This window comes from Eleginops maclovinus, chromosome 21 (assembly GCF_036324505.1).
Source record: "Eleginops maclovinus isolate JMC-PN-2008 ecotype Puerto Natales chromosome 21, JC_Emac_rtc_rv5, whole genome shotgun sequence".
Lineage (NCBI taxonomy): Eukaryota > Metazoa > Chordata > Actinopteri > Perciformes > Eleginopidae > Eleginops > Eleginops maclovinus.
The window spans coordinates 5871519-6091650 of record NC_086369.1 but is presented as its reverse complement, the minus strand read 5'-3'; the positions used below and the strand labels follow the sequence as shown (position 1 = coordinate 6091650).

At 42.3% G+C, this 220132-nt stretch overlaps 11 protein-coding genes across 21 annotated transcripts; 5 read left to right on the top strand and 6 right to left on the bottom strand.

The window, feature by feature from the left end:
* Positions 1-9885: 9885 nt before the first annotated feature.
* Positions 9886-12625, bottom strand: ccr9b (chemokine (C-C motif) receptor 9b). Its single transcript, XM_063873841.1, has 3 exons — positions 12367-12625; positions 12191-12249; positions 9886-11290 (listed from the first exon to the last, which is right to left on the bottom strand). Exons 2-3 carry the CDS (start codon positions 12242-12244, stop codon positions 10229-10231), a joined length of 1116 nt encoding a protein of 371 aa, XP_063729911.1. The 5' UTR covers positions 12245-12249; positions 12367-12625; the 3' UTR covers positions 9886-10228.
* A 5102-nt stretch (positions 12626-17727) lies between these two features.
* lztfl1 (leucine zipper transcription factor-like 1) lies at positions 17728-23921 on the bottom strand. Of its 2 annotated transcripts, none has more exons than XM_063873919.1 (10): positions 23625-23921; positions 23179-23303; positions 22840-23034; positions 20946-21003; positions 20438-20509; positions 20290-20355; positions 20112-20189; positions 19687-19845; positions 19490-19593; positions 17728-18709 (listed from the first exon to the last, which is right to left on the bottom strand). In XM_063873919.1, exons 1-10 carry the CDS (start codon positions 23625-23627, stop codon positions 18691-18693), a joined length of 879 nt encoding a protein of 292 aa, XP_063729989.1. In that variant the 5' UTR covers positions 23628-23921; the 3' UTR covers positions 17728-18690. The 2 variants fall into 2 exon arrangements, with proteins under 2 accessions (XP_063729989.1, XP_063729988.1); XM_063873918.1 differs by having other exon boundaries at positions 19687-19863; positions 23625-23919.
* Positions 23922-26062: 2141 nt separating this feature from the next.
* On the top strand, positions 26063-54074 carry LOC134884097 (dnaJ homolog subfamily C member 13-like). Its single transcript, XM_063912750.1, is given in 58 exon segments — positions 26063-26232; positions 28732-28812; positions 33710-33785; positions 34740-34889; positions 35293-35334; positions 35443-35643; positions 35729-35935; positions 36501-36596; positions 36837-36928; positions 37138-37304; positions 38098-38177; positions 38256-38425; positions 38530-38562; positions 39245-39344; positions 39455-39562; positions 39652-39807; positions 39911-39967; positions 40049-40170; positions 40386-40461; positions 40578-40673; positions 40777-40917; positions 42231-42248; positions 43043-43125; positions 43357-43510; positions 43632-43735; positions 43834-43993; positions 44086-44148; positions 44237-44338; positions 44536-44640; positions 44988-45190; positions 45373-45457; positions 45547-45701; positions 45985-46030; positions 46118-46272; positions 46412-46613; positions 46729-46844; positions 46964-47042; positions 47129-47197; positions 47199-47265; positions 47356-47540; positions 47635-47709; positions 47806-47925; positions 48322-48717; positions 48800-48913; positions 49024-49140; positions 49406-49583; positions 49741-49832; positions 49910-50009; positions 50113-50187; positions 50273-50385; positions 50479-50648; positions 50746-50788; positions 50881-51054; positions 51146-51325; positions 51670-51810; positions 51899-52042; positions 52146-52245; positions 52951-54074. Coding segments are annotated over 57 exon segments (6819 nt in total). The 5' UTR covers positions 26063-26232; positions 28732-28744; the 3' UTR covers positions 53049-54074.
* Positions 54075-55033: 959 nt separating this feature from the next.
* On the top strand, positions 55034-66654 carry topbp1 (DNA topoisomerase II binding protein 1). Its single transcript, XM_063912140.1, has 28 exons — positions 55034-55449; positions 55596-55688; positions 55780-55914; positions 56014-56157; positions 57521-57702; positions 57865-58058; positions 58241-58417; positions 58549-58715; positions 58820-58983; positions 59253-59497; positions 59597-59931; positions 60097-60269; positions 60399-60610; positions 60870-61186; positions 61280-61465; positions 61595-61710; positions 61874-61997; positions 62843-63001; positions 63141-63237; positions 63358-63553; positions 63636-63856; positions 63932-64074; positions 64178-64265; positions 64695-64858; positions 65082-65210; positions 65320-65409; positions 65521-65682; positions 65934-66654. Exons 2-28 carry the CDS (start codon positions 55602-55604, stop codon positions 66069-66071), a joined length of 4545 nt encoding a protein of 1514 aa, XP_063768210.1. The 5' UTR covers positions 55034-55449; positions 55596-55601; the 3' UTR covers positions 66072-66654.
* Positions 66655-67936: 1282 nt separating this feature from the next.
* On the top strand, positions 67937-105641 carry tmem108 (transmembrane protein 108). The gene is made up of 5 exons (XM_063912878.1): positions 67937-68518; positions 89857-89940; positions 99744-100916; positions 101625-101776; positions 103341-105641. Exons 2-5 carry the CDS (start codon positions 89901-89903, stop codon positions 103455-103457), a joined length of 1482 nt encoding a protein of 493 aa, XP_063768948.1. The 5' UTR covers positions 67937-68518; positions 89857-89900; the 3' UTR covers positions 103458-105641.
* Positions 105642-106826: 1185 nt separating this feature from the next.
* On the top strand, positions 106827-110936 carry cdv3 (carnitine deficiency-associated gene expressed in ventricle 3). Of its 3 annotated transcripts, none has more exons than XM_063912180.1 (5): positions 106827-107258; positions 107947-108020; positions 108332-108468; positions 108796-108958; positions 109050-110936. In XM_063912180.1, the coding sequence occupies exons 1-5, from the start codon at positions 107073-107075 to the stop codon at positions 109177-109179; spliced, it is 690 nt and encodes a 229-aa protein (XP_063768250.1). In that variant the 5' UTR covers positions 106827-107072; the 3' UTR covers positions 109180-110936. The 3 variants fall into 3 exon arrangements, with proteins under 3 accessions (XP_063768250.1, XP_063768249.1, XP_063768251.1); XM_063912179.1 differs by having other exon boundaries at positions 107944-108020; XM_063912181.1 differs by having other exon boundaries at positions 106828-107258; positions 107953-108020.
* A 5816-nt stretch (positions 110937-116752) lies between these two features.
* Positions 116753-123622, top strand: kif9 (kinesin family member 9). The gene is given in 21 exon segments (XM_063912396.1): positions 116753-117036; positions 118710-118881; positions 119022-119128; positions 119221-119451; positions 119794-119877; positions 120010-120102; positions 120275-120422; positions 120535-120599; positions 120698-120775; positions 120930-120998; positions 121238-121342; positions 121436-121491; positions 121622-121709; positions 121849-121949; positions 122122-122191; positions 122193-122302; positions 122402-122610; positions 122832-122996; positions 123110-123189; positions 123314-123391; positions 123486-123622. Coding segments are annotated over 21 exon segments (2301 nt in total). The 5' UTR covers positions 116753-116940; the 3' UTR covers positions 123582-123622.
* A 336-nt stretch (positions 123623-123958) lies between these two features.
* Positions 123959-177521, bottom strand: scrib (scribble planar cell polarity protein). The gene is given in 47 exon segments (XM_063912397.1): positions 123959-125846; positions 126929-126983; positions 128404-128478; positions 128947-128984; positions 129127-129266; positions 129821-129967; positions 130679-130861; positions 130942-131031; positions 131108-131327; positions 131412-131571; positions 131949-132110; positions 132456-132506; positions 132863-132973; positions 133595-133684; positions 133686-133718; positions 134229-134282; positions 134722-134775; positions 134899-134970; positions 138851-138931; positions 139568-139624; positions 140158-140214; positions 141026-141145; positions 141269-141457; positions 141602-141718; positions 141824-142000; positions 142095-142205; positions 142664-142912; positions 144351-144431; positions 145472-145789; positions 145875-145952; positions 146040-146129; positions 148569-148631; positions 150207-150590; positions 150673-150852; positions 151019-151135; positions 151337-151464; positions 151671-151837; positions 152324-152523; positions 152662-152780; positions 153210-153354; positions 153542-153616; positions 154293-154356; positions 154741-154797; positions 155676-155765; positions 156216-156294; positions 157557-157674; positions 176500-177521. Coding segments are annotated over 47 exon segments (5742 nt in total). The 5' UTR covers positions 176659-177521; the 3' UTR covers positions 123959-125709.
* A 1269-nt stretch (positions 177522-178790) lies between these two features.
* On the bottom strand, positions 178791-186360 carry LOC134883935 (poly(U)-binding-splicing factor PUF60-like). 8 transcript variants are annotated; one of them, XM_063912445.1, is made up of 12 exons: positions 186286-186355; positions 185636-185732; positions 185322-185420; positions 184924-185013; positions 184464-184514; positions 183242-183403; positions 183006-183098; positions 181604-181817; positions 181289-181521; positions 180579-180693; positions 179590-179837; positions 178791-179495 (listed from the first exon to the last, which is right to left on the bottom strand). In XM_063912445.1, the coding sequence occupies exons 3-12, from the start codon at positions 185397-185399 to the stop codon at positions 179196-179198; spliced, it is 1584 nt and encodes a 527-aa protein (XP_063768515.1). In that variant the 5' UTR covers positions 185400-185420; positions 185636-185732; positions 186286-186355; the 3' UTR covers positions 178791-179195. The 8 variants fall into 8 exon arrangements, with proteins under 8 accessions (XP_063768515.1, XP_063768516.1, XP_063768514.1 ...); XM_063912446.1 differs by lacking the exon at positions 186286-186355 and adding an exon at positions 186226-186245; XM_063912444.1 differs by lacking the exon at positions 185636-185732 and having other exon boundaries at positions 186286-186360.
* Positions 186361-186791: 431 nt separating this feature from the next.
* nrbp2b (nuclear receptor binding protein 2b) lies at positions 186792-211659 on the bottom strand. The gene is made up of 18 exons (XM_063912783.1): positions 210964-211659; positions 194129-194251; positions 193639-193740; positions 193460-193549; positions 193112-193152; positions 192925-193019; positions 192767-192790; positions 192596-192682; positions 192109-192164; positions 191915-192010; positions 191541-191673; positions 190676-190778; positions 190535-190585; positions 190312-190447; positions 190143-190196; positions 189785-189848; positions 189290-189345; positions 186792-189176 (listed from the first exon to the last, which is right to left on the bottom strand). The coding sequence occupies exons 1-18, from the start codon at positions 211081-211083 to the stop codon at positions 189090-189092; spliced, it is 1518 nt and encodes a 505-aa protein (XP_063768853.1). The 5' UTR covers positions 211084-211659; the 3' UTR covers positions 186792-189089.
* A 3219-nt stretch (positions 211660-214878) lies between these two features.
* LOC134884051 (B-type lectin plumieribetin-like) lies at positions 214879-215921 on the bottom strand. The gene is made up of 3 exons (XM_063912654.1): positions 215691-215921; positions 215358-215451; positions 214879-215243 (listed from the first exon to the last, which is right to left on the bottom strand). The coding sequence occupies exons 2-3, from the start codon at positions 215445-215447 to the stop codon at positions 214983-214985; spliced, it is 351 nt and encodes a 116-aa protein (XP_063768724.1). The 5' UTR covers positions 215448-215451; positions 215691-215921; the 3' UTR covers positions 214879-214982.
* Positions 215922-220132: the final 4211 nt, after the last annotated feature.

Sequence of the window (220132 nt, the reverse complement as noted above, 5' to 3'; positions counted from 1 at the left end):
CACAAAAGGTCAACTGATTTCACCATAGACTCTATAAAGTTATAAAGTATTTTATTTTATTGTTTGTTTTCTATTTGTCTGTTCATGTAACTTAGTTATACGTGTTTGAATGAACCTGTAATGGACCATATCAAGGGTATACCAGGACGCTGCCTTATAAATTATCATTTTACCTTTTTAAACTGCACTGAAACTGTATTGCAACAGAAATTAGTGTTGCAAGTCATTTAAATGGTTGTTTAAATAGCAGCAGTGTTTGTGTTGCCCTGTGTACACTTATATAAACCCCTATAATTCAACTTAAAGGACATATGACATTACATCTATTGTTATCTTAAACATCCACTAAAAATAAATGTATTATTGATTTGTTTTTTACCAGATTTATTAGAAGGGTTAATTAATCTGTTAGGTAAAAGTGAGTTTGTACTGCTTTAATACAGTTTTTTTCACACAGGCCATTTTCTCAAGTATCCACCTTACATGTAGCTCACAACTGTCAACTTATGAGAACTAAAAAAGGCTCCTGGGCTCAGCCTTCACAGTGATACCTAATGCTGTGGAAAGCCCTCCTGTAGGGTTAGGTTATAATCAATATACATAATCAATATACAGGGAAATGATGTGGTAAGAGAGGTCTTTAGGGTGCTGTTTCAATCAATGAAGAGGTGGGAGTTTGGAGAGGAAAATTGCCGGTTAATCGCTTAACCAGGATTTGAATGTGTGTGTGGCCGAGGGGTCAAGCCCATCAAGACACAGTCAGTGTATTTATCCTGATAATGACAGAAAAAATTAGCTGCCGCAGCATATTAAGTTGTCTTTAATTTTAAAGAACTCTCTGTTTTATCAAGTGTGTTTTACAACCACTATTCGGATGCCTATTATGCAAATAAAACTGCATTGACTAATTACTGCCATCATCCATCAGAGCCTTCTGTCACAACTGTCAAAATGTTGATATCGATGAATACTTAAATGTTTGATTTAAATTTTGTCAAACTCGAAGATATATTTTAAAAGAAGCCTTTGAGTTGCTATTTTAAATGTTGCAGTGTCAAGTCAAAAAGTGCCTCTATTCGTCAGTAAATCAACAAATACAGATGTATTATTTTCCTTAAAAGCACAAATGTTTTTTATTTGATCATTTTGAATAGGAAGGTTATGCGTTTAAAAGAAAAAAAATACAGAAATGTTACACACGTACAATGAGAGAATATGTGATATGAATTAGTGTCAATAAAATCAAATGCATGTGTCCATGACGGCAGGAAGTCAGGCCGAGAGGGGAGACAGTCAAAGGTGCTCTATAAGACACGACTAATTCTCCTGTCAGTTTGTCAGGCGGTGCTCATCTGGCCTGGACTACACAGAGATAAAGTCCTTGTTATGAATCTCTCAAAGAGAATCCGAGGAACGTGGAGGTGGGGGAGAACATGAGGGTAAAGGAAGGGGGAGGGGGTGCACATGGGCATCAGTAGGGTTAGCGGCTCCCGAAAGTATTTCATCAAAGAGGGCCAGGATCCTGGGGATTGAGATTCTGCCTGGAGGCAAGTAACCAATGGTCTCCCAAGAACATATTCCAAAGTAAGGCTTGCAGAGCCAAAGCACACATCAAAAGCACCTCTGTAGCCAAAGCGATTCTGGAGGAGAAAAAAAAGGGGTTCGGGTCCCTTCTTGGCCCCCTGTAAGCCCCTGATCTCACCCCAATTAAGAAGGAACTACTGTTTGTTCCAGGCCCTGAGATCTGCAGACAGGGAGGTGTACACACTAAGGTAGGCACTCAGGCATGCTCACAAACACAGACACACTCTCACACACATGATAACCAATCACAAGCATGCACACACTCACATATTGTCACGATTCCAAAAAAATCTTCACTGAAGATCAACGTCTGTGTCTTGTGTCTATTTCTAAAAGAAGATGACTAAATAACAGAGCGTGTTTCAGCTGTGATCTCACCGCAATAATATGTATTGTCCACGTATGTTACACGAGTAACAGTAAATCAATACTTGGCAGAATGTTGTGTAGGCATTTGGATTTTTTTCCTTTTCATTCTTTGCCGCTGGACAGATGTCACTGTTGAAACGGATACGGCAGAATAAGCATATTATATCCACACAGATGTGACTGCTGGAAATGCACTGGCTGCATGAACAGAGCAACGACAGAGGCTGTATCTGGCACAGCAGAAAGGCAGCAGTTTAGGAAAAGGGGATATTTGAAGTGTGTTCAGGTGGTATTGAGGTACTTAGCCTCTTTAAACATGGCAGCACCACAGAAAACACTCCATTGGAAGTAACAGTCTAAAAAAAAAAGGAATTAGCAGGTGTTTCAGATGTAGAGTCATACTGCCACTGTGAGTGTTTATACATATTGTTGGATTGCTATTTTGTTTAATGTAGGCTTTTTAATTTACTGATTTGGCTTGGCTTCTCCAATCCCAAAGAAACATACGTTTTAAATAACCAAATTGACAGTAATAACCACCACAAGTTGTATTACCCAAGTGTCCTTCTTTATCTCTATCTAATCAAGGCCTTATAGGATTACGCAAAGTGTTTGCTTGCTCTTAATTTCAAGACTACAAGGGAGCGTGTGCCGTCCAATAAATGTCTATAGCCACCTGACACTGGGTCTGTTTGCCATGGAGCAGAGTTTAAGGACCAAACAAACAAAGCACAAAGGAAAGCTTCAGTGACCTCTGCTCCACTGTTATCCATCCTTAAGCTGTGTACATAGAGCTGGAAACATCTCCTTCTACCTCTTTTATGTTTTTCTTCCTGTCCTGTAGGAACTGTACCTGCACACACTTGTACATTCAGGAGACTAAACACAGCCCTCCCCTCTTCTCCTCCCATCATCCCTTCTCCCCCCCACCCCCGAACCCCCTGCCGGAGGTATCGGGTGGCTTGAGTGGGCCCATTAGTGTGAATGACTGATAAGACTCTCAGCCCCCTATAACCAGAAAAGGATATTTGCAGTTATTTTGAATCCGTCAGAAATAATAAACGCCAAACTATATCCACTTGGGCTATTTAAGCAATTTCCCGTGATAACATCCCGTGGGGATTTCATGTGGATTCCAAATGACGACATAATAAAACCACAACGCCTGCACCGCCTTATCAGGCTGAATTAAAAGGGAATAATGAAACAGAGAGGGGTTTGGTGCCTTGTGTGGTATGAATATGATTATCTAATGGACTCCAATGGAAAGGCATGTTAATTCCACTTTGACGCGAGACCTTTCCCAGACTATCTGCTGCCCCTGGCTCCTCCTAAGACCCCTCTTTCCTCCCCCCCTCGACCAGCTTCTCTGCCTTTTCTCCTCTTCCTTTAAGTTTAAATAATCGCTATGCTTTTTTTTCCCACAGAAGTCATTATGCCAACCGTCTATCTCTGTGTATGAACGTGAGCATTTGAGAGTGATAAATCCCCCCCTCATATTTCACTCTCTTTTCCGGTCTGATTGGAGTGTGTTGGCCTCTTAACTTTCAGACAAAAGCACTCTGGGCAATTATCAATATTCAGATTTTTTTTTTCTTGCATGGAGATCATTGTTGCTTGAAGAATGTGGGTCACTCATACAAACTCAAATCAAAGTTTCTGAGCTGCAAGTTGAAATCATATTACATGGTGTGATGCTGTGCTTAACAAGGCCTTTATATTCCAATGCTGGGCCAAAAAAGGCGCTTTAAAGGGCATCACATTTTCCAGTGTTTGTTTATAGTCTGTTAAACTAATTAAATTCCTTTTTTTTATATTGTTAAAGATAAATGAGGGAGGCACTCAACATGTATAAACTGTATTACATGTTAAAGTATAGACCACTGAAAGCAGTTGCCCATTTGTTTCAAGGGCAAACAATTACCCATCCAACACCAAATAAAAATTTAAGTCATGTGCAGGCTTTGCTGTCAAACTCACATCACTGGTGTGTGTATTTTGCAATGGATGTTGACTGATTAAAAGTACCTCTTCTTTTGATCAACCAGACACAAAGTCTCTGACTGATACAGGCCCCGACTGGGGGGTCATCATTAGCCCCATTAGGTTCGATAAGACTCCTTGAGCCGCATAGACAAGTCCATTCTCATCTAGCAAAGCACAGAGCAGTATTGTGCATCAGCGCACACATCCTGAGAGCAGACTGAGCTCCCACAGGACACAGTTAAAAAAAAGCATCAATATTTCATCAAACTACTCTCTCTTTCTGGTCCAGATCAAAGCCTCGACTCCCACAGTCCTACAGGTAGAGATGGCTCTTTTGTTTTTGCTCCTCAGGTAGAGCAGCAGTCAGACTTTCCTCGCTTTTGGAAACCTTGCAACACTCAGCCAATCCATCTAACGGCTTACTGCCTCTCTTTTGGAAGTGGAGGTAAAAGGAAGGGTAGAGATCGTGAGGGTGAAAACATGTTCCAGAGATGTCCGGAGATTGAACTTTATGGCCTTGTAGTGCTGTATTGTTTCCTGTTTTCTTTCCCAGGCTGGCCCATAGTGAAACTAATGGTGGAAGCAAACCGTGGTGTTGTAATTTGTCTTTGGAGGACTGAAATAGTGTTGCAAACTTCATTCCTCCAAGTCATGCATCATTGATATGACTACTGTTTTAATATGTTCTGCCTGCTATGATCAGGCCTGTTTGAAGTGTAAAGGTCATGCCAAGGCTTCTCCCATAATTGTTCTGCTTTGGTTTATTGGAAATTGTTAGAAATGTATATGTTTTAAATAGGTTCAATTGTTAAAACTGTAACGGGCAACCAATTCAATGACAGTGACTACGATTCTGAAAAACAATGACATTCCATAAACAAGAAATACTTGGACATAACACTTAGACAAAGATGTGACATAATGAATAATGTTTACCTTGTATATCATCAATATACTATAAATGTTACATATAAACAGTGTACTCTACACGATGTGGAAGAGACATGGAAAGGAGTTACTGTGGCTGATAAGTTATTAGATTGAGCTAATATATAATTGAGTTTTCTTCGTGTATATATTTTTTAGTTTGCTTGTGTACCATTATATAGTGAAACCCTCTGTGGAAGAATGTCAACCTTGTAAACTGCTAATTTAGTGCAAATAAAACGACTCAGGCAAACAAAAAGCAGACACATGAGGGTAAAGTGTATACCTGCTGGCCAAACCATTTTAACAACCTCATTTTAACAACCTCCTTTTCCCAGTTGGTAAAAACATTCCAATAACTACAAATAAATAACTACAAAAAACATACTAACTCAGTATTAACAATGCAACCCCCCCAAAAAAAGGCAAAATGCACTGCAATAAAACTAAAGAAAAGTAATCTGTCCCAAAACCCCCCTCGCTGGGGCAGGCCCAGGTGTTGGCAATTGGGCTGCTGATTGCATCAGTTACACCTTTAGCATGATGGAGGCCAGCCTGTTCCAAGACCACAGCAAGGGAACTCTAAAGAGACAAAATATTAACAATTCTAACTAAACAGATGAGTTCACATGAAGTAGGTATTTGTTTATCCGTTATATAATAGTATATTATTTAGTTATCCATTGATCCAGGTCAGCCAAACATTACAAAAAATGTGAAATTCTGTCTACAAACATTCCATTACACGAAAAAATAAACATTGATCAAATAAGTTCTAACTTTAAATGCACCGTTGGTTCTTAGCAGTTGATTGATAACATTTTACTGGAAATCAATAACTGCACAACACAATTCATTGAAATATATTTATTGCTTTTCCCTATAATTATTACCAATTTACAGTTTTTTTTAAATACTTCCTAGGAAATTTCTAGAATTTACAGAAATGTAGCATTACTGAAAATGGTCCAACAATTGTCAATTCACCATACTAAGTCACTAGCTAGTGACACATTTCAAATGTTACTAAATGGATTAGTTTTCCTTTCGCACAATAAAGATAGCAGATGTCATATGTATTAAGATTTAAGAGATGGTGTGTAATCCCCATATCTCTTGATTGTGTCATTACAAAACCAGAATACCTTTGCTTTAAACCCACTTTGAAGTGTTAGTATGCTTGTACATAGCTTTGTGCTTGTCAAATATATTTCTGTGTGTTAATGTGTTTTCTACCCCTACATCAACAGGGATTTTCAGCTTTTCCTGAACTCACCGCGCTTCTCCTCCTCTCATCTTCGGCGTCAATCTGTGGCTGTCAGTGGGAGCCGGACAGTGACTAACGACACTCCCAGTCAGTCAAACACTTATCACCACACAGGTAACACACAGGCCTGGAAATGACTGACATGAAATGGAAACGTCTCTCATTCTGTGAGCCTGGGAGCTGAAGTGAAATATTAGCTGTGGGAGAGATGGTGGATGATAACTGGCTCCCTGTTTGGGCTGGAATTGTGGAGGTCCAAGTTCTATTACATTTCTTTTCACGCTTAGGAGTGGTATTAAGATCCTGTTTGTGTGATAGCTTTCCACTTCCTTTGACTCTTTACTTCACAATATGCTTCCGACTTACTAATGAGCCCCACTCTAACTGTCATGATGAGCTATTTGTGACTTGTTATAGAAGTAAATGGTGCTCAGCAACTCATTGTTGGTACATTAAGCCATCGTCCCTGAGGCTTTCTGTGGTCCACAGAACCACACAATGGGCCAGTTGAAACCAGACTGCAGCCCGCTCAATGTCAATAGGTCACATATGCTTACGATGTCTCTCCTATTACTCAAAGACTCCACATGTCCTCCCTATATCCCTCCTTTTCCTCATATCACACATCTTCTTCGTGCACAGACAGACACACACACACACACACACACACACACACACACACACACACACACACACACACACACACACACACACACACACACACACACACACACACACACACACACACACACACACACACACACACACACACACACACACACACACACACACACACACACAATTCCCCCTGTGCAGAAAGATGGATGGGATGTTCCCAAACCACAGGTGCTGTTCTACTTGTGAGTCTTTTGCATTCTTCACTTCAGTCCATTGTCGTTTTTCTTACTTTTTGACTGTTTTCCCCAGTGGTGATTACAATGGTACTTCAGTTGTAGGATAATGAGGAACATGGAATATTAGTACTACGGTATCCGATCAATCTGCCTGTCTATTAGCAGCTCTTTGGGAATGAGATACTTTCGCAAGAACAAGACAAACTTCATGAAGTTGAAGGTTAATGCCTAATGCCTGCTTCCCAAGACACGGCCTCACATCTAGACTGCCACTAGATGGGGTTAGGTGTATTTCAAACTTTAGGTTAGGATGGAAACTCACTGAGTCCTGAAACACAGTCTGCTGTGCAAGCTATACCACCTTGTGGTGGATTTTGGTAATAGCCTCAGAAAGGAGTAAAGCTCACACTGTACAGTACGTTCTAACACTGTGTCCTGTATGCTTTCTATCCATAGACTCTATATGCTTGGGGTTTAAAAAATAACATTACAATATGAGGCAGTGATTCCCAAGCACAAAGCAAAGTAACCAGGTTGAATGGTTTGTGGATTGTGGAATAGTGTGGCTTTTATGACTAAATAGAATTAGGATTTGTTCGTCTTTATCCACACATTTGTATTTTATTCTCGTTTATACTTGAAAAGGAATTGAAATGGAACTGTACCTTTTTTTACCTCAATGAGTGTAGTTATTCAAAAGCTGTTGTTGTTTCTTCTTCAGTTTCAGAGTTTAAATTAAACATTAAAGACATTGTCTTGGTACAGACAAGACATGTTTTCAAGCTATCAGTTAAAACTTAAAAACATTGGTTACCAATGTTTTTGATATAGTGAACGCTTATTATAAAAAGTAATCAAACAAGGTTTCTCTGTCGAGCATGTTGTCGTGTTTTAGATTCTATTTGAGTTGCAAGCCGAAGAGACATTGCTTCTCTGATGATTTCACTTAAATAACTATTACCCAAAAACCGTCCATTATCCAAAATAATCCCTTCTCAACCAGCAAAAGCTGAAATGCTGCATTCACACTGTAGCACTCTAATGATGTTCTAATGAAAGTAAAATAGACAACAGGGGACATTTTACTGAGGACCAATTCCTTTATTTTGTTGAAAATACTTTTGTACTTTCATATAAGTAACAGTTTTAATGTATGGCTTTTACTTGGACTAAAATAGTAGTCAATACAAACATGTATTTAGTTTTTCTGTCAGTATTTTAGTAAATGTTCTATCGCAAGCATCTTTCAGTACTATCTTTATTTCAACAGAAGAAGTATTCTGACAAAATATCTGTATCTAGCCATCGAGAAAGCAAAAAGTCAGCCAAACAAAGACTTACAAAGAGTAATGGATTATTGGTTGAGTCATTCAGTTTCTTTCATAATGAGGTTTACATCTTATCCTGATGATTAACCAGGACATTTTGAAAAAATACATAATGCTCACACATCACATCAACAAATGAAGGATCTTTTCATCCTTTATAGATTTATATTGAGGATTCAATACAGTACGCAGTAAGATACTGTCAAAAAATTGAAAAATGAGACTGATACCAAATTGCGCCATATCTCATCCAACTCCAAACACAGTATACTCACTTTCAAGGTTAGTTTTTAAAATAAGAAGATACATTTGATTTTAGAACAGGATGTGTTTATTGAAGCAGTCTCACATTTTTGAAACTGAAGGGGAAGTACTTCTGCCTGATATGCCCAGGATAAGCTGATCTCCCTGATAGAAATCCATTGTGAGGCCTCTACTCTGCAGTTGTGTTCAACTTGACAGATGGTTTCCTGTCGTGAGAGGAACGATACGCAGGAAAATGAAATAATGCGTCTGTGGTCTCACCTGGATTTAGTAGGTAGGCTGCAGTTGTCTGGTGCCAACCTCAGTGACCACAGTAACACACTGGGTTTGTTTTTCTAAAGTCGATGTGTGAAACAGCAGCTATTATGAACCTGGTGATGTTCTTCTCTTTTTTTCTTCCTCAATTTGTCTTCCCCCCTCATCTTTCTATGTGCCAATAGTCACATAGTATCATTTGATAGAGGTTGAAATTAAAATGTTGACCAACTTCACAGCCTTACCGAATAGTACACAGTCGTGAGGATTACTTTGGGGCAAGGGCTTGAAGTTAACATAACAAGCCGAAATTCTAACTTCATATCTCAGCATTGATGATTTTCTTCACCGGTCACATTCATTTCAGATGATACAAGCTGTTTCTGTTTGGAAAAGTGATGAAACACTTATGTTGACATAGACCTTATCAGAGAGGAATGGAAAGTAGCTCATAGTTGAATTAGCTTCAGATGTTCTCAAGATTTTGGTGACAAAGGTCAGACAAGCAATAACTTCTGCTATGCGCATTTAATTGGAAGTATCTTGTGAGGCCCTTTACTATAACTATGTATTCAAGATTCAGTGTGCCTCTTTCCGAAACTGAAATTGCTGAGACGCCAAACATGGAAAGTGTTTCAGGCAGTGAAACCTGTCAGTCTGCCAGCCAGTCTGTCTGTGCTACAACCGTTGTGAGGCGATTGTGGGAAACCTTTCACCAGTTTGAATGGGCATCCGTTGGCAACCACTTTGAAACTGCCAAATCAATGCCAGGCAAGTTTCAGCAGTTAAGCGTGGGCACAGACGATGCCACAGACAGTCATCAGGAGGACATTTAGTCACATCGAAAACCTTGTGGATAGCACTGACCACATTCAAGTGAACGTTACACCAGTGAAAGCCCATAAATACTTGGCCATGAATAGCAGATATGATTTGCTGATGTCATGACTTACTTGCATGTTCAGTTGCAGTATTAAAACTAGTTGCACCTCTTTCCTGCTTGTTGTTGTGCTATGGGGAAAGTAAAGCAATAAAGAAAACTGAAGCATGATATTTTTCTCCTTTTTATTTATTGTTTTTTTAACAAATAATGTTTTTTTTTATTCGCAGCAGCAAGTGAAAAAATGAATTAATGAACAGTTTACAAACACTAATACAAAATAGTATTTACAAGACTTTACAGTTTATACAGTTATTCCTGAAAAATGTTGTTGTTACTGTCAGAATATTAATGTAAGGAATGTAGACTCCAAACTTTTTTTTCTTTTGCTTTCAAAGCTGAACATGTTCTGATTTGTCAGTTAGAAACAAATAATGCATGAGGATATGAGTACAAAAATATCATGTTGAATAGGCTTAGTTCTCAGGTTTCAGGTTTTGGGGAAAATAGGCATTTATATGGAAAGGGCCGGGGTAGTTTCAGTGTCAGACATGATCGAGGGGCGTTTAGGTACTGCCTGTATCTTACTGAGCCCTCCTTTGCTCAGGCCGCCAGCACACATCCTTACCATCCTCAGGAGGTCCTGTCTGAAGCGGACTCCAATGAAGACGTACAGGAATGGGTTCAAGCAGGCGTGAAAAAACGCCAGGCTCTTGGCAATCTCTCCAGCTATATTAAAACGGATTAAAATGTCGCAATCAGTGATTGTAGTATTAGTTGCCTGCGTGGCCTCCATTATAAGCATACCATTGTGAGGTAGCTGAGAGAAAACAAACACAAACACCACAACAAAGATGACACGTAGGGCCTTGTGCTTCTCAAAGCTCTTGGCCTGCAGGAGTGTGCGAATGATGACAGAGTAACACAAGAACATAACTAGGAGTGGAAGGAAGAAGCCCATGCAGATCTGCAGGGACAGAACCAGGATCTTAGTTTGGTTGTTTTCATCTACCGAGTAACGCAGAACACAGAAGGACTGCCCGCTTTGGTCCGTCTTCACCTGGGAAAAGATAAACTCAGGGAGGGTTAGGAGGATGGAAACCAACCAGACAACCAGGCAGGCAAGTTTACTGTAGAACAGCCTCTTCTTTTTTTTCAGGTTGTGGGCCTTGGTGACTTGCACAATAGCAATGTAGCGATCCACACTAATGCAGGTGAGCAGGAGTATGCTGCTGAAGAAGTTGATTTTGTAGACAGCTGACACCATTTTGCAGAGGGGAACACCAAAGTCCCAGCCCTTAACGGCATCGACAGCCCAGAAGGGCAGCATGCACAGGAAGAGGAGGTCAGCGACAGCCAGGTTCAGCAGGTAAACATCGGTCATTGTTTTCAGGCGGTTGCGCACAGTGGTGTAGATCCAAACGACCATCAGATTACCCACAGCACCAAGAATGAAGATTATCCAGAAGAGAGGTGGCTCGTACTGCCCTTGAAACTCCCTTACCAAGCTTCTGTCACAAAAGCCTGGGTTTTCCGTTGGGTCTGAACCATAGTCATCCGGGAAGTCAGAAGACTCCTGAAATCAAAAACAGAAACAATGGTTATCTGATGCGATATGAAAGAGGACTGAGTGCAACCAACACAATGCCTTTTTCTTTTTCATTTCCTGTCAGGCATTTCTTTTCTTGTTATTCCTGTAACCTAACTCTCCAGCTGCTGTCAGGGTTTCACAACATAGTGGGGATACAGTGATGGGACATCAAACGCTGGTGATGATGTACATGCTAACCAGAATGTGCTATAACACTTCTGTCAGGTGCAGGTGTTGTGTCTGTGCAGAAGAAACCACACCACTGCACAGTTTCCTGCTGTTAACCAAGCCTGAGTAAGGTGAATGATCCTCAGGGGCTCCAAAACGGGGTCTACAACAGAACTCAGTACCACAAAAGCGTCAAGTTTAGATTTAGGGCAGAGATAAAATGTTGTGAAGCGAGGCTTAGGTTTCCAGAGACAATGGAAAAATTGATGCTCAGTCTGCTTTAGTTAAATCTACTGTACCTCAAAGAGTCAAAGGGTTTATTGACATATGCACAGTATCTACAGTGTAGGTATGGCTCTTGCAACAATGCAACATGAATATAGATAAGACATTAAACCTGGAGCATGATCTCTAAAAATATTCAAATAACATAAACATCAACAATAGTTAATATATGATATTAATTAATAGCATTGACATGGATTTGTTCTCATATGTTATCTGATTTAATTTATTTAAAAACGTACTTTAAACACTATAGCATAAACAAACACACACATATATTTTCCTATATGTGATGGTAAGTACAGTCAGCACCAACACTGTCATCTTCTTTGTTCTACTCCAGCCTATTTAACCAACACAGGCATACAGACCTAGACATTTTCTATATAACATGTCATGCCATACAGATAATAATAGCAAATTAATACTCACAGTTTCAGCATATTCAGTTGTTGGGGTTGCATACGTTGTAAATAGCTCATCCATGTTATCTACAGAAAACAAGAGGATATTAACACAGCTTACCTTGATCTTATAATTGTAAAAATCTAACAAGGATCAAAATAAATAAACATATTGTGAAATGACCTGTACAACAAATCACTTACCAACTCAGTGATGAGATGTGGAGGACAAACTCTGCTGTTCCTTCGTCTGGATGGTACAAATGGTAACTTCAAAGACCAGACTCATCGTCACCTCTTATATGGTTTTTCTTTAACCACAGGATCACGTGCTGATACATCACTCCATCCCCTACTCAGTCTGCAGAGATACACACAACCCCTTGGTGATGTATGTGTCATTACCCCATATCGTAATATATCAAATTGAAAAGGAACTTGTATGATCTATGATCAGTGTGGAAGTTTCACAGGGAAGTTGTTACTTTTACACTGAACCCACTTTACCACTGTCATCAAACAAAAAACTGATACACCCACAGTCCTTCCACACTCGACTGACTTCATCAAGTCGGAGCCTGTTTTAAAAGAAAAGCTGTAAACAGAGGTGGAGCACTTAAATCTACCGATGAGTGTTATATGAAACTGAAAATAATGAGGTGTGAGGAGAAAGTCAAAACCTTTGCATGTAGCATGTTGAGATATAATGAAAGCCCCATTGTGTTATGCAATACAGCTGTCTAAAGCTCGGGGACTGTGTCCAAGCAAGCATTCTCTTTGCTTTTACATAGGCTTAAATAAATGTCAATAATATAAGTAAAGTCTTTTTAAAAGGTTTCAACTTTCATTGAGTTTGTATTTTAAGTCAGTGGCGAGGAAATATGCCAACATGTTCTATCATAAAGGGAGGTTTAACTTTTTAAACTTTGATTAAAGGTCTAAGTCTAAACTAAGCTAACCAGGCACTGGCGTGGTACACATCTTCTTCAGTGAAAAAGGGAATGTGCATATAAACATTTTTATCCAAGTCAGATTTACTCCGGTTCATGAAGTAGAATAAAAACCATACTGACCAAACCAAAACCTATATTCCAGTGCCAATTAATTCCAAGTTAATAGGCATTAATGTGATATGTCTTATACAAGTGCTTTTTATGAGGAAATGGAACCTCAAAGTTGAATGCTGTTGCCAAGGGAAATGAATATCATGACTAATAGTTAAATAACTGACCAGATAAAAAAAACATGGCAAAATTGAAAGTCCCTGTCATACCAAATGTGTGACTTGAGGTCAAACCAAAGCTTACATTGAAAAACAGGCAAAATCACCTTGAAATCAAGAGTAGGATTTGAATAAGGTGGGAACAAAGTTGGATTTACAAAGCCTACAATAAGACACCATTTTTAAGGAAGGAAGTGCTTTTATTAGTTCTGGTTGTGTTTCCTGTGATTGTATGTCACACTTTTATGGGGTGGTTTTTGGTCCTTGTAAAGACCCTCAGAAGGACAGGAGTGGGGAGCTAATTTTGCAGTTTCACTTCCTGACCAGATCTAACTCCTAGCACGTTGAGAACACCTGATGCAGAGCGTTTCAGCTTTTCAGTTTATGACTAAATGCGGGTTGCGTTTCTCGTTTTTGATCTCAGTAAAGCAGACAGAAACAACTTTATAAGGTTCAACAGATGAGTGTTTTTCTTCTGGGAACAAGATTTTGAACAGAATGGTTGACTGAGAGGTTTCACTTAATTCAATAACTGCAGTAGTGATCTGTGAGAATATAAGACACAGTGTGTGATATTCAGTAGCAAGTCAAACTTTATTCCCTTGCAGACAAATATACAATAGAAGAGAATGCTGCATCAGGTCCCACGTCCAAGATAATAGCTGCATGATAAGGCGGGACAGTGGTTTTGTGAACTAGTGGTTTTAAGTAAAACTGTTAAAGAACCTCAGTTGTATTCCAAAATACAGACTGCTCCTAGTACTAGGATGGGTTAAATGCAGAGGACTAATTTCACTGTGTGTGCTCTGCTGTGTGCATGCATGTGACAAATAAAGAGGGTTTCATCCTCCGATTCTATCTATCTCCTGATCCGCTACGAGAGTTTCAATGGCACATTACATAACAATCATAACTGCCTGTGAAAAGGGCTAGTCCACAACGGCATTACACTCCTTTCAATGTAATATAACTTTAAATTAAAAATGTTCCAGTTTTTCAAATATGGGACCATTTCAGTCAATTTGGATTTTCCTTCATGCTATTAAAAAATACCGTGGCAGAACTTTACAAGCGCGGGTACAAACCATCCCTCCTGTATCCAGCCAAGCTCCGTATCACCCTCCCCAGCGGCGAGAAGAAATGGATCCAGTCTGTTTCGGAGGCTGGCAAGTTTGTCCAGAATTCGAACCAAAATGTGTAAGCCAGTGAACCCATATACAAACCTATGCAAAATAAATGGTATCGTTAATCCCTTAAATATTATTGTTTGATATTCTGTATTCACCCACAACCTCTGCGGCCCTGAGCTGGTCATTTCAATGGAAGCTGAAAAGACATTTGACCGTGTGGAGTGGCCCTACCTGTTTTGCCCCTTGAAACGTTTTGGCTTTGGCAATACATTTATATCATGGATTAAGTTTTTGTATACATCCACTCTTGCTTGTGTCCGCACAAATAATGACTATTCTGATTATTTCTCCATCAAACGTGGTACCCGACAGGGCTGCCCACTCTCTCCATTACTGTTGCCATTGAACCTCTAGCAGTGGCCCTCAGGTCCAGTCACATGCAGGGCATCTCAAGAGGCGGCATAGAAAAGATAAACTGTCTCTTTGATCGTACCTTGTTTTAAAGAATGAATCTTTGTATTAATGCCACTTCATGCATGATGTGTATCTGTTATGCTCAAAATCCCACAAATAAATCATGATAAAAAAATAATAAAAAGTTTCCGAGGTGAAGAATCCATGAATCAATCAGCAGTATGGTTTAAGCGATGACAGATTGCATTTGCAGTGCATGACGAGGGGACACCTCAGTCATACTACACGGTCGCAATTGTGGTTCTACTCTGAGCTGCACTGGCAGCAGTCCTTTCCCTTTGATGGGTTTGAGCAGATGTATTTTATAAATACTGAATAATATTCTCTTGCAGCACCTCCAGTTTGTCCCAACGTTTAGCTGTCAAAATAGAGTAGCTTGCGAAACATACACAATCCAAATTGTACTGTAATACATTGCGACACCAGGAGTTGCTCTGAGAAACAGGAACTTGAGTTTGTTAGCAACAGATCCACCTGAGTAACCTCATGTGATCTATTATTATTTCTAAACATGAGACACAAACATGTGGCTTTATTTCAAGATGTACAAACTCAATGTTACGTATTTCAGTTTAATCTGCATCCCACACAGGAAAAAAACATTAGGCAGCTTGTAATGAGGTATCACATTGTACACATCACTGTTCTGTTTCACAACATGTTTGACAGCTCTCAGAACTGACAAAAAATGTATATCTGATAACTGTTCATCTTGATCTGAGACCACATTTTGTAAGTTTCCGGCTGTTATGACGCCATTGGTAGATGAGAAGTCTCTGAACCTGTTACAACCTTTAGCGCTGCCTCCATACTGATGGCATGGTCCTGTTATGCTGTCACAACCCGAATGGTTATAGCCAAGGCCTGCGGGTCAGGTAAAGCTGAGGAGAAGCTACATCGGCGAAGATTTATAACAACACTGATCCCCGTTATGCCCTAGATTTGGAGGCCAGCCAGCAGACGTAAAGCGGCCTGCACCTTCTGGCTCTTAGTTGGACGTTTGAAATCCAAATTGACCTTTGGTTTAACACCAGAGGATTCCCGTGCTCTCTCATCAAAAAAAACCCCATGTAGTCATAGCTTCACTTCAAAACATTCTAAACTCTCTAAAGGTGCTCCTTGACAAAGAGTACACAGCTTTGGCAATAGAGTATGTCAGTATGCTGATAAAGCTATTAGAATTTAACTGAATTGACTAGGGTTAACCCATATGTTCTATTATGCTCGTCTCTTCTTTCTGTTTAGGTCATTGATACCAAGTCCATGATGTAACTAAAGGTTTCTCCTAACTTTAGCTAACATCAGCCACCAAATGGGAACATTTGACTATGTTTTTCAGAAGTTACATGATCTGCCCCCTAGACTAATAAGTGTCGTTCTGTATACTGTATAGTCTCCCTCTGCTGTCTTTAACTTTGTCATACTAATATTAAGGGAACTTTTAAAACTCAGGATGATAGTAGCATCAGCCACACAATATGCATTTGTAATGTTAGAGTAAAGCTGAGAAAATCCCACCATCACTGTTTTTAAAACCATACAGCCTTTAATTAAGAAATGATTGTTATTGTCACAAGCTAAAAGTCTGCTTTACTGATTGAAAGGGGTTTTGTCATGCTTGTGAAACTGAGAAAACCGCTATGATGCCTTGTCTGTAAGTCAGTAGTCTAGAAGCGACTGTGAATGTGTATCACTCGGTGTTAACAGTCACACCATATTGTGGGAAAGTACTGTCTCTGTCACTGCTGTCAGCAGAGCAGCATATTGAGTTTGGTACCGAGAGGCACTCGTCACCACTTCCTGTATACCTGCTCGCTGTGATTTATTCCATGCACTGATAGACAACTGTTCAGCATTTGCATCCTATCTGAAAATATCAGTAGTTCTCTCTCATGTGCTACTAATAGAAAACAGAAGCATGTACACATGCAAATGTGAATTCACACTTACAAGCAAACAAATGGAACACAATAATCTTCCCCATGATCTTTATTTTGACCAAAAGGATTTTAAAGAATATAGTTTTTTTCAACATGTGTTTTCTCTTTAGTGTGCTTTGCCCCCGCCCCTTTGTTTTGTACCTCTACTAAGGAAGAAAAAGTACACCACATCACATCCAGTACACCACCATCATCAGTTTACACCAGGGACAGACTGTGGCTTGAAGAGTTTCACTGAAAACAACAAGGTGGTTGACAATTGGCTTACTGTTTACCATTTGTGCTTCTCTGCCACAATCTCAATCTACTGTAGTTAAAAGAACCAAGCAAAAACATTGTCACCGCAGTTGTAAAATCAAATCCTTTTATAGATGTTGAAGTTAACAGACTGCTTGAGGGTGCATTTCCAAATCATTTGTAGTCCTTTCTGATTTCCTGATGTTCAATCTGTCCAAACAGCGGGGCGTTTCTTGTTTTATTTGAATAAATTAGTCATTTTGAGCATGAGACTTTACATTACCACATAAGATAACATTATTATATCCCTGCTAACTGATGTAAATGCATGCAGCCTTAACTTTTTTGAAATCAATGCCTTATTGCACTCTGGCGCCACCTTGTTGATCAAGATGTTACAGAGACAGTAAATATAATCACTCTTAAATGTATAATTAGTCATTCATCCATTCTTCCTCCTTCAAAATGGTTAACCAGTGTCACCGCTTATGTCATCAGCCTAATAAAATACACTGTAAACCTAAAGGGAATAAGACCACAGCTGTCTAAAAATGACCACACATTTATTTGTTAACAGCTTTTATTACCCCATACTTTGCACAATACAAACAAATGCACATCTAGCGTAGTATCGGGGAGATGTATTACACTCTACAAGAGCATTACTTCATGAACATCATGTAAATATTCAGTTTTTTTTCTCTTACACTCCATCACCCACAGCAATACGAAAAGTACACAGCTAAAGAGACAAAAATATTCTATGGCCTTTGTGCAGCGGAAGTAGGGAAATCATTCTAGATCACTAACCACATCATTCAATATGCAAGAGCAGAGAAAATAAATGCAGGACATTTTGGTTTATTTCCGATAAGCAGACTTTTCACAGAATGTCAGATCATTGGAAATATTTTTGAGTGAAATGCAATGAAAGTCAAAGCAGTGGTGACCTATAGGGGCGTTACTTTAAAGGTGGTCACTATTAATAAACAGACTGGCTTGGGTTTAACTGAACAATGAATAACTACAAATTGGGCTGCTAAAATTAAGCCTTATCAGCAAATATCAATGACCCTGTGCTAGAAAGCTAAAAATCACCAATAACCATCTGAAAGATAAGACTGCAACGCTTCAGGCAGACAGTGAGCATCTGTCAAAATCAGCAAATGGAAAAGGCCTCTTCAAACAGGGACGTGGCAGAAATTGCATAGAGCACTGAGGGAAGTCTGCTAGCTACTGTAAGTGAGCTCCAAGAACTGAGACGTAGAAAAGAAAGCACAGCCGAAGAATGCTATCATTTCTCAGAACCTTATCAGTGTGAGAAGTTGTGTGTGCTGCCAACCTTTCCGCTCACACTATTCACTAAAGCCAATAACTACTGAAGATGCCAGATTAAGCATGGATAGAACAGTTCCTCGTGGAAATGCTTGTTTCTGTCTCCAGCAGTGGTTTTCTTGTCTGGAACACAGTCAAACACGTTGGTCCTGTCTTATCCTCTGGACCTGTTCAACCAGCTGTGAAGAACTCATTCACTGGGCTCATATCTGAAACACAAAAGCGATAATATTGTCACAAATTTGAATATTATATATTAATATCTAACACAAATCTTTGATGATTATAATAGTCAAAAGTACTGAACAGCACATATTCATCATGAAGGGCCAAACAGTGTTTCTAATGCCGCTTTTCCACCAACTCGGAGCCGGAGCCGGAGCTGGAGCCGATAAAGATCTGGTTTTTCGTTTTACTTGAATCACCATCCGTTCACTGTTATTGATCATTGTGAAGAGCAGGCGACGTTTTCCTAACACTTTCATAACAGCGTTGTGATGCCAAACAGCGTCAATTCAGACTGAAACACATTCACTTGCGGGGAGGGGGGGGGGCGCGTATGCATCAGCTGCTTGTTTGACAGTCAGACAGTGAATATGAATCAGTCATACGAGGGCAGGTAAACGGTTACGTCACGGCGCAAACAATGACGCAATGACGCAGCTCCACTTGACCTCCACTCGGCCTCTGAGTGGTGGAAACACAAGGGGTGCTACAGGCTAGAACCAGGAAAGCAAAAGATCGGATCTTGAACCGGATCCGGTTTGGTGGAAAAGGGGCAAACAAGACTCCCAAATATTTCTACACCAATGGATTGAGTACTAGCTTTTGAAATATGAAATCTTAATGTATTTTGCTTACAGAAAGTTTAAAATCTCAACCATTATCCGTTTGAAATAATGTATTTATTGAATTTATTAGTTTAGATTTCCCAAATGCATTTTTCAAGCAGCTAGGAATGGAATATTCTGGATGATGATTACACTTACCTCTGCAATCGTTTTCTAATTTCTTTGATCTGCTCATTTTTCTTGGTCAGGATCTCCTTCATGTTGCGGTAGGCTGCAGTTTGCTGGAACTTCTTGTCCAACTCCTGCAAATCAAACAAAACCAAAACATCTGGTCTAAGTTCATAGAGTTTATCTAAAGATGCTTGTAGCTGCAGGTAAACACCACAGTGATGTACCTTCTCTGCCAGGGACAGCTGCTCCTGCACTCGCAGCAGGTCGTGTTTAGCAGAGATCAGGTTCTCCTGCAAACTCTTCTGGGACACAGAGTTGGCACTTAGAGACCTTTCATAGTCGTCCCTCAGAGCAGCCACGGTGTCCTCCAGACTGCCGATCTCCTGTGATCGAGCAGCCAACTTAAAAGGGAAAAGACACAACATATAAGCTCAGATAGAGTGAATGGCAGTGATCGCTATTCCTACAGAATCTGTCCCCTATTCCTACATAAGGCAACACTTTGGTGCGCTGGGTACATACCATTCCAGGTCCAAGTTAGCAGTTAAAACCAAATGACAGCAAATATTCAGACGCAACAAATAAAAATGTGGCAAAAAAATAGTTGAATGAAATGCAAAGTCACAAAGATGAGGCTCCTTTACAGTACCTGCTGTTCACCTTGCACCTTCTGAAGATCTTTCAGAGCCCTCTCTGCCTTGCTTCTCTCATCCAGTGCACTCATTGCCTGGGAGAATACATACATAGCAGACAGTTAACGTAAACTAGTGGATCAATTCTAAGAAAAGATGCTCTGTGATAAAAGAAAATATGAACATTTACTACACCTGGGATTCTAAAGTCCGCAGCCTGGCTTTCAGTTTATAATTGTCCTCCTGTAGTCTGGCTATCTCCTGGAGAAATATTTAAGATACGTGTAAAGGGGTGTACAACTTTCTACAATCTATATGTTATCCATTCCATATATTTCTTTACCTTGTTAAGAAGTTCAGACACCCCCCCTTCATTGAGTGGGGCTAGCTTGGGTTTGCTTGTTTCTTGGTTTTTCTGGGAAGTCAGTAAACAATTAAAAGTAAAAATGACAGAACAGTTTTCACCTCTTAATATAAATCATGTTTGATATGCCTTCCTATTATTGTACAAGATGTAAGGGTAAAAGAAAACAATCCAGCTAGATTTTCTTCGAAATGTCAACTTGGCAGTATTTTTATAAAGGTGTGAAATGTGTAAACCAATGAAAGAGTGAAGTATTGCATTACAACTATTTGTTATCATGAAACTACACGTCAACCTCACTGATGTGTGACTTTTAAACCACAGATACGTGTGAAGGGCAGGCCTGACATATGAAACGACGAAAAAGAGAACAGGAACGCTCTTAAGCTACTGCATTCCAGGTGGCTGTGAATGTCCTTTGAACAAATGATTAATGACAACTTTTATATTCATGGTGCTGTGTGTAAGAGCTGCACATTATACTCACCTTATCAGGGGTCTTAAAGTCAGTCTTCTCAAATTCAGCCACTTGTTCTAACAGGTCCCTATAGGGGTAGAGGAAAGAATGGGAATTTTAAAGGAAATGACAGAAAGGAACACAAAAAAGCTTGAAATATCATCTATCGATTTAAGAATAATTATAAAACATTTGTCTATGAAATACAAAGTATCAAGACAAGTTCATGTTGTCAATACTTTGTGAGCAAAACAAAGTAAAAGTGATCTGTGTACTATCCCCGCTCACATCTGTCACCACGCCACTACCGTGTTTTGATACTTTCAAATAATCTACCATATGGCAGTTGTGTATCTTTGGCAAGGATAATAAACCCCTTTGTTTTAGATGACAGTTGGGCACTTTAAGATGTATGTTTGTGGTGAACAGAGCAGTTCTCTGAAAAGCTCAAATGTGGTTTTTAAAAAGCAGGTTGAACACACGTAGACCGTGACACGGGGCGTATTCCCTGCTTTACACACCGTATCAGTCACGTAGGGCTGAGCTTTGAGAAAAACAAAAAACTCATTTATCCACCCATGCGCATGTTACGAACAAAAAACGATTCCATAACATGCTCAGTGTAAAAGGTAAAAGGCTATAAAGGTCAAAAGTTAGGTTAGGTCATCTGAATATCCCAGGAGATTCACTTTTACTGCAGAGCGTTGCAATGACGAACGGCATAAGTGCATATTCTATATTAAACCGATACGGAAAATTAACTGGTGACGGTGATGAACATGGGAAAGCTTCCTCAATTTATTTTTGAAAAAGGGAACATGATGACAAGACTTTAGTTTGACATTAGTTAGATATCAAAGCCAACATTTTGAAAACAGACACTGAAATTATTTAATTTTAGGACGGATTCTTCTATATCTCTTAGTTATCATTCAAAAACCTCAATGTTCTAAGACCTGACTTTATCTGTGACAAAAGCTTAAACACACCAAAGTACATTCTGAAAACAGTTGCCCGTGATTTATCTTTATTACTGGTATCATAGGTACATGCCTGCATTGCTCTATGTTCAGGCTTGTAATATGAAGAGGCCCTTTTGGTGCTTTCTAACAGCAGCAAGAATGATGATAAATTATCCTGGAAAAAAAGCCTATTAGGTTACTGTCGGCTAATAAGCTACTACTAGCAAAAAATAAAACGTTTTTTTATTAAATAAACTTAATCTAAAACATCTGAAACACTAGTACGTTTTTTAATTATTGTGATTTATAATGTGTAACAAAATGTAAATAAAATCCCACATTAAATTGAATTTGAAAGGGAACAGATATAGTCAGTTCTCCCAAATTATAAAAGACAAATATAATTTACCCTTATTGCAAAAACGCCTTTAATTGGAACATTTTTTAAATATGATTTTTTCTACTGGGTTGAACTGCCATTGTGGTTTTCAGGCTAGATGAACATACCTGCAAAAAAGGGAATGGAAAAAAGGGTTAATTTCAGATTGTGTATGCGAGCATGTGGCTTGCCAATGACCTTTTTGTGTGGCATAAACTCTTAACATGCAAGATATCTAACCTCAACAGGAGGAAGTGGTTCAAAGTGAAGTCGTTTTCTCTCATGAACACAAAGGTGTATCTCAAGTTTGGAGGGCCTTGCTTGCTTCTTACCTTGGTGTGGCACTCTGTTTGACCTTGAACTGTCATATCATTCCATACTATCTCAATTTGAACATGTTTTTGCAGGTTATTTAATGTGGAAAATGAGACATTGGATTATTTAAAGGTGCAAAAAAGGGCGAATACGATTTTTCACACTAGGACATCATATACTGCTTTCGGAGCAAATATCACGTTGACCTTTTGACAAATGTTTCCTGTGTGTCTTTGAACCTGAATAGGGTTCCTTCTTCACTGCTCACCTGTTCTCCAGCTCTGAGATATCACTCTGCAGTCGGAGGTAGAACTTCTCGGCCTGTGAGAAGAGCTGCCTGAGCAGCAGCACGTTGGTGTGGGCTGTGTTGATGAGCTCCATCTCCACCTCCCCACGCACCACCGCCTGAAGCCCGTCCAGCATCTCCTTCACCTCGTCCACTGTGAAGGTTTCCTCCACCAGCCTTCAGGGAGAAACACATACATAACAGTTCCAACCCACCTGTTGTAATACATATATTTTCCTTTTATTGAATATGAATTAGAAGTTGGATGTACATACAAATTTACATATGATTTTTTAAAAAAACGTAAGTGTAACAACCCACCTGCTGTCTTTGAGTTCTTCAAAGCAGGAGTCAATAGTCTTTAGTCTCAGGACTCTCTTTGAACGTGCAAATCGCATGTAATTGATGACTTCATTCTGATGCTGTTCATTAAACCCAAATTCAGCCTGCATGGAGACAAGAGTAGAGGAATCCGTGAAGAGATTGTCATCACGGATGTCAAATGGACAGAGAGAAAGAGACAGAAAGAAAGCTAACGGAAACCACAACTAGCTCATGAGCTAACTTGAACAGGATTTCCCCTTGCTAATATGTGTCGGCCTATTCACATGATCTTGCACATAGGCTACTGTGTGCTAACTCTGGGGATGATTGCTGACTCTCTATCCGTCATTTAATAAAACAGAGCGAGACGATTAGCATGCTAACTTCTAAAAGCAAACAGGTGGCCTGGCTACTCTTAAAAACAAATGATCGAAACTACTTACCATGGTGGCTGTGCAGCTAACGTTAACGTTACTAAGTTAGCTAGCTTGTAGACTCTGGTGATAAAAACGAAAATGGGTGTTTCAGCCTCTAATTTAGGCCACGTAACAAACAGACTAGAAGCAAACGGAAATGTGGTGGAGTCGAGGGTTCTACTAAGCTATTTTGTAGAAATAGTTCAACTCAGTGAGGAGGCTAAACGGGGTTAAATCATAGCTATAAGATTATCTGGCAGATCGGCTAGCCTAGCTTTCCAGCTGGTGTTTGCCTTGAGAATGCCTTGGTAACGGAGAAGAGCGTCATTGCCTTGGTTACTAGGGGTGCGTTCAACGGCGCTACGTATTGCGTGCAACATGAATGTTATGGTCGAATGGTTGTTAAATTATAATATATATCAATGAAACGTCATAATAGAAACGTACATACTTATTAATATACAACATGTAGTACAGGCTTTGGCAAATCGTTGTTATAAAATAAATATATATGTTATTTTAAAGCAGTATAAAATCTTGTCTCATTTCTTGTAAAATCCAAAGCATATTTGCCGTCATTCATTAATTTGGAATTACTAAAGTACTCATTTTACAGGTCATAAATGCAAAAAGGTCAATATATACTATATTAAACCATGTTTTTGTGTGTTTGTCTATGTATGGTATTAAGCAGTAGATGGCAGTATTGAGCTAATGTGTGGTTTGGTAATAGACCTCTGCTCCTCATCAATATCTTCAACAAATGCCTTTTTTTTCTGTGGCACTCATGACATGTACAAATCACAGTTTTAGCAGTTGGCCCTAGTTTGATGTAATAGTTTTAAATAAAAGTTTTAGAATAGAAACTACAGTGCAAAACATGATGGCATATTTGACACTTATCGCCACAATTTTGAGTGAATTTCCCCATCATATTAAACCACCGACAGTATGTTTAAAAATATGACCGTTTTTCTTTTGTATCCAAACATTTTATTCTTCTTCAATGCATGTTTCAACTGATCAAGTGATGGGACTCATAATGGCTGCTTTTTCATCATTTTACCTAATTTGACTTCATGTGAGCCAATGGAAAACGTCATCGAAATTGAATGTCTACTTGTGTTTTTGTCACTGAAACCAAAAGGACATCACTATCTATTGTGTTAAAAATGTTTTTCTAAGAAGAAAAAAAAAAGAAACTTTCCTCATGTCTCTCTAGCTGTAATTAAATTAGACTAACAGGCAGCACATGGTTGGTCACCTAATCGGATGCCTCAAAATGTGACCATTCGGTGCTGCCCTGCTTCACTGTGCAACATCAGTCAGACACAGAGACCAAGATGTTTCCCCTTTACCTTCAATCACGGTGAGTCACTTACATTTTGAAACAAGGACTAGACACCTTGAAACCATATTCTGAAGGGTCAGAGATTATGCTACTGTTTTCAGTTTTTGTCTATGGTAGTCCCTGGGGCTGCTTGTCCACAGTGGTCAGTTAGACCACCTTCTAGCCTATGAACTACTCTAGCACACTCTCAAAGATATTGGATTGTATAATACTGAACATCATTGCAAACCAAATGTGTTATAAAAAAAACAATTTATTGAAAAATGTAATGTAAAATAAACAATTAAGCATTTCAATAAAGCATTGTAGGCAACCTACAACCATAAGTTATTAATAGATGCATTTTATGTAAACTGTTGTACTAAGAATGATATGACATGAAAAAACAAACATTAATGTACATGTACTTAAGGTTGTGTATGCAGGTGTTTTTTTCTTCTTCCATTTCATATCAACACAAACGATATGATACTGTAAATGTGTTGCCAGATGATGTTTGTTCTGGTCTTAATTTTCATGTAAGCCTACCTTGTGCTCACTGTTATAATAATAGTATTGCTGCATTGATAGTACTATGTCCCTAGATGGCACACTAATCTTTATTTTTCCAGTTGTCTCTTTGTAGGCTACTTAGCAGGCCACTGAAACTGGAAACCTGCACTTTAAGTTTTTTTTTAAAATAAACTGTACGCTAACAAGAACTGTTAGATGCAGATAAATGTACATGTAGAAATAGGAGAAGGTAAGCAATTCAACAAAAGTAATTTAGACAGTTACTTACTTTTAAGCAAAGTGACTGACAAAATCGAACTATCACTGAATAAGAGTCTATATTTGAGTGTTTGGTGTTTGGTTAATACACTCAGTATAATGTATCTAGTCGCTTATTCACTCTTAAAAATGGAAACTAAAGATTCTCTATTACAACCCTGTCAGCTCCAGCCACGCGCAATTCACTGTTCCAAGGTCAGTTGTCGGCTGTATGTATCAATACAAACAAGGGAGGAAATTGAGAAGAACTGATCTCGGGTCGGCCTCTCGATAATTCCGCGTCGAGACACACCAATCAGCTGACCGCCGCATGACAGGCGGGCCTCACGCGTGCGCAGTAGGACTCTCTTGGTATCAGGAATATGGCAGCGTCCTGAGCCCTGTCGGGGGGAATACGGCGTAACTGAGCACCTTCACCACCAAAGTGGGAAAACTGAGAAGCACCACCCGCACTCAGAGGAGGGTGGGGGGCTGAGGGACGGCTTCGATAATTACCCGCTAGCGAATTTACAGGTAATTGCAACCGTTAGCACCTGCCGCTGTCTTCAAGCCATCTTCTCCATGTTGGCTTGATTGAACCCCGCTGCTAATGCGACTAGCTAGCTCTTCTGCCAAACCCGAGTACAGTGCTAGGTAGTCGCTAGCTTGAGGCTAACCCAACATTAGCCTGCCACAGCCCCGTTTTGCATTTAGCAAACAAACGCTGATAACAGAAGTGTCTGGGTTATCTATTATTCTAGTGAGGAGGAGCAGCATAATCGACATCTATATAATGGGCTGTCGTTCTTGTTTTTAGCCAGTTAACCGTGTAGGCCCGCTGCAATGAAGGATAGTTTGGCTAAGCGCTTGAAAGCCAGGTAACGTTAATTCTGCTTGTCATGGATTTACTTGACAGATCGGGATCCAGCGCACACCATCAAATGGATTTAATAATCGCGGAGAACTTTTTCAACGCATTTTGTGTAACCTTTATGTGTATATCTCTAGTCACGAGTAAAACCATCTGCAAGCAAGTGGTTCATGACATCCCTATAGAGCCATTTAAGATGAAGTAGAGTAAGCGCAAGCTGGAAGGGGGATGATTCACACAATTGGCAAATAAGAGGAGGACATTTCAACACGTCTTCAGTGCAGAAAAAGCTTTTAAGAAGAAAACCAGATTGCAGAAACCAGCATGATATTCGCTTTATGTTTCTTGTTATGTCAATATCCTATAGAATATGGAGACAATGCTCTGCTTTTGTTGAGCTGTCATTTCAGACATGGCTTATCTTCAATTTAGTATTAACTGGAGATGTAAAAAAAAAAAAGTCAGGGCCATACAATGATGTAATCACAGATGATCACTTCACCCTTGTACCCACACTAATGCAGTTTTCATATCATTTTTATTGTGCTTTTCAAAGGAAACAGGTGATTCAACCTCTGTGAGAAAGCAGAATGAAATAGGCAGAGCAAAGGAGATGTGAACACAGTATTAAATGGTTAATTGTCGTGGAACTTAGAGTTTAACCTGCATCTGTTTCTCGTTAACTAACCAATAATAGGCTGATTCAGGTCCCATTTCAAAAGCGGTGTTTGCTAAAGTTTATGAAAAGCTGTGAGTCCTGTCTGGAACAAGTTTTCATGTAAATGCTTTGTGCTTTGCTTTGGGTCTGGTTCCATTTACGTTGTTTTACTTTTTTGTCTTTTTTTTGCTCAACTGTGTCAAGGATAGCCCATCATTACATTGCTATTGATCTGCAGACAGGCAGGAAGAGGTGGGAGGAGTAATCACATGACTCAATCCTGGACTCTGGCAGGACTTTTTAACTCCTCAAAGCACTTTCTACCCAGTAATATATGAGAAACTGCACTGCCCTCTGCAGCAGCAAAGAGCTTTCTGCAAAAATCTCCTATTGTGCATTCCATCAGCCCCCCCTGCTCTGGATTAAATTAATTATGCAGCTCCATGAATGCGTGTCAGAAAAAAACAAAACTGTTGATGCAAAACTTGGCTCTTGACGTTTCCTTGCAGCTTTGTTTCTCCTGCACAGGCATCAATTATTGAGACGCAGACACTCATTTTGAGAGGTCCTTGTCCAGTGTTGGTGGACTTGCTGTCCCTTGCTTTAGCCGCACACAGAAATGGAGAGGAAGGAAAACTGGAGTCAGATTTTTCCAGGATCCTGGCAGAGTGCTGACACAGGTTCCTCTTGTCACAGTGCAGCCGCCAGCAAAATACTGCGCTCAGGAGAGGAGAGGAATTCCATAGATTTGATTAATTCTTGTTTTTTACTGCTTTGTTTGAAACCATATTGAACCAGAAGGGAGCTTTGAGAGCATATACCTGTCTTCAAGTTGAATTGTGAGGATTTTTATTTAATTTATACTTAAGGCCAAAACAGAGACATGGCTTAACCTCTGTTTATCTGAAGTGATCAATAGGCCAAACTGGCATGGCACCAGACTATATTGACACAAGCTCAGCTGGTGCACTGTTGTGTTATTTCTCTATCTATCATAGACTGCAGTGAAAGACCTCTGTTTTGCTGAGTAGATTGTATCTAGTTCCTTATCAGTTTGTCTCTTTTGGAGTCAATCAAAGTATATCAAAGTAGTGGTTTATACTAATTTGTAAGTCATGTGGTACCGGCTGCATTGATCCTGCGGTTCATAGCCAAGCGAATAACAGTGAAGAATCAGTGTGTCATGGAGCGCAGCACTGCACATGGATTACTCAGACGTTGAATAATCACAGTTTTTCTCTGTATAAGTTGTGTAGTTGAGGGAACGTCATGTGGGAGTCTCTCTCTTCAAGCTGCAATATGTTGAATGACTGTGTGAAGTGTGTGTGGCAGTATATTGGAATGCATGTTAGAAAAACTTGATGTAGTAATGATCTGTGAAGGTGCAGGTTATTTGGTGACTTTAACTGTAGGTCACCCTCTTTTGTGGAATGATGTTCTCTTTTTACCTATTTGTGTTTTTTATTTCACCCTAATCTTTATAACTCTGCTGTCTGTTTTGTAGGTCCCGTGAAAAGATGAATGTCGTCAAAGAAAATAAAGACCTGGCCTGCTTCTACACCACCAAACACTCCTGGAGGGGAAAGTAAGACCCAAAACACGTTGTTATAACCCCACTGATTGTATTTCAGAGGTGGAGCCTTTGTCTACACTACCTCTTCTTTGTATTGATTTACAAGGCAACATCTACCTAAATCCTTCCCTACATCACTTTGTTTGTCTTCTTCGCCTAAAATCCTGACGCAGTTCTTCCATCGTGTTGACTTTCCTTATCTTGGACATGGACAGGAGGTGTGCAGACCACTGTCAGCACTCGCTGATCAGCACTAATGGAGTGTGTGTTGCAGAGCTGCACGTCTTATGAAATGTGACCCAAAGACACAGACGCTGACAGTAAACGCAGCAGAGAAAAGTCCTAAGCAAGATGGTTCATGATACAATAACATGAAATACTGCTTTAAACAATGTAGCTCTTATCTTAATACTCCCATAATTGTAACTCCAAGGGGCAACTTCTTTTTTATTGAGAGGAAGTTAAAATAAAACTATAGCTGCAATAGGTGCAAAACCCCTCCTATCACTCCAGTAAATCATCATGCATTTCCTTTTAACACGTGTATTTGTTCTCTTGCTACACAAGTATTTTAAACTTGTAATTACTCATGGTTAACCACTGATTATTATTGCGATAAACACTATTACATTTAAATCAATTGACACCACTTATACAAATACATCACTTGTCCAGGAAGATCATTTCCAGATGTGTCGATTATCAATTTGTTTTAAATGTAGTGCAATAAAGGCAAAGTAGGGGCTACAAACTTTATTTCTGCTGTAAACCAACCCTAATTACCATGATCATCTAGTGCAAAAGGTATCTGATTCCATGTTTATAGATTCTAGTTAAATTACACACTATGTGACTTGATGTAAATACTTGGTGTCCGTGGAAACTAAAGGATGGAGAGGTTTCAGTTTGAGTCGGTGGCATCGCATTACCAATACCTGCTCTCTAAATGTCTTTGTGCCATTAAGGTCTGCCATTGACTTTGGTAACTGAAGCAGGGCTGCAGAGCATTAGCCATCATCAAAGCTTCATCCTACTAATGCTTCCTGAAGGGTCTGACATAGACCAGTGTTGATTTATGTGTGGTGGATACAGGGGGAGGCCGAATCAGAGCGACAGAGTGGCACACTTTAAACCCCCGTTGGTGATTGGTCTGAGTGGAACGACAGATTTCCGTGACCCTCCTAAAGACTTGAAAAAGCGTTTCGTCAAACACGCCTCTCTATCAGGGACGAAAACTGCATTTGAAGGTCATTTAACTGTCATTCCTAAGAGAGAAAGAGACAGATGAGAGGGCACAGACGACTCGTGAGAGGCGGGGAGCATGGAGAAATGAAAATGAAACTTAATTTGTTGCTTCGGGAATGCAATTCAGTGAAGCGTAACTAGAGTTGCAGACATAAATGTACAAATGCTGACATCAGGAGATTAACTTTTGACAGTTGTCTCATGAATCTGTCAAATACATTTCAGAAGAACTGCGTCATATGCCCTTCTGCTGTATGAGAAGGGCGCGAGTCACACAGAGCTTGAGTAGGCCAACAGTTATAAAATGTGTCAGGCAATCCTCTTTCATCTTGCTTTATAACAACCCTCAGATGTTGTGGGCTACTTTGTCTCCTGTGAATCCTGGAAGCCATGATCTGGTTTGAGTTATAACCATTTGTAGTCTAAAAACATAGCAAAATGTCCCTAAGGAAACATACCTGAAGCATACTTAAACGTACTGTATCACAGATGAGAGGTGCACAGCCCTCCACTGTAAATACAGATCATGATCCCAAAGGTAAACTGCAATTAGATGCATCTGTAAGTGCACCCCTTAGCCATAGACAGGATTCAGCCTCACTTACACTATACCAGTATAAAGGACGTCTAACTCTGAATGCAGATATGGAAAAAGTCCCTTTTTACACCAACGTGCATGTATTAAAATGACTTTGGCTTCATCTCCTAGTTGGCAGTTTGACACCAATGATCCAACTTATATTTGTCACATGTTAAATAATTGGACTTCAGGGCAGATTTGTCGGCAGATACAGAGAATTGCTCATCTGTTCTGCAGGGAGTTGAAAAGTTGCTTTGTAATTTCCCCTTATTTATGTCCTTAGTGTTTAGTATAGCTGGGAGATTTATCCTCAAATCATATCAAATACTTTTTCCAAAATAGTTGAAATTATAAAATATCTGAAGTGATTTAAGTGCAGCATTTTTTCCACCCTCCGTCTTTACCCATGATCATGTTTCTTTCTGTCTTGTGACTTGTAGAGCATATTAGATTTGGGTCCTAATGAAAGTCATTTCACGGTTTTTGACACAAATGACTTTTCTCAAAGTTTTCTGTCACTCAAGGGTTTCCAAGCACAGCGGGTCTCTATGCTTTCCCCAAGCATGAATATGCAACAGTCTCTTTTGAATCTTCTTTGAATGCATTCATAAGTCTCTATGTTGTTCCTAGACAATGAGGACGCCCTGCTGCTACAGATGCTATGCAGTTTTACACACCAGTACATAGGATGCGCTGTTACTATAGTTTGTGTATATTAAAGTCCCGTGTCAGTTGTCTCCAATATTATACAGGGTCTGGTTTCTCATTTAGCTCCTCCTCTTTGCCTCTCTAAAACTAATGTTTGTCGAGTCTCATCCGGAGGATTACGTTGCATTTGTCCTAGCTTTCTTTTATGTTGTCCAGTGAATCTTCAGCTCAGTCTTCTCTGTGAGAAATGTTGTTAAAAGAGGAGAGGCTGTGGTTAAGGGGGTTTAGTCGGATACAGGAAGTTGCTTAATGTGATACATTATGAAACCCGTGAGAGGAAGGAAAAGCTCTAAAGACAGTACAACTAAATGAAGAGTAACCTTATTCACAAACTATATCTGTGGTGTACTCTGATTTTCATATCTTTGTATGGATGGAAATCTCAACCACAGCAGCATGAGCTGTCAAATAGTCAGGAGCAAGGTCAAGTCATTTGTTGTAGTGAGAACTTGCATAAAGTTATTTAAATTCCTAGGGTAAAGAGTGTGCTAATGTAGGCATTATTGTAGCTTATGTGTCTGTTATACAGGCTCCAACTCCTCTCCTCTTATCACTGCTTTACCTTGGTTATGGAGTCGGCTTACACTGTAAGGGGCATACTTCAGCCAGACAACCTGTTTGTATTTTTGCAGTCTTTTTGGTCACCGTTCAAAGGAATGTTCCTCATGATCAACTCCATGCGATTATACATGCTTTCCTTATGTTCAAAGTCTTAACTCTGATCACAACTATGTCGCATCTAAAGTCCAAAAATAATATTTTGTATCACAAAAGAAGAGACGTACAGTTTTATCATCAGATAATGCACACGGTAGCCATCGACGGTTGAACATTGCCTTGGTACTGAGACAGTATTAAAGGGGGGGGACAATGAACACACAGAATGAATAATTAAGTAAGTCTGTGCTGACACCCAGTTTAGCCAGCCACTTAGCACCAAGGTCGAGACATGTAGGGAGACAGCACCCTGAGATCAGTCAGGCCTTCAGACTCTGTGGACAAACATGACGGGACCTAGAGTATTGTGAGAGTAGAGGGTTGGGACAGAATTGCAAATGCTTTTTAATGAGGAAGGTACACAAAAAGGATTTGACATTTGTCCAATAGCCAAAAGGGAAGTACACTGACTACGGGATGGGCCTGAAAGTGATCTTCCATGCTGGCCCTGCCCAAGCCCACTGCCTGACCTGTCTGTTTATGTTAGTCATTTACTCTGAGTGCATTATGGGGAAGACACTTCTCAACGTAAGTTCCTTTTGATAGGAGTAGTGGGTTATCCACGCCAGTGAGGATGTGCAGGAAAGAAAGGGAGCAAAATCAGCATGTGCACTGTTCACACGAAAATTGCTATGGAGGTGCTAAGAACATGTTGTCCATACAGTAGTTAAGCAGGCATGTATACTAGATACAATAAACTCCTACTGTTAACACTTAACCAAAACAGTGGGGCAGAATGATATGAATTTGGCAGAAATTCACAACTGATGGTGTTGGCAAACCGCACATCAATCGACCGCACGCAGAAGTGCCTGCCTACACACACACACACACACACACACACACACATAGGAAGCAGAAACATTGTCAACATTGAATTTCATACTTCCTTCCTACTACTTGACAAAAGCCCCACTCTCATAACAATTCTGATAAATTAGTGGGATGTTTCAGAGTCAGTGAGTCATTAACAAACCGTCAACATACGAAAAGTGATGACTCTTTGTTTTAAAGTCACAGCGAGGCCAGATTGATTAAATTACATAGAAGAATATTACATTTCTTGGATAAAAGTTCATTTCTGAAGTTAGTCTTTCAGGCTGTAATCCTCTAGCTCATCCAACTTCTTCCACTGTATTTATTGTTTATTATTTCTCTTATTTTCTTGTAAGGTGTCTTTGAGACTAGGAATAGCGGTATATATAAATGATGTGTTATTATTCTATTCTGATCAGAGTTAAGCCTACATGTTTGAATTATTTGCTATCAAATTGTCACGATAGAAGCTTTTAAAGGGGCAGTTATTGTTCTTCTTCTATTTTCTCCTGCCTGCATCTTATCTCAACAGATAAACCTCAGAAAATGTAAATAATAAGAGCTTTTGATCCCTTTCCTTTTTGCCTCGTCCTGCAGTTGTCGTCCTGATAAAAAATGTATTCAGCACATTGGAAATCCCGAGATCACACGTGTTCTGTTCTTACTGTATCTGTTAGCTCTGCTGCAGCTAACCCCCATCTTTGAAAGACCGTCACGCACCCAGCCTCCTTTCCCACACTCGCTGATGTTATGCGACGGCTGTTGTTCCTGCTGCTGCCATGTGTGGTTGGCGAAGGGAAGGCTTTGTTTCTGACTCATCCTCTCTCTCTCTCTCTGTTCCAGGTACAAGCGAGTCTTCTCAGTGGGGACGCATGGCATTACCACTTACAACCCGACCACGCTAGAAGTAACAAATCAGGTCAGTGTGTATGCAGGCTGGGGACAGGAACTCCGCTGTCATTCTGGAGCGTTTTGTTTGCTGTCGCTATCAGTGCCTCACAGGAGCTTGTGGGATATGCTGATCTTGGTGTCATGTGACTATTGAAAATCAATTTGAAGCACACTGCTCCATTGCAAAAAGCTGAAACAGAATTTTTAACATCTGTTGCTCAGCCTTTAAAAATTCACATCTTTCTTGCACACTTAACAGCAGCATGTCTTGACAATGGTAAGAACTTGAAATGTATCTGGAATCAATACCCATTACACTCTAATCCACAGTCGAGAAAAGGACTGAACGGCAAATCGTGAATCATTCGTTCATGCGTCATGGATGTTTTAAAGCAACGACTACACAAAGTGCTTTTTGTAAATGTGGGGGAAAAGGTACAGGCAGGTTGTTTATATTAAAGAAAAGACCAGTATGAACTAATAATCAAGTGAATTCAAGAGAACACACATCCAGAACTTGAATATTTAGGCAGGCCAAATACAAATCGTTCTTGTAAAGGTCTTAAAATGTGTGAATAGTGTTTATTTTGATTGTGAATGCTTTTTCTTTGTTGATTACCATGACCCAAACAAACGTTACCAAAAAAAATGAACCTGTTTATATTTTAAAAGCAGTATTTGATAAGCGTTTTAATACACACACAAGAGATTGGATTGCACTTAATGAACAGTATTTGTCAGCAAATATCACTGTTTTTTATCAAGTTATTTTATTTGCTATTCTGTTATCCTTTATCTATTCCTATAACAGTTTCCACGTATTGGTGCATGGAGGAGAGGTCATAAATAAATACATTGAAACGTTTGTATACTGCTTATATAAATGCTGGGACTTAAAGTACTATCTTTTTTCATGTTCAATCTGCCTGTGTATGCGTGTCCATAACAACATGTTTATCTCTGTGTTGTTGTTGTTCACCAGTGGCCTTATGGGGACATCTGTGGCATCGGCCCGGTAGGAAAAGGCCAGGGAACAGAGTTCAACCTTACATTCCGCAAAGGCAGCGGCAAGAAGTCTGAAACGCTCAAGTTCTCAACGGAGCACCGGACCGAGCTGCTCACAGAAGCTCTGGTGAGGACAAACACTCATCACTTCACTGCCGTCAGTCACCATCACCAAGCAAACGTCATGCACATATTCATTCAAATGGTCTCAGAAGGGGTGTTTGATGTGGTTGGTCCAGGCTGTTTAGTGTGCGCCACAGCTGCACATTTTGCTGTACTGTCTCAAACTTTTTTTTATTATATACTGTTTTGGAATGCAATGCTTGCACATCACAGGACTCCCTGTTGTCATAAATGTGAATCAGCAGATTAGTTTAGTCGCTGTAAAGAAAAAGGGTTGTAAAAAGGAGGAAGGGATTTTTTTCTGCAGTAGATTCAACATAAGTACAACAGGGAGGATTTGAGAGCATGCTGTGGAAATTGCCACTAAAATCTAATGCCTGCTATTTCTTTGTTTTCCTTACTCACAGAGATTCAGAACAGAGTTTTCAGAGGGAAAAATAACTGGCAGGGTAAGTACTGAAATCCATAAAATAGAAGAATACATTTAAGTATGCTTTTGCCCCTGTGGTGACCCCCAGAATAAACGTTATTTACCGTGTGTGATCAACCCCCCACAGCGGTACAACTGCTACAAGCACCACTGGAGTGACACGCGGAAGCCAGTGAGTTTGGAGGTGACACCGGGTGGCATCGACCAGATCGACACCCAAACCAATCGGGTGGTTTGTTCCTACGACTATCGTAATGTGGAGGGCTTCGTCGAGCTCTCTGACTACCAGGGAGGATTCTGCATCCTTTATGGAGGCTTCAGCAGGCTGGTATGCATTCAGAGTTTGTGTGTGTATGCTTAAGTTTAATGTTACATGTTGTCTTCATATTTCCTTTTCCCTCCTTTCCTTTCAGCATCTGTTTGCCTCCGAGCAGCGGGATGACATCATCCGCTGCGCCATCGAGCATGCCGGGAACTTCATTGGAATGACGCTACGGCTGAGGAAGGAGGCGCTGACGTTCGAGGACTTTGTGACGGACAGGTTGGGGAAGTACAGCTCGGACGACAGCATCACTTCACTGGCCGAGTTCGTGGTGCAGAAGATCACTCCTCGACACCGGGTTAGAACATCCTGGTTCTCATAGTTCCTCATAGTGTTGTGTGTGGTGGTGGTGGTGGGTGGTGGTCAGGTTGACATAAGATCAATGGCTTGCTTATGGGTTCACTTGACAGCTGTTTAAATGGCTGTTTTTACATGAGACCAACTAAAGACAACTTAATATTTACTTGAATCTTATCAACACATTTGCGGATCCTTAACTAAATTCAAAAATATCTAAATATAAGATCTAATTTTAAGTAATACATGTGTAAAATAGAGCTCTAAATGTTTTGAGCCTTGTGCCATTCTCTGGTTTTCTTTCCTCTGCGAATTTGCTTCTTGCATAATGAAACAGAAGCAAATAAGTCACGGTGTGTTTACTTTTAATGTAGTATGAATGTTCCTTTCGTTATCAACTGATGCTATGTCATGCCTCATGCTTTCATGATTTAGATGCAATCAGTGGCATTGATAGTGTCTGTTGTTTCAGGGTCTACTTCTGCTTTGTCTTTATAATATCTTTTTTGAATCGGCATTCAATACGTCTTCTTTCATTTTGTTGACTTGTATTTGTCGTCCATTAGGAGCCAGTGAAGCGTATCCTGGCCCTGACAGAGACTTGTTTAGTGGAGAGGGACCCGGCTTCCTACAACATAGTCACCATCAAACCCTTTGGAGAGGTGAGCACTCACAAACTAAAGCAATCATAAAGATTTCAGGCTGAAATGTTTACACTCACAATTTTGTTCCGTCTCGCTGCACTCCTGTGAAGATGCATGTAAATGGATCTGCTCCCCTTAGATTCATTATGTATGAACTACATCAAGTTAACAGCTGGGATGAAAGCACTTGAGTCTGTGTGAAATGAGCCCTACCTTTTTTTCTCTCTCACTCCTGTCCTCTGTCTCATCTCCCTTCAGGTATTTGCTCTCATCTGTGATGTAGACAACCCTCAGGTGTTTACAGTCGAATTCATCCGAGGTCAGATCAGAAAGTTTTCCTCCACAGAAAGGTACACATACACCTGTCTTTATGTATGTAGTGACGCAGCGGGCCCTGGGGATTTCTTAAAACGTTGTTCTCTCTTTATTTACAAAATGAGTAATATGCTTCTGCTGCATGGCGACTATATCCTGTTACTGTGTGCTCAGTGTCAGTCCTCCATCACACAGAATCATTGCTAATGCATTCAGCTGGGTTTGATTGTGTTTACGTCTGCAGGGACTCCCTCTTAGCCAGCCTGCTGGATGGAGTCCGCGCATCAGGCAACCGGGACGTGTGCGTCAAGATGGCCCCCACGCAGCGAGGGCAAAGATGGGGCCTACTGAGCATGCCCGTGGACGAGGAGGTGGAGAGTTTGCATCTCAAATTCCTGGCAGCACCTCCTAGTGAGTCCAAGCCGTCATTCTCATGAGATTCATATCAAATACAAACCCTTTAGGCTCCTCGTATGTACTTTAGGGTTAGGATATGCCAAACATTAGCACGCTAGCATGGTCATTTCAGAATGTTGGCATGCTAACATTAGCGTGTACATTAAAGCTCTGCTGTGCCTGCCTCAACTATTTCCATAACATTCAAGTCACAGATATATATTTATTTTTTAAAACAAATACCCAGCGACCCTAACCAAACCCAGAAAGTTGTTTACAAATGCCAACTGTTGTTGTGAAGTTATTTCCAGAATCCTTAAAGACTATTGTGACCATCTGTAGTAAAACAAATTCCATCTGTTGTAAGAAATGACATAAATCATGGCTCTTTTTGTAAAGCACAAGCGACATACTGTATTAATTGGTTGTTTTCTATGAATAAATTAGACTTAATTAACATTTATTTAAGCTAATTTAACTCATAACTGTTACATAATCATACTGTGCATGATTTGTCAGTTTGGCTACTAAGGTTGTTTATATTAGAAAAAAAGGCGACTTGGAAATCCTTTTTAATCCAGATGGTTCTAAGAGTTTTGGAGTATTATGGAAATACCACACAACTTGGATCAAATACAGATCTTTATAGTTGTTTATGTCTTGACAAGTGAATAAACTACATGGTTCCTTGAATAAAATGCTACTACATGGGATGCAAAGTGGGTCTACCTTGTGCTTACAGTCTTTCACAGAGGCTCTTAGTCTCTTTATTATTTTTTCATTGTTCTATCCCTCTTTCTCTTTTTAGATGGGAACTTTGCAGATGCAGTGTATAGATTCAACGCCAACATATCCTACAGTGGAGTGCTGCATGCAGTCACCCAAGATGTGAGTGTATTTAATCCAAGTGATTTATGTTTATCCATAAGTAGGATCCACACTAATCTATTTCTTATTTCTCTCCAGGGTCTGTTCTCTGAGAACAAAGAGAAGCTCATCAACAACGCCATCCTGGCTCTTTTATCCCAGGAGCTGGAGCTACCGACGGTGAACGCCGAGCTGGAGAGCCAATTCCAGGCCATTCGCCGCTTGGTGGCCTCCAAGGCTGGCTTCCAGGCCTTCACCCAGCTTCCCAAGTAAGAACGCAGCCGTCGTCACGCTTCACCTTACTGCGGTCATTTACTTTGAAGTGCATTCTTTTGTTGAGCTGCTGGTAACAGGCATGCTCTGTCATTCCAAGGTCTGGTCAAGGGTCTGGAGGCACAGATGCAACGTAAATATGAATCCATACATCTCAGTCTGCCCTTTTACCTGTCTCTGTTTCTTATCCTCCTTGTTCTTTTCCAACGTCTCTCCCAGCTGTCTTGTCGATCAGCCTGTTTTATCTTTGATCTGCTTTCATCTCAGGCACTTCAGACGAGAGGTTGTGTCCCTTCCTTGTGCTCAGTCGAGCAGTCTGCCGCGATTTGTTTTGACCTTCCTCTCTCGACATCTCATACTCCTCTCCGTCCATCTCTTTCCCAGTATCTGCTTTGCCCATTCTACCTTTTAGATTTCCGTACATCCCAATCTAAGAACCCTGACGTCTTTCTGGGTCACTGAGATGTATGAGAGGAACTGTATTTACTGTTTATTATTTGTTCCTGTGACGCAAATGAGAATTGGTTTTCCAGAAAGATTCATTGCTAGGATAGCTTGGTGTTTCCCTAACACAAGACACCAATCACTTAAATACATAAATGGTTTATTTTTGCTTTTAGGGAATCCTCTCTTATATTGCTACTCTTTTAGTGTCACTGAGCAAATTAAGCAACACGCCACTTCTAAAGCAATGAATTCTTTGTGTATCCAACCCCAGACCTCTTTAAATAACACCTTATTTGTATGTTTTTATATTCAGTTGTGTTTTTGAGGCATTATTTTAAGTGCTGTGAATGTGTGTATGTGTGTTCCAGGTTCAGAGAAAAATTGGGAGTAAAAACAGTCAAAGCTTTGAAAAGGAACAACAACGGCGTGACGCATGCTGCCGTAGACATGCTCTGTGCCCTCATGTGTGTAAGTATCACCTGCATATCTAGACATCAGACGACGGCACACACGCATACAACCGCTTGTCTTTCATCTTTCTGTTCGCCTGAGAGCTTCTCATTCATGTCTCTCTGCAGCCGATGCACGATGACTACGACCTGAGGCAGGAGCAGCTGAACAAAGCCTCTCTGCTCTCCTCCAAGAAGTTCCTGGAGAACCTTCTTGAAAAGTTCATCACTAATGTGGTACTGTTCTTTTTACCGTCTGAAAGCTAAGGAATTTAGAAGTGATTGTGAAATATTAACCCTTATTCCCTTTTTTCTTTTGGTTTCAGGACCACGGAACCGGAGCTCTGGTCATCAGCTCCTTATTGGACTTCTTAACATTTGCCCTGTGCGCCCCCTACAGCGAGACCACAGAGGGGCAGCAGTTCGACATGCTGCTGGAGATGGTGGCCTCTGATGGACGCACCTTGTTTAAACTATTTCAGGTAGTTAATTTGTGTGAATAAAAACCCCAACTATAACAGTTATATGACTGATATAAATTGAGTAGATGCCTGTGTGGTAAATTGTGGCTGTCCTTCTCTCTAGCATCCCTCTATGGCGATAGTGAAGGGAGCAGGCCTGGTGATGAAGGCCATCATTGAGGTAAGCCTCTCAAAGTGTGTGAATGTTTGTAAGTGTTAATGCTGTGAGATGACTTACCAACCTGTGTTTTTTAATATGTAGGAGGGAGACAAGGAAATTGCCACCAAGATGCAGGACCTGGCCCTGAGTGAAGGGGCTCTTCCGAGGCATCTTCACACCTCTCTGTTCACTATGAGTGCTGACCAGCGGATGCTAACCAACAGGTATGATTTAGTCTTTTTTTATCTGTTGGTTATAGTAGATAGTTTATTAATCCCTCCATCTACAGTTTCATACTTCACTAATACTATAAAGCATAGAAACCCAAACTGTCTGATAGTCAGACAAAGCTTCAGTTGCTAAAGTAGATAAACAAAAAGATGCCTTCTCTAAAAAACAAAGCCATATAACTATTACTGCTATTTTTTTTCTTCCTCAGGCAGTTGAGTCGTCACCTGGTGGGACTTTGGACGGCTGAAAACCCTGTTGCCATGAACCTGCTGAAAAGAATACTGGTATGCTACAAATAGTGTGATCGAGGCAAAGTACTCCAGAATTTAAGCCAGTAAGTTTCTCTGGCAGCAGGGGCACCCTGTTTAACCCATTTTACTTTTGTCTTGTGTGCTCTCAGCCAACAGGCCTGCTGGCTTACCTGGACAGTCCTGACCCCGTCCCAGAAAAAGATATGGACAGGATGCACATCCGTGACAACCTGAAAATCGCCACGGTAGCTGGATAAACACCTCCCAATCCTATGTGTTTGCAGTGTGAATACACAGCTCACTTATAAAGTATTGGCCTTAATGTTGTTTTTTATTTGTTTCCCACAGGACCAGCTAAATCGCAACAAGGTGCCCGACTGGCAGCGGTTAGCCGGCAAAGCAGCCAAAGAGGTGGAGAAGTTTGCCAAGGAGAAAGCTGACATAGTGTTGATGCACTGGAGAGATAAGATGGGCATCGCTCAGAAGGAGGTGAGGATATATTTTAGTTTGCAAAATCGCTAAGGGCTGACATCCCTGATTTTTAAAGACAAGCTGCTGCTGCTGCTGATGTTTCTGCTCAGGCGTCTCTTAACTGATGCTCAGTGCTGCAGTATCCAGAGGCAACACTAAATAACACACTTTTTAGAGCTGCTGCTGCTGCTGCTGCTGCTGCTGCTGTTATTTTGCATGCAGAGCGGTGCCTGCTCTGATGCTGCCTGACCTTTTGGAAACTGCATTGTCATGATATAATGTGGTCTGATTTGTCTTGCTGTTCAAAATGCTGGTGCACATTTTTCATACATGTTTAACAGACTGTTTTTCTTTGGCTAAGGAGTGTCTGAAAGGTTCCCACAGATCCTCAAAAGTTGTATTGAATAAATTAAAAACACTGATTGTTTCATTGGTATCACACAGTCAGAGTCTTAAGATTAAAAGAAGACAGTTAGTATTATATCAAAATCCAAAGTTCATGCAGATCAGGATAACATAACCAAAAACAGTCATGTTTTGTTTTTGGGCTACTTAGCACTTTCTGCTAACTAGCGACAGCATGGGGACGTGGAAGGTCAATGAAACTTGCTATTTAACAACGGTTCTGCAGCATGGCTGAAACCTTTATGTCGTTTGTTGTCCAGGAAATAAAATAGAATAACTAATACAACTGGCAGTGGAAATCCATGTCCAGTGTTATTTATGAATTGGTTTGAATTTGTGTGGGCATTAAAAACTTGGTAATAACAAACCTGTGTAACCATGTGTTATAAATTCAAAGGTCACGCTTCTTTAAAAAAAATAATTCTTAGGAAGGCTGCAAATACTCGATGTATGGTCATTTTTACAGGAAGTTTGTGGATGGGTTCATGTTTGGGGTGTATTCTCAACAGCTAACTAAACCCTTTGGCCGATACCGCTTGCTAACTTAAGGTTTAACAAAACTGAAACATCTCTTTTACTTTAAAGTAAAGCTATAACCCCTAAACCTGCTTCATCTGAATGTCACCCAGCTTTCTGTTCTTAATGATTGGCTTGCTTTCACTGAATTTTCCCCAATCACAGTTCATGTTTGCATCACATATGTGTTGTTAGCTATTCATAAATCTAGTCTTGAAAAAATGATCTGGCATCATCAGCTAATAAATCTGAATGATTTTATAATGGATTTGTATGTCTATCACTTTGTATGATGCCACCCTTTTGTTACCATTGATCTCTGTTTGATCCGAGGAACAATAACCTCTCTGTGTATCTGCCCCACCCTCCCCTTGTCTTGTGTGGTTTCTCTGCTGTCAATGACAATGCAGCAGGACAGAAATAACCTGGTAAGTAGGACTGACCAATGGGATCCATGCTGTGTTTTTCCATCTTCTTTCTCTTGACCAAACCATTTTTCCATCTTCAAGTGTCACATTGGGTGTGTTTTTATATTCCGCCAGGCGATGACCTATTATCAAGGAATTTGTTCAAGTCTTTAAATAGATGTAAGAAAAAGAAGAAGTTATTACTGATTGTACACTAGACAATAAAAACACTTTCTGAATATGTCTTTTCCTGTCTCATTGTCAATAGAGGACATGTTCAGAGTCTGTTTTAGAGACATGTGTTGCTACTATAAATGCAAGAACTTTGCCAAGCATTCTGTAAAACCTCTGGAACCATACATTACACTGCTCACACCATATTTGATTACGCCGGAAATTGGCCTTATTGCTTTCTGGCACAAAGAATAATGGTGGTAATTAGAAGTTGTAATGCTTTAGAAGTTATCAGCTTTATGAGAAACCTGATCATAATTGTCTCGCCCAGTAAGAACTACAGAACACACCCAATTTTGGGATCCCGCTTTGGTTTGTATGTTTCATAACCTTTTTTTCTATGTTGGTATCAGTGCTTATTTTGGGGTGTATTGTTTCTAATACCTGGCTTTCTCCATTGTCAACAACATCTCTGTTACATTTTTCTCCACATTCATCTCATTTTTGGTATCACTATTTAACCTTTGGCTCATCACTACTCTTTGTGCTACTATTTTAAAGGACACTTTTGGAATGCTTTTAAGATTGATGTACTGACTTAAGTCGGGACCTTAAGCTTGAGTCTTCCTTTTTGATTTCAGAACCCAAACCAAAAGCCTGTCATCCTGAGGAAGAGACGGCAGAGGATAAAGATTGAAGTCAACTGGGAGCTTTTCTACTACAGGTACAACATGTCCCGATAAAGACCTCAAGCCATAATCCAGCTATGTTGACCCCATAACAGTGTTGTGAGTTTTTGCCCGGCCGCATCCTCTATATTTTACATTACACCTGTCATGCTTAGGTAAATCTTCTTTGGCAAACCTTTAACTCTGCAGGAATCCTTAAGTCATATAACAATATGTTAAACCTTTTTTATTTAATTTTCCTAAAATCCAAATGTTGTCTTCTCAAGATTCCAGCTCGACCACGCACGGTCTAACCTCATCTGGAACCTGAGGACGAGAGAGGAGCTGCGGGACGCGCTGGAGGGGGAGATGCGCTCCTTCAGCGTGGACCGGGAGCTCGGCAGTGCCACCGTCATCTCCTGGAACCACCAGGAGTTTGAGGTTTGTGCTCAGATGGACTATTTTCTCCCTCACTAGCCAGTGATACTTGAATCCCACAAAGAAAGACTGTGTTATTTCAAACTGAAACACATTTTCTCACAGTATATGTTTTTATGTGCAGGTGAAATACGAGTGCCTTTCAGATGAGATAAAGATCGGCGATTATTACCTGCGGCTACTGCTTGAGGAGGATGAAAACGAAGAATCCAATGCCATCAAGAGATCGTAAGACTACAAAAACAGTCCAACCTACTGCACTATTGTTCTCAGTCAGTTCTGAATCCAAAAAGATGATTCATGCTTCTCCCTCTCTTTGTTCTCAGATATGAGTTCTTCAATGAACTCTACCACCGCTTTCTGCTCACACCCAAAGTATCGATGAAGTGCCTGTGCCTGCAGGCGCTCGCTATAGTCTACGGGAAGTGCTTTGAGGAGATCGGCCCCTTCACAGACACAAAATACATTGTGGGCATGCTGGACCGAGTGAGTACAAACTGGCACAGCAAGGACTTATTGATTTTGTTAAATGTCTTTTAATTAATCCTGAAATCTAAAATACTCTTTTGATGGTATAGTGTACAGACAAACTGGAAAGAGACAGACTCATCATCTTCCTCAACAAACTCATTCTGAACAAGGTAAGCTATTCAGAGCAACAGTGCCTTTTTGAAATTGCCTTTTTATTCAGCTCACCTTTCAATTTCTCTGTCATTTTTTGTTCTGCAGAAAAATGTGAAGGAGGTGATGGACTCGAATGGAGTGCGAATCTTGGTGGATCTGCTCACCATGGCCCATCTGCATACCAGCAGAGCTACTGTGCCCCTACAGGTAAAAAAAATGGCATCAGACTTGACTTGTGTATATATATGAATATAATTTGTCTTTTGATACGATCAATAACACATGACGCTAGACATTGCACTTCTTGATGAGCCATGGAGGAGATTACATATGTTGACCCCTGTGTGAAATTGGTAATCAATCTGTGCCGCGTGTCTAACAGAGTGTCTTCTTTATTTCTACAGACCAACGTTCTGGAAGCATCACCGGACATGAAGAGGGAGAGTGAGAAAGAGTGGTACTTTGGGAACGCAGACAAAGAAAGAAGGGGACCTTTCAGTTTTGAAGAGGTATGGCATCATTTTAAAATGTCAAGCACAGGGATTACTCGAGTTTCAAATAATGATAAATGTTATACCTGCAACTTGTAAACAAAAACAGAAATGTCCCTCTTAAAAAATGTACTGCTGGTGAGTGATGATGTCTACTTGTGAATTAAAATTTGCATTGATAAACTGATTTCCTTTTTTAATTGTATCTATAATATATCTGTACATTATTTGACCTTATTTTCTGATCTAAAGTATTGCATTCTTCACTTATTGCAGTAGTATTGTCATTTGATTGGTCTTTGGAAGTTACTTTTTTACAGCAACCACCCTATAATCATCTTTATTTTGATTATTTTCTTCTCCAGATGCAGGAGTTCTGGAGCACAGGGGTCCTGACAGCGAAGACGCGCTGCTGGGCTCAAGGGATGGATGGCTGGCGCCCCCTGCAGGCCATCCCCCAACTGAAGTGGTGCCTCCTGGCCACCGGGCAGGCGGTGATGAATGAGTCTGACCTGGCTACACTCATCCTCAACATGCTCATCACCATGTGCTCATACTACCCCAGCAGGTGGGTACAGCAGACAACACTTTTGGGGTTGTATTTATAGGAAAAACCTCTCCTTTTTGGAAATGTCTTTCGTATGGTATCAGAAAAAGCAATAGCGTTCTAATAAGCAATGTCGTTTCTGAATTGATTTTTGGTTTGAACCTTTACCTGTGACTTTAAGTGTTTCTTTTCTTTTCACTCAGGGACCAAGACAATGCCATTATCCGACCTTTACCTAAGATCAAGAGGATGATCAGTGACAACGCGTGCCTCCCTCACATTGTCCAGGTACCTGCAATAATAATCACACCCTTCATGTTTCATCTTGAGTACAACACCATGTTGATTATCTCATCGTTTTTCTTTGTCTACTCCAGCTGCTGCTGACCTTTGACCCCATCCTGGTGGAAAAGGTGGCTAACGTTCTGTACCTGGTGATGCAGGACAACCCCAATCTGCAACGCCTCTATCTTACCGGCATCTTCTTCTTCATCATGATGTACACAGGCTCCAACGTGCTTCCTGTAGCAAGGTGAAAACACACACACACATCAGTGCTAAAAAGCAGTCGTCCTCAGAAATGTTTAAAGGGAATTTTGTCCATATTTAGAACTGTCATGGACTCATAATGACTGACACTTAAATGTGTGTGTTTTCCTTTATTCTTAGTTATTCAATTGGCATTTCAGCCTGGAATTGTCTTGGTCTAGGTGTCTAGAGAACTACTTTTGAGTTATGTGTAATAAAAAATAAGAAAGACATTAGTAACATGCAATGACGATATTGACCTCGAGACATTCCTTTGTTTTTTAAAGGTTCCTTAAGTACACCCATCTGAAACAAGCCTTCAAATCAGAGGAGGTGAAGATGACTCATTTTCAAACATTTTTACATAAATATGTTCTGATTGTATATTTTGAATCTAACCTCTGTCCTTTCTCCCATTAGTCTAAGGGGCAGGACATAGTCCAACGTAGTGTTCTGGGCCCGGTGATGCCCGAGGCCATGGTGTGTTATCTGGAGAACTACGAGGCGGAGCGTTTCTCTGAGATATTCCTGGGAGAATTCGATACCCCTGAGGCCATCTGGAGCAGCGAGATGAGGTAGGGATCTGTCTCTGTTGTGTCGAAATGATGTCTTTTTAAAAACATCAATGCAGGAGATATTTAGAAGTGCAGCCGTTAAAGTCAACTTGTGGTTTAAAGAAATGTTAATAGGTTTTGTTTGAACTCTCTTTTTTAGGCGGTTGATGATTGAGAAGATAGCTGCACACATAGCTGACTTCAGCCCCAGGCTGCAGAGCAACACGCGGGCCCTCTACCAGTACTGCCCCATCCCCGTGGTCAACTTCCCTCAGCTGGACAACGAGCTCTTCTGCAACATCTACTACCTCAGACATCTGTGCGACACTACCCGCTTCCCCAACTGGCCCATTCGAGATGCTGTACGTCCCTCATTTTTCTTATTTATTCAAGGTTGTACTTCCTTATCAAAGTCCTGCTTGCATTGCCTAAAAAAGGCTTCTTTAACATCTTGATCCCGCTTCATTATTCCTTCAGGTGAAGCTGCTCAAAGACACTCTTGAAGCCTGGAAGAGGGAGGTGGAGAAAAAGCCTCCCTCTATGTCTGTAGATGATGCATTTGAAGTCCTCAACCTCCCCAAAGGACAGGGGCCGTGAGTGGACTTTGATTTCTTGCCACATCTTAGTATTTGTCTTTGTATTTTAAATATCAGCAAATGTAAATGCTGTTGTTGAATAGGTGGATTTAAACAGTTGGATTTCTTTTTGTCAGGCAAGAGGAGAGTAAAATCAGGAAAGCTTACTTCCGACTGGCGCAGAAGTACCATCCAGACAAGAACCCCGAGGGCAGAGTATGTACTTCAATCATTACTCACATGATGTGTATGCACAGGTGTACATAGCTACATCTTCATATTCAATTGTTTATATCTTTCAGGACATGTTTGAGAAAGTCAACAAAGCCTACGAGTTCCTTTGCACAAAGTCAGCCCGAATCCTGGACGGCCCCTGACCCAGAGAACATCATCCTCATCCTCAAAGCTCAGAGCATCCTGTTCAACCGGCACAAACAAGGTGTGCAGATAGATCGAAATTTGAGTGAATGTGTGTCGTTGTGGTTATACATTTCTAATGAATACTCCTTGTTTTATTGTCTCTAAACAGAGCTTGAACCTTACAAATATGCGGGTTACCCCATGCTCATCAAAACAATTACCATGGAAACAGAGGATGAGCTGCTCTTCTCCAAAACCTCGCCTCTCCTCCCGGCTGCTGCTGAACTGGCCTTCCACACAGTCAACTGCTCTGCTCTGAATGCAGAGGAGCTGCGCCGAGACAGCGGAATGGAGGTATACTATATATAATCATGAAATATCAGCTAAATGAAACATTGTGAGGAAATGGGATTAAATAAACAATGTGGTGTTTCCTGTTTTCAATCAGGTGTTGCTGGAGGCTCTCTCTCGATGTGTTGCTGTATTAACTGCATCCAGCAAGGCTGATGACATGGCTGTTCTGGTAAGATGACCCTTTATTCACCTGAAGTCACCTTGAATTTCTCCAGGGATGAGAACTCTATTGCTTATAAACATATTTTCCATGGTTGTGCCACAGGTGTGCGGGCACATCTGCAAGTGCTACAGTGTAGCAGCCCAGTTTGAGGAATGCAGGGAAAAGATTGTTGAGATGCCGAACATCATCAGGGACCTCTGTCACATCTTGTTCTATGGAAAGGTGAGGACCTCGCAACCCCGATGTCTATTTGACATTGTACGATTATGTGTGGGGATCCCAAACCATAACAGTATTATATAAGGTTGATGCTACATTGCACAAAGAATGTTGTGACTAACAATAAGAAAACATGCTGAAAGTGCATCATTTGCACAACCAATTCATCTATTCAACATTTACATTTTTATTTCCATAAAGTTTTCTTTTTCATTTTTAAATAATGAGTACAACTAAAAAAGAAGAGCTTTATTTTGCCTCCATAACCTGTTGCAGTCATCCTTATTTCTTGTTTGTTCCCAGTTTTTGCAAGTTATTTAGATATATATTTAAATGCTACATGTGGCGTCTAGAAATGTAGTTTCAGCTCTTAATGTTCTCCCTTTTGTCTCCTCACAGGGTCTCCCCAAAACCGCCGCCCTGGCTGTACAGTGCGTGAGCTCCTTCGCCGTGGATTTCTTCCTGCAGACCCACCTGTACCACGCCGGCGTGCTCTGGCACCTGCTGGTCCACCTCTTCAACTACGACTACACCCTGGAGGAGAGCGGCGTGCAGACCAGCATGGAATCAAACCAGCAGGAGGTCGCGAACAGCCTGGCCAAGCTTAGCCTGGTGGCCCTCAGCCGTCTGGGGGGCTACACCCAGACCCCCCACACCACTGACGGGGACAATCCTGTTTCAGAGACCAATGGCATCGAGGGAACTCCTCCGGAGAACCCCACCATCCGCAAGAGCTTAGCAGCCATGCTGTCACCGTACATCTCAAGGAAGCTGGGGACAGGATCTCCTGCTGAGGTATGTTGCGCAGGTGGAGGTGTCAGTGTTTTTCATTCATAATCCCCAACACCCTGCTGAGCTCCACATGTTGTGCTGTTAGGTGTTGAAGCTGCTGAATAGCAACTCAGAGAACCCGTACCTGATCTGGAACAACGGAACACGAGCCGAGCTGCTGGAGTTCCTGGAGATTCAACAGGAGGGAAACATCAAGAGGGTATGAATAACATATAAAATCATACATTTATATTGGTATATAGATATTATTTATATACTTTATCAGAGATTTTAAAAAATGCAGTTATTCATGTTTTTGTCTGTTCATAGGGAGAGAATGATAAAAGCTTTGGAGCAGAGTTTGCGTTCACTGATCACAGCAAAGAGCTGATAGTCGGGGAGATTTTTGTCCGGGTCTATAATGAGCAACCAACTTATCCTCTTGAGGTGAGTACAACAACAAGATAGTACAACCCAAAACCTTTAAAGTGCTTTTATTTATTGTTTGCCCATTCTCATCAGTTTGATTAAGTTGTGACAGATGGCCCCTTGAAACAGCTATATACAATATTGCTGTGAATATTGATGGCAGCATTCACTAAAAGCTTGTTTGAACAGTTGTTTTATAGTCCATTTGGTTTATTCGTCGTACAAAAATCAACTTTAAAGCTTTTGTAATGATATATTGTGTGACTGTGTCTGTTTTCTTCAGTTCCCTAAAGTATTTGCAGCCAGTCTTCTGGACTACGTGGGCTCTCAGGCTCAGTACCTCCACACTCTGCTGGCCATGAGTCAGAGTAACAAGGTAGAGTCGCAGCAGCACGCTGAGAGGCTGCGCTTCGCCGAGATGGCTTTAGAGGCTCTCCGCAATGTCATCAAGAACAACCCAGGTGAGATATGACACTTCTGTTGTGAACACAAAGACCTGTTATGGGAACAAAACAGCCCAAAATCTTTCAAGCGACTCGTGTATGAAAATAAATGTTTTTGCCTGGGATGTCTCACCCTAGGTTTCTTTTCTAAGCGGTTATGTGTGTATGCTTTCAGGTTCGGAGTCAGAGTGCATCGGCCATTTCAAACTGCTGTTCTCCTTGTTGCGGGTTCATGGAGCTGGCAGAGTACAGCAGCTCGTTTTGGAGGTAGAGGGTCTTAGTCCTGCTGATGTCCAACAACTGTAGTTCCTAGTGCAGTTCACTCATTCTGATTTCTTTTGCAGGTTGTGAATACAGTGACGTCCAACCAAGAATGCGTGAGCAACATTGCTGAGTCGCTGGTGTTGTCCAACCTTTTGTTGCTGCTGCACTCACTTCCCTCCAGTAAGAAGACATTTGAAATCAGAAAGCACGTGTGCTCCTTGTTGCCTCTTTATACTTATTGCTGTGTCTGTGGACTAAAACGCGTTGTTTTTGCATAATTTAGGCCGGCAAATGGTGCTGGAAACCCTGTATGCACTGACTTCCAACACAAAGATAGTCAAAGAGTCTATGGCCAAAGGTCAGTGTAATTATTTGTTTTTCTTTCCCACATTTATATACATTTTATACAAACAGAAGCTCAGGTTAATCTGTTTGCTCCCCAGGTGCTCTGATCTACTTGCTAGACCTCTTCTGTAACTGCACACATCCGCAAGTACGCACACAGACTGCAGAGCTCTTCTCCAAGATGACCTCAGACAAGCTGGTCGGGCCAAAGGTAAGAATACAAATAGAAAGAAATAAAAAGACAAATAAGTGTCCTGTCCTCCTTGCGTTACATTGCATCCTCATATATTCTGTGCTCTGCCAGGTGCGTCTGACGCTGATCCGTTTCCTTCCTGGTGTGTTCATGGACGCCATGCGAGACAACGCCGAGGCAGCAGTGCAAATATTCGAGGGAACGCACGAGAACCCTGAGCTCATCTGGAATGACAACTCAAGGGAGAAAGTGTCGACAACTGTCCGGGAGATGATGCTTGAGTAGGATATTTGCCCAATTCAATACCTTAAGTATCCATCTGAGTAGTGTCCTATCCTATCTGTCCAATATGATGCTAAATATCATCTTTTTTCCCAGGCACTTTAAACAGCAGAAGGATAATCCTGATGTGAACTGGAGAGTAAGTGCTTTAATATTTCCCCAACAGTAAAACCGCTATATGGTGTGTGTGATTTTTCTTCATGATCTTACATTCTTTGTTTGTGTGTCCAGTTGCCTGAGGACTTCACCGTGGCTTATGGAGCAGGACAGGGCGAGCTAGAAGTTGGCGGAGTTTTCCTGCGCATCTTTATTGCCCAGCCCGGCTGGGTGCTGCGCAAGCCTCGAGAGTTCCTGGTGTCCCTCCTGGAGACCCTGACTGAGCTGCTGGAGAAAAACAACCCCAATGTGAGATACTTTACTGAGAAACACAAACCGTATTTGATTATTTACAACTTCTTACACTCGCAATTTCCCTTCTTCCTGTCATCTCTTGCAGGGTGAGGCCCTGGAGACGGTTACCACGGCAGCAGTGTGTCTGTTCAGCGCTCAGAGCCAGCTGGCTGACCAGGTTCCTCCTCTGGGACACCTGCCTCGCATCATAGCAACACTCAGCCACAAGAACAACGCCGTGCCCAAGAGCTCCATCCGCCTCATTCATGCGCTATCAGACAATGAGGTGAGGAGACAAACATCAATATGTTTTAAAAGATTTGCTTTCAGGACTCGCTATATCTTGTTTTACATCTTGCATTCATGAATTCCAGTTGGAAAGATAACAAAAGAGGCTGAGATGCATTTGGGGCTCTGGGGAAAACAAGTCAGGATATAATTCAGCTTTTTTGCTTCCTTTTTCCATGCCCTTCCTTTATCAAAGTACATCAATAAAACCAGCTAAATGAGTGTATTTAGAAAATTCACACTCCACAATATTTACCAACAAACAATATATTGGGTAGTTTGTCTCCTTTCTGTACTATGGCGCACTTCAATTGCTAACCACAGCTGTCTTGTTTCCCGTAGCTGTGTGTACGCTCCATGGCAGCTCTGGAGACGATCGGCCCCCTCATGGCGGGGATGAAATCCCGGGCTGACATGGCTGGATTAGCTTGTGAAGCTCTCAACCGCATGTTCCAGAAGGAGCAGACAGAACTAGTGGCCCAGGTAAAAACCCTCACCATTGATATTTATTTCATTTTGTTTTGGTTTGATGACTTAAAATGAATTAATAATGTATGTTATGAATGAACAGGCTCTCAGAGTGGAGCTGGTCCCATACCTCCTGAGGCTCCTGGAAGGAATCGGCTTGGAGACGTTGGATAACCCCTCCGCTACAAAGGCTCAGATAGTAAAGGCTCTCAAGTCCATGACTCGCAGTCTGCAGTATGGAGAACAGGTAGGATAGGAATATATGAACAGTAGGATTATTAAATGAAATAGTGCTGCTAATTGTTGAAATGACATCATACTGTTGCTTAATCTTATTAACCTCTTGGCAGGTGAATGAGATTCTTGCCAAGTCCTCGGTGTGGAGTGCCTTCAAAGACCAGAAACACGATCTATTCATCTCAGAGTCTCAGACCGCAGGCTACATTACTGGTAAAGTATTTCCATTTACTTTGCCTGATATTAAAACACTCAGCATTACGACACCTGACATTTGATTAACAAGCTTGGCTGTTGAAGTGATTGTTCTGTCAGGGTCTAAAAGGTAAGTCTCTATTACCTTTCTCTGAGCTGATGTTAAGTCTTAATGCTTTGCTATCCCTAAAAACTACCCGTGGCTGCCTCCTCACTTAAACCCAGAGACCCTTTCTGTCTCCACAACCTATAACTTCCTGGCTCTGCCTCCCCTGTCCTCTTTGTCCTCCACGTTTCCTCCTCAGGGGTATCCACTCCTTCTCTCCTGGCCGCCAGTAGCCCACTGCGAGGTGGGCTCTAGACTCCTAAGCTGGGCCTTCACAGCCCTCCTCTCTCTTGCTCTGATGCAGGTAGACTTTGACCTACTGCCATCCCTTTCCTCTTTACCTCCATCTTGACCCACACTTCATTTTCCATTCCCACCGTTCCATATTCATTACTAAATTTAATCTCGTAACACCTTCCCTTCCATCTCCATCCACCAACTCATTATCCATCGACTCAAGTTCCAGGAAATTAACAGAAATGTAATTTAGTCGATGTAGTGATCACTCCATACATAGAGTAGTCTTAGTTTAGAACGTCATTGTAGCTAACCATTAGCGCTCCAGCTATCCTGACCCGGTCACACCTGCACTGAATCTGTCTTCCTGTCACCTGTAGGTCCAGGAGTAGCAGGCTACCTTACAGCAGGAACTGGCAAAACGGTAATGCCCAACGTCCCACCCCCTGTGGACAACGACAGTGGAGACCAAGGCTGATGGACACACTTCAGTCACGCTCAGGCACCCAGACTGCCCTGCAGCTACACGGCCGCAGCTCAGAGAGGGACTGGCCAGCTCCCTGACGAGGGGACGGAGAGAGAGAAAGCCGGAGGAGAGCGGGCCGTCATTGACCGTCACCAAAATCTCTGCAACACCTCCTCCAGAATCACTCTCCTCTCCCCTTGCAAACAGCACCCAAGTCTTCATGAACACTTTGAAATTGTTTTAACGGATGACCACAATTGTTTTTTTTCCATGCTTCTTTTCTTTCTTCCAATGACACGCAGAAGAGTTTACTTTTTGTATGAATATATTTTTTACTCCAGATTTTTTTTTCCCTTGACAAAGACATTGGAAGACTGAGGCATATTCTAGGTTGACTGTCTCCTCTCTATTATCTTAAATCCTCTTTGTCATATCCTGATTGGCTATACTTACCCTAAATTATGATCAAAGGATGCTTGGCCTTGTTTGTGACACATTTGTGCACAGGACCTATCCACCTCTTACATTAACATGGCATTTACTAGTCTGTATAATGGATTCCCAATGGAAGATCTAAAATATGTGTGTATGATTTCTCTGCCTTGAGTGATGCTGACGTCTTGTCTGGTCTGGTCTGGTCAGGTCCAGTTCAATCCACTCTTTCAAAGTTGACACAAATCTACCCTCCAAATGTATAGCCTCTTATTCCTCTAAACTTTATTCATAGTTCATTCTGCTCTCTCTCTGACGGCTACACTTTCTGCCTCACATTTTTAAAGTAATTCTCCTTCCCCGAGAAAGCAAAAAGCACTAGAAATATTTATAAGTGAAAAATAACCACCGGAAATGAGCTTCTGCTAAGACATGACGAATGACAGTGACTGATTATGAATCTATGTGAAAGACTAGTGCAATTTGTGAAATGTTCAATGTAATATTACGTATATAAACTTTCTATATTGAATGTACATTCAAAAAAAAAAAAATCAGTCGCACTTGTACATAAAATTTTAAGAATAAAAGGGAACCCACAGTGTTGTTCTTTCGTGTTGACATTTGTAACTGTCAAAGTAACAGATTTCAACAGATGATGATTTATTGTCTCATGATTGAAAAGCAGGAATCAAAAGACTGAGTTAACTATTTAATTAGTAATTAGATAGTTTTAGAGACTTTTAAGCATAGTGTTTAGTTAAAGAGGAATCCATTACCTCACTATCATGTTTACAGACTGCAACAAGATAAAACAAATAATGCTTATTGAATTAAATGAGAGAATTTAACATTCCATATTTGCAGAGTTTTAAGGATATTTTTCCAGGTGCTTAGTTAAATGTGAATATAATTCAAGGTTCCAGGTAAGTTTTCTTTTTGAGGTTAAGCAATTGCAAAAAAAGATATATTAAAAGTAATATTCACAACACATTATCGAAAATGTGATTTAATATGCTATGCATGTATATGATAAGGAAGCATTTTTTTTGTCAAAGAAACAACTCTGAATGACGTTTTTATTTTAAACGGATATTATTGTTAAACATGGATGACTGAGGACGACTACAACTTGAATTGGCAAACCATTTCCTTAAAAAAAAAAAGAATGTTATATTGTATCATTTATAAAATTATACATTACTAAATTACTATAAGTAGATTTGCCTATGTAGACTATAATTCTATTTTTGTATCCCCCTAGAAGCCTGGGATAATATATTTCCATTATTATTTTTAATCGATATACACCTAATGTGGGATTTGATACAAAATAGTTTAGAGCTTTGCCTTTTTTTGAGTTAAGGTATTACATTTATAATTTGGTTTGATATTATAGGCTTTTATTATTTTGCTAATATTTGTTTTAACTATTGTATCTTTTTTTGTTTGTTTCTTCTACAATATTTGTCAAATGATGAATATTTAGTTGCTTCGGAACTCTTTCACACTAGTCCGACTCCACACGGTTGAATTATAAGGTAACACCGGAAGTTTTGCCGTTGGCGCGAATAACAACAACACAGATTTTGTTTAAAGTTTACCAAGCTGCTATAATTACATTATTACAACGCTCATATACATTTGTCAAATACTGTGGATAATTATAACCGTTCGTTTATGATAATATGAGTAATTGGTCACTTTGTAGCATGTTTTACGTTATCTATGCGTGTTTGAATGTTAGCTAACCAGTTCCCTTCGAGTAGGTTAATGCTTTGTCTTTATACCTCCGTGGTCAGAGCAGGCTATGTCTAAAACGACGTTAGCATTGGATAATCTGTTAGCATTACGTTATATTTCGATGAGTGTCTTGTTGACAAGCCATACTAACGTAAAGCTAGTACTCAAATGACAACACAATAGTCGGTGTCAAAGCAGACACGGGCTCTTTCGTTTTCTGGCAGACCTACAAGAGAAGGTAAGTAAGCTAGCTTGCTAGTATAATAAACACATACCTTTGTACCAATTGACTACCAGTACAGTAATTATACACATTTAGTAAGAGCATTGCTAAATTATTTCATCCAATATTAACGTCAAGTCTTTCCACTGTTTCATATTCAGTTCACCATGTCAAAAGGAGACAAGGAAGGCTTCATTGTGAAGTTTGTGGAGAGCAAAGGACACAAAACAGAGTATGCTGTCAAAGCTTATGAGGTAAACGCCCTTCTCAAATCTTTTATTGATTATTACATTTCGCTGTCTCATTGATACAGTGAATGATGATGTTTGTCTCATCTTTACGCAGGCCATTTCAGAGCTGCAGTCTGACAAGTACTTGAAAACCATCGATGAAGATGCTGTTTTACAAATGGACCAAAAGGACAAGTCTCTGTTTGTCTTCAGCAGTTTCACCACCCAAGCCTTTCTGCATTGCAAAAAGGTCTATCTCAATATGTAATACATCTAACCAAGTATCCTGTATTTAATAAGACTTAGCGGTAATTGTTCTTCTTGTCACGCTTTGTTATTTGTTTTGTAGCTTGGCTGCCGCCTTGTCAGTCCACTGGTGGTGCTGTACTGCCTGAAGCAGCAGCATTGTGTCCCCAAAGCGGAGAAGCCCGTCTACAACATGGCCATGGCTGACATCACTATTTCCTGCACCAGCCTGGATAAAGCAACACGGGTTAGTTTACTCAGTCTTTACATATTGTTGTTCCTTTTAAATATCTAGTCTTAGAAATGACAATGACATCTGCAAGTTTGTGAATGACTTAAAATATCCACAATCCACACATTTGAAAAACAATATATGATTAGGGATATAATGTGATGTATTGTATACAATCAACTTCTTTGAAGGGCATGTGATGTGGGGATGTATTATGTATATGTATACATCTCAGCCTATCTGCCTTTTGTAGGTGGTATGAACATGTAATAATATAAATAATCAGGGAACACAGATAGGGTTGCAAAGGGGCGGAACATTTCCAGTAAATTTCCATGGGAAGTTAAGCTGGGTAATTTTGGAAATATTCCATATTGGAAACCTTCTATGGGAGTTATGGGAATTAATGGGAAATGGCATGAACAGATGTATAAATAGTTAGATTAGCTAAACAACTGGAATGATCTTCAAAACATCTTGCAGGAGGCAAATAAAAACAGCATCACATTTGAGGTAGCTAGCATCTTTATAAGAGTGCCTCATAGATGGTAAATGAAGTGAAGCTAGCTATGGCTTATTTAGCATCTAAGTTATCAGCTAGCTATCTGCTAGTTGAATGCATCTGTATGTGATATTTGCAATTTCAACATAAAATAAATATATTACCCCATAATATCATCAAACCTTACTTCACTTTGTGTAGTCCACAGGTTCAAATGTGTGGCTTCAATACTCTTGTGCTTTGGGCTCAAAAGTGTGGTCCAGTCTTCTAGAAATCATATGTGCATGTGATGGAGGAATGCACAGTGCCTGTAGGGGGTGTGGTCTCAATAGCCATGCAGTAAGCAGTGTGCTATGTGCGTGGGATTGAGGAATGGCATGGATATACTTGAATGGCATCTGTTTGTTTTAGTCAAAATTATTCTAAAATATACTTTCCCCAACTATATTTAAGTTCCCTATGAAGAGCCAACCTTCAATTTTGAAAATTCCCGTTTATTTCCTTAAATTCCCGTTTATTCCCTTAAATTCCTGTTTATTCCCTTAAATTCCTGTTTATTCCCTTAAATTCCTGTTTATTTCCTTAAATTCCCGCTAATTCCCATGGAAAGTTTCCATCTTTGAAAATTCCCAGAATTTTGCGACCCTAAACATAGAATAGAGCTAGTAGAAAAACACATTATATGTTAATAAAAGCAGCAACTAATATTGTGATAAAATCCTAAGAAACTATCAAAGACATTCTTTTCAGTTGTTTGCTGTAAATAGTGAAAGTCTGAAAAAAGATTTTGAGTTGTGCATCCCGAGCACACACACAAAGCCATATGACAGTGTCTTCAAAAGTTCTCTCTATGTTTGTCTGTGTCTCTTTCTACAGACAGAGATGATGGATCTGGTGCAGCTCATGGGAGGACGAGTCTATCTTGATCTAAATGTATCCGTCACACACTTGATAGCAGGAGAGGTGGGCAGTAAGAAATACTTGGTAGCTGCCAGCCTGAGTAAACCCATCTTGCTGCCCACGTGGGTCCAAGCTTGCTGGGAAAAATCGCAGGACAGGTATGTAAATAAAATAAGTAAGGTTCTCCAATCAGCGCAACCAAAAAGTCAAATCAGACAATGGTTATGTGACATTGTGAGAATTTCATGGTAAAATAATAATGATATGACAAATACTCTGTACTTTTGATGATGATTAACAAACTGTTCTGCCTCCTTCAGTCTTTTCAGGTATACAGATCTACCCGTAGAGGACTATCTTTGTCCTGTGCTGCGTGGCTGCACTGTGTGTGTGACCGGTCTCTCCAGCATGGAGCGGAAAGAGGTGCAGCGACTCTGTGATCAGCACGGGGCCAACTACACCGGTCAGCTGAAAATGAACGAGTGTACACACCTCATCGTTAGCGAGCCAACAGGTAAGTTGGCAGCAATGGCCAGGTTTTGACTTATGCCAACATTCAAAAACAAGATTCAGTTGGAAGGACATCTTTATTTAGTCATTCTACAATGTGTACAATCATACACCTGGCTTTATTCTGGTGTGTGCTTTGTTTTTGCTTTAAGTAACATGTGTGTCTGTGTGTGTGTGTGTTTGCAGGTCAGAAGTACGAGTGTGCGAGGAAGTGGAACGTGTATTGCGTGTCTCTGCACTGGCTCTTTGACAGCATAGAAAAGGGCTTTTGTCAAGACGAGAGCAGGTACACTGTGGACCGTAACGCGTCAAAGACCCCTCGACAACATACGTCCACCCCCACTGGCACCAACAAGAAGGAGGGTGAGCCACTAAGTGACATGCATTTGTTTGTGGTTTACTGTATTTAAAAACAGTAATTGTTCATCCTCATGGTCTGATTAGGAGTGTAGGTGTGTAACCTGTATCATAACGAACCCAATTTTCTTCTCCAGAGGGTTCATCTCTGCTGGGTTTGAGCCACATCTCTGTCAATGCTAGCATGACAATAAATGACACAGCCCTCACCAATGCCACTATCAGCCGCCTGGAAGCTCCTGACCCCCTAGACACTCTGGATCTCACCGTATGCCCGGCTGATGATATACTGGACGGCTGTAAGGTAAACAATACCTTGGATATTTCCTTTCACCCAATTTAAATTTCTTGATAACGTGAAAGACAAAATGTGAGATCTTATATTCTTAATTTTTAAATGTGATGCAGCTGTATCTGTGTGGCCTGCCGGGGAAGAAACTGGAGAAGCTGCGGCGTCTTGTGAACATTGCAGGAGGTCTGCGCTTCAACCAGCCCAGTGAGGATCTCACACACGTGGTCATGGGACAGCTGGACCAGGGCTTCAAGGTTTTTCTGTCCAAGGCAACACACAGGTCAGAACTGCCAAAGTTAGAGTATTTTTTGTATCCTCACTTAAGACTAAAGTCCAGTCTTAATTTAAGTATAGGATATATCCAGAACCTATCCTTAATGTTAAATCTATCATATGTGGTCACACAGTACATTTAACACTACCCTGCTTAATGAGTACTGTTGCAATGTAGCAAGTTTGCACTGTGTTTAATCATTGAGAGGATTTTGTGTGTGTGTGTGTGTGTGTGTGTGTGTGTGTGTGTGTGTGTGTGTGTGTGTTCCTCCCCAGGCCACATGTAGTAACAGTGCAGTGGCTGCTGGACAGTTTCACCGAAGGCAGTCTACTCCCAGAAGCGAACTACCTCCACCAAGACTGTCTGCCCCCTGCTGAGCCGGCTGTTTCCGTTCCTGCCCATCAAACCTCCACGTCCCGTTATTCAGCCGGTCCCCCCGCAGCCAGTCCCAGCACACCCAGGCAAACACGAGCAGAGGAAGATCTGCTTTCTCAGTACATGGATGATGACCCTACAATAGGTACGTGTCTGTGGTCGAAGAATTAATTAGCTTAATTAGACACCATTAAAGTGGATATTTTATACATATCAGCTATTGAATTGTCCTTTCATCCTCCAGTGGACATGCCCCCACCAGCAGAAGGCAACAGCAGGATGTCCAGCAGGAAGTCCATCCGTATGTCCACTGATCATTGGGCACCCAACCACACCAGAGGACCAGAGCCGGACTCCACCCTGCATGAAGCCAGCGAGGCGGGATTGTTTTTTGGAAAGGGTTTCCTTCTCGTGGGCTTTGGCGCCGAGTCTGAGGCCCAGCTCTCTGTCCTGGTGACAGAAAACGGAGGCAGGGTGCTGATTGGCAGAAATCGTGTGGTGGCGGACTATGCTGTGGTCCCACTGCTGGGCTGTTCAGTGGAGGCCACCGTGGACGAGGTGGTCACGGATACCTGGCTGGTAAGATCCAACATGAGCTAGGCAATTAATGTATTGACAGAAAATCCATTTATTGTTTAGGTAAGGCCTGGGCTCAGGGAAAATATTCTTTTGTTGCCGACCTGCACAATTATTGTCTAATTGTTCTTTAGTCCTTATGTATGCTTTGCTCTTGTACATTTTTAGGCCATGTGTGTGGAGAAGGAGTGTGTTCTGCCGCTGTCCTCCAACCCTCTGTTCACAGCTGTCCCTGTGCTGGACGGTCGTCTTCCTCTCAAAGATTGTGTTCTCTCTGTCAGCCAGTTCACAGGAGCAGAGAGGGAGTCTTTGGTGGAGCTGGCCAAGCACCTGGGAGCAAAGTATGGTTACATTGAGTAAAATAAATATATGCAGAAGTTGTAGTTACACAAAACATTTCTCTCTCTAATACATTTCATGTGTCCTGTCTCCCTACCTAAAACTTATTTTTATTCCCCCCCCTCCTGCAGTGTCCAGGATTACTTTGTGCGCCTGGCCAATCAGAAGAAAGGCATGCTGGCCAGCACACATCTAGTGCTGCAGAGCCCTGAAGGCACTAAGTACCAGGCAGCGAAGAAATGGGGGTTCCCAGCCGTCACCATGTACTGGATCCTGGAGTCTGCTCGGACCGGCCGGAGGGCAGAGGAGGGGAGATTCTTAGTTGACCTGCCACCCTCACCAGGTTAGAAACGAGTGTTGAATATTGCTTATATATGGATTTAAATGCATGTTTATTTGTATTGGTAAATAACCTTATATACAACAATAATTATATAAAAATTCCAATGAATTACCGACTTACTGGAGAGATACATTTAATTCTGCAAGGTGCTTCTGACTGGATTATCTAATATTTAAGTGGTTTAAGTTTTTGTGTATGAAAGGCAGAGTTTTAATTGTTTCTCTTGCTATTAAAATGATTTATTTAACTTTTTCTACAGAGAGAGAGGATGAGAGTTTTGTCAATGGGTCCCAGAAGCCAATCATGCCCCCCCCAGCATGTGCGTCTCCAGAGATCCCTTTGCTGGGCGTCCAGAGCGGTAAGGCTATTACCCCGCTGGATTTGGGACGCTTCCAGAGCAAAGTGTTCCGCTCCGTGTTGGACGAGATGAAGCCCAAAGAAGACATCAGCACCCCCAAACAAAGCAAGGAAGGCGGCAGGAGGAACCCGCTCCAGAAGGAACCCTCCCTGCAGCTGGACACCCCCTCCCGTTTCCTCAGCAGAGACCAGCTGTTCAGGCCCTCTTTCAACGTTAAGGTTGGGACCCACAGAGGAGAAACAGTATTTTTGCTTTATGGTAAAGGCTTGTAGCAATGAATCATATAAATCAATGACTTTGGTTTTGTTCAGGACGCACTAGGAGCATTGGAGACTCCGGGGGGGAGAACCAAACCAGGAGAGAGGGTGGAGACACCTCTTACTGATGTCATCAACAGGAACCTGAAGGTGGCTCTTGCCAATAGCTCCCGAACCAGCGTGTCAGATATGCAAGCCATTTCTGCCAGCCCCCAATTTACCAAGACGACTGAGAAAGAGGTAAACAGAAATACATAAAAATATGCCTGTTTGCAAACCTCTCACTCTATGCAGGAAATGTTGACTAACATTTATACTGTGGCATCACTTAACATACAAACAAAAGTATTATCTAAATGTGTTTCTAAGGTCCCAGAAAAGGAATCAGGTCCTCTGGCTGGTGTTGTGATCTGTGTGGGAAAGAAGCTGAGCAAAATGCAAGGAGAGATCAACGCCATCGCTGCCTCGCTCGGAGCGGACTTCAGGTATTTGACACATTTCTGCAGACTAAAAGGGTATGAGTTTAAAGAAAATCAAGTATTAAATAAAACAATCCTTGTGTGCTTATATAGAACCTTTGCTGTAATCATTCCTATTTAAATGAACCAGGATTCAAATATCACAACCATCTCTTTCAACCTGTTGAAGGTGGGCTTGTGACGATACAGTGACACACTACATCTACCAGGGCCGTGTGGGGGACAACACCCGGGAATACAGAGGAGTGAAGGAGAGGGGACTGCACGTGGTCTCCCAGTACTGGCTGCAGGCGGTACGTTTCCCTGCTGCAAATATAAATATCATCCTTAATTCATTCATTTGTAATGCAGTTTCTAAACAGATTATTTGGAAATAGTGATTGTTCATTTTGTGAGTTTTATTGATTAATCATTTAGTTTAGAAACTCACAGAAGATGGAAGACCTGCAATTATTTGCTGAACAAATATTTATATCCTATTACTTGCATTCAATTTTAAACTATTTTTACTAGAATAATGAAACCAACTACAAATTTGACTTTTTGTTAAGTAGTATTAAGTTAAGTATTTGTGAATTCTCTCAAACCACTTACTCTCAATTCAAATCTCGACGGGGTCTCAGTAAGCATCTTAAACATGACATTCCTGTCAGAGCACACAAAAATATACAAGCAACCATTTAATATCAGGAGCAATATGGTCTTCAGTTCACTGAGCTGCAATTACTTAAACAGAGGAGATAAACCCATTGTTGAAAAACAAAGAAAGGGATTTGGGAAAAACAAATTTAAATCAAGTCCTCAGGTCAAATATTCTTCTTGACATTGATTATACAAGCTTGTAAATACAGTATGTCTTTGAGAAGATACATAAAGTGGTGTTAAGATACACTTAATTTAATTTAGGATGATATTTCCATGGTGGTAGCTCCTCTTACCATTTGAATCCACTAAGCACATTTCACCAGGGGCCAATAATTATCATCCCGTAAACAAAAGCAGAATACTTAATTAAAAACAGCTTTGATGTGATCATTTTGCATACAGATCGCAGTTTAGGTTATGTTTCCCCTCGCTAATTCATTGAATTCATTCTTGGTACAGCTTGGAATAACTTCTAATTTGTCCTCCTGTGCAGTGTGCTGAAGAGCAGAGGCATGTCGCCGAGTCTCTGTATCCGTTCACCTACAACCCCAAGATGAGCCTGAACCTGAGCCAGGTGCCCAACAACACTCAGAGGTCTCCACCTTTCACAAGAACCCAACTCCAAGACATCACCGAGGCCAAGAAAGACACGGTGGGTTTAAATATGGAAACTCAAGTCTGGGGACTTCAATGTTGTCTTAAGGTTCAGGATTGGATACTGCTCTCTAATGAAGAAGTGCAGAGGTTGATTTTCTTTATGTATGCCCCCTTTTTTAATAAATTACCCACAGAGTGAACACATTGCCGCAGAAGAGGCCACACCATTACGCCGCGTAAGTGATGGAAGCACAAATCAAGACGAGATGAATGATGCTGCAGATAGAACTGGTGGGTGTTTTTAATTCAGCGTTTCCATCATTTATTTCCCAAAAGCACAGTTCTGATATAACTAGTCGCAACTTTAATGCACATAATGACTCCTGTGGGCGATTATCATCTTGTGTCCAGATATTTCAGAGACTCTAGATATGAGGGTGAACCTTCAAAAGCAGCTCCAGGAGATCATGTCAGCCACCAAGCTGACGACAGGGAGGCGGACATCTGTTAGACTCAGCAGGATGGGATCAGGAGGGGCCGACTCGGAACCCCAGACACCTGATCGGTTTGGACGCTGTGGGAGCCGACGCACCCTGGAAGCTCTGAGGTAAGAAGGCCACGTAGTCCGAGGACAGGGGTTCAAACTTCAGCAATTTCTAACAACATTATACACCTCATTCTGTCCTCAGGGTCTCCAGAGAAGCTGCTATGGACATAAACACAGAGCCTTCTCAGATTGAGCAGATCGTTTGGGATGACCCCACAGCACGGGAGGAGAGGGCCAAGCTGGCAGATAACTTGCAGTGGCCTGGGAGTCCCTCCCAATACTCTGAGACGTTCGTACCTCCCCCTGCAGAGCACGTCCCTGAGCTCAGGGACTCCATGACGGACTCAGAGCTGGTGGAGATGGGTAAGAGATCGAGAGCCTCTTACATCATTTCAAAGTTTAAACCTTATTTATTCAACTCATTGTATCCTCTCCCAGCTGCTTGTGATGTCATCGACCAGCAGATGGGCCAGAGAGTCATGACTTCTACAACAGAGGAGCCAGAACTGGACATCCTCACTCCTAAAGCCCCCAGCATCGCCTTCCCTCTCGCCAACCCTGCAGTAGCGCCAGAGCCACAGGTGAAGATTCATACTTACAGATCAACAAGAAGTGGACACATTTCTGTAACTGTATTACTGTTGCTTTCAAACAAGCTGTTAAAAGGTTCTTTGTCTCTCTCAGGAGGAAGAGAAGCAGCCACCCAGATTCCAGCTTTCCTCCCTCAGCCCTCAGGAGCGCATTGACTACAGTCACCTCATAGAGGAGCTTGGTGAGTCCTCTGGCTTATTAGAGCTCTGACAGTGTTTCATCACAGAATTGAAGTCAGAAGAGATAATTCCTGATGAATAAAAAGCAGGATCTGCCTCCAGGGCCTGGGAGTATTTCCTCCTGCTGATGTCTCCCGCTGTGAGCTCGGATTTCTCAAATAAACTATTGCATCATACATTTATCCATTACTGAAACTAAAAGAGTTTTTTCAACCAAGATTGCCAATAACAGAGATAAATATTACGCATAAAGGGACAAATTGATGCCATAAAACAGTAGAAAAGGGATTTTTTTGACTTACAATGACTCAGCAGTTGGGATGAATGTCCGGCTGAAGGACACTTTGACATACAGCTATTTATACATTTATAAAAGATTCCGTTAATCTTATCCTAAATGCTCTCTCACATTGTTCTTTCTGGTTTTGTAGGCGGTGTAGTCCTCGACAAGCAGTCCTTCGACCCCAGCTGCTCACACATCATCGTAGGGACTCCTCTGCGGAATGAGAAGTACCTCGCAGCGATGGCGGCCGGCAAATGGATCCTGCACCGCTCGTACCTGGAGGCCTGCCGCTCTGTGGGTTGCTACATCCAGGTCAGGATCTGAAGATTTCTGTTTCAGTGCCTCTAGCAGACAACCATTAACACATTTGTGCTGGTTTTATTCCCTCTGCAATTACAGCAGTGCTGTTGGTTGGTGTGCAGCATGTCAGCATTCTGTCCTGTCGGTGTATCATACCCAACTGTCACAAAACCTCAATTGAAATGTGTTTTGTTTTGGAGAAAATAGTTGACCTTTACTTCTCTGTGTGTTGCAGGAGGATGAGTATGAGTGGGGCAGCAGCTCCATCCTGGATGCGTTGCCCTCCATCACCTCGCAGCAGAGGAGGCTGGCGTTTGCTGCCATGCGCTGGAGAAAAACCCTGCAGGGGTGCTCTGAGCAGGAGGTACTCACAGACAGGCACACACACAGAAAGCCCACAGAACCTCCTGACATTAATAATGTATTATCTACTACTGGAGTGGTAAAGTATACTCTGTGTTCTTTGACTTCAGGGAGCCTTCAGCGGATGGACGGTCATGCTGAACATCGATCAGAGCAGAGAATCAGGCTTCAGGCGATTACTGCAGTCTGGCAGGGCCAAGGTGAGAGATGTTTTTTTAAACAGTATCTTGTGAACTGTGGTGCTTTTTTAGAGAATCTTTGTCCAACCAAAAAGTGTCCATAGTAAAGAAACACACTCTTCTCTCTCTCAGGTCCTGCCGAGTCCCTCCCCGTCTCTTTACAAGGAGACCACTCACCTGTTTGCAGACTTCAGTCGACTGAAGCCCGGAGACTTCAGAGTGGACGTGTCAGAGGCTACCTCGCAGGGAGTCACATGCTTAAAGCCAGAGTACATTGCAGACTACCTCATGCAGGTGAGTGGAGCTTTTGATGGGGAGTATTTCTAGGTTTGTCTCACTTTATCGTGAAAGACAAACTCTTAAATCATGTGACAGGATTTAATCGTATTAGCTTTGTAAATATTGACCCAGAATAGGTTTTATTCGTCTATTGAAAGCAGTGAACCGATTGAATTGAAATCCCCTTTTAAATAGTTTGACGTGTGTGTGTGTGTGTGTGAGACATCTTACAAGACCAGATTTAATGTTTTTCATTTATGATACAGGAGCCGACTCCACCCATGGAGCTGTACTTCCTGACAGAAGTGACAGAAGCTTCCACGGAAGAAGCTCAAGGCACTCCGTCACGTAAACGCAAAGCAGCAGCAGACAACGCAAGGCTGAAAAAAACACGTCTGAACTGAAACGTCACCACTACATATTGTCATGAACAATTCCTGTGATAATGATTGTAAATAAGATTTTTTGTTTTTTATATCAAAAAAATAAATAAATGTAGCATTTATTTTGTCTCTCTGGAAACTTAAATAAGTGCATTGCAGTTTGTGCAGTGCACTGAGACTGTAGCTGTGATTGATGACTCAATAACGGACTGTAGAAGATGTCGAGTCATGTTTTGTAATTGGGTGCAATGATTGTCTGTGGCCTATGGAGGGCAGTATTTCTTCACTGTAGGACTTTGGCCTTGCAAGCGATTCTAAAGCAACGGGATGAAAACTAATTTGCTGCTCTATTTCTTGAAAAAAAAACGTATTCCAGGTATATTTAAGTTCTTGTATGAATTTTATTTGGCATGTATTGAAAAAAAACAGGATTTACTGTGTGTTTTTTCAGCAGATCTTTCCTTGTTTTGACTTACTTTTTGCTTTTGAACAGACACTGTTATACTATTTGACAGCATCCAACAGTGTCTATACCTATCCCCACTTAGTAGCAAGAAATAAAGGAAGCATCCCTTGGCTAATAAAAGCAATTCCAACACCCAAACTTTTTTTTTTAAAGTCTGTAGTGTTCCCCACCCATGTGATTATGTGGCCCCTGCTATCTGCTGTTGATCTCCCCCTGCAGTAAACACTAGATTTTGTGTACCTGGTGTTGATTTCGGCCTTTATTGCTGTTTCATACAGGGTGCCAGCGGAGGTTAGATGCCCTTTTTCCCTCCCATATGGACGGATAAGTGGTTTAACCTCATAATAGATGGAGCAGCTGAAAGCCTCCCTACAGACTCGCCGTTGAGCTGCTGTTTGAGAGGTAATGAGTGGGATTAAAGGAGCAAGAGCTGAACTGACAGAGGAACATGACTCAGGCTGATGGCTCCGAGGGCTTCCAAAAAAGGACGGAGCAGTTTAAGGTCACTTGTAAAGGTTAGCACAAAAAAGAACATGCAGAGTTTCACTTTTCACCACCAGCAGAAACTCAGGTATTGGGTTAGAGCAGTGGTTTCCTAACCTTTCAGCCTCATGGACAATGTTTGCTCTGGAAACCCGCTCACATACTCATTTAGCAACTATTTGTGATCTCCCCCATTGGTGGTTTTCAGATTACCCTGTTTGTCTTCTTGTGACCCCCTTCAATAGGTCCTGGCCTCCAGGTTGTTTGCCGGTATCACACACTAAACTGATCAAAAATATTGTGTAATGGTGTAATGTGAGTCTATTTTAGTATTACTCCAAACAAACGGTTTAGAGCATGTAATTGTCAGATTGAAAACAAAGATTAAACCCAACCCATGAAAACAAGAGACCATTGTAGCACGCAGGACACATCTAAAATATGATGATTAATGCCTATTGTATTGTTTCTCCTACTCTAATCATTCTAAAATATGACTCAGAGGCTGTGTGGAGCAGAAAGGAACCTCTTCTGAAAAGATATATGCTCCATGTTTGAGATATATTTATTCCAGTATAGTTTGTTTGTGCTTTTTTTGTATAGATTCTGAAACCCAAACTGTATGAAAAATAATCAGTCATTATTGAATAAGGTATATAAGCTATAGAAAGCGTTTAACTAAGTCAGTGACCTAAAGGGTAACTAATTAACAAATTAACTATTTCACCTGTGGTGTCTTGCAGCTTGACCATGAGCCTTCTGATTCTGCAGCAGTACCATGAGAGACACACAGTGAGGTTTGTAAAGATTCAATAATACAGTATCTATTATCGCAGTTAGCCATTAAGTCAGTGTATCTGATCTGTGTTCGTCAACAGGTGTCTCATGGGCTAATCCCCCACTTTGCTGCCTGGCAGGTTGCCAAGAGTTGCATTGACGCTTCGTCTCACGGCCTCCTCCTGTCCTGTATTGGAACTTTAAGGTTTTTTGTTTCGGGACAGTTTGATTCCAGCCCAGGGACAGCACGACTCTCTGAGCTGGGAGGGAAACTCTGCAGCAGTCCTCATTAAAATTCCCTGTCCGTACACATGAAACCCTCCTTTGGTGGGTGGCACCACCGGCGTCCTGCGCGCCTCTTTAATTGCGCACCACGCATTACCCAGCGATCAGCAGCATTGGCCGCGCGGATCACGCTGCCTGCAGGCGGAGAGTTTGCTCCATGCCCCGATATTTACGACGTCAAGGCTGACAGAGGAAAAAGTGGGCGCAGATCCCCGAGGTCCGGCAAAGGGTGGTGCCCTACTCATCTGATCCAGCGGCTGGACACCTTGTGCCGCGACACGGTCTGCTCCTTCAGTCACTTGGCTTCTTGTTGCAGCTCATGATTGTGACATTTCTCGTAGGGGGACTGGCAACATGTGCGCCCGGATGGTGTGAAGTGTGACACAGCGGCTTTGGGGCTTCATTTCTCTCGGATACGCCAAGTACCCGACGTTACGACGCACCTTGTGTATAATAGGTAAGTACATCAGTTTATTTCTCTCTGTTCAGACAGCTCTCCCTCTATGTGTCCTACCTTTACTGTGTTTTATTGATGGCTCTCACAAAAGGCTGCCTCTGTGTATTGATTATGTTGAGCATCTGATTTGTTGAAATCCTGGATGAATGTTTCCAGGCAGTTATGAGCAGCAATGTCTGTCAGACAGGAGCAGCAAATCACTTTCAGTGCTGCAACTGTCACTGCAAGATATCTCAATGTATGATTTCCTGTTGGTTTAGAGAATCATTTCATGTATTATATGATATAGAAGTTGACTTGATCCTGGTCATCATTTGGCAGATTAACGTTTTGTGTGGGATTCAAACTGCCTCTTGCAATCTTTTTAAAAAGAAGTATAGTGGGTTAAGATAAAATGATCTCTGGAGTGTTTCCTTAAGACTTTGAGTGGCACTTCATTCTTGGAAAGATTTCTGGTAAAGATTCCTTGCAGTGGCTGGCTGTCGTCCAAGTTTATTTGCAGCAGTCCTAAGCTTGTTTACTTCTAAAAACAAGAAGTTCTGGGGGAGCCATCAGTCTTGCAACTTGATGAGCTCTGCCCTGAGTGCCCTTCAAGTGGTCTATGTCTCAGGCAACATGGCAGCAACAACGCAGATAATAGGAGAAACTCTCTTAAAATGTAAGACCACCACAAACAAGCGGGCATCACCAAATACCCCTTTTGATTGTGGAGCTCCAGCTTTGTTTTCAAGCACAGTGGGGTGTATAGGACATAGGGTAAAGTGTGTTCTAATTGAACCTGCCGGCCACTCTGTCCATTGTGCCTGGAATGTTTGGTTGCCTGTTGTCCACAGAAACCCCCCAAGCCCTTTGTTCTGGGGGACAATCCTCCAGTGCCATGTGTGTGCATTGGTGGGGGGAGGGAGAGGGGTTTTCAGGGGTATTGACATCTGTAGCTGACAGCTTCCTCAGGGCAAGCTGATATGCTGTGATACCATGAATGGGGTATTAGGGAACATACTGTATGAGCAAAGCACTTATTTATATTTTGTTGTGAACATTGGTTGGGGAAGAGTTCTTTTTATCTGGAGAGATGTCATACAGTACTGAATTCTTTTTTTGAATATACCCTGATACAAATAGCACGCAGTTGATAATAAAATGCTTTATAAAGAGCATTTATTGGTTCCAAATCCTTTTAGTTTTTAGCATCTTTTGACTAATTAGAATGGTTTGATATAGTTTGATGTTAGTCAAGTTTTTTTTGCAGTAAATATTGTCCTTAATCAATAGCTTACACGTGTAATCGGGCGGTGGTGGCAAAGTCCATAGTGAAATGGCTTAGGAACTGGAAGGTCACCAGTTCAAGTCCCCGAAAGACCAGGTGCTACCGTGGTGTCCCTGAGCAAGGCACCGTTCCCTTCACTGCCGTACATATGGCAGCCCGCTGCTCCTAACACTAGGATGAGTCAAATGTAAAATGTCCCCTCTGTGGGACGATTAAGGGTTCCTTCTTCCCTAACCTTTTATTTGATTGTCAGAAAATGAATTGCCAACTTTTTTTTAATTGATTTGTCTTTCAATAATTTTACAAGCAACCAGGATTACAGTCTTCAGTCATGGCAGGGGCTCTGTGAGGCTGCAGGTAATAATGCTAACATTTGCTAATTAGCACAGAAAATACAGCTGAGGCTACTGAGCATGTCCTCAAGTTATGGGAACACCCCAGTGTAAGAATTCATCCGCTGGGGAACATGAATGGCTTGACTAAATCTCTCTATTGACAAGACATTTTACATTAAAGCACGAATATGAACCTAATGGTGGCACAACAGGAAGGAAGTCAGAAGATTTGCCAAATTAGGATTCAGCCTCTAGGGACCACGAATGTCTGTACAACATTTCATGAAAATCCATCTAAGACTTTTTGACATAATAATAAAGAAAAGTCACACCCCTAATATGAAACAGAAAAAAATGTTCTGGTTTCATACTTTAAATTGGAAGGATTTGATGCTTTAAAGACTAAGTTATGTGTTTATTAACACAACAAAAATCCTGCCAGTTCTTATTGTTGTCCTGTGCTATAGAGGCCAAAGTGCGTGTGACTCATTTCAACACCTTCCGATTTGGGGCGATATTTTCTGTCAACATTTGGAAGAATCTTCGGGGAATCTTCACAGCTTCTTTTTTATCGCCAGTGGCAGGAAAAGTCTACATTAACACTGACAAACACCGGAAATGATCAGCTTTCACATAGGGACAGACCTCCCTTAAATAAACGTATCAGGGAAGTTCCAGGAAAAGGGAAAATCTGGTTTCTGACTCTTGTAGCAGAAGGTTCGAGATGATGGGAATCTGTTTGGGAATGTGGCTATGGCAGTGAGAGCGGGGTTCAAGCTTGTAAGTAAGCGTCCCTCATGACTGGTAGAGAATGGTACACCATGAGTTGGAATGTAGCCCCCATGGCCCCCTCCTTCTGCACATTATGTGCTCAGGATGGACTCTGCACCTTTTTCCGGCCTAAAAAAACAGCAAGTGGCCAAAACAGGATTTCACCTAAGCAAAGGGAGGAAAAAGCCAGCCCGTGCCTGCGCCGTTTCTTTTCCTGTGTTTTCCTAATGCCACGCAGTATTAACGAAGGCCCTCAGCTGCTTTTGAAATGGCTTTCATTTAAGCAGAGAGTGGTGCTCGTATACAGGAACCACGGGGGGAGGTGCCGCCATGAAAAGCCAGCGAAAGCCTTTCTTTTCATCTAAGAAGAAAACTAAATTCCCCCTCTCAGACACTTATGATCGTATCAACTAAAGAGTGTTCCCACAGGACCATAGGGAGCCTGGGTCGGTCGTGCTTTTTTCAAAGTCTTAGCACATGAAAGCCGTTTTACTGTATACAGTGGTATTAAAGCCGGCTCTGTTTGCCCATTGGGGGTGTCGGTTAATAATAGGCTTTACTATGTGGGGCCTCAGGTAAACAAAAGACCTGAGTAGCAGCATTCACACAAAAAAAAAAGCTGACCGCTGGTGATGTATGACTTACCATTATGAGGATAAAAGGGGGCGAGGGGCACGCAGAGATAAGAGTATGGCGACCATCGGAGCATGAGGTGTTTACAAGGGGAATTCCTCACATTCCTCAGCTGCAGCCATGCCACTCCAATCTGCACCTCCACCCACTGATGGTCACCCTCTGTGCCAAGAGAGACCCAAGGGGCGAACGGGCCCAATAAGTTCCTCTTCAGGAAGTAGACGCTGCTAATGTGTTATGTCAGCGGATTTTTTCAGTGTTTCTTTAGAGATTTTTAGGAGAATTAGGTTTGTTAACATGTGCAGTACACCCCCAAAGAGTTAACATTTACAAAGCTTGTTTTGTCTCTGAGTGGGAAAGAAGGGAACTTACAAATTATCTGCAGATTGTCATGGTGCCCACATGATGAACCCTGGTGATTTTGGCCATCAACACCATGAGGCTCACGTTGGTGGTTAAGGATGGAAATGTATCAACCACAATCAGAAACATTTCTATGGTTTTTAAAACAGACATTCTTGTCCCCTACAGGATGAATTAATAACGTAGAGGTCACATGATTTGTCATCTAGAGCTATCATCGTTTAATTAAGCTAATACTTAGTTTTATTACTAAATACCTGCAATATTCAGCCTGAACTGTATTTTTTACTGCTAATGAGTAAATGTTAGCGTGCTTTTAAACCAAACTACAACAGTGAACTTGATACACCTGCTTATGATTTAGCCTTGTCATTTTTAGCGTGTTAGCATGCTGACGTTAGCATTGAGCCTAAAGCAACGCTGTGACTAAAACCTGCTTCACGAAGCCGCAAGCATGGCAGTGGACTAGCCTCGCTTGATTATAGACTATATAATAAAGCTTTGTTCAGAAGTATTAGAATTAGAAATATTTGACCTGCCTGTGTCAACTTATAGGGTGAACCCTCAGCGCTGTAGCATAATTCCCGGTAGATTTGTTAGAGTTTAAAGTGTCACATAGTTCACACACAAGATCCTAAATCTATAGGGAAAGGCAGAAGAACCCTAGAGGACATACGTTAAGTATTCTATCTTCTCAATCTATGAAGTGATTTATTTTTTCCCACAGGCAAGACTTAAAGCCCTGTTAATCCAGCTGTGTTGCCACATCACCTTTGTAGGAAATAAAAAGTCCAAAACAAGGACAAAACTCGTGTCGAATTTTGTGTTACACGTTTTTAGCACGTACATGTGAAAAGTGACTCAAACTCAGGACACAGAGGGTTTGTGTTTTCAGATCAATCATCAACATTTGTTAATGCAGCGCAGATGACCGGGTCTAATAGGATTATGAAAAGGCTTGGTGGGAGGAGAGGAGGTACATGGGGGGGGGGGGGGTGACACGTTAACCCCGCAAACCCAGGGCGGGGGTGGTGGGTCATGTGACGGAGGAGGACAAAAGCAGGTGTCAGCCCAATGATTAAGGGGTCTGAAGCTGGGCTCACCTATCAGGATTACTCAGAACCTCTAATGGAGGGCAGGTTGTGACCCCTGGCAAGCAAGAAAGCATATCCCCAGCCTCTCACCCAGAAAAGTGTTATTCTATGAAAGAGAGCGCTTCCAGTCTCTGGTTTCCTTGGCAACTTCTTCATTCTGGATTTGTGTTCTATTAGTGCTGAATTTCTCGCAACACAAAAACCATCCTTTATAGTTTGTCAATACTTGTTTATTCCACCTTTCAGGTAATTGTATTAGTAGTTGATTGTGATAAAAGCTTTTGATTCAGTAAAAATAAAACCGTGTCTGCTGTCCAGACTCTTCTGATGGCAGATTAAAGTGCCACCATATGCTGGGGACTGTGGGGACTGTGGGGGGAGTTTATTATTGCGCTCTATGTCACTGTCAGCAGCTAATTGTTCTGTAGGATTGAGGTCATCTTGTCTGAAATGTTGAATCATCTCTTCTTTACCCTGCAACCTAAATCAATGCATTTCCTCTCCCCAAATAATCTTTGTCAAGGCAGCCTTTGATTTTCTGATTTATAGTATTTTCCCCGCTGTTTGGGTCCAAGTCGAGGCAGTCTTAATGCCAGGAAATAAAACACATTGTTTTCTGTCTGTGCTCCACCCATGCCGCATATGGCTCATTTCATGGCTGCTGGAGAGCCTGATTGATAAGCTGAAAAGCAGCAGGGCTGATGTTCCTCATGTACAGTGCTGGGCAAGGTGAGAGCCAAGTTCTCTTACAGGTCACATGAGGTAAAAGGAAATGGAAGTAGGAGGATGATTCGTAGAGTGCCAAACTGCTCTTTACAGGAAGAACAGGAAAGGTGATTTTACTCCTTGGTTACACGCTGCTAGCATGTAATCCAGAATGGAGCCACTGATGTCTTTCTTGTCAAGGGAGTCATGGGATCTGACATTTCATTGTAATCATTGCTCAAACCACCTCTGGGAGAACTCCTCAAATATGAAACTATCAGCGCTTGTCACCCCCAATTAGAGAGACGTTTATAGGGTATTGCTTCTTTTCTCCTCCTCTGTCTCTCTTTCCAGTCTAAGAGTTTCATGGCCCTTGGGGAGGGGGGTCTAGAAAGCTGTCTAGTAATCTGAGACGGCATTAATACTGAATAATATGGAGCGGGTCGCAAATTAATTTCCACACACACAAACACACACACACTGCGCTGTTTAACAAAAACTGTGTGAAATGACACAGTGGGATTTCGCCTGGTGTGTTATTGTGTTAATTTGTTTGTGGTGGCACGGATGGCGGTTTGTGGAAGCTACATTACCATGGAGACGGTGGCGTAATTGTGTAGGGAGGTCGTTGATGCTGGTGCCAGTGCAGTATTGGCAGCAGAAAGGAGCAACATGGCAACAACAAAATCAGAGTGGACCGCCACTGGGCAGACAACTGGCTTTATGTCAAACAAGACACTTGGAAATACGTCTTCTTTATAGTGTCCTTCACTGGTTTGCTGTGTTACTCACACATGGTTCTGCCTCTGATCCACTAATCCACAAGGTCCATTTTCTCACCCGGGTTATCCCCTATGTATTGAGAATGGCACTGCTGTAAATGACATGCAGCGCGAGCCCAATCAAGCTGCTGCTGAAGCTGCTGGAATGACTCCCCCCTTCTCTCTCCCGGAAGAGGAGAGGGTTCTTTGGGAGAAGAGATGACTTGACATTATTTTGGGTTTGTCAGAAGCTGCGAATAAATTGGACACGCTGGTAGCTGTGCAGACTGTTTGTGCTGTAGAAACACTGCAGCTTGCTGTGGTATACGAGATGTCAAACACGCTGTAGTAACTGTAAGGATTTTCCTCTCCCTTTCAACACTGTGATGAGAGTTTATGCATCTAGAGGTTGTGAAGTCCCAGAGCTGCTGGTAAATTCTATATCTTTCCCAGTTATTTTGCACAGATATATACTTAAAGGACAATACCTGTGTGTTTACTAATGTTAACTACACTTTAAGAAACACCATGGCATTTTGTGATTGCGGTTTTTTTTGCTTTCCTGCGGAGAGGCATTGTATTTTTGTGTCTCTGTTAGTCACTGAGCTAGAGCAAGGAGGCAGTTAGCCTAGCTTAGCATATAGATTGGTGAAATGGCTCAAAATATGCCCGTCTGCTAATCGATGGGACAGCTTGTCTTTTTTTTAGGCTTCACATTGGAAATCATGTCTGCGTTATTATTTGTCAACAGGTTCTACATGTGGCATTATGTTTGTGGTTGTTTAATGAATAAGCAATGATTTATTTTAATCCTGTATGGAACACTTAAGCACATGTTGAAGTATCCTGAGCTGAAATCTAGATGATCAGCCTTTTTAAAATTGAGCTTGTTTGGTTTATTTCACTAAATAAATATTAGGGAAGAACAACTACAGCACATAATTGCACAATAATGCAATTGTATCTATTTTGTTATTTTTCTACCCGTGCAGACTCAATATTGGTTGTGATGGATTTCATCATTGGAAAGGAAAATTGTATCACATTTGATTTAAATCTTATTTTCAATAAAGCGAAGCTAAACCAAATAAATGCCCAAAGAAAAGACAAAATCCAATGTTTTAAAACCTAGTTGAATGGAATGCAGACTCCGATGTATGAGTGATTCGAGAAAATGAAATACAATGTGCAAAACCACTGGAATGGTCCCTGAACAGTCACACACACACAAACAATTTGCTGTCTGCGGTACACAAGTCATCATTTGCAGAAACTGTCACAACAGCAACTCTTAAAATAATGTCAGTGAGGTTGGTCCCGATCCCCTGCTTTCCCCTGGGCATTCACTCCATTCTTCACTCTTCGACTAAGAATAGATCCTGCTGCTCATCTCAGATGTATTGTCCCATTCCCACCATCACACAGAAGAGAAACGCAGCAAAGTGATGGAGTGAGCGACACCTGGTCATTCCCTCTCAGCTAGTTCTGTCTCCCCACGGGGCGGAGCGTTTGACATTTAACTATGATAGCCGTAAACAGGCCACTGGAATGCCATTGACATTCATTTTGTCTGGCACATTTTGTGTCTATGAAACTCCATGGAGGTTTAAAATCAGGACTGCAGTGAGGAAGCCTGTCTCTCCAGTCTTAAGCTAAATGCAAAGAAAGAGTTGGCAGCAAGCAAGTTTAATCAATAGACATTTAATCCAGTGCTGAAGTGATGAAAATTCAAGCGAAATGCCTATTGTTTGCTAATACCGGCTTATTAAATGTAATTAGTTTGCATATTTTCTCTGTTGTTTATTGAAAGTTCATACGTTTAGGTTTTAGAATGTCACACTTACCATGTGCCACTTTTTGTTTGTTTTATCTACACTATCTGTCCCAGCTGGTGAGACCGAAAAGTCCATGCACCGTTCTGATGAAATACAGCAATCATCTTCTGCATGTTGTTCATTATTTGTACCTGTCTGAATATTTGGGCGTGTATCATGTGTGGTTTATCACTTAATTATAGCCTGTGAAGCTCTCCAAACAAATCACAGACACGCTCTCCCCTCCACCCCCGCCCCAGCTTAGATTTGAACCACCACTTCATCCATAATATTAAACACTGCTGACTGTGTGCGCGAGTAGGCCTATGTGTGGTGTCACAGATCTCATTCACACCGTGCTGAGTCTGGCTTGTTCCTCCGCTGTTTACCTATTCATTAATTCAGCCATGAGTGATGGCACGGGGCAAACCAAAGCCCTCCATCCTGTGGTAATTAAACGACTGCTGGTGAGACATTTTTTCGCCTGGAATGCATTTTAAAAACCGAGATGCTGCTGGTGGGCGTCCCAGGCTAACTTCAGTAATTAGCGTGCTGAGTGCTTGCACTGATTGCTTCATTATTTCTCCGATCTGTGGAAGATCTTTTGATGGATGATGCATGTTTCAAAGTAATCCATGCCGGAGCTCATTATGTGAGCATCACACTCTTCAAACTTTGAGGCACCTATAGCGTCGAAATCCTCTTATACTCCTCTTGTATGCTCCCGTTCAGCCGTGTTAGAGTTGAGAAAGAGAGGTTTGTAAATGTAGCTACATCACAGGAAGATTTAAAAACTGATTCGGAATAATTGGTTTGTTTTGTTCACAGCCGTTCAGCCCAGCGCTGCAGCAGGAGGACCGCAATTATCCAGTGCGTGTCCCAGTTTTACAGACGAGGATTATTTTCTACAAGATATTGACTGCTGTTCCTCATCAAAGGTTTCAGTCATTGACAACGATGATTAATCAGTGTGTTTGTAAAGGGCGTTCAAAGTTTCAAGAGAAAAGTAAACATGAAGTGCAGTCCTTTGATCCCTATTCTAGTATCTCCTATTTGCAGTTTTTTGGATAACAATAATTCCGCCCCAGGGTGCTTTACACCAATCCAAGTGATCTGTCGCAACTCTTCCCCACCTCCACTGTAACTAGACTCCCACTTGACAGGTCTCAGTGGGGTCTCACTTTAAAATGTCATCCCGGTCTGGTCCCCACGCCGCTATATCTTCTGTCATCTCCAGGTAAACATCAGTCCCAGAGCCGCAGGGATCAGCGGCTCAAGTCATTACGGCTGCAGCTGACACTGCTCCCTTTCCATCAAGTTTTACACTTTCAGCTCAAACCAAATACCAATTCTTTAATCATTGCACTCTCCTGAGGCGGCTGAAGAAGAAAGGTCACAACTGTCCCAACGGAAGACTCCAGGCTCCATCACTCTAAATCTGAGCCACCTCCGGAGTCTGTCAATCACACACTGACATGCATTGTTGTGTGTTACACCACATGCATTTTATTTTAGGTGTAATTGGCTTATTAGGCCATTTCTCCTTTTAGTAGATGAGCTACTGGACAGCTCATCCATCAGTAAATTCCACAACTTCAGGCCAATTTTCCCTGTCATGTTATTATAGGATGCTTCTGCCTCATCCGTCAGCCTGAATCACATGGAGAAGGCGTAATTGATGCAATGTGTGTGTGTCCGTATACAGCGAGCCAGACACACTCTCAGGACTTGCAGCTCTTGGAGTTAATCCATCTCACTAACAGTAGGGGGGTGGATAAGAGCGGGGGGAGGAGAGACGAGAACAATACAACATCTCTCCCTCCATCCTCGACACGTGGTTATCGCCCGGCGGGAAATCTCTGGACTTCGGACGTTCTTCACGGATGTTGCTCTCTTGTTCACTCGTCCCAGCTGGCGCTCAGTGATCTCTGCTGCTCCGTTTAAGGAAATGAGGTACAATACAACCCCCCCCCCCCCCCCCACCCCCTCAAAAAACATCCTCCTCTAGTGCTCCATTTTTTTTTTGTTCCTGCCATTGTCATCAGACAAGAGACTACGTCAAGGGGTGAAATGAGGAATGTGCGTGTAGAGTAAAGAACTTCCTGGTCCTTCTGAGGTTTGTGCTTCACTGTTTCGGCGTAAAATATGTTTGCGTCCCGTGAACTAAGACAGGAAGTGTAGAGAGACAGTGGAAGCAATTTGGTTTTCCTCCTGCGCAACGCGAACTATTGTGAACAGCACAGGATTGCTGTGTCTACCTCACCAAAGGGCCTTGTTTCCTGTCATACTCCGGACATAGTTTCTTGTTTAGTTCATAGATACTGTATGACTAAGAGTATCGGAGTGTATCTCTACAGGAAAGGGTGAATTCCATTGCTTATTGTCACACTGTGTGGACTTACTTCTTGAAATACCTATTGCCCCTATTGTTGTGGAACAAAAGGATTCAAAATGGAAGTTATTTCCTTTAATGGTTACCTCAGTTTCTTTAGTTTCCTTCGCTGTGTTTGAGGCATGAATGCATAGGACACTGAGCGTATTGTAATTCCCAACATAATTGGGGTCATAACACTTTGAAGAACCTCGTAATATATTTCATCTCAAAGTTTGCATCCATTTATCGGCTGTTTTTCCACCGAAGAAAGAGCCTGAAGACATAAAACCATGCAGGATTCAAGCAAATTCATTCTTGACCTTGGATTTTAACATCCCCAAAAAATCAAAACTCACTCTTTTTTGTAGTAAATATCTCATTTATATTAGATTTCTCAATGTCAATCTGGTAACTTGACCCCTCTGATTTATCCTATTCTCCAACAGGGGGTCTGTAAGGTGTGAACCACTCTTCTATTGCAATAGCTAATACATTACACAGCATCTTTAGTTATAACTGGCTATGACGCGACGGTGGAATCGCCCCGAGCTAGTTTATGCCCTCAACAGTCAGCATGTTGAAATAAGCACAATGTCCCGCCCTGTTAAATCTGTCATGCTGATTTGAAGGGATTAAGCGTGTTTATGGTATTACAGGCGTCTATGTTTGTGGCAACCCGGGGTGTCTTACTTTGCAAAGAATGGATGGGTTCAAATCCAGACAGTACAACCTCTTGCTTTGTCATCTTACACCACCACATCTTTAATCCCTCACCCTGAAGGCAAGTTAAATTGCTTTGATGTTCATAGATGATATTTCATTAGATGACTCATTAAGACGCGCCACTCCACCGTGCTCGCATCCATACTATTTTATCAGAGTTCGTCCGGATGTGAGGGCAGCAAAGTTAACCTTTATCGATGTATGACTCAGTGTTTCCTCTGAGGCCAGTGAGCGAGGCTTAAGACGTCTCCTCCCCTCAGAAACAGCTTCACAGACGGGATTTCTGGTGGGGAGCGCTTTGACAAATGGTCCTTCCCAGTTTAATGTTGCAGCGGTCGTGCTGCAGTGCACTCATAGTGCTTGTACTCTCACTGGGCTTAAAGTTTACACTCGGTGTATCGAAGCCTGTGTTGATGTGTTAGAGTAATGCTGGATTTTAAAAAAAAAACAATATCCCTCCTCAGTATAAGAGTGTAAGGTGTGTTCAGGGAGGCCTTGTGTTAACCGTAATGCCCGCTGGGAGTGTGGAGGATAGATGGTGTCTGACAGCACCCTTGGCGTTGCAGTGCTGCTGCTGTGTCATGCTATTTTGCCGTGGTGTTGGCTTGTCTGTTTGTCTCAATTTAAAACCTCTGGAGAAGTGTCTGCTTTTATTGAATATCTGGAGCTAAAAATACCTTCTGCCTCACCAATCACATCGAGGAACAGGTTGAACGGTGAGATGTGATTGGATGGGATGTCCCATGGATGTTGCTAACTGTTTTTGAGATATATACAATATGACTCGTACATCCTTCGTCATGAATAGGACTTAAAGTTGCACTGAATTTACAAATTGTTTTAATGATGAGCTCTTTATTAAGTCAATCTGTATATGTCTCCCTCTTTGTAGCTGGTGGCGATGCTGAATATAGTGTCCATCTTTCTCACCACAACCCCTGAATTGTGTGCTGAAATGATTTTCTATTTTTCAAATTCATTTCATTTAGAATCTGACCATCATTTGTTAAAAAGATGTCTATTATCTCATACAGTTTCAATCTGGGGTTTCTAAAAGTGGTTCTATCCTGGCATACACACTTTGCAATTTGAATAAATTCATATTAATGCCCCACTCGAATGAACAAAATCTTAAAAATTAGTCATTCAACCTTTAAGAGATATAATACATGATGAAATGTTACTTGACTCATTGGAAAAACGCTCCTGCAGCTGAGTCATTCCGTTTCGGTACTCTCAGACCATCTCATTTTAAAGGGCAGTCTGGCTAGCAGCAAGTCGGCCATCACCTTTATTGGCAGAGAGTGAGGTGTGACATGTGTTTATCTGCTGCAGACAGGCTGTCAGGTGGAGGGCACCCACATCACCGGCTTTATGGGACATGTGATGTAGTGCTAGCCTCCACCACTGCAGTACACACTAACATCTAATCAAAAGTTTTGGACAATCTTCTTTCGCTATTAGTCATTTAAAACGTGCTTGTTGCGTTGGGTTTGACCTCCGAATGGCTTCCCAGGGCTTTTCAGGGGTCGACAAGGGGAAAGTGGACTGTCTCTCTCTGATATTCTGTAGGACTGCTTATTATTGTTACCTAGAGTGTTTTTCAAATGTGAAAGTACAGCCTGAAAATGAACAGAATTAGATTTTCATTTTCATTTAAGAAAGAAAATGAAATCGTTATCTCCGAAGGCAGCGATGGAAAACTTGTATATATGCCTGAACACCGTGCCGGCTACTGTGGCAGACCTACTCATAAGTCATTATAATAAATGGGCTTTTTCGAGTTGACCCACTATTTTTATAATCACCGTTTAAAATGGATTCACATTGGAGATAGTCAGATGAAAGTATATTTTTTAAGCTGTCCAATGTTGTTAAGGGGCACTTGTTAGCCAACATTTGTCTATTTGGAAACATTAGACAACATTAGCATTCATTAGCAGTTGTTTATCTTGCAAACCCAAGGAAGAAAATATCTGGCTTGAGCTGGCCAAGCAAGCTGTTTCCTTTCCAGTTGTTCATTTTGTGTGCCGTTTGATGTGTAGTTGCTATGATGCAGTGTTCATGTAGCATTAACTTCCAACAGTAAAGTTGTAAGCCCTAGAAACACAGAAGATGGGAAGAATCCGTGGCTTAATTCCTGCTGGTACTAACAACACAGTAGATTCAGTATCTCGTAAGCTGACTCTCTGTGCACACTTAAATTGTAGATACACATAGCTTTATTAAAGGATAGAAATTCTTGTTAACATGTTGGTTCTTCATGTATATTTTATTTCTGGCAGCTTTTGAACAGCCCCTTTGGTTCAAGGGACTCTGATCATGAAGACCAAGATTCAAGCAAAGATGAGAGAAGGGGAAGAGGAGGATACTTATTGGGATGAAAGCATGACATTACATTAAAGAAGTGGGGAGCAAAGGGAGATGGGAGATGAAGAAGAGGAGACGGTCTGCAGCTCAGGGCTTTTTCGCAACATCAAACCCTGTGTTGGAACCGCTGAGATCACTTTAGCGGTAACCGCTGTTAACGTTGTCGTTGTAAGACTCTGGGAGTTTGACAGCCGTGCACAAATGCAAAGTTAGTCCATCCCCCTCAGAGAAGCATGCCTGGAGAGCAAACACAACAAATGAAAGTTATCACTGTACAGACTCAATAAACCCGTTTGTCTCGGCCTCTGGAGAGTAAAATCAAAAGTGCTAGTCAAAACAACATCGGTAAATCTTAATCGTATCTGATAATAGTGCTTCAGAAGTTAGAGAAAGGAGTCTGCAGAGGCGTATCTGTCTAGCATTGATAACATCTTTGATGGATGAGGTCAAATAGTCTTCAGCCAATTATCCTGGTGTAAATTTAGAACGTTGACAGCCATTACATGGAGGATTATGTGCTTGTTATCGGATCTGTGGCCTCATTGAACGGCTTTGGTTCGATAATCAATGTGGGCCAAGCTAGAGAGGCAGACTTTACATGTCAGTCTGTGTGTCGGCCTGACGGCATCTGCAGATCTGGCTGCAAAACAGAAGCCAAAGATGAGGCTTTGATTAAATGTTTTTCCTCGGGTGTTGTAGATATGCAAGAACAACATGGAGAGAGAAGAAGGGCAAAGAAAGGTTCATTTTTTAGTTTTGCAAACAGGTTTTATTACTCTGTGCAGTCTTATTATTCATTTATTCTCAAACCTGCTGAGCAGAAATCTTATTAGAGATTTCTTTTAACGTTATTCATCCTGCCTTCTGACCTGGCCTATCTCCTGTCATTTTGTTCTGTTTTATAAGCGGTGTGGTCCACGCGGAACCTCATTTTCACTTCATTAGCGTAGAATCACAACATCAAATTTGAAATCTATAAAAAAAGCACTTATCCCATTGGTTTTAAATCTGTTTACATGTCATTTGGCACAGATGTTCAGTCAGATACTCTCTAATGTGGTCCTATATTTATAACCATAGTTTCTGTTAGATTTAAAACTACTTTAGAATAGTTTCTAATGATTTGGCTAACATGGCCTTTTCAGAGCTGGTATGCATTACAACATGCATTTCCAGTCAAACCTAATAGGTCTCGACGATGTCATTATGCATTCAGGAAGTGTGCGAATTAACTATAAGCCCCTTTCGCCTGCTTTGCGGGGATGTTATTTTTTGATTGCGTTACAGGCGTAGCGGGACACGACACGCTCGTAGTCTCACGTTTCTCTACATCACCAAGGAATTGCTCGCAGTAGCAGCCAGCCACTCACTCAGTCAGGGGTCACGTAAGGACGGAGAGATGGAGTCGGGAGAGAGGAGGGAGAAAATTTACGACTCAGACATTGTGAGGCTGAGCTGCATCCCAATGTCTGCTCTTTTACTGCGTGGCTCAAGACGCTCTCAGGAGAGGAGGTGGACGCTTGTGCAGAGTATTTGCAGGTAATCCAGGTCCCCAGGTGTCCGTCTGGGCACAGTCTAAAACAAATAAAAAAATCACTTGGGATGTCTGCTTGGAGAAATCCATCAAACCGGATTCAGTGTTGGACATCCTGCAGTTCATCCATGATGTTCAATACATTGATGTACTCTGTGATGAGGCACTTCCTCTCGACCCGTTTCTACTGTTTTAGTTTTAGTGCTCTGCCTATAGTCGCCCACTCCCTTTCTTCACATGTAGTTGTGATATTCTATTATATAGGGGTGATTTCTTGAAGCAACACATCATCAATACTTTTTTTCCAGTTGACCATTGGCCTGTCAGGTCAGCGCTAATCAAATGCATCCGCTAACAGCGCTATGCTGTGCTTGATACTCGGTCTGTGGTGTCGTCTTTCCGGTGATGCAGGTCTGTCACAAGCTCTGTTACCTGTCTCATTCTTTGTTCCACTGATTCAGTCCACTGCTGCATCTGTCAGACAGTCTGGCCTCCCCTCGATCTAATGATAATGCTTAGTGTTATACAATAAAACTGTCTGAGTCCGACCTTCTCTGACAATGTAAAGAAACATACCAAGGCTTGAATTTACATGAGACTATAGGACCTATTTTATGTTACTACCTAAACACTCAGTTTGACATTGAATCTCAAAAATAACTCCTTTAGGACTCGACTTGAGCCTTGACTTCCTTATTATTTGAGAAGTTAATTGGTGGTACTTAGCTCCACCTTCTTATGCCAATTCTGGTTCTACAAGAAACGCGTTGGCGACATCACAAATGTCAAATTTAAGGCTTAAAAACGGTAGTCCACAAGCCAAAACTATTGGAATATTCATTCAAGTCCACACGAAGTCACAAACGTTTGGCCTAAATTGGGACCTAACTTACTAAAGACTTCACTCGTCTGATCATCATGATTTGGGCTGGACAGCTGGGAATCCTGGATAACTTAATTTATTCTACTAATTCAATTTCATATTAATACAGACCATTAATGAAACAGACAAAAACAAAATAAGAAGAAACAGGAGGGCAGAAAGCATAGGTTACAACAAAAATAGCCTTCCTGTTGGTAATTGAAAGCAAACGTTTATTAACTTGGTGAGATCCTGACTGGAGTTATGTAAATGGGTTGAGTTGGATGAAAGGACTCGAGACTTGACTTAAACCTGCTCCAAACAGCGCAGGAACCTCATGCGGTAAAACTCTTTACATCAAACTGTTAATAGACTCTGTTGCAGGGGTAGAAATGGGCAGGAATTGTAGCTGGCTACCATTTACTCTCTGTCTGTGTCTTACATGTGCTCACACACCCACAGACAGGGCTTTGGCCATGAATCCTCTGATGAATTGCTGTAGTCATTGGTCCTGGCTGCGGTTTAGTGTGTTGAGTAATGCGATGCTGTTCTACTCCTCCTCGGTTGCCCCTGAGCACAGGTGCCCTGCTCTACCGAGTGGGAGTTCTCCACTGAACAAGTTTTGAGTTTCATTCATGCTGTAAGAGCTAGCTTTTGGTCACTGTGGAAGTGATGTTAGAGGGAAGCAGAGACTCTGTGTTTTTGGCATGATAATGGTCTTGAATTGAAGTGAGTGACACTCTCAGAATAGTTCATTCTACTCCTGTGTTGTTCTCCACAGATTCTACATTAATGACTATTGACAAGCGCATCATCTTTAATGATTCACTGTCCTGCTTTCTCTGTGATGGCATATGCAATATGTTAACAGGGGAGGACTACTGCCAAGACATGGATGTGAGCTGACAGCTTGCTCCCTGAGCACATAAAATCTATCTGTATAAGCATGCTGCCAGTATTCTGAGACATATGATATTCAACCTGGAGGCATTTTTCTGGTTGAAGTTAACCGTTTAATACCTGGAAATGTACTGTATGCTTGTTATTTTATTGAACATTTGATCTGAATTGCCTTTTTGTTCCGCTTCACTACTTGCTCTGACATCACTCTCTGTTTGGGAAAGGTTGTTCTTTTCACGTAAATAGTCAGGAATATGTGATTCGTCCATCCTACCTACATAGTTTCTGTTAGAACAAACCAATCCATGCTGTTCAAAGACATTTAAGATGATGTGTTTCTGTAGGTTGACTGACAGCAACCTGTGCATCATTCTCATCCTGTTATTCATTGACATTATTCTATCTTTATTTTCCACCCACTACTTTTTCATGTAGGACACCATCTGTAGTCAGCTTGGGTTCGTACATTTTTTAAACCGTGACAATTACTATAATTTTCTAGGCTTATGTGCTTATTTACATTTACAGTTTAACAGAGTTTTTCACGTTTCCCACTTGTGTACTATAATTACGTATAGTGGCCGACCGGGACAGGGAGGGCGATGTGTCTCCTCCTGGACTGCTACTTGGAGTGAACGGCATGCTGGGAGCCTAATGTTCTTTTAATGGCCGGTGCGTTGCTGCCTGGCGGAGAGTTAGGGCGCTGATTGATAACATGTCTTCTGCCAGCCTCCATGACACAGCAACAGCAACTCATTCTGCCAGGTTTACCACCCAGCTCCACGACTGACAGCGCTCACGCACACAGCTCACCACTGTGACTCAGCAATATGGCTGCCATTAGGTATGGCAGGATTAGAAAGCTCCCTGGAAACCAATTGTAGTTCTAGCTGCTTGTATTTAAGTTAGGCCTGTTGTGGCATGGAATCAATACTCTTAATCATTAAGTTGTTGTGTGTATCTTGCCTGGACAATTGAGTTATCAAAGCCCAAGAGTGTCTCATGACTCACTTGCAGTGGTTTTTAACCCACCCACTTAAGAAAATGGTTTCATAACAGAATTGTTCACAGCTATAATCAGTAATCAGCTTCCCTGTTACACAATAATCCACAGTCTCACATCATTGGGGCCAAGCAGTTGGTTGTTTTTGCCAGGTCACCGAGATGGAGTTAACACTCCCCAGAGTTAAGAACAGGAAAGATTGGGCTTTTTACTGATTTCCATCAAAGGGTAAATCAAGACAAAAAATGGGCCCACTCTGTGTGAGCGTATCCCCTGACTAGATGTGGAAGGGCAGGGATGAAGGAAGTTGGTTTAACTTCAATGGGGCTGAGATCACATCAAGCCTGGGCTTCTATGCAGTAAATTCAGCGTTGATGTTTCAGATTTTAATATGATCCTACTGTAAGTCTGCTGTAAATGTTGAAAGAGGATCTTTTTGGTTTTTATACATCACTGTATTGTGCTGCAAGTTTCGGCGTCACACTTCCCCTCTTTTGAGCCAGTGCCTCCGCTCTCAGACAGAAGATCCCTCCAGTATAACAAAGAGATAAAATGAAGCGTGAGAGCGTGGCATCAAAGCTGTCGGAAGAAAAGCATCAGTTGGAACGGTTGTGATTGGAGGTCCAGTTATCAGTTGCCTGCGTGACAGCACAACACTGTAGTTCACATCGTCGTTGTCGCATCCCACACTTCCCTTCCCTCCTCCTCCTCCCCCTTTCTCGTTATGGAAAAGCTCTCAGGCTGCAGCCTCAGTGGGCAAAAAGCCAGCCCGCTGCCACGACTCCTATACATAACCGCAGAATAGAGGGAAGTCCAAAATTAAAAGCATTGTTATCCCTGCGGCCTCGGGCCACAGAGAGCAGGAGTGACAGGCTTATTTCATCGTGACGTCTGGGGTGACCTTGGCTTTGGCCTCTAGTCTGCGGCCCCTGCAGACACACTATTCAGAGCTGCCTTTTTGGGACCAGGTCCAGTCAGCAGGGCCGCAATCACAAAGCCTGCACAGAGTCCCAGAGAAAAGCATATTGTTACTAGATTTCTCACTCTGCCAATGGGGAGAGGGAATTTCAGTCAATGACCCCCCCCCCTTTTTTTCCCCCGATTCAGTGCGAGCCCCAAAGTGTCCTTGTGAATGAATTTGAATATAATGTACTATTAAGGTTGCCATGGTGATAGCTGTCGTCGTGTGTGGATGTCAGTTGCCATGCAACTTTTCTCCCTCTCCAGTAGAAAGCAAGGCTGCTGAATGATGAGTACAGTGCTAAGCTGTGCATGTACACCAAGAGGAGCTGTGATGCATTCCTGCACAGGATGTATTATGGTTGATAAAAGACAGCTTTAAAACAAGCATCAATTGCAATAGCTGCAACCACGTACACACATGCATCCACCCATTCATGCCTCCTAGGTCCTGCATTTGGGGTGTGAAGTATTTGCAGGTATTGGCAAGACAATAAAATGTGATCCTGGTAGTTTGGTTTTAAAAAAAAAGTAAAAAGGATGATGTTGAGCAAGTCCTAATGTTTTTTGGCCGACAACTCTGCATTTTATTCCAAGCCCTTTGTGCGTTGGCACCCCTGCTGGGTCCACACACAGACCTCTCATAACAAGGAATAAGAGGGCTGCAATTTGTTATATGCAGTAATGTCTGCTTCAATGCATGGTCTCCATCCATCCATTAGGAAATCCTTTGTGCAGCGACAAGGACAGTCTGAGGTAGTAGAATTAAATGGAGGTTTCTGCGTTGGTGGGATAGTGTTAAGCATTGCAGTAAAACACTGTCCGCTGCTGCCAAGGGTTTTGTCTGTGCCGTGACCCTGTGTCTTCTCAAATTATCTTTCACCTGCACATGTGCGTGCAGCTACAATTGAACAGCCGTGTTTTGTCCATGCTTGTCCTCCTTTTTATAAACAAAAAACCTTGTTCTGCTCTGTGATAACAAGAATAAATCAAACTTTCCCTGCCACTATCTCTCCTCTTCCCACCCTTCCCTGGCCTCACCCCTTGTGCCTTGCAATTTAAAGAGCATGTCAATGTGGCTGAGCTGGCCTGACAGCGCTGATGAGGTGTAATCACCGTGGAAAGGCTCAGCTGCTCTCTTCGCACCCTGCCATTGAGCTCATTAGGCCAGGAACATGATGCTGAAAAAAATAAAGCAGGGGATAGGAGTGAAGCTGCAACGGGGCTACTATCACTACAGCATTAGGTGGATCATTGATCGTGGACACCATGATGGTTTTGGGATAGTTGCATCTACTGACATGTATTCAGAAGCTGGGAAAAACCCATATTCTGTTGCTATTACTGTATTCATGCATTACTCTTGCTTTACTGTGTCTTATCCTGTGCCGTTATAGTCTAAGCTGTGACTTAAGAGCAGGGGAGCAGCAAGCAGCTCTGTTTTGGAACAAATTTGTCATCTCAATTAAGGACTGCCTTAATCCTTTTCACATGATTGTTTTCATTTAGTTTATTCTCTATGTCTCTGTTGTAAATGGAAAGTGGAGTTAGACAGACAGACAGACAGACAGACAGACAGACAGACAGACAGACAGACAGACAGACAGACAGACAGACAGACAGACAGACAGACAGACAGACAGACAGACAGACGCTCTAGCAGACATCAATATTTTTACCACATTTAATATCTGTGTTACTCAACATGTTCTTCCTCCTGCTTGGGCATGTGTCCTCTAACGCAACCATTTCAAAATAGTCCGTGGTTGCATAGTTCAGATTCATCGGCCCACACAGAATACATAGCGCTGAAAGGTTGCCACAATGGCACCAAAATGACAAATGATGTGGTGTGTTGCCTCTTCAGTCTCCTGAACGGGGCTGCATTTCTGAAAAATCAAGCCTTATGAAAGGATCAGCACCCTACTGCCCTGTGCTTTGTGTTGTGTGTCCCTCTCATCTAACACGTCCGCTACAGAATCACAGGTTGCCTGTTACCAGACCTCTCCTCCTGGGGGGCGCAAATCCAATTTCACATGTAAGAGATTATTCATGTAGGTAGGGTGTGTGTGTGTGTGTGTGTGTGTGTGTGTGTGTGTGTGTGTGTGTGTGTGTGTGTGTGTGTGTGTGTGTGTGTGTGTGTGTGTGTGTGTGTGTGTGTGTGTGTGTGTGTGTGTGTGTGTGTGTGTGTGTGTGTGTGTGTGTGTGTGTGTGTGTGTGTGTGTGTGTGTGTGTGTGTGTGTGTGTGTGTGTGTGTGTGTGTGTGTGTGTGAATAGACTTCTTTAGAAATGTGTGTCTGTTTATGTTGATTGTGAGAGGGGCTTGGTGTGGGCACCGTGTTCCACAAGGGCTCTTCCACAGAGGGAGGCCAACACACTCAAATCTCTGGGGGTGAAAGGACATGTGTGTGTGCTTTCTTTCATTTCACAGAAGGCCATCAGTGAGTCATTCTCCTAAAGAGCACCCTTGGGTATTTGTCCGGCTGACACACACGCAGTGGCTGTCCTCAGAACCAGGCTTACTGGTCAATGTTTAATGCAACGTAATTGGTTTTACTGGCCAGCCCAGCCTGCAGGATGACCACGCTGATTTGAAGCCTAGCAAGTTGAGGCTCTCTCCTACCTGGTCTTTTATTATGGAATCTTGGTTGTAATTCATATTATCCACTCTGAGTTGTGTAACTTTTTTACGGCAGTCATTACAGGGATTAAACTGTCAAGGTTAAGACGCACAATCGTATCTGCAATTCCTTCTGACTCTGTGTCTCCTCTACCTAAATCACAGTATATCACACTTACAGCTTGAATGTGATTTTGATACCAGAGTTGAGTTTCACCGTATCTGTCTTTCTCTCTCTCTCTTTACTAGAGAACCATGAGCACTGTGGAGGAGGAAACGGATCACATGATACCATGAAGACAAGCCTGCAGGTCCTGCGCTGCCAGCTGCTGAGTGAGTACACCCCAGGGTGGGGCGATGGCATCGACAGAGTGTCCTGGGATGGCAACCAGAGACCCAGAATGCCAGTGTGCATTATATATGCAAAGTCTAAATAGAACATGTCTGGAGAAAGTCCTAATATTATGTTACAAATACGATTAGAGCAGCATAGAAAAAGACACACACAGGAGTTTTACATGCTATGAAAAGAAAAAGAGTGCAAAGGATTAAAAACATACCTTTTTTAATGTGTTATTATCTTAACAGATATAGATATGGTCATTTTCTGCTATAAGTAAAGTAAAGAAACATATCATTTAACCTAAAAATGTCAATATCTTACAATACCTGGTCATATATCACATTTTAAAATGCTTTCTATTTGTTAAAAAGCATTATGGATATTTAAACGTGCTTATAGACTATGACTATGTAGTGTTATTATCAGAATATAATGGATTATTCTGGAGATAGCTAGACATATTGGACATTAGCGCTGTAGAAAGTGTTACTGAAAAAACGATAATGAAAGACAGTGTGACACGTCCAGAAAGAAGGGCCAAAAACACACATAGGTGAAACACATAGCAGGTCAATGCCATTTTAAGGACCCAAGGACTTGTGGTTGGTATTGCATGGTGTGGTTTAGTGTTCACAATATACTGTATGGGATGGATGTTAAAGTGTGTTGTATAGTTGCCCAGCTGTCTGTGTGAGGGTAAGCAAATTTGCTCATTTGCTTACCACAACAAGTAAGCAAATGAGCGCTCATCCAAACGATGTCAATCTGATCTTTTAAATATGCTTTTTCTCTCCTGGTGGTGGATGAAAAATGTTCCTTTATTGCTGGAGAACCTGAAAATGCCTTGAGGGGACCTAATATCTTGATATGAGAGTTCTGCATCTATCCCCTTAGTTCTTGTTATAGTTGTAGTCTGTGCTGCTTTAAATTCCGTAGACAGGATCAAGGCTGTGTTCACAGCTCTGGCATGCCACCAGCGCAGAATGTCACATGAATATGGAGCATGAAGGTCAGCCTGGGACCCACCATGCTCCCGGACGGTTAGCTAACCAGGCTGATGATATCTGGTATGCAACCCCGAGCTCCACCTCAGGCGAGCGGAGCCAAAGGCTGTCTCTGACAAATCTGCCTTAATCTCACACAAGTGATAAACTCGGACTGGACTGCTGTGATGGAAGTGCTTTAAGCTGTAGCAGAGGTGGAGCGAGGTCACATTGGAGCTGCTCAATCTAAAAAGAGGAAGTGTGATTCGTGACTGCGGACTAGCTTTGTGTATATTTATATTAAGACCATATTTCTGGTTTTGTCCAGGTCGATCCGGTCTCTGAAAGCTTGCTGATCTCTTTTACTTTGAGTCGGAGATACAGCTGAGGCCTGAGTTTCCTTGGGGCTCATTCCACTTCTATCAGGGTTGCCTCTTTACAGTGTGCAGAACTGAAAGGCCCTCTTTGCTATACAGAGACATTTCCTAGTTCTCAGTCTTTACCAGCCATCTGCAGCAGACAGATGTGCCTTAAGATCCTTAGGCTGCGAGCAAGCGAATGGATTCTGCAGATAGAAGAGAACCAAGATGGATGATCCCTCATCACGACAGGTGTCAGAGATAGCAAAAAGACCTCCTCTGGTCACCTCCGTGTTGTAGTATATTCTTCTGCACTCCCTATAGACTTTTGCAAACTTGTTCTGATGAGATAATAAACCAAATGCAATTGAAAGAACGTACTTGTTCCTTGCAAATTAAGTTTTTTTCTGGCCCTTCGAAGCAAAGTCTGAGAAGCAAGGTAATTGCTTGCAAATTGTGTTTTGAAGGCAGCTTCTAGAAAGACAAATTGGTATGAAGTGTAAATAAGCACACACAGCTTGAGTAATCCTCCAAATCTGACTCTGGCTTGTTTTGTATGATTATAGTCTGCTGTTGCAACGGTATGTGGTTAAACAAATTTAAAGTTCTTGGTAATTGGAAAACATTTGCAGTGTCTGTGACTTGGTGTTAACCTGCGTATCTGCAATTTGGTGTTCTCTGCTAATTCCAGACAACTTCCTGTTTAACATTTCTCCTTCCTGTTAGATTCTTTGCTGCTGTCACAGTAGCTAAATCATTATCCCAGTAAACAGCACAAGTATTCTTTGTTGTTCTTGTTTTCGCATTGCCCTTCCGCCCGATTCTCAGATAAACTTGTCTCTGTTCAAAGCTGCCGTAACCCGGCAAACAATTTGTGGACGAGCGTTCCAACAGGAAGCCATTATCCTGTTACGAATGCCTTTCACTCTTATCTCAGTGCTTGCATCTGTAGAGCTCTCCCCACTCCGTCTCTCCACTACTCCACCCATCCAGGCCTCCATCCCGATGGTTCCAGCGGGCCACAGGATGTGCTGTATCTGTCTATTTCCCCTCACGGGACTGACACTCAGCCCAAAATGGCAGACAAACACACCCAAGGGCAAACCAAAGGAATTTGTCTGTTTGTGCAATACTGTAAAGTTGACCCTGTATTTAAACGCCCAGGATGTTTAATCGCCTCAACAATAGGAAGAATCCCAGGAGAATCTGCGCTTGGGTTGTGAAACTAGACAATGGTTGAATTAGTAGAGGTAGAGGTAGTCATAAAAATAGCGAATAGGGAAGTTAGCACTCCGCCTTACAGTAGTAGTTGAAGTGTTAGTACTTATGGTCGTAGAAGTAGCACTGTACAACCGTACTATCTGTGGGGTTAGCAGTTGGACTAGTAGTAGAGAGATCTGTAGCCTATAAAAAGGTAGTTGTATACAGTATGTAGTCATGGAGGTACAGGTAGCAGTGTTAGCAGTAGGACTTGCAGTTTTAGTTGAAGTTATAGTATGGTAGTAGCATCGGTGGTTGTAGTGCTAGCAGTAGTGTGAGTCATGGACACCTAGAAGTAGTAGTAAAACTACTTGCAGTTGCAGCAATATTGCTTTGTGTCACAATGGTACAGGTGATAGTCATTGTAGTGTAGTAGTTATACTGTATATTTGACTGTAATGGTAGTAGTGGTGATATGGTAGTCGTGCCCGTAGTTCTGTTTATAGGGGATCTATTGAAATGAGTCAGGGCCATAGCGCTCTGTCCAGGCGTGATAATCCGGTTTTGCCAGCAGTTAGTCGGACAGCTCTCCATTCTGCCTGCTGATAAAATGTTTTTGTCTGCCTCAAGCTGATGGATCTGATCTATTTTTGACAGCAAGTTGAAGCTTAAAATTAAAGGTTCGGATCACCTTCTACAAATCTCCCCATTTAAGGCTTACGATTACTTCCATTTGGGTCTGTCAGCCTTTTTCCTCCAAAGTGAGATATGAATTCATTTTGAATGAGGGATCAGAGCCATTATGTGTGCACTAGTATGATGTGATAAAGGTTCATTGGTATTCTGATGAGCGCTGTAGATAAAGCCTTCTCCATTTGTCCTGAGGGATTTGGGGAGAATCCCATGGTGGGTTGTCGGCTGCTGTGAAGTGGTTGTGATTCGCATATAAGAGGCTCAGTTTGGTACACCGAGGGCCGGCCGGGTGGTGTGGAGGATATCCTTAATTATTGGGAGGTTATGGTTTAATGACGGGCTGCCAAACAATCAGTTATGCATGTTTATCCCATTAATTAATGAGTAAACGACAGAGCGTCTGAGATTCTTTTTTACGTTTTTGCTTTTTACCTTTCTAAAGGGTCAAATCACCATTGGAGCGAGGGGGCGGGGCGAAACTCTCTGAAGTTATTTCAAAACATAAACACTCGTAATATCCACTTGCATTGAAGCACTACAGTGTCCGGTTGAAGGTACGATGATATTATTATAAACGAGGGAAAACCAGGTGAATTTAGGCTGGTTCATTGGTCAAATCAGCAGCTCTTCATTTTCTTTTCAAATGGTCCGTAGATACACAGATTCAGGGGGAAGTTGATATTCTACAGTAATAATAAAAAACGGTTAGCATAATTAGGATTCAGAATTTCTCCTTTTTAAATAAGAAGTACATTGTTGTTTGTGCTTTCCGGTTAAAACAATGTCATTAAAAACAACTAGTTAGCTAGAAGGAGAAGGAGAAGGAGAAGGAGAAGGAGAAGGAGAAGGAGAAGGAGAAGGAGAAGGAGAAATACTTTATTGATCCCTTACAGGGAAATTTCTTTCCCCACTCTGTAGTGTTTACACACAGGGAGGATATACATGCACAAACAACCACACATATGCAGGAGAGGTGGCAGAGCAGGGAGGCTGCCAGGTACCCGGCGCCAGCGAGCAGTTTCAGGGTTTGGTGCCTTGCTCAAGGGCCCCTCGGCAGTGGCTCAGGAGGAGAACTGGCACCTCTCCAGCTACCAGCTCACTCCATTTTTCTGGTTCAATCGGCACATGAGCCGGCGACCCTTTGGACCCCAGTCCAAGCCCTTACAGACTAAGCCACTGCCGCCCTAAATATAAATATATATTACAGAAACCTCTTTTTTTGTAATATATTTAGTAGAGGTTTTTGTCATTGTGTTACATTTTTTTCTTTTATACATTTGACCTTGGCTCGATTGTCATTGCCTTGATGCATTTGGTTCCCTCTACATATACAGCTCTTCCTTTATCCCTGTCATGCTGCCTGAGCAGGGAGATGACAGAGCAGTTACAGTTCAGAAGTACAGCCTGAACCGTCACGAGCCTTCTTGATGGATGATTTTGCAGCTCCTATTTTTGGCTTCCTGTAGAGCATCCAATTCAAATATTGCCAATGCCAGCTGCCTGCTGATGATGCCTCGCTCCAGCACGCTTCACTGGCAGACTGTCACTGTACATGTAAGCTACATCGTTCTCCATAGCATGTAGCATGAGGTGACCCCCAGGAAAGAAAGATAAATGTCCAATCCTCCTTGGTGAGTAGCCCCCTCTACCACCCACTAAGTGCTCCAGTATGATTGATTTGTACGCCTTAAGCAATATGGTTCTTCTCAAATGAAGTCCTGACGTATAAGAGTATCCATGGCATAAGTTTCATGCAGAATTTAATCAGCAGGAGTAAACGTTTGTTTTTTTATTCCACCAGTGTAACTTTAGATTCAGTGCTCTGGCCAGTGTCCTCTGACATTGAGTCTAACAACGAATGATTGGTGGGACAAAGCCTGCTTTGGATCAGTTCTCAGGATCCTGCTTTGCAACATGACTTATTGATGTCCCTGATGGCATCAATGTAGGACTTCAATGACTGTCACCAGCTTCCTATGCCTTCAAAAGAGCCCTAATTCAGCAGGTTTTCCTGCATAAATTGCCCCTCCCTCCATCCATCCTAAGCTTAGGTAATGGAAAACAGGGGCATTAGTCAAATAAATGGGGGCATGATCTCACAGTAATTTTTGCCGGGTGTTGTTTGTCTCCATCATATTAGCATGTGCTATTGTGCTGTGATCAGCAGGGTGATATAGATATTAAAGCCAACAGGTTGGTGTGAGTGATAACTGTGTAAGCTGTGTGGTGCCTTTCATTCCAGGCAAGGACGAATACCTTTGATTTGAACACAGTACTTTGGCTTTTTTTGGGTCCAAATACAGAATTCTGTGTTTCACCTTCTCATCAATACTCAAAAAGCAATGAGACTTTTTGTTGTTGCTTGTAAAAGAAATATTATGTCCTGCCAAAAAAAGCCAACAGGCACAATGGTCAAGAACTCATGCCAGTATGTGAGTGTTGCAGAGTGAGACAATGTGCATTCTTTATTTGAATACCCCTCACAACTTATTTCATGTCCTTTTTCTCCCTTGGTTTAATGTGTCAAATCAACCTCTTTGCTTTTGTAAATGTCTGATGTAACACCCTCACAACTCCCTCTCTTATCCCCTACTATATCCCTGGCCTCCTAGCCATTTTCCCATCCTGTCGACCTTGCTATTCTTCCCCTTCTCCATCCAATTTTGTCATGTTCTTCCCAGTGCTTCAACTCAATAATGGATGTCCATAAAGCTCAATTCGCTTCTCGGGCCTTTTCAATCATTTCTGTAGTTAATTCACTCGCTGTGCCTACTTCCCCACTGCAGTCTTTGCGGAGGCCGGGCTCCCTTTCTGCGTGCTCCCTGCTCACGCTCTCACTCCATCAGCCAGACACACAGCCGGTGTGACAAATTACACCCATTTGCCTCAGTGTGCAACATGGTGCATGTGTTAAAACGATTCAAACGCATGAATAGTTATGAGTTACAGAAACATAGCAATACCACATATTGTGTCAAAACATATGGATTTGCTGTAAACGAAAAACAACATTATGACTCCATATGAATCTAGAAGAGTATTATTACACTGGGCAGGAAATATCTCCTTTTTAGAAGACGTTGGTGCCTTTTCTATCTAAGATTCATCTGTTTTTTGATAAAGAGCTTTTAATGTGCAGTGAGCTATCGACTCCAAATCAATCCAGCATCTTTTTATATTAGATATAATTCCAGCTTCTATCCAACAATAATATTTTAATGAAAAATCATCAGTTTTTAATAGAAGATTCTTGGATTTTTACAAATAGCTGCCATGTCAAAAGACCTAATGACTCCAAATAAATGCACCATTGTTTCTAAGGTTTGTCTTTTTTGTTTCTTTATAAAATAAGGAGTTTAATTTTCCATACGCGTTTTGTCCTCCCGAGTCTTCAGTCTGCCACCTCTATCACATGTACCTTCCACCCAAGCAAGCATTGATCCAACTCATTGATCACAGAGCTTGACAAACACTCATGCTCCTACACAGATTGTGTACAAATGGTATTTTTGCAATCTGTGCTAACATGGAGATTTACTTCTTGGGCTATTGAACATTTTTGCGGTTAAAGGCACCAGATAACTGCTCCGTTTAAACCTCTCATAAACCCTTAGGCATTCATTTGCTACCCCTTCAAATCAAGTGTGACTCACTCATACTACACTTTGAAACCTGTGTATTGCCTTGATATTATGACCCTGTATAATGAGTATAGTACTAAAGTTAAACACTCAGAGGGCAGTGTGTGTAATCCTCAATACGTATTCAGCAGCACTAATGAATATAGGGCATGTCTAAGCTTAAACAAGTCTTCCTTTTTAACATTTTAGATGTGATTTTTAATAAAACATGATGAGACTAAATTGCAAAAAGGCTGCATAATCTCAATGTTGGATCGTATCTGATAAATCCTTTTCCTGTTTATGTCTTCCAGAGGATTTGGTTTCTGATATAACTTTGTTTCTTAAGGCAAACTGGGTATCTTTTATTCAGTAGAGGCGGAGTGTCGGGTTGCCACGTCTTAACAGCCAGGTTAAGGTACTGATTGAAGGTATGACTGAAGCCAAACCACGGCATTGCTAACATCCTAGCTCTTAATTGGCCTCTTATGTAGTATTTCTTGCCCTGGAAGACATAATTATTCCCTTACCTTGCTTGCAAATGTAAAGTTTTACATTACTCATCCTAAAAAGATAAATAAAGCATCTTCAGTATAACAACATTTGTGAAATATAATGTTGTGAAGGCATATTAGAAGGCGATTTGTCCTAATGGAACCACTATTTACACATTACCAACCATCAACAGCTTGAAAAAAGCTTGTTCGTGTTCCATTTCCCTGCCTAAAGGATCATCTTTAGAGAGACAAGCAGTCATAAATCAAGGATGGCCATGTGTGTTATCTGCTCAGATATGAGTCTGGAGTGGGCTCCATGGATTAGAGACGTGACAGGCTTGGTTAATGGAAGACAGAGCCTGGACCCTCTAACCTGGTAGTCGGTGTGATTGAGTATGGAGGAATATGATTAATGATTCAGAGGCTCAGTTTAAATAGTCTGTGCTTTGGGAGTTGTGCTGAGATGTATTTTAAATCCCCCGATGAGCCAAGAGGATGGAGAGGCTTTATATGTCAAAGAAAAGAGAAATTACTGATATTGACCGGCTTTTTAAAATTCCCCTTTTTCTTTCAACACGTTCAACAGATTTCCTTTCTCACCTATTCCCCCATCTCTTACTCCTCCTCCTGTCTTGGTAATGGAAATTGGGTTTCCATAGTTACTGAGCGCCATAGTTAAACGATGGACGCGACATCTGGGTCACATCGGTGGCTTGAGAGGTTGTGTTTTCTATGACTCTTGGTTTTTGGGGGGGATTTATGAATTCCTAAACTCTGCAGTCTTTATATTTGACTTTTTTCTCTCCCAAGGCATCTGATGCAGAGATTATATTTTTCATTGTCTATTTCATACAGAGCACAGAATCTTTTTTTGTCATAAGCAGGATATCCATTCAGGCCGATGGTGTGTGTACATCCCTGTGAATTTTCTCATTGTCACAGCTAAATTTGGTATGGTATGGTTGGGCAATGTCATGAAAAGGTTTTTTTGACATACACATATCATAGAACTTCTTCATGCACTAAAATAGCTTTAAAAAAGATGGATTTCTTTCCATTTCTTCTAGTAAATGACCTAAAAGTAGTGTTTCAGTCAGTACTATTAAAGAATTAACGCTGGCGATATTCTTTATTTTTCTTATTGACAACAAATCCCATGGTAAAAGCTAAATCAACAATGAATTGATTATACTAAGAGATCTGTGAATCCATAGCCCCACTTGTTCCTCTGTGCCATACAGCTCCATCTTTGCCCATAAATGATGAAAAACACATCAATAAGCCACACAGTTGCACTGGGTGACATGTTCCTACATTACCATGATCCCACACGCTGTAGTTTAGTTTTTGTCACTCCCACATTCACTGTCCTGCAGCTGTAAACAGTCAAGAGCACACAAAATATGGTTAACTCCGGAGCTGAAAATAGAAACGTGTCAAATGTGCTATTTCCTGCTGTTTAAGTAAAGTTTCAGAAAGCTACAATGCCCAGCTTTTTGAATGAATCACAGAGGATTAGAAGTTTAAAATAGGAATGCCACAGACAGGTTTGAGAGTTGAAGAGTGTCGAGACATAATGGATGATATGCTATTGTCTCTTAATGGGATCTGTTGATAATTAATAAGATATAGAATACGACCAGCCTCCTCCTTTAAGCAGTATACCAGTAAGGGCAAAAGACAAAATGTGTCAAAATAACAGAGAAACTTGGTATTATTCTGATTTCACCATTTTGGGGAAAAACATTCGACTTATTTAGACAGCAATCGAGATGGTGTTAGCTTTTGTTATCGCATGTTCTGCTGTCAGAGGAAGGAATAGACGTGGGAGCTCCGCTAATACGTCACATTTGGAGGAAAGGGGGCAAAGTGGAAATTAATAAGCTTGTGCACGTTCCCCCCATTACGTCTTCCTTGCTGTCTTGATAACAGAAGATAATAATATTAATGGAGCCAATATTAGTTCCTGCAAATGGCTTGTCACTACAAAGCCTCCTTATGGGATTCAGTTGAGAAGGTGAATGTGTCAGGCTTTCTGAGATGGTCTTAGCATGTTAAGTGGGCTATGTTGACGTAATTACTGTCAGAAATCTGTGAACTAAGCACTGAAAATGATTAATAAGCGAGGCGATCCTGTGTTTTACATGCGTGGCTACACATAGTGGATCTGGTCTAGTGAATCATTCAGAGCTCTTTACTTTTTATCCTATGTGAGGGACAAACAGCGGCTCAGTCGATTAAAGGCTGAGAAGCATAATGAAAGTAGTACACAACTTTTCCTGGGCAGTTATTTTGAGCTACTCTGCACCCTTCTATAGCTTTTTGTGACAAGATCCTTGAGAGGAAACACCTTTTAGACGGACTTAAAAACACACTTTTACAGGGAAATAATCCAATAATTCATAAAACTAAATCCTAAAGCTGTGTCTCTTTCTCCACAGGTGTTCTAGCATTCCTAGCACTGCCAGTAGGGCTGGTGTCATCAGCACAGGAGCTGTTCCTCAGACCCCAGGTCTCCATGGCAGCCGCCCGCAGCAGCCCCCTTTCTGCCCCTGAATCTCCCCCTCTGGACTGGCATCAGGAAGGCTCCAGTAGCGGGAAATGGGCATCCAAAGGAGGCACTCAACCGTTAAACATCATCCTCCCTACTGTCACCATCCATCCTTTGGCCTTGCTTCACACAACCCAAACGTCCAGCCTGGCTCATGAAAACCCACCCATTAACGATAAAAATACTGTCCCCCCAAACACTGTGAGTACTTATAGTCATGTGAATCAGCCCCTGGAGCCGAGCTCTGATGTTGTGAAACAAGGCCACATGCACAAATTGGTCAGGGTACCTCAAGCCCATAACCCAGATTCTTTCAGCACTAAGCAGGCCAGCAGCAGCAGCCCTAGATCTCCTAGCATAGCGAGCCCAAATATAGCCTCACAGCCTCAGAAGTTGAGTTTGGATGAACCCACTGACTCAGACGGGCAGCATGTTCCAGATCACTCCTCCTTTTCGTCTTCATCGATGAAAGCTGACCCTTGGTTAAAAGTCGGGGAGCATGCTCGTGGTGCCACAGCAATGGCCGGACACCACGCTATCACCCTGAGGGAGGTGCACGGCGAACCCCCCACTAATGAACTGTTGCTGGAGACGAAAGACGAGTCTGTGCCTCCGGTCACCAGCCCACCGGAGAAGCTAACTTCCACCACGTCTACTCGCACGCTGTCCACTGAGCTCAGCCTCAACACACAGAATCCAACAATTATCCCAAACAACCTCACTACACCCAACGAGACCACCACTGAGGGGGGTCAAGCTAACGGCACAGACAATGCCCCTCTTGCCCACTGGTTGGGGAACGTGACTTCACATGGAGGGCTGCTCTCTAACAGCAGCTCAGCAGCGGAGGGGCCTGCTCAGGGGAACAGCTCCGAGCCCCCCTCTACAGCCAGTGGGAACTTCCTGAACAGGCAGGTGCCCGCCACTACCGAGGACCCCTGGATGCCCGGCAACAGCTCAGGCCCCACCGTTGATTCTCCGCTGTCCCGCTTGACCATCTGCCTCAGCAGGATGGACATCGTGTGGATCGTGCTGGCCATCAGTGTGCCTGTGTCCTCGTGTTGTAAGTAGAGAAACCACACGGAAAAAAGAGGAAATGAATCATCATTATAACAAATATCCATTCCAACAGTCGTTAATATTTGAAGAAGAAAGCATATTTGCTTCAGTTTTAAGATTTAGATGAAAGAATACAAACCGCTGTCAAATCAATCTTCCAATCTAACCTTGGAAAGATACTTTACGAAGACAGCAGACAAAACGCTCACTCGCGGTCACAGAGTCTATTTATTTTTTTAAAAGCTGTAATTCATTCATTCAATCTCACTTTCCTTTATCTTTCCTGGTTTACACTTGAGAGAGTGTAATTGCGTAATAACAGCAAGGATGGGAGAGTCATTTTAGACCTGCACCTGAGGCAGAATAATTGTTTAGCATTTTGGTCTGTTCGAGATGGAGAAACAAGGATTTCTCTCTCTCTCTGATTAGACATTATTTTCTTTTATGATTCCTGAAAATGTCTTTCTTAGAGACTTATAACATTGTTGTTTGAGACGGCTCGAAATTACAACAAGGCACACCACCAGCAGTCTTTTCACATGGTATATTAGGGTGGTATTTTTTCCCCTTCACAGTTTCTTGCATGTGGTCATGAAACATGCCATGCCTACCTGATCAGCTGGTGTGGGCGCTTTCGGAGGCTATTTGAAGCAGCATCTCTTACAGTCTCTGTACTAACCCCTCATTTTCCTTTCCTCTCCGCCCGCTCTAGCTGTGCTTTTGACTGTGTGCTGCATGAGGAGGAAGAAGAAGTCATCAAGTCAGGAGAACAACCTCAGCTACTGGAACAACGCCATCACCATGGACTACTTCAGCAGGCACGCTGTGGAGCTGCCCAGAGAGATACACACTCTGGAGAGCGAGGTATAAACTACTGGCACACGCACTCTATTAGTGTACAGCACTACACACAGAAGTGGAGGGACATTTAGTTGACGTTTCGCCGTCAGTCAGCAGAATGGTTTTAATGAGTGTGGAAACAACAAGAGAATCCATGTTCAATATTCTCGCGGCCTGCTGAATCATGACGCTGTATTACTAGGATTTAAACAGATGCTATTTGGAACAAGCAAAAACAGAATATCCCTGCAGGGAATCTATTAAGATAACTTGTTTGTTTTTTAAATCTAGTAAATAGATTTCAAAGTGTGACCCGATTCAGTATACTGTTATTACACACGCATGATGCTGCTGCTAAAAAGGATAAAGCAATGTTGTTCAATTTCATTTAAAATCTTATACCAGCTCCTTTTGACAAGCTTATACATTTGATTGGAAATAAATGGTTTTATATCCTGAGGCGGTGTTGAACTGATATGATTTCTTGACTATATATTTTAAAACTTGACTGCTTGGGACAAAAACCCTTAGGTATGAAGTGTTTCTAGCAGAATGACATACCAGGCGGTATAAAAGAGGCTTTAAAAAAGAAAATGTATACGTAAGAAATGAAAGTCAAGAATAATGAATTGAGAACTTACATTGTTGATTCAAATCTGAAATTCTGGGATCAAAATGTTCTTAAGCAGGCGGTGTATTGCAGAATATGTTTGATTTGGTATTTCGGAAATCCTGCCTGCAGTCCTGATTTCTTAGATTTCTGCTGATTTTGTAATGATTTTGGTCAATATTATACTGGGAACAAAATGCTCTACCTTTGAGTGCATCATAGTGCCACCTGGTGGAAAAGATTGGATATAAAACTGATTTCTGTATAAAATATGGGGCTACTTCCTCTTCTTTCCCATGTCATTTTTGATTGATTCTTTTTGTGTTCTATTTGCATGTTTTTCCATCACCAACTCTCCCGTGACCATTTCACTGTGTCTCTTTTCTTTTATTCCCCTTCCATTGCGCAATTTGATTCTATTGACCATCTTTGGGGGCGTCAGGAGAGGGATGCTGAGGTTGGATCTTGTGTAGGAAGCCCCTGGTGACACCCAGGTGTTGTTCCCCCCCCCCCCCCTTGCTTTTCCTGTCTCTTTAAAGCAGCATAGCTCCCCGGGTGCTTTAGATTATTGACAGTGCTCCAGGAGAAATGATCATAAATGACAGTGTTAGTTTGATTTGATTGGAGTGATAAAATAGACTTATTTGACTGTAATTACAATCCTTTAGTTTTCACACCTCCTCCTCTTATTGCTAAGTCCCTCTGTTGTCTTGTTTCTGAGTCCTCCCTCCCTTTAACATCTTAACTGTTCATCTGGCTTTGTCGGATATCTTTGTTCACCATCTCATTAAAAGCCCCAAGCTGCACCAAACCCATATTGTATTCTGTTCTCTTCAACACTGCTCACTGCCTGTAGAGTGACTTACACACAGTAGACTGCAGTGTGTGCCCTAATGGTGAGCCCTAAAGTATGAATCAGGAATCACAGCTATTGTCAAAAACCTGCGTTCATCTTTTTTTCTTCATGTGCATTTGCAGGATCATGACACCTGTCTCCCCCCGAACGGAGACTACAGCGGCAGCAGCGTCGTCCTGGTTAACCCTTTCTGCCAGGAGACCCTCTTCATCAACAGAGACAAAGCTTCTGCCATCTAGAGAAAGAAAAAAAGAGACACTGTCTGATTCTCCACTCATACTCCCCCTGCTGTCTATTTTATATATGTGGTAAATATTCAGAGACTTTATACTGTAAATGACCAACACAAAAAAAGAGGCACCCTGAAAGAGTAGTGATGTAAGCAGACACTGTTTACCATGAGGATGCCCCTGCATATTTTTCTGATGTACATTTTCTACAGAAGGCTTAATTGTGATAAAAGGTTTTTATTGTCTTTATAAAATACAGAGTATATGTGGTTTTGTTTCATTACAGTGGCTTGATGGCGAGTGCACTGCAGATGTTGCCACATGAAATCTGCTTGAGAGAGAACCGTGACATGAAATCTTAGAAGCTGTTCTTGGTATTTTTAATTTTTCTTTTTAAATGAATCCTAAAATACTTATAGCCTGATGAACTTGAATATAGCACCTACGTTCTTTGGGGGCGGCGGGCAGGGGGACTGAGATTTGTTTCAAAATACTGAATGTAAGATCAGGGCCCATATTTATCAAACTGAGAAATACGCTTGGGAATCTGAAAAGGCAAGTAAAAGAAGGAGGAATAACGCAGTCATCGAGTCATTTACAGCGAAGTGTGAGAGTATCCTCTAAGAGAAGCTCTGAAGTGATCATATGATTAACCACATGAATACTGTTAGCCAATCAGAGACACGGTTCCCTCAACTTTTCATCTGCCCCATTGTTGTGCTTATTTTATTCCTTACATTTTATTGTGCAATTTCATTGAAATTACAACAAAATATTTGTGTTGCGTGATAATACTGATACTTTGTGTAGAGCCTAAAAATGCTTTAGTTGACAAACTATGAGCAAAAGAAAACCAGAAAAAGAAAAGAACAATACAACAACAAAACTAAATCAAACATTTAAAGAGGCTATTTTAGATATATTTTATAATACCAATCAGTATTGGTGGTTTAAAACGGGTTTTAATAGGCTATATATACAGTATGGACATTTATGCTGAGTGAAATAAAAAGTCAACTGGAATATTAATGGCTAATTGGAGATGAAAAGTAATTATTCTGCTGGTAGACAAGGTACATCAGAGAAATTATACAACACAGAGTTATGATGGCACATCATTAGTAACAAATATAGATAGTAAAGACGCATTAAAGGTGGGGGGTTTTTCCTTTATCAGTTTGATAAATAAAGGCCTGATTTTGATGGTTTATTTGGGCAGTTTGTTTCGGTGACTTGGAGTCAACAACTAGCAGTTTTTAGAGACGTCAATCAAATGAAACTGACTGAAAATATCTTACCCCCTCCTGTGTCACCAGCTTCTCTTAAGAGGGACCACATAGATGTCTTAATTCCTTATGTTGGCCCTTTATATATATCAATATCAGTATGTGTGTGTGCCCTGTTTGTGCATGTAAGACGAGTGTGTGAGTGTGTACGGATGAGTATTGTGCTGCCTCCCTTTACCAAATATCACTGTTACTTTATGTCAAACAAGACTTTGTATTTCTTTCAGCTCAGTTATCTGTTTTCTGTGTGTGTCGGGTTGTCAGTGTCGTGGAGTGGCTACTGGTTATAGACCAGTTTGAGAAAGAATCTCTCAGTACTGTAGGAAACAATTACACCAACATTGCTACTGTAAATGTGTCCCTCCATATATAATGTGTTTGTCCATATGTTTGTTAAAATGTTGAGTGAGTTAGTTGCTGGACCACATAATGTGTTAGAGGCTGTCAATCATTTCTTTGACCAATAAAAACACTGAGATAAAAAAGGTTTGCTGAATATTTGTGGGAGGACATACAGAGGCAGTTTAATTTTCAAAAAATATTGTTTTAATTCTTTGTTTGGTAATACAACCTGTGATCCTTCTATCATCTGTTTTTATGTTCGCATCGCTGCAGTTTTATTCAATAATTGATGCTGCCTGCCTCTATCGTCGCTAAAAATGTACTGCATTGTGAGATGCTGTTCTGAAATCACTGATCCAAAAGGTGAGGATGAATAACACAGTCAAACATTATGATATTTCTTGCATTGGATGCTCACAGCTGGGCTTCTTGTTTTGCACGCTCAAAAGTGGATATTTTACAAAACGTTCAGTGGCACGGTGGAGCAGTGTTAAACATTATGTATTTTTTGTACTGTAGTATACACTGTACTTTTTACTGCTGAGCAATAAAACATAAAAAAACACCTGACTAATTTGTTTGCTTGATTAATCCTCTTAAAAACATTGAATCGTCATTATCCTCATATTGCCATACAGACAGTCGTGAATTTGTATTTTTGTTTAAGTTAGATATCATACTTACTCCTTTAGTATGTAACAAAGCAGTCTTGCTGACCACAGCACATCCATTGATGCAGTGATCTGGAATTTTCCCTTTGTTCACCAGTGCTCCACGTGGTCAAGTGACCCCCAGCTTTGGGAATATAACATCAGTTGAATAATCTGTTAACAAGCCTGCTTTACAGTTGAGAAGATATTTTATCTGATTAGTGATATGAACAGATTTGTAGACATGTTCAAATCTAGCAAAACCTGAGAGTTTAGCTTTTTTAAGTGTATTTTTTTGTGGCCATTTAAAAGAAATGTATGGACCCTACGTAACTGCCCTCTTAGATGTTCACAGGCATTCCTTGAATTAACACTTTCAGCCACAGCCTTTGTGGCAAATATACAGAGTATGCAGTGAAAAACATTAATGTGTTTCCCCATTGGCCACAACATATCTTAATCAATGGTACTTGTTGAAGCTTCCTCAGCACAGCATCTTATAGTATCTATTGATTTAACCCTCATGCAGCCCTTATATACTGTAGTTTATGTTATGTATTGTGTTTTTATGTCTTAATGTGTCCTAATCAGGATGTGATAATGATGTGTTTTAATCTACCCTTGATTTTGCACATGGAAACCAAACACAAATGTCTACCTTTTATCCTGCAAAAAGTATAACATATTTTGTATCTTCTACTATTAAAGTCCAATTATGCCAGGGGGAAAGCATGACATTTTAGGAATGAAAAATATACACAAGGTAACTCATTTTAAAATTTAAAAAATGATGGTAAAGTCATATATAACATAACAATCTTTAAAAGTAAATGGTCATGGCGTTGTGGTAGATACATAGATGTCTGCCGATTCAGCTTGACTGTCATATACTTTTATCATTTATATACATGTATTTTTATTAAAATGTAATTTAAAATCTCTTTGCATTTGGTTTTAGGATTACTGTAAAAAAAAAAAAAAATCAAACAAATGAAATACCACTGATTTATGGGAGAAAAATGTGACTTTTATTTATTTGGGAAATCATGCCATTTTTTTCCCCCAAGTAATGTTTCCGGTTCAGGATCGGAGTTCTTCCGGGTTACGGTACAGATTTGTCAAATAGCCCGTGCATGGCATGGTTGTCAGGATAGCAATCGATTCAGCCAGGTTTCAGGGTGGACACTTTTTTTTATCAACCTTTTACAGAAGTTAAACCGTCAGACTTAGGAGTCACTCTATCCTTTCTGTCAGTTTGAACAGCTGTCCTCACTCTCGAAGAGCAGATTTTTTTTTTACATTTGTCATTGCTCGGTTAGCTAACTAGTTAACGTTGCTCTTTGAAAATGGCGGATCTACCACCAGAGAAAAGCCTGGACGATTTCTTTGCCAAGCGGGATAAAAAGAAGAAGAAAGAAAAGGGAAAGGGCAAGGAGTCCATCCCTGGGCCTACGTCAGGAGTGATTAAAAAAACTAAGAGAGAGAAAGAAAAATCGACGAAAAACGACAACCAAGACCAACAAATCGAAAAGGTAATGTTAAGCTACGCTACGCTCGGTAACTTTTTTTTTCGCCTTAGCGTCTTTTACCGGTGTCGTGTCAAATGTTCCATCCTCCGTCATAATCAGCTTCCTGTTTGAATTTAGCTTGCTCGCTGTTACCGTTTTTAACAATATGATTGAGCCACGCACTTAATATATTCGACGTGGAGGGAGAAAACGCCGGTTGCTAGATAGCATATGGTTTCCCCCGGCACACATTCTGACGTATACGAAATAAAGCACGACACGCCTTAAGCGCATTTTTTTTTACAGTCTTAGCTTTGGCTTTTTGACTAATATAAACGTTAATGCTATCCTTAAATGCCCTCTAACTGGTTAATATACTGTTAAGGCCTTGTGTGTGCTTTTTAAAGCTGTCATCCCTCCTTGAATCGTGGCTGTCCAACTAGGCCGAGCCGCCATTTGTCAAAATATACGTCATTTTTGTTTGAAATAAAACCCTAACAATGACGTAAAGCTTTATTATCGAGTATAAGGTGTAAATGACTTGTCATAGTGGTCTAATGTTGTCCCAAACTACTATAGAATGTGACAATTTATTGGGAAGCCCTGGCCAGGTTGCAGATGTCTTGCAGAGAACGGCCTCTCAATATAAGCTTTGCAAATATGCCGATGTGCTGTTGTGGGGTGAGATTTAATGCATCCTTCTGCCCAGGAGGACGAGGAATGGAAAGAATTCGAACAGAAAGAAGTTGACTATAGCGGGCTCCGACTCCAAGCTTTACAGATAAGGTAAGATCTGTTTCGACTCCTTGTCCTCATGTTGAGTTGTCATTTGCATCAAAACCGTGACATTTTGGGGTCTAATAAATGCATTTTGCCCAGTTCTGAAGGTCATATTTTTCCCCATTTAAGAAGATGATGTCATGTCTAATTACCAAGTTTAACGATTTGCAAAAAATGTTGTCACAACCCTTAGTTGGGTACTAATGCTTTTTACTCAAATATATATATATCAAGCCGTCTTACAAGCAGATTTGTTACACTAAACTAGAGGGGACATGTATTTTGGATTAGCACAACTGTCTTCTCATTGTTTGCAGCGATGAGAAGGAGGAGGAGGAGTACGAGAAGGAGGAGGTTGGTGAGGATGGAGAGATCATTCTGGTCAGCGGAGACAAATTTTCTGGTCCCTGGAACAAGTCTGGTGCTCCCCCGGCCCCTGCTGCTGCACCTGTGGGTGAGTAAACCAACGTCATACTGATTTCTTTTGAAGGGCCAAGAAATAAGACAATAAGGTGATGAATATACCACTGCTTATTCAGAATACTATAGTTGTAAAGTCACTTACACTGACTGTGCTCATGTACAAGGCTCCTGTTGTAACACTGTATTGTAATGAAAGCACATGACAAATGCCATACAATTACTTTTATCATATATGGTCACATGCACAGCGTAAAGCAGTTTTACCCCTCTTATCATTATCGTTTTGATGAATGTGTACCTTCAATCAGTGTTCTTTATAACTTGTGTGATACCTTCTTTCTTTTTTTTATAATTAAAGAGGAAGAAGAGGAGCCTGAGTCAAAGCCTTCCGGTGTATATCGCCCTCCAGGGGCTCGGCTGACCACCAACAGGCGAACTCCCACCCAGGGACCTCCTGAGATCTTCAGTGACACACAGTTCCCCTCTCTGATGGCCACGGCCAAGCATGTGGAGACACGCAAGTAAGCGGAGTTCAGTGATATCAATTTGTTTACCACTGGAAGTTGATGTCTTGCTACAGTTTTACTGAAGTGATGCATATTTGCTTTTCAGAGACAGAGAAATGGAGAAGACCTTTGAGGTGGTGAGGCACAGGAACCGTGGTAGAGAGGAGACGGGTGGTAGTGCCTCTATGCAGCAGTTGCAGCTTGACAACCAGTACGCCATCCTGGGGGACAAGTAGAGCCGTCCCCTGGCCCCTTCAGCACGGTCCTGCCCAGCCCCTCAAGAAAGCCAGCTGTGTTGACTGCGGTCCTGACTGAGCTCACCTTGCCACCATCACCACACTGGTTACTTGCGCACACAGCCTCATGTACACACACTCATACACAGCAATACCAACGCACCACATACAGTGACACTCCCTTTAAAAATTACAACACACTTGACATCCATTGGTTGGCAAAACTGAAGGACTGCATCTGAAGGGGCTGTTGAAAGAGGGAATAATTTAAAAGGAATTGGTAAAATACACCCAAACGTACAACACTGCAACGGCAGATGACATGTTTGTCCTTTGTGGATTGTACTCAGCAGTTGTGCGCAACTTTTCTCTGGACTTCAACTTGCTTCGACAAAGCCACAGAGGATAACTTTAGGCAAGATGATTTTACAAACTTCTGTGAAAATATCTATTTTTTTGCAAGATCGTTATAACCCAATCGCACATGGTATTTTGGGGTGTGTGTTTGAGTTGTGGTGGGGGCTTCGGGAGTGGGGATACTACCTCAGCAGCATAGCTGGTGGGGACGATGTGGACTGAGCTTTTTTTTTTTTTTTGCTGTGGTGGTGAACGGGGCAAACACCAGCCCCCCCCCCTCCCCCTACCCTACGTACAATCCGGCCATCAGGCTCTTTAAATAAGAAACTTCAAGCTTCGGTTTTGACACATGATGATGACACTCTGCAAAGATCTATGGACAAGAAGTGAACGGTTGTGGTCCTCATTTAGAATTTCTTTATAAAGTGGCCTTACTGATAGAAGAAACTGCTTTGTCATCTAAAAAGAACTTTGCTTGTTGTCTAAAGGGCTGCTGCCTGCCTCTGAATCTCACCACTTTGTGACAAAAACATCATCATATACACGAAAAAATCTTTCTGTTCAAGAATGTAGTGCTGTTGTAGTATGCCTGAAAATTACAACTACTAACTGTCCCTCATATCCACTGTTTGATTTAGCTGCCTCTGATTCATTTTTGGTCATTCTAGACAGAAACAAAAAAGAAACTAAATCCTGTTTGTAATCTAAAGATGTTCTTTTGGTAACAAATGCTCCGCTGTTGTTTGAAACCAGATGATCACAGATGTTAGTGTCAAGAAAAAATGACAGATGTTCAACTTTAAAGGCATATTTGGAGAAACTGAGTTTGCAGCTTTTTATAATTAAAAGTAAAGTGGTACATTTCAACCCGTTTTAATTTTTCTCTTTTTTTAGATCAAGACTTTTCCTCATAAGTAAATGTGCTGCCAGCTGTCATTGCATTGAGTATTTGAGTTACAGGAAATACTCTGTAAAAGATCTGTCACCAAACCAACAGTACTATCCACTTACATCAACAGTGGTACGCCCAGTTAAATACTTTTTTACCCCCAAACATAGTTTTGTTAAAGGTGAAGAACTGGATTTATGTTATGTTTCTGTCCTTGTCATAAAAGATGCCAGGGAGTTTTGATTCCTGCTGGAACACTTTGGGTGGACGTAGATAATATTTGTGATCAAAAGAGAAGAGCATAACACACAAAAAATAAAGTGATCCTTGTGACTGAAGTCTTGTCTAAGTCTTTAAACGTTGAAAAGGGGGATTACAGCGTCTTTTACAGAAAAGGTTTTATCCGTTTGTAAAATGAAGGCTTGTGTTGGAAAATTATCAAAAGTTTAATCTGTATGAAATGACCTTATACCAGGCATATTAACAAATAAAAGAAACTTTTTTCACACAACAGACTTTAAATGTTTATTTGAAGTCGGCAGTGATTCAATTGTCATTTCAGTCTCAGATTTGAAACCTGACCCAATTTGTTCAGCCCTTGTGCTGTCTGTCTTCACTTTTGCTCCACCTAAAAACGCAATGGCCAACATTTAAAATGATACACCATAAAATCATTATAAAGGCTAACTGTGGTAAGTGTCTTTTACCTGAGGTACTTCGTCTGTTGGCTTGACATCGCCGCCTGAAAAAGGGTGCCAGATACGAGGTTTCTGAAGGGGGGGGAGAGACAAAAACGTACAGTAAAAAAAGAGAAAATGGAAATGGATCTCAAAAGCCCCGAATCTTTTTTTAGGTTTTTAAATTAAGGGTAACGTCAATTTGGTGTAATTTCCCCTTTGTCTCTCTGACTGGACCGGCAAATCAATGGAGCAGAAGTTCTATTGCTGGGGAAGTAGCTATCGCTATCCAACATTATTGGCTTGGTTTTTTTGGTTGTATATTGATAATTTTAGAAGTTTATAGTTAGCAACATTGTTATTTCAGAATGGGCACGGCGGCGGGCCCACTAGGCGCTTCTGCACAAAGAGGTTAAATGCAGATCTTTATACATTGGGTTTGTTTACCTCTCTCTTCTCAGAAAATAACGAGAGTGGTTTTCTACGTGTTTTAATGCAGCTTAACGCCCTCAAACATCCTAGGTTAGCTTTGGGCTCAAGCCCCGAATGTATATAATGTCTGGCTCCGCCCCTGGTTGTGATGGGACTGCCATTTGAAGGATTCCCGGGTCCACTTCTCTGAAGTGGGGAGACTACAATGAGTTTGCCTACAATTTACTTTTGTCTTTTTATATAATAAGATTGTATTATGTGCTGTTTAAAACCCTGCTCTGTAAAAAAGTTGTCACCAAACCAACAGTACTTGCTGGGAGACTTCAACGCACACTGGGGTAACTCCAACAAAGCGGCACTCAACCGGGGGCTTGTGAGTATCCCTGAAGACACTGAAGTCTTGTCTAAGTCTTTAAACGTTGAAAATGGGGATTACAGTGTCTTTTACAGAAAAGGTTTTATCTGTTTGTAAAATGAAGCCTTGTGTTATCCTGCTACCTCTCCCTTAATCCCTTAATTGGTGTCTCATTTTGAACAACTGTTGGAAAATTATCAAAAGTTTAATCTGTATTAAATGACCTTATACCAGGCATATTAACAAATAGAAGAACCTGACCCAATTTGTTCAGCCCTTGTGCTGCCTGTCTTCACTTTTGCTCCACCTAAAAACGCAATGGCCAACATTTAAAATGATACACCATAAAATCATTATAAAGGCTAACTGGTAAGTGCCTTTTACCTGAGGTACTTGATCTGTTGGCTTGACATCGCCGCCTGAAAAAGGGTGCCAGATACGAGGTTTCTGAAGGGGGGGGAGAGACAAAAACGTACAGTTAAAAAAAAAGAGAAAATGGAAATGGATCTCAAAAGCCCCGAATCTTTTTTTAGGTTTTCAAATTAAGGGTAACGTCAATTTGGTGTAATTTCCCCTTTGTCTCTCTGACTGGACCGGCAAATCAATGGAGCAGAAGTTCTATTGCTGGGGAAGTATCGCTATCCAACATTATTGGCTTGTTTTTTTTGGTTGTATATTGATAATTTTAGAAGTTTATAGTTAGCAACATTGTTATTTCAGAATGGGCACGGCGGCGGGCCCACTAGGCGCTTCTGCACAAAGAGGTTAAATGCAGATCTTTATACATTGGGTTTGTTTACCTCTCTCTTCTCAGAAAATAACGAGAGTGGTTTTCTACGTGTTTTAATGCAGCTTAACGCCCTCAAACATCCTAGGTTAGCTTTGGGCTCAAGCCCCGAATGTTTATAATGTCTGGCTTCGCCCCTGGTTGTGATGGGACTGTCATTTGAAGGATTCCCGGGTCCACTTCTCTGAAGTGGGGAGACTACAATGAGTTTGCCTACAATTTACTTTTGTCTTTTTATATAATAAGATTGTATTATGTGCTGTTTAAAACCCTGCTCTGTAAAAAAGTTGTCACCAAACCAACAGTACTTGCTGGGAGACTTCAACGCACAAACTCCAACAAAGCGGCACTCAACCGGGGGCTTGTGAGTATCCCTGAAGACACTGAAGTCTTGTCTAAGTCTTTAAACGTTGAAAAGGGGGGTTACAGCGTCTTTTACAGAAAAGGTTTTATCTGTTTGTAAAATGAAGCCTTGTGTTATCCTGCTACCTCTCCCTTAATCCCTTAATTGGTGTCTCATTTTGAACAACTGTTGGAAAATTATCAAAAGTTTAATCTGTATTAAATGACCTTATACCAGGCATATTAACAAATAGAAGAACCTGACCCAATTTGTTCAGCCCTTGTGCTGCCTGTCTTCACTTTTGCTCCACCTAAAAACGCAATGGCCAACATTTAAAATGATACACCATAAAATCATTATAACTGTGGTAAGTGCCTTTTACCTTTACTTGATCTGTTGGCTTGACATCACCGCCTGAAAAAGGGTGCCAGATACGAGGTTTCTGAAGGGGGGGGGGGGGGACAAAAAAACGCAATGTACTTTAATGCTGAATAGATTTGTTGGAAGTCATGTGACCTGGCAGTGAATCAACCAAGTAACGTTAGTCATATTTACCTACTCAAGTAATACAAACAATTGCTTCTTAACTTGGGATATGCCGCTGTTAATGACCTTTTTGATTCATTTTTTTACATCTTTAACAACATGTCACAAAAATATTGTGGAATTTTTTAATTAGGCTTACTTGACTGAACTTGATTAGTTGTTTGATAGGGATTTGATACGGTATATTTTCAGCTGTGGATTAATTAAATAATTAAATGGTGCTTCAGTGAGTAAAGCAGCTGACCCTTAAAATGTGTCTGTGTCTGTTGATTTTGTTATTTGTAGTTAATCACCATTCCCCTTAAAACAGACACATGTATGGACATATTGAACCATAATAACAGGACACCTCCAATCCCCCCCCCTCCCCATTGTTCCCCGGGCGCTGCTCAATAGCTGCCACTGCTCCTAATACTAGGATGGGTTAAATGCAGAGGACAAATTTCACTGTGTGTGCTCTGCTGTGTGCATGTATGTGACTAATAAATAGGGCTTCATCCTCCGATTCTATCTATCTATCTAAATAAGAAATGCCTTTTGTTGCTCTTGAGTTCGGTTCAGTTACTTACCTTGATGTCTTTTTTTTCAGCAGTTGGAGGAAACCCAGCTGAATTGTCAACATTAGTACGAGTACCATTCCACTGATGGGGAAGAATGATAAGCAACGCTTTATGGTGATGTAAGTACATTACATGGTTAATCAGAAACATCTGAAGTTCACGTTTTTCTATGTTCACACTCTATGTCTCTGGTTTGTTTTTCTCCAAGTCATCATTTTGGCTGTTACACTTTAGTTCCCCTGCCTGCCAAATCAGATATTTAATCATTAGTGTATCTATGATTACATACCTCTGCATTTGAAACAGTTGGACTGCTTTCATTTACCTGAAATAGAAAGGCATTGCACTTTAATAAGAAGTCAAGTTAAATTTGTAGCTCAAGAATAATACAGATTGAGATGTTAACCCTAAAAAAACATAAAATTGTATTCTACAACTGCAACAAATACACAATCATTTAAGCTGTTACACAGAAATAGAACAACATTTGTTTCCTAAAGTTAATGGGTATCTTAACAATTGACATAATTCAGTTTATAACATTGAGGCCTGAGAACAGACTTTGTGGAAATAAGAAATAAAGTGAAATCCATAGGTGTTCATTCCAGAGACATTTGCTCTTGGCTTAATATAGTTCCTATTTATTTACAGCCCTAACCTGAACTTTGAACTCAAAATCAAATGTAATCTAAGTCATTTAAACTATCAAAAGCAGGTGATCCTATTTCAAAGAACATTTGACTCTCCCACAAAGTCTACCTACCATTGTGTAGTTGGATGTGATGTTAAAGTCTCCAGCACTTCCCATTGGTAGTTGGCCTCCTGATGGCCACTGGAAATGTGATTTTAGAGTGATTAAATCCAAATATTGTTTGCTGTGTATCCGGTTGACAGTTTGTTTACAGAGGAAATTTACATAGTAGCAAAATGAAACATGCTGTAGGCCTCTACTTATTTTTTTGAGTCTTGAAAAACTATGGAAACTAATTGTTGTATCTAGTTTACTTGTCAGAGTAGTATCAAAATTAAGATTGCAATATGTATGGAAGCAAATAAATGCTTATCATTACATTTTTTCTATGAAAATATTTCACAAAGAAAACAATCTGTCATGTTTAATAATTCAGCGTTGTAAATTGTAAGTTTGAGAACATTTAAACTATACAAATTGTTTAAATTACACAATTGGGTAGTCATTTGTAAGTAATATTCACATTTGCTAAGTTCTTTGCTGTTATACATTTGAAACCTGCAAAAGAAACATTCCAGCGATGTTTAAGTTACTGCATACAATTAAAAAATAAAGAACATTAGCAGTATATTTCATACATTTCCGTTTCAGTATTTTCTCCAATCCTACCAGCAGATCTGGTCAACGCCGCTACAATAAATCTAAATGAAAGTTTGTAATTCTTTTTAGTATTGAAAATGAGTAGTTTTACCGATGAATAAGCTGATTCTGTGAGAACGAATCCCAGAAAACACAGCAACGGGAGCCCTCTCATGTTGAATGTAGATTAGCCTCCTGTCCGTACCATACAGTCAATGGTCTGCACATAACCCAACTTTATAGTTTCCATGTCAGTAGGTGGAGTTTGTTTTGTATGCACAAGTGTTATGTTTCACTTGTAGCTTACATCACCATTTTACCCATTTATCTGCCCCTACAAGGACATTAACATTTGATTTAAAAAGTGTATTTATTGTCTCATCCCATGGAAAATAGTGAAATTACTTTATCGATAAAGTGTACTCCCCATAATTTACTCTGGCTTTTGTTACCCTGCTCAACTTCAAGCTGTATTCTACTTATCACCTATTTGAATAGAAAACACGTAATTCAAGGACATAGCAATGTTTAGATAGTAAGGACTTTGACATTTAATTTCAAACATTGCAGCGACAAGATCAATAAGTCCGTGCACTTAATGTCGTACCTGAGTTTAGAGCTCTAAAAATAAAACTCAAAATATTCTTTGGAGTTAGTTTGATCCACTTTTTATAATCAACAGTTTTACCCTTTCTCACACTGATTGCTGTGAGTATTGATCCAATCAAACATTGTAAGACCTTTCATCCTGAACGAAAGACAAACTAGCCAGTCAGTGGATTTGGTCTTGATGAAGACCAACAAGTTGTGCCAGTGAATCAGAAAAGAAGATTGCACATTAACAATGTAGGAATTGAAAATACTTTTAAAATCAGCTTTTTAACGATTATCTTTCTTTAATTTATTTATAGATTTTAAAATGCATTGTTTACATTTAAAAACTAGAATAAATAAGTCTGAAATGCATTAAAAACTCTTGTTATTTTATAATACAGGATTGCTCTGAAATATAGCTGTTGTGTTGTTTTTCAAAGGGAAAGATGAATGTTTTACTTAGAAACCAATTATCCTGGCCCCATTATAGGAAACATAGTTCAAAGTCTAATCTCTTTCAGAAGATCAGTTTGCAATCTTGACTTAATAAGATACAACACTGAAATACAATTAGTAATCGGTGTGTTGAGAAACACAACTTAATCTTAATTGTCATTAATCGTATCTATCCTAATATAAATGCAATGGCGCGTGCTCTGCCTCTGCGCGCGCACTGTCGTTGCCATGACGCTGAATGAAAACCACAGACGGTGAAAAGAGGAGATGGTCTACAGCTGACAAAGTGAGCTGAAATGAGCAATTATCAAGCGATAAGTCCTGCTTATTTTAGTTCAAGTGGATGTAGTTAAAATATCCGTGCAGTCTGACGCATGTTGAGTGGCAGTCGACTTGAGTTTTGTTGTGTTATCGTCGTGTTTCTGCTGCGGGGATATGAAGGCTCACAGCGGTGAAGTCGGAGTGTTTGTCCGGATCCGACCAACGGCCAACTTCTCCCGAGACATTATTGAATGTCTTCCCGACGGACAGGTAAACTCCTCTTTAGACGGAATTACATTTACACAACTTCCCGTTTAATTTAATTTTTTAAACCAAAAGCCAGTCACAGTTATGTTTTTATTGAGGTTAAACATTAAACTTCAAACTGTATTTTCCCAGCAAGCAGGAGTCTGATAGTTTGCAAGTCAATCACGTCAAGCCGGCTCCTTTAAACCGGTTGACGTTAATTAGGTCAATCTGAATAAAACGATTTTTAGTCTTATTAGGGTTTATTTCACACATTTAACCACTAACTTTTGCCTTAGAGGCCCCTTTTATGTCAGTCATAACGTCAATGCCGGTGTGCCAAAGGAAAAAAAGGGTACAGGTGCAATTAATTTAGATAATGATGGCCCCAATTCATTATACTAGCTGTCAAGTTCCAAGGCCCTGATATTATGCATCAGGCACGTGCACAGATAGTGGTTGAGCACCAGCCCTTTGGCCTACTACAAAAGAAGGGCTCTTTTTTTGTAAAATGTAATTTATAATGGGGTTTCTTTGCGCACATGTTCACAAAGTGTTAACAACACAAAGGCTCCAAGCCAATCGTTACACAGAGTTTTCAACACGGAAGTGCTTTAGCCAATCAGAATGAAGATCATCCACGGAGGCGGGCAAAGTAGAGAAGGTAGAGCTCTACTGCTGAACGGTAAAATCTAACTAAGATAAAACCGTAATAACTAAATATAATATTGTGGAATCAAAACGGTAACATTTTGCACTTTGTTCTAAGGTTGTAGATGTGTGCGTGAGAAGGCATGCTCACTGAAAGCTGGAAACTGACAGCCGAATTGTTGAACCTGGGTAAAAAAATAAATAAGAGTGCATCTGTCAGCAGCACAGAGCTTCTGTCAGACAGAGGGTTAAGTAAAAGTTGAGAATTTACTAAAACACACTTAATTTCTTTGCATTTCTTTTGAAGTTACTGTCACGAAGCAGTGTTTGAACCAACCTTGGTCATGGGTTTATTTGAAATACAATCATTTCAATATTCCTTTAACAATGTCACAAACAATAGTCATTCCAAGCACATTTGTTCCTAAAATAATTAACACAAATGGCCAATATGCCTTTTTTATGCGTTTTCTAACATCCTCTGCACATGCCTGTTATGCATGATTGCTTTTAATGTAGGGAAGCATTCCACCATTGTCCCTGTCTTTCTATGACAATATGTCTAAAGTTATACTGAGTCAGTATGTTGCTTTATTGAGTCAAATGACAGAAAATACTTTTGCAACTGCTTTAGTGTTTGTTTGTTTGTTTGTTTGTTTGATTGATTGATCAGTCATTATTATTTTAAGCAGTAATGCAAAGGTTCCAGCATCTCAGATATGCGAAAATGCTGTTTCAAAGTAATTGTTATAGTCAATTTAATATCTCTAGGTTTTGTTATTAGCTAGGCAAAACAAGCCATTTCAAAACACCATGTTGTGAATGTCCTAAAAATCTTCTGATATTTTATGGACTAAACAATTAATTGAAAATGGATAAAAACAGATTAATTCATTTCATTTTTTGGCACTTCACCTTGTTTTTTTCCCCTTATATTTAAACCTCTGTAAATGTTGTGGAATAATGTAATGAAAGTATTAGTTCAAATATTAATAGAAGTATTTAGTTTGGTAGCGTACATTTTTATTATGTCTTTTTTTTTTAAGACAGTGAATATTCATCACAAGAAAGACACCAGGAAGCCCCTGGACCCCAGAAAAATTCAGCTGAGTTCTTGGTCATTCCGACTGGAGGGCGTCCTGCAGGATGTATCCCAGGAAGAGGTGTACGCCAGGGTTTGCCGACGGGTGGTACTAGGAGCACTGGATGGCTATAATGGTAAATCTGTTCATCTACATAAAACTGTGTAATGTGTAGACGAGAGTTCAGACCTGATTAGCAAGTTTAATGTATCCGTTTTTCTTTTGAGTCAGAGAAACACAACACGGTCTAACAAACTCACTGTGTGTGTCTTTCAGGTACTGTGATGTGTTTTGGGCAGACAGGTGCAGGAAAGACCTACACCATGACAGGCTCCACAGAATCATACAAGCATAGAGGCATCACTCCTCGGGCCCTTCAGGAGGTAACTCGCACCATGTGAAAAAATGTGCATCTGAAACATCCTGACTGCTCCGCTTAAATAACAAAAATGTTGACCTCTAATATGTTATTCAGGTGTTTCAGGAGGTGCAGAAAAGGGCGGAGCACGCTTTCTCTGTATACCTGTCCTACTTGGAGATCTACAATGAGACCCTGGTCGACCTGCTGTCCTCGTTGCAAGGCTCAGCACACCCATCTCACCGTAGTATGGTGATTAGTGAGGAGCCGGGCAGAGGAGTGTTCATCAGAGGTCTGTCTCTTCACCCTGTCCACAGTGAGGAGGACGCTCTGAACCTGCTGTTTGAGGTGTGTGTCTTCATTTGACAAGCAAGCACACAATTACAATTGTTTCAATGCTTTAAACTGTTGATCCATAGGTCAAGTAGTGTTTCCTCTGACAGCTAGGGTGGCCACCCTAGTGGCCAGACGTCCGGCTTTTCAATGCCCTTTGCTCATGTGGCAAACCACACGACCAAAGCAAACATTTAAACAGTTCATTAACTAGTATCTCATTCTATTTTAATCTTATGTTTTATGCAGTTGTTGAATGGGGGTTTGATGGTGGCTGCTGTGTGTATATATATATTTTTAAATAGAGAAGTTCATTTTAAAATTGACCCTTCACAAAGCTGTTTTGTCTTTGTTCAGGGTGATATGAATCGCATTATTGGATCTCATGCTTTGAACAGGAACTCCTCCAGGTCCCACTGTATCTTCACTGTGCATATAGAGGTATTCCCCCCCCCTCAAAAAAAAAACCGTTGATGTTTTTGCTTTATTCTTTTCTTTAGTGTTTTTTTGTTTAAATTTACACTTTTCCTGCAAAGGATTTTAAGCAGAAGGAAATATTTTTCCCGATCACAGTCTCGCTCACGGACTCTTTCTGATGCCAAGTATGTCACCTCCAAGTTGAACCTGGTGGATTTAGCTGGGTCAGAGAGGCTGGGAAACACTGGGGTGAGTCTGAGAGTGTCTGTTGATTTTGCATGATATGCAACTTCTAACATGTTACACAATTTGAATAAAGTCATGTCCAGTTGGGATGTTAGTCCCAAGATTGTGTAATTGTAGTCTTTTATGAACGATCCTTCATCTAACTTCGTGTTATGCCACCTTCATGCTCTTCCAGTCAGAGGGTCAGATGTTGAAGGAAGCCATGTACATCAACAAGTCATTGTCTTTCTTGGAGCAGGCCATCCTGGCCCTGGCAGACCGTCGCAGAGACCATGTTCCCTTCAGACAGACTAAACTCACTCATGCCCTCAAAGACTCATTGGGTGAGACTGCTGGCCCCTTCACTTTTAACAACGCTGTTAGCCCATATTTGATGGTCTATAGGTCTTTTCTCTGTGTAATCATTCTTGTAAAACATAGAGCATTTTCTTTCAGGAGGGAACTGCAACACTGTGCTTGTGGCCAACATCTACGGCGAGGCGTCACAGACAGAAGAAACAGTAAGGAGTGGAAAACATTATATGAAACCAAAAAACAGTCTATCCCTACTGCAAATGATGTCATATAATCTCTGGATGATAAGTAATATTCTCTGCAGCTCTCTACACTGCGTTTTGCCAGCAGAATGAAGTGCGTCCGGACCAATCCTGCTGTGAATGAACACATGGATCCAGCAGTAAGTTCAGAAGAAATTACACACAGAAATAATAATATAATAATAAATCACTAGGAATGGTACATTTGTAACATTATGTTTTATTTCATTATGTACTGTTTGTGTCAGTCATCAGGTAACAGAGTGATCTCATGAAATGTTTTGTTGTGATTAGGCTCAGATCAAGAAGCTTAAGAAGGATGTACAGATGCTGAAAGAGGAACTTTCCATCTGTAATACCTTGGTGAGTAGAGCTATTGGGGAAATTGTGAAACTACGCATTTTGTTATGTGTTTGAACATGGCCCTGTGTTTGTTTTTAGCAAATACGCAACTTAACAACATAGCTTGCAAATCATTTAAAAAAAAGCCTGCAGTAGATTTCCGTCTATAGCGAAGCAGCTATAGTAATGGGAATTTGCAGTTTTTCCCAAACACATTACAGCTGCTTCAAGGTAATTGCGTATCATGCACACTTCTCCAGGTGAACCGGCCCAGCGCACTGCATGAGCCGTTGTCTGAGGCCCAGCTGGCTGAGATCGACAGCCAGGTTCAGAGGTACCTTGAGGGAAGCCTGAAAGAAATCAGTGTGAGAAGATATTCAGAGACTCTGCCACACAACATTTTAGAATCTACACTTGACGGCTTTAAATCATTCTCTGCTTGACATCCCATAACACAGATCACAAGTGTCAGTCAGGTCCGAGCAGTGTTCGCCCAGTTCAAGCTAGCTGTGCAGTAAGTATCATCTACCCTTTGCAATCAACAACCTTAAACTAATAGAGATTAGTTAGACACAATGGGACACTGTTTTTTGTTGATGGTAAGTAATGAACATAAAGTAACATTTATTTATGTGTGTGAGCAGCGGACAGGAGCAGAAGGTGAATGCTCGATTATGTCAGACCTACAACTTGGGGGAGAAAGACCAAAGAGCTGATGCAACTGCTGTCAAGGTAAGTCAACTTCTGGTTCACTGTTCAGGCCATCGCCTGGAAAGTAAGAGTTGTTTATTTCATCTGTTAATTTAGTTACTGACAGCCTGTTTAGTAAACAGTTCCCTCTGATTTTGCTGTGGTACATTTGACTTTGTAGAAGTGGGATACCAGAGGCAGCTCTGAGGAAATAGAGACTGGCAACACCAATCGCCCGAGTTCAACCAGAGCCAAAACTCAAAAGTCTAAAGACAAACAGAGGTAACGGAACATTTTGTAAGAACTTTTTCCTCCAATGACTGATTTAGATTCTGGTTGTCTTTCAAATAATAAGTACGTATATTTATCACTTTCAACCCTGATAAGTTTGCATGCCTGGATTTAAATGCACCAGTTTGGTTTTCCTAATGACACACTTGATGTGATTATCCAGCCAAAGCAAGAGACAAGGAGAGGGGGGTCCAGTCTATAAGAAGCGTATAGACTCTGCGTCCAAATCAAAGCCTGAATTCTGTCCAGAGGCTTGAAAGGGAACAGGAGTTAGAAGAACCAGACCCAGATAGCCAGGACACACAGGAGTCACAACCACATGGCAAAGAACCCTTTCACCCCGAGTATGTGTTTATGCTATTACATGGTTAGCTCAGATATTTGTGGTAGTCCTACACAGCAACTGTAATGTGTTGTTTTATACCATTGCTGTCACTACCCAGCTCTACACCTACCAAAGCAGAAGCCTTTGAGGATTTTAAATTGGGACGAGGCAGCAAGCTAAACCGCATCCTTAAGGAGAACAAGGCCGTGCTACTGGAACGCCGCAGTCTTCATCGACAGCTAACTGAGGAGGTCAACGCTGTCAAGAGAAACATCGACTGCACCACAGCCACCATACAGCAACACAGGGACACAAGAGAAGGCCAAGGTACTCATTATCTGCATGAATAATGTTTGGATCATTATGACACTTGGATTTACTTGACTTTTTAGCCATAATATGCTACGTTATGTTTTTCATTTTTTTCAACATGCTGTATTATGCCTTATTTGGTTCCTTACTTAGAGCTAAGGAACCAATAAGGCATAATACAGCATGTCAAAATAAGGTACAGTATTGTATGACTTGTTTTCATTTTCTGTTTGAAGGTCGGTATTCGGATTTGGAGAGGGAGCCAGATGCCACTTTATTGATGCAGCTCAGAGATCTGAAGATTCTGTACCGGCAAAGGTACGAGGTGCTGCATGACATCAAGGCAGAAATCAACTACTGTCAGCACCTTGTGGATCAGTGCAGGGTGCGTCTGCTATCTGGTCAGTTCTCCAAATATCATCTATCAACTTATTACATGGCACAGCTCAAGAGGTTTCCTAGCCGTGGCGCTTTAAAACCTAATGAAATAATCAGTTGCTCGTTTGTGTTCCAGAATTTGAGAGGTGGTATGAAAAGTATTTCCTGGGACCCGAGGAGGATCTGGAGACATCTATGGATAACACCCTTGAACAAGTGCGTCTTCTTCAAATGTATAAGTGCATCTCAAGCAAAAGCTATTTAATGCTTTCGTGCTCCATAAAGAAAGACGACACAAAGTAAAACATGTAACTAACTGTTGGTCCTTACTTTCTGATAGTGTGAGGATAACCAGCTGCTTCCCGAGAGCTCCGGCTCTGAGTCCTTCCACAACGCCCGCTACAAAATGCTGAAAAGGGTGGGTTTGAACTACAACTCATTTCATTAAATGATATTAAAATGATCAGTAATGTGCAGGAAACCGTAACCTTTGGTAACGTCTGTCTCTCCAGAGGAATACCAGGTCGCTGTGCTTCACTCCAGTGCAGAGGAACTCGTCGTCGCGGTCTGAGCAGAGAAGACTTCCTCAAATCCCCCCCGTTAGCTAAGTGAGTTCATGTAAAAACTATATTTAAACTTGGTCTCCACATTTTCTTTTCTGTTTCCACTTTTTTAGTTGGTGTTTTTTCTTTTATTGCCATGTACGTTTACACATACAATACATTAGATTTGGTGTCTGGTGGTGCCAACATAAACAATCAAAGAAAATAAGTTGCAAAGGTAGGTCAAAAATATAAGATGATCAATGACAAAGTATCTTTAAGGAACTATTTATCATTAAAAAAGAGAATGCTCAAGACAATATTTACACCAACTAAAACTCTTAGGAAAAAGAAAATATGGCAAACTACAGGGAATTGTATTTCAAAGTGGAGGCAATCAGTGCAATACAGTCAAACAAGCACAGAAGACACTACACAACAAATCAGCTTCTTAAATGAAAAGTAAAATTTATTATTCCTGAACCACAAAATAGACTTCTTTGGTTGTACAAATTCACTAGTTACAGTCTTGTGTGAGCTCTAACTCTTGACACTAGAACTTCCGACCCCTTCCTTCTGACATAGTTGCAAGTAAAAGTCCCAAAAGAGAACTTGACAAAAGAATAAACACAAACACTTGAAACACTGCATTAATAATGTAGTGAAACCCATCTGAAAAAAAAGATTTACCTACTGCAAGTAAAAAACAAAAAGATATCAACCATTGCAAACGTTATCAAACAAACTGAATTTCAGTCAGTGAGAGCAACATGGAAAGCTATGATTAAAAGACCCTACTTTAAATTAAAACAAATGCTACTATGCTGTGATTCTGATACATAAACTGACAGCATGTCGAGCAGTGATCTGAATGAGAACAATGTCTTGAGAGGGATTTCTAATTGCTTCTGGCTCCCGCAGCTCTTCCATTAACAAACCAATATACATGCAGAGAGCATCCCAGTACCAAGCCTGTCAAGACCGGCTCAGTTTCAAACCCAACGTTTGCTTTCCTTTCAGTATTTGTACATTATTCACACAATAATAAAATGATTTTTCAGTGGCGTCAGATTTAAATAGACAGAAAAATAAAACACCTGCTACCTTCACATCGCTCTGGAATCCCTCCAGATAATTCAAGGATAGAAATTCATGATTCACATTGAAAAATAAAAAAATAGGACCCTAAACCGGGCAGGGTGAGTACCGTTACTTATTAAATGATACTATGCATACTTCCAAACTTTAATATGTGATATGTTTATCTGTAAAACTGCCTGCTTAGTGTAGTCCTATTCTCTCAATGGGGAATAGAACAATCACAGGTATGACCAACTACCGTGAGCTGCAACAGATAAAGCGATCTAAGCTTGTCTCTAAACATGTCTGGTGTTTACATAAAGGGAAATGAATTAGTCTTGAAATGTACTTAAAGATACATTACAATAAGCATCAGTCATGCACTCCCAAAAGCACATGAAGTTGAAACAGAGGGCCCTCGAGTTGATTAAATGCTAGAAAGAATAAATTACTTGAGATATATGTTCGTTAAAAGCTGATAGGTGGCAGTGCAAAAAAGATATGTACTTTGTTTTGTGTTTTTAAAAGCTCTCCACAATTTCTGAGTGTGAAGGTAGCAAGATGTTCCCTCCTCAATTAATATGTACACTCCTGTCTGCCCGAGTCTCAAGAAACCCCTGACATTTTACAATCTAGTCACTGAAAGCCTACAAATATCATTCAACAGGTTAGTATAGCTATGACCCATTTCTTCTCTCTTCCAGTATGTTCTTTTTAAACAGCAAAATCATTACAGGTGCAAAAATAAAAAACTAAAAAACGTCGGCCACCTCCTTTTTAAAATAGATAAGCTTCTACTTGGTGAACCGAGTGTACAACAACAACAAAAAGAGAATGGTCTGTAAGTAGTGACAGCTAGCTAACCACACTAGCTCGTTCTTGCCCTTTAGGGACTGCTGAGCAACTTGCCAACTCATCCACGGACTGTATAGGCAAGACTGGCACGCAGGATATAAGTGTAGTCTCTGCAGTGGTTATATATGGGGGAGGAACTCTCCCTCTACTGACTGTGTAGTGTTTAGTGACTCTGTGTTACCAGTGTTCCACAGTGCATCTTAATGTGTGTGTGTGTGTGTTCGCTTCATGTCTTGGGCTTTCTTCTCAGTGTGAGCCGTTACGTGGGCACGGCGGTCTCCAGGCTGCGGCGGCCCTGCCTCAGTTTACGCTTGTTGCTGTACAGGGCCATCTCCTCCAGGGCCGAGGTGGCAGGCAGCGGGGTGGGCACCTCGACCTCAGGGCTTGCAGCGGGAACTAGACGACAACAAAAAACAAGAAAAACTTTAGTCATCGTATCTATCGAGCAGAGAGGACGAAAGACCAAGAAACCGGAAAGAATCCATGTGGAACATTAGAGCAAAGTGGATGGAAACCTGCGCAGGAAGCCCCACACTTACGTCAGCAGGTGGAAACGAGCAAAAGTCTTTAGCAGATGATTTAAACCCGCCACCTCCATGAGCGCTGTATCTGAACTCACCTCAAGAACTATTGGCAATATCTTTATCAAAAAACGACACACACTTACATGTGTAACTGTTATGGTGGGGTTCTTCAGTAAGCTGATTCCTTGGCTATGTATATACTGTATACCTAACTGGGTTTATTGGCATGTGCAGGATAAAGCCTTCAGACAGAAAGGAATGCTGCCTGCAGAGGGGAAACTAAACGCTTATCATTAAGTGTCTGGATACAACTGCCTGTATGAGGGAAGTAGGTCATGAGGCACAACAGCAACACTTCCTGGTTTTTTTAATAACCCCTTCTTCCATGCAAATTGCAAACTTATACAGGCAGTTACCATAAACAAGGTGTTGAGTCCCAGAAAGGAGATCTGTGAATGCATCCTCAAATAATCCAGAGTGACACTGACAGTGTAAGGAAAAGCAGTCCTCACTACAATAGTTAGTCAGCTGACTGACCTGGTGTGCATGTAAACACAATAAAAAAACCACTTAACGCTTCCTGTAATAACTAGTTGGATCAACACTTAAACAAATCCATGCGCAATAGTTGGGGTCATTAGTTTAAACGTCTGTTCCAGCATCAGCAGGCGAAGCACCCCCTCCTTAGAACCCCAACCCAGTTAGGCCACACAACTGGCATGTTAGAATATAAATGCACACACCAACACACTATCCCATAGACACATAGGCTAACAATCTCACACACACATGCTCACACAGGATCCTACCAATAGTAACTGCTTATCCCAGGTAGTCACCTGAATGAAAGGGAATAGAACAAGGAATAATTGAGTGACTCTCCACACTGTTCTCACTCTCATCCCTTCCACACAGCCGGTTTCAGTGTCATTTCTGCATCGCTCCACTACTAACCTGGGTTGCTAGAGCCGTCGTCGATGAACTGCAGGTCGTCCACTGCGTCAGGGGACTGGAAGAGAGAGAAAGACTGTCAATAACTGAGCGGCAGGTGTGTGCGTGTGTCAGACACCTGTGTCCCAGGGGAGGCCATCACCATGCCAACACTACGTGCTGTCAGTTTAGCAGACAGCGCTGAAGCTCCCATTCTGTTAGAGCACCTCTGCTCCACCACTCCCCAGGAGACACAGCCATGTTAAGGGAAAGGGAGGTTAAGTTAGGTCAGTGTGTGTGTGTGTGTGTGTGTGTGTGTGCAAACACAAAGAGACAGCCAACAGTGCAGCACCAACAAGAGTCACCAATGCACAACAGGAAACTCGGCAGCATGTTCAGATGGTTTTGTGTTGATGCTTTTACACACCAACACAGATCATGTTTCCCTAAGTTGATCTGTGATGGAGGATTCTTTAAAGTCTACAAAGGTACAAAACCTGCAGGAGAATCATGTGACTGCTAGCATGCTAACTACAAACTGTGCAAGCGGATGTTATGTTACAGGACCCGTCAGCTGTGGGTGTGAAAGTGACACGTGTCTTTACTCCAACTGTCTTCATCATTATTAAATATAGAGGTCCCACAGATCAGTTATGCATTACCAATATTTTTGAATTAACACTTAGTCTTTAGACTATATTTCTGTCAACCAATATGAGGCAATATGATCCAAACACTTATCAAGTGATATCATTCAAATAATGTCCACCAAAGAGAGGATATGAACACCCTGAGGTCACTATCGAACAACAAACTACACAATCAGGAGCGCAGACTAACAGTCACTTAACCGAAGAATTAATAAAAGCCCATTTCCAGATGAGCTCACTCCAGTTCTGCCCTGCTTTACCACCGGTCTCATCTTCCGCACACACAAAAGAAGACCATTTCACACAGACGAACACCCCCCCTAATGACAGAGCAGGAGGAGAGCCAGCGCATGACAGAAAATGTGATAAAGGATGATATTTCTCGGCCTGATATGCGACGCATGCGAACAGGCAGCTGATGGAAGTGACCGTGAGAGGGGGTGGGATGCAGAGTTTGTGGACATTTCCCCCCAGGAACAAATCCGGGTTAGTGGGGAGCAAAGACTGTCTCTGCAGCGGGTCACTGTTATTGTCTGGGATTGATTAGTTTGGGGAGAGACAAACGGTTACTGCTATGGATGCTATTAAACTGGAGAGTGATGTGAGGGTAGGACGGGAGGGGCTGATGTGGAGGGACATTTACGTAAGGTCTCTCCATTGGGGAAGTAATAGTTAGTGAGCCAATCCCTGAAGTGCAGAGTAGGAATTACTGACCAATCACGGAGCAGAAACACAAAATGGAGTTGCAGTGTTTCCAGTTCATTAACAGAAACTAAAAAGAGGGGCAGCAGGGAAAGCCGGGGGGGAGGGGGAGGCCGGGGCCTCGGGAACTCAGCATGCAGCCAATACCTGGATGTCGTATACGGGTTTGGAAGAAGGAATGGCAGCAAACTGTCGGTAGTCAAACTTCTTTGACGACAGGGACTAGAAGGATAGCAAACGGGAATGAGCAGAGGTCGAGGGAGGAGAGGAGAACAAGGACAGAGGAGGGCAGGACAAAATATAAAAGGGTAGGAGAAGGAAAATGTCAAAGGAGGAAAAGGGATGAGGAAATAGAACGCAGAGAGGCTAATGGGTGATTCAGACAGCCAGCTGTACCACATGAAGGGAGAGCTGTGTGATCTCAGCTCTGATTTGCTAGAATGACATGAGCAAGATGGTGGATTAATGCAAATGTGATTTGATGCAAATCTACTCTGCTCTCCCAGCTTTTAAACAATCAAACTTATTTATTTCCATTCCCAAATAAAGTTCCTTAAATGAAAGTGCAAACTCACAGTTACAGCTATGTTCAAATATCTGAAGTCTGCTCTAAGGACAGGAACATATTCACTTTGACACACAGGGGATAAACCTGTTAAAAGGAAACTGAGAAGAAAGTGTGTTGCTTACCAGCCGACCCGGAGAGGTTACTCCTCGAGGACTGAGCTCTGTAAAGGATAACAGCAAATGAAAAGCGAGAACAGGAAGCCAGCCTTACAATTTATTTGTCAGTAGATGGGATGGGATTATTTATGTAGTTCTTTAAAACAAAAGCTAGTCAGCGGTTCACATAAAGCAGCAGCTCCTTACCTTCCATAGGTGTGGGAGAGGGGGTGGGGGCAGGCGAGGGCGACTCCGTCAGCTGGTCGAGTGTTCCACGTTTCTTTCCGTCCCGAGACTTGGCGATGACCATCTGTGCTTTCAGAGCATCCTGTTCCAGAGACTTCATCCTGTGAGAGGAGCAGCCACCGTCAGAAACAGGAGAGCAGGAGACAAGCACAACAAGAGGCAGTAACTGAGGCACCCCGCTACAGGGGGGTGGAGTGCCGCCATCACTACTAATGTCGGGTGCTCCTTGTCCTGGTCTGCTGTCACAACAACCAGCTTAATTCAATTTCACAAAGAAGAGGGAGGCATTCCAGGAGAAGGACCACCTGCTGCGAGCAGGCAGACCCTTTACTCACACACAGCTGGCACACTGACTGCAGGATGAGTGTTAGTACAAAGAATGGAAATCAAGAGAACAGCAAGGTGCAAATAAAAAGTGCTGCAGGGAGGAGGAGAGAAACAAAAGAGAGGAGGGGGGGGACCAGAGGAAGCTAGAGATGGAAACAGCAAAGACGTGCAGAAGCTTCTAGAGTCCACAGGAAGCACGGACACTGCTGCTGCCAGTGCTTGCTTGGACATTTCCAAACTCGGCCTCTAGCAAAATACCCCAAAGCACCCCAGCACACCCCCATGATGCCGTGCGTCTGGCCCTGGTGGCTGGGGCCGAGGAGCAGACCTGAGCTGGGAGGCTGCAGAGGAGGAGGAAGAGGTGGGGGGCTGGGGGGCCTCGGCCGGGCCCTGAGACGCCCTCACTCTGGCCTGGTAGAGCCTCTTAGCCAGGTCCTGCTCATACTGCCTAACATCGTCCTCTAGGCCGCAGGGCCTGGGCCCATGGGGCCAGGGAGAGGGGGACAGACAGGAGGGAGGATAGAAGTGCACCAGGAGGAAGGAGGAATATGAGGGAGGAAAGAAAGGCAAACAGAGAGGAAAGAGAAGAAAACCAAAGAATGGAAGGTAAAACACTGACACATTTAGAAGAGCCAGGAATAATGTATAACCAATTTATAGGAAGGAAAATAAATAGCCTGAGAGGAGACCCCCCCCCCAACCCTAACTACACTCAGGACAGAATGAACTGTGGGCCTATGCTTAGGTTGACTGCACCCTGTTATTGTCCAGTGTGGCAAACCCTTTCATTACGCTCTCTGTGGGCGTGATGTTTGGTATTCAGCTTTAGCCTCAGATTCACATTACAGCAGCCCATAATGTAAGGGGAAAACGTTTATACATCCATATAATATTTGGGACTTTTGCTCTTGGTGTTATTTCATAGTTTCAGATAAACCTCTGAACATCCACATGCCTCCACCACAGGTCAAGGTTTAAGGTCTAAAGAAAACAAACTTCCCACTGTGACGACCTCTGACTCACGCTTATTTCAAAGTAGTGCGGAGCAAAACCATGATGTACCTGTAGACCAGTGTAACACCCCACGGTGAGAATAGATAAAGCCTGTTCAAAGTTAAAGAAATATGATAAGACCTGAGGAGCCATTATTCCTGGTTAGTGAACGTGTTGAATGTCTTTTAATTACCGTGCTGCCCTCCACATGGCTCTCTTCTCGGCCTCCAGAGCTCGTTTCTCAGCAGGGGACAGGTCCTTGTCGGAGGCCACAGAGAGCTCGGGGCTCTGCATACGGAGCCTCTCCTGATGCCGCCGCTCTGCTTTGGCTGTGCGGATGGGGGCCGCAGAGTCCCCGGTGTACGCTGGGATCAGACTGAAGAGAAGTAAAGAGGAAGTGAGGACAACGTGACACAGACAGGCCTTTAAATGTGTCGAGTGGGATGTAATAATTACCCAGTCATGGAGTTGGGTCTCTGCTCCAGCCTGAAGCTGTCATCTAGTGAGTTCCTCTGAGAGTCTCCCTTACCATCCACAGAAGAAGGCCTGCATGCAGAAACACCATCAGATAAATAACAACAACAAACATCTACAGCCAATAGAATAACATTCAGCTTCCTACCCTGAGCTGCCACAGTAGCTGGGAGGTGTGACGTTGTAGCAGGGGGGTGTAGCGCACTGCTGGGTGGGGGTGGACACTGGCTCCACGTTGTACTCCACTCCGTCCAGCAACACCTTGCCGGTGGCCTTCATCTGCGCCACCTGCTTTGCCAGATCCTCCTCATCATCCTCCTCGTCCTCATCCATCAGGTACTCCCGCGCCCGCTGCTCAAACTTCCTCTCTGGGGGAGGGAGAAGACGCAGAGGTGTGAATTCCAGTGACAGGTGTTGATTGGGAGTGTGAAGGAGAAACCGCAGGAACAAACCTTCTTCTTCCCTCATTTTCTTAAGGTCATCTTCTCCAACAAGAGACACTCTGGGTTTGGGTTTTTCTGGTGTCTGCTGCTTCACGTCAATCTCAAAATACTTCTGTCGGTCCCTGAAGGAGCGCTGCTCCGGGCTGCCCCGACCTCCAGGAGAAGGACTCTGAGAGAAAGATTAATGACAGGATAAAGACATTGAAACATTTGTCCTGACGACCTGGCACGTGCAACATCACAGAACAATGAAATCAAATGTAGCTGCCAATGATTGCTGTGTGTGATATTTAAGAGCCATTTTTGTAAAGCGCAGAGGATATCAAAACAGATGCCAGAAGAGAAAAGTATCAGAGACCAAGGAGAAAGAGACAAATTAACCATTTAAACAGAACCCAGCACCATAAGCTGATTTAAATCAATTAACTGGCAGTCCCATCATCGACAGAAGCTGCCCCCCCAGTCTGAGAGCAGAGACACCAGCACCGATGGAGCCAAGCACAGCCAGACCGAGAGCAGGCTGCAGCGGGGAGGGGCGGTGGGTACCTGCAGGTCCCAGGACGGCCTGGAGAGGCGAGGCACTGCGGCCAGGCTCAGATACTCCCGCCGGTCAGGAGAGAGGGGGGGCCTTGGGGAGCCCGTGCTGCTCAGACCAGCCCCCTCCTGACCGTCTATGACATCATCAAACACCTCGTTCATCAACTCAGGCTGAAAAGGCCACAGAGGTCGTCACCACACTGAGCCAGTGAACCAGGCTTCCGCTGATCCAGACACTCTGATATTATTTCTCTCACAGATACCTTTTTAATAATTCTCAAAAGCACATAACACTAGCCTTCAGTTTCTGCTGGAACCTGGCTGCCTGAAAACTAGCTTTGAAACACGCCCTACACGTCTTAAAACATGCTAACATAGCAACGGTCGGGCTACAAACCTGATCTTAAAAGCCTTTGAATATATTACAAGTTCCACCATTTGATTCTGTTAGGAAATCAATACCAGGAGCACAGGCAGCCGTCCTCTAAACAGCTGTTGGGGGATAAGGGCTCTCACCTCTGGAGACGGTTCCTTGGGGTGGAAGTTATTCCTGACTCCATACAGGTCCTGTTGGGCAGAACAGGATGTTAGTGAAGTGAAGTAAACTCAGCCTGAGGACACACACAGTGATACAGAGCAGGCAGACCGCAGTAAATACAAAGGGGGGAGGGATATTAGTAAACGAGCCACAGATGGATGAATGGATGAAGACTGGACACCAGTATGATGATGATGGCACTGGAGCACAAAAACCCACGATGAGCGCATTCCACACGTCACAGCACGTCACAGGCCCCCCCGACACGGCGCAGGGACCTTATAGGACAACCTGCTCCAGTCAGGAGGGGGGGGGGGAGATCAACCAATCAGCATGCTTTCTTTTGTGGTTGTGACCCGGGTGGAGTCCGGGCAGCACGGCCTACCTGCGGCGGCTCCAGCACGGCCAGTGAGCGAGGCACGGCGGCAAACGCCTTGTATGCCTGCTTCACGTTCATGGGGAACTCATCGGGCGAGGTGGGGGAGGGGGCGCGAGGCTGTAGGGGGGAGGTGGGGTGGGTTCGTGGAAGGTGGGGTAGGTTCATATGGTAAAAGAAGAGGAGGTGGGGAGGACGGACAGACAGAGACATGGAGGAGAGGGAAGACTATGAAAAAAACCAGCAGAGTTTGACTGGAGGAGAAAAGGTGACAGCATGGAGGCTGGTTTCATGAGACAGAGGAGGGGAGTATGGCAGAGTAACACACACAGTAGGGCTTGGAAAATCCAGAGCCATGACAGACTTATTTGAATGGAACCTTTATGAAACAAACAGGAAGATGTGAGATGAAGCTCCTTCATTATTTACCAATCCAGCTGTGCTGCGTGCCAAAGCTAGAAATAACATTTGAGAGAGCAGTTAGAGAAAGGATCTATTCAGGAGCTCAGAGTGGAGCTGTTCTCAGGAGTAGGAGGTCTGCACCTGCACAGACAGATCTCTCCTGCGCATTCATATTGGTTTAAGTCGACCTGTCTTTGGTTCTAGCTTCTTTGGAATGATTCTGGTGCCTCAGTGATCTGCATCTCTGCTGCTATCAGAGTTTGAGCTGTGTGCAGTCAGAGGAGGCACAGAGCTGAGAGAGGAGAGAAAACAGCACTATGTGGTGGTGAGGGGCCTTACAGAGGTCTGGGAGTTGAAGGGGGAGGGGCCATGCTGGAAGGGGTTAGGACTGTGGCCGTCCGGAGTGGCAGGGGAAGGGGCTCTGCCGCATGCGCCCGACTGGCTGGATGGCACCCGGTCGCGTCTGGAGAGAAGACGAAGGATATTTCAGAGAGATCAACATAGACTCAAATAATACTTAGAACACTTTTCATTCGAACTTTAGGATGAATGACAAATCAACATGAATGGAACCTAGGGTGAATCAGAGCCTGTTTTACCTTCAGGATCGTTTTAAAATGGTGGTGTCTTGCCTTTGTCACTTCTGTTTTTAATATGTACAATCTCAAGTTTCTTTTTGTTTTAATACACAGTTTTACGGGTATCAAGGGTCCCGGCAGAATGTGACTATTAGATGGAAAAGCTCAAGAAAAAGGAAACCTCCTCTGAAACCCGCTTTTGCTTTTGCTTTAGGGTTAGGAGCTCTTTGAGATTGTATTATTATAACAGTTTAAAATGAATGGAAATCTAAATACACAAACAAAGGAACCCTATAAACAATTTGTAATAAATAAACAAAAAGGAGAGTATGTTCATATATTTGTAAACTGGTGGTGGTGTGATGATCTAACTCTACAGTAAACTTAAAACTCACTGAAGATGGAGAGCTGTCGATAGCAGTTGGAGTTGAAGTGTAATGAAGGTTTGCCTGCAAGAAAAATGTTGAAAATAAACTTGAATCCCAACCAAAATGTCCTAAATGTTAACTATTGGAAGATGCCAGACAATGCAACACGAGCAGGGTTACCTTCAGTATAGTATTTATTCTACCGTTACAATAAAATAGAGACTGTATCTTGTTATTGTCCTATGAGAGAACATGAAGCCACGGCTGGTCAGTAGAGACATTGAGGACAATCTAAGACAGAAATCTATCCCTCCAATAAATGCACGTCCAGTCTGTGTGAGGCAAAGCAGAAGTCATCAGCTGGAGGAGCAGTCGCATGCTTTTCAGGAAGGGCTGTAGCAGACACGACAGCCAAACTACTTTTGATTTTTAACAGAATAGCTGACGCATGTGCTAAAAAAAAAAGGGAAGAGATTTCAAAATCAAGGCCGGAGCAGAGAGGGCCACGAGACCCACTTACAAAGCGGGTCTCCCTGCCCCCACACAGGGAGCTGCTGGAGGAGTGATGGCTGGGCTACGAGTGGAAGGACAGGTCAACTGTGAAATACTTCTTGTATAGGGGTAGCAATGATGCATGGAAAAGGATCAAATAAAGGAAAATATGGCAGGAGGATGACTGGCGGTGCATGCTGCTCACCGGTTGGAGGGTGGGGGAGTAGGGGGCGTCTCTGATCGGGCTCTCCGTCCTGTTGAAGTCAGAAGGAGGCGCCTGGAAAAACAAAGACCAAAATGATTTAACAACTGCTCTCCCTCAGTGTCGAAGGGAAATACCAAAACAAGGGTCACTGTTAGTCCTGCTCTCAACCGTTAGCTGATAAACATGCATTTTTCTGTGCAGCTTGCAGATCAGTTCTCCGTGACTTATGACCCCCCCCCCTGGCAGCTGCTGGGACACACATTCCAGCCAGTCCCGACTATGTGCCCAAATACCTGATGGGATGCCACCAGCTCAGTGCTCACAGCAAAAACATGCACCAGTTCAGCTGGCACGTCCTCCTCTGCAGTGAACCAGCTAACACTAATAAACCCGAGAGAAGGGATCTGATATATCACTGCGCCGAAGAGTTTTAAGAAATGTACATCCCCGTTACTCAGCACCCAAGTAGATGTATTTAATCATACAATAACTTATATTTATGGCCCCAATAACTGGCATTTCATTCATGTCATAATGAAAGTATTGATTAAAGTCCTATTTTTTCCACAATAGCCCAAATCTCAAAGACTGTTGCGATTCTTCTTCCCTCCTAACGATATTTGGTCCAAAATGGAACTTTGGACACATGCCAACCATAAAACTGTGGAAGATACTCCTTTTTGTTGAATTGACACTGCTGTAAAACAGTTCCACACATCTTGTTGGAGCTGTTTGATCCGTTTCAAAGAATTAAAGTGAGCCAAACTACACACAGTGCGCAGGAACACACCATGCTGCCTCCAAACCACACTCAGGCAGGCGGCTTGCCTTGCTGAACAGCCAGGGCTTCAGCTGGCCCTGCTTCCCATAGCCCACAGGGGGCCCTGACAGGATCTGTTGTCCAGGAGGACGGCCCTTTCCTTTGCGATTGGCCACCAAGAAAGGGTTCTCTTTGAAGCAGATGGGCTGAGAATCCACCAGGTTTTCCTCCTCTTCTTCTTCTGGTGCAAATGTCGACGAGTTAATGGTTGTTGAAGAGCCGGCACTGTCGGTGGTGGAGGTCCCATTAGGGGAGAACAGAGATCCATGGGGATGTTCCGTGTCCAGACTGGAGCAGGACTCGGGGTCCGTGTGCTCGAGGGGGTTTGTGGGGTTGCATAAGTCGAAGCCCAGGGGCTCTAAATGAGCTCCGTACTGGGCCTGCAGGGGAGCCTCCATGGGAGCCTCCATGGGAGCAGTCAGAATTACAGAAGGAGAGAACTGGACAGGAGCAGAGAGGGAGGACAGACACAGGAAAGTCACACAGAGAAGGACGGAAAGGAGAAACTGCACACAAAGGAAATTATCGCTAGCAGGATTTATTATAATTAAGGAGGAGGAGGAAGAGGAGAAACTGAAAAGGCGAGTTCCTCAATAAAAGATGAAATGACAAACCTTACAATTAGTTTTCTACTGGCTATTGTTTTTAGGACATTGCTAATTGATAACTGGTCCTCCTACTTTAATCTGTTCTTGAACAGGAAATGTGTGCCAGCATCTTCAGGACAGTAGGTCAAAGATAAAACAGGAAGTATAATGGATATTAGAAACAGACTGTGTTGTTGTTGACCATCTGATCTGCTTTTACTTATTTACATAATCTTTCCCCTTAATGGAATTCAGCAGCAACAAGAGTAAAAGCTTTTATAACCGTTAGCCAAACCTACTAAAACTAGAGTACTCCTTTAAGAGCAGGTGGGAATAGTAAGGAAAATAGATCTACTAAGGCACGCGTAGTTTCTCCTAACCTAACTTGTAACAAGGAGCAAAACAAATCTGACAGAGAAGAGAAGAAGAGTGATTCCCGTCTTATGAGGCCCTTCTAAAAATAATAGAAAACAAGTCTCTAGCTGCTTAAAGAGTTAGTCACACCACTGAATCCTCCCTGAAGCCTTAATAACTCATCATGCAGGACTGCTGCTGTATGCCACTGGAGTACAGCCTCTCAGCCTTCGCCTTAAATAACCATATTATCTGATCAGAGGGACACCTTCGACTCCTGCTGTACTCCTACTGTACTGAGCGTAGAGGATGTCATTGAAGGGAACACATACTAAATGTGTAACCTAACCCCTGTAAAGAAACCTGATACTTTAACCACAACTGAAGAAGATTCAAGTTTACATGAATGGCAAAAATGTCTCGAGCCTCAAGATAACTCTGAGATTTATCAGGTGTGACCTTGACATATCTGGTGATAATCAAAATAGCCGTGCTAAAAATACAGCGCGCATTGTGAGCATTGTGATGTGGCTCGCTACATGCTGACTATAAGAGTCTGCGGTGTGATGAGGGTCAGTGGGATGGAATGTGAATGAGGGCCCTTTTGGCTCCGACTCAGACTGCGAGGGACAGCTGGGCTTCAGAGGGGAGAGCGGGGCTGCCATGCCGGGAACCAGGAACTGAATCCTTAAACTCCACGCTGTACAACAGTAGAGTGACTGCGCAGTACATTGATATTAGTTATGAAATGAATAGAAAACTATTTTTAACAGTCGTTTTTTGATCTCATCTACACCTGGACAAACTCTTTGGGTTTCGTTTTCACGATTCCATTCTTTAAGTTCCCATTAGAATGCCTGTCTTTCACTTGATAAACGTATCGACTGTAAAAATCCACAACAACGATGGAAAAGCCAACACTAACATTCTTATAAGGGATTATACAATATTGCTGGTTTTTTAAATATTATCAATGAACCAGAAGTTCAAAATACATCATCGTGTCTGACCCCTCACTTCTTATAAAATCACCGTAAACTTATCAGTTAAAACACACTATAGCTTTACAAATGTTCAACCGGAACCAACCCTTGTCCAAGCCTGCGGTAACAATGCTGTGACACTGAGCGGTACCACGTGTCAGGAGCAGCAATCCCTGCTCTACCGCAGCGAGCATTAACAGCTGCAGAGGAGATGAGCTTGAAGTCCTCCTGGACAATCTTACAGGCCGGAGCTGATAAAGTCCTGATAGCGTTCTATTTAAAGTTATGTGAGCTAAACGGCAATAAAAGGAACAACGATCCCTAACCCCTTAACCAGATGGGTGGATAAAAAAATAGTACTTGGGAGTTGGGAAGGAAAAAATCGTATCCTTTTGGTGATCAGGTTTCAAAGAATTCTAAGCATGTCTTAAACCGAGTCATAACATCTTCCGTTGTCACCACACAGACTGGATCACAAAAATACAGGAAGGAAGAAGTAAACCTAAAAACAGTCAACTCTGCCCAGTTGAACGTGTCTATACTCACGTTAGGATGGGAGCAGGAGAGCGCAGTATGTCCACTCACTTACTGCTCTGACGACTTTGGGAACTCCAACTGGAAATCCCCTTCCTCCCTGTCTAGCACTCCACCCCCCCGAGAGACTGCGTCCAATAGAGTCAGATGCCGGTTTAAAATATCGCAGAGGATAGGCTGGCTGAGAGCGGGCAGCTGTCCCCTTCACCCCCATGTAGCCACCTCTTACACTTTGGTCATACTTCCTTTCAAGTCCATCTCATTCTTTTGATGCCTTCTTTCATTTGGCTCTTGATTCCTGGTCTTCACATTGTTTTTTTCAGACTTCTTGATCAGTCCTTGACCTTCATGATATTTCTTCGGTCCAGTTTAGTCCCGTTTGCCCTTTTGACTCGTTTGCATCCCTCTGACGTGATAAGTTGTATGGTTTTGACCCCGGGGCACCGTCAGTAATGTTGACATGGGGTTTTGCACATTCCCACTCCTGGAGGTGGCTACTAGTCGTCTCTAGGTCTCTCAGAGTTTCGTATACGGAAAAAACCCTGCAGGATTCCATGGAGAAGTCTATTCTGAGCCGTGAAGGCCATTTCCAACATAGCTCAATGGGATTCCTAACAGTGTGTGTTAAAAAACGGTGCATTTTGAACCACTTTAGAGACAGTAGGGAGACTTACCCTGTTGAGCTTCTGCAGGCTGGTGGTGGGCAGAGCCGCCAGGGTTTTGTAGTCAAGTTTCAAAGGTCCAGTGCCCATGTTCTGAAGAGAGATAAACAGTCATCACGAGTGAGAGGGGGACCGGGCAGAAGTGACTATTTTAGAAAACTGTTCAGCATTCTTAATTAACAGCTCGTATATTTGCAGGGTAAACACAGCAGGAACGGATGGGCTTGGGGCAGATTTCTTTCCCTTACTCTTTGTCCCTGGTACATTTTGGATTACAGTTACAGTACATTAGACGCAAGTTAACAGATACACACTAGGTGGGTCTTATAATTAGTTATAAAAACTATTTTCTTCCCAATTGATTCAGTCCCTACACCTAATGTGCACTGCCGTTGCTATTGTATCTACATCAAACACATAAAACCTATAGTGAGGAGTTATTAGAGCATAATAGACTCTGAACGTTATGCTAGTATTATTGAAATCTCTCATCTACCTTTAACACGCTAATAATCAGCTGCTTTGACGTCTACCAGCAACTTATGGGTACCTGGATACAACTTTCTCCATTTGAATGTTTTACTTGACTTTTTATCACGTAAAAGGACAAATCGACTATTTTCTATTCTAAATAACAAGGTCAAATCCTGCTGTGGTATTTTTGATCAGACTTCCAGGACGGTTGTCTGCAAATCTGCCGATGAGGAGTGCCGATGAGGAGTGTCTCACCTCAGTCTCCTCTTCTAGCAGGCGAGTTGCCTCCTCTCGCTCCAAGCGCATATGCTCCTTCACCAAGAAAGGGAGGGGAGGAGGAGGAGGAAGAGGAGGAGGAGAGTAGAGCAGGGAAGAGACCCAACCACACACAGCCACACAGTGATGCGATGAGAGGTGAAATGGAAGATTTACAGCGGAGGAAAGAAGTGTTTCAGTGGAAAGGTGGAGAAAAACAACAGGTGGTATGGAGATGGGATGATTTTTTTTTGATCAAACACACGAATAGTAAAGGAAAGGTGAGAGAATACAGAAGGGAAAGAAAGGATAGAATCCGCACACATTAGAAAGTACTCATTAGCTACGGGAGCAGAAAAAAAAGCATGCAAGGTGGGACATTGCAGGAATAGCTGTCAGACACATTACCCACACAGCGTGCAGAGGAACAGCTTCATTCACCCGGTAACAGACTCTAAAAGCTCCACCCTACAGTACTGCGCAGACTTGTGTTCTGTGTTTTCTATGGCGCAAGAATTGTCTTACCTCGATGCATTGCCATCTATCTGCGTATTTCCCCCCAAAAATCACGGGTTTTCAAATCCACTTACCACTTTCTCCATCTCTTCCCGCTCCCACTGTGATGTCTCTCTCACCATCTCAGACTCCTGTGGGAAAGTGAGATTTTTAGGTCTTTACAGGGGTGTATTTTTTGCTAACTTCTTTGACTGTGTGCTCTCATAAAGGTTGGTCTACAAAAAAATTGACCAAAGTGCGCAGAGGAACAGAAAGAAGCCTTCTATAAACCGACGAGCCCCCTACATTCCTTTAGTACGGGCAGACTACCAAAAGCTGAACAAAATAAAACAACTGTGTTGGCGCTTTCTGGGAGCTGCGGTGAAAAGATAGGTATGTGCCGTGTGTGTGGTCGGGGAGGGAGTCAAAGTCCGCGGGTGTTAAATGTCCACCTGCTCACACCAAACTGCTGTGGAAGCATAGTGAACAAAACAGCTGATTCACGTGTCGACTTCCTGGTATGTGGAGGTACTGTGTTTCCCGACACTGTTTACTTATCATATTCAGGGGTTTTGGGGTTTTGTCTGCCCGTAACCGCACAGATAAGGTTACATTATTCATCAAAAAGGGGCCCTATTTTTATTTTTAGGTTCATATTTGTATTTTGTGTCCGTACTGTGACATGTTGACATGCTTTAATGTTCAAAAAGGTCTTTATTTTTGTCAAATTGTGTACTGAAGGATCTCTTTTCACCCTCTGTCTAAAATGAGACCCCAGTCTGCTCTGATTGGTCATCTTTCTGGCTCTGTGTGTGGAAGAGAAACTCCCTCTTTAGAATATTTACCTTTGCAGACCATTCACATGCAAAAAGCCTATAGAACACACCTATTATGTTTTAATAGCTCCCCTTTAAGATATATATTCAGTGAGGCTTTATTATCAGTATATAATGTGTACGGTACCTTCTGCATGATCTCCATCTCCTCCGGGCTCAGGTCTCGGTCTATAGAAGAGATGCTCTCCATGCTGTTCTTACGGACGATGCCCGTGGCAAATGGGTTGGCGATGATGCCGGGAGACGCCTGGATATAAACACAAACAGATTGTTGTTTAAAGTTGTTTTCCAAAATCAGAAAACTTTCGTTCAACTACTGAATGTGACATATCATCAACACAGCTGGCCATTTTTGTCCATGGTGTCTCACCTCCACGCCCGTCATCTTTTGTGGGTCGAATCCGTCACACATCAGCATGACCAGAGAGTCTCCCACAGCCCGGAGCACTCGCACTGCCTCTGTGTGCGTCATCCCCAGCAGGCTGTGGTTGTTCACCTCCAGGATACGCATCCCAACCTTCAGCCTGCTGTCCCTTGCTGCAGCACCGCTCGAACTCACCTGGTTAATATCAACCACAGGAGAAGTTAGTCGAGAAGACCTTTGTAATTCAAGCTAATGCTAAACAAAATAGTCTTTGGGATTCCAGGAAGTGGTTGAAACTAACTGAATTGTGAAGTTTTAAATATATCGGTGTCTCCATACCTTAGAGATGAAGATGCCTTCATCTGTGGGGTCAAAGGGGTTTCCTGCGTGACCCTTGGCCCCTCCACGTATACTGATGCCGAGCTTCTCCCCTGGCTGCTTATTGATTACAATCTCCTGCAATGATACATGCACAGCTCATCAGGCAAGGGGGTGCAAGCATGTTCCAATGTTGCCAAGTCTATATTAGTGTGTGTTTATTCAGTTGTTGTGATGACTCACCTGCATCCCAGGCGGGGAAGGGTCCCTCCGCACCAGCATACGGATCTCCTGCTTGTTGGCCAGCAGCGCTCGCACAGCCTCCTGGTGTGTGGCGTGACGCAGATCGATGGCGTTTACTTCTAAAATCCGGTCCCCGACACGCAGTCCACTCTCACACGCTAGGCCGTTAGGAATCACCTGGTGTGATGGATGGAAGGTGACACACAAAATGGATTTAGGGAGATGCAGAAAACTCGGAAAACTATAACTCGCAACTCTTCCGGAGTCCTACCTTTGAGATGAACACCCCGGGTTCATTGATGCCAAACGGGTGACTGGCATGATCACTGCCGCCCACAATGCTCAGGCCTAGAGGCCCGCCGGACTTCAACAGGATCACTTCCTGTTAGGGTGAGAGGTAAAAGACTTGTTTTAGCAAATGCTTTTGAGAGTATCAAAGTAAAGTCCTGTCTACATCTATACCTCGTCTAATACAAACAAACCAAGCTACTGCCGGAGTTGCAACAAAATTGATCGATCCCCAGAAAACAGTGATTGATAAAGTTGCAGCCCTACCTACTCCATGCCCATATATGTCATATCTCTTTACAGGCTAAAGCCACTATGAGGTAAAGAGTTACATATTGGTATTATGGACCACTGGAAATGCTACACTCTATAAAAGCAAACCATGATTCATTATAAGACCTTCATACCATGCACCATCTTCTCTGGAACTGGACGGCATAGAGGATATCGCAGGGGCCAAATAAACAAACATTAATGCTGAATGCCGGCATGAGCGTTCTACAGCACAGTCTAACACATGACACATACTGAAGTCGCTCCTAAAGGTCTCACCTCGATGGGATACTCGTCCTCCATGCGGCTCAGGTTGTTCCCGTGCATGGTGAGGCCGTCCTCCTCCTGGTCCGGTGAGTCTGAGGGTTCTGGGGGTGGAGGGGAGTGGGCTCGTGCCCGGGATTGACCTGGAGAGCCCGCTGGTGCATTCAGGTCTCGCTCCACCACGAGGGCAATGGTGGGGGAGGTGCCGGTAAGGAGTGCTACTGCCTGGTCATGCCTGGCCTCTGTCATGTCTACACCATTGATCTGCATCGACAGTAAAACCAACCACGGAGGGTGTCAGCCCACCAGGACGCTCCCAAATAAAACAGGCCACATAGGCCAACAAATAAAGGCTGGAAATGGCATGCAGCCATCAGTCTTCTCTCACCACTATTAAAATGTTTATTGAACATCTACAAAATGCTGATCTGTTAATTGCAGGGTTTGTGAGTACTGTTATTAGAAGAAGAAGCCAACACCTGTACGGAGCAACAGGAAGAGGCAGAGAAGAAGAGTGGGAGGGGGAACAGCGGGCTGCTGCTGGCAATTTAAGCTGGCAGAGCTTCCCTGATGCAGAAATGCTACTAGCATTAAAAGCTATTTTTTCCCCCAAAAGTCATAGAAATGTAATGTAATCAGTTTAAACTCGTTTACATCCCTTCTTGCTTGTTTTAAACTTAAAACACAAGTGGAAATGTTTCCAAAAAGATTGATTTAAGTCAACAAAAGCAAGAAAGGATGGTAGTATAATGGAATTACTAGTTTTAGATTAGGGGGTAGCTTTTAGGCATGCACATCCTAAAACTGTTCTTTGGTCCATAGTGACACGCAGAGGTCAGCACTGACCCGACAGTACCAGCTCTTACCATGGGCTGATACGCTGCTACGTACAGCCAACTCCAACCCAACACCATACCCACCACCACCAAGCAGGCAAGGAGACGCACGTTTTACGTTAGTGAGCATGCAGATGTGAGAAAGAGGGGAAAGAGGCAGCCTACAAATAGAGTGAAGTATAAAGAGCTGAGGAACTGCCAGAGGGAAGAGGTGAGTGAAACCGGGAAGACGGCAAAGAGGATCATTCAGGAAGCTTCTAGGAGCAGCAGCAGTCCAACATTTGCCACACCGGGAAAGGAACCGCTAAAGGAAATCTTCACAGTAGTCATGTGGGTGTGACAGGACTAAAACATGCAATCCTAAGTAACCATTATACTGTCAAAAAAACCAAACGCAACGCCAAGATAGGAGTGTGATCAGCGGAGGAAACAATAGAGCATGGAGAGGTCATGCAGGAAGCTCTTAGTGGTGACAATCCAAAAGAGATCCATTATTTCTATCTAAAGAGAGACCTGGGTCAGAATCAGTAGAATGCCAGTGGGTTAATTCGGTGCACGTGTTAATACAAGTGATTCTGATCTACCATTAATATGGAAGAGCAAAATGTTCAATGATAAAACATCTCGCATTGATGATACACATGATCTGTTTCTTTCACATCCTGCAACATTGGATAAAAACTGCAAAACTGAGAGTTAAATATCGTTAATCTTGTTCATTTCATTTCAGCATATTCTTAAATCCCTACTGGAGACAAAGACATAAAACTGTTCCCTGTCTCACATCTGGAAAAACAATGCAGCGCTCATGCTAATTTGATCGTACTGGATAGATAACGCGGGGAGGTGTGGAGGGATATACTCACGGAGATCACTCTGTCGCCGACACGCAGTGTGCTGTCTCTGTGTGCTGCTCCCCCGTCTGCGATCCGAGAGATGTAAATAGCCTGAAACCAGACAGGGAGCCGTGTCAAATGTTAACGTTTAGGTACATTTGCTCGTATACTACTCAAATGGATGTGCCATTGATGCACAGGTTGTTTTTCAAGAGGAGTTGCTAATAAAAAGGTTTAACAAGAGGTTAGCTAATTATTCAAAAAACTTGTGTCAGGGACAGGCTGGGGCTAAGGGGTCTGGTGCAACAGGCTGCAATGCTGCGATGACTCAGTGGCTAACTGTGAGCTCTCTGAGTTACCGGTTAGTCACTGTGTGAGATCACGATCGATCTGAGCCAAACAGAACTTTCTACACAAAGTGTGCCAGTGGGAAGGGATTCTGAGATAGTAGCAGCCCACAAAATCAAACCAGAACCTATTGCACATGACAACTGATTAACAGCAGCCTCTGACCAGCAAGACACTTTTTCTGCAGCACAAATCGAGACCTCTCTCACATATTGGCCCCTTTCTCAGGCAAAGTTGTTGAGCAAATAAAAACATAGCTGAATCAAAACAGAATGAACAAACCCATGCCGGAGCAAAGTCTACAGCACCTCCTCCTCAGATTAACCAACAGCCAACAAAGTCACTGCATCCATTTCAAAAAGCCTTTGAAAGTGGTTCGCCTAAAACCATACGTTTATGAGTCTTTTCCTCTTTCCGGGCACGCTGAGCTGCATGAGTAGCAATGCCGTACTGCTCCGGCCCAAATATACACCTCAGCCCGTCCAGTTAGAGTGGACTATCAGGTGTCAGGGCTGGCTATTCATATCTCCGTCTCCCCGGTGATGTCTGTAAACGGTGCAGCTAGAATAGACGGATCCCTGACACTGAAACTGTTTCTGTTAACACTTAGTGACCTAACATCCCAGAGTATTATGAGTGTTTGTAATACAGATTAAAGGTTTGGGCTAAAAGTTTGTCCAGCCCTCTCTGATCATGATGTAAAGAAGGTGGGAATATATAAGACTCTGGTGACTAAAGGTAAACACATTCTTTATAAAAACGTAACGTCTAGGTTTAGTCAGAGGGTGTTTGGGGTGTCTCACTGTGTCTGCTGTGCGGTAAGGGGTGGAGCCTTTGCCCCCTGCGATGCTGAACCCCAGCCCCTTGTCGTTCCGGATCAGGCAGGTGGAGAGCCGCTGCTGTGGCCCGGCGGGAGCCGTCTCCATGTTGAAGGCGATGCCGCTGCTCCGTCTCTCGCGCGGGAAATAGCTGTCCTCCGGCCTCAGTGGCGTGGTGGTGATGGCGTTCTCCGGCTCCACCATATGCTCCCGCAGCACCGACATGGACACTGTAGCGCCAGAGCTCCGGAGAGCTTCCACCGCCGTGTGATGTTCTGCTTCGTGGAGGTCCACTCCATTGACCTGCGCCGAGCAGAGGGAATGCTGGTCAATAACAGATGTTACCATAAATCAGAGGAAGGCGCTGCGCTCACAGAAGGTTTCTTACCTCTAGGAGTTTGTCTCCCACTTTTATCCCTGCTCTGGCGGCAGGGCCATCTTCAGATACTCTGGAGATGAAAATTCCCTAAAAACAAACATATGATGGTTTAATTTGTATTATCTATGGCGTCTGATTTGTTTAACCTACTCAGACTCCAGACACGCATCTCACCTCATCATCTCCCTTGTAAGGTGTAGATCCTTTCCCTCCAGCAATGCTGATACCGAGGCCGCCAGTCTGTCGCATGATGATCAGCGAGTGCTGCAAGTTGAAGAGGGGGGAGTCAGCACAACTACTAATGAAACCCCTCTGAACACCACTCGCAGGACGGATTGAGAGGGAGGAGAGCCCACGATTTTAATAAGATTTAAAAAAGAGTTGATTACCATTTATCTTAAACTCTGATATATATCATGGGTGACCTCCCTCTTTCTGCCAGAGGGTGGTGTCAGTGTGATCACAGCAGCATCCTCACATGCTAATAGATGGATGGAGAGACACTGTCTGGAGCCTAAAGTCAGTTTTAAGTGGAAGTTGGCCTTTTGTGCCTTATAATTGAGCTTTAAATAGCCTTTTTAGTAAGTGCGCTTGCGTTTGTATGTGTACTGAAAACAGATTGATCAAAAATAGAATTAGTTATCTACCATAATCCACTTAACTGACAGCTGACTTCAGACGAAGTGAACAAACACACATCGTCTAAAGGCCTCTTAACTCTCAGAGGCCTCACCCTTACCAAAAGCAATGTGTCTTGTGTATGTACGGGAGGAGGGACTTCAAACACCAGGTAAGGCGTAACACACTGTGTGTATTCTGTGGACTTGCAAGCCATGCAAAAAGGGGAGGAATTGCATACAAATGAGGTGAAAGGAAAAGGAGAGCTAAAAGATGAGAAGAGTGTGTAGTGTCCTGGATGTGAAGACGGTTTTACACTTGCAACGAGATGACAAACGTGTCTTAAGCAAACAACTCAGACATAAACACGATAGTCTTCCAAATACTGGCAGAGACAATGATTCAAAAAAGAATAAATACCACTTAAAGTTTCAGTAAAAGCGTTGTTCTCAAAGACTAAACAGCATCAACGAGTATTCCTATTAAACATTATAAACTAAACCATGCTAGAAATATAAATATGTTGTGTACAAAGATTAACACCGCAGTTTTGGTTCATTTCTACAATTAAAAACCCAAAATCATTTTTCAAATGTTCTCTTTTGTTCTGTTTTTTTATCCATCTCGATTGTTTTGGTGTGGTATTTGTGTCGTGCTTTAAGCATAAGCTAATACAGCTGACATCAGAAGCACTAGGCAAGGTAACACACACCAAAATAAATAAACAGTGAGATTTTGGGGGTGACTGTCCCGATAACTCAGGACAGCATCAAATCTATACAGGATAACAGTAGGAAAATGAGACTGCTGGGAAGAAACCGCCTCCCTCTTCATCAGTCTTGAGATCCTCTTCTGGTCGTTGATGCATAACCTACTTCGTACCAAACAGAGGCCCCTGGAGGAAGCTGGTGAAGCAGCCCATTCATTCCAGGGCAGCGTGGACAGGGGGGGGGGGAGCGAAGCAGCAGAAGCAGAGGAAAGGTGGAGGAGCAGAGATGTAGCGTGGCAGAACCTGGTGCTGGACTGTCAAAACTTTGAGGCATTTTGAGTGTTCCCAGCATTTAAAGGAAAGCTGATGAATGACAAATGCATAAAATGTGATAAAAGAATAAAGAGGAAGACGTCACAGCTATGGGCATCCAGAGGAATCATAATTATTTGAAAATCAGGGTTTCCAACGCACCAATAATGAGTATTTATTGTTTTAGGGTATGTGCAATGCTGTCAAAGGTAGCTGATTCTGCATGCTATGCAAGGACATGGTTATTACCAACAATCATGTAGCTGTTACTCAGAGTTCTCTGCTTGATATTTACTTAGCATTGTTTATTCTGGCAATGGCCTCACAAAGATCAAACATGATAATTCTGTGTAACTATCAGCCATTCCCGGAGGCTTTAAGGTTAACCATTTCCTGTAAGAGAAATGGAGCCTACAAAAGAAGCCGAAAAACGACTAGCTTTAACAAAATGTTGCTGGTGGTGGGTGGTGGCACTCATTTCACATTGTTATGCATTGACACTTTGTCCTGTGACTCCTAAAAGGATACACCACACTATAGATGCAAACCTATTGCTCCAAAGGCTCAAAATATAAAAAGGTGATTATATTCTGTCATGGTCGAAGTTTCTTACGTTTAGTCTGAACAGTTTCATGATTAGTGGTGTTCAGGGATGCAACTAAAGGTCTGCAGCTCACTCAAACGTTTTTGAGAATTGCCACATATTGAAGAGTAAAGTTGGTCATTAATACAAAATTAAAAGAGTGCATGCTCAAATGGTATTAACTGAAGCTGATTAGATACATAAGAACTGTCTGGAAATACAGTCTCATCTCCCAGGATGCACTCAAACACAGCGTTGTGAATCCTCATTGCAAGTTTGCTCTCATGGCTACTCCCTCCTGCATCCAGGTTCTGCCACACATCTCATGAATGAGTTGTGGTTAGGGGGTCCCTCGTGATTGGCTTGGATTAACCCTTGGATTGTGTGGGGACTTTCTCCACCTTAGGATACAAGTGGGTGCATGAGTGAGTGAGTGAGGGACACGGAGAAACAGAGTGGACGGGAAAGAGTATGTACAGACCTCTTCCTCCTCAATTCGAGCAGGTTCAATCAGCAGATTATTGACTTGATCAAATGACACCCCCTGTTAGGACAGGAACCAGCGAGAGGCATGCGGATTAGTCAGGCCAAAATAAAAATATGCTCACACACACATACATACAAAACAATCCCTTTCTCACACTCTCCATGAACTTCACCAAACACACCCAACACTCCACTGTCTGCAGGTTGTAGAACCTTCAATTCCACTGGGATGGACCCCCCTTAGAGCAGAAGCAATGTCACATTCACCCCCCAGCCACCAGAAGCAAATACAGGCAGAGATGGAAAGACAAGACCAAGGAGCTGAGCTACAGTGCAGAGAGAGCGGACAGGAGAAGGCAAAAGCTCCCAGACCGGAATAAGCTCAGCCTCCACACCACAGAAAGCAAATTCCTCCAGGAGCAAGCTTTGATTTAGAGCCTACTTTTGTACAAAAAAACAAACATTTACAGCTTACAAAGATATCTAAAAGCTGACTTTACAAAAGAAATTCATAGGAAAAAAATATTTGATGAAATGAATTTGATTCATCTTACTCTCTATCACAATTTAAACATCCCATAAATGATTATTACCATATTACACAAACAAGGATCGTTGGATCTCACATTCCAGCTCTGCCAATACATGTTCTGGTTGGTCTCAAGTCAGCCACACAAACAGACCCACACATACACACACACAACAGATTTGGTGAGATGATGATGTTTGATCACAGCGTTAAAAAGGAGTTTTACAATCAGCATGATGAATCAAAACATTTTTCATTAGGTCTCCCCAAATTAAGTTTGATCGATAAGGAGATTGAGTTTCATAAGTGGCACCGGAGCAGACTACATTCATTTCATTCACACTAACAAACACACACACACACACTGTTACAGTAGCAGAGTGTGAAATGTCATTATTTAATTAAAACAGGAGATGGCTGATAATATAGTGAGAAGTTCAGTGCTAGCCGGGGCCTGTGTTGCTGAAGAAAGGCCTTCATAGATGTATTATATTACATTATTGGGCATGAACTACGATTAATTCACCTATTTCATTTGGAAGCACAAAGGGAATCTCTCAAAAGGTGTACATTTGTGTTGTTTATGCATCAAATCAATCTGAAATGATATATGAGCTATTGGAAAGCATTATCAGCAATGACCTCTGGGTGTTTGTAGGCGTTTGGAGGAGGGCGAAAAGCAGAGTTTCGGAGACTGTTGCAGAGTTTGCGGTTAAAACGCAAACTCCACTCCTGAGAAAAACATCCCCCTTGATTTACAGCAAAGGGCAGTCGCTTCATTTACACAATGACCCTGCATGCAATGCCACATCGTTCATAAATACTGGCAGCCCACTCCAAACTGAATGCAACTTGCAGGGTGGTGAGGGCACTCTATGCATACAGTATTAAGTGTGTGCATAGATGCAATGAGCAAGCAAAAAATATATCAATTTAAATACATGAATAGAGATTACTGCCTGTCCTGCACTATTCCTAATGTATAGACTGGATTTCTAAATGTTTGAAAGGAAATCATAGCCTTCCCTATCATATTCAACTGTTTCTTCCCTCCTATTCTCTGTCTTCCTGAAACACACCGAGCCAGTGGTGGGACCCCTTTACCTTTACTTGACTGGAGTTGACCTGGAGCCGACTGTCTTCCAGCGCCTCCATCCTGTTATGGTGCTGAGGGGTGCACATACTCAGCTCTTCCTCTTCCTCCTCCTCCTCCTCATCCTCCTCCTCCTCCTGTGCAGGCTGTGGGGGAGAGTTCATGCTGTCGGGGTTGAAGCCCTGCAGCAGTGCCGCCACAGTCTCGGGTTTGGGCAGCTTGGTGATCTTGAAGTGCTTCTTGTAGTGCGGCGTGTCCTTTCTGATCAGGCGCTGCTTCTCTGCGGGGAAAGCCGGTCTCTCCTCCTCGTCACTCCTCTCGCCGTCTTCCCCGTCCTCCTCCTCGTCGTCATCCAGACCCCGGATCATGGGCTCCTCTGCAAAGTGCACAGTGGGCTGGAGGGAAGAGAAGATTGAGATTTAATTTGATTAGAAGATGACATGTAACAAAAGGTTGTATCATTTTCTAAAAATTCACCTCAATGTACTCCACTTCCATCTCATCCAGCTCGTCCTCATCCTGATGGCCGTGGCCGTCTACAAGGTCCTCCCTATGCGACGTAGCATTGTGTCTCTCTTCGTGGGAGGTGGCCGACAGTGTGCTATTGGACACCTGAGAGTCATGGCTCTGATTGGAGAGGTCACTGAGCCGTTTCTCCTAAATACAAAAGTGAGATTGGGAATTTTGCACAAGACTGACTGATGCCTTCCTACAGCAGAGTGCGATTTTATGTCACAAAATAAGATTAGTGCAAGAAAATGAAGCAATGACGGTCTGCAGGCAGAGTTGACGTGTGAATCCTTATACAGAGTGAGGTGTGTACCTGTGAATCAGGGGACTCTCCATCCCTGGATGTGTAAGCTTCATTCCTCCTCTCCTCAATCACCTTCTTCATCACCTTCAGCTCACTGGGGTGCGGTGTTGCCCTTCGCTGAAGGCCCTGACAAAGAAGAGTTGGTTAAAACACGAATTGACTCCACAAGTATGCCGTAGTAAAGGGGCTGTTACAAAAACTTTAGTCAGTCATAACAGAGATGTAGTATTAAGGCTGGTATCTAGAAAGGCAAAACACGTAAATAATCTGAGCAAAATAGCACGTAAAGAGGATATAAAGTGACACTGTAATGCTGTGTTTCCTCACTCTGCGTTCTGCAGCAGCTTCATCATCCTCCTCCTCTCCCTTGGTCTCCTCCTGGAACTGAATGACTGACACTCGGTTAAGGTTGCTGTCCGTCCAACTGTCGTCCACACTGTTCTGCAGCAAGTTCTCTGTGGAACAAGAGAGGGAGATAGCCGTAGATCAGAGGAGCTGTTCCTGAATATGAGTCTCAGTATCCATATGTCATTTTAGGAGCTATTTCTGGTGAGATTATTCAATATAACATAGACAAAGACTTCTCTATTTACTGCATGTCTAATAAAACAAACTATAATCCAATAAAGACTTCACATTGCGTTTCCTGAGGTCTACTCACCGAGGCTAGGGGAAGGCTGCTGAGGCAGGAGATAGCAGGTCAGCACCTTCTCACCCGTCTGCTCATCATCCTCTGTCTGGAACTTGAGCATTGGCTGTGACTGGTTCTCTGCGAGCCACATGGCCTTCAGGTTGAGGTTTGTCAGGGCAAAAGGCAGGTTTTGTAATCTGGACGAAAGACCGGTTGAGGGATGAGTCACAAACGTTTTAATGGCAGTAAGTACAACGATATGGTCTAAGATATCTGTTTTGGCAATTGCCAAACTCGCACCTTAAATTTAGAGTTGAAGAAACTTTGTAAGTTCATGCATTTATGCTCACAGAGGGAAATAACTGCAGGGATGACCTTCATAACTCTGCAGAAACCTTGCTCCCTCTATAACTTTTTGGAAATTGGCCACCACTGCTCTTTGACAATGATGCATGTGCTTGGAGTTTTCCAATACATTATTTTTCCATAACTTAGCAGCAGAGCTTCAGAAAGACATCCCTACAAGGTTATAGTGTTTGCTCCTGATCACAGTTAAGAAAGCCACAACCGCAGGGTGCTGGTAATGCTGCGATTTTGGCAAAGGCATTTCAACTAAATCTTTGACCTTGGCATGTAAAGCTTCCATGAATCATGTACAGGTCAGGGTTTTAGGAGAGGTTTACCTATTTCCAGCCACATCCAGCACATGCAGCTCAGTGGCATCTGCGAGCTCAGCAGGCAGCTTGCCCAGGCGGTTGTCTCTCAGAGAGAGGACGTTGAGGCTGGCACAGCCGCCCAGCTCTTTGGGCACGTTGCCCAAACGGTTGCGGTCTACATTCAGGTTGGTCAGCTTCTTCAGCTTGCCCAGCGAGCGAGGAAGTGACTTTGAGGGAGGGAGAAGGAAGTCATTAATATTCAGTGCAAATGATCAATGAGGCTTTAATAGCTGTTAAGGTACTAAGGTACTAATGGGCATTTATGCATCCTAACTGCGTCAGTGAGGTTGTTAGTATCTCCTTACCTGTAAAAGGTTCTCTGTTAAGACGAGTTCTGTGAGGTTTTCACACTCTCCTATTGAATCAGTCAGTTGGGTCAGTCTGTTCTGGTCCACTTTGAAGATAGACAGCTGTTTCAGGCAGCCTGGACACAAACACAGCAGCAGTTAAACAAAATGGTATTCACACAGATATTTTTAAATGGATTCATGCTCCGAAAAACTGATAACAGGCCGCAGAGCTTGAGTCACTCCTCACTAGCATTATTCCTCCAGTAGAGGGCAGTGTTGTCATTCAACAAAGCACCGTCTCCACTCACTGTATGCCTGCTTTAAGGATTATTCAAACTACTACTGCCTAATTAGAGCGCAAACATCTGAAATGCGGGGGGTTCTTTGATGTCAACTAATATTGACCTAATTTCTATCTAGCTGTTTGAGCAGCACTTAAAATATTCTCATACAGTATTTGCACAGATGACACATTCATAGGGAGCCATGAGTTTATTAACGGTAGGGATGGTTACTGGGATGAACCTCAACCACCAACTTTTTTTCCCCGTGTGTTTTCTAACCTATGCTGTCTGGGACGTCCTCCAGCTGGTTCTGTGTGAGCAGCAGGTCAGTGAGAGCCAGGAGGCCGTTCAGCTCCGAGGGCAGCTCCTCCAGACGATTCTCTGACACATCCAGACACACCAGTCTCCGGAGGTTCCCCAGCTCCTGCACACACACACACACACAATAAGTACCACTTACAGAGAGCCACGGACGCCCAACACAACCATTACCTTCACGAAACGAAAACAAAGGGAAGAAACTGGGAGACAACTGCATATGTGGACAGCAGTTTCATTTATAAAAAAATGATATTTAATTATAAAACCCATTTCTTTGAAGCTGTACTTACCGGTGGTAATGAGGACAACTGGTTGCGGTCCAGCCAAAGCTCCCTAAGGTTGGGGAGAGCACCTAGGGTGTCCGGCTAGGAGATGAATCATAGCAGAGAGGAGGAGGAGGAGGAGGAGGAGGGAGGACATTGGGGCAGTTTATTATATTTGGTAAAGTGCCAGGGGCTGCATGATTTCATAAACGCACGCCAGAGTTAGTGAATCTGAAAACTGTTTTGATGGTTCAGGACACAGCAAACAGAAATCATGTGCCCTAAACACACATGCACTTTGTAGATGCATTTCGTGATTAAAGTTCAAGGTCAATTACAGTAAAACATTCAATTTATTTACAATCCTAGGATCTGTCGGTTCTAGAGTATCCTCAAATTGAAGTATCGAGTGGCTTATGGAAGGCAACCTTTCATCATAGTTGTGGAGTATTTGCTCAGCCTCCGCCCTTGTCGGGTCATGAGGAATTGTTTACCGTCCCATGAGACGTGGTGGGCGTTTCCCAGACTTAAAGCAGCGCTCACTATGAGGTATATGCAGGCAGGGCCTCAGGTCTAACAGACCGGCTCTGCTGCGTTTGGTGAGGTAATCATGCTGTTTGGATTGTAATTATTGTGGTGCGAGTCTGAGGAGGGATGGCTTTTGTGATACATGTCAGTCTGAGAGTGCTGCACTAGCAACGTGAAATACATGTGTGCTGTTAGAGCACTGAGAAGAAGAACTAAGATTAAAAAAAGTGGATTGTGAGTCTTTACTTACCAAAACTTCCAGTTCATTGCTGCCCAGGTCCAGCTGTTCCAGTTTAACCAGGAAGGAGAGGGACCTGAATACACACAAAATAGCACTTACATTAGGTCGCACTGATATATGGCCTGAAAGAACAAAGAGCAGGGCTTTGTTACTATGACGACATACCACACATTCGCACGTAAAGACATATGTAAAGAATGTGGCTGCAGGTAACTTATCATTTATGTCATGTACAGTAGGCGTTTTCTCAGACTACTTTGTATGTAGGTGAGAAGTTCTTATAAAAAGGAAACAAGTAGAAGTAGAAAGGAGAATCAGGGTGGACAACTCTTCATGTATTTGAGGTTTATTGTCCAGTCAACAGGCACTAGGTGGTGGGAAATTAGATAAGAGTTGAGTCCTGCATGTGTACTCTACAGAAGGGGGAGATGGGGGAGATGCGGGAGATGACACTTACGTGGGCAGCGACTTCAGCTGGTTGTCTCTGAGCTCCAACGTCACCAGGTTGGCCAAGCTGTAAAAAGGAGGAGTGGCAGTGAAAAGGAGGCGGGTCAAAGAGAGAGAGAGAGGGGGTAGGAGTTGGCAGGTGGCGAGAGGGGAGGGTGGGGGGGTGAGAGAGAGGGGAGAGGCAGGTTGGTTAGTCAGATGGCAGGTCTGTTGGAGCGGGCTGCCTGGCATGGTGAGGGTCTCCTCCATCTGGCTATGCACAGCAGTGGCCAAGGGCCCAGAGAGGGGCTGCCTCACAGCCCACTGGGCAGCAGAACTACGCTCCTCTCGAAGCTGCTCAGTTTCTGAATGATCAAGGATCTGACTGAGCTCTCCGTCTGTCCACAGTGTGATATCTCGATTACAGAGCTTTACAATTTGGCAAAGATTGTAATCCTAACGTTTCTCAAGTAGAAGAATTCACAACTGAATATCCGTATTCGACGAATTCTCTCATTTTGCATAATATGTAATATTGTAAGTTGAGTAAGTGTTTTATTTTCCTTGTTTCAAAAGCTGGGGTAAAATTAAAAATATATTTATTTTATTGAGCACACAGTTATTTTAATGTCTTGTCTGCTTAGTCTTCCACATGACTGATGATTATTTATCAGAATCCTCATTGTTTCAAATATTTTGTGAAAGGAATAAATAGTCAACCATACAATCTCTTTTTTTGGGTCTACTAACGATTTTTTGGGGGATAAATGAATTGATTGCTTTATTCCATTCAAATAACTTATCACTTAAGTGTAAGACGCCTTTATTAATTAAGATTTGGGGCAGAAAAGCAAAATTCTACAAAACAAAAAGGTTGTTTACGGTGATTATGGGCACAGTTAATACAATTTAGATATGAAAACTCTTCAAAAAATCTACTTTAATCGATTTTGCTTGAGTACATACTTTCCAACGTCGTTGGGCAATGTCTGCAAGGACACGTCGTTGAGTGCCAAGTGAGCCAGCGTTCGCAGTTGAGTGAAACCATCCGGCAATCTGAAGGGGGGGAAAATAGTGGAGAGAGAATTTTAGGGTTCTGTACAGCACATGGGATCACTTGACTCACAACTATTAACCCTATACATACTCCCATCTGTTCAAGCACTCAGCATCAACGCTTTATTCCAGCCTTTCTATAGGAGGAAGTTAAAAGGTTTAATACCAAGACATCACGGATGAAGGATGTGGAAAGAAGTGCAATCAGAGAGCGGGGCAACAGCGACCAAATAAAAACATATCTTAGGAGTATTCAGGTTACAAGTACGTGAATTTCAGTTTCAAATCACTGTACAGCAGACGCTCAATATCATTCACTGCACATTAAAAAGAAGAAAGAGCAACCAGAGCACATAAATGACACTTAATCCGGCTTTGTTTCATTTTTCAAAGCCATAGCAAACATCCCATTTGCTCACAGGAGTGATGGATGGAGAGGCTGGCTGTTACCTGGAGAGGGGGTTTCCGCTGAAGTCGGCGATCTCCAAGGCCCTGCAAAACTTAATGCTCTCGGGGATCTCAGGAATGTCTGCAGGAGAAAAAGAGGAGGTGTGTGTGAGGGGGGAGACCATCAGTGGACACACAGATTGAGTGAGGGGGGGGGGGCATATTCTATAGAGGGAATCATTTTAAGGTTCTTGTAATATCAACCAGACGGCTACGAGCGGGGAAGTGAGAGAAAGAAGGGGAAATTGAGAGGTGGGGTTGTACTACGAAGGACAGCAGGAAAACACCCTATTGTATCTGCATTTTCATACCATGAAATTGGAGAGTAACCACACATTTGGAGCTGTCATTATTAGGATAACTGGAGCCCTGTCTCTGTAAATCAAGCTGTTACTTCAGAGCTTTTGTCTTTACAGAGTGGTGTTCCTATGCATGGTAAAGTACAGGAATAAAAAAGGGGGTGAAACCTATTTAGACGTGCTGGGTGATGGTAAGGCTTCTTTGATTATAGGGCTGTTCCTCAGTTTTGCAACCGTTCTGTTCAACCTCAATTTCAAACCAAGAAAAATATTGCTTCCAAGGGAACACACGTCTACTGTCCTTCAGCTGAAAAACACCTCATTCAGCTTAGTGATCTCAAATCACAAAAGCAATAATCTTCTTTATGATCATAACTGACAGCACTTTACCCCCTTATAAAGATCTAGGCTGAGCAAAGACCCTCGATCCGATGGAACTCGGTAGATAACTGCATGTTGAGAAATCCCTACTGAGTCAGGCAGCCTCATCTGGCTCAGCGCGGTCCTGCGGCAGGAGCCGGCAGCAGCCAGCAGACAGATGGGAAAGGCCCTCACAGGCCACTGCACACAGCTCCCAGCGCAGATGATGCAGTGTGTTGCACAGCAGATGTCTCTCACCTACCATTCTGCCTCGGAGAATCTGGGTGCAGCATGCAAGGACACTGAGAGGGCAAGATGTGTATGCCTGAGAGTGTGTGTTTGTGTGTGGTTACAGCTGAGAAATGAAATAGCTGCCCAAAGTTAAATGAGTTTCACCCCTTGCTCAGGGAAAAAGCATGCTGATTTTTTGGTTTGCATGCGTTATAGGAATATTTAGGGGCATGGATATTCAGGTATGAGTGTGTCAGTTGTGCCCGGGGGTAAACTGAATAATCTGGCAGTTTGTATGTATCCAGCTAGCAGAGTCACTTTTTAAATCTTTGTTGTTTGGTGATTTTGGGGGTGGTCTAGACAGGTCTTTACAGCCATTGTGTGTTAATTGGGCGGTCTAACACGCCGGGATTGTAGAGAAACACACACAGTAACTTGTGAATGTTGTGTGTACCATTTCTGGAGATGTCAAGCTCCACCAGCTGCATGAAGTTGGCCACCTCGGGAGGGAGTCTCTGGATCTCATTGTCACTGAGGCCGAGCTTCCGTAGGTTCAGTAGTCGGAAGAAAGGCTGTGGAGACACATACAAACATGTCAATCAAAACAGAACTTTGAAAGAAAATGTCTTTCGATTCCCGCCGTAATGGTTTCTTTTTAAACTGATCAAGAGCAAGTGTGACGGCAGACTTTAAAATGGTATGTTAGGATTACTGTTATTAGCGTTCTCAATGCCGCTTACATTTCTGTCTGGCTGGGAACTGAAAACATTCTGTACATTCAAATGAGGGCCATTTCCGGGACTGGTTTCTAAAAAAATTAAAAAAACATTCCATCGTCGTATTCCCAAAAACTCTTCCTCACCATGGCAACGCCAACCAAACAAAGCGTCTTTGGATGGGAGAGCTGAGAAGAGTGCTGCTGCTGTGGCCGTGCCAAGTGCCTTCACAAGAGGCTGCTTGTTGGACGGGACAGCGTTCAGAAGCATTCCTCCGCCAGCAGCGCTGTGTGTGTCTCCGTGTGTGTTTGTGTGTATCATCTGCCGTGAAGACGGACAGACAAGACAGGCTGGCGGGGAACAGCAGGAGTAACTATGCAGTGATCAACCCCCTCATTCAGGCCCTGGTTGCGCAGCCCACAGAGGACCCACTGTCTGCCCGGTCCACTCAGACTCTTGGGAAACTCGCTGACTTGCACTTTCTGGGGTAGGAATTTGTGTAAACTCATTATTCAGGGATGCTTTCTGACATAGGGGGCACACATTTCTGCGAGCTTGGAGCCTAAACCCTAATTCCAATTAAATCTGGTCAAACACAACGATTGTGTGTCAGCGCCACAGATTAATATACTGATTTGAAAAATGTCCTTCGTGATTGAGATTTTAATTTTGCAAATGTAGAACTGCTACTTTACGTTTCCAAACTATATGAGGTAAATCAGAAAGCACAACACTTTTGATGGCTATTGTCAGCCTTGTTCTTGACAGCAGTGTGAAAACACGCATACACACATTCCTGTCAGCGCAACACGCTGGGAGACAGCTCCTCAATCACGCTGACAAAGAAGAATGCTACAGCTCCTCGATGACAGACAGCTCATGCTCTTAACGAGGCATGTGCATTGTGTTTGGAAGGGGAGTGTTGGAGCTACATCAGCATGTTTGTTTTTTTCTTTTTTCGAGCAACTGTCTGAAGTTTGCTGGAAGTGCAAGACGGAGCTTGTTAGTACTTTCCCAACACTTCCCCACCTGGCAAGCATAAAGGATGGGACAGAAGTAGAGAGAGACGGAGGGCGTTTGCTCACTGAGGAGCAGGTGACAGGTATCAGGTGACAGGAACAGGAAACAGGAGATGCCATGTGACCGGGGCCAAGCCCAGATGTGAACGGCCCCCAGGAGGGGAGGTGATGCAGGCAGAACAGGTGACACTCGGGAGCCTCTCGGGAAAGTGTAGAAAAACACACCAAACAACTCGAACACACCTCATGTTAACTTCCCATGGTGAGGCAGTACTCTCTTAACAAAGCATGACAGCCTTATTAACGTAATACACATTCACACAATCTTAATTTCAAGCTAAACCAATAACTTAAAGAGTTAGTGCATCAGTGAAATCCTATCCTTTCTTGATAGCGCCCAAAGCTCGATCAGTAGAGACGGGAACGCAAATATGATCAAACCTGAAAACAAGTGCTTATGAACACTCTGAGTGGCCGCTCACACACACGCTGCACAACAGACAACTGTGATGCTGTAAACAAACGGGCTGCACATGGAATAAATCCGTTCTTTGGTGCAAGCGTCCCAACACTTTACTACTAATTCCATCGATGTGAACTGGATTTCAAGTCCCTGCCGTTTCCCACTGACTGATGTACTTTCAAATGAAACAATGGAGCCCCGGCAGTGTTATACGGGCCAATGGGTCAGTTGGAATAACAAGTGGGAGCTCTGGGATTTAGTGTCCAGCCACCGTCTTTTCATTGTATCAGAGAGCAGCAACGGTCTACCCAGTGACTCCGTTTTTACAGGACTGTGTGTGTGTGTGTGTGAGTAACCATTTATAGAGCGAGGCAGCACGTCGGTTAGAAGTGGCGTGCTACATTTCCTTTCAACTTCGGAACTGGGATGGTTTAATTAAAGGCCTTGTGAGAGCTGTTTGCTTAAGGGAGGGAGGATGTAGTAGTGTGGAACAGTAGGGAGTGAGAGGGGGAGTAGATTAATGATAGCCACGTCAGCAGAGGGCAGTGTGGGGTCTCGAGAGCACAGCGCAGCAGTCACTACAGCCAATTCACAAACTAACAGTTTTGCTCATTTGTTTTGCTCATCTGCGTAACATCCACAACGTGCCCAACTCAAGCTAGTGTCAAGCTTCCGTGGTGTGGTACTTGTATGAGATATCCCCCGTTATTGAAAAAGTTAAGGAAGCCGTTTGACCCATGGGCAACCCATGAGAAAGAGAGCAGTGTGTGTGTGTGTGTGTGTGTGTGTGTGTGTGTGTGTGTGTGTGTGTGTGTGTGTGTGTGTGTGTGTGTGTGCGCGATGAGAGAGACAGGGAGGCCTTGCTGCACACACACTGCACTTCAGTGAGCGTGTGCGCCGCATTGCAAAACGCTCTGCTTTGTCTCATCTGCTTAGCTTCCACTCAGGCCGTGTTACTGTGCCACAGGATGTGTGTTTTATGTGTGTGTGTGCATTTTGCAGACATCCACAGGAGAGAGGATCCTGTGCTGTAGGTCTGTAAGTCAGCACACACCCACACCACTGTTTACAGAGTCTTAGTTTGACTTTGGTTCAGGTTGCCAGGAACTCTGGTTTTCAGCACTAGGACTCCGCATGTGTGTGTCGGTGGGGGGTGGGGGGTGGGGGGGAAGCAGTATGTTAACGTTCATATTTGTGTGTTCATGCGTATTAGCAGCGGTGGGTGTTTGTTTAGGAGTGTTTATGGGTGTGTTTATGTGCTCCTGAAGAGACTGTAAATTCACAGGGTGGAATGTTAATGTTTTGGACCTCACAACACTCCAGAGAACCCAATTCAAATATGACCACATATCAAAGAAGCATGTCAGTGACACATGTGAGTTAACTGTGTGAGTAATGTCCCACTGTACGTGCAGTGAGCCTCAGCCAGAACTCGACAGAGGCTGCAGTGTTCCAGTCAAGTGACTCCATTTAGCTTACGGTTTCCCTCCAATCATTAGACTACAGAGAGAGCGCTCCTACTCCTACTGCCCCGCACACACAGCCACACAGCCACACACACACTAGATCCAACCTCCCTCTTCGGAGCACATTTCGTGTGCAGGAGACCGTAAAGTCACCCCAGATTTACAAATCTGTTTGTCATTAACCTATCATTTGTCTATACTAGCAGTGTTTGCTAGTGTTACTGCAGAGACAGTGGAGCACAGTGTTGGAATTCTGTTAAACAAAAATGAAGAAGAACTTAACGGACGTGGCCAGGTCTCAGCTTGCCTACGGAGAGATTTGATCAATGGACCCACTGATCTCCAAATTCGCTGGGAATGAGGCAAGTCGAGTGACTTAGCATCACCAATCCTCTCTCGCCTATTCTGTCTAATTGTACTCCAACATGCTTCCTTCTCTATAACTCAAAGTCCTTTTCACACATTCCCCAGCTTCTTAATCTTGTGCCAAATCTGCCCGCTGCCCTAGTCCGCATGTTCCCACTCTTCCCAATATGAATTCCCTCACAGTGCACACAAACCGCACACACACACTACTGGGGTGAGGGGCTGAAAGGGAGGGGAGGGGAGGGGGAGAGCACATGCTTTTGTGCTGGCCTGGACTCATTCGGTGTCCGGGGGAAATAAAAAAATAAAAAGCCAAGAGGATTTGGTTGACTGAGTAGCTTGCTCTCAAATGGCGAGCCTCATTACTGCACACTCGGCTCTATAGATAGCCACGGTCAGTGATGTGGAATAAACTCAGGAGGTGAGCACACACACACACACACACACAAGCTCTGCATTCACACTTTACTCAAACTTCTTCAGCGCACCGTTGTAAATGCAAACGCACAAGCACCAGCAAGTATTGCTTCTCGGTCATCTCACGACCCCCTCCCCCTTAAGTTGGAGACAAAAAGTTCCCAAAACTTCCACACATGAATGACACCCCAACTGGTCCTCTTCCCCTCCCTCCTCCCCTGTGCTCCACTTCTCTGCGTTCCCTCCATTTTCCTTGGCAGAGGGACAAAGGCCATGCAGCCAAGTCTCAGGCCAGCTCTACATACCCCCCCCCCCCCCCCTGCTGCCCAGCCAGGGGATTCCTCCATTGTCTGACAGGACACCACAGAGAAGAGAGAGAGGGCTGGAACTGGAAGGATGGAGACTTGAAAGAGGAATGTTGCAAAAGGATAACAAAGGGAAGGAATGACTAAGAAGGATAGAGAAGGAGAGTGGGGAGAGCAGTGCAGAGAAGAAAAGGGTGTGCAGGAGAAGAGAAAGGGGTGAGGGTGGATTATTAATGAGGAATAGAGGGCAAACAATGGATTCCCACAGTGATCTGGACACTAATGGGAAGGGAGACTTCACCCACTGACCGACAAATCATCAGCGGACTACACTCACTGCTCCTTTCTATTGAAGATGAATCATTTCATTTATTCATCCAAACCAAAAGAACGACTGTCAATAAAGTGGTTAAGTTCAGTCCATTGTCGTTCACAGGCAGTGTACAGTACAATACTCCCATTGGCCTCATCATAAACCCATACAAAAGGTCAACAATGCAGCTCACCACCTGCCCAAAATTAGAAAAACCTACACACCACTTCCTCTGCCCTCGTCCACTGTCTCCCACACACTCAGTTGTTTGCAGCTCAGTGCATTTGTGAGAAAGCAACAAGCAGGACAGGAACAGCCGAAGCATTAACACACACTAGGTGCCGATCCGTCGCTGCATTCTATTAGAACATGAACGATCTATGCAGTGCGGGGGTCTGTCTCTGTAGGAGCCGTGTAATTAGGTTTGTGTGCTATTGTAAAACACGGTGCCTATGTGCGCTAGTGTTTGTGTTTCACTTAAGTGGCACTTTCAGCCGTGACTTCCCTTATCCGGCTCCGGGCCCTGCAGAGGCCACACAGAGAGAAGGGGTGTGGTGGAGGCGGTGGCATGACTGACAGCGTAGCTAACTCCCGTCAAGATACACCTGTCCCGGTGACTTTGATCTGTGCCGAGGAAACGCAGCCCGGCTGAAGCCAGCTGATGTCTGAAGCTGCCACGCCTAAACATTAGCAGCTTTACACTACGGTAGCCAGATCCGGCTCAGACAAGAACACATACAAGAGATAACCACAAATATAAAACATTTTGGTAGCACTTCTGCCCTGGAAAGATTTACATGAGGCAAATAATGTGATGGTAATGAAAAAAGGCTTGATGACACCTTTGAAAAACCAATTTCATTCAGGTGGATGTCTGTTTGAACAGGTAATCCAAGCTATAGCTCATAACGGTGTATGCATGTTGAGTCTATGTGTTTTGCCTACGAGGGAAAGCAGTCGTTTATGTTTTGCAGCAGTATTAATGAACTCTAATGTTGTGCATAGCCGAGTATGGGCACCGCCTTCAATGAGCATTCCCACTAATGCACTGGTAGAACCGAACCTGGGGCCACTATTAGTTATGAACACGCTGGCGTTACATAAACAGAACTCCCTCTTGTTCTGGCTGCCCTCTGGACATCCTGTGCTTTGCTGTGCTGCCATGTTTTCTTAAGTGAGGAAGTCGGGCTAGACTCAACGAGGAGTGGATGGATGCACAGTTTAAAGAGAAAGACGTGCAGGGGGAAAGGGGAAACCCTCTCTTCAGGGCAAAGTGTGGTCGCCGTGAACACGAAGCGACCTCCTGGAGAGACAGTGCGGCCGGATAGTGTTTCCACTAAGCCACTGTGAGTGCCAAAAACTTCTTCTAGGTCAACATGGTTAATAAACAACCACAGTGACAACAAGGGCTTTTCCCCCTATGGCTCATGGGAATGAGTTCTGTGGAGTGGACACAAAGCTATTATGTTTCAGTGGATCCCAAACGAATCCAGCCAAATGTGCATCCTGGAATGTGTCGCTTATAGAGTCCTATTTGTCAGCTGTAGATGTCAACGCGCACTGTGGAGTAAATAGAAAGCCTATATCGCCCATGTTGTTTCAGAGGGCTGACGGATTGATGGAGAGGGAACAGGTGGACATGGCATTTGTGTGGCTATCCACTCACAGAAATACACCTCTAAAGATTACGTGCACTGAAAAATGCATACCTTCTCACCTTATTGCTATTTTAGGGACTAAAGAACGGGAGTCTTGGTGAGTTACATTACACATGAAGAACAATACAAAAGGACATGCTCTTGTTTATGTTTTGTGTGATGCTTTGTGCGGTAAAGCGATTTTTATAAATAGATGAGTAATCCCTCTGCGGTTACCGTGTTGGTGGGCTAATCACTGCTTTGGTTACTAAAACTGTCACACTGATAGAAAAGCTCACACCTCCAGCCCTGGTACAACATGTCCGCTCAACTTGTCAACAGCGCCACACAGAACGAGAGAGAGGAAGAGAGCGCAGATTTGCAATCCAAACAATATTCAAAGCAGCGGCCAGGAGGAAGCCTTAAACTCGTGTTCTTCAGAGCAGCAACTGCCGGCAGAGTGGTTCCCTTTCAGGTGTTGTAAAGCCGAGGTTTCGTCTGGCTACAACAATCTGAAGAGTAAAGCTCAAAACCTAAATAGATAGTTATTGACAACATCGTACTTCTACAATAGAGGAAGCAGAACAAACATGGGAAACAACAATGTTTCAACACATTAATGAGGGAAAAGCAAACTTCCCCAATTCAAATGTTACCATTTCGTTGAACTGGCCTTGGGATTCTCCATCAACGCTCTGAAACTGCAGAGGAGGCCCTCCCCCTCCACCTCGGCCCCTCTCTGTCCCCGGACCTCATCACATGCTCTCCCATTCTCTGTCTGTGTTCCCACAAACATGACACAAAACCCGAGGCCCTATTGTTTACAGTCCACAGAGGACGTTTGGCTCTTTCCTGGATGGGCTGGATCCTGTATGTGCAGCCTGTCTGCCAGCTCTCCGTTTGTCCCAAAGTGAGTCACTGCAGGGAGGGGGGGGCGGCCAGCATGGCAACCATTGCCTCTGGGATTGCACTGCCACAGCTTTGTATACAAGTAATTTGCAGGCTAGTTAGCACATTACATAATCAAACACATCGGGAGCAGCAAGAGGTGGCTCGGAGCATCTTGATTTAGTATAAATAGGGCACTCAACAGGAGGATATGCATGGAGTCGTATCTTTTACTACAGGGACGAGTGAAAACACCTTAAATGACTAACAGCATGCGTGTTGTTCAGCCTCGGGACAATTATTGTATTGTATGTGACCAGTTTGTGCCCTCCCTCACAGGATCATGTGGCTCAGTATCTTTCCTCTTCCAGAAGCAGTCTCAGCATTTTCCCTCTTGCAGCAGGCTAGCACACAGGTCTCTGTCTTTAGATTTCTCTCTCAGGAATGTTGGGAAACTGGCATGGGAATGAATAGCTTTGGAATGTTCATTTCCACGTCCAATACCATGCTAGCAATTTGTCGACCTAGGCCGAGCACGCTGTTATTTTAAAGGATCAAGATAGCTCTCGAACAACGACGGAGTAATGTCGCAGAGATTAGTGTGCGGGTGTCACACTAACAGAAATAAAGCAGTCCATATCAATGCCAGTGAAATTCCATGATTTTCCATAAACAACAACAAAACAATGAAACCAGGGTACTCCGATATACACTACTTCATTACCGTTTGAATGTGGTTTTTGCTAATGTTGCATTATCACCAGGTTATACTGCCATTATTGATGTGGTTGAATCAGCCAATACGTTCAAAATCTGTAACAGAGTTTGCCCTGGGTAAAGCAGTTTTAGGTTCTCTAGACAAACTGACAAAAAAGGTTTAACAGATAAAGAGTCTTACATTTAACTTCATGACTCGATTATGGGCCCGGAAAATTAAAGTGGCCCAAACAGTCAGCCCTGTCCGGCGCCGATATGAGCTGATTTGCCAGGAGCCAACAAATCCAGATAACACAACGTCTTCCACCATCTTACTTTATAGTAATCCACGGACGTATGCAAGGTATCATTTGCTTTCACATTTCTAGAGTTTTGAGTACATATCAGAAAGTGAGCCTATGACACAAATGTTCCGCAAGATCATCACAAAGTCACCTCTATCTAGTCCACCGATCTAGCATCCCGGCCCCTGTTGAAAAATAACTGTTCTACTTTAGTTGTTGCTATGAGGTGTCTCTGCCTTGCAGGTGTAACTTTTTAAAAGCACAAAGTTGGTTCCTCTCTCTGTCGGTTTGGCTCGGGCAGAAGCAAAGGTTGTGGTGTTGCAAGCAGATTCGGGACAGCAATTGTGGGGGCCTCTGTGCACACATGGACGGAGATGGTGTATCTCCCTGACAACACAGGGTAAGCGCATCCCTGCACCACGCAAACTAGTGGCCCCTGGAGATCCATCACCTTGGAGACCAGCATTTGTTCAATGAAGAAGCCAGGGGAAGTAGAAACCTCCCCGGTGACGCTTGACTGGCGTTGAAATGAAAACTTAGCCTCCCTAGATAAGGACACTTTATCTGCTTGAAGATATCTTAACATCTATATAATCACAGACCATAACTGAGATATAATCTGGCAATGTCTGTTATCACGCAATGTACTGTCTTTATAAAGACTGGGCCAAAAGAGCACTCGACACTAGCATGTATGCTTATCTACAACACAAGACAGAAGACAGGGATGCCGTTACTTAGGATTACAAGCACCATTAATATGTCATGGAGACGGTGTGATTACAGAGTGGTCTGCACACCCCTCCTACACGACTTCAGAGGATCAATGCCAGGGAGAACCAAAACACTAGCCCTAAGCTCAGAGGGGAACACATGCTGCTCTGAAACACTGCTGTTCCTCAGGCCCGACGTTACGAACCTGGTTTGTCATCTTAAACTACGAAAAGAACCACACTGTACTTGAGAGACACAGATAGCACATTTTGTACCCAAGCCCATTTCCTTGTCCGACAAAGTATGAGGTGACAGAGTCCAAGCAAACATACATGTGCCGCCTGATCCGCACACGTCCTTGACCCCTGTGACATGTTCCTGTGCTCAAAAGAGCCGTCTGCTGAGTGGCAGCAAAAGTCACACAATGTTCACAGATTACTACCTGTGACAATACATATGCAGTATCCTGTAACCCGTGGCTACCAGAACATACTGCAGTGGGTAGGTAAGGCGTTGGAGTACAGATGAAGGTCAAGGGTGGTAGCAAAGTTATTTAAACACAAACAGCAAACGTGAATTGAGCAGGCTGAAGTATAGATTTGAGGGTACACATTTGCATAACACAGTTGGAGAAAATGCAGTCTGTGTATGATGCAAAAATATGAGCTGTTAGTCCAGAATCATGAGTGGGCTTTTTTTGGCAAGAGCCATAAAGTACATTTAGCTTCAAGTTCTTGATGCTTTTCTCCGTTAACATACACTGATACGTCTGCAATATAATATCAGCCAAACCAATATATCTGACAGGCTGTAATCTGAATGCACTGTAAGTTTACGCCTTAAAATCAATAATCCATTTCCTGCGTCTGCTAAGAGAGCTGAAAGAACCTGACTAAGATCTGACCAAATAGAAATAGAAATAGACAAGCAGTTCGTCTTCTACACTCTTCCAGCTGCGCTCCTTTTTAGTATTCCCATTTGGGTTTTAAATCCCAGAAGTTGATGTGCGATCTTAATTAAGACACTGTTAGACAGAGCGCAGGCTAATATTTAACAATGGGACACTGAAATGAAGCCTAATTAGGTGGAGAAATTCCACTGGAACAAGATGTGCGTATCATGCCTGCTTCAGTGTTTGTCTAACATTAGAGCCTGTGTGTGGGCTTCACCAACAGGAATGTGAAATGAGTAAGTTCAAGTGTGTGTGTGTGTGTGTGAGTGAGTGAGCTCGAGAGAGAGAGGAGTGAGTGTAGCAGTGAGGGCAGGGCAAGCTCCTGGAGATTCCAAGCATGCCTGCATTTCCTCGGATGTCACGTGCCGCAGTCCACACAGAACTGTGTCGGCTAATTTACAAAGAGCACACCTAGCCTTGCATTTTCCCCCAAACGTTTCATATATAAGCAGAACCATTATCAAAAGATAATCAAGTCCCAAATCAATCACATTCATTTGATAAAAACCAGAGTCAAATGTCATATCTTTTATATTCAAGACCACAACCAGAGAAGACAAGCCGCAAACTCAAAAGATCTTCTCTTTTTTAGGAGCCTTAATATGTTCGATTCCAAAAAAAATTAAGTACATCCCTGTAGATTTGACTGGCAAATCCAAAATATGAGACTTATACGTGTCAGATGATGCACCTGGAATAGAAAGAAGATTATAAAGCGGCCCGTTGGGACATTAAAGCAAAGAGAATGATCACTAACTGTTGTGGATTGCTGCAATTCCTCACGTTAAAATAACTGACCTTTTCACTCTCAACAGTGACCCAGCTATCAACACTCACTGAGTCACTCATCAGATTGGGCCGAGATGTTGTAAGCATGCCAAAAACAAAGACATCAACACGAGAAACAGAAATGCTTAAGTGCTGAGGCGAAAACATATTCACAAGAAGAGGGAAGTAGAGAATCAGGGCATTCTCACTGCACTGGAGATGAAAAGATGTGCTTGGGGGCCTACTAACAGTCCTGCTGACGTGCACACACACACACGGCTCTCTCCTTTTCTACAGACCTGTTACTGCTTGGTTTGTTATTCCTCGCCGGGATGAGCATGACACATACGTGCGTGTGTGCTGCTTTGTTGTCTCCAAAGAACCCTGCTGTGCTTTGTATTGGTCATTCTCTTGTACTCTCTTAGTCACACACACAAATATTCGCCCATCAGCACCTCCATCGGAAGACTAAAACTGGCACAACACACACATTCAACCCGTGTTGTATTGTGTGTGCCCGATAACCAATTAACCAACCGTGACACGGTAATATTGTTATCCAACAGGTCCCTCAAATCAGAAACAATCCCTTTTTAGACACTGGTGGTCCCGACCCCTTTATATTGTACACATAATACATGGTCTTTTTTATATTTTGAACCAGAAGCATTCATTTATTATATTGACAGAAACCTGCTGCTGATTCACACTCAAGAACTGATAAAGATATCATACCTTACATCAAATCCTCGCGGGGCCAGATTAAATATGATTTCTGTCTTCAAAGCGAGCACTATAACAACCTTTAAAAGACGTCTCACTTGCATCATTAATAACTTAAGGAATCTAAGTACTTGAGATGTGGGAAAGGAAGATCGCAAAGCTCTTTTACAAAGGATACGATGAATGAAGACCGTCAAAATAAAAGTGTACCGGTGGATTTATCTGTGGACTGTTGCATAGAACACTGTAGATCCCACTAAACACTCAAGACTGAGCCTTACAGAGGAAGACACACCTTCAATTTGAATCCAGCACATTTAGCAAAAACGTAATAATAATCAAACCCAACATGGCAGTTTCCGGGCATAAGACAAAGTAGGTTTCTTCTAAGGGATTCTGACGAGGCAACATCAATAGTGGGATCAATAAGGAGGAGGCGCAGACAGCTCAGCGATTAAGATAAATTGTAAAGATTATTCAGTCAATGTTAGCTATGGTGTTGAGGAAACTTTAAAAACGCTAAGCTCTGCAATAGTGCCGTGTTATTGCAATACAGCAGTTCTGAAAATGGTAAAAGATATTACAGCCATTTGGGGAAAAGATATTCCCCAAATCACACCAAATGTTTGCACTCTGGAGATGTAGATGACAGATCGTGAGCAAAGTGAAGAGAGTAAACACTGCTTCCACACGTGTGTGACTGTACTGCATTATCATCTCTCCTGAGCTCTTGGGCTTAACATTCCTTCACGGGTTGGTGCCATTTCTTGTAAGATTGCAGAGAAACTAAGTACTTTCCATTACTTATCTAAACTCTATCAGTCAGAGTCACCGTGAGCTTCCGGGAGACAGAAGAGGAGGGAACAAAGAAGAAACACTGCTGTGCTGGTAGGGGGAGATCTGGGTAAACAACAATAAGGTGATTTCCCTCTGAACTCCTGTTTTATTGCCTGGATTTAAGGTGCTTTCTACAAAACAAGGTCTAGAGGCGATGGTCTTTCCAAAACAGGGCATTCCACGTTCGGCTCACTTGATTATTCCCGCTTCCTGCTCGCAGAGACGCTCCCAACAAAAAGGAATCAACAACCCCAAACCTAGATGCCCTCAAGAAAAAACATATGAGGGCATTATGTGATAGCTCAAGCAGCTCTGAGAGGCGCTCTGAACCAGCCACCTGTTCCAAAACACACTAAGACAGAGCTGCTGTGCTGTGGTAGCTGTTGTTTGGATGAGGTATTGCTAATACTGCTGAATATTTAAAAAGAATGTGTGTGAAGTGGTAAAACACAGCTTCTTCTTTTAAATAGCCGGTATCTTGGATGGAGGTAAGAGAGCTGGAGGGGAGGGAGGGCGGCCCATATAAAGCCACAGCTTCAGGAAGCACACACCGGCTGTAAAAGCTATCAGGTGACAGGTGATAGATATACACCTTCAATGACTGCGTGTGGCCAGCAGATAAAGGGCAGCATTTGTTTGTGGTTGGTTTTTATGCCAACCCGGTTGACCTATTCCCCCACAGGGACATCACCACCCTGACAGATTAGCCTCAAAAGGACCATTTGTGTGGCTGAGAGTAGTTCCTGGGCTGCTGTATGATCAAAAGGTTCAGGATCCCATCCCAAAGAAATGTCACTGCCAAATTTAACCGCTCCAAACTTCACATGGTCGTCTACAACCTCTCTCTGAGTCTGTGGCCGAGATATAACCTGTTCAAAATATTCAAAAGCAACAGACAGTTTACTCAAACTGAATACACATCTGGCACAAGAGGACCTCAAACTGTCCCGCTAACAGGATGGGAAATAAGCAACCTTGTACTAGGCAATTACAACAGGCTGATAAAAGGGTCTGTGTTACCAAGCATTATCGACCCGTGGAAAATCAGTCGTGGTAAACTTCTCCTCCTCAGGACAGACCTGTGCAGGAGTGCAAGGAATGTGGTTTTTATTTTAAAATAATAATAATGTGAAACTGATTTTGCTGCCATTGGAGAAATTAGCTAGCGGCCACCAGTTGCACTTTAAATATTGCTTGTTGCTGATAATAATAAGTGTGCCACTCCCTGCTCTTGGACACCAAGACCGTCTGTGTCCTTATCCTCTGGGGTTTCTAAACCCTGGCTGCTGGAGAGGATGAAATCGACACAGAAACACAGTGGGACAAAGAGAAAATGGCGTCACCTTGTACATCTTGTCTTTGTGTACTTAATGACTGTTGCCAACAGAACACCTGTCCTATCACTGTGCTGCAGCAGGGCTGCCACAGACTCTCCCCTATCGCAAACAGCTGCCACAACCACCAAAGCCATCAATTATTCACCGGGGCTTTGCCTCCTTGTTTACCTTAGAGGCTGGCAACCAAGGCCAGAGTGCATGGGAGAGCGGTGAGTAACAGCAGCATGAGGACGGACCTGTGTTAAGTCCAAATGACACCTCTAAAAAAAAAAGCACAGCATTGTTAGATCCATGAGGTCACATGAACAGGAAATGCTACTGTGCTGAAAGTCAACAAGACCGCACAGGGCTGAACAAACAACTTTAGGACAATGTGACTGTGAGCTGGACAGCACCGTCTCAAGTAGCTTTTCCACTTTTGATAAATATCTCATTCCATTGATGACTAATCTGTTACTCTTTATTAAGTGAAAACACCTGTCCCAAAAGGGCTCAAGTTATTCATATAGATTGTGTTTCATTCAGACTTGAAACAATGAATAAATGAACAAAAATGTTGATTTACTGTAGGTGGGTTGCATAAAGCAGTGTTGAATTTTAAGGGGCAATGACAAGCCATTTCTCAAGAAGGAATACATTATTCCTCAGCGTGAACGGGACGGAAGGCGGAGGATATGTGTTTGCTTGTCAGAGAGCACAAAGTAGATGATCCATCTACACCGTGCAGGGGTCCTCCAGGGGGCTGGCTGTTTTCCCTGGGACTCTGGCTGCTTCTTCCCCACCTGACACCGCATGTCAGCCCTGACTCTGGTGTTCACGGGTGGATGGATGGCTCCAGCACTATGATCCCCAGAGGGCCCTGGGTCAGTGAAGCACAGCACAGCTCAGCTCACTTCCTCCAGTGGAGGTGCCAGAGCTCCACCTGCTCATGTTAATCCATCCCAGGATTGAAATACACCCCCCACTACAACTAAATACTCACTCTCTCACACACATACCTCCCATTACCCCTCTGTCCCAGCAGATTGGGGGAGGGGGGACAGCAGGATGTGAGACCAGCTGGTCATCAGCTCAGACAAAGAAACCTGCTGAATGTGCTCTGGCATCAAAAAGAAACTCAAATATCTCACATTGCTGTTTTTTCACAGCCTCACCAACTCTGTATCACTTTTAAAGCGCTATGACAGCCAAAATTCTACTTCTGTTCTCAAGTGCCCTCCAACCAGGCTGTGGATACGGCTCATTTCAATCCATAGTCTTAGAGACATGAAAACTAATTATTCACACAACAAATCATACTTTAGATCCTTTCAGGAGTAAACGATAGGGGCGGCTTGACCAGAGCAGGAAAGAGAGCAGAGTGAGAAGGAGCTGCGCTACAGGAATGATGTGGTTTTTCCGCAGAGAGGCCAGTAGCAGGTGTAATTTATCTTTGCTCGTAGCCTAGTTCAGCAAGGTGGTTGGGGAGAGACAACCCAGCGCTCTGTAGCTTCAACTGGAAACTAAGGGAAGACACACTGACTGCAGAGCTCACTAGTTCAATGTAAAGACTGCAGTTTGAAGAGACTGGCCTACATTTGTAAGCCAAACTTCCCTCACTGAGAACCAGTTGAAAGTTAGTGATGCTGGATGTCTCTCACATATTTAAAAGGAATAGTAAAGTAGATGGACGGAGCCTCAGTCATTCTGACATAGCCATTTTTGATTTTCCTTAAGATCACAATAAAGATTTAAACAACAAAAGACACATTAAACAAAAAACATGACTACTGAAACTTAAAAAAAGGGAGGCCGAGTCACATCCAGAGTCCAGTGAAGGGTGAGTGTCTCTTGACTGCGGGCTGAACATACAACAGGGAGAAAAGCAAGACTTGTATTGGTGCAGTTTTGTGCTCAAAAGAGGCCCAAATGGCAGATAAGCAGTTCCCAGAGGAACACTGAGACGCACTAGCGTGTATGAAGGGGGGGGGGGTCACAACTGAGGTGCTGAGGGGCATTTTCACGGCCGGGTGAAGCCCTAATCTGCCCTTTAGCTGCAGATCTATTAGCACACATACGGAGTGTACTGGTGACCGCTGAGGATTACAACATGTTGCCTAGTCATCCTTCCTGATCATCATACGCAGAGCCTTTTAACAACAACACATCTACAAATGTTATTTTCTCCAACTGCGTGTGTAACGATGGCATTAGCGCTGATAGCGGTAACACATTTGCTCTCGCCCATTTGCAACAGTTCTTATATTTCTGTGTATGGCACGAGTGTTAACACCACGTCAGTGTATCTGTAAGATCCTATTAGGCAATAATACTGGGAGCAACATGCAGAAAACCTGTTTTGCAAATCTAATGGGGACACACCCATCAGGGATATGTTCCCTATTTCAACAATGGAAAACCGAACAAGAACAAGTAAATATGCTCAGGTTATGTACATTTGGTAGAGTCATTTTTTAGGCTGCTGTCTACTGCACCTGCAGAACACCTCGTCCCTCTGGGTAGGGTCCTCCTCGTGCTTTTCAGCAGGTGTAACTGACCTAAAACAGATCCTAACAGTGAACATTTCAGTCGATATGCTAGCAGACTCAATGTACGCCTGGTCAAGGGCAGTGCAGTGCATAAAGGAAACACAAAGAGCCATGACATCGGATATGAGGGAAGGGGGGGCAATCACACTTGTGAATGGACTTCTTTGTAACCTGTCATGGGACTTGAGAATGGCTAAAAAGATAATTCCCTCGTCCTCAACATGATCTTTGGAGCACAGCTACTTTGTCCGAGCGGCTTCCAAACGTCCCTGCTGAAGAGTCAGAGCCGTATGGGGAAATGTGGATTGTGGGACATGTACTTCTAACCAGACTGTCACAAGCAATTTGTCAATAATCGACTGAATAGGTTGAGCCACCAAGAGATTCACCCTTGACAACGACATGTACCAAGTTATATAACAATAAAGTGATTATAAAGGCATCAATGTTTCCTCAATGCTTATGGCTATCTGAGATTTTTTGCAATGAGTAAACTGAGCTGTGACCAGCATTAAGGGCTGAGGATATACAGGCATGAGGGGAATTCCAGACCAGCTGCCTAATTAAAAAAGGCTTCTCTAAACTCATTTCATACACAGAAGTCATAATGGATGCTACTATTTTAAGTATGATCCCTGCTCGGATAGAATTTTGCCCGAAAATCAGTCCGGCCAAAACATCATTCTTACATTTCTTCTTTTTACAAAGCACGTGGCAAATGGAGACATCGCTACCGCAGAGGGCATTATCTTGGTGGGCAGTGAGGTGTGGGTGGAGTCACAACAAACTTAAGAAACTCTCAGGATGTCTAAATCTCCATCTGTTCACTTTGTTAACCCCCTCTCAATACGAGACCTATCCACCTCTAGCCGCACCATAAAAAAAACCCATCTACACATCACAGTCTTTATTGGGCTTATCAACTTAACACACATTACCAGTCTCCTGTGTTAAAAGCATCTTAATGGCTGTATTGATTGTTCTTGTGTGTAAAATGTTACTGTATACATAAACTCCCCTGCCTGACAGCCCTGTAAGCTTGTGACTGTGTCCCAGGACAGTTTGCAGCCCCTCTATAAAAGAAGTGAGTGTGCGAAGGTGTCCAATCTGAGCTGATTATTCTCCATAACCCATAAGCATGCCACAATGCGTCCACACTGTGCTCATTAAAAGGCGAAAAAAATAAACTGCATAACACAAGATGTTAAGACTGAAAAACAGAATAACAAATCTAAAGACTCATCCCTGACCTGAACACGTAGAGACAAGAAAGGATGGAGGACAAAAGCATAAAGGCATTTCAGACCCATACTCACTTATGAGCTCGTTATGGTGATTCAATGCATCATACAGTCAGTGCCCTTGTTCCTAACCCTGTATGGGCCTGACCTCTCACACGGCTCCCTCGCTGAAGCCCCGCTGACTCTGAGGACCCGAGAGAGCCTGTATGCTTTGTGTCTGCACGCTACGCGTTCACTGCAGCCACATGAGACAGTGTCAGCACGCATTTACGTCTCCTGGTTGAAGCCAGCCTCACACAGAGACTGTGTCAGTTAGCTGAGCAGTCTGCGCCAGAATACTTGGGTGTATCTGTCACTCAGCAGGATTTCAGGGGCCATGCTCCAGGTACATTGTGAGTATCTGACAGGCTAGAACTAAGTGGAGGAAACAGACAGTCTGTCTGCAGGTAACCCTCATCAGGCAACACTTTTGTGCAAAGAAAAGGCTCCGACTACATTTCATTATCCTGTAGCTACTGTATGTGTGTCTTCATGAGTGGCTCGCTGGCATCTGTGAAAAATAGTTCATGCAAGAGCCAAGTGTGGGTCAGAAGAGAAGCGATACACACACATTTTATAAAAACAAATAACAGCCAAAGCCTGGGGATGCTACAATAATAAGTTTGTGATTCCCAGAAAGTAACAGGTGGTCCTGCCAACACTTCAGCCTCTGTTGACTTTGACTTGTTAACATCTACTTCATTAGTGAATGTACCACTTGCCCCTTCACCCCTAAGCTAAAGCCAAGAAACACGAGACTGACAATGTCTGCTACTGTCCAGTGTATTCATTCAAACTCCCAGCTCCATCAGCCTCACAGCCAGCGCCCTGTCCCAATGATAAACAATGTCCTGAACTGAATAAAACAGGCAGAAAGTCGACCAAGCAAGTGCTTTGTCCCACATCTCTGGAGAGCTATATGGCGAGAAAGGCCAACAACAATTCCTCTACCCTAAAAATAAACTCTCTGGCTACACAGAGAGAACTTTTGTCATTTTTCAAACAGTGGGTGTGTGGGTGGGGAAAGCAATTCATTCCACGGATGCCTTCCCACACTGCATCCACCCACTGGCCAGTGATGCCATTACTATAGGCAACATGTTGTGTGCCAGCTGTTTTGGTCAGGGTCACTCCCCCTGAATAGGCAACATACCCACCCTTTAGCCAAAGAACACTTCTCTTATCACAACTAAAACATCATGTCACGCCTTGTCCATTCATCTTTACACGACCCAATGCAAATATGAACTGCATTACCTAGTTGTATGATTGAAGCTTATATTGTAACTGTTAGACGCTTGTACTATATAGCTCTTGATTATTCATTGATGTCACAAGGCTACAGGGCACAATGGCCAAACCTATTCCAAGGAGGCAAAGAAGGAGGTATGCTACCTTTGATGAGAAGGAATTACCTGTGCAGGTTATATCATGCAAGCTATTTCACCTTGGGTAACCTATTTGAATGAAATATGTGGATTAAACACATTAAAATATGTGCAATTGGTTAGTGCTGCAGAGTAAATTTGACAGAACCAGGCAGTCAAGCACAAGGAGACACTATAGGAGACACTATAGGAGACACTATAGCCACTTTGGCTCAGGGGAAGGATGCACATTGCTGAATGACACAGAGGGTACATTTTTGGACTGTAAACCCTGCATACCTTTGGTAGCTCTTTGAGTTGGTTGGCATCGAGGAGAAGCTCCTCCAGGCTCCGACTGTAGCGGAATACTTCATCGGGGACTGTCTGCAAGTTGCAATGTCGCTTGTCCACCGACTCGACGTGGCGGTTGCAACGCCACAGGGGGATACACTTCAGCATGTCCGGCCGCCGGGGGGAATTTGGTTGCCGGTGCTACTGAAATCTCCGCATCGGAGGGTGAAGGTCGGCGGTAGGGAGGATATTGTGAGCGTGTAGACTCACTCAATGTCAAAACACTCACGGTGTTCCCACGACGATCCCCAACAGGAGGCCGAAATCCACTTAGAGACACAAAAATAATCCCTTCGACCTGTTAGCGATATTCCAAGTTTCAGTTCAGCTGTGTGTCTCAGGTTTGTCCTCGTGTCATCCACACCGGAATGTACGATAAACACAAATACAAACTCCCGCTTGTCTGAAGTGTTTCCTCACTTCTTGCAGTCACTTCTTCACAGAGGGGAGGAACGTTAGCTTGTTTTGCTACCGCCACATCCCTGAATGAGACCGAAGCAGTGCCTCGTCTAGCTGAAAAACAAGCCAACGAACCAGTTATGCTTCAGTGTTGCTTCAAGTATCCTAGTCATGAGTGGTAACTGATAAAACAACCACTTGACTTAGGCTACAGATAAATGTCTAACACGAAACAACTCACATAACCCACAGAGCGAGTCAGCAGAGATTAACCCGAGTGTGGCTGCGTAACGATGTGCTCGTTCTCCGCGGCTGTGTTGTTAGCATGCTAGTAACCGTTAGCTTACATCGGCTAGTAGCTCACTTAACGCCTTTGTGCCTAGCTGCCGATAGCTCACTAACATAAGAATAACGAACGTTACGGAAAACACCCTCTTAACCGACCAAAGGGTGAAGTAGCAACATGCCACTAGAAGTACAATACACTGCCGGGTGTTGTTTTAATGCGACGTAATTACAATGCCAGGAGCTTCAGCAACAGCCGCGCATCATTCCCCTTGTTGCGCCGAGGCAGGCTGGTGGGTCGTGTGGGGGGCTGGGCCGAGTTTGGGTGCAGGCCACTACTACCGGCGGCTGTGCAGCAGTTTCGTTACTGTACAGCGACATCTAGCGGTGGATGACTGTTGGCTTAAAATCAGGGGTGTCCAAACTTTTTTCACCGAGGGCCACAATCAGAAAAACGTACGAAGGGCTGGGCCACTTACTAGAGGTGAGGTATATTGCCTCATAAATTAGCTAAATCAATCCAATGTAGGTAAATTATTCTTGATACTTGAAAATCCTTTAAGAAAACCAAAGGCCTACCAACATAGCCCTCCATAGGGTTTCATTTATTTTGTGAGCAGCTTAACCCCTAAAACAAAATCTTCAGATTAGTTCAAATAAGAGGAGCTAGGAAGGGTATTTTTTAAGCTTGTTACAAGCTACTTAGATAGTTTGGACACCCCTGGTTTAAATTGATACAGTACTATCAAATATTACCTAGGCCTATATCTCATACTATTAAACCAGGGCATAATAAAATTACCTTCAGAAATGACTGCCTATAATTTAATGTCCTCGAGTTTGCCATGTATCACGTTTCTTCCACGTTGCTCTATTTTTGCTACCTGATTAGAAATGGCAATACTTTCCAGTCGTGTGCAATGCAGGGAGACAACACAATACTGTGTCCACAACAGAGAACAGCTCTACCACAATGTGCAACCAGGTCCATGGTCTTTGAGCACAGATGTGAACAAAACCATGCATATAGCCGATGATTTGATTTCTTGAATACACAAGTCACAAATCCGTCTACAAGGTATTACCCCTTCACTGGGTTGCAAGAAGATGACAAACTTAACTTATACTATTGTAAAGAGATGCAGGGCTAAACAAATTTAGCAAATATGGACAATCCTACTCAAGGGCCGTGATAACGATTCATCTGAGACACAATGCAAACTCATCGTGACCGGTGAAGCAGGTTAAAAATGTAAAACCTATAGCATCGTACATTATTCTTAACCAAGGGGGAGGGGGGGGGATTGTATTTGCAGTTAAATATACCCAACTATGTTTGTAATCCAGAAAATACCATCTTAGTTTATCATTTAGAATGACCAAGTAAATATTTATCTGTTCAAAAATCTGAAGTGTTATTTGATTATTTCAGAAGTTGTTCACCACATTTACCAACAACTAAAGCAGCGGTATTTGAGAATGGATTATAAATGCATGAAGTACACGTTTTGTTTCCTTATTGGAATTGCTCTACAATCAGTCACACAACTAATATATCAAAACAAAGGATTCTTTATTCATAAAGAAACTGCATCACACCTGTTTGAGGACAAACAATAACCTTTAATCATAGAAAGGATGTGTCCCAAAAACTTCAGGAAAGAAAATAAAATGAGTCAAAGCAGGAAAATTAATGTTTGGATTACAAAAATTGGAACCGGCGTAATAAAGGAAAAAAAAGGGAGTTCTAAACAAAAAGGCTAAATCTGACATGTAAATATTTTTTAATGAATCCCCCCAAATGGGGCATTTAACATTAATAAACATCAATTTTAAAAAAAGAAAAGAAATAAAAAACATAATTGCAAAGTTTCAGTGGCCCGCATCTGTAGCTGCAGAGACTGAAATGAGTCTAGGGGACAGGTATGGGGATGGGTGCAGGTGAACCATTACAGACATTTTTACGCAGAGAGGTCACTACTGTTGAAACGGTCTTGGTCATACACCTCTGCGACAACTTTGCGACCTCCGAACCAGCGGTCATTTAGGGCCTGGATGGCTTTGTTCATCTCGGAGGCCATGGAAAACTCTACAAAAATTTTGACAATGATATCTGCATCCTCCTCTTCTCCTTGCTTCTCCTGGTATATGATGACTCGGTTGACGGCGCCAAACTTCCCGCACTCTTCTGTCACCTCCCCCTCCAGGTCGTCGTCTATGTCCTCAGGTCCAACCATATTACGGAGCACCATAACCGTAGACTAGAAAGGAGCAAGGCAATCATTTTACAAGTAAAAAGTATTTGCTAATAAAATGTCTTCTAAAAGCTTTCAACACATAACGACCAAAGCTCACCTCTGACTTTCTTAGCAGTTTCTGCATCACCATGTGTCTGGCACTGCTGCCCGAGATGCTCATGTGTTCTTGGTCACTCAACATCTCCTGCCCTGTACCGTCCTGCAGCAGCTCCTCCTTCTCTTCTTTCCTCTCTTGTTGGTTGGAGCCACCACCTTGATTAGACAGGACTGGCGGTGATGCGAGCACCGGGTTCACAAGGCCAACCTGCGGGAGCACTGGTATGGGAGGGCGCACTGGAGTCACACCTGTTCGGGGAATGCAGACATGCGGACAGTGACATCACATGTGTACATAAACTAACTTTAATAAAGATGGAGTTATCATTTACAGAGCGTGTGCTAGTTATCCGAACCAGTCTCACAATGGGTTGTAACTTGCTACCATATCCGTAAGCTAGGATAAAACCATCCTGTAGGATTCCATCTCCTCCTCCTTGAATTGCAGGCGAGTTAAAATCGCAAGCAGTCTCATGTCAAATAGGTAGCCATATGAATTGGCAAGTGTTTTTCCATTCACACAGGCTAGCTTAGCTTGACTCAACCGATCATGGCAAGGATTTTTTCCATTACAACAGGGCTACCACCTTTAAAGTGAGTCTAATACTGATCCATGGCTGTGAGTAAGTCAGTGGCCAACAGAAGGACTGTAAAGCAGTAGATGAAATCATTTAGTTTATCAGAAATGATTTAAAATCTTGTTTTTAATGCATCATGCAACAAACACTTAAATCCTTTACAATAAAAAGTCACATTTTGTTAATTAAAAGCTTTTGTTATGGGGCTGCAAAAAAAAAGAAGCATAGTTTATTTCAAGAATTTGTTAATTGAAGTCATTATTGAATGCAAAACAGAATGTTGGTTAAACAGCATTTGGTTAAATTGCATTGGATGTAAAGCTGGATGTTTTTAAGGCTCTAACGGAGCACAAAAGGAGGACTAAGCTCTTGCTTTTTTATAAAAAAGGAGCACTCATATCTTGGTACACACCTGTGATGACCCCTGGGGCCTGGGCAGCCATAACAGCCTGAGGAATACCCATTTGCTGACTGAGAAGTTGGGGTGCGGCTAACGCCCCCAGGACTGATGCGCCGGCTACAGCCTCCTTAAGAGAGGGGGGCCGAAGACATTAGGTAAGGGAAACACACAGAGAACAGCACAAGGCAGCACAGTCAACAATCACACAGCATGGCACACAGTCAGAGCAACCGTAACTCTCTTTAGGGAGAATCAAAGTCACACACATTCCTTCGCTAACAAAATCAGCAACTATACTCAGCAAGACATAGATATACAGCAGTGAAACATGTACATCGAGACACTACAAGAAAACACAACTGTCTGGTTTATTATTGGGACCTTTCACACTGGAAAAAACAATTGTGTTGGTGCTAACTAAGAGAGGACTCTTAGCTTACGCACCCAATCAGTGAATGGGAGGAGCGTTAATTGCTAACGTTGTTTTTCAAAGAGGTAAATATATATTGGATTTAAATACATTAAACTAGATAAAAAGATTTAGCCCAGAATGTCCTGAATCTCATTTCAGGGCTGTTTAATTGACACATTGTCAGGGCAACTACTGGTTTAAGGTGATCTCTACAAAACTGGCCTTCTCCCAGTCACCTACATCAAAGTATATATGCCCATGTTAACTGTGCTTAAGGTGTCAATTCTAGCTAGATCTGGGTTATATTTACCTGGAAGGCCATTAAATCCCTTTGGAAGGGATTCATACTTGCCTGGGCCGTTATCTTAGCGGTGGCTGCCGCTGCGGCCACCGCTGCAGCAGGCGGCAGACCACCGGGGGTCGTGGGGGTCAGTAAGGGCATGGGCGGAGTCACCGCTTTGCCCACCCGTAGGTACTGACCCCCCAGGTCAAACAGGTTCATAGAAGAAACAGCGTCCAGGGCTGACTGAGGCTTTTCATATTCTGTAAGTGAATAATAATATTGTAGTAAACAGCGCAGTGGTAACACAAAGAGCACGAGCGAATGAGGGCCCCTGGAGCTCACCAATGAAGCCAAAGCCTCTGTGTCGCCCTGTGGTGGGGTCTCTGGCTAACGTGCAAGACTTGATCCTTCCGAAGGCCTCAAACACACTCTTGATGTCGTCGTCGGACAAGTCGGGGTGGACGGACGCCACGTAGATCCGATTAAAGGCGCGCGCCTCCTCTGCCAGTTGGTCAATGATGGGTTGCGCCTGACCGATGTTACTTGGCCGCCCAACCTATAGCACAGATCATACCAGCAGGGCTACTGAGTAAGGGACTCAAAACCAAATGAGAACGCACTACCGAAAATGCCAAGTCCCTGCAGCACTAACTTTCAACAGCCACCGAGCTCAGTCAAAGCCACTCTACCTCTACAATCAAGCCATGGCTATCCTTGAATCCAAGTAATTCGTTAATGCTGCATGTCAATCACTAAACTCAAAGTCCTGAATCTGAGATCTAAAAGAAAGGCACTCGCCTGTAATCCTATCGCTGTAATATTATCCATTGACAAAGTACTCTCTTACTCTCATTTTTACATTATCAAAAATTCCATGTTTAAACATGACAAGATCTCTAAACTGTGCTTAAAAACCTGTGTACATCACTGCACTCTTCATAGTCCTCATTTTACATTACCACAAATTGAATCCAGCCTGACTGTAAAACAAACAGGGTCTCTTAGGGATGCCCGTCATTTGAACATGAATTTAAATCAATGTACAAACACCTATACTCTTGATCAATTATGTCAAACACAATAAACTCTTATTACAGAGGTGAATTAAAAACAACTTTCCATATATTAACTACCAACTATCACTTCATATATAACCGTGCGAAACTATCAAATACGGACGCGCTGTAATTTCAAAACCCTCCCAGCTCAGCCAGTCACACTCTGCATGCACAGTGTGACTGGCTGAGCTGGTCGAGTTACCGTAAGTGGAGCGCAAGTGTTTCATGCTACTGCTACGCATCCTGACAGCTTCCTCTCCCTATGTAGGACGGGTTTCTAAAGACGACTGGGATCTGTACTACAGATGGGGCGGCCAAGCAACACCAACCAGGCGCAGCCCATCATCAGCACACCATGGACACAGAGCGACGCCACGCGCCGCTGGGCATCCTACTGGAACTGGTCACTAAAATAGTCTTGATGACATCATGGAAGCATAACACACAACACAGACAGTACACTAAACATACACCCAGACATACACATCTCACGCACCTGGAAATCAGACAAGCAAAGAGAGAGGGTAATTAGTCATACGCAAGTTGGTTTATAAGTCATCACAAAACAGTTATTTAACAAATTGACTCAAATAAAGATATACAGAAAAGGTTGATGTTAAAATTGTTTTCCTTGATCGATGAATACCTTTGACCTTGAGATGTACGCATATCTCCGGACAACATACCTTAATGTTTCGCCCACCCAGCATGACCGAGTTCATCTGCTCCAGAGCCAGCTGGGCAGCCTCTGGCACATCATACTCCACAAAGGCAAACCCCTGCGGCGTCAGACAAAATGCAGGGAAACACAGAGCATACACAACCATTGAAGAGTTAGGCAGCTTTCTATGCAGCCCTCAGCATTCAAATGGAGGAGTAGGAGTAGCATTTACTCCATGTCTAACACCTAACTGACACTGACCTTGTGTTTCATTGTCACAGAGTCCCAAGACATGTCAATACTCTTGATTGGGCCAAAGGGGGCAAAGGCCTGTCTGATGGTGTCCTCACCGAGCTCATAGTATATGGAGCCCACATACACCCGGCACATGATGGCTAGGGCACGTTGCCGCTGAGCTGCCACCTGCCAACCGGGGGAAACAACACATGATAAACATTTGAGAGCAAAAGAACGGAAGGACAAACAAACACAGCAATACACTTATAATAAATGAGTATTTCCTACGGTGCGTGATTCCCCCTTAAATAGTTAAGAGGCCAATTCTAAGTTAGGGACTCTGGACAGGTAAAAGGGGTAACAATGGGATACTGTAATCAATAGACAGATGTTTGTGGAAATACTAACATGTACAACAGTCATAAAATAGTGATAACACCACATGTAATTACAATATGACCTTAATTCTGTCTATTGAACTGACATATGAAGAAAAACACACAGAAGTGATACACATGCACAGCCCTCACAAATGTTTGGCTTCAGTAACTGACCTGTAGTCCAGGGATGCAAGTAAGGTAACAAAAGTAATCGTGGAGTTCAAACGAAATCCATATTAAGTCTTGACGATAGCATTTCAAACTTTCTGCTCTAATCTTAGGGTGGGGATGGTTTAACCAACAAATGTTGTTGTGGTGTTAAAATGATGCCTTTAAGTCAGTCTGCTTCATAATTCTATAAGAAAACATGTATAACATGTGCCTATTCATCAGGTTAATTGAAGTTGACTTGTACGCCGACTGAAAAAACTGACTTTGACATTCCAGCAGTTCTCTCGTTTAGGTCTTTGCTATCCCTCTTTCGTCCCATGCCAAAAACGTTTGAATAGCTAATGCATATTTTCTTCTTAAAGAAAAGTGACTCTCACATTCATAAACCCATAAACGGCTTATGAGCTTGAGCCATCTTGTTCAAATTGAGACAAAATCATCTCATAGTGAGTCGAGAGCAAATAATGAAGAAACATCGTAGCTCCATTGATAAACAGCAGTCTCTGATCTCACAGAGGACTACTTATGGTCGCAAGTACTGGCATTAAAAAGCCACGTTTTCTTACAAAATATGCATCAGAGTCCGTTTAAAAATAAAAAAGGCAGGGATGTTGCCAAAGCAACGAGTAAAAGAAGGGTAACAGATATTTTCCATTGGTTATGCGCACAGAAAAATAATTTAATAATCTATTGACCGATTGTAAAGGTGAGAGAGGATCTCCAAAGCCCATTGTCACTGCTGCCATCTGAAAGACAGTAAAAGTGAAAACAGTGCTGAAAAGTAAGTTAGATATCCCCGAGCTTTGCTTTTTCTAAAATGTTATTGATTTGCTAGACAGAAGTGGTTAGGCTAACACTTTATTCAGAACCTCAAAACAACATACAGTTTGGAGAGTTGTCTCCCCGTCTAAATTATAATCACTACACAATAAACATAAAAAAGTGCAACGTATTAAACACAATAAAGAACTCTGTCTTGATGATGTCCATCTGAAAAAGAGCAGAGGCAAAAACAAGTGCACATGGTCTACATGTGTTCTTTTTCAAAGCTTGAGGGAGAATGAGCTAAGACATTCTGTTAAGAATCCACACTTGCAGACGGCAGACACATTACAAACTTTGTTTCGGCCGACCGAAGCATTTTATACATCTCACCTGCAGGTTGGTGAGCTGCTGTTGCTGATGGGCGATGGTCTGCTTCACCAACACACTCTTAATGCTTTGTTCCATGGCATACTTCTTCGCCTGAAACAGGAGAAAAGCCATGACAAACAACAGTATGTAATTACTAATACTAAATACTCCATCAGTACATTACCATGGAAGTCTTTTTTAAACCAGCAACATTCACAGTCATAATTTTAAATACATTTTAACAAAAAGAAGTGTCTGCATCCAGTTTAAGTAAGACTGTAAAAGTGACAGACATTTGTCCTTAACCTTACAGGGCACACATTTAAAAGAAAGACACCATTATGCACACTATAGTACATACATATAACAACATCAAAATAACATCATCAGGCAGATACTGTATGTCAGGGGTTTCCTACCCTCTGTAATGCCTCCTGCTGCTCTGGGGTGAGAGGCGGCAGGCCGAGCTTGGAGCCTGTGCCCTGTCCATTCTCCATCGTCAGAGCTGCTTCTCCTCCCTGCATTTCAGAAAAAGCAATTTAGTAAGCAAACAACACACGATGAGTTGGAGCATTACAACCTGCTTGTATGTACACCCATAATAACACTTCCCCATTAAGATCATTGCCTTAAAAAAAATCAAATCACCTCACAGAGCTAATCATAAAATATGCTAGCATATACAGGACATACACCCGGATTTAAACCAGGTGGGACCGGACGAACTCCTTACCTACGCAACCTGCTAATCGCTGGGTCCACCAGACTGAGGCAGGAAAGCCCCCAAGGGGAAGATGACTGACGGGGAATCTTTAACAATTCAACAAATTCTAGGGGAAATAAAAAATGCCTTCAGTCTAAAACAACAGCAACAGGCAGCCAGCAATATGTTACATTGCAAACTTCACATAGCCATTCCGTCTTTCATAGATTTGAGCCATCTTACGTCAGCGTGGTAAACATGAATGTTAATGATGGATGCCGTCCTAACATAAACTGCGTTAGCTAGGTAAACTAGCAACAATGGGCTAACCGAAGACGTGTCCAGCTTAAGTTAATAAAGACATTAAATACGAAACATATTTGTTACACCTTCATATCCCTTTATTTGCATAACTATCAAAATAACACTACCTACGGAAATACCAAGGGCTGAGTTCGATTAAGCTTGCGTAATCTTTGTTGGTAGCAAGGAGCTAGCTGGTATAAGCTAATGTTAGCCATTCATTGCAATGGCGCGTGAAGCTATATGTAAATATATATGGTCTATTTACAGGATATTTAGCGCGGATTCAATTCTACTTCACATTGCTAACTACTTACGCAACAGCCAATGTAGCAAAAACAGTTCAGTGTTTATTTTTTAACCAGGAATACAGTTACCGCAGTCTCAGTAACCGCCATGAAGCACACCGTCTTGGAGAGGCCAACTCACTTAACTCTCGCGAGAGCTTCAAGTTTTAAATGAAAGATATCGCGATGCCGGAACCCTCGCGATGTTAAATGGAGTGGAGTTTCGGAAACAACGTTTTACACATGAGCTATAAATGTTTTATAACACTTTATAATACAGCCATTCTGAAAATGTCACGGTTACAAATGTGTTGAATAGTGTTGGCTATCATCAGACTATGTGAGCTGTATTTAAACTCTCATTGTTTTAAGCAAATACTGTATTTAGCTATTGTTAACCAAACATTGTGACCATCGAACACATCAGACAGGATCTGATGGACAGAAGTAAGCAAATGCCTAGTAAATAAAAATCAATTATTTTCATGAATTAAATGATTATTTTATAACATGTGTTCATGTGGACACCAAAATGTACTCAATACATAAAATGATACATTTGAGAGTGTAGCAAAAAAGTTCAGACATACCCAACATGTCACATATTGTTTATTGTCATGTATTTAATTGCAGTACCTACAATATTGAACAAAGGTTTAAGTAGAACACATCCAAAAGCAATTTTCATTCAACAGATTCACGGGAAAAAATACATTAAATAAGACTGATATGGGTGTTTTCACAGTCTTAACATTCATTTTCTTGGTCAGGTTCCTTTTGGAACTAATCTGTGACTGACAAAGGCAAAATGCAAAGTTTTGAATTGTTGCAGGCTATTAAGACATGCAGCTTACAAGATAAAATGAAAGCAACAGTTGCACTGCTTTGCAATGTCATTTTGTCTAAAAGTAAACCTCTTCAATAGCCACAAACAAATATGTACACCACCGCCCGTTGTTACTGAATATCTTGGAAGAATTTAGGGCTTCTGTCTTCAGAGACACACTGATAAGAAGGCTTGAGTAAGTAAGTACTGTAAGCAATGACTGTACAGCTCTGTAATTGTTGTGAAACCGCAACCTAACAGCCACAGGAAAGAAAAGGAGCAGAGCCAAATGAGGCTTGTCAAACAAGAGTACACTGCTGAAAACGAACAGAGCATTCACTATTGTTTTTTTTGCTGTCCAGTTTTGTAAGGGAAAAATCCACCCGAATGGTAGTATTCTTCTACGGTGGCAACACTGGTTTCTTGAGAAGAAAATCTGGCAGAGTTGAAGGAGTATATTCTATTTTTGTGTTTCTGTGGGCAGCAGTGCAATCAGTCCCAGAGTTCACAATGTCTGAAATAAACCTACAGTAGATCTGGAACTGGGAGATTAACGTCTTCTGAGCAAAATACCTTCACTTTCTCAGAGATTGTGTTTTATCACCTGTGGCACATGGAATCTTTCAGAGTTTAGCTCTTATGTTGATTACATTAATTACAACAATCTAGATCCACAAAATGTTAACGATTTTGAATGATTAATTGATTGATTACATTTATTTTATAGCAAGGTCAAAATCAGATAGGATAAAACACAATAATTTCCAAGGCTTATTTCCATTATTTGGGTAGATGTTTCAGTGTTAGACAATATCCTCAGATAATTGGAGAAATATTGCAAAAATAAGTATATCTATTAAAAGTACGCATTTTTATTAACATATCTATAAATCACATTACCATCACCCTTTCTCCCATTTCTAAAGGACTATGATTTTATCTCACAAGCCTCTTGTGATGTATTCCAATGTTTGTACATTACTGCAGCTCTTTCCAAACTAATATTGACCTGATCCATATGTCCAATATACAAAGGCTGCAGCTCCTAATGGAGTTGCCAATACAAGGTCATCTTCACATTAACACAGGCTGACTATGCAGACTCATGATAAGAGACGGGAACTAGTACAAATCAATTCATATGGTTTTAAAACTTAGTCAGCCTGAATGAGTTAAATTCTAAATGGCTATGTTGTGTACCAATGCCGTATCATTCGGAAATTTTGTCCAAAGTACATTGCCATATCAGGCACTTTGCAAGTCTTTGGCTTTCAGAACACTTTCACAGGGAAAACCCCTTAAGAGCACAACAGGCTGAAAGAGAGGCATCATCTCATTGCTCGTCATAACGTTTAGGCATGGTGTGTTTAGCTCAGAGTGCCATGAGGTTTGTTAACGCTGCATGTCCAAACAAGTTTAGGAAAACAAAACAAAAACCATAGGTTTGTGCAAAGCTTCTATTGTTCACAGTTAAGCAGAAATAAATAAGTCCACTGAATGATTATTAATAGTGCATGCTGGACGGAATATTCAATTCCTAAAACTGAAATAAACCGACGGTTCTGGCTCGTATGGGAAAGAGGCTCTAGTTAAATGATCGTTTTTACAATTCAACGTAAATATGCACGAATCAATGCGGACACTGAAGTGCAAACGAAGCAATAAAACATCCGTCTGAAAACACATCTGTTACATTTGCAAGTTAAACATATCATTCTGAATAGTGGCATCATTGAAAAGTTGTCCAGATATCTTAAGGCATGATAGCCCTTTTCAGCAGGGAGTTTGTCAATCTTCCACTGCTTTGTGGGATTGCTGAACACAGTCATGATGCCTCCGGCCCTCCTATCAGAGGGGCCTTTTGGTTCCTTTCTTAACGCTGGCGTTCCCTCGTTCTCTCTGGGATGGTTTACTGACTGTCAAAACCCAGCATCCTTCAGTATTTGTCCCCTTTATGTGCCCAGCCGGGTCAGCACCCTCCGTTCCCGACTGTGTGATCCCTTTCTTGATCCGTGTGGTCAATGCCGGGCCCCTATGTCTGGGGCCAGCCGCCATTGTGACCCCCTCCTCATTGTGTGGTCCCAGAAGTGAGCGCTCGGACCCGGTGTCGATGAATGGCGTCCTCCAGGAACACTGCCACCTTCTCACTATCCTCCTACACGGCACAAGGGACATTATGGGACTTGTTTTGCTTAAAAATCAAAACCACTGTGATGATATTTCACTGGCTGTTAATCAAGAACAAACAAAGATTGTTTTTATATGTACCTCATTTATGAAGGCGTAGTGAACAAGCTCACTTGCAAGGTCTCTGGAGGTATCAGCTGTAAGCGTGAAATGAAATATTTCAGTTATAAAAACCTGTGATAAAATGAAATGATTATAAGGGATCAGCATGGTGATTCTCCTAATTTGTTTTATTGCCAATCAATCCCATGAAAAGACCAGTGAATCCAAAGCCTGAGATGCTGAGTGGCGTGCCTCTGAATCTTACCTTTCCTAATCACTATGAACATGGGCACAACTGTTTCATTCTTGGTCAATCCGCCACTGAAAATAGTGCCTTAAGAAATGCACTTGAGAAAAGCTTATTTCACCTCTTCATTTGATATGTGGAACGACTACGAGGGTAAGAGACTGACTCGAGCGTTGGTGGTTTTGTTCTTTTCATGGTATTTGTAGACAGCAAGGAAAATATAGAATCCCGCTGCTGAGGTATTAATGTTAACAGCCTTCTTAAAGGAACAGTGGTGGCCAACTTACACGGAAGGATGTCACAGCTGAGCTGCCTATGAAGTTTGTCATCCATCTTCAGAAACAAAGATAGCTGAGGAGGGATCAAAAAGTTTAATCAGTTTACTGCTATTACCGACAGAACTTGTCAAATAAATGTTGTTACAGTAGTGCTATCTTATCTTTTTATGTTGTATGTTCTTGTGTATATTTGCACTGTGGGACTGCCAGAAACGGTATTTCAATGTTCTGTATGTATAACACGTGTGGACACTTTGACAATAAAGTGGACTTTGACTTGAGAATGTTACTGGCAACAATATTCCACAATGCTTTAAAATGGTTTATACTAAAGTAGAAAAAGTACCTGTAATACAATGTGACTCACATGAGTTTTGGTCCCTTCTTCATTTGACTCCAAGTTACAGTGAATCTGAACAACCTACGACACCGACAGACAAACAGGGTCAGTGACTAATGAACCTGAGACATGGTTTCCCTGTATGCAGCCGGATTGTGTAGCTTAACATGTTTTGGACAGCGTCTAAAGGTCTAACCTTCCTTGTCTCGGTCTCCTGGGGTTCAGGAGTCGGGGTCTTGACCGTCTCGACGTGCTCCTGAGACAAGGAGAGGGCACGGGGGACGGGGTGAAGTCGAGATGAAGCAAAGTTCATCAACGGGTAGATCCCATTTCTGGAGAGGAGACAGGAAGTCATGATGATATTCAAGCTACAGTAACAGTAATAAACGGTACCATAGAGTGCGAAGAGTTCCTCTTACTTGACATCCTCCAGAAACTTGTCAAGCTCCAAAGGGGACACATGGGAATATCTGTGGGAGGTAAAGAAATGTAGAGTAGAGTTAGTGTTGGCCATATTCAAGACGAGTAGCCAAAGATATGAGGTGCTTGTGTGAATTTACTTGAGCTGAACTCCCTGTCTGTCATCATGCTTAATCTCCGCCATGACAGCATTGGGGTCAAACGACTTGGTTTTCTCCTCCACACAATTTTCCGGGAGCAAGTCTGTAGATACAAAACAAGTGTTGATTATTTATTAAACTAATTTGACAAATATGTTCATGCGAGTAAAGGTTTCTTTAAAAAATATATATTTTATCTTCTGAAAAAACAGTCGTTCCTTCTCAAAATCAGGTTTTTTCAAACCTTAACGATTTTTTATATTTTTAAGTAAGCACATATATTGTTTAGGAATATTATATCTTTTTAAATATTTAATTAAGATTTTATAATCAAGGAAAACATATTATTACTTAATTTCCTAACCCCTGTAGAGTGGTGCAGGAATGAGTCCTCAAACCTGAAAATGACGTACCACTTCCCAGGTCTCAAAGTCAACATTGTTTTTGAATGTGTTTGTGATATATCACTAAAATAAGGTCAGTTGTTATAACTTACCTAAGAAATGTTGTTCTTGGATAAAAATACATCATAATTACCTCACTGTTGAATGTCCAAAGCTTCTATGCGTTTTTTTTTAAAAAAGTGGTTGCTAACAAGTTAGGAATTTATCCTGCTGAACAAAACATGTTAGTATCATTAACATGTTTTGCTACAGCGTTTGCTTAATATTAGCTCTATTCTGGTTTCCAACAGAATAATCCCATTGCTTTTTGTCGAGGGAGCCCTTTGAATGCTAACTTCCGGGTTACAAAAATACGTCATCCCTGCAGCACTCTATCGTCCAACATTTGAGAGTGATTCAATGGATCTGCTCCGTGTAGCAACGGATACATTTTGAGATGTGCATTGAAGAAAGAGACTCACACTGGTTGTTGATGAGGCAGTGGGCGGCGAGCAGTTTGAGGGAGTGGACTTCAAACAAGACTCGGTGGAACAGAAGGTCGTGAGCTGTGGGACGGAGCTTGGCTTCATGGCGTAAACAGGACTGGGTGAACTCCTGCAGAAAGCAACCACACACTTGACTCCAACACAGGACTTTCATAGTGAACGGTATGACCCAGTTGAGCAATGTCTGTTTAATTTCCTGGCATGTTTCACTGCCACATTCAAAGTCTCTACATGTGATAACAAAAACACATAGAAGCAGGTTGGTATGTGTGTGTGTGTGAACAGTTTATCTCCATGTTTCTGTGGTCGTACTGATGTGTAATTAGGACAGTTTGTATTACGAGACTCACTCTCATAGGAGGGTCTTCCAGGGATTGACCTGCATTGATGATGGCCTCCTTTGAAACAGCAGTATCTCCATTGGCCTGGATTTCCAATACTGCCATCTAGGGGTGCAAAAACTGTGTTAAACCATCCTATATGACACACACATACACACACACACACACACACGCAGGATAATCTTAAAGACCTGTTCTCTCACCTCTAGAGCGCAGATGCCGAACGAGAAAATGTCTATGGCATAATCATCTTCGCTGGCTAGAGGCAGAAATGCAGAAGCAAAGATGAACACAACAATAGCTCTGAGGAAAAGCTTACCCTAAAATTTAAATGCAGTCAGCTTCAGTCTCGTCGCAAACTAATAATTAACCAGTCTATGATTTGTGCAGCTTGAAAAGACGCACACAACATCAAATGTGCCTCATAATATCCTGACAGTCATTATCTCTCTATCTCCTAGAATTACAGTCAATGAAGCACACTGTCCCACAATTCTCTGGTGTGAGAATCTACATCCTGAATTTGACTGAAAACGTGTGGGAATATCAAAACAGAGTAGCTGCTTTGCAGTCTGCGTGCTTAAAGTCACATAAGGCTAACAGGGATTACAGTATTTTGTAAGATTTACATTAATACAAATTATGAGATTTTAAAAGAAATGATAGACAGACAAACTCCATCTCACTTACATCCATATTCTGGAGCGAAAAAATGAAGATTCCTCTGCTCATCTCGATGTTGCCTTGCTTTACCGTGGACGCTGGCATCTGGAAACACTGGTTTAAGATAACACAAAAAGTATATAAACATAACGTGGCACAAATTAAAACATACCCACTAGGAAATGATCTTTTTCTTACCATTAACAAATAGCCGATGCCACACTGTGGGGAAAAAATAAGCATAATTAAGATATATTTTTCTGAATTCTTAAGATGCAGATTTCCACAGCCTGATGTTACAACATGAGTGACCAATGCTGGATGTAGTAACATAAAAAGCCCTGCGGGGAGCAGACCTGAGCCGATCTTGATGAGGCCGTTATGCTGAATGAAGATGGTGTCACACGTCAGGTTGCCATGGATTATTGGTGGATCACAAGAGTGCAGGTAACTGTCAGTAAACAATACAGCGTCTGGTTAATGCGATGGCTGTGATATTAGAACCTTTCATGTTAAAATCCTGGGGAAGAAATCAGTCAGTACCTGAGGGCAGAGAGAATCTGGGTGCACCATCTCTTCCAGGCCTAAAATGTAGATTAGCAGAGCAACATGAGTCCTTTAAAGACACAATCCAAAACTCTCAGAACTAAATAGAGCACTGCTACTACATTTATTTTGCAATTTATTATTTTATGGTATAGATAAAACAGCAAACGGAGAACACAAAAGAGAGTAAAAAAGGAGGATAAAATGTCTAAATAGATTTAGCCACTAGGGTGTTCTGTTACATCATCTCTAATCCTGCAGGAACAGGGATTTGTCTGCAGTACTCAGAGCCGCCACCAGGGGACAGACAGAGCACATGGTACAGTGAGGCCAGAAAACACTAACCTTCACATTCATAGTCTTGTGGTTCTTCTTAGTTTTCTTCAGAAACTGTTTGAGGCTGCCCGACGACATGTATTCTGTGATGAATATAACCTGTGGGCCATTAAGGAGTTGTGTTAATTAACAACTGTGTGTGAAGAAAATCTTTCTGGGGGGGTGGGGGGGTTTAAAAAATGTTGTACCCGCGCCTGGCTCTCCTTCATGTCCAGCCAGTATTTGTGGAACTTGACAATGTTGGGGTGTTCGACTTGCATCAGGTTCTCAAACATCTCCTTGATCTTCTCCTAGAAAAGATAAATCAGAGGGGGGTTCACGTCTTCGACCAAGATAAATACGATAGCAAATGAGCCAAAAAGAAACTTTATCTCTCTATTAATCATTTGGGTAGTTTCCTTGGTCTTTTAGGTGAATTAATTATTAATTTTCTTAACTATTAACTATTTTTATATTTAATAATCTGCAAATACAGTACATCAATAATGAAATTAATCATAAAAGATCTTCAACTTCTCCTGTTAAGAGTTATTTTGGAATCATATGACGTTTTATTATTGTAGAATTCAAATGCATACCAATGGGGAAGTGTAGTAGATCAGATTTTGATTAAAAGATGTTATATACAACAGTATATAGTGCATGTCTTGTCTGTATAGGGAATAAGAGCCACAATACCTCCTGTGCTTTGAACACCTTCTTGTCTGAGAAGAGCACCTCATTCCACACCACCTCCACCCCCTCCTCTGTGTCCATGGCCAGGGAGGCACTCTCCACACCGGGGACATTACCTTGGCTCACCTGCATGGGGCAGACAGAAACACACATAGGACTTAGCATTGTGCTACAGCAGTGACAAGCTGCGTATAAAGCATTGACACATGTAATATAAAGTTGTGTGTCCTTTTAATGAAGGAAAGTCTGGTTTGCCAGCCACCAACTCCAGGCTCTTGATGCTAAATATTAGCCAGCTAGTCGCTAACTGTCTGGTTGTTTGGACTGACCGTATGAAAGCAGTCGGGAAACCAAAGCAGTACAGGGGTAAAAACAAAGCAGCATGGCTCAGATTATACTTCTTTATCATGTCTGAAATGATTGAATGATGTCACCCCTGTTGGGGCTATACAATCTTCTAAAGCTCCATATAATCCATTCACAGAAATCTAACAGTGGCATCATTTTTATTTAATCGAACTCAGTTTTCCATGAATAAGCAAGGAGGGGTCAGTGAATCCATGTACTGAGGTTATGTTGCCAGCTATAACATGATGATGTAGAGTAGCAGGCCAATGGGATGAGCAGTGTGACAAGGGGTAAGAAGGATTATCAGGAGTCAGATAGGGAAAAGTGAGGGGATTGTCGACGAGGGATTTACAGAGATGAAACATGGGCCACATGATGGATGAGGCGGTACTGGAGATAGGAATAAAAAGGAAGCAGAGTGGAGTGTTGTCAAGAGGCAGTGGCTCGGTCTGTAATCTGGCAGACGCAGACAGCCCGGGGGCCCCCTGAGTGTTTATGCAACAGCGACCAATAGCCTAAAGACTGCTTATCCCAGGATATTGCTGCCTCAGCACAGACCTGATGTAACCTCCATGCAGCAGAAACGTATGGTGCAGTGGAGTTTCAAACACTCAACTCAGGATCTGATCTAGGATTTAAAAGGTTGAGCTATGACTGTTATTTGACCTTTTACTCACATGACTAGATTGAGGTCTGACTGAGCAAAAATAGATCCTTACCGACTCCAGGACCACTGACTTCTTTGAGATGTCCTGTTGAGGATCAATAAGTAATGAGTTATGCAGACGGTATAATTATTGATCTTGGTATTGAGGGCTTAAACTGAAAACTCTAAATCAGTGTTACAGAACATGTTCACTCAGGCTGCAAGGAAATATATATATGATATGATGAAGAAGCTGACACAGAGTTTTATGACGGGGTAGGGACTGAACAACTATTATTATGGCTTCCCTCCCCACCTAAATGACTACTTATTACTGCAAAATGCCAACCATTGATAGTTATAACAGAGCTCTACTTGTACCATCCGTCATGACATCATCGCACACTGTGATGAATGCAATCAAAGGACGCCTCTCTCTATCCGGATCAACAGGAGGACGCTTGTTAAAGAACCAAATACGCATAAGACAAACAGTAATTACAACTACCACACATGTTGCTATAAATATTCAGGTTTTATGATCTGGCTTTTCAGTCACAGCCGCAGAATGTTTTGTGAAATAAACCGGCCTCAAAAGAAAGAAAAGCTCCAGTATATGTTGGCTGTGGTTTGTTTATTGCTAAACTTGTACTACATAGCAGCAGTAAAACTATTTACAGACGAGATGATTGATAATCTCGCTACTTCCCTACTCTACAAGAGATGGTAATCTAATTTCTGGTATTAGAGAGCGCAAACACAATCTTTGAATGACCGACAGAAGAAGGAATTCACAAGCTATCAGGGAGGAATCATGTCGGTTTCCCTCTGGCGTCAGGGCTCGGATGGTGTTTATTTTCTCTGGATGTTGAGGAACACTCGGTCCCCTGTCCCACGTCTACATCCCGGGGGTTTAACTGGGTCTGTTGCTAGGTCGTGGAAGCGTGAGACTCGTAAACAACACACCGGATGCTGGGCTTCGATTGGCTGCTAGAAGGGAGGTTGGTTCAGGGAGCGGGAAGGGATTTAAGGATTGTGTGTTTCAAGTCAAAACAACGTCTACTCCGCTGTCGTTACCTCCACAGTTGAGCTGGGTAAAACTGGATTATAAAGACTGTCACACTAACCTCTAATTACCTCACCCACACATGTTTTCACTCGCATGATTCACTTTATTTTGATTTGTAAAGGAGAAAACAGCCAGATACAGAAATACGATAACACGGTTCAATCCCACCGCTGCCTCTTAAGAGTGCATTTTAGAAAAGTAGAACTCCAAATTGACTGTTGAAAACAGCACTTTAATGTTAGAGTGATATCATTTAATTATATTCTTACTTGCAGCACGCCACATCGCCATGGTTGAGACACTATCATGTAGATTCAATTCAAACCACAAATGAAATGCATGATATGCAATAGAATGAAATGCAAAAACAGAAAATAGTAGTTAAAACCGTATCTTGACAGATATTGGTGTACAAATGATTATTTTATACACTCTAAAGTGCCAGTTTATTAGGGAAACCAATCTAAAAGTCATGCTGTCTAAAATTCCAGCAATAAATCCTAACTTAAAAAGGGTTAGAACATTCATTTTGAGTTGAAACAGTTTAAGAGAGGTGTTGATCAAACTTTATGATGACGTGGTTCTGTTGACATGTATTTTGTTGATAGACACACCCTGCCATCTGGGCAGAGCTGACTTTGCTTATGGTTTACCCAACATTTGTACTGGCTACGTCCAAGTAGAGGAAAGTGCACATCTCAGCTGGTTGGACCATTTGCAGTGACAGTTTCACTGCCCGGAATACGGCAGCTCTTTCAGCCTCATTCTCCCCGCAAAGGCATCTTATATGAAAGAGACTCTTTGTGTGAGCCTGTGTGTGGGTACAAGCTTTACAGTGACAGAGATCTTTGTCTGCCAGACGTCAGCATGTCAAACCTTCCTACACCTCATACCTCAACCATGAGCTGATGCATTAATTTGCAGCACATTAATATTGAACAGGTACATTTTATATCACCCCACACTCAAGTCATTTTGCATCACTAGTTCTTGCTAGGTGTCTGTACTGTATGTAAATGAGTGCAGTCTTCTTTCTGTGTTGCTTTGAGCTTTCCTTCTCACAAATTTCACTGGCATCAAAGAGGCGCAGGATCAAAGATTTGGACTGAAGTGCCGCAGAAAATACACAAATTATTTCTAACTCTGCACAAAGAGGAGTGTGAATAAGGGAATAAGATGCACTATTTCAATATAAGATATAACAAACTAAATGACTTTACACAGTAATAGCTTAAACATGATTAAGAGACCCCTCCAGAGTTATCATTTTCTCTTGTCTTTTTATTTAAATGTCTTTGAGTTAAATTATTACTAAACTCCTGACAACTTTTCTCTGTGTTGGAATTCAACAGACACTGGACTGGCCATACATGTAGAGATAAAGATTTAAGAACAATTTGGAGTGGTCTCTTGATTTTTTCCGGAGCTGTATATGGAATAAAAGATAAGTATGAATATTGGCAATTAGGTAAGTGTGTTTAAAAAAAAGAAAATCTGCAGTAAATAAGAAAATATTCAAAGTGTTCCCTTTATTTATCCTTGCCTACATCCCTTATCTCTTCTATGATTCACTGTTCCGCTACACAAATGTGCTAATGAGCAAAAACCACAGCAAGCCAGACTTTACACGCTGCTCGATGAGCCGTCTCACACTCTGTGTTTCTGTCTGGTCAGTGTCGATGGCCTCGAGCCACTGACCGTCTGCTGACCTTCAGCGGCTACACCAGCCGCTCTACAGTCTGCCTACACCTCTCCCTATCTTTGCCGCCCTGGGATGTCAACTGTGCAGCACACAATCAAGTCAGAGTTCCGGATAATGTGTGTGTGTCTGCTCAGCGTGAGGAATAACGTTATGGCACCAGCCTTGACAAGTCAAGCAAATGACAGGAAATGTGTAGCTCAACGCTCCACATTCAGATGACGTCCGCTTGAGAGCCTTTAAATCATCGGGAAAAATGGAGCCTTTCCTCAGATTAATGTCCTTCATATCCCACATTATATAAATCAAACTGCTGCCATTATCCGGAACGTAAAAGGTTCAGCCTCTTTCTAAGGACACACAAGGTCACCCAGGCTCATGAGCTGTTATTAGACAGAGAGATCACCCCCCCCCCTCTGATCACTTCTCACTTGTTCATTTTGCTCATGGAGAAGTTAAAGCTCCCCACTAAGAGGAATGTAGGACAGCAACGCGGGTTAGCAGAGCAGATGGGGACAAAGAGGAGAGTGGCTGCAAAAAAAACCAAAAATAAGACTAAAAAACACAGGGAACGTTTTTCAGGCTCTTCTGATGAAACTTCAGAGAAGAATACTTTCATGTCCTGTTGAGCAGTAATTGTATGACCCATTTAAACAAAAAGGCTTGAATGAAATCAAATTAACCATACTAATAAAAATAAACTTGAACAAAGAGTCAGTCTTGACCAAATCCTGTACTTTTTCTTCTACGAAACTGGGTCTTGATTGTGAAGCTGGCCCTCACAAAAGATTTTGGTTCCTGCAGATACTGCATCTTTCAAATTCAGCATTTGATTTTGCAGCTGTGAGTAATGTCTGTGTCTCGGTCGGTACCAAGGCTTTTCATTTCTGAACACAGTCACGTTGTCCTCGCTGCTATTGTCCCAGAGACAAAGCTGCAGATTTATAGGGCCTGAGGGGAAGAGATGGCAGAACCACAAACTGCATTCAAGAAGTGAGAGCCTGCAGACTGCGATGTGATAAGCATGGGAAGAGTTGGGAAGCCGCCTTACATAAGGCTTTTACCCTTTAACAGTGTTTCCACAGAAATAAGGGCTTCTTCGATGGATGTCTACCATTACTGTGAGTGTTTTATTCCATACGTGCCTGCATGCGTGAAGAAGTGTTTACACTACAAGTCAAAGGTGTTAATAAGCATCCTCAAATGTAAGGTTGTTGAGTACAGAGAAGTCACGGAACAAAAGTTGTGAGTTGAACTATTTAAGAGCTTCAAATCAAAATCCTAATTACGGTGCCCTGGTTCGTAAATAGTCCAAAATATAAAGATATTTAATTTACAATCCTATAAAGTTGGGAAATCAACGGAAAACAGCAAATATTCCCAATTAAAATGATGGAATGATTGCTGGTGCATTCATTTCTGGTGCCTGACTATTTGATTAATCAACTTATCATTCCAGAACTAATCAGAATCCAGCTCTACTTGAACCAGGGCATCACTGTGATAAATCTGAGCACTGCGACCTCTCTACTGTGAACTCTGAGCATAGCCATGGCCTTGTCAAACCCATGAACCTCCCGGGAGCCAGAGATTGCTCAATGAGCTGAAAGTATGGTGGCCCTGAAGGCTCAATGATCTGCAAACCAATGCGCATAGACACAACACCAGCGAGTGAAGAATGATCTTCACCACTGCGAGAAAAATGCAAAGCAGAATGAAAAGCGGAAAGCCCCATTGCCCTTCAAACACACACAAACGCATGCTTAAACATCCACACACACACACCTATTATTTTGACCAATCAAACATTCTTGTCTTTCAAGTGGAGAGAAAGCGCCCACGGTCAGGCTTTATCTGCATAACCACAGAGTGTGTTTACTCATTTTACTGCTTAATAAAAGGCATTTACGGGATTAAAGGAGTCATTGATTTTCCCACCTTTGACAAACCAGACATTGTTTGTACGAGAAGGAACTTGGCACAATAGAAGTGTATAGCATCTCGGCTCACAGACACAACTATGACAGATCAGAGAGAATAGGAAAGGCCTATGTTGCACAAGAAACACTGGCTTATCATCACACCTCAGCAACCACCTGGCTCTCCTGTAACATGGAGGTTAAAACTGCATAATGTGGCAACATGAATCACTAACAGGCTCCGTTATCGCCGGTATTCTCTGTTCTAGTGTTTTACCCTCAAACAATCGCTGAAAGTTATGCAACATACTAGTCATTTATCATCCATCTAATCACTCTTTGTTTTCTGATGAGGGGGGTGCTGATTATACAGGAGGAGAGTAAGAGTGGGGGAGGTCAAGAGTCCTTCTCACAATGTCACAACCACATCATAGGTTTAATTTATAACAAAGATCAAAGGGAGTTATTCATCTGTGCCTCATTTCACATGAACTCTAGTCAGGCTTTATTCCATAGCATTCTTGTTTGTTTTAGTCCTATGCCCAAATATAACATTAAATGACTTGTTAAATTAAATGTTTCATCCTCTTGTGATCCTCCTTACTTGTGGTTTCGAGTGTTGTCTGTTTATTGCGTTTAAAAGTATATCTTTGGTGATAAATCAATCAATTTTGGACGTGCTGAAACAGTATCCCACTGAAGTCCGTGCCTCACTTTCTCTCCCGCAGCACAACAACACTCAGGATCATCCCCTCGCACCAGACGTCCTGAGGTAACCGCACAGCTTCTACCTTTGATCCCAAAACTCCCGTAAAGTGCTCAGTCATAACTGTAGAAAATCTGTATGAGTCACCGCCGCCTTTTTTCCCCTCGTCTCTCAGGGATTGATTAATTGCTGCTTACCATGCTCACAATTAACACAGACACACACAGCGAGAGACAAAGGCGTGTTGATGGATAACACAAACATCTCTCTTATAAACTTCCGTGAGACGTTACAGCGTCTGTCGGAACAGGAAGATGTTCTGCCCGGTCCCAGTGTCCGGTCTTGCAGACTCACTGAATCAAGTCCAGAATGGTTTTGTTTTTTTCCCACGGTGAGAACAGTTGTTGAAAGCTCTCCGAGACTTTTTCCATCAGTCTGCGGTTAGTGGTGGAATGGAGCTGCATTTACCTACTGTAATTACCAGAATACTGCATTTGTAATCCACTACATTTACTTTTTACTCCACTGTTCTTTGACGTAAAGAAAGCAACATTATAATACTCAATTTGAGCCTCACGCTTGCCACATAAATGTCTGTTATTTCACAATGTGTTGTTTCATTCGATTTTGCAGCCCAAAGCACTTGATCCCGTCGTCTAAAGTTTGGGAGGCTTCAGTGTTTAGGGCTGGGGGGAACATTTGTATAGTGCCGCCAAGTCCCAGCTAAGCATCTTTTTAACATTCCCTTAGCTTCACCCTCAAACTCACTCACACGGAGAGTTTTGCAATTGCTTAAAAATAATCTGCAAACAGTTCTTGGAATGGAAGTAGCGTTTTCAGATAAAAAGATGGTTTCGACCTGACACTGGCCGCCTTCCAGTTTCCCTAAAAACATGTGCAAATTGACTGTGTTCTTGGAGAAGCTTAACAGGGTCTGGCAAAGTCTGCCTGAGTCTTAAAGCTCTCCATAAAGCGGGGTAATTTCTGCCCACTGGATTACCCAATTCATGCTTGTTAATCAGCACACACTGCTTGCTTCATTGCTACTACATACCCAGTGGAAGAGCAATATGTTATGTGAACTCCTACTGCTCCCCCCCCCCCCCCCACCCCAAGTAGAGGTTACTGTGGTACAGCTTTCCAGCATGCATGCGGGGTGACTCCGGGTAACAGCTCAAAGGAATTGGCAAACAGTGCAAAGGGTTATTGAGTGTTTGCCACAGCGGCGAGCAAGCAGCTTAAAGCTGGGTCTGAGCGCGGCAGCAGTTAGCTGGTGCATGTAGGACTAGCATTAGCTCGTAACACTCCCATTACCGGAGGCAGGAGCAAGGAAACAGGATTGTCGAGCAGAAGGAACCACTTAGGGGTGTGAGTACAAGTTTCTCGGCCTCAATTAGTCAATTGGCTGATATTGAGCTTGTTAAAAAAAACAGGCCCAATGTGGAGGAAGGCTGAGGGGAAAGTAGATATGAGTTTGATGACGGAGCAGAAAGAGCAGTGTTTATCATGCAGTGTTTATCTTCCAGGGGGGGTTTAAGCTGGAAAGTGAGAGCTAACCTGAGCTGGCTCTTCAGCACGTGTTCAAACAAAAGCCTGTTGGCAGACATGCGTGGAGACAGCAAGAGGCTTTTTCTGTGCGCTGTTACGTAACCTTACAGACAAAGCTCAAGGGGTGTGTCTGTGAAAGCACCACGTGGGGGGTTAGTGTGTTTATCCAGCCCTCAGCTACCTGTCCACAGTTTTTGCACAAGACATCAAGAGCTACAATGTGAGTTGTCAACACCAGGGCCGCAGACAGGCGATACAATACAATCCAGGGGGGTCAGAGAGAGTAACAGATCCATGAGCGAGGGTTTATCCGGAGCCCTTTATAATAGCAGGAGATAACAGCAGCAATTATTTATCTCTTGCTGTGATGGACAGAGGGTAAACAGGAAATTAAAAGGACATGACTTCTGTGTTAGGCTGCTATAGCTGTGCGTGAGTATGGGGGGCTTTAATTCACCTGCTCCATATCTAAGGAACCAGCCATCTTTACTGATTGAAGGCTGCGGGGATGCATTTCTGAAACCAAGACATTCACATTCTGAATGCAAATTAGGGAGCGTCTGACACAAGGACAACAGCACATTTACGAGGGGGTGGTTATCGGATTTCTGTTGCTGGAGCACAAGATTTAATTTCCGCTCAGGAGGAGAAGAGCTGTTAACCAAGGGGCCTCAAGCAACAGATCTGGAGTAAACACTCATACAGCTTAGATATATAATGCATGTGTGTGTGTCATCTGTTATCACTTTAGAGGGAAGTGCAAAAGTTATTGCAATTTGCCTAAAGCAGGATTTCTAAAACCCTTGCATTAAAATATAAATACATTTACAGCAAATATATAAATGCTAACCACATACAATAAGTTCCCTTCACATTTAACCTTAATACAGAAAGTCTGTTGCCTTCCTCCACCATGTCCAATTATTGCTACAACCCATTTCATGTGCATTTTTGAGGCACACACACAAAGGATGTCAATATTTGGCTTCAAAGGTCAAGATAGGAGTTGATAAAGGGAGGAATTAAATAATAACCCTTTGGAACCGGCACACACAACTTTTTCATATCAGCTGGTCAATAAAGTGAGGATAACTCCCCTTTGAAGTGTGAAAAGCTTGTGTATATGAGACATCATCGGGCATCCCTCCTTTATTTATAGTTTAAACACAAAAGTCTTTACAGAAATAGTGGTGTTTATAGAGGCTTTAGCCAAGCTATTGGCACCTGCCTGATGCAGGTGGAGATCTCAGGTGGGTGTTCTTATTGTTTGAAGTCATAAAACATACCAGAGCTGATCTGAGGAGGGGAAGAACCTTGGCCTTGGCAGAGAGAGTGTTTGAAAGGACCAATATCCAGCTGACCGTACGCACACCTTTAATGCGGTCACAGACTCATGCTCTTTGTTACAACAGTACAGAGAGGAACTGGACTGAGTCAAAAACTATTTTTATACGCCACTGTGTGTCAGGGTCACAAGACAAAGCGTTGCATGTGAACAGGGAAATTCCCTCTGTCCTGATTTAGGTGTTTACATTCTGTCTGGATACGATGCCTACATTTCCGTACTGATATCGAAAAATGCACTCCAAGAACTATCAAAAAATATATTTCAATTCATTTGACGAAACGATCATTTTGACAGCAGCTTTACTTGGATAGTTTTCAAATTTTCAGAATGCCAATTTCAGCTACTTATTGTTCTGATTCACGCAGAAAGTACTTTTTTACTTTACATGGGAGGATAGGAGTGTCCCACTGGTGCTCTTCTGGACTTATGTGATGTCACCGAGAAATATCAATCTCACAGTTCAGTTTTTTTTTTCTTACAATCCATTTCCTTTGATTGCAAACAAATGATCTAACACTAGACACTGGTAAATTAAGATCATTTAATAATGACAGCATTAAGTTCAAATAGGACTGTCAGGAATGCCAGAATCCTCATCAGAAATGATTGATGCAAGAAATCTAAACAATTAAGTTTGTGCTGCAAAAGTAAACAATCATTTCCACACAGCCATGTGAGAAGATGACTCTAGGAAACAGCTGTCTTTGAAACATCTTGCCTAATGTGTGTAAAGCATCCTTTAGTAATTGTGAGGCCTTCCTCAGAGGCATCATGTGATGTGAACTACTATGACAGTGTTGTGAAAGCCTGCGGACATGTCAGTCATTCCTAGAGGATTCCTTTTCATGCCACAACCCTGACTGACTTCAAGATATTACGGGCAGCTCCACTCCCAGAGCTTGAGTGGAAAACGCTGACAGAAACCTCTCTGTATCTCCCATCAGATCTGATGACCCCACTGGAGGCCTCGCAAGCCGAGCTGCTCACATTTCACTACTGGTAAGAGTCCCTCAAGATTGCATAATCACTCAGCTACAGATAGTAACAGGCGCTTCCATAAGTTACTTTTATTACTGAAAAGTCAGGCTTTGCTTGATAACCCCCTCCCAACCCTGCAACACAGCAGCGCGTGGATTAAACCGCATAACATTCTGTCTGAAAACTGTCATTTCTGTCCATGGTTCTGCTTGGTTAAATAACAAAAGCTAACAGCTAGCGTTAAAGGGTTCCATCGTGTCACATTTTGATGCGTTTAGGCTTTATTCAGTAGAGAAGCGTTCACATGTCATCTTGTAAAATACAGTCCTTTTGTGAGAAACTTCAATCAATGTATTGAAGGTGATGTTTTTATAGCAACATAGCAGTAGATGTTGTACTCCCTAACTCTAATCATTTGAATGGTGTGTTTTTATGTAAATAACCGCTATAGACGACAGTAACTAAGTGAAAGATTAGTATTTTATATACTAAGGTTTGTACCGATTGGAAGCGCTGACCTTATTTTTTCGGATAGGTTGTGAAAAGTTACTCTGGAGCCTTAGACTCTAAAATACAATAAATAGGTTTAAATTGAACAGATACTGTTATGATTCAATTCAGTTCGACCAATAAATGTGTGATTATTCTAAAAAGATGTGTTATTATGTCTTTAATATATATACACTTCTACTAAAAAAGCGTTATGAATCAAATTCCTTCATTAATTGATCGAGATAAATCAGCAGAATACTGAATTACTAAAATAACTGAGCCCTAGATGTTAATGCTTGAAGTACGGCCTGTTCATGACAGAGCCTTATAGGTTGAACACCATCTGTTCTGTTGTTGACTGTAATGCAGCTCACACCACAGCTTAAAGCTCACAAAGTGTTGCAGTGGACCTGACACAAAGCAGACCTTTATTTAGCCTATGGAAAGTATGTGATGTTTCTGTCAAAGCCGAAGCAGAGAAACACTGCTAGCACGTACACACAACTGTTGGCTTTGTGAGTTGTATTTTAGAAAAAACAGGTTTATGTAGGTTTTTCAGCTGTTGGTATTATTGGACTGTTCATTATTATGTAAATGTGGAAACAAGCAAATAAAAGAAGTATTTCGAGGAGACAAATGATTAAATGAAAGGATGTTTTGAGTATATGACACCGTTTGTTCATTTGAGGCCTTGAATGAATAATCTGCAGGGAAAGTGGACACAGGATTCTCATTTAAATATCTTGCAAATACAACGCTTTGTCCTTTTCTTTGTTCACCTGCAATGAAGTTAGGATGCAGCTGCAGCTAGCACACTTACTCGCAAATGAACTCCTGGAATGCGCTCAATATTACAAGCTGGTGATAACAGTGTATGGACATTTGCTTCAAGCCGGAATAGCATCCTTGTCTAGATTCTGACCAATGAGCACTTTAAACCCTCATGCAGGTGCTGCTTGCTGCTGTGTTTGATAAACAGGCCTCCACGATGCCTGGGTGCGTGTGAAATAGCAGCATGTACACATCAGAAAGTATTCCCCCGAGCTCAAGAGCAGCGTCATAGATAACAGCTGGCTTTTGTAAACAGCGTGGCAACAATATCTTTCAATTTTCCAGTTGACTGAAAGCTTTGTAATAAAGGTCAACAATGACAGCCACAAAATGCACAGATGAGAATAGCATGCTGTCTCTAATGAAATCTGATCGACTGGGTGAGAGACGTCACACATGAGAAGGTAAACAAAACAGCTCGGTCAAACCCTTCATGCGGACAGAGAAGACGAAGCTACTATTCTCACACCAGAGGGGCAAGTTAATATGGAATAAACTTTTGTCACACAGACACAACTATACTTCCATCCCAGAGGAACACATATATCTTTCTAGATGCCAATCTATGAAATAGTTCCCGATGTATTTAAATTTAGACCAAAGTGGTCAATAACAACATGGCTCTGCCTAGAATCATATTGCTAACGTGGCTGAAAACAACCGAAAATCAATGAACATCTGCATGGATCATTATTTTGTATTCTAGGAATGAATGGGTGTTAATGTGTTTCCTACGAAAGCCTTGAGCAACAGGCGTGGATGGCCGCTGTTGGCAGAGCGTCCGGTTTAACAGGTGGATCAAAGCTGGCTGTCCCTGCTCTGTTTCCCCTCCAGGGAAATCTGAGTGGATGTCATTCCTCATAGGGCAGCTGTCAAAGCAGCAAACATGCCGACACTGCAGGATTATTAGGGAGTATGAGTCATTACGAGGATCCCCTCAGGAGAGGCAGCGCTTACTGCAAGCCACAACTTGACACAGGCTTAAGAAGGGCAATGCTCTGGGTTTGTTTGATCAGTTTAATGGCTTGTTTTTAACAACCAAAGACATGGAAAGCATCCCAAAAACAGCGGGGGGTTTAAACGCGCACGACATACGTCACATTTGCTGTGAGGTGATGATTGTTGGACGTCCAGTTGGCTGTAGCTAATAAGCCTCTGATTGTCAAGGCATTACATCACTGAAAAAATAATGGGATGTTCTCTGGTGTACCTCATTTGACTTTCAATATGAAGACATCTTTCTGGGCTTCGGAAACATTACATAGGCATTCTTCACACTTCACAGCCTCAATCATTATTGAGAAACAATCTATGGATGTATTGATGAGGAATAAAGTCCATCAGCTGTAGCATTATAGTCCCAATAACACACTAGCAACATCACATGTCTAACGTTATGGTTATTTACCCAGGTTACTGCTATGGATCGGCCATCATTATTTCCAAATTTAAACCTTCTGTCAAAATATCTTCTGTGTAAAAGAGACCTATTGCAATATCAGTTTTTTTAAATTGCTCACACCTGGCTGTACGTACTGTGTGTTATTACCTCAAGTTTGTCAATCCTGGCACATGAATGTGAGCACTAACACATGTATGGGACTTTGGTTAACACTCAAGAGCAGAAAGCAGCATCTGCACACCACCCTCCACCTCGCATATTCGACTGAGCTTGAGAATTCACGCCATGACACAAAGCAGAGTGGCAAAGCAGATTGGAAATAGATGATGGAGCAATTACTGGAATGGGAAGTGTGCTGTTGGTGCTCTGCAGTGCAAGGATGGGTGGGAAGTCACTTCTGGGGATCTACCACATTACAACGGCGAGCCAAGATCACAAGGGGTCAGCGATAATCCTCTCTCAAGGCTGGACCTTAATAAAAAAGAGCCAAGTGTGACAGGTCAAGGTCTGCTGTGTCCCTGGTGGATGTAACTCCAACTGTGATACCATGACAGATAATCACTCTTCAGACCATTGGACAGGAACTATTCCAAGGTTTACTCCAAGGTGACCATGGAGTCTGTCAGTTAGCTGTGGACTACAACTCGAGCCCTGTTTTTTCAGCCTATATCGGTTTACATTTTAATATCTTGGCACCAGTTCCCGTTGACGTTTATCCCAAAGACACAAGACAACTATCACATGACTTTGATAGGGCAATAACACTTAGAGAAGGGGCCAATCCCAGGAAAGTTCTGGAGTTATCAGAGTTTATTGCTGAAATATAATTACATGCTCAGGAAGTGTGCCTAGAACCGATTCTAACTATGTGTGCTCTTGTGCTAGATTTGACTTTGATACAACTCTGAGCAGGAGTTACATTTTTTGCATGAATTGCCTAAATCAGGCACTAAGGGTTTAAAATATCATAAGTGTCAGATGAGTCGTGTGTCACAGACGATGTTTACATGTAAATAAGCAAGCTAAATCAGAAAGCAATACAATAACCGTTACTTTTAGAACCACTGCATGCACCTCTCCCTTTTACCTCATTCACTACATTTGTCATGTAGCGCCTCATGGTTTGAAACCTCAGGTAAAGAGCATTCAGTATTTGCATATTCTGTGCAACTGCAGTTTTTGCCAGACTCATATCTCAACAGGAATACTGTGTGAGTCACTGAGTTGTCTTTGTAAAATGACGTGGGTTAGCAGGGACATCCACATTCACAGATGTCTCAATCAGAGGATACGTGCAATTAGCCATGTGCACACAAACAGCAGCATTGCTTTCCCATATCACCAGCACCCCTAAAAATCAGAACTGGGTCAAGAAGGAAAAACTGACTTTAAACCCTTCCCTCCTGAGAAAACAGCCAGGCAGGCAACAATACCATGTGGCGACCATGGGACGGCAGGCTGCGTTTATTGTGATGCCAGAGCTGAATAACAGATATGGCAGCGTGTCATCTGAACTTTCGCCCACTGACTTAGTTACTGAGTATTCATGTGCATTTCATGCCTGCCGCTCAGCCACACCCAGGCCAGCTGGATGGAGAGCTGTCTGACACTAATGCATCAAAACAAGGCGAAGTTCATGGATTGATTTGTACTATACACATATACCAAAACAACTTAAAGTAGATGTATTCCTCTTCTTCAGATTATTTTGGCAACAGCTATTGGCTCAGCTTGTCCCTGCAGAGATAACGTGACATTGGTTTATTTTGTTCTTGTGTAAAACCTTGTGACTGACGCAATGGTTCGCTTCTTATTCTCCAGTTTGTTTTTTTTTTAAAATGCTTATTCAAGACTAAATGTAATGACAGATCGCTATGAAGGATATCTAACATGCTGATCATAAGCTCATCAAATGCTGCAATTAATTGATGTATCAATGATTACACGTGATAATCAATCAATTCATAGACAAACCCATAAGTAACATTCACTAAATGTAGAACGTTTTTGCATAATGAGTTGATGTAATGAAGAATAGTAGAATATAGTTGATCCCACTGAACATGCAGTCATGTTATATTAAATAGTAAACTAATGTATATCAGAAAGTGATTGCTATAGTCTGATACGGATTTTTCCATAGCATCCATTCCTGAATGACTGATGCTCTCAGTGGGGGGTTAATGGACATGTGACAGTACAAGCAGCCCATATGGGTGATCGATGGGTGGAAAAACACCGTGCAGGATGTGTTGGAGTGCACGGCAGCACAGAAAGAGAGTGAGGTCAGGTGGTCCTGCTGCTCATAGGACGCCATGTGTATTCGAGAGATAACTTTCAACTTAAATGTTCAGCCTTATCTGGAGCTGTTAGTGAAGCCGACGCCCGCTGCTTAAAACAAACTCATTTAGATGTCTTTTTCCTTCTCTCAAATAACAAATCGACTTTTACATATATTCCTCGGAAAGGGTTTAGCAGCTGGGTATGTCAGAAACTGCGTAGCATCTCATTGTCTTTAATGTTAGCATTAAACAAATATGGGATTATTTCTGGGTGACAAAGCCTGGGGCAAGGACACTGGGTTATTTGTCTTAATGCAGCTAATGTATTGTCTGGACAAGTGCTGACATTCACATGGAAAGGTGGCAGAGTCGTAAATAAAGTTGTAGATAAAGACAGTTAGGGACTTCCCTATGTCCTCTCCGACTATATTAAAAGTGAAATAAATCGCCCTGTTATTATTTCCTGCCACAATCACACAGTAGCAATGAACTGCTCCACCTGCAAATTAGCCCCTTCCCATGTTATGTGCACCTGCTGGGAATGAAAAAGAAATGAAGAGGGTTTTTTTGAATTGTCTGTCAATTAGGATATGGGGTGTTGTGTTTTATAAGGGTTCTTAATGCATCTAATAAATCAAATAACATCAAGCTGAAACAAGTGGTTCCATTTTGACAGAAAATGTATCTGCAACTATTTCGATTATCCAAAAACCATGTTGGAATACTTAATATTTTCGGGTTCCAGCTTGTCAATTGCAAGGATTTTTGTCATTGTTGTGTTTGAGGCAATACAGAATGATTACTTTTGGAGTATAAGTCAGACAATAATCTACTTTGAAAAGCATTCTCAGCATTATCACTATTTCTAACCCAAAATAATCAAACATAATTCATTAAATCATTTCAAGAATTAGGATAGTCTCCCAACATAACATGTTTATCAATAATGAACACGTATTCAATCATCATCCTGTCAATTAAATGTCAGAAAATTCACATTTGTAAATAAAGCACGAGTGTAGAAGTTGCCACTTTTATCCACCTAACAGTCCAACACCCACTTGAACATAAATAATCACTTTGAGGAAGCTCATTTTTTGCAGTTGACTGTAGTTGGTTCCCTCTCCTGCTTCCTCTCACACCTGCATACCTTTTATGATACAACTGAATGCAATTGAAGGTAATAAAGCGAAGCAGTCAGACTTACTTTACACGCCCAAAGTAGGCTACGTGAGTGTGATTTACAACCCTGCAGACTATCATAAATCCTGTGTTGGGATTCGGATCCTACATACAAAGAAACGTGAATAAACAGCAGTGGCGGGGTGGACACTATGCCTGTCACATTGAAATACACTGTATGTGGGCTAAGCAAATAAAAGGAGAGATTTATGGTGGAAGGGTGGAAAACCTCACGGGGCAATAAAAGCATCGGCCTGGCTTGGAAGAATTGCATAACCAGCATTCAGAGAGGCCGATTGATTGGAATATTTCCTGATCAAAAATGAGATGTTTTTAAAGGGAACACACACACTCATAGTCTGACAGACAGACAGACAGACAGACCAACCTGCTCTTTCCGTTTCTGCCAGCGGCCGCACGGGCTCTCCTCCAAGATCTCGCTCTCATCCTCGCTCTCCTCTTCCTTCCCCTCCGACCCTGATTTCCTCTCCGGGACGGACATCGTCATTGTAACGCCGTATATTTCCAGATTACAAACCCCCTAAAAGACCCTCTTCTACCTCCTTTCTTCCCTGGGATTTGTCGATCAGACGAGTCGAGACGGTCCTCCGCCTGTCTGCGCAGTGAAGACACCCCCTCCCCTGATGACAGCTGCCGCTCTTAGCCCTCTTGGCGCTCAAAACATCTTGCAGAGAAAACTGATATTGCCTAAAACAAGCGCTCCTCAGTCTGTGAGGAACCCCCGCACCTCCTTCAGATAATAGCTAGCAGTGTAGGCTACACATTGCAGGCTCGCTGGGCTGAACTGACGGTGTAAACATGTATCCCAGACTTCACGCGCCCCATGCAAAATAGGTTGCGAAATGTTTTTTTTTTTATCTGTCCGTTCACACTGAAGCGCCGCAGGAGTGGAAGCTCGGTCGGTGGTGTAAAATAATCCCTCCTGAGACAACTGCGCTCATTCCCTGCCTCGTTTATCGCCTGTTTTATAGAGGAGACTTCATTTTTCGACTGTCTCCTGCACGCGACGCTGTCTGTGTTGTCGTATGTGAAGCCGCGGCGCGAGCTCCTTCCAGGCACGGTGAGCAGAGAGATGGGGCGCAATACCGTAAAGTGTCCCGTATGTGCGCACAGGATTTTACGTTAAACCTTTCTGGGAGATGAAGTAAACAATGTTTAAGGACGAGCACCACCTCACCTACCACGACTAAGTTACAGAGAAAGATATATATAGTTTGCTATATTTTATTTCACTTTATATTTTTGTCTTTGCATGTCCAGGTCCCGTATTGGTTTAAGTTTATTTTGGGAAAAATTATTTTCTTCTTTCCTGTTTTGTGAATAATACAGCACACACCCAAACCAACAAAACCTGCTTTTAGACTCACAGCACTCCAATTATTACTAATACCAGAACCTAAACCAGAACAGGGCGGGATGACCTGGCTGTTTTATGTGTCAGTAGGAAAAAGAAAGGCTCTTTGTGCCTCAATAAAGAGGGCCTGTTAGTCTAAGAGGCATGCCTTTAATTAACACAGACATTAATGCTGAACAGACTAAACTGCACAAATAAAAAATCCTAATTATGAATGCATTGACCAAGCTCACGTAGCAATACATACAAATAAGTAATAACAGATTTATAGAAATATACAGCTATATAAAAACATTGCCACCAACTCCCAGGGACCCTGAAAGCCCCAGATTCAAGGCATCAATAATAATAATAATAGTAAAAGTCTAAATGTAATATCCCACCATGCAGGATGTTGCAGCTCTGTCTTGTAGAGGTGTCCAATATATAAAGACATATTTTGAGGACCTTAATTAATTTTACCCCCTGAGAAAAATGTGTGTTTAATTAATTTACTACAAACTAATTTTAGCATAGAAAACCATGGTAGTATTAATTCAGTCTAGGAGGTCATCTCTGGGCATTTATTGAAGCTGTGATGTCTGATGTGTCAACTGTACGTCATATGTTGGCCAGGTGACATACAAAGCACACAAAGCAGGAGATGGGTTTTGCCATGAGGAAAACTATGATTCGAAAAAGTCTACAAATCATTGCAACATTTTTATACAATAAATATTAAAACATAAACTATAGAAGAAATGTGAATTGTTTATAGAGATATTTCTGAGAAGTGTAAGACAGAAAAACATATGCCACTGGCAGAACCCTAACCCTAACACCAGTGGAGAAGGTCATATCTGACAATCCTGAAACCCCTCAAAGCTTTAACCAGCGACATTGCAGCTTATCTATATTTGGTATAACTTTGAGCCCCATCCAGAAAGAGTATGTTACTGGGGCTGTATTAAGCAGAGGTTTTTGATTACAGAGTAAGAAGTGTTTTAGTGTTAACCTTGTTTGCCATCTAGTGGTTGTGCTTTAACAATACAATAATCACACAAGTCATTATGCAGGAATTTAGGAGAACACTGTAGAACCAGGGTACATATTCCAACATTAGGTCTCAATGAGGAGCAAGTTGGTTTGAGATCACTGTGTTAATGTGTACTAGATATTTCTGTCAACCTTGCAAATGCAAATACAGGAGCCTTTTTATTTAAGTACACTAAAGATGTGCCTAAATTCAGCGACTACATTCTCTGAAGGAACGATGAAAGAATCTTCTCTTTTAAACTATTTAATGATTTTATTTAGCCTCTCCAGGTGCAGTAAACTCCCCAATCACATGTACTCATATATAGACATATACTTAAAAAATATTCTATATATAGTTTGCCATTTTTGTAGATGTCTGACCAAATGTACAGAGGACATTAAATACACATTTTTTGAACACCCCTCACCAAGCGTCTGTAATGTTAAAACAACATTAACGAGCACCATGTTATCTGTACTGTGCTGTTGACAAAGGGGGGCCCTACGGGGGCCCCAAAGGGCAAAAATGCAGTTTTGCACTTTTATGCCTCTAACTTGACTGTGGAACTAAATAAAAGTTTGGATGTAATCACAGTTTATATAATTATCACTTTCTTCTTCTATTTTTAGAGCACAGTGCTCACAGAGAGACAGAGTGCCAATTCCTCTCACTGTTAATGAGATTTACTCTTGGCACAAGGAGCAGGGGAATGACAAAGGCGCTGTCTAGACAAACTATATCTAGGACACAAAACAGTCTCCCAGAAATGGAGGGAACAAACCCAATGTGAGCCCCGAACTAACATTATTTATTGTACATGATGTTTTCTGTATGATACAGAGAACAATAACACTGACACATTTAAATTGGACAATGTAAACACATTTTGAGAATGTATTTCCAAAGAATCAGTTTGGAGACAAGTATTTTGATGACTACAGATTTTACAAGGATTTTTGTGCAGCTGCGACCTACGTGGAGACTGCTGCAGGATAACAGGGACACCTTGTGGTTTCTTGCTGAAGTTGCAACAACTCCTGTCCAATCAACTTAAGTCCCTCATGCCACCACTCATAGTAAACCAATGAATTCATATTTTTTCATACACCTCAATCCTTATACACAGTCAAATATTCTCAGGTTGCTCAATGGGTTACAGTGTCAGAGAGCCCAATGGGGACTTTCACATTTTCAAACCCATAGACTGTATACTATGCTTCACATGCTCATGTCAAAGTTTTCCCTTAAGGCGAACTAGTCTGTAATTATCTATACTGGCAGAACACAAACAAGCTATGAAAAAGCAAAACTGAATTTTACTCCATTTCCATGATCGTCATAAAGATAACAACAGCTTTTGAAAGTGTAAAGTAAAGAGTTTATGGAGCAGTCTATCGAGGTAGCAATCACCCTTATGCATTACCTAGAAGACTTTAATTTGATGCTTCAGTGTTGATGAGGAAATAGATCTTAGACCTTTCATGTAAACAGGCCCAGTCCAACTATTGTTTTTCTAGTTACGATATGACAGTGAGATGGTTGGAGGTCATTGTATTCATATAAAGTGATATAATGCATAGGGTGCCAAAACTATCTCCACTGTGTCATTACTGACTCTGATACTACACAAGTTACCTGACAGCTGTAGGGAAACCCACCAAACCCTCTCCAGTGAACATGCAATCATTTATTTGGGTTTATTACAAAGTTTCTAAGCTCTCGTTGTGCAATTGAGAAAATAAGAGAAAGAGTTATGCTATAGTATTAAAGCCTTTAGTTTGGTTTCAGTGAAGTTCATTCATTTCCTGCAAATGACTTCTTTATTCTTTTTCTACCACCCCCACTCTAACTGATACTCAACACACCATTTAGCCAGAGCATAGGACACTACAGACAGAAGAGAAAACTCATTTATGCATTGTAAAAGTGTGTTTTATTTGATTCCAGATTACATACAGGCACGTTAAAAGGTGAATCAAGTTGACTTCAAAACATGACTTTCATACACATCGGATCACTTCATGCCACTGGAATTAGCAGAGTTGAAGACTTCATGCGCTCCGTTGTTCACCACCAGTTTGCCCTCATCCGTCAGCTGAAGGCGGCACATGACACAGTCAGATTTCGAAGAGTTTGTGTGCCACATGGGTTTTTCATCATCGCCGTACATGACCAGGTTGCAGTCACCCTGCATGCACAGGCGGAGAGGTTTTGGCCCTGCAGTGTCTGAAGCCCACACAGGCTGCCAGCCATAGACGACAAAGTTACCATCTCCCTGAATGCGGAAGCAGAGACGTTTGGCTGTTAAGGGTTTGCTCTTCAGACCACTGCATTTGTATCATGACACCTGATAAGAGTCTCAAGTGCACAAATATTCTGAGTCACTCACCTGGAATATAGCCTTAAACTCTCCGTTGTTTGACATCAGATAGTCTCCCTTGCGGAGCTCATCATTTTTGGACAAGAAGTTCCTGCTCATGATTCTGCAACAAAAAGAAAGTCTGTCCATTTCATTTGTTTTAAAAACACTAGTTTTGTAAGTTGGTATGCAATCTCATTTCTGCACCAATAAAAATAAAGTCTGTTATATCCATTTAAAACACTAAACATGCAATTTCAGCTAAATGATACCAGTAATCTGCAATAACTCCTTCATGCATCAAACTATTACTGCACAGAAATGTATGAACCCATCTATCATGATAAAGTATAGAATACTCACAGAGTTGTGTTGTTTTCTCTCCAGACAGGCTGCAAGCAGAGGAAAAGGAGTGAAGTGCCAGAGAGTGAAATTCACCCCTCTTTTATACATCTATACCTGGGGTGGGGAGAGAAGGGGAGTCAAAGAGGGTGTGCTTTGCCTTCCCTTTTCTCATGAAACCTGAATGTTCCTGTCAGCCTGAAATATTTTTCGGGGGTTTATGGCAAAAACCAGAATTTGGAAGGGTTATTGATGGCTGTCAAAGAGGAACACGTCTGAGATGTGTACTAATGAGTGACTGACACTTCAGTTCTGAGTGCATGAACAGGAAAGTGCCCCAGGAGTCGAATCATTTTCAACATGCAAATATAAGCTGATGACCATGCAGGAGCTTGACATGCCATAATTATAAGATACCTCAGAAAGCTCATAACTGAGCCCAGAGAATTCTAGCATTGTCCTAGCTCAGGAGGGATTTAGGAGGCTTCTCATAAAACTGAAAGAGAGTGAAAAAAGAAAAATGGGTTAACCTTATTATTACCTCTAAATATAAATTGGTCGCTATGTTCATCTGGAAGGAGAGTGATCCAACTTACAAAACACACATTTCATTAAACCGAGTCAGCAGCACTTAAAGGACCATAAATGTTGTCAGAAAGGTCATAACTCAGCCTCAAGAATTCTAGCCTTCTCTTATCTCAGGTGGGATTTCTCAAAGGACTGTGAGAAAGGAATGGACAGACACTTTGCCTTTAGTGAGGAGGTGTGGTTTACCAGGTAACTAGCTATGTGACATTCTTTAGAAAATGTGTGATTGATAAAAACCAGACAGGCACACTCTCCATAATAATATGCATAGAATGTATAGCGATATCAATAAGGCTGTTTCGATAATAAAAACAAACCTTACTTTAGATTAACATAGCAATTTCACAATCAACACATTGCATTACAGACTTAAAAAACACAGTGCAATTGCAAATTAGAATGGTCATTACTGCCAAGAAACAGAAACATATATTCAAGACAATGCCATCTGTACAGGTAAGTGGTTCAAGTTTTGATCACTCAGTATCTAAAAATCATCAACACACGTGTCCCTCTTTCACACACATCAATGCTTCTGTCATTAGTAAGTAAATGCACCCCTAGCTTAGGTATACAAATGGACTCCTGGATTCCAAATGAGGGGAAATCCAACACACAATGAAGCTAGAACCAGTGTGTGAAATACGGAGGGGTCCAGGGGGGGGGCCTCGACCCCCTCGATTAACCCATGAGACCTACTGAAAGCCTCAAAAGCAACATTTGAAGGGGGTCTCAAAAATGGTAAAAATAATAATAGTTACATTTTGTCAAAAAACAAAATATATATGGTCACTAATGGTCACTAAAATGTTTTTTAAGCTCACCATGTCCAGGAGTCAGAATTCTAAACATTTATTCACAAATATGTTTGCCAAGCGGAGCCAGCCAGTCCTGTGCTCGTATACAAATGAGCCATGTGCGCCAAACAGAAGAAAGACATAAGGTTGAGAAGTCATACTAGAAACGCCTAGCAAGCGAAAGCTAAACCAGAGTGTATCACTCACACACTTTGGGTTCACATTCACAAAGTTGGCACTCAGAGATGAAGAGGCAACGAAAGACGATGCTGATGCAGCTAGCACAGTGGGCCCACTCGCTACCAGAACAGAGGATCCTCCCCCACCCAGTGACTCCCCACAACAACAACGTGAAAAATGAACTGCAGGATGTTAGGAAACTGTAGTATTGCTACATTTATATACTTCCCCCTCTAATTCCTGGTACCATCTGCTAGATTTGTCTTTGGTTTATTTTATAGTCATGTTGCGCTTTCATGTTGATGTTGTTATTCCCCCAGTGTCATTTTTTAATATTAAACCACTTCATTTTCAACTCACTTTTCATCGTTTCTTGTTTGAGTTCAACGAACACTGTATCTATTCAATGTGACAAACCTTAACCCCGGTTAATAAAAGAGTTTTTCTCCCCAACCACCCACCCGGGTCTCTGATTGATTCCTTACTCACCCTCGACCCTGCCCAAAGATGCTCCATCTCAGTGATCTACAACTCCATTGATTCCCTTAACCCTGACCAGGTGACTCGCCTGAAGCGGATTTGGGAGGAGGCGATAGGAGTACCAATATCAGACAGGACCAAATTCTTAAGCTAGTTCACTCGTCCTCCATGTGTGCTTAGGCACAGCTTGTTACAATGTAAGGTTCTTTTCAGAGTGCACTACACAAACACTCGGCTGGCGAAGATTTAGCCAGGGACCAGTGACAGTTGTAATAGGTGTAAACAATCACCTGCCAACCACACACACTGTTTTGGTCCTGTCCGAACCTTGCCGGCTTCTGGCGCCAAATTTTTGATACACTTGCAATGGTGCTTGAGATGGATCTTATTCCTGAGCCTTGCATGGCCCTGTTTGGTTCCCCCCCACTTACAACACCTATTCTCCCTGTGACAAAGCGCGGGGTATTGGCCTTTACAACCCTATTGGCCAGACGCCTTATTTTGTTTAAGTGGAAACATGTTCTCCCCCCTTCACACAATAGCTGGCTTAGGGAGGTCCTAACTCATATCAACCTTGAGAAGGTTAGATTCACTTGCAGGTTTTGACCCACATACAAACAGCAAGATATAAATTCAAATTTATTCAAAAAGTGATTATTTTCATTTAAAAACTGTAAGATCTTAATATGAAAAATGTTTTTAATTTAAATTGTAAGATATATAGGTCTAAGCAAAAAACAAACCCCGACATTCATATCGCTTAATTATTGAATATGTGTAAATTTCATGTAATTGTAGGTGAATTCATACGATCTCAATTCTGAGATCTATTGCCCAAGTGAGTGAGCGTTGAGGAGCTAGCCTTCTGAATGATATCCAAGCTAACCTTGAAGCACTACAAGCCATGAGTAGATACAAGCTAACCTAACAGCAGTACAGCGTTATGTGGCATGTCCTGTCTATGTAAAACTTTAATGTTGAACTATTGTGTGTCGCCACTTGCCTTGTTCCCTCAATCTTACAAACGTAACACATTACATTAGCTACATTGCTCCAAATAAAAGTAGGCTACATTTTTGGATTACTGACTCGTAGACTGTACACCTTAGAGGTGGCTAAATGACGTTAGCTGGCAAGTAACTGACGCTAGCTCTGAGACATAACCTTAAGTACTTTTGTTAGGTATACGTAACGTTGGCACTAAATAGGATTTATTTGTCATTTTTGTGAATAATTCTTGCTAAATATTCATTTTGTGAGTGAAAATGAAATAAAAAAATGATTGGCACAGACTGAGCTAAAGTGAGATAGCTGGCGACAGCTAGCCTGGCCAGTTTGACTGCACTGTCCCTTATCTCACCTTGTGTTATCTCTCCAAGTGTCTGTGAAAGTTGGACGTAGTCCTAGCCATCTCTGTGAGGGTCACATTACTGTATTGAATTTACACACTGCCGAGTGTTTTTCCTTGAATGTTTTTGTTTAGTTTCTATTAAGACATGGTATAGTTTTGAATACTATTTTATTTAATGAACATCTCTGTTGAATAAAGTGTAAGCCATATCTAAAAGATAAGGAGCTTATACACAGGCCTTTTTGTACAGTAACTTTTTCACATTCTGACGGTTCTAACTTTTATCTTTACCATTTAACAACAAATACACTCTTAGAAAATGTTATAAGAATGCCCTGTAGTTTAAGAGTATTTTGTAGGCCTACTTTTTTCACTCGAGACAAGGAGTGTTCAGCAAAATCAACTTTACCTTCAATGTGTGTTCCTGCGATGATTAGGGGTACAGTTCTCATGGTATGATCATTCTTTGTTGATTGTAACATCAATAACATGTTGAGAAATTCAGCCTGGGGAGGAATCAGCATCTCTCACAGGGCTACACAGATTCATACAAAATATGTTTTCCGTTTTTATTACGCAATGTTTTATTTGCATACAGTGATTTTACAAGCAAAGAAGGGGCGAATTGTTTAGGGCAGAGACATTGCTGTAGGCGTATATAATATGTGAAGCCTGTGGGAAAAATCTGCAAAAATTGAGAATAACAATATTGGCATTTCAAAGTTACAATGATAAAATAAGCTAGCAACAGGTGAAATACTGCTTTCTTGACGTTATGAAGATTGTTGTTATCACTTTTTCACTTCAGCCAGTAGAAGCCAACAGCGTGGGGGCTCCGCTGTTGTAACTCATTTTTTTGCAGTGCTGTGTCCTAATTGTCCTCATTTCCTAAAACAAGAGAATAAAGATATACATATGTCCATTCAGGTATCATCTTTAGAAAGCAACACCTATCATAGACTGCCCCTGATTTTGATGTGAACAGTGTCAATTATTATTATACTTACAATACATCAATTAGCAATATGGTGAAAAAAATCTCCCTTGTTCATACATGGGGCCTACAT

Coding starts and splice junctions, on each gene's coding strand:
- LOC134883935 (XM_063912444.1), bottom strand. CDS start 186,306: ATGGCGGTTACTGAGACTGCG. Junction 183,404..184,463: donor CTCTCTCACCTTTACAATCG/GTCAATAGATTA, acceptor CCCGGTTGGCAG/GTGGCAGCTCAGCGGCAACG. Junction 180,694..181,288: donor GGGATTTAATGGCCTTCCAG/GTAAATATAACC, acceptor CCCTCTCTTAAG/GAGGCTGTAGCCGGCGCATC.
- nrbp2b (XM_063912783.1), bottom strand. CDS start 211,083: ATGACGATGTCCGTCCCGGAGAGGAAATCAGGGTCGGAGGGGAAGGAA. Junction 193,153..193,459: donor ACAAGACTATGAATGTGAAG/GTTAGTGTTTTC, acceptor TCTACATTTTAG/GCCTGGAAGAGATGGTGCAC. Junction 189,849..190,142: donor AAGAAGGGACCAAAACTCAT/GTGAGTCACATT, acceptor ATCCCTCCTCAG/CTATCTTTGTTTCTGAAGAT.
- LOC134884051 (XM_063912654.1), bottom strand. CDS start 215,447: ATGAGCAGGAACTTCTTGTCCAAAAATGATGAGCTCCGCAAGGGAGAC. Junction 215,244..215,357: donor AGTTTAAGGCTATATTCCAG/GTGAGTGACTCA, acceptor TTCCGCATTCAG/GGAGATGGTAACTTTGTCGT.
- topbp1 (XM_063912140.1), top strand. CDS start 55,602: ATGTCAAAAGGAGACAAGGAAGGCTTCATTGTGAAGTTTGTGGAGAGC. Junction 63,238..63,357: donor TGATGCTGCAGATAGAACTG/GTGGGTGTTTTT, acceptor TCTTGTGTCCAG/ATATTTCAGAGACTCTAGAT. Junction 63,554..63,635: donor CGCACCCTGGAAGCTCTGAG/GTAAGAAGGCCA, acceptor TTCTGTCCTCAG/GGTCTCCAGAGAAGCTGCTA.
- cdv3 (XM_063912179.1), top strand. CDS start 107,073: ATGGCGGATCTACCACCAGAGAAAAGCCTGGACGATTTCTTTGCCAAG. Junction 108,469..108,795: donor CCCTGCTGCTGCACCTGTGG/GTGAGTAAACCA, acceptor TTATAATTAAAG/AGGAAGAAGAGGAGCCTGAG. Junction 108,959..109,049: donor AAGCATGTGGAGACACGCAA/GTAAGCGGAGTT, acceptor TTTGCTTTTCAG/AGACAGAGAAATGGAGAAGA.
- lztfl1 (XM_063873918.1), bottom strand. Junction 23,035..23,178: donor GAAGAACTCAAAGACAGCAG/GTGGGTTGTTAC, acceptor TTCTCCCTGAAG/GCTGGTGGAGGAAACCTTCA. Junction 20,190..20,289: donor TGCGGACTTTAGAATCCCAG/GTGTAGTAAATG, acceptor GTATTCTCCCAG/GCAATGAGTGCACTGGATGA.
- ccr9b (XM_063873841.1), bottom strand. CDS start 12,244: ATGGATGAGCTATTTACAACGTATGCAACCCCAACAACTGAATATGCT. Junction 11,291..12,190: donor CAACTGAATATGCTGAAACT/GTGAGTATTAAT, acceptor TTTTGATTTCAG/GAGTCTTCTGACTTCCCGGA.
- tmem108 (XM_063912878.1), top strand. CDS start 89,901: ATGAAGACAAGCCTGCAGGTCCTGCGCTGCCAGCTGCTGA. Junction 89,941..99,743: donor CCTGCGCTGCCAGCTGCTGA/GTGAGTACACCC, acceptor CTTTCTCCACAG/GTGTTCTAGCATTCCTAGCA. Junction 100,917..101,624: donor TGTGCCTGTGTCCTCGTGTT/GTAAGTAGAGAA, acceptor CGCCCGCTCTAG/CTGTGCTTTTGACTGTGTGC.